Raw genomic sequence first — 252,600 nt, 5'->3', positions numbered from 1 at the left:
ACGGGACGATTTGGCATCCACACCCAGAGAGGTGGTCTCTGCACCTTTGGTCGCTCGACGGGAGCCCGCGGGACTCCCTGAGCATGTGCTAGACACAATTTCACAGGCTAGAGCTCAGTCTACACGACGCCTCTATGCCTCCAAATGGTCTGTGTTCTCCACATGGTGCTCAGACCATGGTGAAAACCTGACCTCTTGTGACGTATCAGTGATACTGTCATTTTTGCAAGAGCTCTTGGAGAAGGGATGATCCGCCTCCACGCTCAAGGTCTACGTAGCAACTATAGCGGCGTCACAAGCCCTTATAGCAGGCCAGTCGGTGGGCAGAAACAATTAAGTCTTCCGATTTATGAGAGGCGCCAGACGGCTTCACCCGCCTTCCCTCCCACCGTCCCTTCATGGGACCTGCCCACGGTGCTGAGAGCCCTGAAGGGGGCCCCCTTTGAACCGCTACAGTCCATGGGCCTTAAGGCCCTGTCGCTAAAGACCGCTCTGCTGTTGGCCCTAGCGTCTGTTAAGCGTGTGGGCGATTTTGCAAGCACTCTCGATAAGCCCTAATTGCCTAGAATTTGGGCATAACGACTCGAGGGTCGTCCTGAAACCGAGGCATGGCTATGTGCCAAAGGTGCTCTCCACACCTTTTAGAGCACAAGTGGGCACCCTCTCTGCGTTACAAAACACAGAGGAGGATCCAGTGCTGAATCTACTTTGCCCAGTGAGGGCTCTAAAAGTCTACATAGAGCGTTCTGCGCCAATAAGGCAATCAGAACAGCTCTTCATATGCTTTGGAAACCGCACCAGGGGGTTACCGGTCTCAAAGCAAAGACTTTCAAGGTGGATTGTTGATGCAATCCAGCTAGCCTACTCTTCTCTGGGCCTGCAAAGCCCAATTGGAGTAAGAGCCCATTCGACGAGAGCAGTGTCTTCGTCTTGGGCATGGTCTAGTGGTGTGACTATCGCAGAAATTTGTGAGGCGGCTGGCTGGAACTCGCTGTCCACATTTGCTAGATTTTATAATCTAGACATCCCGGCGCTTCATGCTAGGGTACTTTCTGTGTGAAGGTCACCTTCTTGTTCCTCATTTGCATGCTCTTGGCCATTCTTGCCCAAGGCTCAAACTCTACTCGTATGCACTCGGTCCCTTTGGTACTGAGGCGATACGTACACGGGATGATCAGGCTAGGCCAGATGTAACCTCATTGAGCTTATTCTGCACGTAGTTGCTAGTGTCATATCTTGGTTTCACAGATCAAGTATGATTGCGTTGGTCGTCCTCCCTTCTTAGCATGGCGTGATTGAACTCTGTTACTAACGTAACCTCGGTTCCCTGAAATACGGGAACGAGTACTGCGTTCCTTGCCATGCAAAAAAGGCTGCACAACTCAGTCGTCGCTTCAGTCGAAGTAACCTGAATTCCTGTGGCGAAGTGGGCAATATATAGCCAGATTCCCCGCCCATTTCACCGGGCTTTGGCGGGCTTCGCTGCCATAGGTTCGTGCAGCACCGCTGCCAAGCCATTGGTTTGTTTTAATAACACTGCACGATCCAATGGCTGTGCAGTTTCACTGCGTGATTGAATAAGGCTTCAGTTCAGGAGAAAAAAGGGGTTTTTACCATATGTGTCTTCGACGCAGTACTCGTTCCCGTATTTCAGGGAACCGAGGTTACGTTAGTAACCGAGTACGTTTAGTGTGATTATCACAACAAGTGTGTGATTTAATTCAATAAATATGCAGACTGCAGTTCACGATACAGTTTCAGCATCTTAAGAGTGGCTCAATTCACGGTAAATGCTGCTCCAAACAAAGTCCATCTCTGCATTTACAGGGAATTTTCTGCCAAAAAACAAAGCTTTATTATTATTATTATTATTATGATTATTATTATTATTATTATTTGACATTGGGGTCAAAAACAGCATGCATGTAGCCTATGATAGGTAAAAAAAAAAAAAATCACTTTATGGTTACTGCTGTTTGATTTGGTTCCTGTAAAAACCATACCTATTTTGTCACATTGTTCCCATATTGTTCAGCCTAAAAGGATGGTCCATACTCCAAAAAATATATGTTTTATTTTTAAATTGTCTATGCAGGTGTTCCCCTTTAATGTTCAAAATAAAATAATAATAATAATAATAATAATAATAATAATAATAATAATAATAATACCTTTTCCCCCCCTTCATTCAGAAGGCATGCAATATAGCTTACTAGTCGTTTGGAGTCTGGACAACTTTTATATTAATTAATATTTTGTTTGAACTTGTCAGATGCATTTACTATAAACCATCATTGCATGGAAAAGAGCTACATTTAAATTTTCTAAAATATCTTGCTTTTCACATAAGAAAAAAAAACATACCCACTTCATACAGGTTGACATGAGAAAGAGTAAAAAACGAAATATTTAGTTTTGGGCGAATTGTCCCTGAATAAATGTATACTGGCTATATATATCATTACCAGCCCCAATTATTTCAGCTCTGTCTAGGTTAAAACATGGTCACTGACATCCTCAATTGCTTTCTTATCTCATTCCTCCACACACTGATTGATTAATTTTTAATTTAATAAGCAGCGAATCCTCTGCCTTGGAAAAATGACTCCCGACACGCCTCAGAGCTCCAGCATGGATAGACTACATCCTGCTAATTCAATTCCCTCCCAGCAAATGAATATTATTATCGGACGGTTTCACTAATAAACACAATGGCCAGTATCTGGTCAGTCAAGCCCTATGGGATTCAGCTGACATTGATTTACACCGACCGCTCGGCATCAGGGGCCCAGATCAACAGCTGTGAAATCTCCCGTTTCAACGGGCAATCACAGAGAGCTCATTGATTACTGATAGAGATCAATGGGATGACAGCGGAAGAGCTGCTAGTGAGAAATGGCTTTTTACAGACTGCTAGCTCTGCCTCATGATTTGTTAGACAGAGCTGAGGTAAGCAAATGAACTAACAAACACTTAAAAAAAAAAAAAAAAAGCCTATGAGGTGTGCATATACTGTATATATAGCAGCTCAAAAATAGAGAACAAGCTTAGAACGTTGTGTTATTTAAGGTATTGGCTAAGCTTGAGTGCTTCTACACTTTATATTAATCACGGTTTGCATTTCAAGTTCACAACTTTTGCTTATTAGTATGTGAGGTTTCCAACTCTTGAAGTGCTGTGTTTCCTAGCAACAGATTCCTGGCTCAACCGACTCGCTGTCAACTGCAAGACTATGCGGCCTCTGACAGATGACCTGACTTCACAACACAAAACTCTGTTTGCTGAATGTTTTCCAAGTTTTTTGTAAAATATCCTATGTTATATTTGTATATAAAAAAATATATATTTATTCCACATCAAACATGGGCCATGAGTGAAACCTCATGTGTGATTAATGTAGCCCTCATATATTAGAATAAATATGAAAAACACAGCTAAATAGATCATTACACAGCATGCTAGCAAATTGATATGCAGGCAGGAAGCCAGTTGAAAAATGTAATTCTCATTAAGAAATGTGTTTGTAATTGAGAGATCAAATGTAGCTATATAAATGTACCATGATAAATGCCTGAAGTTATGTTTACTTAAATTTACAATATTCAGCAGCAGTGGTTCTTAACCAGTTTTGCTTCACAACCCAGATTATTACCTTTAATGTCACGTGGTGACCCAACACTGTAACGAAACAGTGTGCACAAAAATAAACATAAATGTCTCTAAAATAAACCATTACAATTAATTAATATTATTACGAAGTTCTGTCATGAAACTCTTGATGGTTCAGGCCGATACGTTCTAGTAGTTGGGCAATAGGGTCATTTTTCAAATCGTCATATCATCAGCCTGTGAGATCGACGATACACAATATTATCGTGCATGTGTGGAGCAAGAGAGAGAGACACTTTGTTCTTGTCATAGCATAACTATCTGGTGTTTAAAACCACGCAGGTGCGCGAGAGAGCCTTTGAATCACCAATAATCTAAAAAAATATACTTTCAAACATACTCATAAACTAGCGTTAAATATAAGAATACTGTACTGTGATACTGTGTTATATATTGTGGTAATTTCATTTATATTTTAAATGTGTCATGGTTCTATGAGATAGTTGTAAAGGGGCACGAAGAAGGAAAATCCAAATAGGACATTTATTCCACAAACACTGAAGAACAGGTAATCCACAAACAGCAGAACATGCAGAACAGAATTGGTTTACAAAGCTAAGCATACTTGCCCAGTGGTACCTGGCTGTTCTTGCAACACCTGTTGCAGCGGAGCAAATTTTTTTCCACCGCTGGCCTAATTGTGAACAGACTCCGCACTCTGCTCTCATCTGTGTCATGATAGGTGTGCCTCACATTTTGCTGCCTTTTGTCCTTTACCAATCAGAGGAAGGTTAAAGGATTAGTTCACCCCAAAATGAAAATTTCCTAATCATTTACTCACCCCCAGTGCCATCTAAGACTTCAATGGCAACCAACTCAGTTAGTTGCTATTGTTTCCTCAAAAAACTTGATTAATGCCAGTGGTTCCCCGGAATATGTGTGCATTCACGTACAACCCGGTCCCGTAAAGACACGTAATTTTCCAGGTCCGACGTGCAGTTTTGAAAGGCGCTGAAGAGACACGCTTATGCCTTGAAGTGGAACCTGTTTGTTGAATGGTGTTCTTCTCATCAAAAAGACCCCCAGAGATGCGTGATCAGGGTCGTGCTTTCCTTTTTGCAGCAAGGGCTGTCTCCCTCCACCCTTAAAGTCTATGTCACTGCGATTGCTGCTCACCATGACCCTGTGGAAGGGAAGTTGGTAGGTAAGCATGACCTGGTCATCAGTTTCCTTAGGGGGACGAGAAGGTTAAATCCTCTCTGGCTCCCCTCCATACCCTCTTGGGACCTCTCTTTAGTACTTAAAACACTACAGCAGGGACTACATTTGCCATTGCAGTCAGTTGAGCTAAAGTTTATTTCATTGAAAACTCTCCTGCTTGCAATAGCCTCCAACAAGAGGGTAGGGGACCGGCACGCATTTTCTGTCTACATTTCAAGCCTAGAGTTTGTCTATGTGCCAAAGACATGTGAGCAAGGGGTAGCATCCATGTCACGTCCCATCGTCACACTGAAGATTTATGTCCAACATTGTTAGGGACGTGACTTGACCACTTAACTGAATGCTTTTTAGCATTCATGGTGTGCTTAGAGGAGTGTTTTTGAAAAGCCAAGTTACCAAAATTCATTACCAAAAGATAATCAAATAAATAAAAATACTAGAGGGTGGAAAATACTTAAACACAATTGTTACTACTAAAGCTCCCTTTTCTTCAATTTCTCCCATGTAATTTCTATATTACCAATTTTTAAAAAAGAAATATTAGCTGTAAACGAGAGCATTTAGTGCACTAGTTTTCATTTTCTTCACTCTGAAAAGACTCTACCTTCCCTTCCCCCAATTTTGCACCCCCCACCCCACTATCCCCCAGAATCTTCCTCAAGTCTGCCAATGAGAGTGCATTGGCAGCATTTTTTCCTAGAGACAGTGTGCTCCATGTTTGGGGTGGTCCCCCTCCTTTGCTCAGTCGTAGAGTTCAACACCAATCAGACAGCAGGCCGCAATAATTCCACATCACAGACTTTCCTGTTCTGCAAAGCACAATATCTGAGGTTTTTCAGGCTTGCTATCCTCCAGGCATGAGGGGTGCCATGTGATGGCATGCATACTCTAAGACAATAGAGATTACACCCTGCCACAGGCACATTAAAAACAGATTTCAGCTAGGTGGGGGCGGCTATGTAGATAGAGTCTATGACAAGATTTCTCACTTTGTTCTGTACATAGTTTTGTATGACAACTTGCACTTTGTTTTTGTAGGAATATTGCAATAACACTCCATAAAATAGATTCATAATAATTTTTACTCTTCTTTTAAAAGTTTTCCAAAATGAATAGATATTCTGTGCATGAAGATCTCAGGGTGAGCGTGATTTCACCAAGTACAACATGTTCCTGGATCAACATCCTTGCATCCAACATTCCAATCAACCAATCAAAATTGAGATATAACTTTTCAGGATATATCTGTTTAAGGCTTACAATCCGGGTTAGGTGCGTCTACTGCCTTGTTAATAAGCTTTCATTTCCGACTGATTTTTAGGAATAAATTATGGGTAGGGTTTGGTTTAGGGGTAGGGATTGGGTTAAATCTATGTTTTTGGATAATAATGTTGAGCCAGGAACATCAAAAGATGTTGATCCAGGGACATGTCTTACTTGGCAAAATCACGGCGACCAAGAGCTCAGATCTAGGACCACATGCATGATTGATCTCTCAATCTCCACAAAAAGAAAAAGCTAGCATCACAAAACAAGAGCCCCAAGTTGATTTGCTTTATTTACACGGATCTCATATTCTCATCTTGGTTGGAACATTGTTTTCAGACAGAGAGTTACTGTCCGAGCTCAAGGACGAATGTGATCAATAGCACAACTCCCCAGGCCTTCTCATATTACAGAGTACATGCTACTGATAGTGTGAGACGTCTCTGAATCTAAATGGATCAGGATTAGCTGAAAATCACCCCTGCACTGTCAACCGGGGGATTCCTCCATAAGCTCCCCAAGAATGCAAATCCAACTCATCCCAAAAAAAGCTTAAGAATGACAGAAATCCAAAACTCATATGAATATAGATCCACGTTATAAAATATAAAATGGATGTGTAATATGTTAATATAGGGGGGGGTGATATACTGGTAGATGCGATTAACCAGTAGAAGTTTGTCAATCAGTAGAGATTTTGGACTATCGTCTCTATCGCAGTTACATGCTCAATTGACATTACTATGATCACAAAAAACTTCATCATGAAAACGTTTTTAAAGCAAAAATACCTATATTGTGATAGTAAATAAACTTACTCATATCATGATATAAGATTTTAACAGTATCACCCACAACTTATGTCAATGTTAATAAACACACTTTTAGATGAAGTCAAGCAGTTCTGCCACAGTGCATTTCCAAAACACTATGTTTTTCCAGCTTTGCTGCCAACTCTTTCATTTGAAGAACATAGTGGAACAACTTCTGGTACTTTTAATCAGTGTCAGACCTGCTGTGATCTCAAGCCACACGCTGAAGTGCCCCCAATTCAGACAAAGTGACTTGAGTGGGGCAAATACAATTTCAACCAATTTCACTCTACAATAATTTCAACCTGAACAGTTTTGACCTATTTATGATGACTGGGCCATACGGATGAGACTCCCTGGAAAAAAACTCCCCTCTTTGTGAGACACCAAAGATCATGGGTTTGGGATTAAGAGACTGAATTATGTCTCAATAAGAGGAAGTTTTGAAAAAAAACAGTAGGGTTTTGAAAGCTGGCTGGAGATCGTCTGGGTTACTAGAAGCGGGTTGTTCCTCCTTGCCGTGAAACAGGGGAAATCGATGTGCTCAGTCGTTGGATTAGAACACTCTTGAACACTTCACACTCTAAAGAGCTTACAGTGAAAGAAGCACAAAAATATGGTTGGTTGGCATAATACTCTAGAAACTAGATAAAATCAAAAGCTCTTGTGTATCTTTAAGAATATTCAGTGTGCTGATTCTTGTTGTTGTAACATTGAAGATCGGCATCAAACCTTGGCATTCCTGAAATGTGGGTCATGTAGCTACCCATGTTCTGCATAGCAACCAATGAAAAGCACTGGTGAGGGACCAGCCTCCACACACAAGTGCAGACATACACAAACAAGTAGGAGCAAGTCTATTACAAAAAGATGTTGCTCAAAACCGATTTATAAGCAGGCAGAAATACAGAATGTAATACATTTGCTATTCAAGCATGTTAAAAAACATATTTCTGAGATATTATAGTGCGGAACAGAAGTGTGGTCACTAATACTGGTCACATATACAGTAGTTACGTCCATATGGTGACAGATGGTTCAGGGGTGACAAGTCCCACTTGTTTGAATCATCTCTTTTAACGCATGTGCATGAGCACAGATGTGGATCACAAGAACAAACAAAAAAGAGAGAAAACTTTGATTAAAAGAAAATGCTATCTAGTTATGTACACATATTAATACACTGCAAGAAAAGAAAAAAAAAAATCTGTGAAAAAAAAAAGTAAATGTACTGGTAATTTTTGTGCCAGGATTTACACCTAAGTATACAGACATTTCTTTAAACCCTGAAACACAATATACTGCAATCAGTAATTCAAAATACAGGTAAAACAAATCATAAATGATACATTGGACCATATACAGACTTTTCCTAGAGTGTATCATTTGTTAAATAACACATAAAATTAATGATTAATTTCAAACATTAATTTCAGTAATAATAATAATTATTAGTATTATAAATTTTAATTTATACATTAAAATTAATAAAAATAAAGTTATAAAATAACAAATCACAAATTATTATAATTTTGTATTATACATTTTATTTTTTTAAATGCAAATAGATAGACATATGAAGTTGGAATGGATTCTCGATTAATTATTTGGCACAATCTAACTGATTAATTAGACATTCCACTTAAAAAATATAAATCAATCAGTCAATAAATGTGGTGACAAGTGTATACCAATGCCACTTTCAGCTTCCATTAGTGCCAGTCAAATGATGTTAGTGATGCAAATTCATCAAGTCAGTTGCATCTCACCACGAACCTCTATTCACTTGTGTGTGTTTGTTTGAGATTACACAATCAAACTCATAATTAATTCATGAGCCAGCAAGAGGCTGAAAAATTACAGGCTTTCTCAGCCAAATATTCACACCCCAGATTCAAACATACATTTTAATATAGGCGGCCTCTTGTTTGCATCAAAGAGTGTCATTAAGAGTTCACTGCAAAAACAACCGTTCATTCCATCCATCCAATCTGAAGTATGATCATTATTTGGGAAAAACATTGAGATGTCGTGACTGTAAACACCAATTTCTACTCTTGTGATGTTGAGACATGGATAAACACGAAAACAGAAAAAGGCTCATCCCACTTCACACCTTACTATGCTGTTAACGGGATATTAGAAAGCACATCTATACTGTTCTCATCATTTTGTACACGAGTTTTTAATTGCTTTTTAATTCTGATTCAAATACTTTTGTTCTCTTTCTCATTCTTGCCATACGAATTAAATCATCATAAGCACAATGGATCAGTCAGGATAGATGCCATATTTAATTTGCTGGCAAACGAAAACAAGGCTGTGAAAGATACAAGTACAAGCAACACACTCTTATGACAACTTGAAATAATCAGTATGCATTGGCAGCAATCATATACGCATCATACAATTTAATGCATATGTAACGCTTTCATTACTTTTTCCCCCATTATATTCATAATTAGGTTTAGGGTTCATGTAAGGTTTGGATTTATGTTAGAATTAGGTTGTAGAAGTTTTTTTTTTTTTTTTTTTTTTTTTTTTTTTTTAATGCACCAGCTAGTATAATTTCTTAGGATTTCATCATTTGCTAAATTATTATGGCTTCTCAAAAGACAGGGTTAGGACAGTTTGATAGGATAAAATAAAATATAAATTAGTAAAATAAAAAGTTACAAAAATTAGACTTGATTTATGACTCAATTTAGTTCATATTAAAATAAATTTGGTGTACATCATTAAAAATGTAAAATAAATAAAACAAATACATTTAAACATGAAATTATACATAAAAATAAATTACATAAAATAAAAAAAAACATTGAAAAACATGCAGCACTAAATAGGCAGTTGTGCTGGGTGGCATCACAGGTCAGTGCTAAAAAGGAAATGATAAAGCTCTCCAGCCCTAAGTATGCACTTTATCCACTAATGCAGCCATTAATGTGGTCTATCAAAAAACACTCCAGTCCAGCAAATGTGAACTAAATCAAATTAACATCAGGGTTTCCTCTGACTGTAAAGATGAAATTTTACATTTCAGTTGATCAGACAGCTTTGCTTCCACACAGAGCAATTATAAAAATCGATCATCAGACTGTTTTCAGTACTCCTTACAATAAATTTGGTTTATTAAAATTACCCTGAAGTTCAGCTGTCTCATCTTTTGCAGTTTATCAATCACAAAGAGTTGGAAAGACTGATGAATGATGATAGAATAGCTTTTCTCTAACTCTAGAATTCAATTTGGATTGTAAAGCAAACATAATAAACAGCATGACAGGAATGCACACTAACCAATTAAGTGAATACAACTTGTCACATCTAACTGTATCTACAGATTCTTTTAGAATGGGAAACACAAATGAGCTATATTCCATGTGTGAAATACCACTAGGAAGGACATAAACTTCCTGTAAAAGCAAGGCTATCATTCATAAGTCCTCTTCTTTCTCTCAACAATTGCATTAATTAGGCTGATTAAAAGAACTCCTAGCATTCATCACACCGGACAGGTATGTAATTAGGAGGGCCTGAAAGGACCTGATAATACACAAAATTTGAATTACACCCCACTGGTTATAAATCATTATGAACCTGCTTTTGAACAAATGTGGGCCTAAGTGTTGTATTAAGTGTTAATTCAATCCGATTTTTTTTTATTTTTTTTTTGCTATTTTATAGAAAAAATATTAATTATTGTATTAAAATAAGAATGTATTAAAATATTAACAATGATTCATTTTCTATATATATATTTTTTTTTTTTGTAGTTATATATATATACACACACACACACACAAATATTTTTATCCACATTTTACACTATTTAATGTAAGATTAACTATGAACATATTTTATAAATAAACTATGCTATTATTAATTATACATCAATATGTAAAATATACCAAATGATATACATATACTAAATTATACATCACAAGTACTGGTCGTATATTGTCTATGATCACTATGTAGAACATTCCTTTGAAATGTAAATTTCACCACCTATGCCTTTCCATGGTTTATTAACTGGGAACTACCCTATGCGGTTTACATTCATCATACATATTTATGCAATATGACAAACATTTTTACAGGCATGGTGATGGCGGTTCATTTGCAGCAATCAATTCTATTAAAGACAGTCTTTCACACAGGCATAAGAAAGAACAAAAGGTGAGTGAGTCTATAATGCATGTCTATGAGTATTTATGCAGACATGAAGGTCAATAAATGCTGAATTAGCACAATCTCTTACAATCTGCACTTGCAAAGAAAGCATACTGCTGCTCTCCAAGGTGCTGAATGGCAGTTTGGGACTGGTCTGTAAAAAGAGGCGAGTATAAGAATGTTGTAGCATTTGGAGGCTTTTCCTTATCTGTGCAGTCACACGAGCGGACCTCATTAAAGCCACTGACCGCAAACACAACACAAGATGAGTGTTTTATGGGTTGAAAGAAAAAGCACCTTTTCATTTGTTTCAACTGTCTGAATGTTAGTGTGTGTGTGAGAGAGATACAGAGCGGACACATATCTGGCAGTGTGAAGTATACGAGTGTGTGTGTGTGTGTGTGTGTGTGTGTGTGTTTGTGTGTGTATGTATAATCTATCCTTGTCCTCTCACCTTTTTCTAGAAACAATAGAATCAGTCCCCTCGAGGCACTGGACAGAAGGAGGACGTGATAAGGCCGCTGTTCTCTGCTCTGAACACACATTTCACATGCGCCGTCTGTGATACTAACAGCAGAACACACAGTCTTACAAACTGCCCCTCCTGACCAGCAGCACAGACTGAATGACTCTCCTCAGCAAACCCCAAACCAGCCATGTGCATCTGGCACTGAACGTACAAAGCATTTCCATGGAACAAATTCCCTTCTGTTCTGAAAAATGCTAAATAAAAAATGCAATATGAAAAGTGCAATATAAACACACTGAGAGAGAGAGAAATAAAGTCTGGTTGTCATTAACCTTTCGCGGCTAGTAATTACACTGCAACCAAAACCCACTCTAAAAGAGAAAGGAAGAGAATAAATCCTGCTTCAGAATGACCACATAGAAATAAAAGTCACTACTATAAACCACTCAACAACATACAGTAAATAACATAATCACTGAATGAAAGTATTGCAAATAAAGGCTCGGTTTAGTGGTTCTTTAAAAACAACAGAAGACACTTTGATGAACGTTTGGGTCCAAACAACACTGGATCCCACTGACTTTCAGTGCATGAACAAAAACTGCTGAAATATTCTTTAAAATATATTCTACAGAAGAAAAGGTTATTCCTTTAAAAAGTTTTTTCCTGGCATTGACATTTTTAATTCCATTTTTATACAAATTCAAATGCAGGAGTCCAGAGACATTATTATTATTGCAATTTTCAGAGAATTTTGCTGCTTTCCAAAGTTTGCTGAAGTTAGGAAGGTAATTTTCTCTGCACAATTGCCTGCATAGTTAGATTCGAAACTTAGAATTTGATTTGACCAAAAATAACAAATGAAAAATAATAATAATAATAATAATAATAATATAATTTTAAAAAGGCAGCAACGTTTAATGTGATCATTGGGATCTCTAAGAGTAAAGCATAAATGCTCTAAAATAACAGAAAAATAAAACACTTTTGCTGATTCTCCAAATATTCTTCTCAATATTTAGTTGATATACTCTCAGATGTATTTCACTCAGTACTACAAGCGTTATTATGTGTTCCCATGGTTTACAGTTTAACATGCTCTTTATGTGACTAGTGATCATTTAATGCTTCTCATTTATAAGGATGATAAATTATGTTGTCAATTAAGTTTCAATCATAATGCTTCCTCTTTAAACCAATATAAAACTACCAGTATCACCCATCATACGGAGTATAACCTGTAGCCTGCCGTATACCATGGCAAGCCAGTTGTAATATAAAACTTCTTATCAAAATGAAAGTTCTCTGTATTTACTCTCACATATTGCACAAACAGATAGCATTAGGAAAACCCATTATGTTAAATATGAGTGTGTCAACCAGCAGCCAGACATTTGCTTCAAGGATGCCACTCATGCAGAAAACCAATTAGTAATATGTTTGAACATTCGCATAATAAATAGAAACAATCCACAAGCGTTGTCTACCGGACACCGAGCTGTCCTGTGTTTTCCCTGCATGGGTTGTTTGCGCAGGAATGTGATGTGTGACAGCTCTTGGCAGTAAAGGGGAAGAAATTGACCTTTGCTTGGGTTTGCTTGCGGTAAACATCTTGTCACATGTGCCGGTATGATTTATGGCAGGTTTCAACTGCTCCACGATCAAATGCTGAGGAATAATTGAAGATTTATTTTAAATGCTGTGTGTTTGTGTGCATATACAGCGACATCAAACTCCTACTTGCATTTTAGATTCATTACACTAAATTACATTAGCCACTGACCTGCATGAAAGAGCATAACCATCACACATTTGGGGTTCAGTGGCCATATATCTTCCTCTATAGCTTCTCCTGGTTCTACAGAATGTCCAAATGTGGCTCAGACAGCAGGGGGGAGGCTGTTCATGAGAGACTATGGCCTGGGGCACAAGACCCTGACTGAAGTCTACTAATGAGCCTGTTCTACACAGCCGAGTCACTCCATTCATTAAGGTACAACTGGCACTGTCTCTATCCCACTTTTAATGATGCTAATGCAGAATAAAATATTTTCCATTTACTTTCCTAGCCAATTCTCTATTTATTTTACAGGTCTGTAATAAAGACAACAGAAATATCTATTTAAGTTCCAGGTTTTTCTTTTAATCAGTAAGGGTAATTAAACCAGCACAGCCGTTCTGGCCCATCAATATTTATGACTTCTCACATCTTTGACTTGGTGTCAGTTGCAGATTTGTGTAAACTATTTTTGCAGCATTGCTACAAGAAGAGGGATTTAATATTTAATGCCAATTAGAAGATGTGCTTTGAGCAGAGGTAATTAAAGCTGCGATGTTGCGGCTTGCTTTGAAAGACTATCATTTAATATTAGCACATACAGGAACAAATATGCACGCAGAGCAAGCTGATGTCAGGGTTTATGCGAAATACAGACAAAACATTAGTTAATGATCATAATGAGCATCTATAGCCTATTGCAGCAAGTGCTAAAGAAAAATGATTTGGAATGTTTTAGGTCTCCTTGAAGACCTGCTTGAATTGGCCTTTTGGTTATTTTATTTTTAATGTTATTATTTATTTATTTATCATTATTTTGTATTCACAGAAGAAAATCGATTTCCAACTAAAACTGAGTTTTGAAGAAGTGTTGAGAATGATGCTCTGATGCCCTCTTGTGTTTGGATGGAAACTTTCAATGCGAGGCTGACTGGACTGACACATAAGCCCATTTCTCCAATATTCCGTTCTTTAATCACTTCGCTGGAAAGAACCGGTTCCTGACACGACGTTGTAGTTTACGTTCCAATAAATATCTATTATATATTATAGACTAAAAGGTTACTATCCATCCTCAATTCTATGTGATATTACTAATTTCCAATACTATTTAGGGCAGATAGACTGGATAGTTTGCACATTGGGACGCAGGTTGCACTTTTTTTTTTTTTTTTTTACTTGATTAAGCTTTTAAAAATGCAATCATCAGAATCCGATTATAGTTTGCAATACCGTGAAAAAATAAACCAATGACCTTTCCTTAAATTTTAAAAAGTATATTTACTTTTACTATATTTACATTTGAGTCACGAATTGCTACATCTGTTTGCACGTGACACCTGAACTGAAGGGGGCGCGCGATTAACACGTGCTGCAGAATGTTTTTGGCAACGGACGAAAAAGACAAACATGATTTGGAATTAGTTAAGGAGAAAACAAAAGCCTTTCTTTGAAATACAAATGTACACCAAAAAACTCCCTGCCACTATAAACTCATCATTAACGTGCAGTTTATCGGAAGCATGAATATTATACCAAACAAAGACTAACGTGGTATGTAAAATACGCGGACAAAAGTTGTTTGTTGTGTAGTTTAAATGTGTCTGTAGAGGTTTTAGAAGTCAACTCAATTAATTGGTGAAAAGTGTACTGCTATGTTTGTGTAACTTACCTAGGATGACGTTCTCTGTAATCAGAAGCGTCATGCCCATTTAAAGTGAGGGGGCACGTGCTCCACAGATTTTCATGCCAAGTGGATTTTCAATGCAGCTTCCAAAAGACAAAATATAGCCGTATAATATATTTTATATTATCATAGGATCACACCTGTGTAATAAGAATTCAGTGTGCAGAGCATCAGCTGCTAAATTCAAAACTGCTCGCTCTTTGGCTGGTGCTGGGCCAGAGTGAGAAGCGTTGTACAGCGGTGAATTATAACCAATCATACACGAGCTTATTAATGCAATGGCCAATCATTGACGTTCATGTGGGTCATCGCTGAAATGCAGTGATTTGCTCACTTGCTCGCTGACTATATTACCTGTTGAATTCTCTCATCAGAAACAATAAAGTGCAGATGTGCATAAGAATAAGTTATTCATTTCACAATGTAAACAGCTTCACTGATTTTAATGGGAGTTTTTGCGAGTACCTGAACTCTGGCTAGAGCAGACTGAATTAAAATTTTCTTTTCTAGTGTATGTTGCCTTCTGTTAATTGAAAGCATTAATTAATTAGCAACTTAGTACTAAATTCACATTAAATACAAAGCCAGTCATATTAAAACATATTTTATGGCATGACAGCCATATCTGGTCCTTTTTTTTTAATATGTTTTTTATACAAGGGTTTTGTGTAGGCCAATTTAATAGAAACACTATTAGTCTACTTTGCCCATCAACATTTATTGATCAATGTACGCAAATTTTGAATGTACAACAAAATCTGAATGTGTAGCATGTATATAAATTAAAAACTGTATTAACTTCTGTTTAAGTGCAGCATAAATCTTTTATTCTGGAAAATGACTATATTTCTGAACATATTCTTCTGTTTCTTTCTTTGCATGACTCTTTCCAACTACATGACTTGAAATGTGGTATAAAATCTCATCTCTTTCCATCTACATGACACCTTTGAGTTGTTACAAAGGTGAATATGTGGCACGACATGAATAGGCTATGTCACATGAAAGCAATAGAAGCTAAGTCAAATGTAAATTTGTATACATTAAACCAAAACAAAAAAAAAAACATAGCAAATGCGCCAAAACCTGCATTCATTTGTGTAAAAGTACAGCATGACTCTTTCCAACTACATGATTATATGTCACAATGTTGAACAAAACACAAGATAATTATAGCAATTTGTCATGACAAATCAAAATTGATATTTTCAGGATCAGTTGACCCAGAGTGTTTTACTGACAAATTTGTGAAAATAGAAAATGCATACATACATACACATATCGCACACTTTATGCTAATGAGTTATTTGAGGAGTTAAAGGTATAGTTGTTCTGAATGTATTCATGAAAAGATTCATTCTGGCTAAATATTTATTTTGTTATCCTTTTTTTTTTCCTTTTTTTTCACTCTCACTCACTACATATAAAAATATAAATAAAAATCTTCATAATTCATAGATTGCATTTGTTAAGGACGTGCTTCTGTCAAATTCCATATGAAAATTAACTTCTAAATGAACAAGACCTGTGTTTATAAAATGTCCTCAGTGTCCTCCACAGTGTATCTGGGGTTCCTGGGACAGCAGCAACAGCAGCACCGTCTGATCCAGTGCAGTAGCCGCAATCTCCGCGAAGTTGGTCCGACCACGCCCCCTCTCTGGGATTCTCCTCTCACTGCTTCCTCCCTGTCTTCACTCAGGACATCCAGAGAATTTTCCACCCTTCCTCTGACACTTTCCATCCATTCAATTGTCATGCTCTGAGCTCCTCCAAACGTCTCTCCATCTCCTTCCAGCATCAGTGTTTGCACGGCTCTGTCTGTAACCCTTCTGAATCCGTACACTCTTACTGCTGCATCACTAATGAGGCGCTCCATAATCTCCAAGCGCTGACTACTTGTTTCTGTTTCTTCACTCTTCAGTCGATTGATCTCGATCAGCATACACTCTCTTAGCAGAAGTATTTCTTTCTCCTTTTCTATGAGCTTGAGTCTGTCTGTTTCTCTCTCATGCTGGAGGACTTCATTATTTCTTTCGTTTTCGGCTTTTCGTAGCTCCAGCTCAATTTTTTCTTTTTGCATTCCAAGTTTTTCCAGTTCCTTCCTCTGTATGTCTTGTAATTTGTTTTTTAGTTCATCTTTCATTTCCTGTATTCTCATTTTCATTGCATCTATCTCTTCATACTTTGGTAGAGTGTCTCTTTCCTGGATTTCAGTTTGTGTCTCTTGAGTTCTCATCTGCTCAACATCTTCTGTGTGTTCTTGAATGAATTGTGTAGTTGGTATTACTTGGTCTCCTTGTTCACTCTGAATATTAGTTTTCTCTTGAGTCTTCACAGTCCTTGTCTGTCTTTGTATGTCAGTCTCAATGTCTTGCAGTTCTCTTCTTTTGCATTCATAGCTTTGTGTGAGGTGCTCAGTCTCCTTGGTAAGTCTCAGTAACTCAGCTTGAACCTTCTCCAGGCTGTTCCTCCTCCTCTCGAGGCTCTCCATGATCACTGACTTTTCTTCTTCAGCAGTTTTACATTCATCCCTCAATTTATGCAGGTGATCCTTTGCCTTCTCAAGCTCAAGAAGGCCAGTTTGAATGATTTGATTCTCCATTTCATCGTGTTGCCTCTGTAATTCAGCTGTCATGATGTTTAGCTCATCTCGTTCTAAGGTCGTGCCATCCATTACCTGAAGAATTTCTCCTTGGGCGTCAGTTTTAGAGGTTTGTGCTTCGGTTTCTCCATCTGTTTTGGCCCAATAAATGTAAGTGAGTTCCAGACTGCTGTCTCTGTCTGTCCTTTTTTCCTCTTTAGTGTCTTGTAGTTGTTCCAGTGCTGTTTTGTATGTGACTTTGTCAGCATGCTTGTCACTTCCAGTAGATGTATCATCTGTTTTGCTCTGGATTTTTAGTCTCTCCTGTTCATTTTGCTTTAGTCGAAGCAACTTATTTTCGATGTTTTCCTTCTCTTCTTTCAGTGATGCTATAGACTTTTCCCGTTCTCCCATCTTTCTCATGAATGTTTCTGTGATGCTCTCTTTTTCCTTATTTTTCTCATTAAGTTTGTTTGATAATTCCTCTTTGTCTTGTATAAGTTGAAGCATTTGTTCTTCATTTCTTGACTTCTCCTTCATGACTTCCTTCAAATTCCGCTCAAAGTCCTCCTTCTGCCTTTGAAAGTCAATTTTCGCTTGTTGCAGTTCATGTCTCTCCTTTTTCATCATTGTCTTCATTCTCTCCAAATCTTCTATTTGTTTATTTAAGGATTTTCTAATATCTTGCACTTCAGATGTGTGTGTGACTTCTATCTTTGTCACAGTGGGTTGTTTCTTCTTTGTTGCAGGTGTTTCGTCCTCAAATTCCTGTTGTCTGCTGTCATCTGTTTTCTTAAAGTCATCCAAAGATGTTTGTGTTTCAGCATCTATTGAGATGGCCTTCAGTTGATATATCTCAAGTTGATCTGTTTTTTGTTTCTTTACTTGTGCTTCCTCTCTTAGGACATTAGTTTCCCTCTTTGAGTGATTTTTTGCTTGTATCTCCCCTGGTAAGTGATACATTTCTGCTTCCTGTCTCTTTACCTGAATCTCCATGTTTAACATCTCCAGTTCAGACAATTTTCTGTTTATTTGCTCTTGCAGTTCCTCAATTGTTTTAGTTTTTTCTTCAAAAATGCCCTCCATGTCCTCTTTATCCTTCTGTAACATGTTTTTATCTTGTTGCAGGAAAGTTCTCTCTTGTTGTACACTTTGTTTGCTGAATTCAGCCTCTTCCTTCAGTCTGTTTAAATCAGCTCTCTGCTTTTCGTTACAATGTTTTTCACTCTCAATGATCTTTTTGCTTTTTTCAATCTCTTCTTGTTTTGACTGCATATTTTGATTGAAGATATATATGTGTTTATCAAGTTCAGACTTCTCTTTTTCAAGCACATCTCTCTCATATTTGATGGCCGCCATGATGTCTTCTAATTCTTGCTGCTGTTGATCTAATGAAACCTTTCTCTTTTCAACCAGATTTTTTTCTACTTCAATTGTGTTCCTCAGTTCTTTTAGTTCATCCTTCTGTTTCTGGAGATCAACCTGCAATTCAGCAGCTGTTTGGTCTTCTTCAGTGTCCTCTCTGACTATTTGTAAAGCAGCTTGGATCTGTGTTTCACTCTCCATCAATGTTTTGACTTCTTTCTTAATTTTGGTTTTGGCTCGCTGATCAGTTTCTGTCAGTAAACCTGCCCTTTTCTGCTTCCAATTGTCCATCTCTTTTTCAAACTGATCTCTGTTTTCTGCCATTTCTTGCTTGGACCTTTCAATCTCAAAACTTAAGATTTGCAGTTCATCTTTCTTTCTCTGGATTTCTTTTTTCAGAGCATCAGTCTCTTCACTTTCCCTTCCAAGATGTTCCTTTTTCTTCTTTGTTTCTGCTGTAATTTTCCCAAGCTCATCGGTCTGTTGTGCTGCATCTACTTTGATTGGATCAAGAATATTCTTCTGGTCTTCAAATGTTTTGATATTTTCTTGTAGTTGTCGTCTCTCTTGTTCCAGACAACCTTTCGTGTTCTCTAAGTCATTTCTTATTTTTCTGTTTTCATTAATCAAATCATCAACCTCTTGCTGCTGCTGAGTCACAACTTTTTGCCTCTTTTCCAGCTGCATTTTCTCAGCCATCACAGTGTTTCTTAGGTTATCTATATCTTTTCGTTTCATGTCAAGTTCTTTTTCTTTGTTTTCCAGATCTAGTTCTTTAAGTCTTATTTCATTTTGTGTGTTTTCCACTGTGTCTCTTTGCTGTTTTATGTCAGTGATCAACTGATCCAAGGCCAGCCTCTCTTTGTGCAGTTCTTGCATTGTCAAGTCATTCTTTTCTTTTTGTTTTTCAAGATCTTCTCTTAGATTCTCGTTTTCTGCTTTGCTCTTGTCTAAGTTATCTTTTTGTGTCCGAAGTAGTAGTGGATCAGATTGTAGAAGAATTGTCTGTCCTTTGACGTCTGCTCGCATAGTACTGGGCTCTTCTTCCTTTCTTTTCATGTCATCAAATCTCTTTGGCATGTCCTCTTGGTCTTTACTGATATGAGAGGTGATTTGGTCTGTTTTCCTGATTTCCTCAGTAAGCTTTTCAGACTTTCTTTGTAAATCAGCCTTGATCTCCTCCAGCAAGTCTTTTTCTTCTTGAATATTTAATTTGTCCATGTTCATCTGCACAATCTTGCTGTCCAGTTGAGATCTTTTGTTTTCAGTTTCATTCATCAACTCCTTCAACATCATCTTTTCCTCTTCAACACTGTCCTTCTCCAACTGTAACTCTGTTTTCAATAGATCCATCTCATGTTTTTCTATTAACATCTTGTCCAGTAAGTCTTTCTTCTCTTCCTCCATTTTATTTCTCAGTTGCTCTAGGTCTTCCAACTCACTCTTGATGGTTTTTAGAATGTTTTCCATCTCTTGTTTTTCTCGTTTTACTTCAGCTTTCTCTCTGTCAAGTTCACTTTTCTCTCTTTCTAAGATGTTCGTTAGCTCTTCTGCTTTGTTTTTCTGTCCCTGTATATCTGCTTCCCAGAGAGTTACTTTCTCTCTCTCTTTTTCTATTTCGGTGGCTTTCCTTTCTAGCTCAACATTCATCATCTCCAAAGCCTTTCTTTCTCTTTGCATGTCATTCTCTTTGATTTCAAACTCATTTAGCTGTTGTCTGATTATTTTCTCTAGGCCTTCACTTCTAGTCTTTATTTCTACATTCATCTGATCAATTTGATATCTCTCTATTGCCAACCTGACCTTGATATTTTCGATGTCCTCTAACTGTCTTTGTATCTCATCTTTGGCATGCTTCTCTTTTCTTTTGTTTTCTTCTTCTAGTAAATCCATCTCTACTCTTTCTTTTTGTTGTTGAATTACTAAAGCATTTAGATTTTCCCTCTCTTCTTTTAAGTCCAGCATAATTTTCTCCAGAGCATTTGTCTTGTCTTGAATCTCAATCCTTATGTCTTCTATTTTTTGTTTTTCAAGCTTGATCTCTTCTTTTTGGTCATCTAATTGGTTTTGCAACTTTTCCATATGTTCCATCTCTCTGTTAATTTTCTCTTTGTTGGTTTCAACATCCTCTTTTCTTTCTGTAATTGATCTTTCAGATCTGCTATTCTCTTCCTCTCAGTTTTCAAGATTTGTATGTCCTCATCATCTTGTGTGGACCTTTCACTGACCGCCTGAGTCTCATCCCACTTTCTTTCTGAAGCGTCTTTAATGTCTTCCAGTTGTTGTTTTTGTTTGTATATTTCACACCTCTCTTGTTCTACCTCACTCTTCTCCATTGTCACTTTGTTCATCATTTCTTCTAGGTCTCTTTTCTGCTTTTGAATTTCTTCTTTTGTGTGCAGCAGCTCGTCTCTTCTCAGTCTTAAATCTTCATTTTCCTTTTCAATTTTTTCACGCTCATTAGCCATCTCATCATTCACTTTCTCCAGATTTATCTTATCTGCCATTCTCTCCTCAATCTTGGACTTCTGTAGTTCTTTGAACTCCTTAAGCTGAATATTCAGTTCATTCACCATATCCTGTAATCTAGTTTCCACTTCTTTCTTTTCTTTTTCTAAAAACTGACAAGTGCTTTCCAATTCAGTTTTTTCTCTGATCAAATTGTCATTCATCTGTTCCAAGTCATTCTTCTGTTTCTTGGTTTCGTTGAGGATTGCTTCAGTCTTCATAATTTCATCTTGTAATTTCTTATCACTGTCTGTTCTTATTTCTGCAGTCATTTGTTTTATTTCAGCTTTCTTCTGTTCCAGGTCAGTCTTCTCTCTTTTTATAATGTCCATCATGTTTTCAGTTTCCCTCTGCTCGTTCTGGAGGTCGACTTTCATCCTTTCTATTTCTTCTTTCTCTTCTTTCAATGAGTCCATAACATTGTGGGTTTCATCATATTGCACTTCTGCATTCATTTTCTGTGGTTCATCTTTCTGCAAATCTGTTTTCATTTGGTCCAGTTCATGTTTTTCTCTCTCACACTCCTTTCGCATTTTCAGAATTTCTTCTCTTTCACTGTGGATTTCAGTCATCATTTTTTCAAGTTTTTCTCTACTCAGACGTAAATCTTTTGTCTCACTTCTTCATTGTGCTCCATTTCTTCTTGCTTTGTTTTAACTTCCTCTTCAATCTGTTTTATCTCCTTTATCCATTTATTTGTCTCAGTCATAATCATTGAAACTCTTTCTGTTCTTTGGAAAGTTGGGCTGCCATTTCTTCTACCCTGTCCTTTTCTTTCAGTACGTCCTCCAAAAGTACCTCTAGGTGCTCTGCTCTCCTTAACCTTGATTTTAGCTTGTCTTTTTCAGTCTCTATGTTTTGTTGCATAAGCCTAAGCTCCCCTTTTTGCATCTCCAGATCAACTCTCATTCTATTCAGTTCATTTCTTTCTGAGTCTAACATTGCCCTGCCGCATCTCCATTTCCATTTGCTCCTTCTGCAGCCCAGTGAGTATTTTTTCAGTTTCATTCCTCTCCTTCTGTAAGGTATTCTCATTTTGAGCTCTGTGTCCTCCTGACCTTCCATTCTCTCTACTTCATCTTCCCTCTCTTTTGATATGAAAGTTGTATATTCCTTAGGAATGTCTATATGTTCCTCAACAATCTGTTCCTGAGGAGATGAAATCTCAGCTACAGGTATGTGGTCAAGATCAGATGTTTGTTTAGCAGAACTAACCAAAATGACTTCTAGTTTTTGCATCGGTTGTTTACTCTTCATCTCGTCCAGGTCCTCTCCCAGGTCCTGTTCAAATATTATTTTGTTTCTTTCAAGTTCATCCCTTTCCCTTTGAATCTCAGTTAAGAGTCTGCTGACTTCATCTGTCTGTATCTGTTTTTCCTGAGATGCCGTTTCTTTTCTCTTCTGTTGAACATGATGTCCCGATAGATGTTCTTCTTTTAGTTTATCAAACACTTCGTTGTCTTTACTAACTGGTGTGTCTGCTCTTTCATGAGCTTTATTTCATCAATCTGTCTCTTGATTTCAGCCTTGGACTGTTCCAGATCTTTCCTCTCATCTTGAACTATTTGCGATTCCAGTTTGATTTGCTCCTCTTGAGCCTTGAGTCTGGCTTTTGTTTGCTCCATTTCCTTCTTTAGCTGGTCTATCACATCCTCACTCTTTTCAGTTTCTCTTTGTTTCATTAATATATTGGCCATCAGTTGATCAAGTTCCTCTCTCTCCATCTTTGCTTTTAATCTTATCTCTTCTTCCATTTGTTGTCTGTATTTTTCACATTCATTCCTCATGTTCTCCAGATCTCTCCTCTCCTCATTCACAGCTCTTGTAATCTCCTCCAGTCTTTGCTGCTGTTGATTCATTTTAGTCTTTTCACTCTGTAACTCATATTTGATTTCTTCCATTTCCTCTCTTTGTTTTTGTATTTTCCATTGAAGAACATTCAACTCATTCCATTTCTTCATCATGTCCTCTTTTTCTTTGTCTAATTGATTTTTCTGTCTCAGGATCTCGCCAGCCTTCTGCTCAAGAAGCTTCTTCTCATCATCCATTGATCTTTTACTCAGCTCTTCTTTTTCTTTCTGTTCTGTCATGTGCTTCTCCAGGTCTTCAGCTCGTCTTTGCAAATCTTCTTTTTCCTTTTCAATATTATATCTCTCCTTCTTCAGGAGATCTTTCTCTGTCTCAATCTTTTGATTTTGTTGTGATATATCAAACACAGAATTCTGTAGTTCATTCTTTCTCCTGTTTATTTCTTCTATGACCCTTTCATATTCCTTGTTAGCCTGTTTAAGTTTTTCTTCCATTTCTGTTTTTTCTTCTTTCTTTCTGGTCTCCTCCTGGGCATCCCTCATAGACACAGTCTTTGTTTGCTCATTTTCATCAATTCTCTGTTGTAAATCTGTCCATTTCTGATTTATTTCTTCTCTTTCTTGTTCTAGAAGGGCTCTGCAGTTCTTCAACTCTTGCTTTTGTTCATTTATGTCTGTGTTCATTCTTTCCAGATCATCTTTTCGTCTGTTTGTTTCTTCAGCGACACTCTTAATTTCCTCCTTCTCCTTTTGTAGATGAGTTTGCATTTCCTTCAGTGTTTCTTTCTCCTTCTTTATTTCTTCCTCCATGTATCTGATCTGTTCACTTTCTTTTTGAAGTTCAATCTTATGTTGATCTATAAGATATTTTTCATCAGTGATCTTCCGTCTTTCAAGGTTTAGTTCTTCTTTCTGGAGTTTAATATGATTTCTCTGCTCGTCTACTTTATCCATTAATTTCTGAACTATTTCTTTGTTCTTTTCAATTTCATCCTTTTCTAGATCAGTCTCTTGTATTTTCTGGTCAAGTGTGGCCCTCTCTAGTTTGATTGCTTCTCTCATTTCTTCCATTTGCTCTCTTTCTGTCATTATGTCTGACCTCATCTTATGCAGCTCTTTTCTTTCCTGTTCCGTCATCTTTCTGTCATCATCTATTTCAGTTTTCTCTTGTTCAAGTTCCCTCTTAACTTGATCAAGTTCTTTTCTGTCTATCTGTGCTTTTACTCTCATGTCTTCCATATTTCTCTTTTTCTTTCATAATATGTTTTTGCAGTGCATTCAACTCTTGTGTTTTTTGGTTTATGTCTTGACGTTCCTGCTCAGCTTTAGTTTCCAGCTCCAGAATTTTGACTCTGGTCTCTTCTAGACCTTTTCTTTCTTCTTCCATCTCCTCCTGTTTCATTAAATGCTTTTTCTCTTGTTTTTTGACTTGAGTATCAAATTCATTAATTCTCTGCTGTAACTCTGTCCATTTATTATTCATTTCTTCTCTCTCCTGCTCTAGAATCTCTCTGTGTTTTCTCAACTCTTGTTTTTGTTCATTTATGTCTGTGTTCATTCTTTTCAGATCTTCTTTTCGTCTGTTTGTTTCTTCAGTAACACTTTCAATTTCTTCTTTTTCCTTTTGTAGATGAGCTTCCATGTCCTTCAGTCTTTCTTTCTCCTTCTTTATTTCGTCTTCCATGTATCTGATATGTTCACTTTCTTCTTGAAGTTCAGTCTTTAGTTGAGCCAGAAAAACTTTTTCATCAGTGATATTTTGTCTCTCAAGTTCAAGTTCTTCTTGATGACGTTTAATATAATGTTTCTGTTCTTTCACTTCATCCATTAATTTCTGAACAATTTCTCTGCTCCTTTCAATTTCAAATTTTTCTAGTTCATTCTCTTTTGTTTTGTTGTCAATTTCTGATCTTTCTTCTTCTATTTCCTTTCTTTGTGTCATTATTTCAGAGCTCATCTTCTTTCTGTCATCATCTATTTTCTTCTGCTCATTATCTATTTCAGTTTTCTGTCTTTCCAGATCACTCTTCATTTGATCAAGTTCCTCTCTCTCCATCTTTGCTTTTAATCTTATCTCTTCTTCCATTTGTTGTCTGTATTTTTCACATTCATTCCTCATGTTCTCCAGATCTCTCCTCTCCTCATTCACAGCTCTTGTAATCTCCTCCAGTCTTTGCTGCTGTTGATTCATTTTAGTCTTTTCACTCTGTAACTCATATTTGATTTCTTCAATTTCGTCTCTTTGTTTTTGTATTTTCCATTGAAGAACATTCAACTCATTCCATTTCTTCATCATGTCCTCTTTTTCTTTGTCTAATTGATTTTTCTGTCTCAGGATCTCGCCAGCCTTCTGCTCAAGAAGCTTCTTCTCATCATCCATTGATCTTTTACTCAGCTCTTCTTTTTCTTTCTGTTCTGTCATGTGCTTCTCCAGGTCTTCAGCTCGTCTTTGCAAATCTTCTTTTTCCTTTTCAATGTTATTTCTCTCCTTCTTCAGGAGATCTTTCTCTGTCTCTATCTTTTGATTTTGTTGTGATATATCAAACACAGAATTCTGTAGTTCATTCTTTCTCCTGTTTATTTCTTCTATGACCCTTTCATATTCCTTGTTAGCCTGTTTAAGTTTTTCTTCCATTTCTGTTTTTTCTTCTTTCTTTCTGGTCTCCTCCAGGGCATCCCTCATAGAAACAGTCTTTGTCTGCTCAGTTGCATCAATTCTCTCTTGTAAATCTGTCCATTTCTGATTTATTTCTTCTCTTTCTTGTTCTAGAAGGGCTCTGCAGTTCTTCAACTCTTGCTTTTGTTCATTTATGTCTGTGTTCATTCTTTCCAGATCATCTTTTCGTCTGTTTGTTTCTTCAGCGACACTCTTAATTTCTTCCTTCTCCTTTTGTAGATGAGCTTGCATTTGCTTCAGTGTTACTTTCTCCTTCTTTATTTCTTCCTCAGTGTATCTTATCTGTTCACTTTCTTTTTGAAGTTCAATCTTATGTTGATCTATAAGATATTTTTCATCAGTGACCTTTTGTTTTTCAAGGTTAAGTTCTTCTTTCTGGAGTTTAATATAATTTCGCTGCTCTTCTACTTTATCCATTAATTTCTGAACTATTTCTTTGTTCTTTTCAATTTCATCCTTTTCTAGATCAGTCTCTTGTATTTTCTGGTCAAGTGTGGCCCTCTCTAGTTTGATTGCTTCTCTCATGTCTTCCATTTGCTCTCTTTCTGTCATTATGTCTGACCTCATCTTATGCAGCTCTTTTCTTTCCCATTCAATCGTTTTTCTGTCGTTATCCCATTTTCTTCTGCTCATGATCAATTTTAGTTTTCTCTCTTTCCAGTTCACTCTTTATCTGATCAAGTCTCATTTCTCCTTCTTCCAACTCCTTTCCTTTCATAATCTGTTCCTGGTCAGCTTTAATCTTCAACTCCAAGATCTTAGCTTTGTTTTCTTCTAGGCTTTTTCTGTCTTCTTCAATCTTTTTCTGTTCTTCCATATAATCTTCCTTCTGTTTACTTACTTGAGCATCAAATTCATGAATTCTCTGTTGTAACTCTGTCCATTCATGATTTAATTCTTCTCTTTCTTGTTCTATAAGGTGTCTGCGTTTCCTCAGCTCTTGCTTTTGTTCATTTATGTTTGTGCTCATCCTTTCCAGATCTTCTTTTTGTCTGTTTGTTTCCTCAATGACACCCTTAATTTCTTCTTTGTCCTTTTGTAGATGAGCTTCCATTTCCTTCAGTGTTTCTCTCTCCTTCTTTATTTCCTCTTCTTTGTAGCTAATTTGCTCACTTTTTCTTTGCAGTTCAGTCTTAATTTGAGTGAGAGTATCTTTTTCAGTTGTCATCTTTTGACTTTCAAATTTGGTTTCTTCTTTTTGACGTTTTAGATAATCTCTCTCTTCCTCCACCTCATCACTTAGTTTCTGAACTATTTCTTTCTTCTTTTCAATCTCATCTTTTCTAAATCAGTCTCTTGTGTTTTCTGGACCTTTTCCGCTCTCTCTGATTTGATTTCCTTTTGCAGTTCTTTCTCCATTTGCATTTTTTGCGTCATTATTTCAAACTTCATCCTCTCCAAGTCTTTTCTTTCCTGTTCCATCACCTTCCTGTCGTCTTCCATCTTCTGCTGCTTATGATCTAACTCAGTTCTTAACATTTCAAGCATATATGTATCTGTTGTAATGTTTTCACATTCATTTCTTTGTTTCAGGATTTCTGCCTGAAGCTGTTCCAGTTCATCTTTCTTTTTCAAAATGCACTCTTTTTCCTTCTTCATGTCTTCCCTTTCTCTCAAGATTTCATTGCTGTTTTGTTGTAGAATTTGTTTTTCTGCTTCTATTGCTGCCCATTCTTTTTCCATTTCTTCTGTTTTCCTTCTCATTTTTTCTCGGCTATGGTCAAATTCATCTTTCCCACTTTGAAGCTGGGCCTTCATTTTAGAAATCATCTCTTTTTCTGTATGTATCTGTAATTGAAACTGCTTACTGTTCATATCCATCCTCTCCTTTGCCAGATGAAGTTCTTCTTTTAGTTTATTTATGATGTCTTTATTATTACAGAGTTCTTGATTCTCTCTTTCTATATCAATCTTTAATTGCTCAAATTCTTTTCTCTCTTCATTAAATTTTTCTTTTTCAACGCGCATTTCTTCTTGTTGTGCAGCTAGTTTAGCTTTCATGAAGTTCATCTCTTCTGTTAATTTGTTTGTCATGTTCTTGTATATTTCATTTTCTTGTTGTTCTCTGATTAGTTCACTAGTTTTTGTATTTATTTCCTCTTCCATTTGTTGTCTTTCAGCCTGAAGTTCCTTTTGCATCATATGAAGTTCATTCTTCTCATATCTCATCCTTTTCAGATTCTCATCCAGTGTTTGTTGTTGTTGTATTATCTCAGCAGCTCTCATCTCAAGTATGGCTGTTTCATCCAAAGTTTTGCTTCTGATTTCTTGAAGTTGCTCTTTTTCGTTAATAATCTGTACTTGCAGTGTGTTTAACTCTTGTATTTTTAGGTGTACATCATGATGTTCCTGGTCAGCTTTATTCTTCAGATCCAGGATCTTGACTTTGGTCTGTTCTAGACTTTTTCTTTCTTCATCTTTTTCCTTTTGTTCTATTAGCCGATCTTCCGTGTGTTTGTTGACTTCAGCATCAAATTCATCAATTCTCTGTTGTAAATCTGTCCATTTTTGGTTTATTTCTTCCCTTTCTTGTTCTAGAAGGGCTCTGCAGTTCTTCAACTCTTGTTTTTGTTCATTTATGTCTGTGTTCATTCTTTCCAGATCATCTTTTCGTCTGTTTGTTTCTTCAGCGACACTCTCAATTTCTTCCTTTTCCTTTTGTAGATGAGTTTGCATTTCCTTCAGTGTTTCTTTCTCCTTCTTTATTTCTTCCTCCATGTATCTGATCTGTTCACTTTCTTTTTGAAGTTCAATCTTATGTTGATCTATAAGATATTTTTCATCAGTGATCTTCCGTCTTTCAAGGTCAAGTTCTTCTTTCTGGAGTTTAATATGATTTCTCTGCTCTTCTACTTTATCCATTAATTTCTGAACTATTTCTTTGTTCTTTTCAATTTCATCCTTTTCTAGATCAGTCTCTTGTATTTTCTGGTCAAGTGTGGCCCTCTCTAGTTTGATTGCTTCTCTCATTTCTTCCATTTGCTCTCTTTCTGTCATTATGTCTGACCTCATCTTATGCAGCTCTTTTCTTTCCTGTTCCATCATCTTTCTGTCATTATCCATTTCAGTTTTCTCTTGTTCAAGTTCCCTCTTAATTTGATCAAGTTCTTTTCTGTCTATCTGTGCTTTTACTCTCATGTCTTCATATTTCTCTTTTTCTTTCATAATATGTTTTTGCAGTGCATTCAACTCTTGTGTTTTTTGGTTTATGTCTTGACGTTCCTGCTCAGCTTTAGTTTCCAGCTCCAGAATTTTGACTCTGGTCTCTTCTAGACCTTTTCTTTCTTCTTCCATTTTCTCCTGTCTCATTAAATGCTTTCCCTTCTGTTGTCTGACTTGAGTATCAAATTCATCAATTCTCTGCTGTAACTGTATCCATTTATTATTCATTTCTTCTCTCTCCTGCTCTAGAATCTCTCTGTGTTTTCTCAACTCTTGTTTTTGTTCATTTATGTCTGTGTACATTCTTTCAAGATCTTCTTTTCGTCTGTTTGTTTCTTCAGTAACACTCTAATTTCTTCTTTTTCCTTTGTAGATGAGCTTCCATGTCCTTCAGTGTTTCTTTCTCCTTCTTTATTTCGTCTTCCATGTATCTGATATGTTCACTTTCTTTTTGCAGTTCAGTCTTTAGTTGAGCCAGAAAAACGTTTTCATCAGTGATATTTTGGTCTCTCAAGTTCAAGTTCTTCTTGATGACGTTTAATATAATTTCTCTGTTCTTTCACTTCATCCAATAATTTCTGAACAATTTCTCTGCTCCTTTCAATTTCACATTTTTCTAGTTCAATCTTTTTTGTTTTGTTGTCAAGTTCTGATCTTTCTTCTTCTATTTCCTTTCTTTGTGTCATTATTTCAGAGCTCACCTTCTTTCTGTCATCATCTATTTTCTTCTGCTCATTATCTATTTCAGTTTTCTGTCTATCCAGATCACTCTTCATTTGATCAAGTTCCTCTCTCTCCATCTTTGCTTTTATCTTATCTCTTCTTCCATTTGTTGTCTGTATTTTTCACATTCATTCCTCATGTTCTCCAGATCTCTCCTCTCCTCATTCACAGCTCTTGTAATCTCCTCCAGTCTTTGCTGCTGTTGATTCATTTTAGTCTTTTCAGTCTGTAACTCATATTTGATTTCTTCCATTTCATCTCTTTGTCTCAGAATTTCACCAGCCTTTTCCTCAAGAAGCTTTTCCTCGTCATTAAACCTCCTTTTACTCATCTCTTCTTTTTCTTTTGTTCTGTCATGTGCTTCTCCAGGTCTTCAGCTCGTCTTTGCAAATCTTCTTTTCCTTTTCAATGTTATTTCTCTCTTTTTCCAGATGTTCTTTCTCTGTCTTAATCATTTGATTTTGCTCTTCTATGTCATCAAGATTTTTTTCTAGTTCACTTTTCTTCCTCTTAGTTTCTTCCATGGTATTGACACATTGCTCCGTCATTTGTTTAAGGTGAGCCTCCCTAATTTCAATTTGTTCTTGCTTCCTTTTGATCTCTTCAGAGATGTTTTTCAGATTTTCAGCATCATTCTGAACCTCAGATTTTGTCTGTCAACTAGTTCCCTTTCCTTTTGGAGTTTTTCTGCTTCAGTTTGGATCACTTCTTGTCGTTCCACCAGCTTGGCTTTTATGATTTCCCAGATCTTTCATTAACTTGTTATTAATGTTCCTGTTCTCACCAATTTCTTGTTTTTCTCTTTGTATTTCATCTCTCAGTTCTGCAAGTTCTTGTTCCTGCTTTGCAATAGTGTTCATGTCATCTTCAATTTGTTGTCTCTTAGCTTCTAGTCCAAGCCTCATCTTATCCATTTCACTTCTTTCTTCCGTTATCTCTTTTACACTTGATCCAGTCTTTGCTGCTGCTCAGTAATATATTTCTCTCTCTGCTGCAGCTCAGTCTTCTGAATTATCACTGTTTTGTCTCATTGTCTCTATTTCACCATTTACCCTATTTATATCAGCTCTCTCTTTTTCAGATTGTTCTCTCTCAGCAAGAATCTTCATTTTTTCAAGTTTTTCTCTTTCATTCTCTAGCTCCTCTAACTGGACTTGAACCTTATCTTTCTGTTGTTTAGTCCAGATCTGCAGATCATCTTGTTTCTGCTTCATTTCTATCTTTTCATTGTCTATTTCATGCCGTATCTCCTCAAGCAACTCAAATTCCTTATTATTTTGTAATTTTATCACTTCAAGTGCATGCTGTCTCTTATTGGTTTCCTCAAGAACATTATCTAAATGTTCCTGTTCAATGTGAAGCTGAGCAGCGATTCCATCTAATTCTGTGTTTCTCCTCTCTACTTCCTCTTCCCTCCTCAGTATGTTTAGCTCTTTTTCCTCAAGAGCATTCTGCTTGTCTTGCATGAGTTGCATTTGTAGTTCAGTCGACTGAATGTGGCTGTGTATCTCAGCTTGCATTTGTTCAACCTTGTCTTTTTCTTTGTTGGTCATGTTTTCCATTTCTTCTTTGGCTTTCTGAAGTTTTTGCTTCTCCTCGTTAATTTTAATGATGCTAAGCTCCAACATCTGTTTCTGCTTTTTCAGATTCAAACCTCTGCTTTTCCAGATCTTCTCTCTCTTTCTTGTTTCCTCACTGGTTTGATCATTCTGTCGCTGCTGGTTAAGTATCTCAACCTGCAATTCCTCAATGTTAGATTTTTCCAAAATAAGTTTCTTCTTCAAATCTCAATTTCCTTTTGCTTGTTCCTCAACTCTGCTCTTAAAACTTCTAGGTTGTTGCTTAAAGTCACCAAGTTATTCCTCTCTTCCTCCATTTCTTGTTTTTCATGAAGAAGTTCTTCCTTCATCTCCTCAAGGGCCAGTCTTTCCTTTTCTATCTTCTCAGTCTGGCCCATCATTTGGTTTTCCAAGTCTTTCTTTTCTTTATCAATTTCTGTCTTTTCCTTTTCAAGCATCACTTTTGTTTTCTCAGTTTCTTGCTTTTGTGTCTCCATCTCCTTCATTGTCAAATCAAGGTCTCTCATTTTCATTTCAGTCTCTTTCAACAAACATTTAATTTCTTCTCTCTCTTTATCTAGTTGTATTTTCATTTCTCTTTCTTTCTCCTTTAAATTAGTGTCTATTAGTATCAATTTATCTGTCTGTATCTTTATCACAGCTTTTGTCTTTTCAAGGTCAAATTTATCATCTTGAAGTTGTTGGTTATCCTTTTTGATTTCCACTTTTGTTCTCTCCAGTTCAACCCTCATTTGCAACAATTCTTCCATTTCTTTATCAATCTTTTCTTTCCTGCTGTCAATGTCCTCTCTTATTATTTGCAACTCACTGTGGAGTTTATAAGTTTCTTCCCTCTGTCTCTCTAATTGTCTGATTTCTACTTCCACCCTTTGCTTTTCACCCTCAATCTCCTCCCAGCATTTCTCATGATCCTGTCTTTCCTTCTTGATAACGTTTTGAATCTCTTTAGATTCTGCTCTTATCTCTTCTAGTGCTTTCATCTCTTCTTGTACATACAGTTTGTCATGTCTTAGATTTTGTAATTGCATCTCCAGATCATTTTTCATATTTTCAAGATCGTCCATCTCTTGATCCATCAACTTTTTGCTGATTTCAATCTGCTCTTTTTCTTTCTGCACTTCTTCAATCAGCTTTCTGTATTCATTGCGTTCTCTTGTCATTGTTTCACCCATTTCCATTAATCTCTGTCTCTCCTCTTGAATTTCAGCCTCCTTTCTTTCCAGATTCCTTTCAATCTCCTTCTTTATTTTATAAATTTCATCTTGAGTCAGCTGCTGCTGCTCTTCCATTAACGTTTTTTCTCTATTTTCAAGCTCACTTTCCTTTCTTTTCAGTTCTCTTTGACGTGTATCCAGTTCCTGTTGTTCTGAATGTAAATCTTTCTTCTCTTTGTCAAAATCATCTCTTTCCTTCAGAATGTCCATCTTCATTTGCTCTAGAGCCTCTTTCTGATTTTGAATCTCTCGTTTCGCCATCTCATCTTGTTCTTTCTGCTGTAAAGTTTTTCTTTCCAGGTCCACTGTTTCCATCACTAACTCTTTCCTCTTAATCTGCAGATGTGTCATTTCCCCTTCATGAATATCCCTGTCATTTTTCAGTCGTATCTTATCATCTTGAAGTTCTGCACTCATTATATTGAGATCTTTCTTCTTGGTCTCTATTTCTGTGTTGATATTCTCTATATCTTCTCTTTGCATTTGAAGTTTTAGACTGAGGTCTGTTAATCTCTCTCTCTCATTGTTTGCTTCCTGAATGAGTCTTTCAGTGATCTCTGACTTCTTCTGAAGCTCGGCATTCTCCTGTTCAATCAAATGTCTCTCTGTGATGACCATCTGCTTCATTACTTCCACTTGCTCTTTTTCTTTGTTTAGTAAACTCTTCATCTCCTGTAGTTTCGTCTCTGCTTTTGTGGCATCATGGAACTTTTCGTCAAGTTCAGCCCTCTCATTTTCTAGTTCATTCCTCATCTTTTCTAGATTTTTCAGATCCACATCATATGCTTTCATGGCAGCATGCACTTCATGTTTTGTTGATTGATTTCCGCTTGATCATATTCTAACTGGTCCTTCTCCATGATCAAAGCTTGTTTTGAAGATTCAACATCAACTCTCTGTCTCTGGAGTTCACTTCTAAAGAACTCCAGCTCTTGCTTCTCGTGCCTTAAATTTTCCATTTCTTTTTCTATATCTTCTCTCTTCCTCAGGATTTCCATATTGATCTGTTCAAGTGTGTGTTTCTTTTTCTCTATTTCTTTAATAATCCAGCCCTTCTCCTCAAACTCATGTTTCTGCTTCTCCAGCATCTGGTCTTTCTTCTTTACTTCAGAAATAATTCCTTCCAGTTCAGCCCTTTTCTTGTCATGAAGGGTTTTCATTTCTTCCATGGTTTGCCTCAGGTTTTCTATATCTTTGTTGAGATCACTCTTGTTTCTCAAGAGTTCCTCAGTGTCCAATTGCAGTTCTTCCTTGTTCTTTCTTGTGTCCTTGAACTCTTCCATTTTTTCTTTATCTATTTCTACCTCAACCAGCTTTCTCTTGGTCTCTGTATCCTCTTTTTCTCTGTTTATCTCATGTTTCAGCTGCTCCAGTTTTTCTCTTTCTTTCTGCAGCATCCTCTCTCCCGCCTGTTGCTTCTCTACAAGTTCTGCCCTCATCTTTTCCAGTTCATTCTTGTCTCTTCTGACGGTTTCTAACTCTTCTCTAAGGCTTCCAAGATGTTCCCGTATTTGTCCAATATCTTGAATGAGCTTCTGGATCTCAGACTTGAAGTTTTCCTTTTCATCTCTCACCTCCTTACTTTGCTCCATCCTGTTCTCCATGTCAACTTTTAGATTTCTCACCATTTCGCTGATTTTCACAACCTCTAGCATCAGGCTTTGGATGTTTGCGTTGGTACTTTCTTCCTTTTTTAAGTTCACAGTTTTCTCCACCAATAATTTGAAATCCTCTCTTGAGCTTTGAACATCATTCCTGAGTATTTCCAGCTCCTGCCGGTCTCTGTTCATCTCCTCTTTGGCCTTTGCTATATCAGTCTTCATTTTCTCCATCTCATCCCTCTTTCTCGTCATTTGTTTCATCTTCTGGTCCAGATCTTTCTTTTCTATGACTATCTCAGACCTTAAGACCTCCAGTTCTCCCTTCTCATGCATCATTTTCTGAATCCTTGTTTCTAGGACCTCTCTCTGTCTCTGTATATCCATCAGCTCCACCTCTCTCGTGTCCTTTTCATGTTTTATTATCTCAGACCTCATGTTTTCTAGCTCGTCCATCTGATGTTTTAAGTCTGCTTTATTTTTCTCAAGTTCTACCTGCTGTTGATCCATCTCTGCATTCAACTCTGTCAGTTTGTCTATTTGTCTTTTAACTTTATCTCTCTCACTCTCGCTTTCTTCTTGCTGGTTGTCCATGCTTAATGTTTTCATTTTCTCTTTTAATTCCTCTGAATCTCTCCTTGTTTCTTTTTTCTTAGAAAGTGTAAGTGTTTTTACTGCACTTTCACTAGTTGTTTCTTTTAGAAAGCTTTCATATTGTTTCTTCATGTCAGCTTTTTCTGTCTTCAGCAGTTCATTTTCATCATGGAGTTTTAGTTTGTCCAATGCCATTTCTTGTTTTTGTCTCTCCAAATCGGCTCTACTTTGCTCAAGATCACTTTGCTCTCTGCTCAACAAGTCTTTGGTACTTTCTATTTGCTGTCTCTCTTTTTGTATCTCATTGTTCTGTTTCTCATATGTTTCTTTCAAGCTCTGTTTCATGGCTTCAACTTCCACCCTCATGTTCTCCAGTTCAAATCTTTCTTTTCTAGCAGCTTTGATTTCATCTTTCATTCTTCTGAGAACCTCTCTGACATGCTCAATTTCCTGGATCAGCCTCTGCATGTAAGCACTCGTTTCTTGCCTTCCCTCTGAATCCGCTTGAACATTAGCATCTCTCTGCAAGTTTCTTTCCAGGTCATGTTTTGTTCTCCAAGCTATTTCTCTAGTCTTTTCAGCCTCTTGAATAAGCCTCTGTATCTTGGTGTTTATTTGTTCTTTCTCTTCCAGATCTCCACCTCTCTCTTCCATATGTAGTTCCTCTCCCGCTCGTTGTTTTTTATCTTTCATTCGCTCCATCTCATCAAGCTCTATACTTAACATGGCCCTGTTCATTTCAAGTTTCTCATTTGCACTTTCAATATCAGTTCTCATGTTCTCCAGCTCATCTTTCTTTCTTGCTGCCTGTCTCATCTTGTGTTCAAGATCTTTCCTCTTGCCATCAGTTTCATCCTGAAGAAGCTTCAATTCTTTCATCTCACGTTTAGTCTTTTGCATCTTGTCCTCTAATTCCTCTTTCTGTTTGAATATTTCAGCTCTCATACCAATGAGTTCCTCTACTTCTGACTGTCTTTTAGTCTCAAACTCTTCTTTTTGGATTACAATATTTAATTTGATCTCCTCCAATTTCTCCATTTCTTTCTTAGCCTCTCTCAACATTTCATAATTTGTTTCTCTTTCTTTTGCTAACTCAGCTTTAATTTGCTCTAGTTGAGCTCTTTCATCTTGAATATCCTGTTTTTGAACTTTTATCTCATGTAATTCTTTATGCAGATTTGATTTGTTTTGTTCCATATCATCTATGTCTTGTTTCAGTTGTGTCCTGCTTTTCTCAGTCACTTCCTTTTGATCTGAAAGCTCTTTTCTGAGTTGTTCAACATTTTCAATGTCCTTCTTTAATGTTTCCATCAGCTGATGCTGCTCTAAGAGTTCACGTCTTTCTCTCTCTAGGTCCTGTTTCTGCTTAAAAATCTCCACACTCATCTGATCAAGACTAGCTCTCTCTTTCTGCAGATCTGCACGTGTGATGCCACTCTCCTCGGATTGTCTTTTGAAATATTCCTTGTTTTTTTCCAGATCCATCTTTTCTTTTGTAATGATCGCTTTGTCTACAGCAATGGCTTGTTTCTGTCTTTCTATCTCGGCTTTTATTTCATCCAGGGTGTCATTTTTCATTTTGATCTCCTTAGCAAATTGTTGCCTCTCTTTTTCTAACTCTTCTGCAGCCCTCTGCCCTTCTTTTTGAATGTCTAGCTTTAACTTCTCAATATCCTCTCTCTTCTTTTCCAGCTTATCTTGCTCATTTTTAAAAGCTTGTTTCTCAGTTTGGAAGTTTTCCAAGTCTCTAGCCAACTCGACCCTCTTTTGTTCTAGATTCTCCATTTCGGCTTTTTCTTTTAATACGTTGTTTTTCATGTCATCCATTTCATTTTGTTTATTTTTAAGTTCTGCTATCTTTTGTTCTAGTTCATTCTCTTTGTGTTGTATTTTTTCCTTCTCATCTTCGATTTGAGCTGTTTGTCTCAAGTTATTTGTACTCACTTGCTTAAGAATGTCTTTTTCTCTCTGTAAGTCAGTCCTTTGTCTCTCTAGTTCTTTCTCAGCTTGGTTTATCTCTGCCTTGGTTTTCTCCAGCTCAGATCTTTCTTCTTGAAGCAAGTCTTTGGTGGACTGAATTTCCATTCTCTGCTTCTCTGTCTCATCCGCAGGAATACCACTGATGTCTATCTGCTTTTTTAAATTTGTCTCCCATCTCTTCTGGCCCCTGTCTTTCATTTTTTCTTTTCTCAGATCGTTGCTCCAAGTCTTCAGCTTGTCTTTGAAGGTCAATTTTCATTCTCTCTAGTTCCTCCTTTTCATATTGAATGGTTTGTTTCTCAACTTTTAGATTCTTTAATTCTTTCTCCATATCCATTTTCTGCCTCTCCATATGATACATATTTTTGGTCAACAGTTCTCTGTCTTTTTCAACCCGATCCTTTTCCTCAAATAATTTTAGTCTCAGTTGTTCACAGGCCTTCTTTTCTTCCTCTATACTCACCATATCTCTCTCCATGTTTCTCTTCTGTGCCATCATTTCCACTCTTTCTCTTTCTAGGTTGGTCATTTCTGTCTTTGTGAATTCCATTAGATCATCAACCTCCCGTTGTAATTGATCAATGTCAGTTTGTCTCTGGTCCAGCTGACTCATTTCCATCATGATTGTGTTTTTCAGTTCATCCATTTCATCTTGTTTATTTTTAAGTTCTGCTATCTTTTGTTCTAGTTCATTCTCTTTGTGTTGTATTTTTTCCTTCTCATCTTCGATTTGAGCTGTTTGTCTCAAGTTATTTGTACTCACTTGCTTAAGAATGTCTTTTTCTCTCTGTAAGTCAGTCCTTTGTCTCTCTAGTTCTTTCTCAGCTTGGTTTATCTCTGCCTTGGTTTTCTCCAGCTCAGATCTTTCTTCTTGAAGCAAGTCTTTGGTGGACTGAATTTCCATTCTCTGCTTCTCTGTCTCATCCGCAGGAATACCACTGATGTCTATCTGCTTTTTAAATTTGTCTCCCATCTCTTCTGGCCCCTGTCTTTCATTTTTTCTTTTCTCAGATCGTTGCTCCAAGTCTTCAGCTTGTCTTTGAAGGTCAATTTTCATTCTCTCTAGTTCCTCCTTTTCATATTGAATGGTTTGTTTCTCAACTTTTAGATTCTTTAATTCTTTCTCCATATCCATTTTCTGCCTCTCCATATGATACATATTTTTGGTCAACAGTTCTCTGTCTTTTTCAACCCGATCCTTTTCCTCAAATAATTTTAGTCTCAGTTGTTCACAGGCCTTCTTTTCTTCCTCTATACTCACCATATCTCTCTCCATGTTTCTCTTCTGTGCCATCATTTCCACTCTTTCTCTTTCTAGGTTGGTCATTTCTGTCTTTGTGAATTCCATTAGATCATCAACCTCCCGTTGTAATTGATCAATGTCAGTTTGTCTCTGGTCCAGCTGACTCATTTCCATCATGATTGTGTTTTTCAGTTCATCCATTTCATCTTGTTGTTGTAAAATGTCTTCCTGCAGCTTTGCGAGTTCACTTTCTCTTTGAGAAACATCTTCATTAGCTTTTGTAATAGTCTCCGCTTGTTTTGAAATGCTCACCCTAATTTCTTCAAGAGTGTCTCTCTCTCTCCGCATCTCTTCTATTGTGATCTCATTCTGTTCTGCAAGAAGTTTGTTGACTTTAGCGATTTCTGTTGTGATTTTCTCTGAATCAGTCTTCTCCATGTCTGCCTGTATTCTTTCAAGTTCTTCCTTTCCTACTCTTAATTCTTCCTTTTCATCTTCAAGCATATTTTTTTCTATTGTTATTTTCTCACTAATCTGTTCAAGCATGTTTCTCTCTTTTTGTATCTCTGCCATTGTGATTGCAATGTTTGTTTTTTGTTCAGAAAATTGTTTTTCAAGCTCTTCCTTGGATTGAGACATCTCTGCTTTGGTTTTCTCTAGGTCAGACCATTCCCTTCTAATCAAGTCTTTACCTCTTTCAATTACTTGTTGTTCCCTTTGTATTTCAGTAAAGGTTTCATCCAGAACATCTCTCTTCTTTTTAATTTCCACAATTAGACTATTGATTTCTTCTCTCTCTTTCTGGAGTTGAGCTGCCATTTCATCAAGCCTTTGTCTTTCATGTTGTGTTTCTAATTTGATCTTCTCAATCTCATGTGCTTCTCTTTGCAGGTCAGTTCTGATCTGTTTTATCACTTCCTTCTCAATCCCCAAAGCTTCTCTCTCAAGTTTCAGACGATATGAGTCACAGTCTACATTGACTAGCTTTTGTTGCAGAATTTCCTGGTCTCTCTTCAGCAGTTGTCTGTCATTTTCTAGCATTTCCTTTTCAGTCAATACCTCCTTCATATGAAGCTCAACATCGTCAAACTTCTTTTTCAGCTCAACCATTATGTTCTGTTTTTCCCTGTTCATTGCAGCGCTTTCATTTTCAATAATGCTCTTCTCATTCTTTGCACACTCCACAATGTCATCCAGCTCCTTCTGCTGTTTTTCAGTCTCTCTGAGTTCAAGCTGCTGCTTCTCAGTCATGATCATTTGCTTGAGGTTTTTCATTTCACTTTGTTGTTTATGAATCTCTGCTTGAAGTTGCTGTAATTCATCCTCTCTTAGTCTCATTTTCTCTTTCTCATTTTCAATATCATCAGTTTGTTTGGAGATGTTTACTCTCATTTGCTCAAGATTGTTTCTCTCTCTTTGTAGATCTGCCATTGAAGAATCATTTGCAGCTTTCATTTCATCCAGAATCTCATTTTTTCTCTTTGTGTCTTCAGCTAGATGAGCAATATCTTCTCTCTCTTTCTGAAGTTCTTCTGCCATCTTTTCCAAACTCTGTCTTTCAATTTGTGTTTCTTCTTTTAGCTTTCTGATGTCAGCAGCTTCTCTTTGCAGCTCAATTTTCATCTGTTCTACACTATCCTTCTCATCTTGAATAGCTTTTTTATGACATTCAAGCTTCTTTATCTCTCTCTCTAGGGCTGCTCTTTTTTCTTCTATGTCAGCGTTGTATGTTGTTAACACTTGTGTCCTTTCCTCAGCTAATTTTCTTTCATTATTCAGTTCCACTTTAAAGAGCTCCAGTTTATCCTGTTGCTCTGAAACACTATCTCTAGGTAGAAGCGTGTCTTTTTCTGCTAGTGTGTTCTTGTTCTTTTCTCTTTCTTCAACGAGTTGGTTTTCAAGATCTTCCTTCGCTCTTGCTATATCCGTCACAGTATTCTTCAGCTCAGATAGAGCCCTTTCTTGCATCTGTTTATTCGACTCGTTTGCTTTCCTTTGCATTTCTATTTCGTGTTGCACATTTTCTAGAGCCACTTTTTTCTTGTCAAGTTCCTCTGCAAGACTCTGAACATTGTCTCTATCTTTTTGAAGATGGGTTGTTGCTTCCTTAAGCTTCTGTCTTTCATTTTGCATCACTACTTTTGTTTTCTCTATGTCTTCAGCTTCTCTTTTTAGCTCAGCTTTTATCTTGTTTTTCTCATCCTCGATCATTTGTTTCTGAAGCTTGATCATCTCCAACTCTTTAACTACATCAAGCTTTGTTTGTTCCAAAGCATCCATATCTGTTTTTATGCTCTTCCTGCAGTTGTCAATTATTTCCTTTTCACCATACAACTCCTTTCTAAGCAGTTCTAACTTTTCACTCTCCTTTTTTAATTCTTCCCTCAAATTTACCTCCATATTCTGTTTTTGATGTATTATTTCTGCTCTTTCCCTCTCTATATAATCTCTCTCCCTCCTTATCTGTTCTTTGGTTTCGTCTGTCTCTCTTTTCTGTTGATCTATTTGAAGTTTAATGTCTCTAAGCCCAATCTTCTCCATGGAAATCATCACCTTCTGCTCATCTATCTCGGTTTGCTGTTTCTGAGTTTCCATTTTTAGACTTTGCAGCTCTGCTTGTTTGTATCTTGTTTGCTCAATGTTCTTTTCTAGATCATCTCTCTGTCCTGATATGTTCATTCTTAACTGCTCAAGAATCTGTTTCTCTTTGTGCTTCTCAGCCAGTGTTTCTTCATTGTGTCTTTTATGTGTTTCAAGTTGGTTCTCAAGATCTTCATTCGCTCTGGGTATCTCTATCTTAGTTTCCTCCAGGACAGACTTTTCCTTTTCAGATTCAGTTGTTTGTATTTGTTTTCTTAGGTCTGCTTCCTCTGATTTTATCCTGGCAAAATAAGTCTCTATATCTTCCTTTTCTTTTTGAAGTTTGTTTACCATTTCCTTAGCCTTCTGCCTGTCATTTTCTATGCATTCCCTTAGTTTAGCAATATATTCCTTTTCCTGTTGGAGCTCAGTTTTCATTTTATAGAATTCCTGCTTTTCTTTGCCAATCAATTGTTTCTGGTAGTCTAAGGTCTCAAACTCTTGCAATAAGATGGCTCTATTTTCTTGCATATCCTCTTGATTTCTGTTCAGTATTTTCCTGTTGTTTTCAATTGATTCTTTTTCTCTGAGAACTTCTTGTTTCATGAGATCCACTATTTCACTTTCCCGTTTCAGTTCTACTTGCATGCCGTTCACTCTTTGTCTTTCTTCCATTACATCAGTCCTCTCTTTCTCAAGTCTGTCCATCATATTCTCCAGTTCTCGCTTTTGATTTTCTATTTCAGCCTGCTTTTCATTAAGCTGACTCTTCTCTTTCATCATAATATGCTGTATCGCTTCTATTTCTTTTTGTTGTGCATAAAGTTGTGAGGTACGTATATTCAGTTCATTTTCTTGATGTTTTAAACTGTCCTTGGCTTGTTTAATATCACGTTCCGCTTGTGAGATGTTCAACTTCATTTGCTCAAGGGAATTTGTTTGCTTCTCTATCTCTATCCGATCAATATCATTCATTTTTATCTTTTCAGCAAGATCTTCTTCTGCTCTAGCCATCTCTGTTTTGCTTCTTTCCACTTCAGATTTCTGGTTTTCTAGTATATCTTTTTCAGTTTCATTTGTTTGCTTTTGTTTTTCTAGCTCAAGACGCATCCTCTCCAGAGCTTCTTTTCTGTCATTTCCCTCATGTTCAATTTGAGCTGCCATATCTTTTATACTTTGCTTTTCAGCCACCACCTCTTTCTTTATTCTCTCAATATTGTCAGTCTCTTTCTGAAGCTTAGCTCTCACCTGCTGTATCTCTTTTTCAAAAGATTGCCTGTGAAACTGCAAGTTTTCAAATTCTTTGTGCAGTTTGGCTTTATCTTTCTCTAAGTCTTCCTTATCGATTTCCAGTGATTTCATGTGGCTTTTAAATACTTCTTTTTGTTCAGTTATATTTTTCTTTAGGAGCTCCACATTTTCATATTCTACCCTCAATTCTTCTCTCAATTTGTCAATTTCCTGTCTCTCTTTCTCCAGATCTCCCGCTTCTCTCTCTCTTACAGTCTTTACATATTGTATTTTTTCATGAGCAACTGTCCCTTGTTGATCTTGGTCAGCTTGCATCTGCTCGACTTGCATCTTTTCCATCCTTAAAATGCTCTTCAACTCATCTATTTGTTTTTGTTTGTTTTCAATCTCTGCTTCTTTATGTTTCAGTTCATTTTCTCTCAGTCTTATATTCTCTTTCTCATTTTCAATGATGCACCTTTGATTTGAGATGGTTTCAATCAGCTGCTTAAGACTGTCTCGTTCTTTCTGGATCTCTGTCAGTATAATACTGTTCTTTTCTTTTTGCTGAGCAAATTCATCGTTGAGTTCTCTGAGTTTAAACTTTTCCTGTTCTAGCACATCTCTCTCAGACTCAACACATTGCTTTTCTTTTTCAATCTCCATGCGTAGCTCATCTAGAGCTTTTGACCTCTTCTCCGTCTCTTCAACTAAACTGTCAGTGCATTGTCTTTCTTTTTGAATTTTGGCTTCCATATCTTTAACGTTTTGTATGTCATTTTGAACAGCTTGTCTTAAATTTTCAATGACACTGGCTTCTTTTTGCAGATTAGCCTTCATGGCCTTCAATATCTCAGATGCTTTTTCCTGCTTTTCTATGTCAGTTTGCATTTTGTCCAGGTTCTCCCTCTTTCTTTTTGTCTCCTCTGCAAGACTCACAATGCCATCTCTCTCTTTCTGAAGTTGCATAGCAGTGTTTTTAAGTTTCTGTCGTTCAGCTTGTGTATCTTGTCTTAGCTTCTCAGTGTCTTCACTTACTCTTTGCAGCACAGATTCAGTCTGTACCAACATGTTTTTCTCTTCTGCAATACCTTGTCTTTGTAATTTTATCTCCTCTGCTTGTATCCCCAAATTGGTTTTCTTTTGCTCCAGATCTTCTATCTCTCTCATTAAAGCTATTCTGCAGTCCTCAATAAGTCGCTTCTCATTTAGTAGCTCTAGTTTCAGAAGCTCCACAGTTTCTAGTTCTCTGTTTAATGCATCTGTCATGTTTCTGTCCATCTGCTGCTTCTGCTCCATTATAGCCGCCCTCTCTCTGTCAAGACTGTCTTTTTCACTTTGTGTAAACTGCATGATGTTATCCACCTGTTTTAGCTTTTCAGCTATTTCCTCTTGACTTTTCTGAAGTTGACTTTTTTGCATGAAAACTATATTCTGAATATCATGCATGTCTTTTTGTTGTCTGTTAAGATCAACCTGCATTTGCTGTAGTTCATTTTCTCTTTTCTTTACTTCTTCCTTTTCATTCTCAAAATCACATTTTTGTTGTAAAAAGAGTTCATTAATTTTCTCAAGGGTCTCTCTTTCCATTTTGATATTTTTCAATGTTTGCTCATTCTCCTCTCTCAGGTTCTCTAGATCTTTATTTTCTCTCACAATCTGTGCTTGTATTTGTTGAATATCACACATTTTCTTTTCTAGTTCCTCTCTCTCTTTTTGAAGCTGCTCTGCCCTTTTCTCCATATTCTGTCTTTCTTTTTGCACATTTTGTTTTAACCTTTCAATATCATTAGACTCCTTTTCCAGCTCATATTTCATGTTCTCTAATGTTCTCTTTTCATCCTCTATGCTTTTTTGCTGAGCTCCTATGTCTTCTAGTTCCCTAGCGAAAGTGTCTTTTAGATCATCCTCCATGGTTTGTTTTTGTTTTTCTATATCCTGTCTAATGTGATTTAGGACATCTCTTGCTTTTTCTAATTCTGTTCTTATCATGTCTTCTTTTTCCCTGCTTTCTGTAATCTCAGCCTGCAGGTCATCCCATCCTTTCTGTATTTCTAGCTTTGTCCTTTCCAGCTCATCTTTTGTGTGTTCTAGCTCCTGTTTTCGCCGTTCTAATTGCAACTCCATGTCTGCTGCATTTTTTGTTGCAGTTTGCAGTGCGACTTCTTTCAGTGAAAATTCATCCTTGCTCATTTTTATTTCTGCTAGTTGTCTCTCAATTGTACTTTTTTGTGCAAGTAAGTCTTTTTTTAAATGTTCCAGTGCTTCTCGCTGTTTATCCAGCTCCTCCATGGTTAAGATCATCTGATATTTTCCTATATCATCTATCACATCAGTTTGGACTTGCGCATCAGCTTGTTTAATCTCCATCATTCTTGTTTTTTCCAATTCATATTTCTCTCTCTGTAGATGAACGGTTCATGTTTACTTTAAGAGTCCAGTTGCTGCTGACAGTATTGATAATACAGATAATATAAAACATCTGTTAAATGCATGTTAATTGTTACTTACCTTTTCTTTTCCTGTCCTTTCTTGAGCAATGAGTTCTTTCTCTCTCTTTATCTCTTTTTTGGCCTCTTCTATGTCCTCCAAAGCATTTTTCACATCTTCTCTCATTTGCTCCACCTTATCATTCTCTTTAATGGTCTCCTCCAGCCTCTCCTCCAGTTCCTCTCTTTGCCGCTGCAACATATTTCTCATGAGTTCTAGTTCGTCCCGTTCCCTCATAATCTTTTCTTCTCTGTATTCAATCTCTCTTCTCCTTCGTTGAACTTCATTCTTCAGCAGCTTCATCTCATCCCTGTCTCTCTTCATCATTTCCTTGTTGTGTTCCACCTCACCCTTAAGACCTCGCAGCATTTCACGGATGTGTTCAACCTCCAGAATGAGCCTCTGCATTTCGGCATTCATCTCTTCTTGGTCTGTTGTCTCCATCTGACTTCCTGCCATTTGGTTTTCAATCTGGAATTTTGCTTTTCGCACCATTTCTCTTGTCACCTCAATCTGTTGGATAAGGTTGATTATAGTGAGGTTCATCTGTCCTTTCTCTTCTTGTAAATCTCTCTCCTCCATCCTAAATTCAACCTCCTCTCTCGCTCTTTGGATTTCAGCTTTAACTTGCTCCATTTCATACTTCTGCCTCTCTGTCTCCACTCTTTTACGTTCCATCTCATCTTTTGCTCTTTGTATCTCCATCTTCAGTCGTTCCATCTCGTCCTTCTTCCTCATGGTCAATTTCATCCTTTTCTCGAGTTCTTTCTTCTTCCCTTCCATTTCTCTCTTCATCAGCTCCATTTCTCCAATCTCTCGTTTGGTTTTCTGCATCCTTTCATCAAGCTCTTCTCTTTGTCTTTGTATTTCTTCTTTGACAAGCTGCATTTTGTCCATTTCTGCTTTTGCTAGCTCCATTTTGCTTTCAACATCCTCTTTTTGTTTTAAGATCTCAGTCCTCATCAGTTCCATCTGGTATCTCTCACACTTTGCTTCCATCATCTGGATTTCAATATCTTCTTTCTGTTTTTGGAGGTCTGCTTTCATCTTTTCAAGTTTAGTCATTTCCAACCTTGCCTTTTCCATCTTTATGCCAATGTCCTTATTTTGTTTAATTAACCCCACCTTTGTGTCTTCAATCTCACCCAGCTCCTTCTTCATAGCTTCTATCTTCCTCATCGTCTCATCCTTCACCCTGTTTAATCTCTCTCGTTCCTCCAGCTCTCCCTTTTCAGCCTCATCCCACAACCTCTTTATCTCCGCTCTCACTCTGTTAATCTCATCCTTGACCTCTTCATAAGTGTCTTTCCCTCTCAGCGTTTCCACACGAATCTTCTCCAGGTCTTCTCTCTCATGCTCCATGTCCTCTGTCATCTTCCTCAAAGCGTCCTCCCGTTGTTTTGTCTCCTCTAACCTTTTATTCACTTCCTCTCTTTGTTTCTGGATCTCAATCATAATACACTCGACTTTCTCTCTGTCTTGTTGCGCTAATTCTTTGCTTCTGTTCATGGTCTCTGTGTCAATAACTAACTGAGTCTTGATCTTCTCAAGTTCTTCTCTTTGTCTCTGCACCTGAGCACTCTGTTCTATGTCATATCTCATCATCTCATACCTTCGTTTTTCTAGATCTTTCTTCTCGTTCTGGACCTGAACTCTAATCTGTTTGAGCTCCTCTCTCTCCTTCTCTATCTCAGCTAAAGACTTTTCCTGATCTTCCTTGTCCTTAAGCACAGCTATTTTCATTGGCTCAACAAACTCTCTCTCTTGCTGTGTGTCCTCTAACATTTTCCGCTCTCTGCTTTCTTTTTCAGAATGCCTCAACTTTTCTAGCTCATGCCTGGCTCTTTGTATTTCTTCATTTATTTGTTCTAACTCCTCTGTTTTTTTGTGTATTTCATCCCTTTGCTCTAATGCCTCTGTTATGGCTTCATACCGCCTTTTTTCAGACTCTTCCATTTGCTTTTTTAAGAGCATCTGAGCCTCTTGGACTGCAAGTATGGCATGGTTTGCCTCCTCTTTTTCTTGTTTTGCCACTCTAATCCTGTGCTCTATTTCTGCCTGCTGTCTTTGTAGCTCATTTCTCATCCTTTTTATTTCATCTGCTTCTTGATTAGCCTGTTCTCTGCTGTCATTAATCTCCCCTCGATCTTTCTCCATATTTTCTACCATTTTTGTCAGCTCTTCTTTCTTTGCTTTAGCCTCATCCATCTGTTTGACAGCTGCACGTTTGTCTTCTTCTACCTGAACCCTCATTTTTTCAAGACTATCCTTCCATTGCATGAGCTCATTCCTGCTCTCTTCAATATTTTTCTGGGATCTTTGGACCTCGTCCCTTAATTTCTCTAGTCTGTCCAGCTCATGCTGAGTATTTGCTCTGAGTTCCACCTCCTCTTTCTCTGTTTCATGCCACCTGCTCTCCATTGCCTCCTTCACCTTGAGGATTTCACTTCTGAGGAACTCGCACTGTTCGGTCTCTATTCTCACCAATTCTCTCTTTCTTTCCAGCTCCTCCCACTCTTCCTCCAACTCAGCCTTTGTCTCCTCCATTTTTTCTTTTGTTTTTTGGATCTCCTCAACCTTCTTCTCAATATCTTCAATTTGTTCTTGAATTTCAGCCTTCATTTTTTCAATTTTCTCATTTTCCCGGATTGCGACTTCTTTGCTTTTCTCGATCTCCTCTTTGGCTCTGTCCATCTCATGTTTAATTATTTCTAGCTGTTGTCTGTCCCTCAGCATCTCCTCTTGTCTTTGGTACAAGCTGTCTTTTTCAGCCTTGATCTCTGCTTTGATCAGTTCTGTCATTTCTCTTTCTTGTCTGGCTTCTTTTCTTATATTAATGCTTTCTTCCTTCTCTTTCAGTATCTTTGCTTTCTCCATATCATTAGCCCTTTGTACCTCTGCTCTTACACTCTCCAGCTCGTCTCTCTCCCTCTGCAGTCGAGCTCTGTGCTCTAACTCCTCTGTCACTATCTCGTACCTCTTCTTCTCCATTTCTTCTTTAGCTTTCTGTATGTCTTCCTTCTGTTTTTCTAGAATATCTTTATCTTTCTGCATCTCTATTTTCATATGTTTCAGCCTAACAGTTTCTGTTTTTATGTCCTCAACTCTGGCATCCATAGATTTCTTGTGATTGTGAACGTCCACTTTGGCCTGTTCGATTTTTTCCCATTCCTTTTTGACCAGCTCTTCATTCATCATCAGCTCCTCTCGACCTCTCTCAATTTCATGCTTCATCTCTTCCAGATCTTTTTCTTTTCTAAAGACATCTTGCCATTTCTTTTCAATGAGGTTGTTTTCTGTAAGTGTTTGAGCTCTCAGCTGGTTTATTCTCTCATTCTCTTGTTTTGAAAATGCTCTGTTTCTTTCAACCTCTTCTCTTGCTCTTTGAATCTCATCTTGCAGGTACTTCAGCTCATCTTTCTCTTTCTGAATTAAAGCTGTCCGTTCCAGCCCTTCTTTCTCTGTTTCATGCCACCTTTGTTCCATTTCCATCTTAACTTGCTGTATATCAGCTTTAATCCGTTCAAACTGGTTTCTTTGCCTCTTGATGTCGTCCTTCTTTCTTTCCAACTCTGCTTTTTCCTCCTCTATTTCAGCTCTTATCTGCTCCATCTGACACTTTGTTTTCTGTGTTTCCTCAATCTTCATCTCCATCTCATTGATCTGAACTTGTATGGCACTTTTCATTTGTTCCATTCGTTCCATCTCATACTTTTTGCTTTCACAGTTGCTCTCCAGCTCCTCCTTCTGTCTCAGAGTCTCATATCTGATCATCTCCAAGTTCTCTCTCTCTCTCATGATTTCAACACTCTTTTGCTCCAGGGTGGTTTGCTCAGTTTGGAGGTCAGACCTCATCTGCTCAATCCTCTCTCTTTCTCCATTTACCTCTTCTTTATTCCGATCCATTCTTTCACAGATGTGGTCCATCTTGGCTTTCATGTGAGTAATAGTTCTCTCAAATTGTCTTTTTTCTGTGGTCATCCTAGCTATCTCATCTTGCTGTTGCTGAATCATCTGCCTCATGTTGTCTATCTCCGTCCTTTCTTGCTTAGTTCCTTCCCAGAATTTCCCGATCTGCTCAATGGCACGCATTGTTTTCAGTCTACGCTTTTTTAGAAAATCTTTTCTCTTCTGGATTTCACTTGTATGCCCATTCTTGTCATCCTGTTTTATTTTTTCTCTGGGAGGACTGCTTCTCTCTGTTTGTGTGTGCTTGCTGTTACGTAGTCTCCATTCTGCAGAAAAAAAAAAATAAATACAAATGAAAACATTAAAAAAAAAAAAAAGATTATACTATATACAGTATGTTTATATATAATATATATATTCTAACCTAGTTCTTGAATCAGTTCAGGCTCTGTCATTCTCAGGATGAGATGGAAGGACACTCTGTTTAGGGGTGGCTGTCTTTCCAAAGCCTTAAACAGGAGCCGCATTGCCTCCTGCTTGCTTGGAGCAGCCTGCACTTGTTGAGCTGCCACATCATGAATCAGACTTTGGGAGATAACATCCTCAGCAATGTCGCTGACCCGAGTCGCTCTTGTAATTATCTGCTCCTTGAATTCTGTCAGGAAGTCTCCAACTGTTGGGAAGGCAAACATTTGCACTGCATTCATAAACAATGCATGACACAATCGCAATAAATGACACTTTGATTAAATTACGTGGTGCAGTGAACTTTACCGTAATCTCTGGATTGTGCCATGGCGGCTTGCTATACATGATTTTAAAATGGATGAATTGTGATCTGAAAATTAATAGAAATTAATTACTTTGTGTACTTCAGTATTAAAAATTAAATAATAATATAGAATAAAAGTAAATGTACAGTAATATAAAGGTGTGGTTGTTTGACTGTTATACAGTTCTCTAAATATTTTACCTATGATATATATTGTGAAATAGAGAAAAATAATAAAGCAAGATATATATTTAATCCAGATAATACTGTATTTTATACACAAGTATAAAGGAGGCATAAATGTTATTTCTGCATTTTTATAGATTTAACAAAGTAAAATGATCATTAAAGTATGTTTTACAAAAAATACTATTTAATTTTTTCTCCTTCAAAATTTCATGTTTAACTTGATGCGTTACTATTCCCTTATGTTTGTGAAAAGACATTTCTGAGTGTGTAGCTTAAGGAAGCAATATTTTATAAAATTGTTTAAAAGATTCTTACCTTCTGTGTTATTACTGGATTGAATTAGTTCTGCCAATGTAGTTGTGGTCTGATGATGGAGGCATATTGCTGTAGTAATAGTGAAGGTGATTTTGAACATTTAAAAACAAATCTTATCTTACTTTAGCACATGCTTGATGTCTGCGTAATTTACATAAAATTTGGCTGTGGGTGTTAAAATTTCTTCTGTCTGGTCCTCTCTGATAAACAAAGTGTACGACTGTGCAGGTCCACCCCTGACACCGTGTAATGTGAAGTATCCACTGCAACACCCGCTTGTAGGGCCTACTAACTTTTGAGAATGAATCCATACCAAATGAGATATAGTCTATAATGGGGTTCCAAAGTATGGGATCTCAATAGTAACTGTTTGTTTGTAATTCAGTGCATTTTCCCCCATTGCAAATCATATTAACAGCAAAGATATTCGAGTGAACAATAAAACAAATAAATAAATAAATCCACTTGTACAGATGCACTTCAGCTGCATTAACGACATACGTGTAGAACATATGTCTGTACAAAAGCGTTTATATGATCAGTCAAATGTTAACTAGATCTTCTTCATTTGCATTATATTGTTTTCTAAAATATGTAAAAAAAAATAAAAAAAAAAAAAATAATAATAATAATAAAAAAAAAAGAAAAGAAAGAAAAAAAGAAAAAGAAAGAAATTCGTTTCCCAACGATTCGTTCGACTGGGACTTTTACCGAGACTGTTCTCTATGACTTTTATTATAGACTGTTATCCAGGACTTGTATTATGAAAAGCTACATCCGTCAAGAAGAGCGCAGCGCAGACCAGCGGCGAGCTGCAGATAGAGGCGGGGTTTTCTCACCAGCGTGTTCTTCTTAAACTTGCAAAATGTCTTACGCAATGAGGTAAGTTAACTTGCCAGTTGTTTTATTCTTCTTTAACTAAAATAACATCTGTGTAATTAAGTTGCAAACTTAGGTTCAGCATATTTTGTTATTATTATTTATTATGTTGGTGGTTAGCCTGTCCAGTGCCTGTTAGCATGTTGTTCTGCTAGCCGCTTTGCTTTTTATGAATAAAATAATAAATGCTGTGTATTTATTGATAAAGTACACGCGTTAAAACTGATTAAACAATACGTTTGATTCGATACAAATGTAGAACCTTTTAAACACAATGTTTCCGAATAACGAGACTGTTCATTCATGAATGAATGAATGAACGAAGAAGCGAGCATTAACATAAACAGTGATGCTCGTTTCACCTGTGAGTCACTGTGTCAATCAGTTATTTCGTTTGGCTCGTAAATGAATCTCTTTCACACAAGTTTGAGATGGTTTCCCTCCTTTAATTTATTTATTTATTTTTTATTTTTTTTTTTCCTCAGAGGAGATCGTGGCAGGGGTCGAGGTGGCCGATTCGGCTCCCGCGGAGGTTTGGTCCAGGGGTGCGTTGTTTATATATTTTCTTATTATTGTTGTTGTTAATTTGCTTACTTTTATTTATATTGACCGTGTCCATGTCTCCCTTTCTTTCAGGTATCGACCCTTTGTCCCTCACATACCATTTGACTTCTATGTCGTAAGTGCTGTTCTACACTGATTCTTTGCTTTGTGAAACCGTAAGCCTGCAGCTCATAAATCACTTCTTGCAGTGTGAGATGGCCTTTCCTCGAGTGAAGCCGGCCCCTGATGAGACCGCTTTCAGTGAATGTCTGCTGAAGAGAAACCAAGACCTCAGTCCTACCCCTGTTGAACAGGTACAATGATGCTGCATTAAGATAAATGCTGCCAAAACACTCATATGATTACTGTCCATGCAGGTCAAGCTGTGTACCAGCAGATGATAGAACTCTGAAATCTTAAAAATAATGTTTTAGGATAATTTCTCAGTTTTTTTTATTTTTTTATATATATATATAATTCTTGCTCACAATTATTTATTTTGCAGGCTTCTATTTTGTCCTTGGTCACTAAGATTAACAACGTTATTGACAACCTCATCGTGGCACCTGGAAACTTTGAAGTGGTGAGAAGACAGTCCATCTTCATTGTCTTTCTCAATACTTTTTGTAATACTAAACTTAACCAATGTTTAACAATTCCCAGCAAATTGAGGAAGTAAGGCAAGTGGGCTCGTATAAAAAGGGGACCATGACAACAGGACACAATGTAGCGGACCTCGTTGTTATCCTGAAGATCTTACCCACCTGTGAGTCTCGTTATTTCATCCACTGAGTTCTGCTTAGTTGTCTTAAAATGTTAATCACTAGCACAAGTATGCCTCATTTATCGATAATACTATATATATATTTTTTTTGGTTTGTTCAGTGGAAGCTGTCGCTGCCTTGGGAAACAAAGTAGTTGATACTCTGCGTACACAGGACCCATCTGAGGGTGAGGATGGGTTTTAATCTGACAGGCCAATCGGAGCATAGAGGAGAAAAAAATCATTTATTTTATATATATATATATATATATATATATATATATATATATATATATATATATATATATATATATATATATATATATATTAGTTCTCAATCAAATGTTCGATTGTTCTCTTCAGTACTGTCCATGCTGACCAACGAGACAGGATTTGAGATCAGCTCTGCCGATGCCACTGTGAAAATCCTCATCACCACTGTTCCACCCAACCTGCGCAAACTTGATCCAGAGCTCCACCGTATGTCCCACACTCCAACACCTATCACGTGTTGTTCTTACAAATCAGCTTTTCCTAGCTTATCTATGCCATGCTGCTCATTTCTCTTTTTCTGTCTTTCTCATTATTGTCAATTTAGAATATTTAATTGTGTAAACTAATCTAGCCTATTTTTACATTTGCTATCATCTAAACGCTAATAAAAAGCACTAACAATTGAATGTCACTTAAATGCAATAGTCAAATCTTATAAATAATTAAATATCCTTTTTTTTTCATACTTTACATTTAATGTTGTGATGCTTTAAAAAATAGGCTTGATTTTTAGTGGTGTATTTAGTCTACATTCATGCAGAACTTTAATATATGGCATTTTCTGATTATCTGGAATCGGGGTCGACCAGAATTGTAAAGTGTCATTTTCCCTATTCCTTTTGCAGTGGACATCAAGGTTCTGCAAAGCGCCCTGGCAGCCATTCGTCACGCTCGCTGGTTTGAAGAAAACGCTTCTCAGTCAACGTAGGGACACTTTATCTCAATGGCTTTAATGAATTAAATGTGTTGTGGCTTACTTTGGTTTCTATCTGGACTCAGTGTTAAAGTTTTGATCCGCTTGCTGAAAGACCTGCGAGTCCGATTTGCTGGGTTTGAGCCTCTCACGCCCTGGATTCTAGATCTGCTGGTGGGGCATTATTTTTGGAGTTCAACTTATCTAATCTTTTCTGCACTACACCAGTTGACTTAACTATAATGTTGCTCTCTTCACAGGGACACTCTGCTGTGATGAACAACCCCTCTAGACAGCCCTTGCCACTCAACGTTGCTTACAGGTTTGTTTTGCTTGTGACTCCGGTCATTGATTTTTTTTTTTGTGTGGATTTTGAGGTATAATGAGCATGCGTGTTGCAGGCGGTGTCTTCAAATGCTTGCTGCAGGTCTTTTCCTGCCAGGCTCCGTAGGAATCACTGATCCTTGTGAAAGCGGAAACTTCCGTGTGCACACTGTCATGACCCTGGAGCAGCAGGTAATGCAGATTTCAATCAGTGGTAATGTACAAAATTTAGTGTTAAAAATACAGGCAGTCTGATTGATTTGTTTCTGCAGGACATGGTGTGTTTCACTGCCCAAACACTGGTGAGGGTTCTCTCTCATGGAGGCTACAGAAAGATCTTAGGCCTTGAAGGCGATGCAAGTTGTAAGTGTTTGAGGTTTATTCCAGATTAAATTGATTTATGTGGTTGCATTCATGTGTCAGGCTGAGGCTGATGTTTGTGATGCTCATCTACAGATCTCACCACTGAGATGTCTACATGGGATGGAGTGATTGTCACCCCATCTGAAAAAGCTTATGAGAAACCCCCAGAGCGCAAGGAAGAGGAGGATGAAGCGTTGGAGGAAGGGGGAGAGGGGGAAGATGAAAGCATGGAGACCCAGGAGTAATGCAGCTTGGTCTCTGACGTTTTGGCCTGGTCATTTTATTTATGTTGGTTTTTATTAGAGGTCTTTGTCTCGCATCTTTGTTTTACCCAGAAGTCCCCTGCATATCTGCATTTGGGTTCTGTAAATCAGTCTGCACCTCCTAGAGTTTAAAACTATGATAGGAACAGCAAAAAGTTATAACAAGGACCAAAAGTCAATGGCTCATTATTCCATCTTCTAACCTCAGCTCATTCTGATACGGTTATGTCTAGGAAAAGGACTGGAAATCACTTTTAATTTGGTTTCATGTTTTTGTATTTTTATCACTGATGGATCAAGTAAAGTTTTTATTTCTTCTTTTGTACTATTTCTATGTGTGTTTATTTTTTTCTAAAAAAATGTTATATTGCTGGGTTTTTTTAAGGTTGCTCGGTCCTTTTAATGTGTTTATGTTGTGTTAAACTTGGACAAGTATGTTAATAGATAATTAACCCAAAGATGAGGTGTGTTTACTCATCGAGCATGTGTGGTTTAGCTTTAAAACAGTCAAAAAATGAGGCTAAAAAGATTCTTCCTTTGTTTTCTTGAGATGAAGATAGGTTTGTGTGTGTGGAATGATTTGATGGAAAATTAATTACATTTTAATTTGAGTACAGTATCTCTCAACCAATTGTTTTAAATGTCATCCAAGTATGCTGTTACTCAGACCAACAACAGCATAACTAGTATGGGGTTGCTTTTAGACAAGAAATCAATAGGATGTTAATATTGATCTCATGTTTTGAACAATCTTACCAGTTGCCGTCATTTCTCCCAGTGCGATATATCCAGCTGCTGACCAACAGTGTTGTACGTGACAGCGGTTTCAGGGCAGCAGTGCTGGGCCAGAAGTCTCAGCTTAAAGTTAGGCTAGAGCTGATGATCACCTAACCCAGGGATAGGCAAGTTTGGTCCTTGAGAGCCACAGTCCTGCAGAGTTCAGCTCCAACCCTGAAAAGAAACCCTCACCTACCTGTAGCCTTAGTAATCCTGAGGACACTGATGAGCTTGTTCAAGTGTGTTTGATCAGGGTTGAAGCTGAACTCTGCAGGACTGCGGCTCTCTAAAACCAGTCTTGCCTACCCCTGACCTAACCCACTACATTCCTGCGAGATTCTGATTTGTGCATACACTGACTCGACACACTTTACTAACCCACGACGCCACGGGAAGATCTAGAATGGCAGTGACGCGACGCTGGTAGTAGGTCATGTGACATGACAACATGGCGAATCAATGTAGCCTATTATGTCCTGATTAGTGATTACAATCAATGCTGCTTAATAGATCATGCTTTTTTCTGCGGTGTCCAAGTGATTACTTATTCAAAAAAGTACTTACTCAAGAGAGTACGCCATTTCGGATGTAGCCGTCGAATCACTTTAAAGCTTAAAAAAAAAAAGACAACACACCAGACATTAAATTTGACATTGTTCTGTCTTCGGATTGACGCTATTCTCTTTTTATTTTGCCCTCTTTTAGAAAGGTCTTTTAGTACAGTGAAATATTTGTTAACTTTCCTGCTTTAAACGTAACTTAAAGGATACTTCTTATTGTGAGTACGTTTAAAACAGACTTGTCAAAAGTCTGTTTGAAAACATCTTCAATAAAAAATACTGATTGCACCTGTAGCCTACAATGGATAAGTTCTGAAAAGTTATGAGGAAAAAAGACACTAAGTGGCCAGCAGTTATTTTACCTTGCTAAAATAGCTTTATAGTAAAAAAAATGTTTACAGCCGTCGACAATATTACATTCTGTGTTTAGATTTACCACATCACAGTGTGCCATCTCCGATTTAATGATAGTAGAGTACATCTCAGTGGCCAAAAACATGATCTGTATTCAAGCTGTGCCATCGTTCATCGCAAGGCCTTCACCCTTTAGTCGCAACAAGAGTTTCAGATTTACTTTAAATCTGGAAATAATGTATTGGAACAGTTGTAAGCTATTGTAGTTTGGTAAAACAATGTGAAAAGCATAGATACAGAATCAACTTATTTTACCTTGGTACTGTATCAAACATAAATATACGAAGAAGAAAAACAATACAACAACGTGAATAATAGTGAGGACATTAATAATAAAATTGTCCACAATGTTCTGGTTTTTATAATGTAGTGTTATGAGCAACATAATGAACATTATATATATATATATATATATATATATATATATATATATATATATATATATATATATATATATATATATTAAAAATGCTTTGCTACATCACAAACTGCAGTCCAAAGCATGGTCCAACTATAGTCTGTTTTTCCATGATGAAAGGAGAATACTCATTCTTCATACATGTTAATTTGACGTTCTCTATATTGTAATAAGTAGCTAAAAGAGATGGGTCTAGGATTAGCTGTTATTTTTCAAATTTTCTTATCTTCCACCATGCTATTTTCTACATTAGCATCAATTACAAACAATATAATCTAAATTGGGTGACACATGAACACCCTGGAGAATACGGAATAGATTTTCTCATAGTCATAATTGCAATACAGTTTTTTTTTTCATTAAATTATTACTAATACCAGTAATCATCAACAACCCATTTAATATGAATAATAACTTCAACTGCAACATATATATTTACTGTACATAATACATCAGAACTTGAGAAGGTATTTTAATTACACAGTAATTGTTTGTTAGTCTATGACCCATGTAATTTCCAGTGATCTATAATGCGTTATAGAATCCAACGTAACATCTACATCACACTGCTATAAGCTCCTTTGTGCTACGAAGAAGTATTCATCACCTACTCTAGCTAAATCAGTTTACGGCGTATACAGAGGCTTTGCCAACACTTTTTAGACTCGTTTTTTCAGCATAAAGGAGCAATGGCAGAGTTTCAGCCATCCATTCTGACCTATTACGACACAGTCATCTCAAGAACCAACACTCAACATACCATCGGGGTCATGTGTTGACATGGGAAGCTTTACATGATGTAGTGAGAGACACAGTTATTAAATATTGTATTTTGATTAGTTTCCATCAATCCATTTACATTGGAAAATGTTGGTTAGAATAGAAAGGCCTTCAAAACAGTCTTTCTGATCCGTCCGTTTGAGTGTCAGATTGATTCCTGTCAGTGCCTTAGAAGGCAAACAACATGGTGAGGGGAATACGTGGTCAGCCTTGCTTGAAATTAAGTTTTGTTGGTTTATCAAAAACACATGGCCCTGATAGGATATCATCCTATTTCTTGCACTGGAAACCCCAATGGCAAGTTGCACATAGTCTTTCAGTTTGGAGAAGGCAGGAAGTCCTTCACAGTGGAAGAGGAAATAGTCTGTTGTGCTTTTCTTGAAGACTTGCTGCTTCCAAAAAAAAAAAAAAGTGTATGTTGACTGCTTAACCGTTAACTATTTTGATGCTTGAAAAAAAATTAGTTCATAAAATTATGCATATATTATCCATAAATTATCCATAAAATAAATAATATATAAATAAATCCAAAAATAAAAAGAGATGATAGGCAACAGTAAAGTGCAAATGTCTGAAAAAAAAAAAAAAAAAAAAAAACTGTTGAACTAATTAAAAAAAATACAGATACAGAAATGTCGGTGTAGTTATTGTAAACGATTAAATAAATACTCCTGCCCTTTTTGTTTCCAGACGGGATACAGATCTACAGTTTTGAGAGAAGAAATTCTTCTTTTTTTTTTTTTCATGGATTAATAAAAGCATGCAGGTTACATAGAAACATCCAGGGTGAGGTGGTTATTAGCTGAATCAGGTGTAACAAATCAAATTATTAGAACAATACATACTGTGTGAGTTATATTTTGAATTGAATATAATACTGAATAGTTATATTTAAAAAAAAAGCCACACATAGTGCTGTTAGGCACGTGTAGATAGATAGTCAAGACAACATGGCAAGTGACTTTCAACCATCTATTCTTTTGTCAAAAGTCTTTAGCCAGTCTGTTTCAAGTTTGACAAAAGAAGTAAGAGGAAAGCAACACAATTCTGCTGAAGTTTGCTGCGGTGATTTGCCTAAAGTTGTCTTTAAAGTCCACATGGTTGTCACATCCCTACCTTGTAAATTCTTAGACACTTTTAGAACATATTTTAACACCACTTTTGACAACATGTTTATCTGCTAATCTAAAAATGTACTTTATAAAATATACATCTCCCAATAAAATATTTTTCCAACTTATTCCATAGTTACCCCACCAAGACCCCCCCCACCCAACACACACAGAAATAAATAAATAAATAAATAAATAGCTCAAATCATTCATGCATTCAACATTTTCCTTTTCATAAAAAAATAAAAAAATAATAATACACGGAGTTTGCAAAAATTATTGTGCAATCTTCTTTCCAGTTTGCTTTCACCCAACTGAGAAGTGGAATGCACACAAACAATCCATTCTTCCTATCACATAATTCAGTAATGTTTCGGCCAATAATCAGTTAACATTTGGTGTGAATTGGACGCAATTTTTTTTTTTCTATAAAAGAATTTGGAGTACATTATTTTAAATGTTTTGAAATAAGTTGTACTGGAACTTACCAGAAGGAAAAAGTAATTTGATTAATTCCTTTAATTTCTCCCCAAAAAACTGAAATCAAACAAACAAAAACAAAACAACAACGACAATAAACAAACAATAAATTAAAGCACTCGGGCGAAATGCAGAAGCTACATTGATCTCATGTTAGAGGGTTTTCATCCGTTACAAAAAAAAGGCAGAGGGGTGAAATGAACAAGATGTTTCCCCTCCTCTCTGAATGATCATTTCTCAGTGTGCAGGTCAAGTGTGAAATTGTTTGAAGATTGTCTTCTGCACCCCTGTTTCTGAAGAGGCTTATGATGTAGAATGTCCTGTTTCAGGAAGCATGGCTGTTGCCTCAGAGCTTGAATGTTTCTGTTTTGTGTGTGTGTGTTTTCTTCTAATCTTTTTTTAAAGAATTATGTCTTTTCATTGGGCTGATGAAAAGCCTGAACGCAACTGCAAAGTTATATTGCACTATACGGGAGATGAATCCCTGTTGTGATTTGATAACTGGCTTTAAAAAGGCATTTATCTATACTGCAGATGTTGCTCTCAGGGGTTTTACTACTGCACTGCTAACACATTCAGTTTCAGGCCTAACTTTACATCAGGGTGCGCTGCTCTACGCTGGCCACAAGAGTGAGCTTGTGTCACAGTGAAAGTGGCTATGTCTGCCACACTGTGGGAACAATTAAGAGACAAATACACAGCCAAGATTATATCAAAACAAGGTCTATTATTTAAAATAACAAGATTAGATCCTCTTTATATATGATATTGCACCCGTATGTGTTGGCGTTGTTCATTAAAACAGTCCTAACATTTTTATATATTTTGTGGACTTACAAAAGTCTATATCTTGTAATACTTGGTTGTGCTGGTTGAGCCCTTTTGTCTTAGAATAATAACACTTGCTCAACAAAAAATGAAAATAAAATGTGTACGTTCACATCCATATTCCAGCAGCATACTACTAAGCCATCTCAAGTTCCCCATCACACTAAAGTGAGTATTGCACTCGCCCTCTGGCTGCTTTGTAACATGGACGTCTTGTGCAGAGGGGCAAAGAAGAGCCGCAGTGGTTGTTTAAGGGGGTCCAAGTGACTCAGAGTCTCGTCTGAGCCTCTGTGATGTAGATCTCAATGCTGTCAGCACTCTCTGTGGCAGAATTCTGGCGGAAAGAGGCGGAGCGTTTGGTCTGGAGCAGCCTGCGCCGTGTCTCCAGCTTCTGCCGGTCACCTACATCCAGTGGTTTCTCCCGTTCGGGAACACTACGTCCTCGCGAGAGCACTAGCATGCCTCCAGCCTCGGTCGTGCTGTCGGCACGCAGGCTGCCCGTCACGCCACCGACTGGCTTCTTTGGTAATGGAGGTGGAACCTTCTTGTCCTCCTGAGAGGAAGAGCAGGGGAGTGGTGTGACAGCATGGGTGACCAATGCAGGGATGGACGGGAACGCAGGGAAAAACACCGAATACGCACACGTACAAGCAGACGATATGTCAGAAAGGATGAAGACCAGGACATGTACGGAGAAGGACAGCACCATGAAGTTGCAACATAAGAATGATTTGGATTAGTGTATTTAGGATGAGACATGACATTGTGGAAGCAGCAGACAGCAAAAAAGAAAGAAAACAGAGAAATTAGTTACAGATTTGTTAGGCTTTAATATCTCAAAGCAAACGAAAAGCTCTTTAGGCAGTAAATCAGCTGTTATTCCACATGCAGGTCTTGTTTTGTCTAGTTTAGTTCCTTTTCTTTCTGAGGTGTTTGTGTGATGGCAGAGAGCTGCTGGGACCCAGCACATAGGCGGTTCTCCTGCCCGCTGCTGTTTTGGCACTGGAGTGGAGCTGTGCAGTGACTGGAGCAGAGCGGATCCCCACTCTCACCTTCTTCTCAGGAGGCAACCGCCAGCCTGAGTCCTTGAGCCGCTGGAGGTCCTGAAACTTCACCCTGACGTCCTCGATGGCTAACTGGAGGAGCTCCCAGTAACTGGCCAGATCCTGAGTGGTGGGCTGAGGGTATGATGAAGGATCCTATGAAAAGAGGGGGGATATTATAGAGTTCTGCAGGGATGACATATTTCTGTAGGCCAAAACCTGGAAACAAGTTAGCATTTAAGCACTTCCACAACCAAAAAAAAAAAAAAAGAAAAACACACACCAGCACAAATATGAAAACTGACGTCAAAACCTTGTCATTGATCTAATGTTAATTGACCGTCAAACATACTGGCCTACATATATATTAAACCAATTTCAGTGTCGGATTAACTTCCTATTTTCCTTTTATCAAGGTGCATGTTGGGTACATCAGACTGAACAGGTAAACTCATGTTCTCACTTGTTGGAAGATTAATGGTGGTGACACGGAAGTCATGTGACCATGGTGTAGTTCATTTATAGTCTACATTTAGCTTTTTTTATATCTGGTGATTGTATTTTGGCTTCCAATTTCATTAAAGTTTTGTTCATTTGTAAAAATTATCTTGATGACACATGTAAGAATAATAAACGTTTCTTAGTCCCAGAGCTTATTATTTTGAAACAATCCAAAATACATAATGTATACAGTTAAAAACTGCAAATGGTTGAACATTTTATGTAATTAAAAAAAAAAAAAAAAAAAAAAAAAAAAAACAGTCAAATCTATGATGAACTCTAACATGTCATGTGGCTTTTTGTTATACCACCTGTATAATTTAGGGGGAAAAGCAGATTTTTGTAGTTAAAGTAAATCACTGCATCATTGTATTTCTTTTCTTTTTTCCATTGTAGGTCATATGGAGGTAAAAATGGTAAAAGGTAAGGACATCCTCTCTTTTATCCACAACAGAAAGAGTTGTAAAACACTCACACCACACTGTTGGCACATCCTGAAGAACTGCTGGACTCTTTGTGACATGAGCATCTGAGCACTGCCGACAGCTCCTCTGATGAGCTCCAACACTGAAGCACCAAACAAACCAATCAGAAGGGGAAAAAATAAAATAAAAATAAAAGCAGCATCAGACAAGAAACTGTTCATTGGGCAAAACACTACAAATTAAAGACCCCATGAAATCAATGAAAACTCATGTTTTGGACCTTTTAGCCCATGTCAAGTTTACTCCAACCTTCTCTTCTGCTACTCCTCACTCACCCTCTTCTGGCAGTTCATTCATCTCTGCCTCCCTCTCCATGTTCTGGCACCATCCCTCCATCCTCTCTACTTCGGTCTGCAGGAGCCGGAGGAAGAAGTCTCCATCTCGTAAGCAGGGCGAGGCTCTGCCCGAATCAGGGAGGCTTCTCGGGCCCTCGCTCCAGCCTCCCACTCCACGCTCAGGGGCCAGGGGCAGAGGGGAGTGGGAGCGGGGCAGGGCCCTTAGTTCTGGAGGGCCAGGCTCGTTGGTGTAACCGCTGTGGTAATCCTCACGGTAGGCCCACTGGCCCTGTGTGTGCACTGTGCGGTATTCTGCAAACTGACTGGCTGATTCCGGTTCGGACGAGTGGCGCTGGAATGAGCAACCGAACTGCAGGCCCTTGTCTTGAGTGGGGACTGTCAGCCCACCAAAACCCTCCGTCTCGAGATCAGCCTGGACACTTGCTGTCACACTGTTGGAGCGTTTAAATCGGGCTCGTCTGGAACAAACAACAACAGGACAATTAGACTCAAATGAAGTTGTAGAACAAAAATTCAATATTTAGTTATGGGTATACTGATGATATTGATGGCATTATGTTGATTACAACAAAAAAAATTCTTTCAGCTTGTCCCTCATTTCCTTTAATCAAAGCAAAAACTGAAGTTACAGGGAGGCATTTACAATGGACGTAAATAGGACTGCACAAAAAAAGGCTAGCAAATTATTATTTTATTAAACCACGTTAACACTCTTATTATTTGAATGCCTTGTGGCTAAACAACTGAAAATATTTTAACATTTAACATTTATTTCCATTGTAAATGCCACAACTGTAAGAAAATGGTCATCAACATTGATGACACAAATGCTGTTAAAAGAAGTTAAAAGAATAGTTCACCCAAGACTGAAAAAATGCTGAAACTCGTATGCAAGTGTGTTTCTTCACCTGAACAAATTTTGAAAAAGTTAGCATTTGCTCATCAGTGGATCCTCTGCAGTCAATAGGTGCCCACAAGTAATCGACAATTCCAGTCCATAAATTAATGACTTTTGAAGTGAAAAGCTCTGTGTTTGACATGGTTAACTTCAATCTGCTGCTTCTGGCTAAAATATGAGTCCTCTTATTTATATATATGGTGTTTATGCCAAAAGTGAGAGCTAAAAGTTAAAACACTTTGACAATGGATTTGCTTTTCACTTCACAACACAGTACTTCACAACAAACTAACTCTCATTCTGATGGCACCCATTCACTGCACAGGATCCACTGATTATCAAGTAATGTAATGCTAAATTTTCATACTGAAAGGCCTGAGGGTGAGTAAGTATTCATTTTTAGGTGAACTACACCTTTATGAATGTTGTACTAAAGCCTTTAATAAATGCCTGAATACCAAAAAAAACATAAAATGACTCCAAACCAACAGTGTTTCTGCTAAATCAAGAAATAGGCTTACATGGGTATTTAATAATCACAAGACACAAAGCATATCATAGCTCATTTGTGGATTAGTGACAGTGACATAATTTTACAGGTTTTAGCGTGTTGCATAATGGATGCCTAATTATACCCTCTCACCTCACTTCATGTTGCTACCACGAACCATTGTGCTTGCTTGCGTGTAGGCCTTGTCCAATATGTTTTTTTTTTTGAAAACTCATCTTTTTCTCTCTGTTTTGGCCTTCCATCCACACTGAGACAGTGTTTTTAGTCAATGAAAACTGAACTTTTTGAAAACGCTCTCCAAAATGGATGAATTTGAAAACGCCATTTTCACGTTGTAGTATGGACTGTGAAAACGGAGGCTTTTGAAAACGATGACGCACATTTTAGTCATGTGACGCATATTATACCAACAGATATTCATGTTTATACTGGTATTGTGCATGTTATGTGCTATGCACTTTCACACTATTGCTACATATCTGTTACTTTGTACACTCTTCATATCACAGTCCTGCAAAGGTGAAAGCAAATTTACTCGCAATTGCTATTTGCGGCAAAACATGAGAGCAGTTGCGTTGTAGGTCAGATATACAATCGTGAGTGTGTGCGACCTGGACATGTCTGTGAATGGTGGGTAGTTTTCGTAAATAAAATAATCCTGTCAGAAGAGCTCTTCGGAACACAATTTAAGATATTTTGGATGAAAACCTGGAGGCTTGAGACTGTCCCATAGACTGCCAAGTAAATAATAGTGTCAAGGTCCATAAAAGGTATGAAAAGTCGTTTTCAGAATACTACATTTGCCATCAGACATGCAATCTGGGTTATATGAAGCGACAGGAAAACTTTTTGTAGGCGAAAAAAACAAAAATAACGACTTTATTAAATAATTCTATGTCAACGGTCTCCTCTGTGTCACTCCATAGCACCGTGCTGCGTATGCTCTTCTGTGTTAGTGATGTGTCATTCTTGAACGATTCGTTCATTTTGTCGCGCATGTGCAATATTCTATAGGTTCTGTTCCACTAGTAGTAAGTCACCCGTGTCAGTCAATGCAGTCTGAGCTGGAAAGAGAATTGATTAGTTCATAGTTCGGGTCTATCGGGTTTTTGACTCGTTCCTTAATCACATGACAGCACCAATACGCTAACTAAATGCAGTCTGAGCCGGAAAGAAAATTTATTAGTTCATCTTTTGGGTCTTCAGGTTGTTCGTTCTTTTGTCACGTGGCCTGACAACATTGGCTAGAATAATTAATTTAATTTACAACCTTCCTTACAAATGGTTGCATAGTACTTATTAATATTTTTTTTTATTATAATTATTGGATATGCTTTAAATTTTGTCCATATGATGGCGAAATACCTTTGATAAAGATATTTTTTTCTTTATATATATATATATATATATATATATATATATATATATATGTCTTTTGAGTTCACCCTTCAGATTAGACTATAGAACTGTAATGTTACTTGTTTAGGATTCAAACTGTTATTTGCTTTTAATTTATGTCATTATGTGTTTTTTGAGCAATCTTCTTGTACATATATTAGACCAAAATGTCAAGTCTGCCTAGGAAAAGCAATTATTATACCAGCAAACTCAAAATTGGATTAAAAATGAACAAACTAGGCTATAAATACTTTGTATTGTAGGCTTGGATTATTATATTATTATATAGCCTAGTGTTACTTATAGCATTCAAAAAGACAAATTCATCAATATATTATTTATAACAGGGTTTTATTTATTTATAAAATAATAACACACCACAGATCCTGAAGAAACAGTAACAAAAACAGTGACAGAAATGTCAGAAATAGCGTATGGGGATGTCACGTGATTAAGGAAAGACTCAAACTCGACCCAAACACTCGAAAGATGAACTAATCAATTCTCTTTCCGGCTCAGACTGCATTGGTTTTGCGTATGGGGCTGTCACGTGATTAAGGAATGACTTAAACCCGAAGACTTGTCAGACAAGAGGTCAGGTGAGCTAATCATAGACCCAGGTAAAAAAATAAAAATAATGAATTAATCTTTTATGTTTTATAGCATTTTAGTTTAGTATTGTTTGTAGTGTGATCAGCATTTGCATAAGTACTAGATGTGCTGGGGAAGTAAAACGTAACATTTTAATTACATTCTGCTAAAATGAACAAAATGACTCGAAAAAAGATTTGTTCATTTTGCCGAACGAGACTCAAAATCTGAGTCTGTAAAATGTTCTGATCTTCCCATCACTATTCTGTGTCCTCTGCTCCACAAGGATGCACTGTTTCTATGTGTATTTATCTTTGATTTGATAAATAAATAAAACAGCACATCCTTGTGGAGCGGAGAACAAAAAAGAGCATACACAGCACGGTGATATGGAGTTTTCATTTACTGTATGGGACAGTCTCAAGCCTCCAGGTTTTCATTCAAAATCTCTTACATTTTGTTGTGAAGGATTGCACCCAGGAATGTAAAAAAAAAAAAATATATATATATATATATATATATGAGAATGTCCCTTCCACTAAAACTGCTTGTCTCCGACCAGCAATAGCAAGTGGCAACTCATGATTCATGGCTATATTATGTAAATAAAAGTACTTGGATGAAGTGAGAAGCCCTTCAATACTCCAAAACTTCTTGTTTTAATACTAAATATAATAAACAGGATAGAAAAGTGTGCCATTTTATGGCATTTCATAAATGTTATAGGATGTAGAGATGAAAAATGAAACAAACTCTACCTCTTGTCATCCTCCACCTGAACCCCTATAGAGTGCACCTCTCTCAGTCCTTTGCCTTCTGGGTCTGAGTCAGACACCGTCTCTGAGCTGTCCACCTGAAAAACACAAAGAGAGACATTTAACAAAATCTTGCACAAGAGAGAGACATCATTGGGTCTGAATCTCTCTTGAGTTTATGCCCTCTTATACCTGCACTGCGATAGAGGGTCTCCACATCCTCCCTCGTCCTTCGTGTTCTCCTCCAGTTAGAGCTTTAGCTAGGGACATACTGTTCTGGGGCAGAGAGGCTGATTTTCCCAGGCTGCCTCCAGCCCGCTCCCTAGATGCCCTGGGCCCCTCCAGCAGGTTATCGGCTGAGCTGCTGTGTTTCGGTTTCATTGGACCAGGACCACCAGGGTAGGCGATGCTTTGAAGGGCCCTGCCATTCAGACTCTCTGCGGAGTTGCTGCTCTGTCTGACACGCACCGTGCCCCCGCCAAGATAGTGCCCACCTCTGGAGCTACGGCCCCCGCTGCTCTCTGTCAGGTCCACTGAATTGCTGTGCTGTCTGGGTCGGACCAGAGCAGGCTGACCTGTACTCTGGAAATAAGCATCCTGAGTGGACTCAGTGCTGCTCTGAGCGGTCACAGAGATCATTGGCTTGGACATGCGAGGGGGAAGAGGAGGGGGTCCTTTCCTGTATGTGAATACTAGACGATAAAGACAGAAAAATTTTATTAAGGCAGCTATTCAAATATATAATTCAGTAACAGAAGAAAGTGATGATGCATGGTTGCAGCACAAAACCTGCTGGAGTTTTCAAATAATAGGTACAATTTTTGTAGAAGATGGGCACACAAACCAACACAAACAAATATTTGTTTTCAGTACAAAAAAATTAAATTAAAATACAACCAAGACAAGCATGTGGCACCTTTATAGAGATGCCTCGTTTGTAATTTCATCCTTCCCCCTTTTTGTTTATCGTTTGGCCGTATTGTAAGAGAAAAATAAATAAAAATTAGGTGGCCATAAGCTTCTGCATCTAGAGGTCTGATGTCATTAGTGTTAGTATCAGCAGCCACTAACCTCTTGTTAAGTGTTTTTAGGTCATTGTTTAATGAGTGACAAAATACACAACCTTTGCTAGTGTTACGGAAGAATGAATGTTTTGGTAACTGTCAAGCTGAAAGTTAGTATGGAGAACTGTTTTGCATCTGACTAAGATACAGAAATGTACATATATACATTAAAGCTTGAAATCCCCACTTGAGTATTATCATAAAAGCTTTAGACACATCCTCATGGCTTAACTAACATCACACAACACACACACACACACACACACACACACACACACACACACACACACACACACACACACACACACAAGCTCTTGAGAGTGGAAACATGAAATTCAGAGGGACACACTTGGAGATTAAAGGAGTTTTTTCTTTCCTCTTTTTTTAAGCATGTCTAAGCCCTCCTTCCGTCTCTCTTGTCCTCTCCTCATCCCTCTCTCTTAAAAACACTCACACTCTGGTGTGTGTCATGAGTGTTGCCTTGGGAAACGGCAGATGGATGCTTTTGACACTTCACAAGGGCTTTAATAAATCTCCTGTGAGATTCTCTGCTCTAAACGAGAGAATAAAGGACAATGGGGAAAAAGACAAAGTCATCCACGTGCCAGTGGGAGAGGGAATACATTATGACTGCAATCATGGCCATACAGTGTTAATTTTTACAAGGACTTTTTCTTGTTTGGCTTTGCAGTCTTTTGGATTTTATCATATTTATTAATTTCAGTAATTTAATTGGCAAGATTAACACTGCAACCATAATCTTGAATACAACTCAAGGGATAGTCAAGGAGACAGGCAATCTAATGGGAATTTTAAAGTCTTTATAATGTAACATTTGTTTACAGTCTTGATGTACTGAGAATTGAGTGATAGAAGGAAAATAGTTTTGATCTAAATCCCTTGGCTGAAGTGTGTTTCTCGAGGAATTCCTGAGACTGATCCATAAACTCATTAAGTCACTAATCTAATCCCTGTGAAAGCATGGAGACTAGGGCCCAATCCCAATTCTACCCATTAGCCCTTCCTATGTCTCGATTCTCTTTTGGTTGGAGGGGTGGGGTAAGGGGAAGGGCCAGATAGGCCTTCAAACAAAGATTTTTCAGGAGCACACTTCTAACGAAGGGGTATGAATTATCTCAGCAACATGGCTGCTACAGTGAACAAAAAGACACATAAATGTAAGCTTTTTTGGCATAAATAAAGATTTTAACGAAACATAATAATTTGTTTTATGTTACAGAGAATTCATATTAATTGCTACAAGTGTTACTACATCATATAATAATTATTAATTATTAATAATATTAATAATGAGCATTGTCTGGCTGACTACGTCTTATATTAATTTTTCTAAAAATCCGGTCATACATGCGCAAACTGACAGTCTCCACTTATAACCTATTACTAAATATTGTAGAAACATAATTTTCTGTAAAGTTGCTTTGTAATGATTTGTATTGTAAAAAGCGCTATACAAATAAACCTGAATTAACGGTCATGTTACGTTGACAAGTTTATTTTCTCCTGGATGTGTGAGCTGCGTGATTTCCTATATGTGTGTATGTGTCAATAAGCAGCTCATTAATCCAGAACGATAATTAAGGGCACTAATGCACACCAGCACACCAGTATGTGTGTATTGTATGAGTTAGATGACGAATGATGACATGTGACGGCATAGTAGTGGTGTCCCAATCCTTAGGGGAAGGGGAAGGGGTCTAAAATAGAATTGCTGATGATTTACCTGCTTCGCCCTTCACGCTCCCCTGTGGGCCTGACATGGAGAAGACAGACAGGCAGTCATCGTCCTGGGAGCAGCCAGCTTGAATAGCCCGTACGTAGCTGTGACTGCGGGTGCGGAAGCATCCTGGTAGGTCCAAGGCCTCGACAGCCTGTGATTCCATTTCTCCAAACAGGTTCAGAGTGTCACTCAGCTGAAACACACAAAGACGAGGTTGAGATGCAGATGTTTCCTCAAATATGTTTCCTCCTTTTGATGTTTCCTCCTTTTCATGCAACTGTTCAGTCAATTAATGATATTGTTTGTGTAAAGGGAGAACATAACCGCGCATTATTACTAATCAGGGTCTGTTGACTTTGGGCCAATAGGCAATTACCTAGAACACTAACAACCACCTAGTCATGTGTTATCAACAACCCAGAACTCCATAGTAATCACCTAGTTATGTCCTAGCAACTAGAAGGATACCCTAGCAATCACTAGAAAACCTAAGCCACTTCCTGGTTATGTCCATCAACCAAAATTCTCAAGCAAATATGTCCTCACAACTAGCAGCATGCCCCAGAAATCACCACACCTAAGTCACTGCCTACTTATGTGCAAGCAACAAGCCAAAACCCCCTAGAAACCTACTAGTTGTGCCCTAGCAACTAGTAGAACACCCTAGCAACCACCAGAACAACCAAGTCATCAGCTAGTTATGCCTTAGGAACTAGTAGGGCACCCTAGAAATGAACAGAAAACACAAAACCACCACTTAGTTATGCTCTAGAAACCAACCCACACTCTCTAGCAACTAGCAGGACACCCAAGCCACCACTTAGTTATGCCACCCAGAACTATCTAATAACTACCTAGGTATGCCCCAGCAACTAGCAAGATGCCTTAGTTATCACCAAAACTCCAAATAAGTTTACTAAACCAACCAGCGCAACTCCCTAACGATCAACCAGATCTCCCAAGCAAGCAACCAGTACAACACCCTAGCAATGCATTTCAACACTCATAATACTTTCAGTTTTCATGGTTATTAAAAATAAAAACAAATCATTAAAACAACTTTGAAAACTAACTACATGTAATGTGAACACTGAATGGTTTTACCTGAGTGCTGGTCAGACAGCGTGTGGCGCTACGGGACCGAGTGTGGCCTTTAGGTGTGGTTCGACTGTTAGGGTAGACGTCTGTATACTGTTTACATGAGTATCTAAGAAGAGGAGTACATCATTAAAGCCCCAGATTACACTTCTCAGTCCCATAAAGCAAAACAGATGCATCACTCTATCGTTATTTACTGTTGGGGTTTTATATGGTAAACCAATGTGCTACTTTTTACTTTTTAACAAATCGCAAAATAGAGTAAGAAAATTAGAACTGAAAACCAAGTGACAACTAACTTGGATGTAGTGGAGGAGCGCTGGTCCATGCTGACGGAGCGGCGGAAGGCTTCTCTCTGGGCAATGAGGGCTGATTTGGGTGAGGCTTTGGGGCTGGTGTCAGAGTCAGCACTGTCATCGTCCCCCATGGCCTTGATGTAGCTGCCACTGCGCATACGTCTGCAAGGGATCTCACCACCACTGTCAGATGGACTGCCACCACACCAGTCATCTGAGGGAACCTACACGAGACACATGACTTGCTGTCAGCCTGGCCTTTACTTTTTTTCAAAATGACGAGGGATGAGGCTGTTTTATATTTACTAAAACAGCTAATATTAAGAAATTTCCATTTTAGACACAATATCGGCAGTTTCTTTGAATCGGCTGAAGTTGTTTGAGTGAATGATTCATTGATTCACTCAGAATGTCAGCTGTTTCGTTCTTAAATGTATCTGTAATTTTGAACAAATCAGGGTGAATGATTCAGTGACTCATTCATTAAGGCAATTACTTGTTTCAAACCAGAATGAATCAATGTTTTAAACAAATGAGAAAAGTAAGTGTTTCAATGACTCAACGTAAGAAAGTCACTTGTCGCTACTTATAAGTGTATCAATGTAACTTGTAGTTAGAGTGGCTGAAAAACATCATTAATTTGCATCCTGAAAATCTGTATGGAGTGATCTAAAGTGCTCATTTGTATCCCTCCATAGGACCTAAACTTACTGTTGTGTAGCTATTGTATATATATCAATCATATGAGAGAAAATTCAGTGATACGGCAACTAAAGGTTTATGAATATCAGGAAAAAAAAATATATATATATTGTTAGAGCTGTGGCTTTCTGGCCACAGCATGACCAGAGGGAAAGCAGGGTTGAACTGAGGGCAGCTGAGTAAAATGGAATCTGATTGGCTGACAGGAATGAAACACACCAGCTGTACATTAGAGCTGTCATCACACTCAAGAGCTGCCCCTCGGGCATGGACTGAGCACAGATGTGTAGAGATAGCAGGTTATGGAGGGGAGAGGCAAGATTATTTATTTTCATGAACTCTGCTATCCAGAGCCTTGTACTTTTCTGATAGCATCACTGTATATTATTGCTGTTTTTTTTTTGCCTCTGCATTCGCTCCCGGTCACATATTTTGAACACATACAATAAAAAGTGATGTCTTACAAGCTTCACAGCCACTATAAGTTGGCTAGATGTTTAATAACATAACCAATAATTCTGAGATGGGTGCAGTTCCAGTATTGTTCCCTCTTAAACTCGCTGCTCTCCTCATTTTTTTATATATATATAATATATATATATATATATATATATATATATATATATATATATATATATATATATATATATATATACATACATACATACATACATACATACATACACACACACACACACATTGGGTTTTTATTTTTTTGTTAATCATTCAGCTTTCACTATGAGGACACATTGTCACTGAATTAAATATATCAATGATTTTCAATGGTTCTCGTTCTCTATTTTTTCCCCCCAACACAGTAACGTAGCCAGAAAAGAGACTCTGGGTGAGCATATGAAAATCTGGGTGTGCCACATTTATTGTCAGATTACTGTGCAAAATTATGGGATAGTATTTTTGTCGCACTGCTTCCATCCAACCATACTCCTAGCGTTAATTTGCAGGTCGTGTGAAAATGAAGTTAATTGTTAAATTTAATAATTTTCTTCCAAATACGATAATTAAAAAAAAAAAAAAAAAATTAAGAAAGGAGCTCTGCGACATATTGCTAGCTAGCAAAGTGCAATCAAAAATTAGCTGTTTATATCATCATAGACTGATGGGGTCACAGTAAGCTGCTGCTTGCTGATTGTTTGGCAGTTCAAATGTCAGCAGATATATTTTAACAAAAATAATTTAAAATGTAAATTACATTTTAACATTTTGAGCATTATTGCACCATATACTGGATTCTTATTTCTGTGCCCCTGAGAGTATGATTTAGAATGTTCAGTGGCGTCACAGAACTGCCAGATGCAAACAGCTTTCGCGCGTTGGCTGGAGCTGTGCCAGAGACGGATGCGCTCAGCGCTTGTCATATATCACAAATAATATGCAGTGTTATCAACCACATAATGTTTATTTTAGGTTTCATACATTTAAATATACATAATCACTAGTAAAACAATACATTGGTAGTTTGTAAAATACACACTGAGGTCTATGGAAGCAGCAAAAACTATCTAATCAAATGTAATTTGCAGACGTGTTTTATTCATATATCAGACACACATAGCAGAACAATAAAGTTTATTCTATTCTTCGTCCAGTTCAACAGCCACTTACTTTCATGTATTTCGGGAGAAACTGGGGAATTCAAGTTCTGTACGTTAAATCCAGCTGACAGGACTCTGAACTGCAGCGTTCATCTCATTATAGATCAAGATAATTTATAAAGGTTTTTAAACGAAGAATCGGAATATCAGATAGTTGACATGGTAAGCAAGTTTGTGTATATATTTTAATAAAAAATGAAAAACTAAATAAACAAATACCGATACATCTGTTAGTGGCTGCGGTGTGTCACGTGACAATCATGACGCGTCGCCATGGAAACAAGGGGTCAGTTAAAATATTTGTAATTTACGTGTGAAAGGGTTGATTTAAAAAAAAAAAAATCTAACTAAACAACAATAGCCCAAGTTTAGTCAACATTTTTTATTGAGACTATAAAAAATAATTCTGCATCTATTTTTAGGTGTGCCAGCTGCCACTGTGGGTGGCACAGGCACACCCTGGCACACCCGTGGCTACGCCACTGCCCCAACAGCTCCTGTTATTCATTTTTATTATATTGACACATTTCACTTCCTCCTGCTCCTATGCTAATTGCGACACAGATTGACTGACTTGTAACAGACGATTCATCTAGTTCATCCCTAAGTCTTCATATCAGATCACATCAAACTGCTCTCCCGCGATAAGCCCCTGACTGAGCTATAGCCCACAGCTGGGTTTCTTTCTCCCTAGAGGCTCAGGCTAGCTGAGTCAGCTGCTCTGCCTTCAGCTATGACTGTAAGACCTCACACAATTTCCTCTGGACCAGCTGCTCTTCATGATGGAACAGAATGAACACTGATGGGGACCATATGCATGCTTGGGGCTTCCTAAGCTACAGGATACTCATAATTTAAAGTATTCAAACTACAGTCAAGCTACTCTTCTGTGAAAAGCAATCATAAGTGGTCAGACAAAATACATTTGACACCACTAGAGACCTTTTATAACTGTTGCCAGTTGCATAAACTTCAACTAACAATCAACTAGCTACTAACTAATAATGTTTGATTATTAGCTTGTTCAACACAACTATCACGATACACAATGCCTACTTGTAGTAAGTTACTCTTCAGCACTGCTGGCTATGACAATGTACTGCATGTAGTTACACAGCAACTATTGACAGATAGGATAAATGTGTGTATCATACTGAGTGGGAATGTTGATAGGTTGTCTCGCTAAAGCTAAAGTTGCTAAATAATAGTGGCGACCTGACCCTATGTATTTCTATCATGGTGAAGCTGATGTTCTGTGTGATTGGAGCTTGCAAGTGCTAATATTACAGGAAGTTATATTAGTGTCAAGGCAAGACCTCTATGCACGTTCCTGCGTTCCTGTCACCCTGGGCAACCAAAGCAGAGAATGTAAGAGACAGCACAGTTGGTTATGTCCGTCACAAAGCATTGACTTTCTCTCTATCCCACTGAAGAGCCCGGGGACAGAGCAGCCGTGAGATGGAGTGCACCTGATGCTTATTGTGCTTTCTCACAGCTGCTATTCAGTCTATACTTTGCTGAAACTGGTCTCCTTTTATTTGAGCACCATGTGTTTGAAGTCCAGGCATGATGCGACATAGTATGAATGCAACAGAAAAGATAACTGGCAGGCCACAAGCTATTGGACATACCACTTCTTCTACAATGCCTGATATTTTCTTTTAACGCCACTATAAAGAAACAAGTGTCACGCAGGCAACTTTGTGGGAAAAAAAAAACAAACTAACAAATGCTGGAGAAATCACCCATTTATTCCTAAATTTAGTAGTCAAGTTGCACCTTCCACATACCATTTGCTGAAGATGAACAAATATCTGTGGAACACAAAAGGAGTAATTAGCTAAACGTCTCTGGTATCTGCTTAAAAAAAAAAAAAAATAGTATGTGCACAGGGATTCCCATGAAATCGTAAGCCTTATTTTATAAGTGGTGCTCAACTTATTAATATTTTATTATTATTTATTTTTTCATCTGTAAGCCTCATTTAAGTGCTCAACTGTGGCTCACTATACCCGGAGAGCAGTATAACCTCCTAGAGCTCCATTCTGTTACCTTAGAAACATAACCATATGCTGACACATGATGGGAAGTGTGAGAGAGTTTATAGGAGAACAGTTCAACCTGTTGTCATGTCAGACACAGTTTCCTCCCCTGTTGGTGCGTGTCCACAAACAAGTATTTGTGGTCGCATACCTAGATGTATTCACAGCAGGTGAGACTAACTGCCAAACAGTATATGTGTGAGAAGGAAACGAGAGACAGAAAGAAAACAATAATTGAGTCAAATTACAGTATGTGGTGCTTATTTATCAAGGAAGCAACAGTGCATATAGTACAGCTCAGTACAGGACTTCCAATTGTCATTGTTCATGTTGTCACTGTTCACTTGTTTTCTGAAGTTGCGTTTTAAATGCATATATTGTTAGAGACATATTGGAAATAATTTTTCCAGCAACAGTTAATTTCCTCTTTTAAAATGCACTGTGGCAGTAGCATGGTCTGTGATGGTATCATTGTGTTGTTGTTTTTTAACAAAAGAAAGTCACCGTTTTTCCAAGCACCACTAGGAAACTATGCATACGCTTGGTAACACCATGGTAAATTGTTGTAAGAACAATGGTTTTGTGATGCGGCTGACCATTTATAGCTTTATGTAAACCATATAAGAAGCTGCACATGACAGCAAAAAGAGCTGAATTATGATGTCAGTGATGTGTGTGTAATTGAGCAGATGAGTAGGAGAAATAGAGCGCACAGCTAGCTGATATCAATAGCAGCGTTTCCGAGTGTTTCACAGTGTGCTTTGTGAAGGCCAAGGGTTAATGTGTTGTTTTCCTGTATTCTTGATGTTGTTTTTCACCCATTCACACCAAGCTGACAGAGGCTGGAAATGAAATCAGCCTCCATTCTTCACAGCTAGCAACTGATAACAAACATAATCATCAAGTTATTTTTTTCTTTCACACACAGAAATTGTAATTTAGTGCAGATCCCAATCTCTGCAGACGGATTAATTTTTTTGACAATTAAATGAATCTGCAAGTCAACAAAGACAACAGGCTGATTGTATTTGAGAACAGAGATGCCACATAAATATTAAAATCTCCATAGGAGCCAATTTGTGGTCACTGCACTGATGGGAAAATGGGCTCACTGTGTTAAAATTTGTCTCACTTACATACTGGGGTTGTATGCCATTCAGAATTGAACAGGTTGGTTAGATATGTAGCTAGATAGCTAGCTAGCAAGATAGACAGATAGATAGGCTAAGTAAGCAGATTCTTCAATTCCGAATTTAGCACAACCCCGTCACATACACACATATGCAGAACTTGCCTGCAGATAGTGGAGTGATCGTTCCTTCATTTTGGGATCTAGAGGAACCAATGCCTTCTCATATCCTCCTCCACGGGAAGATGGATAGACTTCTCTAGCCTGACTGACCGTCAAGGCCGACCATGTGCTCCTCTTCAGAGAGTGTCCGCTGTCCCCTGCCATGGCTATGTTGTTGCAAGCCAGGCACTCTCCTGGAGGTGGACCCTTAGATTTCCTCAAGGTAAGCTCCTGGATGGCAGCATCCAGGGTCTCATGTCCGGTCGGATACCTGCGTCCCCCCCTGCCTGCACCCACCAGAAAGCTGCTGTCGCTGTCCAGGTTGTCATCGGAGCTCCACCATCCAGCTGTTTTGCTGCGGTGGCGGGAGCTTCGAGACTCATGGCGGGAGTCTCCGCTCTTACTTCGTTCTCGACTCTTGTTCCGACGAGCTGAGCGCGACTGGTGTGTTCCGGAATATTGATGTCCACCACTTTCCTCGCCACTGCTGCGGTGCCCCCTATCTCTGTCCCGGTACTCTCCCCCACGGGTGCCATTAAACTCTCGTTTAGAGGGCGTCTCCAGCGAATGTGATTTGGCAAAGAGACGTTGGACCGAATTCACCAGATGTCGTATGCGACTTGGACTTTCGCTGCGTTGTTCCCCGCTGGGCGTACGTTGGTACTGCAAGGTGTGGAAGCCGTCTGGGTGGAAGGGCAACTGTTTCTCATACTGATCCAGAAGGTTTGGTGGGATACGCTGCATCTTTCCACCATGACCATGGCCGTGCCCTGCCGAAGTTAAACACTCTTCACACGTCGAGTCGTAGGGCTGTGGCTGACTAGGGTGTGAGCGAGGGAAGGTGCCTCCACCAGATGGGACCATGGCAGATGGTTCAGGTGGCCCACCAGGTGGGTAGTAGGGGTGGTCATTGTGCCCCTGGTAGTGGTCGGGGTGGTGCATGTAGTCCCGCGAAGTGTCGCAGTCCTCAGGCATGCAGTAGCAAGGCCCAGAGGAGTGTTGCGACAGACTGCGACTCACCTGATAGCCCTTCCTGGCCGGGGCATGGTGGGCCGTCCGGGCCGAGAGGGGGCGCTGTGGGCGCGACAGGGTTGCGCCGGAGTCAACTACAGAGAGAGGGACAGAAAGGGTACATTTTGATTAGACCGATAAGCAAATGTTAATGTACAGTACATTAAATATCAGCATCATTCTCAAAACACGCTAAACCAACAAGTCCTTTGACTTTTCAGATAAGAAAAGAATGATGTGAAAGAAGGTACTGTTATTTATTTGATATGAGCTTTTATGGAAGTCAACTGGACTAAATTTAAAACTTTAAGAAACAAACCACCAATAAATGGTAAATTTTTCAGTAAATTGTGTAATTTTCCTTTTCAGCGATGTGGTGTTTTGTATTCTAATAACCACCACAAACAAACAGCTAACAATGCAGATCAAGCACGCTGCAATATGTCTAATGTAGCAGAGCTGTCATTGACCCTGAACACACATGAGTGATGGAGGGCAAATGCTGTGCCAAAATGACTTGCTACTTTAATTTGAATCACTCTTTGTTGGAGTGAAACAGTGACTATCTCTCAAAATCTGTTCAACTGGCTCAGTCACATTTCTGCTAATTCAACCATTAATCTAGTTCATGTTCATGACTAATAAATCTGCTTATTGTTTCACAACACAATCTGTGCCCATTTTACGATCTCAATGATAAAATGGGCCAAAAGCCTTAAAGGAAAGATAGCGAAATGGCTTGTGCTTGTCTGGTGTTTGCCATTTATGTGAGCCTGGTCGTTGAAGCAGGTGGCATTTCCAAACACAAGCTATTGCTGACAGATGTTGAGGTGATCATTAGATGGAAATCCGTTAGCCTATTACTTTTAATGAGCTAAATTTGCACAGCTAGCTTGATCCTTTGTGTCATGATCTCTGAGCTCAAAATAGCAGAGTGGTGCTTCACTTTTTGTTAAATATCGAATGCTGTACACCAGCATTGAGAGGTCATTATTTTTCCTGAGGAAGTCACTTAGTGCTTCACAGAAATGAATGACCTTTATAATTTCTATCCCATCCAAAATAAATGTGTCTTTGTTTTGCACACACAACTTTTGTAAATTATCTACTAATTCTGGTAAACTTATGGGGTCCTTTGATAAATGTGGTATTGTATTTTCACATAGTTTCCACTTATTTTGTGCTTCATCAAACACTAAAGCTTGTTTTCATTGAGTACCATAACTAAACTGCTTGCTGTGGTGCCTGAAGCACCTTAATTAAGGAAACTAATGTTTAATATGTAAATGAAACTTAAAAACAGACTTCAGTTTAGTTAAACTTGATGAAAATATTTTTGTTAACTGAAATAAAAACAAAAACTAACATAACTGGGAAAGACAGAAACTAAAATGGCCAATTTTTTTTCTTCTATAGACAGCAATAACACTACATTGTTTTTATTATTATTATTATTATTATTATTATTATTATTATTATTATTATTATTATTATTATTATTATTATTATTATTATTATTATTTTATGTTAACCATTTTTAAATAATACCAGATAGCTGGAATTTGATAGAAGCTAAATAAGTTATTTCAGAGAAAACTAAAACAAAACCTAATAATGATTGAAACTAATGTGCAATAAACAAATGAAAACTAATTAGAAATAAATTAGACAAATTCAAATTATAATACATTTCATTTAGACCTTTTTGATAAGTTGGTTACTGCTGGATTCCCATTCAACATAATAATAATAATAATAATAATAATAATAATAATAATAATAATAATAATAATAATAATAATAATAATAATAATAATACCTTTAAAAATAAATTAATAAAGGAGTGAGAGAAGATGATGCAAAATGCTCTAAACATAATGTTATAAATATATCACATACATGTCTTTTTGATTTCAGAGGGTATCTGATGCGGGTGTACGTATTTGTGTGCATGCATGCGTGTTTGTGAAAAACTGAAATGTTCACAATGTACATCAAGTTGCATGGTGCTGTCACATCTCTCAGCATGAATAACACAGAGTCTGGTGTTTCCTGTAATTTAGTAGAGGCTTCTGTCAATCAATGTCACTCAACACCACTTCAGGTGCCAGCTGGCCCCTGTTTGCCTCCCGTGGCATCATCACACCATCTCCTCCCTGAACCCGAGATGAAAATGCAGATGAAAACAAGAGAGGGCATGAAACCCGTCCCATCATTTCCATTCTCCCTCTCCTTGCCAGCTCAGAGTCTCTCCAGACAATCTCTCTCTCTCTCCATTTCTCCCTCATTCTGACCTACTTCTTTCACTCCGGTTTATGTGGCTGTTGCCTATCTGTCTGTTTCATCACCAGCTGCTTGAAAGTTAGTAAAGGTCTCTTTATTTGTTTCTCTGTTTATCTGTATGTGTTTCTGTCCCTTTCTCACTCTTTAGACTCATAGCTTACTGCCTTTCCTATTTACAAGCAAGAGCCAGCCATATGGAGTCATATGGAACCCTCCATTCACATTTAAACACAAACTAACACCACCACTTCTCCAGCAATTAGGCCAGTGTACTACAGCTAATATAATAGCTCTATAGCCTTTAAGCTGACATGCATTCAAATTGAAGACAAACCATTTAAAGAAAACTGATATTTGCACAAAATGTGTAGGAATGAAATATAAAATATCAATAACATATAAGCAATTTATCAATAATGAAAGTATGTTTATCAAAGTATGTTTACAATTTATCAATAATAAAAGTATGTTAAAAGTATGTATGTGTATTTATACACATACATACATACATACATACACATATATACATATATATATATATATATATATATAACACCGTATTAGTATGGTGTTCGTAATAATCCTTTAGGTGAGTGTGTACATTAAATGCAGCACACATACCTACATACGCGTACTGTTTCACACATAAAAAAAACGAAATTGCAGACGGATTTTGTGTGAAACAGGCGTATGGTTGTTTGCACCTTGTGCAATGTGGAATTAGTTTACAGCTTTCTCAAGCACTTTGTGATGCATTTTGGAAACAGGAAACAGCCCTTGGTCTAATGCACCACCTGTCTTCAGAAACCCGTTCTCAAAGCCTTAATGTTACTTTTAGTCATTATTTTATTTGGGTATCACACATATTCTGAATGCCTTCGGCAGAATTCAGATGAGCCATTTTAATCTAGATTAATCTAGATTAATTCCAAGATTACAGTGAGATTAATCTAGATTAAAAAGTAATCTATGTCTACCTCTAATATATATATATATATATATATATATATATATATATATATAATGTATATAATGGCTTCATAAATGAATAGCAGACAAATAAATTCTGAATAATTCTGCCTGAATACTCGGGTGAAGCTGGAACAGTCCGGAGTTTGCTAGATAACAGTTGAGTCAGGGGATCAGTGCAATATTATACACAGACCTCTAAAGTCACAAGTGTTAAGTGAATGAATGTAAACTTTATGAATGAAAAGAGTGCAAATCAAACACTGAATTGTTGTTGTATCTTTGTGCATCTCTTAGAAATCAGAGCTTTGCAAGAGTAATATAACCTATAATAATACATCATACACGGTCTATTATATGTATATGTTTAAAAGGCAATGATTTAAACCTTAGGCTATGATACAATACGAATGAATGGATTAAGCACAGTGCGCTCACCAATCAAACAGCCGCGCTGCGCGTCTCGATGAATTAACACAACATACTTGTTCAGTGATAACTATGAAAAATAAAAGATGGCCAAAACGGTCTTATCAACGTTGTATCCGAATGCAGATATGATATGGGGTATTGTGAAGAGGAAGATAAGTAACATCTGGCAAATAATACAAAGGAGCTGAAGGCCGCTATCAAAGCAACCTGGGCTTCAATAACACCTCAGCAGTGCCACAGGCTGATCGCCTCAAAAAAAAAAACTCAGTATTTCAGTTTGTGTGCAATGAATCTAGAATATAATATAAGTTAGCTTTTTTTAATTAAATTACAAAAAATAAATATCTTTCCCACGATATTCAAATTTTTGGGGATGTACCTGTAGTCAGTATATGTACAGTATTTTATTTTGGGATCCTACAGTATGCAAATATTAGTCTATCCTTTTTATGTGGTCAGTTATAATAGCATCAGTGTGTGGGTTAACAGACTGAGGGCTGCCAGGTCTGTAAAAAAAAAAAAAAAAAAAACATTTTGTTAGCTGGCTCCAGTATTAGAGGATATAATACAGTTTACGAGTCATGAAAATAATGACAATAATATCAGTCAGCAGCACATTGCTATGGGTCTTTATTACATATACGAGTGTAGATTCCAAATTCTGCCGTCAGTGTTGGTGAACATTATTTAAATCAAACTGAATTCAGCACAGAGACAATGCTAGTGATGTAAGACTTCCGCACAACTAGCTAAGAATGCACACTCTGTCCTATTAATAGCTCCAGCAATTGTGTCTTTTGCTAAATCATTCATGCTAATACAAAAGAGCAGATATGTCCCAGGCTTTTCCAGAACGTTATCTTATTCTCACATAACCTTATGCACATTTGTTCCCAGCGATGGCCCCATTCAGCCCTAAGAGCATGTAGAGATATATCTCGTTAAATATTTAGAATTGTTCAACGAGGCTTTGTTAATTTTCTGTAATTGGACTGGGAGGTTGTCATTACGGATGTGAGAACATTGCAGAGCTGATAGGAGAAAATTGGATTCACTTTAGGCCTATAAAAAGCAGATAGAGAGACAGAACAGGAGAGGAAAACATAGCAATGGTCATTATTTGCCCTGGAGAATTATTGTTTTTTTTTTTTTTTTTTTTTTACAGCAAAGGCTGTGCACTAACATCCTGAAACCCCCAAGCCATGCAAAGCAATGATTTCTGCATGGAAATGCACTTTTCACAAGCACGGTTGGATGAATTAATGAATTTATGGATAAAGAGGTATATATGGAAATTATGATGTGTTTTGTGTACAATATGTTGAGGATGTGAGAAATTTTCATATGACAATCAGTGATTAGTTAGTGAAATGTTATTCCAACCCTTGGGTGGGTAAACAAAAAAAAGGATGCATAGCTGCATTTCGTGGCTCAGTCCTTCTGTCGTGCATACATAAGGACTGCAAGCTTTTACATACATTTTGAATGAGATTTTATTGAGAAACATGCTTTCATAACCTCGTTCTAGTCACATATAGCTGGTCTTTACAGAGCAAGCTATTGAAAAATGCAAATAAGCTCCATAGAGATAAATGTGGTTTTATTAACAAAGTTCGGGAGAAGCACGATCAGATAATCATCCAATTTGGTACAGGTGCATCTCGTTTAGCTAATCATCTTATAGCACGCACGCGTATATATATCCAGTCTTCCTACCTCCTGTCCCACGACAGTTTTTCGGCATAGACCGTCTGTCAGCATTCGGTTCGCTCTGTCAGCATTCGGTTCGCGCTGTCCGTCATCTTATCACAGGCCCAATCTTCCTTCCGACGAAGATATCTATCCGCCGAACACCAACAAGCGTCATCGGTCAGCTGCTCTTCTCGCCAAGCCACACGTTGTGGCCAAAAGCTCGTGCAAATCCTTGAGCTCGCCTCACTCGGCAACACGATTTTCTCGCCAGGACCGGGCTCTATTATAATGCTGGATCGCAGCCGTGCTCCAGTTCTCCCCGCAGTAAACCTCTCTCGCTTTTTCTGCCGTGTCGCAGTTCGATGCTGCCTCCACTAGAGGTGTGCGATACCGCTAGATTTGGTATCGATCCGATACCAAGTAAATACAGGGCCAGTATCGCCGATACCGATACCAATATCGATACTTTTTAATAATTAAGGTGGATGCGTCTTCAACCTAAATCTAAATGAATTTTCATTTGCATTTTGGGTTATTAATCAGTACTACGAAAGCTTTTGTTCAGAAACAACTTTTGGTTACTTCTGATTTATTTAAATAAACAAAGTTACAAAATGATTACTTCACAAATATAAAAAATGTAAAAACAAATTCTCTTTTCAAGTAGCATGTTAATAAAAAAATGTTTCTCCTCTTGTGCACTTCTTTTCAGGATTGTTTTCTTAAAGTCACAACGTTTTACTTCACAATTGTAAAACAAATTCTCCTTATACAAAATTCCTGAAGCCGACATCTTCCACTATGGAAAGAGGCTGCAGGTCCTTCACAATCATTTCTGATAGGCGCCTTGTAATATCCACTGCTCTTGGAGAATCAGTTATTGATAAAATAATAAAAAATAATTAATTCTGGTGCACATCTAGGTGAAGTTTAAATATAGAAACTAGTATCCCTTTCACAGCTAACACAAAAAGGGTAGATCGGCCTGAAAATACAGCCATACAACGCTCTTCTTTCTCTCCGCCTCTGACTGACTGCTGTTAGAAATGCGCGGCTGAGCGGTGCGCGCGCCTGACTGCTGGTGGTAGCGCTAGTGGTGAGTCACGTGACGGTACAACACAGGAGAGGGGGCGGAGAGCAGTGTCGAGCACGAGCAGCACTCTTAGAGCTTGCTCTGCTCTGTGACAGCAGCAGCATTTTGACAAACACGGCCAGGTGGCAAAACGAGAGAAACTGAAACTTAAGTATCGATATTTTCCCGTTGGTATCGATCAATACCGATACCAACGTTGGTATCGATATTATCGATATTAGTATCGATCTGCCCACCTCTAGCCTCCACTAGCGGCGAAGACCGTGCGTTGTTGTAGTGGCATGTCGTTCGTGAAAGAATCGTTTTTTCGAATGAATCTTCTAGGCGAACGAATCTTTCTCGGTTTACACTCATTCATGAAGAATTTTTCAGAGTTGTCATCCACAATGAGCGAGTTTCATATGAGTCTCAGAGATCGAGAGCTCTCATTCGTGAACGAAAGGACTAAACCGGTATACATGTCGAGTTGATTAAACAGATACATGTCGTTCGTAAACGCAAGGAACTCTTATCAATTTTGTTAAGATGAGAGTAAACCGGGTCAGTTAGCCATTTAGCATGTCAATCTTGCAAAATGTAAAGCGCAGTTATAGGTACTGTGCACATATTGTTTACATATTTAGCATACAAAAGATAAATTCCACGTTTAATCCCCGATTTATGAACGTGAATATATAGATCAATATATGAACCGTCTGACCAAACAATTAAAATGCTAATCATGCAAGAAAACCTCGTGATTTGCTCATCTGAACAATTTAAATAGACGTTATATATAGAATGCGCTTATGAAGACGCCAAAATTTGTTAAACGGCGTTATGACTTAACTCTGTCCGATGACGATGCCACTTTTTAACCACGAAGCAAAGGCTTTTTGCAGAGTTGTCATCCACACCGAAATGTCTAAAGACATTACATTTGCTTTACTGTGCATGTTTAAACCTCACTGAGATGATACAGACATAAGTTTCATGCAATTATTCCGGCAGGAATCAATTATTTAGGGACATATTTCACCATTTACTGGCATGATTATTCAGAATTTTTCACCCTACTGCCTCGTGTTTGGCTGCAGAACAACAAGTGTGAGTAAATTTTCTATCGTCTTTTTAGGACTGTTATATGAAAAGCATGCAAAGTAAATGTCTTTAGAAACGGCTTGAATTTGAATTACTGCAATTAACGTTACTGCTATAGACATGTCTATTGGTACAATGGTTTATAAAACTAAACATGCTACATTGTTTCAAAGCCTCTATTTTCACAGTCCATACTACAACAGGAAAACAGCATCCCAAATTTATCTGCTCCGGAGGCTGTTTAAAAGGGCCCGAAGGCCAAAACAAGAGGAAAAGATGCTTTTCCAACAGGACCGTATTAATTCAGACAAGGTTTGAGCAATTGTCAAATCAGCCAACAACTACAGCAGCCAAAGCAAGCATGAAGCTACTTTTACTTGCAACACGGGCCTGCACATCTCAGTATTTCCATCCTGTTACTTCTGCTAGCAGTGCAGGCTACACAGGTTCTTCAAGACATCACACACCCCAGCCCCTTCCCACGACCCACAGCTACAGCAGCTGAAGCAAACGTGAGGCCGCCTCCATTCGTAAACGCGCCCTCAACTCTTCCGCTCCCTCATGCTACTAACCATTTTTCTGTTCAGTGGCCTCCAGCTCCAGATTTGCCAGAAGGCAGAGGGTACCAAGACCTATTATTGGTCAGGCCGATTATTTTATTTATTTATATATCTATCTCGAACCCTCTTCAGCCAACCCCTCTAACGCCAGCTCATCCCCTTTCACTAAAACTCCTAATCTACCATAGCTAACTCTCCTAACATGCCCTATCTATCTGTAATGGTCAATCCTCACTTCAGCCATCCTTCCGCAGGAGCTTTCTCTGTATCTCCCCACCGCCGCTGCATTGTCCGCTCCCGCAGGAGCCTTCTCTATATCTCCCCACCGCCGCAGTATTGTCCGCTCCTGCAGGAGCCTTTTCTGTTTTTTCCTCACTGCCGCAGCAGTCTCCGCTTCCGCAGGAGCCTCTACCTATATTTCACCACTGCCGCAGCAGTGTCTGCTCCCGCAGGAGCCTCTACCTATATTTCACCACTGCCGCAGCAGTGTCTGCTCCCGCAGGAGCCTCTACCTATATTTCAACACTGCCGCAGCAGTTTCTTCTCCCGCAGGAGCCTCTACCTATATTTCACCACTGCCGCAGCAGTGTCTGCTCCCGCAGGAGCCTCTACCTATATTTCACCACTGCCGCAGCAGTTTCTTCTCCCGCAGGAGCCTCTACCTATATTTCACCACTGCCGCAGCAGTGTCTGCTCCCGCAGGAGCCTCTACCTATATTTCACCACTGCCATAGCAGTGTCTGCTCCCGCAGGAGCCCTTTCCATCCTTCCCTACTGCCGCAATTCTCGCTGCCGCAAGAGCCTCAAAAAAATAAATAAATAAATAAATAAATAAATAAATAAATAAAAATATATATTTTATGTCCATTCTCCAATTCAACCTCATCAGGCTCGCTTTTGTCTAACTCCGGAACGCCCAATCTAAATTCACGATGGACCCTCATTTCATCAACGACTCTGGTTTAAAAAAAAAAAAAAAAAAAAAAAAAAAAAAATTAATCGAGTAACAAAATGTGTTGTTGCTTAATTATACTGATGTGCGCATGCACAGTAAATCTGATGGGTAGGATAAAATGTCAGGACCCCGGACCTTTATTTAGTCGGGTTGACGTACCTTTTCAGTTCTGTGTATGTGATGTGACGCTAGTTTTACTTAAAGTCAAATGCTCATGAACTGACTGTCAGAGCAGTTCTGGAGATGTTGTTCATGTGTTCAAGTCCTCATTTAGTGAGACAGCAGACGCAGAAATTACCGTGAGAGTAATGCGCGCTTCAGTGTGTGTGTGAAAAAGGAAGTCGCGCTCCTGCTCCATTCATTAACAGAGACACACAGAACATGCAGGATTTACATTTAAACACTGTTCCGTCTTAATATTTAGAGATATTAATTCGTGAATCGGATGTAAGTGCAATTACCTATTTTGATTAATTCATTCAAAAAAAAAAAAAAGAACTTGCGAAAGAACCCGACGTGAGATTTAGAATAAATTAAAAGAGGCTTCGAAGCAGAGGAATTTGCCTACATCATTTTTGTAATCGCGTTACTCGAGGAATCGTTTCAGCCCTAATCTTAAGCAGCTCAAAAGGGGCCTCTCACATAATCCGATAGATGCCCTCGGTTGTTGTTCATCAGACATTTAAAAAAAAAAAAAAAAAAAAAAAAAAAAAAAAAAAAAAACTTTATATATTCCTCCTTAAATCATGTTGTGTACTTGAATAATAGAAGCCTCTCAGTTATTGTTTCTTCGGCCAAAGTAAGGGCCCTCCAGCCATCGTTACAATCTCCTTGCCTATTTCAGCATCGGACAGGGCTCTCCCTTCCGGTGCAGCTGGGCAGTGGCTCCCTTCGGTCGCAGTGTGAGCCTTTCATCTGTCATTGAGTTGCGCTGCGCGCTCAGCGGCAGATGGGGGTATCCCTCCCGGTGCAGCAGAGCCACAGGCCCCCTTCGGTCGTTGTGACAGCCCTCCATCCGATGCATCAAATTAAGCCGCTTATACAGTCGCAAGGGGGACTCTCCCTTCCGGTGCAGCAGAGCCGCAGCTCCCTTCGGACGCAGCGAGAGTCCCTCCATCAGTCGCGTTTTCTTGTCTACTCCGTATCGGACGGGGCTCCCCTACCGGTGCAGCAGACCCACGGCTCCCTTCGGTCGCAGGGTGAACCCCCCGTCTGAGTTATGTTGCATGCTCAAGGGCGGACCGGGATCTCCCTCCCGGGGGAACACAGCCGCTGGCTCCCTTCGGTCGCAGCAGGAGCCCTCCATCCGATGCATCAAACCGTTCCTCGAATCTTCTTGCCTATTCTGCATCTGATGGGGCTCTCCCTTCCGGTGCAGCAGACCCACGGCTCCCTTCGGTCGCAGGGTGAACCCCCCGTCTGAGTTATGTTGCATGCTCAAGGGCGGATAGGGTTCTCCCTCCCGGGGGAATAGAGCTGCTGGCTCCCTTCGGTCGCAGTGAGAGCCCTCCATCAGACGCATCAAGCCATGCCTCGCATCGCAAGGGGGACTCGCCTTTCCGGTGCAGCAGAGCCGCAGCTCCCTTCGGACGCAGCAAAAGTCCCTCCAACAGTCGTATTCTAGTTAGCGTCAATCAGGGCTCTCCCCTCCGGGGCAGCACTCCTGCTGCAGAGTTGCGAACCCCCTACGGAGGCTGGGAGAACCCTCAGAGGCAAAAAACCGTGCCTCCATAAACCCGCAATGGGGGACTCCCCCTTCCGGTGCAGCAGAGCCGCAGCTCCCTTCGGATGCAGCGGGAGTCCCTCCAACAGTCGCGTCTCTTTGCCTTCTCAGCATCGGACTAGGGCTCCTCTTCCGGTGCAGCAGACCCACAGCTCCCTTCGGTCGCAGTGTGAACCCCCCATCTGAGTTATGTTGCATGCTCCACGATGGCTAGGGATCTCCCTCCCGATGGGGTACAGCCGCTGGCTCCCTTCGGTTGCATTAGGAGCCCTTCATCCGACGCGCCAAACCGCGGCTCGAATCTCATTGCCTATTTAGCATCTGACGGGGCTCTCCCTTCTGGTGCAGCAGACCCACGGCTCCCTTCGGTCGCAGTGTGAACCCCCCGTCCGAGTTATGTTGCATACTCTATGGCGGCCAGGGATCTCCCTCCCGATGGGATACAGTCGCTGGCTCCCTTCAGTCGCAGTGAGAGCCCTCCATCAGATGCAACAAACCGCGCCTCGTACTCAGCCGCAAGAGGGACTCTCACTTCCGGTGCAGCAGAGCCGCAGCTCCCTTTCGGAGGCAGCAAGAGTCCCTCATTTCTTGATATCTGGCATTGTGCTCCTCCCATAAGCGGCATGGAGGGCTCGCTGGTAAGACGTTGCGAGCCGCAGCTCTCGTCGAACACTGCACGGGCTCTCCAGGTCGCTCTGCATTTTCTTCCCAACACGCATATTTTGGGGGGCAACTAAATTTTATCTCTCTGGCTGCTGTCCTATGGCTTTAAGCTTCTTTTGGGGAGTTATTTGGGTTCGGGCTATGCTCCGGGCCCGGACCCCTCCCCCAGGACAGCACGCCAAAATATGCCTACTATTTGCCTTCAGATTAGATGTAAGGGTGAACTCGTGAAATGTGGTTTTATTAACAAAGTTCGGGAGAAGCACGATCAGATAATCATCCAATTTGGTACAGGTGCATCTCGTTTAGCTAATCATCTTATAGCACGCACGCGTATATATATCCAGTCTTCCTACCTCCTGTCCCACGACAGTTTTTCGGCAACCCTCCTCCACCCCAACTCCTCACTTCTAATCTATTTATCCCAAATTGGGATAGGGGGAGTTATTTGGGTTCGGGCTATGCTCCGGGCCCGGACCCCTCCCCCAGGACAGCACGCCAAAATATGCCTACTATTTGCCTTCAGATTAGATGTAAGGGTGAACTCGTGAAAAAAAGAATGACAAGGGGATGCAGACAATGGGTATATTCTGGTTGACATTCCAGTAGCATTTGCATGGGTACAATGGTATTAGCGTGTGTTGGTTTTCAAGTTCTGACTGCAATTCTGCTACAGTAAATGACCAGCAAGTGATATTTAGGCTGGAAACATCACAGTGTTTTAAGAACAAATTATTTTAAGGAATAGTTTACCTCAAAATTCAAAGAATCATCATCATTTACTTATCATCATGTTGTTGTAAACCTAAATGGCCTTTTATGTAGAACACAAAATGAGAAATGCAATAAAATGTACTGACAATTTTTCATATAATGACAATAAATAAGGGTCTGGGTTGTCATCTATTGAGCTCCATTATGATAAAAATACAAAATGGCTTTATTTTCATTAATGCCACTTTTTTATTGAAAAGAGTGACTTTCTTCATGGTATTCTACTTTTTGTATTGTCTAAGAAATTTGCTGCATGCAGTAACATCAGCATGAATAGATTTTATTCGAGAACTTAATTGAAAATATTATTTAACATCAACGAATCAGCCTAAAAACATCAGGTTACACCAACACAACTGAATCTACAGGTTATATCAGGTAGAAATATTTCTGTAAGGTAGCGCTTGCTGCAGTCTTTACAGTGTATACAGAAGAAAAGGGTTATGTTTGGATGAAAATGCAGACTGAGTAAATGATGACCGAAGTCATCAATTCTGTGCACACACAAGTACAGCATTTGTATCCTGTGTGTGGACTCAGACAGACCATTACACGCATACACTCCTCACAGGTGAAGGGTTTTGATATGATTTCTCTCTAAATCCCCGCCTTGCAAAGGGATAAGCTCTTGCCTCATCCCTTCCCCAGCCCGCTCTATCCTTCACCTCCAGATGGACACTAACAGATAAATGAGAATTCACACCCTCAGGGCAATATCTCTGTTGCGTCTCCCGCTCTTTCTTCTCCTTCTCTACAGGTGAGGCTGCCTGCTCCTGAGAAGGACAGGCTTTGAGATCCTGTTCTTCCCAGGAAGAGGGCCTTTCTAAAATGGGTACAATTGTGAGTGATTGAAATTAAGGGTCAAAAAGGTAAAGGACTAGAATCACATGACCTATTCTTGTATGAAACAGAATATTGGAGTTAAGGACAAATTCAATACAAGTTGAGCTTCATCTATAGCATTTGTGGCATCATTTCCACAAGAAAAACAAACATTAAGGTAATGGTAAAGTACTCAAATGGAGCTGATTTTTGAATGACATGAAAGCAGAATTGTGAAGCTTATAATTTTTTACAAAACCAAATACTGTATATTAATTTTAGTGTTAAAAACTGTATATTATTTGAGCCGTTAAAGAAGTTTTAAACATTTTAGGGTTTGATGTTTTGGACTGGATCAAATTGAATGTTACGTCACATTACAACTAAATTCATGTTAACACACTTATTATTCACATCTAGCAGCTATTTTATTACATTTTTTGAATATATATATATATATATATATATATATATATATATATATATATATATATATATATATATATATATATATATATTATTATTTTTTTTTTTTTTTTTTTTTTTTTTGACAGTAAAGACATTTACAAAAGATTTCAAATACCGGACTTTTAAGAAGAGGAGGAACAGTTGAAAAACTATTTCAGTGGTGATCAACAATCTACTCCAAACACTGTCAATTGAGCTAAACGTAACCCAGAATATTCCTTTAATGCCGTCCAAGTAAACAGTTTCATCAAACCCTCTGGCAGATTTTACATCTAAAAATAGGAGGGAAAAAAAGTTCAAAAAGAACTGATTCATCTTTTTTAGCAGCTCCCCTCCTCCTTTCCATCTTTCAGTGCCTCAAGTCATCGGCAGCCCGGAGCTCAATATGAGAGAGGATGGAGCAATTTATCAATCGTACTCCAGACAGACTATCAAAGTGAGAAGAAAAGTGAACATTTCTGCTTCTCTGAAGTCTAACGCCTCACCATTTCACATGACTAATTTTGTGCCTTCCTCTCAAAAATGCTATATCTAATACAACATATTCCTCCTTTCTAGAGACATAAAGAGAGAAAATAGGGGAAGGGTTGAGCGAGTGCATGCCCAACCCCCTCTGGTCCCTCACTCGGGGAGGTAGAGAGAAAAGACGAGGCTCCCGAAGAAAAACGGGAAGAGCGGAGACATTGAAGGACAAAATGGAAGGTCAAAAACTAGGCGTAGAGAAAATGGAGGGAGAGTACAGTGAAAAGATGTGGAGGGGATGAACAGGAACATGCATCGGTAATACCAGAGATAGATATCACACTCATCCGCGTGGAGATGTGTGGTTGATACCAAACTTACAGTAGATGGATCATCCATTTCTACTGATATTTATGAGCATCGTGAGGCTACAAAGAGAAATAAATCACAATCTCGGCAAAGCGTAAGACACAAAATGGCAAAGAAAGGCATGTTATTGTGAGTACGTGATGTGACGAGACTATCGAACTCGCCCACAATCACGTGAGCGGCCCGTTTTGACTCTCTTTGATCTAATAGCCTGTTCTAGGTTTGTGCTTTGGTACAGAGATGTTGAATATTCATACAAACATAACCTCTCTTTCATCCTCTCAGTCATTCTTTTCATTTCTATCGCTCTCACACACCAGCCCAGAGAGTACAATAAGCCCAGGTGCTCATGTGTTAATGGATGTTATGCTCATTATTCATGTTACGGGCCCATGCACCATTAGTACTGTGAGTAGGACAGAGGGTTGAGAGGGATTTAAACAGCTTTCTGCTCTTTTTACTGACTGCTTTACTGAGCAAACACTGGTTTAGCGGTGCTCGTACGAGGACTCTGAGCCACATCACCTCTCTGACGGTGGGGGATGGAATTGGACCATCTTATGCTATTCAAATTTATGCCATCAATGCCGCCGAAGCCCAGGGAAGCATGTTCTTCTGCACACATGTTCGCAAGCAAACCCAAAGCTGTGTGTTGCAAGGCTACACCATTAACTAGGTTATTTCATCTACAACAGGGATCATTTTCATAATGATTTCGCATTGGTTTTTGCCAGTTTGATTGCGTCCCGCTGGTCAGGCTGAAGGAGATCGTCCTTTCAGTGCAGGAAGCAGCTGCTTGGCTTTGAAGTCATACTGAAGTATGACCGTTAAGTTGGTAGAAAACTGCCAAGACAGCATGAGATGGATGCTCATTGAATGTGAGATTGCACTTGTGTATTGGATCAGAGTCTTCTGATGTATTTACGCTGGCAGTAGAGGAAACTGAAATGGCAGATGGCAAGTGTTTTTTTGGGAAAAAATAAACTGGTCAGTTTCTCATCATCTATCTGAACTGAACGACAGCAAAAAGACACAAGCGCAATGGTGTAAAAACCAGGCCTGCATTGTTGAGGTTCACCAAAAAAAAAAAAAAAAAAAAAACATTAAAGACACCATTAAATTGTCTGATGAACAGTTTTATATCCTTTCTACATATTCTTCCTACTGAAACCGGAAGTATGAGTGAAAAAAAAGAAAACTTCTTTCTCTCAGAATTTTTCATCTATCTATCTGTCCGTCCCTCCGTCTAGAAGCAGTCAGTCCGAACCTTATAATTTATTTTAAGTAAAGTATAATCAGTAAACTATAACCTGTAATCATTTTTATTAATTATATTTTATTAGAATTATTCATATTTTAAAGAAAGTAAAATAAATAAAAAGCACAACAAATAAGTGGCAGACAATTCTATACTATTTTATAAATAAATAGTAATTTAATAAAAAAAATTACTTTTAGTTAGTGTTAAAATGAGTATGCACCATTAAATATTGATATTATGATTTAAATATAATTGCATTATATATATATATATATATATATATATATATATATATATATATATATATATATATATATATATATATATATATATATATATATATATATATAAATGTATTTACAACTATAATATCATCTAATAAATCAGATATAGTTGCAATATAAATGGCTACAAAGGTACAACATTGTGATCTTTAATTCTCTCATACACAAAGACACATGAACAGTGGTTGCTCAGACATGCCAGTAGTGTATATTAATGAATAACTGCAGTAAAATAATTGCTGCAATTTGCTCTCATGGCAGCCATGCCAAATTACCAGAGCAGCAGCTCGGTTATACCATCTAAATAAAAATAAATTGCGACAACTGGTTCAGTTGGCTAATGACCAGCCTGACAGATGATCCTTGTAATCATTCTTGTTCATATCAATCTGTTGTCTTCAGGCGGGGGACAACAGATATCTGGCGTGCAGTTCAGATCTGTCACATTGTGTGAAGTACACCAAGATGACGCTGATGGCGGACACTCTCTCATCCTCACTACTGTGCTTTATTGACATGACAAACAACAGACCATTTTTTATATGGCCACAGTGTTTGCAGCTATAACTGCTGAAAAAACTAAACACCGATGTCCAGTGTGAAAAGCGACAGTCAATAGATGCATGGATGAACATGAAAATGCGAGTAAAAAGTCATCATGCATTTGTACATAACCATGATTGAAAACAGAGTCACAGAGCAGAAACAACAGGGTATTTCAATGTGATCTAATTAGCAGACAGACCACTGTATTAATGAGCTGACAGACTACACATAAATAACTAACCTAAACATCAGTATTACACCAGACCCAGCTTACTGGAACACAATTAGAAATGCAGGTCATATCTGTAATACAACAGCATTGTGTCAATGATCCTTTAATTTTTCTGACCATCGACACAATATATTAAATAACACTTTATTAATATAGACTATATATATATATATATATATATATATATATATATATATATATATATATATATATATATATATATATATATATATATATATATATATATTCCAGTACAAAATCATGCATCTTAAACCCAGACAAATCACCCATTATCCAAATTAATAGCAATTTTGTAATATTGTAAATTAAGCTAACATGTCTTATTCACTAATAACTTCACAAATAATTAATTTGCAAAGAAAAAGTATTTATTTTTTGTTCTTGCCTTAGTTTTAACGATGGTGCATGCAGATTATTGTTAATTTAGAAATTCCTTTTCAAAAAATTATATATTTGAAACAAATTTGCTTAACAAATACTTTTTATTTATTTATATTTGACTTTTTTTTTTTTTTTTATTATTATTATCTATAGTTTGGTTTCACAAAATTCACTGTTAATTCTAGAGCAAATGTTTTAACGAATCATAATTTCTGTGTGAAAACTTGGATGTCCCTTGAGCACCAAAGAGCATAAGAGACTTATTTCAAAAACACACAATCTTAAAAACTACAAACATTTAAAAGATACATGTACATCAGTGTATAGTATTCAAACTCGTTGCCATTATTTTCAGTGTGAATTTGCTTCCTTATGCAAATGATTCTATTTGCATTTAAAATCTTTAAACAGATGCTTGTGTCTATTGATCATGGCAGAAGTGATGATTATCAGATGGTTGCAAAGATCATTATAACCACATATATCAAGACATGGTTTAGTCAAGCACTTTCAGCTCATTACAGAGCTGATTCAGGTGGCTGGATTGCAGTGGAGGAGCATTAAAGTTACAGTTGCTGTTGTGATTTTGGTAATAATAATTAAAAAGGAAAACTCAGTTTACCCAATGAATTCATCAGTGCTGCTTATTTCCATGCAAAAGATATCTGATAGCTTGAGTTCAATAATGAAAATCAAAAGACTTGCAGATGTGCTCCATTTGAAACTCGGTCCATTCATTTTGATATGATAAAAAAAAAAAAAATCTCTAGCTTTTCCCAACACATTTTATCTGAAGCAATATCACGTTGTGTTTGGCTGTGCATGCTTGCAGCTTAGAGAGAACAATGCTGGTGTTAAGAGAGAAAATGAAGATTTATTAAGGGACGCAGGCCGTTTGAGGTGTGCTCAGCCCTCTAAGCCTCATGGAGAACAGGAAGAACTGTTTCCACATGTCAGCATAAGAAATCCAGTTACAATCTGACAGTGGGAGTGATTGCCAGTGGCAGTGAGCAGACACTAAAGTTTGGCATTTTGAAACTTTTGGAGAGGATGTGATTACTGAACATCTATGAAACTACTATAAAGACACAGACACATGGTGAAATGCATGCTAATGTCCACACCTGCGCACATTGACTCACACACACACAAAATGATCAGTCCTTTAACAGAACTAGGTCACTGCTTCTCTGCTACACTCAATCAAGAATATCTGCATAATAGCTCCACCTGTTCCACTTTTCTTCTCTTGTCCTTTTCCCGGCATTGTTTCTGGGATAATTTGACCTTCCCTTGTGCCCACACACACACATAATGATCTCCTTTAAGTGACTAGTTGCCCATGTGAACGCTTTCTTCTCTAGTTTCTAATGAAAGATTACAATATTATGCTCAGGAGTCAAAAGCATTGATTTGCTCATGAATAAATAAACAGAAAAGCTTCAGAGCATATCTGGTGGAGATGGGATCTGCATTGACAGTCCTTCTTCATGTAGTCCAAAATAATGGCAATTTAATGTACATGTTCAAAAGTTTGGGGTCGTTATGATTATTGTTTTTGAAATGCATTAAGGCTGCATTTATTTGAAATTAATAGTATGAAATGTTATTACAATTAATGATTTCTATTTTAATCTTTTGATGACAAAGCTGAATTTTTAGCAGCCATTATTCTAGTCTGCAGTGTCTCATGATCCTTTCAAAATTATTATACAAAACACTGATTTGGTGCTCAAGTAACATTTTATATTATTATCAATGTATATATTCAGTATTCTTAGATTAACTGAAAGATCTAAAGGGCAGTATTGATTTGAGACTGATACACACACACATATATACATATATATATATATATATATATATATATATATATATATATATATATATATATATATATATATATATATATATATATATATATATATATATATATATATATATATATATATATATATCAATGTAAAAGTCTTTACTGTTTTTTTGTTTTTTTTTTGGATCATTTTCATGTTCCATCCTTGATAAATAAAAGGGTTCATTTAAAATCTAAAGTTTTGAACGGTTTGAATCTTTAGGTTCATGGAATGAACAAGTTGAGTTTAATAAAAATGTTCAAATAAAAAAAACAAAAAAAAAAACAACATTATGTAAAACTGTATAATGTAAATAAATATTCATTTTACATGTATCTTTCTATTAAATATATTTTTACACTGTAATGAGGACAGAGGTGCACATAACAGAAAATGTTTACTAAACTACATTATATGTTTAAACATAAATACATTCATGTTTCTAAAGCTGTACATACATATATATATATATATATATACACACACACACACACACATAATGTGTCCAACATTTCAAATTTATTCATACATATAAAAATTTTATATATGACCCATGAATGTGCTCAGGTTGAAATAAAATGAGCAATGAAGGTTAAGGATTTAATTAGCATTTGTTTCTTGCCATCTATAACCTGCAGCATCTCCATCTTATCTGCTCTTAATGAGTGCAGATGAGATAGCACAGATGTTCCATAATAGGTTTAACCATGAAAAGTGAGAAAACCCAAGAGGCTTACTGATTGCCAGATCCAGTCCACAGGGACATCCAGCTCGTCTGTCACTCACCAACTAAAAAGCAGCTCTGAAGGGTGGGATACATGTAAATATTTCAATACTCAAGCCTGGAGTACATTAAGTGAATGCATTTATAGGCACATATGAGCCTGTGTGTGAAGGGTTAAAGTGATAAAGAGACACAAACAGATAGAAGTGATTTAGCGGGTGAGTGTGAGTGCAAGTGTGTCTGTGTGTCGTGATTGAGCTGTGCTGGCGCCACAGGGTCTGCTCTATGTTTAATGCCAGTGTCGTGCTGTGTCTGGCTCTTGTGTCTTATAGATCTGTGTACCTAAGCAGGAGGAAGCTGTCAATCACAGAGTCAACACACAAATGTTAAAGGCTTTTAAGCGACACAAGGAGGAGTTTGAAAGCAACAGCAGTCGATCCTTCTCTCCTTCTCTGCTGGAGCTCAAATTGTAGAAGAAGGGAGAATGGGACAGAAAAAAAATAACAGAAGGAGAAGATATAAGGTTCAGAAGCAGTTGTGTATTGATATATATATATATATATATATATATATATATATATATATATATATATATATATATATATATATATATATATATATATATATATATATATATATAAATAAGAATCAGTATCAGAGACCAATCGCCTCATGTCAACATGCAGTAAAACATCTGAGGTGAATCTTAATAACTAGATGCACTCGTTCCATAAGAGGATGAGCGTGTTAATGTAAGCAAAAGCATTTGAAGCAAGAGGGAGGAAATGGAGAAGGTAAGAGTGGGATATATTTGGAAGGAATGTTGTCTCGGACCACAGGGCTGTTAGTTCTGCCTTTCACAGGGAAGTGAATTCTAATCAAACCAAACAGCTTGTCATCGCACACTCATCATAATCTAATTAAGTGCAATCTAAATAATGATGACATTAGCCTTCTGATTGCATGGGTATAGATGCTCAGAAAGGCACCAGTCTCATGTCGTCATGGTGCTCTACCATCATCTGTCTTGATTAGGAGTGACTGGCCAAGGGTTTTTTATGTTATTTATTTTTTTCTTTCTCTGAATTCACCAGCAAAACTGCCTTTGCATAAAAGGGCTTACAGTTTTTAGATGCTACAAAAATAAATTTTCACTCAGAAATTGCTAGTAAATTTCACAAAGAGAAATTATCTTTACGAAGAAAAGGCAAGTAAAGTAACACATTGTTGTTAAATGTGAAATGTTGAAGCTGAGTGTCTTTTTTTTCCTTCAAAAAATATTTATCTGTTTGTTTATTTTTTACAGCATACTGTTCAAAACTTTGGGGTCAGTAAAAGTTTTTCAAAATAAGTCAAAGTAAAAATAGTAGTATTGCAAAATATTATTCAAATTATTTTGTGTTTTATGTTATAGTATATTATTAAAACTGTTTTCTATTTTAATATATTTTAAAATTTAATTTTCAACCGCCTAATCACTCCAGTCTTCAGTGTCACATGATCCTTCAGAAATCATTCTAATATTCCGATTTGGTTAAATATGCTTTTGATCTTATATAATTTTTATTATTATATAATATTCTCCAATCTGTATACATATACGCACCACATTAAACCATATGCACTGTAAGTGCTGTGTAATATTTAATTCTGCATTCAATCAGCGATCCAACATGTCATGTCGAACTTTCCCTGCTTCCATATGTAAATATTGAGTTACCTTACAAACAGATGGTAAAATCTCCATTGTCAGTGAATAAATTACCATATACATTTGCCATGGTATTTACATGATCACCATAGTACTTCAAAGAAGAAAAGATTAAGGGAACAGAAAGTATAATAATATTACCATTTTCAAAAAAACGAAAGCTTTTTGTTGGCGAAAGCTTGTTATCTGAGTGCCTGCTCATGGTCCTGAGAAATGAGGGTGGGTTCTGATGCTTTTGTGGCTCTTTGAAGTCCTCTGAAGAACATCACCTGTCAAAGTGAATGGATTCTTTGCAATCTCCATGGCACCAACAAATTACTAACACGCCTGCTAATGTCAACTGGAGCTGCTCTTAATCCACAAAATCACTGAATTTGGTCTGATTTTCTTTTCTTTTCAAAATAAATTAATATACCATAAGGACCCGTTCATTCAGCGGCAGATCAGTTATCCACATCGTTGATCAACATGCTCGGTTCGGTAATAAATGTGGAGCATTTACCCTTCAGAGCACATTTATTCATTTCAACACATTCACTTACTGTGTAGAACAATACAAAATAATTGTACATTTTGTCCACCCAAATGATTCTTCCAGTCATTTGAGTGAGGACCAATGAGATTGACTCTTTCTATTGTAACAAGGTGAGGCCTTTCAAATGTCTTGAATTGATTCAATTATACAGATAATACAGCACATAATACAGAGCGATGCACAAAAGATGTTTGAAGCAGCATTCACTGCGCCACAATGTGAACAGTGCAATAATCCTTCGCTGCTTCCAAAATCTTTTCACGTTGAACTTTCGGCTTCATAAAGAGCACAGAATGAGCAAAACTGCAGTTCTTACTGTACATATTACAGTAAAATACTGTTCAAATTACAAAAATCAGTTACAGTGTGGGTTTTGACACAGTGAGATGAGAATGTAGACTCAAAGACTATTCAAAGGTGAATGAGATCACCAAACTCTACATTCCATTAGGATATAAGTTTCCATGATAATCTATGCCAAAGTGCCTGAGGAAATACACTTTAGTGTGAATAAAATTACTTTGTCTTCATAAGAGCTTACCAGTGATATCAGGCCATTTCTCTCTAAGACTCTTACGTCTTACAATTGCTTTTTTATTAAGAATTATGGTAAATGCTGTTGGATTATGTTTTACTGAATGATTAAATGCAGTGTTGTTATTGATAACCAAAACTCAAACTTTCAGTAACTTGAAATAGATCTGAAATAAAATATAAATTATTTATTTTTTTTTTTTTTTACTTTAAAGCATTATAAATTATAAAGCTGACAATAAAACAAATAAAAATCGTAAAAAGTTGAAACAAAATAATTAAAACTAGAACTAAAACAAAAATAAACCCATAATCAAAAATAAAAAAATAAATAAAAATACTAAAACTTGAACAATAATTACATTGATAAAACACAAGTAGATGGTGACATGGGAGTCATTGAAACTTTCATTCAAATGATTCATTCAAAAACACTTTTATGCAGGAATTAAACAAATGACTGTTTATATAAGGTATTCACTGAGTCACTCATTCAACGATTCATTCAGAAATCCAAATTAATTCAGGAATGAAACCAGTGACTGTATGAGCAAGTCACTCAATCACTTAAAAAAGCAGAATAGATGGTTTGCTTTTGGAGCTACAAAAAGTTTCTAACATTTCAATTATTCAGTGTTAACTTCTTTATTATTTACTCCTTCTCAGATACAATATTGCAAATCCCAAGCTAAGATAATTTTCTCAGATTAAAAATGCAACAAATAGTGTTCAGTGATTCTATTATGTATGTTAGGAGAAAATCAATTAAGCTACCAGTCAAATGGAACACAATGGCGACAAAACATTATGTGTAACCCCATATGAGCCTTCTTCTCATAGTGCTAAAAAAGGGGATTGTATTAAATTGTGTTAAATATAGCCTATACATAATACTGTACATATACAGCCTGCACTGCATTGCAGTAAAATCCCAAAATACAGTATTCTAATGTAAGAAATTACTGTTGAATATTGTGAAATCCTTGCTATACAAAACAGAACTAAATGCTAGTATACTTTCAGAAATGTACTGTTGTCTTTTGAATACAATTATTACAAAGAATATCCATAGTCTATTTTATAGGCAGGTTGGGCAAATTCACTGAACTTTCCAAGTAAGACAACAAAGGCTCTAAAAGCAGTGATACTTGACTATTTGGGTAAGTTTGTCGGTTGGTATGGTTCAACATGATAAAAAACTCAAACTGCCTGCTACAATGATTCATTCAATGCATTCTGCTTCATTTACTCTGCAGTAATCCACCAAATTTCATGACCCACTGAATCACATTCTTGCTGCAGAGAATCCCAACAGCGGTTCTAAATGTGTCCGACAAACTTTAACTTTTCACACCAATTGGTCTTTACAGTACAATCATTTTGGAAAGGAAATATGCTATATGACCAAGTTCACATTTTAGAGGAAGGAAGAATCCAAGTGAATTTTACAATTTATAGATGACCAAGATCAATTGAGAGTTAGCCAATGTGAACATTGGCATTCAGACCAAAAAGGGATTCAAAATAGATTCCGGCTTTGTAGAAATAGCCAACATCAGGCAAAACTGTCCCATGGGAGCTTATATGCCCGGATATATATTTATTTAATATGTGCTTTTATCACAAAGCAGCTTTGATGTGTTTTTCAATACATCAAGAGGCCCACATGTACCAGCACACACAGAATATACACACACACAATGCATAACCCAGATAGGCTCCAAGATACCTCGGTGCTCAGCACTGACAGTATGGTCCTGCCTTTCTGCCCAAGAGAATGTGGGGCAGCCTCAGGCATCCCAAGACCCTCAAATGCACAGTTGGTGATCTAGTTTAACAAGCATGGACATATGGGATCTGTTCATAATATATATATATATATATATATATATATATATATATATATATATATATATATATATATATATATATATATATATATATATATATATATATAGCCTACAAAAAAAATCGTATGCATTGCAATTCTTTAATTTGTAATATTTGGAATGTTTGTGTGCTGCTGTGTTTAATAAGCAGCATGTACGCTCTTGAAATAACAAAGAAAAAACATTGTGTCAGACTTTAGACCAGGTTTGAGTTGGTCTATGGCACAGTCTATTTTCAGCTCCGTAAAATAGCATTGCACTTGCAAAGCTCCTGAACAAACCTCTTTTTTTTAGACCAGCACGCCCATGAGCTTAAATGCATTTGCTAATTAAACAATGTGGCACTGGACAGGAAAATGTGAACGCGCCGAACTGAAACTAGCAAACACACTTGCGCTGCGCCTTGCATCGCATTGCGCCGGGTGTATGACAGGGCCCATAATATTCTAATTTGAGTTAGTATATATGTAGCTGCATTGTTATTTATTGTCAACAAAATGTTTAAAAGGAACCATAAAAATAAATTGTTATCATATTTTTTTTAGCATTTTAAATGCAAATGAACAATAATAGCAGTATTATATGCAGGTTGGACAAGTACGTATGCTATACAGTATAACGGATTGCATGAATGAGTAATACTTGACTTGAATATGTTTTGCTAGAGGAAATGTATACAATCTAAACCAATGATTTTCAACTAAAGAGTCACAACCTATAGCTGGTATGTTTTGATAGGGTCAGAAATGTCTAGAAAAAATGCTAAGTGCTAAACAATGCTAAATGCACATAATAAATGCAACTAAACATATAATCAAAAGATAATACAATTTTTCAATAAGGTTTCATTTGTTCCCATTAAACAATAAAATGATGAACAATACTTCAACTGCATTTTTTTTAATCTTAAGTTAATTTGGTAACACTTTAGAATAAGGTTCCATTAGTTAATGTTAGTTAACTACTTTCGTTAACATGAACTAAACAAGAACAATCCTTCTACAGCATTTATAAGCCTTAGTTCATGTTAATTTCAACATTTACTAATGCATTATTTAAATCAAAAGTTGTGCTTGTTAACATTAGTTAATGCACTGTGAATAACCATGAACTAACAATGAATAACTGTATTTTCATTAACTAACATTAACGAAGATGAATAAATACAGTAATAAATGTATTATTCATTGTTTGTTCATGTTAATTAATACATTAACTAACATTAACTAATGGAACCTTATTCTAAAGTGTTACCTTAATTTAACATTAACTAATGGAACCTTATTCTAAAGTGTTACCGTTAATTTCAACATGAACATTTCATAAATAAAAAGGTGTATTTGTTATAGTGTGTAAGTATGTGTTGGTCATTGTTAGTCCAACATTAACAAACAGGATTTGATTGTAAAGTGTTACCATAATAACAATATTAGATAGGATATGTAAAAAACTAGTACTATCACTATTACTAATGCAATATTTGGCTATATTAAATTAATAAGGTTAATTAATTAAGGTTAATAGGTCATTTACTTTTGTAATGCATGTTAAACACACGTTTTTGTTTTCTTTCACCACTTGAGTCTATACCATTTTTTTTATTAATTAGGCAAAAACAGCTTACAAAGAGGCAATTCATCACTGGCAAGATGGGGTTTTAATAATAGCTTGCTGTGCACCCATAATGCACTGGGCACGATCAGAATATTTGTGATCAGGGATACAAATGCAGAAAATAGTTTGTAAATAGTACATAAAATGCATCATCCTGCAGACATTTGCTGACAAATAAACAGGGCTATCTTAGTCCAGTTACGGAAAAATTAGACACATTGTTCATTTACTAATACCAATATTGTAATAATACAAAGCTGGTTGAACATTTAATAACATGCTTTTTATCATATTTGAACTCATCATCTAATCAATATAATGCTTTCATGTTTAAGCAAAAAACACGACCAATGTGTCCATATCCACATATAACCTCTGGAACACTATTGAGGACGCGAAGAACATTGTGTTCATTGCATCAGAAGAGCTATGATTAGTTAAAAATGATTCAGAGGACAACAACATAGATAAAGAGCAGAAAGAACAGTGGAGAAAAAAAAATGAGGGTGAGATAATACTAGAGCAACGGAAGATGAGAGATCAATGGATAATAAAAGAAAGATACAGAAAACACGACATCAACTTTTGTTCACCAACCCCCACTAGTACATTTTGCTGAAGCCAAGAGTAAATGTGCAGTGCACTTCAGTGCATCAAAATCCTGCTCAGAGAGAGAGAGAGAGAGAGAGAGAGAGAGAGAGAGAGAGATCCAGGCCTGATGTTTAATTCATTCCATAGGTTCATGTCTCCATAACGAGTTCCTTAATTCCGGGTGCAGCAGGGAGTAAAATGTTCATGCATCCTTGAAAATGTTCACGTCCACACTTGCACTTTTATAAGAACAGATTATACTAAAGCAATAAGCCATGAGAGACCATTCATTGCAACAATTTTACATTTGTTAAAAGGGGTTTCTTAGGCACAATGTGGAGCACTTAACGAACTGTGTCAGTGTTTCACAATGTAAATAATAAATGTTTCTTGAGCTATAAATCAGCATATTACAATGATGTGTGAAGGATCATTGACACTGAAGACTGGAGTAATAGCTGTTGAATGTTCAATTTTAAAATATTATGGAGAAAGTTATTTAAAATTCTAATATTATTTCACAAAATTATAGTTTTTAATGTTATTTAACTGATCAAATAAATGCAGCCTTGCTTAGCATGAGAGACTTCTTACTAGTCCCAAACATTTAAACAGTAGTACATACAAGACAAATTCGGATGAACCCACATGTTTGAATACAATCAGAATTCAGAGTATGAACTTTGCGTTTTATGAACACAGTGTTTCGAAAGTATTCCATTAAATATTGCACGTCTTTTGCTTGCTCCCAGGTATAAGGAATAAATAAATTCATAAGCAAGCAAATATTCTACGATCGGTGATCTCACTGTGCCTGTGGCCTATGTGGATTTGACTTCAATAATATCTGTCAGGGCTTTAATTAGGTTAGAGAGAAATAAAGGAACATAATAGTTTAATTTTGAAATACCTACAGTGTTATTATTTTTTACACAAGCATTATTAGCATCTCTAGAGCCTCAGACATTCACAAAATCAATCTCAACAGGACAAGAGCATTACCTGTATTGCTCAATAAAGGTTGTGTGTATCATTTCTGAATCATCTCACGTTTGAATCCATTCCTCTTAATCACTTTACACAGTATGTAATCTCACATGAGAATCACTCCACAGTAACGAGGGCCCGTTTGCAGGCTATAAACTGTGCTGCACTGCAGCCCTGGATCTCATTTCCACATCACATGATAGCGGCATCATTCCAACATCCAGATAATTGGAAATCAGCCTGCATCAACACACCTAGAAGGTTTTGAATTTAGACGTAACTATCAGTGCACTCATAAGCCCCGTTCACACCAAGGATGACAATTTAAACGATAACTTTAGATTAGTTTTAATAATTGTCATAACTTGGATGTCTACGCCAAAGCTATAACGATAACGACAACAAGAAATTATATCCTTAGAATCACTTTGAGAGTGTTTTTATTTTTATTTATTTCAGGCAATGAACAATAAAAACATTTACATTCAAAACTCACCACACTTGTATTAAGCAGATAATATAAGTCCATTTCACACTTACAATAAACAGAATGTTACTGTCTGTCAGCGTGAAAGCTAGTTATAGACCACTAAACAACAATGTTTAGCTACTGCTTTTTATTATTATTATTTTTTTTTATTTAATTATTTTTACTTTGTATGCCTATGAATGCAGTTTACATGGCATATTTAACCAAATGTAAAAATAGTTTTAAATAAATGTTTTCAGGTAGCCTAACCTTAGATAAAAGTGCTTCATGTGGCAACATTTAAATGACCTGTTCAGTCAATAAATTATAGCAATTATAATATTTATATTTTTTATTTATTACATAATCATAATTACAATTATATCTAATTATATGTAGTATTGTATTACTGAAAAAACCTGATTATATGTTAAAGCAAAAAAAAAAAAAAAATAAGGTCAGATCAGGTAAAAATAAATAAATAAATAAATAAATATAAATAAAAAATTAAAAATGGTGTTATAAGTTAGCAATTATCTGTTACCACTTTGTATAGAGAAAAGTGGAAAAAAAGTTCAAATATGGTTTAAAAAAAAACTATTTAAAGGAGCATGCACTTTCCTTCATATAATCATATAAATCTTAACCTAAAATCTTGAGGTTTGTTAAAAAAAAAATCGTTGACATAAGTCAGCTATGCATTAGATGACATCTGAAATGAATGCCAAAGCTGAATGCAGAAGTGGCGTATTGCTTGAAAATGCCAAAGAAACCATTAAGTTAATTAATTTCTGCAAGACTCCATTCATAAGTCATGTATTTTTCATCTAACCACATTGTGAGTAAAGCAGGAAATGAGGCAGATGAAGAGTTCCCCTGGACCTGTGAGAGGATGTCAGATCCGGATTATTCTTACATGTTTTTATTCAGATCTTCAAACCAATTATGGTCATTTGCACTTTTATATAGAAGGTTAATAATGAAAGCACTCTTTTGAGCTGTATAGGAAATGAGGCTGTGAAGAGGGAGAGGACGTGGAGGTTAGATTGAATGGAAGTGCCACTTCAAGTACTCTTTTCTTGCACCTCTCGTGTCTTATTCAGTAAATCTAAGTGTTCAATATTCGACCTATAGGTGCTCCAAATGTCTCTGAACTTGGTGAGTATATCTATGTGTGTATATGGATGTTTTCCAAAAGGAAAAGAGATCAAAAGTAAAAGTAAAAAGGCTTTTTTTGAAATTGGGATTTACGGCTTGTTTTATCAGATCATACCAATATAATGCATGAATAAAACATATGTTCTGCTTCAGGGCCACACTAGTTCTCGTGTTTACTCCAGGTTTAGATAGAAATCATCATGGGAAACATACAATACAAGAAACTATCCTAAAGACACATATGTGAAATAAATAAACAATAAATAAAAATAATCAACAATTTGGGGATTCATGAATTTGGGGGATTCATCTTTTTGCCTTTTTAAACCATTGTTTAAATAACTGTTTTAGGAGTAATTTGTTCATGAATCTGACTAGGCTGGTTAAACTGTGTGTTTTAGAATCAATTAAGTTCCTGTAGCTCAAGTGGTAGAGCATTGCGTTAGCATTGCATTGCAAGTGCAAGGTTGGGGGTTCAAATCCCAAGGAATACATGTTAGGAGAAAATTGTTAGCCTGAATGTAATGTAAGTTGCTTTGGATAAAAGCCTCTGCTAAATCCATAAATTTATAAGAGTCATTTGTTTGTAAAACAGAAAACACATTAGTGATGCTGCGTGTGACTCATGAAAGTCATTCATTTTTTAATCAGACTACACCGGACTAGTTATTGCTTTTTTAATGAAATTATTTAGCAGTGCACCCATGTTTGTATTGCACCACATTTAAACTACAAATTCATGATCCCAATTTAGGTAAAATGTAATGTTTTTTTACAGTGGAACTGAAGATTAAGCAGCATGAAAACCATTTTCATCATTTGGAATTGCTTTATTGCCTTCACTACATCATTTTAATTCGTCTTAAGATGTGACCAAAGAGGTCTACGATACCGTGATAAAGCTGTAAATTAACTATACCATTCATCTCAATGGCACTTTGCCAACTTGACATCTGCCCTTTTTGCTCATAAATGCAGCCCTACTGCTGGTTTGAAATAAAAAATATAAGCAAAACGTTGAATAAAATCAATAACGGAAGTCAGGCTTCCTTATTGTATCTTTATGTTATACAGAAACCACAATGGTGCATGTTTGGGGATTGAAATGCAGCCCCCAACCAACAGGGGGTCATTAAAATTGGCAGCATAAAATTACAGTGAGAAAGTCCTTCAAGGCTGCAATCCCTCTGGCATTGTGTGTGTGCAGCAGAGAGTAGGCAGAGACAGAGAGAGGTGTCATACATAATTCACGCCATCCTCTGAGTATTTTCGGATCATTGTGACAGGGACATGACAGAGTCCCTCAGAGACCCGGGTAGCACACAGTTATTCACTCACACACTCCACATCAACACACTCTCTCTGACGGCAGGGAGGAAACAGTTGGAGTCCTCCCACGTGACACTTAACACGCTCCTCTAGTATGACACATTACTCACAACATCTCAATGCTGCGTCAAAGTGCTGCTCAGTGCACACTACGCACAGAAACACACACACTCCCACATTATCACTGACTTGTGTTATGAGTAATACAGAGTTTAATATGGCATGTGTGGGACTTGGAAACTGGTAATAATAACTGTTTCTTATTAAGAACCGGGTCCATTCATAAAAAAAAAAAAATAATAATAATAAATAAATAGCACACTAAAATACACTTTTGAGTCTGGAACAACACATTAGTTTTCAATAGAACAGCAACAACAAATGTACAACATAACCAGATGAATCATGAATGAATTATTATTATGAACCAGTTTTTTATAAATAAGTCTAATGACTCACTCACTGACTAAAACTAGCAATTTTTTTTGACTTACTGAACCCTACATTTTTTTTTTTTATAAAATAAGAAATGTTAGTGTGTTTTGTAGTTAGAATGTGATAAAAATAGTTTAATCAACCGTTTTAAAATTAAATCTTTAAATATAAAAATAAATAATTATAATAATATGTTAAAATATGCTAATGCCCATATATTGGCATGTAGTTAAAGATAAACAATTCATTATTTTTCAAAAATAAAAAATGTAATAAATAAATAAAAATGTTAAATATGCAACCAAAAAGTAGCAAGTTCATTTACAACAAATCATTCTGAATCATGACTCAGATACTGAAACAGTTACTTACTTTCTGAACAAGCAAATCATTACTTAATTGAACTGAGAACTGTTTCTGTTTTGTACTCAAAACTTGTGAAATTAATTGTAAATTCATATAGTGAATTTAATTGTATTATAAATCTTCATCAAATGGAACAATAAAATACATATTACAATAAATAAATAAATAGCATTCTAATTAGGGCTGGGACAACGCGTCGAGGTCATCGATGACGTCGACACAAAAAATACGTAGACGCAAAATATGCGCATCGATTCGTCGACCTGTTTTTATTTCTCTAAAAACATTTGCACAGTGTTTACCTTATGTGCGCTGAATATACGCGATGGCCGGATCAACATTCTGTCCAACGTTATATAACCAATACAGGGGTTTTTCTGCATTGATCTTTTTTTTTTGGCGGCTGTCGAAGCCTTATTTGATCGGTGAGTGATGTAGAATAGAATGAGCGCTGCGCCTGACAGGGCGCGTTGTAGCAGAAATGAGTCAAATCAGACAAATCAAAGAGTCTATCAGAGCTGTGTGCATTGAAACATGAGCTGAATTCCTCAGGAAGTCATAAATCAGTTCTAGTGCCACAGGAACCAAACAAGATAACCAACCAACCAACTTGTTCACACAACAGCTTTCAACATTAACACCAATAGAACAATTATTGACAATTTTAATTCAAAGAAGAGATTGTCAAATTTATTGTTCGTGATTGGAATGCAACGCTGGACATCACATGTAAACCCAGGAGATCAAGTTAAATACTTGCATTGACTTCCCCCCCCCAGCCAGTGAAACCAGACTGAAATTCCTAAGGGGGAAGGGCTTTAAACCTTTGTCTTCACAGAAAAGTCCTTTGCCAGAGAATGGCAAAGAAACCCTTTTTATACATTATATATGGACCAGAATGAACTCAAAAAAAGACTTATGAATGAATCATTCTATTGCTTAACTCCATATTCATTTACGTGTAACCCACACATTTGACTATCATGTTATAATCACTTATCGTGTATGTTTTCTTTAAATGACTATGGTATAGCTGAAGGGTACATAGTCGTGTTTGATATGTGTGTGATTGAATTTTCTTGCTTGATATTGCCCTGACAATCATTTATTTGTAAAATATATCATAATCATGTTATAGGAATCATGTCCAAAATTAGACCCTGTGAGGCAAGAACCACATGCTTGGTAAGATAAACAAATGATTTATGATACCCAAGACTCAAGAACATATCTGATTGGTCAAGGCAACATTTGAGGGGTGGCCAACAGGAAGTTTTAAATACTTTGGACACGATGTAATTTGGTTTTCAGTCATGCCTTGCTTTTAGTCTGCCTGCTGCTATTAGCCATGTCGGCTTTTAGTCGGCTTTTAGTTCTAGCATTGCTCGTGCTATCAGTCATGCCTGCTCTTAGCTTTTAGCTTGTAGCTTTGCTACCTAGCTTTAGCTTGTAGCATCTAGCCATGCGGTAGTCATCATTGTTCTTTGAGCGCGGTTCCAGCGTGCCTGCCTGCTGCTACTATGAGAAGGAACACAACCTAGTCTCGTCAAACTTTATTTCTTTTCTTTTCCGTTTGAGAGTTTCGTGTTCTGAGTTAAGTTTTGTAACGTCCATTCAACTTCAACCAGCGAACACGACTCTGCACTTTCAGCCAACGCCCAACAACCACGGGCTTCCCAAGACGTCACTTCAGAGACTGAACTTCCAGCCAATCAACGACCTCGGGATAGCCCTTTCACCGAGGCTCCTTCTTCACAGGAGATGCAAGTAACTTTACCTCCAGACTGTGACCTTTACTGGTGTATCTAATATAATTTTAACCTCATTGAGGAACTCAATGCGAGCGCTAATTACGTGATTGATGGTTGTTCATGTTTATGCAATTTAACGTATTGCTGTTAACTTGGGATTCCATATTTCCATTCTCTTAAACTCATCTTTCCCTAACTTTCGACCTTCCTGCAACTTGTGTGAATGTGTGTGTGCGTGCGTTTATGTGTTAGATTAGTTTATATGTCTTAGATTTATCTAATAAAGCCTTATTCATATTGAAAAGAGAAGTATCTTGTGTTTTGTGCTTACAAGTTAATGTCTTAAACTGCCGATCTTGTTACTGTGCTAATTGATAGTGTTTTCACTATAGTTTGGATATTAGTATCCAGCGCAGATTTGATGTTAAACGGCTCGTTCACTGAACCGCAGGCGCGTCTCCGTGAACAGCCGTGAAACAGTGATTCTGTTCAAATTCCCTTTAAAATCTTAAATGATTCCCTTTGAGCTAAATTGACCTGTTTCCCTTACATTTATTATGGTGGAGAATGCGGGCAGTTTAATCTAAATTGTGAGCATAAACCAAGTTATTTAATCTTTGATTTTGCTAAAGGAATGAAAGGTGAGAAGCTTGCGAGACTGGAGTGTGTGTTTGTGTTTGTGTGACGTAAGCAGCGCGCGCCCTCCCGCTTGAATGAAAGGAGCTAGAGGAGACTTTAACTCGAGTCCGTCTCCCCTTTATTATCAGCAGTAAGTGAACTTAAAAGTAAACATCTGAGATCGTACAATAAGGTAGAAATTGAGCGTGTTCCTCATTTGTGTAATGCCTTGTTTTATAGCTGATTTGATTTCACTGCGTGTTCCAGTGTCTCAAACGCTATCTCAGTCACTGTTTGCTGAACGGAGCTAAACTGTTAGTGTTTAAAAAGGGATATAAATCGGTGAATAAAGAATAGTTTTGAGCGGGTTCCTCAATCTATTTATCAAAGTCCCCGTATTCATATTTCATATAGTTTGATTGCCAGTGCGTGTTCCACTGCCGAATCAAATTTGATATTCGACTCCCCTAAGTTAACGTTAAACATTAGAGAACAATGTTTGCCCATTTGTATCCGTTCACAAAGTGAATGCAATCTCGCGTAACACTGCGTGTGTCCGAGAGTAATTTGAATGGGAGTGTTTTAAAAGCTTGATCAAGTAAATTTTAACTGTGTACCAACAGCGAAGGAAAACTTTTATGTTTGTGTCCAGAAAAACTGGCACGGAGAATCAAATTGCTGAGATTGATATAATAACTACAGCAGGAAGCTGCTATTTGAATTAAGATAAATTTAACTCTATACAAACTGAGAGTTTAAGTGCCACATCGCAAAACCAACTGAAAGGCGGTGTTGTTATTTGTACAGTGTTGAAATGAGCCGACATTTCATGTAACATGCTTAACTGTATTTGCAACAATGCAACGATTCATGTGCTAATCCACTAGAATGTGTTTTGGTTGCCATAGTGGCGACCGTGACCCGGAAGCCTAACGTACTTCCGGAGCAACTCTGAACTGTGCACGCGCAGCGCACAAACTCCGCGGTGTCGCTAAGCTAACGAAACCATTGCATTAACATTGAAGTCTATACTAAAGCCACTAGCCTCAAAGGTTAGCCGTTAGCATTACCATCCAGTGGTAGAATAATGTGTGTTTGGGCAACGCAGACGTGATTTAACCATTTTAAACATCTTAACTAACACTTGTTAGTCCCTTTCTTTTTATCGCTCTCTTTTCTCACTAGACCACTTATTTTCATTTTACTAGAAAGGGAAATACTGACTCACAATTATTAATTGTCAAATTGAAATTTAATTGAAACATTAAATTTATTTTGAATCATTTAAAATTTCCCTCTCAGATCATTTCATATGATCTTTTATTTCTAGTATTCTCTTTGGGTCTAATTATTTTAGGAATGAATAAGCCTTGAACTTTGGAAGTTAAGTAAACTTATTCTTCCTAATTTATTTATTACCCATCTGAATATATGCTATTCAGACCTTTACTTATTTGAATGCGTTTTACCCCTCTTCCTGTTTTGGTTATACACTTAACCACTATTGTTTTACGTATTGATTTTCCTTTTTTTTTAATTTCATGTTTGCATATTTTGCCCATTTATTAATTTTTTAATTTTCCTATTTCTTACCATTTCTTTTGTGTATCCTAGCCTGGGAACGACAAACCTGAGCCCCAAAAGGAGACATTGTTATCCCTCACTACGAGTTCAAATAAATTAGAAAGACAACCCTCTTTCACTTAAAGTTTATTTTGTTTGATTAGTTGTGCAGCAACTAACACAACGCTCTCCTTGTAGTTGAGATAACCGCTACTGAGACTTACCATCTCCGTCCTCTCTCTCCTTTACTTTCCTCTTCTCTTTTTACATTTGTAGGACATGTAAGAACCATCAATCAATTCTAAGTGAAGTAAATACCGTGCCAAAGACGACGAATCATCCTTATGAATTTGATTGTAATCATCCTCTCATTTGTTCTTCCTAACCTCCCTACATTTGGAAACGCAATCCAAGTTTTAGCATCTCATCCAACGTTGAGATCGATTTAATAGAGATACGTGCTGAGCAACTGTCGCCTTCGCTGACTCCCTGGTGAGCCGTCCAACTGAAAGGTGTACGGTGTCAATCCTGTCAGACTAAGAAAAGAGATATCAGAATTATTATTGTATTCTTTTGTCCAAAGCAAGAAATATAATAATATTGTTTATGTTTTTGATAACATTTAATTGGAAAAAATTTTTTTCCTCATTTGAAAAACAGAAATTTTGCTTGTCATTTGAATTTGTTTTTCACCTCTGTCTCTCTTTTCCTCTTCCTCATTAGAGTGACAAAGTCTTCGCATCTCTAGTCTACTTAGACACCCTGAGACCAACACAGTCATCACCACATTTCACTAGTGGTTCACAATCACTGATACAACACTTAGTTGTCCCACCACACATAGGCTTTTACTCCACACAGATCTGTGTCAGTCTCTCTTCTCCCCAGCGTGCCAACATGCCGCAGACTGCAGACCCCATTGCCCATGGGGAAGATGTGAACATTTGGCTGAGAGGCATGACAGACAGCCTCACTCCAAAGACATTTGAACTGTTATTATTTTTTTTAATAATCCTAATCCTGAGAAGATTCCTGACACAAGATTCAAGCCAGAACAACAACCACGAGGAGCTAGTCAAGATCACGAGCTCACTAAGCTATGCCTTCACAACCCAGCTGAAACTGAGCGACAAGCACATCACCCACCTTCAAGAGGAGCTGACACGTGCTGAACGTCGCATAGACAAGCTGGAAGTGAAAGTTCAAGATCAACTCAAAGCACCCAGCGAGAGGGAGCAGGATACAACAGAACAAGTTATGAAGCTCCAAGCAGCCCTGGCAGCAGCTCAGCTCGACCAGCAACATGCAACGGCTGCTCAGAAAGACCTGGTAAACAGACTCCAGTATGCCGAACAGCTACTAGAGAAAGCCAAGATAGACATCAGAAACAAGAATTCTGAAATCAGTGCTTTGAAAGACCACCTTGAAAGGTACAGAACTGAAATGGACAATCTGACCCAACAACTAGATGATACCAACGATGAGCTCTACCTGGTCAGAAAAGAACTCCAAAATGCTTACAAGCACAAACTAGAGCCAAGGAAAGAGAAACATCTCTCAACCTCATCACTGCTGAGCAGAGCAGAGTCCCACGTCCAAGAACTGGCATATGACGAAAGGAGCGAAGGGCCACAACCCAAAACCTCACCTGCCTTCGCCACACAACCCTTTCCTGCCAACGAAAGAAAAACTCCCGTCCAAGGCCTTGAAGCTGCACACGGGATGACAATCAAAGACCTCAACAAGCTGTCTAAAAACATCAGCAGGTTCAACCCGAACTCCACAGAGAGCCCCGACATCCAAGCTTACCTGCGAGATATCGAATTTCACCTGGAAGTGAGACCTCATGTGACTGACAGAGACTGGTTATACCTCCTTAGAGCCACGTCCAGTTCCGAGGTACGAAACTTTCTAGATCGACAGCCCAGTCAAACCAAGTCAAACTACCAGCGACTTCGTGAGGTCCTGATTAAAGAGTTTACAGACCCAGAGTCTGAACATGGACTGTTAACTGCCTTGGAAACCAAACAAGGTCGTCAAGAGACTCCACAAGCTTATTACAACCGACTCCGACAAGCCTACTTTGGTGCACACAACAGCCCTGACCTTGAAGAGGATGTGAACTTCAAAACCCTCTTCCTAAAGAATCTGCACCCTGGAGTCAGTCACCATCTAGGTGTCATGGCCTGTCCGAACTCCATGACCATCCAACAGTTGCGTGACCTAACACAGAAGGCCTATTACAAGCAGAAGTTGGCCTCAAAGAAAAGTAACAAAACATCCACACTCTTGAACTCTGTCAACAAAGACTCAAGCCTTGCACTGGACGACACCCAGTGGCATCACAACACCAGAGTCTTCCATCAAGAGCACAGAGAACGTGACGCCCATATCCACGACCGCTTTCAGCCCAACTGCTGGAAAAATCCATGGGACCAGCCACGCTTCTCAAGAAACCAAAAGGATAACATCTGGAAACCTAACCAGATATCCAAAGGTAATCACCTGACTCATCCAAGAGCAACTCGTGTGGGTAAGCGACAACAAAACCCACCTCAGCACCACTCAGACATGCACAGTGCTGAGTACTCACAAGAACATAACCGCTTACCATTAGAAGACACGGAACAAGTCATGGAACAACTAAGAGAGTTCCTTCAAGACAATTTACATGCATATGACCACAAAGTTGAGTCATGCTCGCTGTGACCAGCGACAGAACGGAAGGCCGGTGATCACCTGGTGCACCACATCAGAGATGACAAGCACCTGTTCAACAACAACCCAGAATGAACAAGTCTTTCACGGCCAACTGTTGATGAAAAATCTGAGGTACTAAAGGACATCACCTCAGTCACTAACAAACTGTCAAATGAACTCCAACTCCAAGTTCCAAATTCCCTGTCTGTGCAACAGCAACCACCAGAGCACAGAAGGTCAGAAAGTCTGCTACAGCCAGAAGGCATCACAAGAAGAATGCAACATAGGAGACAAGTTTTGCAACTCAGCTTCACACAGCCATGCCAAACTGCCTCCGACTGTCTGCAAAAAACTTCCTGCCTTGCTGGACTGACCCCTCATTAGACCATGGACACGCCCTCATCCAAGCCAAGGATGCTGAGAGCCAGTCTTAAGTGACATGCTAGAAAAAGGGGGAGACAACACAGATTTGAACAGATCTGACCACACATGCACTACACCAGTAACACACAACATTACCTACACCCAGAGGTAAACACATCTACTGATAACACAGTCAACAAACATATTCTTCCCACAGGTAGAATATCCAACTTTTAGTGTAACAAAGTTACACATACCCACCATGAAGAAACGTGCAGCCATCCTCACAATAGGTAGAACACCTGACACTAAGTTAAGGTTCACGACACACTAGCTGCACCTGACATCCTAGCTCAATAGTAGTTGTAACACATGCTAGGAAAACCCACAGCAGCCTTGTTTTGTTTTGTTCTTCTTTTACCTATCCTTCTCCTTCCCCTCTTTCCTGAGTAGGTGAAATGCCTAGACACCCTGCGAGGGTCGAAGGTCTGATATTAGGATTGACTCGCAACACCTAATATCCGCCAGCCACTCTAAACTGAATGGAAGCCAGAGAGCTCCATGCATGATAGGTCAATCCATTGAATTGAAAATGAAATTACTAGAAAACTAAATGTGTAAAGTAAGACAACCTAGAAGAACCAAACAAAGTTAACCACAAATTTGATTGATGAATCAAAATAAAAACAATTTCCAAGACGATCTAAACTATCCTCAATGTGCTAAACTACATTGACTAATTGAACTTAACCACGTGTACCTAAATAACCTGATGCCTGCACCAGTACAGTAACTGTCATGGAGGTGTTGTCTTGCTGTTTGCTGTGTTTGTCTGCTTCTTCTGCCTTTGTTTCTCCAGCGATCGACGATGTCTTCACCTAAACACCTCGCCGATCGAAAGGGGGATATATGTAGCAGAAATGAGTCAAATCAGACAAATCAAAGAGTCTATCAGAGCTGTGTGCATTGAAACATGAGCTGAATTCCTCAGGAAGTCATAAATCAGTTCTAGTGCCACAGGAACCAAACAAGATAACCAACCAACCAACTTGTTCACACAACAGCTTTCAACATTAACACCAATAGAACAATTATTGACAATTTTAATTCAAAGAAGAGATTGTCAAATTTATTGTTCGTGATTGGAATGCAACGCTGGACATCACATGTAAACCCAGGAGATCAAGTTAAATACTTGCATTGACTTCCCCCCCCCCAGCCAGTGAAACCAGACTGAAATTCCTAAGGGGGAAGGGCTTTAAACCTTTGTCTTCACAGAAAAGTCCTTTGCCAGAGAATGGCAAAGAAACCCTTTTTATACATTATATATGGACCAGAATGAACTCAAAAAAGACTTATGAATGAATCATTCTATTGCTTAACTCCATATTCATTTACGTGTAACCCACACATTTGACTATCATGTTATAATCACTTATCGTGTATGTTTTCTTTAAATGACTATGGTATAGCTGAAGGGTACATAGTCGTGTTTGATATGTGTGTGATTGAATTTTCTTGCTTGATATTGCCCTGACAATCATTTATTTGTAAAATATATCATAATCATGTTATAGGAATCATGTCCAAAATTAGACCCTGTGAGGCAAGAACCACATGCTTGGTAAGATAAACAAATGATTTATGATACCCAAGACTCAAGAACATATCTGATTGGTCAAGGCAACATTTGAGGGGTGGCCAACAGGAAGTTTTAAATACTTTGGACACGATGTAATTTGGTTTTCAGTCATGCCTTGCTTTTAGTCTGCCTGCTGCTATTAGCCATGTCGGCTTTTAGTCGGCTTTTAGTTCTAGCATTGCTCGTGCTATCAGTCATGCCTGCTCTTAGCTTTTAGCTTGTAGCTTTGCTACCTAGCTTTAGCTTGTAGCATCTAGCCATGCGGTAGTCATCATTGTTCTTTGAGCGCGGTTCCAGCGTGCCTGCCTGCTGCTACTATGAGAAGGAACACAACCTAGTCTCGTCAAACTTTATTTCTTTTCTTTTCCGTTTGAGAGTTTCGTGTTCTGAGTTAAGTTTTGTAACGTCCATTCAACTTCAACCAGCGAACACGACTCTGCACTTTCAGCCAACGCCCAACAACCACGGGCTTCCCAAGACGTCACTTCAGAGACTGAACTTCCAGCCAATCAACGACCTCGGGATAGCCCTTTCACCGAGGCTCCTTCTTCACAGGAGATGCAAGTAACTTTACCTCCAGACTGTGACCTTTACTGGTGTATCTAATATAATTTTAACCTCATTGAGGAACTCAATGCGAGCGCTAATTACGTGATTGATGGTTGTTCATGTTTATGCAATTTAACGTATTGCTGTTAACTTGGGATTCCATATTTCCATTCTCTTAAACTCATCTTTCCCTAACTTTCGACCTTCCTGCAACTTGTGTGAATGTGTGTGTGCGTGCGTTTATGTGTTAGATTAGTTTATATGTCTTAGATTTATCTAATAAAGCCTTATTCATATTGAAAAGAGAAGTATCTTGTGTTTTGTGCTTACAAGTTAATGTCTTAAACTGCCGATCTTGTTACTGTGCTAATTGATAGTGTTTTCACTATAGTTTGGATATTAGTATCCAGCGCAGATTTGATGTTAAACGGCTCGTTCACTGAACCGCAGGCGCGTCTCCGTGAACAGCCGTGAAACAGTGATTCTGTTCAAATTCCCTTTAAAATCTTAAATGATTCCCTTTGAGCTAAATTGACCTGTTTCCCTTACAGCGTAATAGAGAGAGCCCCGGCTGTAGGCGCGCACTCTCAGTCTCCAAACAACACAAGCGCTTCTTGCTCTCTCTCTCTCTCCCTTGTGCATATTAATCAAAATCATTAAACAGGATAGAAAAAGGGCGGAACGCCAAAGTTTCATGCGCGCTCGCGCACTCACAGTCTTCAAACTACATGAGAGCTGTCTTGCTCTCTCTCTCTCTCTCTCTCTCTCTCTCCCTCGTGCATATTAACCAAAATCATTAGACACGATAGAAAAAGGGCGGAATGCCAAAGTTTCACGTATTTTTTTTTTTTATTTTTTTTTGGAAAAGCACTCTCTGTATTAGCTTAAAGCCCTCAAGTTTACATTGGTTACTGTATTCTTTCAATTGCTCTAAACAAGTATTTTGGATGACCTTTTTTATTGAATGCTAGACATCAAGTTGTTCTAATTTTCATCTGAAAGAATAACTTTTTTTCAGTAAGCTATAGGCCCTATGTGTTCAGTAAACTTGTTTCAGTAAGCTATGTATTTTCAAGGCTTCAAGGTTTTATTGAATGTTATCTTTATACAAGTGCAAAGTAATGCATTCTTAGTCAGTCTTTTATTTTGTATTTTTTATTGAGCAATAAACATATATTGCAATGTTAAGGAATTCATGTTTTTCTTCATTCAGATATGTAAATCAACATGTATAAATTGTTAGTAGTCAATTAATGGGGAAATAATCAAAATCGAATCGGTCTGAAAAAATTAATCATTAGATTAATCGATGCATCGGAAAAATAATCGCTAGATTAATAGTTTAAAAAATAATAGTTTATCACAGCCCTAATTCTAATGTCCATAAAGACAGAAAATGCTACTTCAAAAATAATTACAATTAAAATCTAAAGTTTAGATAAGTTTTTAGTTTAGACTATTTGTAAAATATTTATATTTATGTTGAACAAATTACTGTATGAATGATACTAAAATTGTACTGGAAGAAACATTAATGGAATTGTTAAGACCTGGAACTGTAAAACACATCTTTACCATGTCCTTCTCTAATGCACAGTAAGTGTGTCTTTGTCTTATATTAATGTATGGGGGAGTGTGTCATCCAGTGATTATGTGCATGTTGCACATATAGGATCAGCTGTCAATGTGAGTTGTAATGTGACCAACGCTCACTGCGGGAGGACATACAGAACAGGCAGAGAAATCTGCGAGCACCCTTAGGACGCAAAGCAACTCAAGTGCAAACATAGACACACACACACACACACTCATTGAAAACAGTCATTCATGTGCAAATGGAATGCTTAAACGGTCTAAATAAGGAACAACTAATTCTGTTAGCTGACTGGCTCCAGACTCCATTATGGCTGCTTGGCTGAGGATGGAAATAATTTGTCTTTTAATCATTCTTGTTCAGCACAAAAGCTCTAAAACTTTCCCCATCATTACATTTTACTGGGATGCTATTTTGTGGCGGTTTTGTTTGTGACGTTTTGGGTTGTTGTCTAGTGTGATGGGTTTGGGATTGCGTCATGATGGCTGGATAACTCTTGCTGAATGAGCCCCTCTGCACTACTGCTGATTAACTGAACTACAGTTGAGTAGAGAAATGAGGCAATGATCTAACACCTTGTTATGTAATCAGGAAATGCTTTCCAATAAAATGATTTAAGCTTATTTTTCCTTTGGATTCAATATATGGACATCTAGAGCTAGACAGATAGAGATCAGACGGATCAACAATAGACCGATAATTACAAGGCAGAGTCAATTTTTGTAAATTATCCCAACACCATCAAAGTTTGACACTGAGATACTGTCAACCAAGATTACTGAACTGCTTATGGATGGTCCCACCTCTAATTTTTCACCGGAGTATATAATTATATTATATATATATATATATATAAATAACTGATTGTGTTTGTTGCTGTAAGATTCTTATAACTATATTCTCTGCTAACCAGCTTTCTTCTTCAGTGTGCTAAACACACCCGATCCAATCCTGTGCTTGAGACTTATTTGAAAACTACATGGTTTGCGTGTTGGAGCAGGTTTGGAACAAAGTAGGAATTGGGTTTGATACCCCTGTCATATATGAATTTGGAGGCCAACTTAAACCCTTTGTCATGTTCCTCAACCATTCCTAAACAAATTTTTGCAGTGTGGCAGGGAGCATAAAATAGGCCACTGCCACCAGGGTTCACCACTGCCATTAAGGAGTGTATACGTGGTCTTCATCAGTCTTTAGGTCTCTTGTACACACTGCCAGTGATTTCCCAGAATATGTGCATGCGTTCACACACATCCCGTAAAGGTCCCGTAAAGACGTGACATCGGGATGTGACATGTAATGTACAAGTCGAAAACACTAGGCACGTTAACTTTCACTTAAGCTGTCGAATGATCTCAGCTTTAACGCGAAAAGTGAGTAGCTAACTTATCTCTGCTTCATTACACATTTATTTAATCGCAAACGTTGATCTGCTTTCAAAACACCTGGTAAAAAAAAGTTCAAAATCATCATTACGGCACACACTTCATGGCATTAGTTCTGGCTTTTGTTCACACAGCGCTCATTCCGGGATTGAACCCAGAAAAGTTACAAGGTCCCCAACCTGGGATCGATCCCGGAATCAATCCCGTGACATGTTTGTGTTGACATAGGAGGCGACCCGGCAATTTTCTGGGTCCAACGTGCAGTGTGAAAGGGGCTAAAGTAACATCTTCATGAATATCAGAACCCATGGTTTTCCCGGCAGAACACTGGCCAGAACATAACACTGCCTCCGCTGGCCTGCCACCTTCTCATAGTGCATCCTGTTGCCATCTCTTCTGCAGGAATACAACACACACGGCCATCCAGAAACCTTCTTTCATTGCCTCCATTATTTGCTAAGATCTTTTTGCTTACCCTTTGTTCCTGTTTCCAACACACTGAATTCAAGAACTCACTGTTCATTGGTGCCTTATTAACCCCACACCTTGACGTGCCAATATAATGCTATAATCAATGTTATTCACTTTAAATGTCCATGGATTTAATGTTATGGCTGATCAGCATTCAGCATATATAAGAATGCAGAAAATTCCCTGATGAAACTGTAAAATGTAAACTGTATAACTAGGGATGAATCAATATTTATATTCTGGCCAATACCGATAAACCAGGAATTAACATTTTCATGTTATGGCTGGTAACTGATAAATGGCTGATATAAAAATGTATAATGTTTTGTATAATGTACATTTTGCACTAAAAACTCACTGACTGAGCGAATGTAAGCATCACAATATTATAATGCATTAATGTTAATTAATGACAAATTAATATTCATTTTCTAAAAATGTAATTTACCAGTGTTATTAAATTATTAGTGTTTTTAAAGATTAACTTGAAATGAGTGTCAGATGATGGCAAAATAATGGATAGTAGCCCGCACAATTAACTATACAATATCATCCAATACTTAATTAATTCATTAAAAAAACCTCATATAGTAATGATATATCATGCGCCACTTAGAACCTTCAAATTTGCACAAATCATGTCCAATATATCTAACCAACCATCCATTAAAGTGTCATGACACCATCTAGACCTACATCTGTAAACCAGCTTTTGCTGAAACAGCAGATTCAGAGATCAAAGTCTGCTATCCCGAGTGGCAGAACTGTGAGGCGAGATCTCCCCCCGGACTGAAAACTGGAGAGAGCTTTTGTTCTGTTCACTTACCCCTAACGTGATGGATCACTTTGATTAGAGCTCAGCAGTTCACAACATCTCACATCTGAGCACCTCCTAACAACTTTGATTTTCACAAGTCTCTTGTGCTCTCTCTCTCTCTCTCTCTCTCTCACACACACACACACACACACACAAAAAGATAAGAACTACATGAGCGATGACTATTTGACACTATCAAATTATATAAAAATAATTTGAGAAAAAAAGAGAGCGATCAAAAAAGAACATCAGTCAGGCAATTAGAGATTTGTGGATTTTAGTTGATATTTGTAAGATTAGAAATACTTTTTTTTTTTTTTAGTATGAAAATTCCTGCAAAATCAAAGCTTATTTTAGGGTTAGAGAAAATTAGGATGGAATTTATTCTCACTTGAAAAATCAATAAAGCAGAGAAAAAGGAGAAAATACGTGCAAAGTTAATTTTTAGTCTTCTCTTGCTTGTCACAGATAAGCTGAGCTGAAGGGATGATAATAAGGAAACACAATCAATACTCCTCCATCAGCTCCTCCCAGCTCACCCCGAATAAAACCATCTTCAGCCAAACTTCATTTAACCATTCTAAACCAGTGGTTCCCAAACATTTTTGATTTTCTTGCCCCCCAATGTCCACAAAAAATAATCAGTGGACCCATAACTTTACTGGTTTATTGGATAAGGATTAAATACTTTAACCCACAATTTCTACCAAATAAAAATTTTAGAGCTTAACATAACTAGAAAGAATTCATATTCATTATAAAATGCTAATGGAGTTTTAGAATTGATTATTTACATAACCTCCCTAATATAACATCATACAGGCAGGTTTTCAAGACCATGGATAATTATTGTCATTATTATTATTTTTAAGATGTTCATCATTTTAATGCTCAATTTGTCTTATTTTAAATAATTCAAAGTCATCTTGAGACTCGCTTGCAAGTTTGCTGAGGCCCCTTAATGGGCCCCAGCCCTCTGGTTGAGAACCACTGTCCTAAACCGTAGGTTAACATGACTTGCTTTAATACCTGCAGAATGACCATGTGTCCTCTTCTTTCTGCACATGTACTGGGCAGGATTTCTAAATTGCCTAAAATGTCTGGGTTTCAGCTTTATTTTCCTATTGTTGTGCCCCACATAGATTCGATTTGCATCACTTTGACCGTTCTTTGTAGATCCCACCTTCTTGCATGCCACGATCAGTCGATTATGTACAATGCCTTCACACTACTCAAACTACTTTTCAGTCATTACCTTTAACAAGTGTTAAAACAATAGAAAAACCAAGCCAAAACAGGACATTAGGCTGTTTGGCCACCCTAAATACTTCTTAGACAGCCGTGAAACCATTGCCATGTAAACACACTTTGTTTGTTCTAAATCTTCTGAAATAAACAGCAGTCTCTGCATTAATCCTGTTTGCATGTTTGTACATCAGTGGTGCCACCAACGGTTTCTCTCAGATGCTAAAACAGTTTGGAGAACATTTCTGCACAAAGCGTGAATATTCAAGTATTTCCCAGTTTGTGATTGGTTGTCCTTTGCTTAAAAACACACTGTAACATTCTAGGCAGGACTGCATTGTTTCTTGTTGCATTCTTGTAGTGTCATCCGCCAATCAGCTTTTATCATGATGTCATAATCTGCTCAGGTGATTGGCTCAAAACAGCAAAGAAGTGCATTTCAAATGAACAGGGATGTTAACAGATAGTTATTATAGACCTTATTGGTACTAACACCAGTTTTAAAAAGTACATTATAATGGGGGTTAAAACAATATTTAAGTGTAGAAGTGTGAAGAAGGAATAAAAAGCTCAGAGAAAAAGATTCAGACAGCTATACACAGTTCTCTAGACAGATTTATTTACAGTCTAGCATGTATCTAAACTTCACGCCTCTAGTCTGCTTCATAAGTTTACAAACTTTACAAACAAAGTCCATTAACTCAGCAAAAAACTACCCTGTAAGAAACCCACAGCTGATACCTGATCTACATCAGTCACTACCCCCTACATGGAGCAAAGACAAATGTGTGCAGCTAAAGAGGGATGGATGTAAAGACTGAGAGAGGAGAAATATATATATGTATATATATATATATATATATATATATATTTTTTTTTTTTTTTTTTTGCTAAAATGTGCATACACACCTCTAAGTTAAAACACACACACATACACACATTTTATCCCAAAAGGCTTCAGTGTGAGTTTATGCTGCATTCATTAAACCGCCACTCATTCTGCCTGTGGCATTTCATGCCCTCGAAAAACACACACAATATGACACTGGTATGAGTGTGTAGTGGTTCATGCGCTCAACTTTTATCCAATAACACTCCAATTGCATTACATTTAGGCCTAATTATGCTCATGTTTAGCTTTGTCCTCTTGTCATTTGAAATGGATGTTAGTTCCAGGTGTAATAAGGGTCTTACCGTAGAATCAAAAACACAATGGTGTTATACCTGAGGTTACCTGTGCTCAATACAACACACAACCAGCAATTCAGAATGTACATTTACCGCCAGCAAATGTCAACTGCAGTTTATCTTATTCAAAACACTTTCACTTATTATTATATGAATATTCATGAATTGTGACAAAGTATACAAAAAATGTATAAGTGAAGCACATACAAACAGAAATAGTACATTTACTATCGTGTCTGGCTTCTACACCAGTCATACTATATTTCAAATGTGGTCAAAACATTTCAAAAATGGTTAAAATTTAGGTTTTAATGATCCTTTTCACTTCAAATCAATCATTTTAAATATTAAAATGTTACTTTACTCAACTGGACACCATCTAAAGTATTAATCATGACATGGCTACACGACATTACAGTGAATAAATCAAGAACATCATGAGCTAATTTGCTGCTTTCTCTCTCTTACCTGCTGACCTGTGCAGCTCGGGCTGAGGCAGGAACATTAGCTCATCAACTCGATCAAACTTTCCATCTTCTTAATGCATGCAATTTATGCATAACACCTTCATTTAAATGAAAACTATTTAGATAATTAACTTCTTTGGCTAATTAACTCCTTCAGCTTCAGTAATTTATACGGCACATCTATTTTGGTACGACGTGACTGGTGTTTGAAATGCTAATAAATAATTGAATCTGATATTGTCATTGACTGATGCAGAACTAGAGGCTAATGGATATTTGCCAAATAATGAACGCCCAGCACTTGAGAAATGGATATCAGTGCTGTTCCCAATATTTTACTGCTAAAACTATTCGAACAATGTAACAGAAGTTTTTCATTATTTTGTTTAGTCACACCTCACATGACCTTTGCATTCCACAGTCACCATAGTTACCACACCCCTGCATTACAAGTTATGTAATTAGTCACTTTTTAAATACAGTTTGTCTTTGCAAAGACTTTAGTGTTTGGCAACTATCCCTGTTCCTTGCATCCACTTGGCTGGTTCGCCTGTCATGGCTATTTGCCATTTCTGGATTTCCCTCAATCTCTTGATTATCCCCACACTCTTCTTAGCCTGATCCCTTCAGGAAGGAGAATGGATGACAACACACATCCACCTTTGCTCAATTTCTAGGCAACAAACTAAACAAATGAACACTATAAAACCACCAGAAACTCAGTTAAAGAAAGCACTTAACATCTGTGGCAATCCATCATACCTCCTGTATGTAATGCAACATTAGAAGACTTAAGAGGAAGAGCAATTACAGAGGCAACTTCTCTCATTAGCATATGAGTGGTTCTCCTACATCATGAACTCATTAGATAGCTTAGTCTGCCTGTGGTTTTCTGAGGATGACTCAGGATCCTCATGGAGCTGAGGTGAAACACTGAATTATGTGTGTTTGGACTAATTACAGAAAATTTTAAATTCATCAAACGTTCATTAAAAGTTCAGGGTCATTAAAATATGCTTTGGAAATGCTTGAAAAAGTCTGGCCAGTGAGATTTTAAAAAAAAATAAATTAATATTATTATTCAGGAAGGACTATTTACGTTTATTTAAATATCGAGTAAATATGTTTAAAGTTGCGGAAGATTTGAATTTCACAAAATCGGTTCATTTGAACTTTCTATTCATCAGAGAATACGGGTACATGATATTAGTTTTCAAAACTGATAATAATAAGAAATGTTTCATAAGCATATTGTATAATGTTTCGTAATGATTTCTGAAGGATCATGTGGCTGTTGAAAATTTAGCTTTGCCATCATGGGAATAAATTGCATTTGAAAATATATTAAAATAGAAAACGGTTGTTTTAAATTGTAATAGCTTTGCGCAATATTATCCTTGAAGGTGTTTGACATCAACTTGGGTATCACCTTCATAGTGTGTGTGTGTGTGTGTGTGTGTGTGTCCCCTCGACCAGTTGAAAAACTAAAACAGAAAGTTTCTGAAGAGAATACTGTGCTAAGACTCTCTTCATAATTTACTTGTTCGGTATAATCCTCCGATGTGCCAGCAATCAGTAATCGGATTAACCACCACAACAAACAAACAAAAGACACTGCAAAGATTATTAAATGTTGCAAAGATGACAGTGCAGCAGTAACTTATGGAAAGGACCAATTTAACATTCATTTCTGATCGCACGCACGCACGCGCACACACACACACACACGTTTGTTTTTTGTGAAAAGTGGGGACATTCCATAGGCGTAATGGCTTTTATACTGTACAAACTGTATATTCTATTGCCCTTCACCAACCCTACCCCTAACCCTCACAGAAAACTTTGTGGATTTTTACTTTCTCAAAAAAACTCATTCTGTATGATTTATAAGCGTTTGAAGAATGGGGACATGGTTATGTCCTCATAAGTCACCCTCTCCTTGTAATACCTGTGTCATACCCATGTCATTATACAGAGTTGTGCCCTGATATGTCACAAAAACAAGAGCACACACACACACACACACACACACATTCTGTGCTGTACTGGAGCATAGTGTGAACATAGGGGAAAACAAACCACACCTACAATGCAACAAAAAGAAAAGGTTCTAGAGAAGTTGAAATATACATAATGTATGAAACATAACAATCTAAATATAATTTTAATAAGTGCAATGGCACCATGAGTGTGTGAGCGGAGAAAATGGGCAGATAAATCAAATTCACCAAGCATGTTTTGACTTTAATACTTTTTGCCCAACTCTTTCATGTCTAACAGTTTATTTTCTCAGCATGCAGTCTTTGCACTGCCAGAATTATGAAACTAACACAATTCAGCAAACAAGAATTGTATCCATAAGTATGCATGAGCAGAATCCTATAATTGCAGTCTGGTTGTTAATGTATTATTAATTTGTGCAGTTGATCTTACACTGACTTGGATGTTTGAATCTTTAGGCAGGAACGTACGTAAATAAATGCAAATAAGCTGAATTCAGAACAGAAGGAGAGAGAGGGAAAAATAGAGAGGGAGAGAGGGAGGGAATTGTTTAATTTTATGCTTCATATAGACAACAGTGATGGATCAGCACTTTCCCAAGTTGTTCCTCATATATTAAGAGACTCGTAGGCGTATTGTTCTTGGTTTAAACATTTCAGTATCAAACAACTACACATCATAAAATGCTTTGAATGCTTTTATAACAACATTTCAAAGGAAAAACAACTTGCTTTCAAATGTAATTTACAACCTGAAGAGAGCTGGTTGTTGGATTACTTTATTTTAGAAGAAAAACAAAAATTATGGTACTTCAGAATGATTATTATCCCAATACTAGAATAGTCAGTAGCTAAAAACAAAGATGACCATAATAGTTTATTAATATGAACAGTTTAATATTCTTGCAGAATAAGTTAAATATTTTGTAAGAAGTTACCTATTTTTATAGCTGTTGGTAAACTGAGTGCTGGTGCTAAGTGACCATTAGAGCAGTCTGAACTCCATAGATTAATCTCTTTCTTTAAGCCAGCTGCAAAGTGTTTCAATTGATTTTGGAGCTCATGAGGGTAAAACAAACCAACCATTTGTGGTTAAGAAACTGAAGTGGCAATGCAAAGGTAGCTCGCTGCATTCCAGATCAGAACCTATCCAACATAAACCAGCCGTGAACAGCATGGAAATCCATGCTAATATAAGCTGGTTCTTATAAAACAGAGTGGACTGGACTTTAATAAACAAGACATGGGCATGTCTACTTCTGCTTGGGGAATAAAAACTACCTACATCCCTCAGGCCTGGTCACCACAACATGCAGTTCAATGAGAACATCAGAAGTGGTTCTCTGTAATGAACCCATAGAATCACCTAATGAGAATCTTTTATTTATTGCGGGTCAAGCAGAGGCCAGTTTCTATCCGCTACAAAAGACAAAGAACAGGAAGTAGCCTATTACAAAAAGCAACAAAGGACAGGAAATATACATGGACACATGAAAGGATAGACTGAACTCTAGTTGTAAAAACTGCACTGAGTCTGACATCCTCATGGATTTACACGCAGACCTAATCCTCTGACCTGTTTGTAAGTCTGAATGACCCAGAGATCTGCAAAAATCACACAGTCAGCTTTGGTGGTCTGTGTGCGACGCCTTTTATATAGAGATACAGCACTGAAACTGATGAAGAAATCTCATGGGGAAAGATTTAATTGGAGAAAATCTCCATAGAGTGTGTGCGAGAAGGTGAGCTATTCTTTTATAGGAAAACATGTGACTCTAGGAAAGCACTTGCCTGACTTCCTGCCACGGGAAACGACTTCATAGCCTGACCAAATAATCTAATCAACCCAGGCTCACTGGAAAATGTAGACTCACTGGAAAACATGCCTGTGGTGACATTTCTGCAAAATTCTTCCACATTGTATAACATTTTCAAAGTGGAATGTCCAGGGAGTGGCGCGGTAAGTTCTATCCAAATCAGATGAAAGTGAATCTGACAAAGTTTTATTATTCTAGTTGTTGTACGTTGTCATGCCCATGGACTGTTTTGGTGTGTGTTTTCCTCTCAGATGTGTTCCATGTTCCCACTGTGACCTAGTTTATCCCTTGTGTTGATTGTGTTCTTTGATTTCCGGCGTTCCCTCTTTAATTTCCATGGTTTTTGTTTAAGTAGTCCACCTGTTTCAGTTCCCCCTGATTACTTTCCCCCTGTTTATTAGCCCTGTATTTTCCTGAATCTGGTGTCTAGTCTTAACCGTCAATGGCTGTGAGCTTTGTGCGTGTGCCCATGTATTGGTAAACAAAAAAAAATGGAAAGGAATACAAGGAATACAAGCGGTTGGAGGTCATTTCAGCTAGAAACTTAATTTATGCATTAATACTTTTTTGACATTTGCAGTGATTACATTAGGGTTAGGTCTGTGTTAGCAAAAGCATTGTCTGTGTATGTGACTGTTCATGTGTTCATGGAGAAAGAGATAATTATATAATAAAATAATCCAAAATGCACATGGACAAAAGTGGGATCTGAAGAATGTGGGTGTCTCAAATTTGCTGTTAAAAGGCCTTCTGAAAAAATGAAGCTTGAACTTTTAGACCATCATTTTCAGGGCCCATAATAAAGAAAATAATTTTGATGATTTTAAATTTCTCAATTATTTAGACAGCAATGATATTAAATGACAACAAGATCATATGGAGACTTCTATGTAAATTGCATGCTTTTTAAATACTTCTTCCTCCGAAAAAGACAAAAGTAATCTCTCATGTGACTGGAGTTTAAAAAGAGATCTCAGTGATTCCAAGTATCAAGTAATCTAACAACATCAGATTTCCTGAGCTATGATCTCCATATTATCCACTATTAATCAACTTTTTTCTTGGTTAATTAACTACAAGGGTAAAAATGGGTTTGGGGGAATCCGGTGATCCAATAATGAACTGAAAAGAATGATCCAAAAGAATGGCAAAAGTTAGAGGATTTCTTCACATCATTTTGATTCGCGAAGACCAGCAGCATAGAACTGTTTTATCACTCCAATAACAATCAGCCTGTGAGGGCCCCCTTGACTTTGACTAAAGCCCCGTTCACACCAAGAACGATCACTATAAAGATAACTATAAAGATAACGCTTTTAGCATCCACGCCAGCGAACGATATCATCTGTTTATTCTAAGTACATGTGTGTCTGCCACTTTAAATTCTCGAGCTTGTTATAGCAGGATGGGTTCTGAATGGCTGTCAATGTTTGTATCATTCATCAGCTGGAAAAAATCTTTCTGAAAATGATTCCAGCGATACCGTTTCTCTATGCCTTTATCGTTATAGTTGTAGTGTGGTAGAGAATGATTTTTAGAACTACATTTTTAAAGTTATCGTGCTTGGTGTGGCTCTACTATATATATATATATATATATATATATATATATATATATATATATATATATATATATATATATATATATATATATATATATATATATATATATATATATATATATATATATATATATATATATATATATATATATATATATATGGAATGAACCCAAACACTTTCAAACGGGGAATTTGGCTGGTTGTTAGTGGTCTCGGCTGTTTTGTTTAGATTACACTGTATACCTACAAAGCCAGTCACATACAAGTTTGTTATATATATATTGTGTTCAGCAAGCTGATATTAGACATTATCACATGGCTCTATAGAACACTTGATTCTGATTGGTCAGTTGTGACATTCCGAGGTATGTAATCCCTCGATGACAACTGGTAAAAGCTGATAACGCAGGCTCATCCGGGTAACTGAAGTCGGCACTGTTCTTTTGCTAGGGACACTTCCTCTTTGTGGAAACTTTGCGTTTGGTTAGCTAATAAAATATTAAAACTCAATTCAATATAATGTGTACAATTATTTTATTATGTCATCCTGGACTTGCTCTCTCGGTCCTGATCATTCTATCAGGGGTTATTCTGCAATATCTACCGGCTGGATGTATATTATCCCTTACATATACTTTTTTTTTGACACCGCAGTAAACAATTTTCTTGATCTGTATCTGTTTTGTTGAGAAAAACATGAACAACAACAAAAAAAAATAATACATTCCTAAAACCCATACATTTATGCACAGCTGCATAAGCAAGATTTATGCTTAAAACAAGTAAAAACAATTTCCAATGGAGTGAATAATACACTTACACTTTACTGTGTAAAGCAAGTCTTAATATCTAAAGCAATTTTCCTTTTTTTTTTTTTTTTTTACGATAATACAGAAAAACAAAAGGTATTAATAAAAAGACTTAATACGTAATATCTTTCTTATCATCACAGGTTATTTACATCTTGTATCTTCTACAATTTCCTAGATTATCGTGCTTTTAAGCATAATATCATATCTCAAAAACTTATTTTGTGTTTGCACAATGTTTTAGAGAGCAATTTATGTAGTTTTATACATGAGGTGTCGAATCCAAATAACACATTTCAGCTTTAAGGGCATTAGTGAAATAAGCCTGTGTGCAAGAGCTGATGAGCGAAATGTCAGTTGTTAAATGCTGCCTGTTTATTTGTAATTGCACTTTTCTTTCAGACATAGCGTGAAAGCAATACTGAAATATTTCTGCTCCAAATGTTAAAAAGATTAATCTCATTGCATCCTTTTAGTTTTTATTTGCCCTCAATGAAATTGTGAATTTGCAGTAAATTCAGATATATACATACAATTATGGCTTCACAGCTAATCGTTTCTAACAATGGCTACATACGTAATGCTAATTTATAAACTCACTGGAGTCAAATCCTTAGCTGGTATATATATCTGACTGATTTTGAAGCAGGATTGGTATATTTCAAGAATGTCTTTATCTCACCTCTTCAAGCACAACAGGGCTGAATTAGTCAAAGACAAACTCTCAGGTCATGGTTGAATAATGCACAGCATCCACCTATTTTTAATATAATTTTTCATTTCATTTAACTAAATAAAAATTTAAATGTATGTAATTCTACATATAATCAATATGCTCAACCCATGCTTACTGTGGTGACATATTTGCAAAATGATACTATGTTGCTTCTTGCACGTTTTAGTGAGTGCAGTTAAAGGAGCGTTTACCTGAAACAGGTAAATACCACGACTGAGGTGCCCTTGAGCTAGGCATTGAACCCCCAACTGCTCTCCGGGCGCCACAGCATAAATGGCTGCCCACTGCTATGGGTGTGCTCAGGGTGTGTGTGTGTGTGTGTGTGTGTGCACTCTGGATAGGTTAAATGCGTATGGGTCACCATACTTGGCTGTATGTCACTTCACTTTGTTGTATGTATCACAGCAGTTTGGATATTAAATGTATGGTGACTTGCAAGAAAATAATCATTCTTTGAAAACAACATAACATCTACAATAAACTCTACCCCTCAACAAAATGAACCAAATATACAGTATTAATGACTCATCCTGCACTACACAAGTTTTTATCCAATCAGATGCTCACTAGAATGAGAATATCCAACCCCTTTCATACTACCTTCAGCCAACTAGAGACACAGCCTACTGACTATTACAAAAGACACAATCCCTTTAGTATGTTCCACCCAAACTTCCTATTTCAAAAGGAAACACATCAACAGGGAAAAAATGCACTTGCCAAGCTATTTCACAGGGTCTTAAATAGTGAACCTAACAATGTGTCTAGTAGCTTTTAAAAAATGTGCACATCAGACATTCGGGAATGAAAAGAACAGTTTCAAAGAGCAAAGAGAGACCCTTTGAGGTGAGGTTTTTGGGGGCATTAAAATGACATTTGTGTAATCTTGGCCTGATACTTGATAGAAGGCTGAAATTGAGAACGGCTTTGCATGAAGGCACAGAGGGATAGCTGTCAAAGACACTTGGTGAACCAAGAGAATTAAAAGCTCTCCATGCACCTGTGGTTACAGTCAGAGACGAAATACTCACTGCCTCCTCATGTGGAAATGGTGCTTCATTATCAGCAGAGGGGAAACGGTCTCTTCAATGGACAAACACTGCACACTTCTGTTGTCTGCCAAGCCCTCACAGGTTCCACTCAGCAATCTAAAGAGAGAAGGAGAAAGAGACAGAAACAAGCAGATGAAATGACAAAATAACCATTCTTGTTTGTATTTTTACCTCACTCTCTTATTTCACTCGTGCAGTGTCAGGGGAAAACTGTGTCTGTTCACTGAAAACATTCCCAGGCTAACATGGTTGTATAATGTGGCAAGGATGTTCTGTTTCCCATTTCTAGTTCCCAAGTACAAACTCTTTCTCCCACATGCAAGATAATCAGCCTGTGAAGTGTTTCCAGTCTGGAAAAGAAAGAGACAGCAAGGGGAAAGAGGAAAATAAAGCTGGCATCAAGGTTTAATTGGCTTTGTATATCTTTCAGGTATCCTCTAAAGGTTTAGGGAATGTGTGATGGGTTAAAGCTGAGAGACAATGAGTCACTGTAATAGACTGTTCAAGACAGTCCAGAGGGAACCTCATGCTCACTGTTTATCCTCATTACAGCATTTGCATTGAAACCAAATTCTGAGGTTTACATTCATCACTGTGATTCATTTAATATGATCCCTGTCTCTCCTCAATGCTCTAATTGATCTAATGCACATTAAAAAGACTCATTATATGAGAAAGAACAGTAGATGGTTTACTTTTTCTCAGTAGAAAAAAAAATTACAGATGATGACACACACACAAAAAAAAAGTTAAGAAAAGAAAGGAAAATAAGACAAATTATGTAGCCTTAATGCTACTCAAGTCTGCAGGGCATTTCTGGTGAAGAATGTTCTTTGAAAATGTTATGTGTCTCTTTTGATTGAAATTCTTTGAACATTTTCCATCACAGGAATGAATTCTATTTTAAAATGTATTAAAATAGAAAACATCACTTTTAATTGGTAATAATACTATTAATGACAATCAAGTTTGATCAAGTTGATTGTCCTTTCTTTAAATAATAAATAAACAGTGCACAACCAGATTAACAGATGAATGGGGGTAAACGTATTTATTGTGCAGGATGCACGATTTATTTGAACTAAATAGGAAACTGGACACCTTTTGCAGAATATGTTTCTCAAAGTTCTATTTTTTTTTTTTTTTTTTTGCGACTGCAGCTAGAGCCAGAATAATTAGAACACAACTTCACACAACTTTCAAAACGGCAAAGGCAATCAGAGAATATAGGTCACCATAGACATTTGTGCTGGCACAGAGTTCACTCTAAACATGATTATGAACTCAAAACTCCAGGAAAACAATTAAGAATTCATGTGCTAGTGCTCATCTGGGTGTAGAGGCTGGCACAGCACTGAAATGTCAGTATGTGTCTGTGCACAGGGCTTTGCAGCCAATCTAGGGAACACTTGTGTCCCCTTGAGTGTTTGTAAGAGGCAGTATTTTGCATCATTACTGTTGTATTAACATCTTATTCTTCTCTCATTTTCCTGATTATTTGGGTTTCAGTTGTCATACTTAATAGTGTAGCATGGAAATGAGAAAGAGGGAATAAAGTTAATTCATGTCTGCGCTTTTTTGTTTCTAACCTCTAAAATCTAGCCAGTTAATTTTTCACTTTTCTCCATACAGTGTCCTCAGCTTGCAGACTTTGATAAAGGACAAACTGCTTCATTTCTCATTCCTCTTCTGCTCTCGCATACCACGGTTCACAAACTGTGCACATCTGCTGAAGATTTCTAATCTTTTACAGCCTCCGCTTTAAATACATTTCCTGGTACTTCCCTAATTCTATTTAGCGGATCAGCGGATCCTTTTGGGTAATAAGAAGCAATAAACAGCCCAGAACCACTTACCTAGTCTCACAGTTTCATAAAGACTGAAAATGAGGTTGACATTTATCTGTCCCATTGGTAAACAACCTAGACTTAAAATATGGCTTTGTATGAAATGTACAATAGACCTGTTCTATAAATAATGGTGATATGCATTTGTAACGATGTATGCTATGATTAAGAGTAATGCAAATATCACTGCAAAAGTATTATGTATGTGCAATTTTGTCTTGTTTTCCAGGAAAAATATGAAATATAATAAAATCAAATAACTAAAATACAAATATTATCATCCCTCCCTCCTTCCCTCTCTCTCTCTCTTTGCTGATTTATTGCACTTCTCGTGTTGAAAATTTAACAGCCCTTGGCATCATGACAGATGATACTGGCACAGATATCAGAACACGAAAGAAAAAACTTCTAACTATACTATATTTCTGCAGAAGAAGGAGTGATAATGATGTAATGCTCCTCTTACATAAGAGAGAAAGAACAGAGCGAATAAGAGACCATGGAGGCCAAACATTCTGTCAGACATCAGAAGTCCTTCTGACCTCTGTGCATTAACACTGTACTTTCCTAACCCACAGCCAATGCAGTAATGACACAAGTGGCCATGATAATGTAGTATTCATGGAGATCAAGGTGGGTTGTATCCCTCCTGTATGACCTCTGCTGCTGAAGAGAAGCGATCAGTTCAGGTCACATGCTGTCCAGCTTTTTATGCTAATGTGATTCACAGCTCGCTCCATTTCATCTCGCTTTTGTTTTGCAGGGCAGCGAGGAACTAATGAGTGGCTGCAGGAATTATAATAAGGGGTCAGCTAAACTATATGGATTTCCCAAAAGGCTGAGCAGGATATAGCAATTGCTATTAGGGGAACTGGATGAACTGCTGACTTTATTGCACACCACAATGCACTATGTATGAATATAATATCCAGTATTGTGAGTAAACACTATATACAGTACAGTGTATATGTACAGTGTACACTATTTACAGTACACTCTATACAGTACAGTTAGTTCCTCAGGGCTACCATACAAAGGAAATGGACAAAGAGAGAAAAGGGGTATTTAAAATGGGAACACGGCTAGTCACAAGGACAACGTAATATTTATCATTTCTCTTCATGGCCATAGTCAATGATTTTCCTAGTAGAAGCAAGAAGAGTTCAGGTAAAGATAAGTGGCCCATCATATCCCAGTTTGTGGGAGGCAAAACATGCTTCACAATTACAACAAATAATAATAACAAAAAAACATGAACCCTGGTTTTAAGAATTTTTTTTTAGATTCCTTAGAGTACTTATGGTGTTGTGATATACACACATTGAGTTTAATATCAATGCTCCTTCGTCATCAGCCAATTAGTACCATCTCTGACCTTGTCTTCCTGATTGATTGTCCACGTTGTTGGGACAAGCAAGTTAAGGGAAGGTAAGTAATTGAATTTGCTAGTTGTGTGGAAGCACAAGTCTTTGGAAGCACAAGCTTCTGTTAAACTTCAGATGGACCTAACTTCCCCACTGTAACAATAAAATCTCCATACTCATCGGGAAGAAGGAGGCGGGAACCGGCGCACAATCAAAACATAATTTTAATATTCAAAATAAATACAAAATGGCGCACCAGCCCCTCACGGCTGACTGGTGCGCATAAATAAAACGCAAACACATAAAATAATGTCCCAGGCCTGGTCCTCTCTCGTCCTTCACGGTCGTCGCACCAGTTTTATATCCTTCCATCTCCTACGTGGGACTCGATACTGGCGGTGGGGCGCAGGTGCAGCTCATCTTCAATCACTACACCTGGCCTCACTCCTCGTTCCCACGCCTCTCAGCCCCGCCCCACTCGCCACATACCCCCATCGCCCCTCGCAGGCCGGGGGGTAGTCCCGAGACTGCGCTCTACCCCCCCCCTCCCTCCGGGGGGGGGGGGGTGCTCACGGGGACCTGCGGGAACCTGGGGGTAGGACAGACGAGGCGAGAGAAAAGGAGATGGAAGGAGGAGCGACAAGGACGAGAGAGGGGAGAGAGAAAAAAAATAAAATAAAAATCCGGTTCCCAGACGCACTGCTGCTCGGCCCTCCACCAGCTGGGTGATCTCCTCCGCGGTGCCTGGCGGTGGCACTGGACGGCCCTCGGCGTACGGCACGACACTCCTCCGCCGCCCAATGGACGGCGACGGCTCCTCCGATTTTGGGCAGCGGCAGGAGTCCCCCGTTCCCTGCCCCTCCGGATACCATCAGTCCCCCTGGCGAACGGCGCCGACTCCTCCGCTCCCTCACGGACGGCAGCCGCCCCTCCATATCGTGGGCGGTCGGCAGCGAGCTCGCCCGTCCCCGGCAACTCGCTCCGGCCCACCGCCTCGAGCGTCCATGGCGGCACATACTTCGCTTGCTCGAGGGCACCGCGGATTCACCACAGCGGCGAGGGATCTTCAGCAGCGGGTCCCTCCTTCTCCCGGGCTTCGGCACCACTGTAACGATATGAACTCCCTATTCATTGGGAAGGAGGAGGCGGGAACCGGCGCACAATCAAAATACATTAATAATTCAAAAATAAACAAAACAGCGCGTCAGCCCCTCCCGGCGACTGACGCGCACAAATAAAAAGCAAACATAAAATAATATCCCAGGCCTGGTCCTCTCTCATCCTTCACTATAGTCGCTTCAGTTTTATATCCTTCCATCTCCTACATGGGACTCGATACTGGTGGTGGGGCGCAGGTGTAGCTCATCTCCAATCACTACACCTGGCCTCACTCCTCGTTCCCACGCCTCTCGGCCCCGCCCCACTCGCCACACCCACCCTCATCACAAACGCTATTGTAGCAAGTTGTTTGTTCAGATAAGACACAAATAAGTCCATTAGAGGGTTAGATAAGATGCTTAGACTGGATTGAGGATAAAACTAATATCAAGACAATGAAATAAGGTATACGTCAAAATTCATAAAATTAATCAATCACTAATCACAGAATCAAGTTGTTCCCTGTTCCTACCTAAAATGTATGAATATATACACACACACACACACACATATACATTTATATATTTATATATTTAGACAAGGTGAAGTGGATGATAGTAGTCTGTATTTATGTATTTCAAATGATCAAAATGATAAATGTATGCTTCTTACCTTAAGCAGGGCACTAGGGCTTGGACAACGCGTCGAGGTCATCCATGACATCGAAGCAAAAAATACTTTGACGCAAAATATGTGCATCGATTCGTCGACCTGTTTTTATTTCCCTAAAAAACGTTTGCTTACCTTATGTGCGCTGAGTGGCCGGATCAACATTCTGTCCAACGTTATATAACCAATCCAGGGGTTTTTCTCCATTGATCTTTTTTTTTTTGGCGCCTGTCAAAGCCTTATTTGATCGGTGAGTGATGTAGAATACAATGACTGCTGCGCCTAACGGCGCGCACGAGAGAGAGCCCCGGCTGCGCGCGCACTCACAGTCTTCAAACAACACGAGTGCTTCTTGCTCTCTCTCTCCCTTGTGCATATTAAATCAAAATCATTGAACACGATAGAAAAAGGGCAAAACACTAAAGTTTCACGCGCGCTCGTGCACTCACAGTCTTCAAACTACATGAGCGCTATCTTGCTCTCTCTCTCTCTCTCTCCTTCGTGCATATTAACCAAAATCATTAGACACGAAAGAAAAAGGGCGGAATGCCAAAGCTTCACGTGGAGCATTCGGATATTTTTTTTTCTCCATGACATGCTGCTGGCTCCCACTGTTAATTGTTTTTTTTTTTTTTTTTTTGGAAAAGCACTCTCTGCATTAGCTTAAAGCCCTCAAGTTTACATTGGTTACTGTATTCTTTCAATTGCTCTAAACAAGTATTTTGGGAGACCTTTTTTATTGAATGCTAGACATCAAGTTTTTGTTATTTTCATCTGAAAGAAGAACTTTTTTCAGTAAGTTAGGCCCTATATGTTCAGTAAACTTGTTTCAGTAAGCTATGTGTTTTCAAGGCTTCAAGGTTTTATTGAATGCTATCTTTATACAAGTGCAAAGTAATGCATTCTTAGTCAGTCTTTTATTTTGTAATTTTAAGAGCAATAAACCTATATTGCAATGTGGAATTCATGTTTTTTTTTTTCATTCAGATATGTAAATCAACATGTATAAATTGTTAGTAGTCAATTAATGGGGAGATAATCGAAATCAAAACGGTCTGAAAAAATTAATCGTTAGATTAATCGATGCATCGAAAAAATTATCGCTAGATTAATCGTTTAAAAAATAATAGTTTATCCCAGCGCTACAGGGCACAATATAAAAATACATCATCCACTTCATACACACACACACACACACACACACAAACACACACAGATATGTATATACACATATTTATACAGAACATATATACATATCTACATAAAAAAAGTATTATGCTAATAAGGACCTGAGCGGAAGAAAGTTTCTGACACATTCAGCTCAAGCCATCTCCCATATCACCTCATGTATGACATTAAGGCAGATTTCTATTTAATGTGGACCAGATGCTCTCCTTGACCCACACTGGGGAAGCAAGGCCATCTTTTATATTTAAACTGATCGGCTCTGGCTGAATTACATATCACATTGCACAGGCAATAGATGGGAACTAGAGACCTGGGGTTATGACACCAGGGTTGGGAACTGTTATTGTTCATCCGGGAGTGTGATATTTGATTTGACCTGCCAATGACCTTATTAATCATTCATCTTTCAGCATACATTTTACATCGACATTTATTAGACGCTTTTATCCAAAGTGACTTCCAGTGCAGTCAGGCTATACGGTCCTTTTTTTTTTTTTTTTTTTACCAGTTTGTGTGTTCCCTGGGAATCGAAGCCACATCCTTTTACACTGCCAACACAATGCTCTACCACTGAGCCACAGGAACACAGATTTGCCATCACAGAAATAAATTACTTTTAAAATATATAGACACTTAAGTATTTGTGTGGAAACAGCTTATAACACGAGCTTATTTGAGCACACATCAACAAAAGGTGGACTTTGTGGTAAAATACAAGTCTGTGTGGAAATTATTCATCACTAAAGTACCGGTGATTAAGGAGTCAGTTAACTTTTGCTGGTGCTAAAGATTGTCTTATTAAAGGAGGAGATGGTAACTTCTGCATCTATTTTTATCAAGAAGGCATAATCGTCAACAAGACTGAATTTGGATCACGTCATAGACCAGTCATTTAACCTGACATAACTTACAACCAGTAAGCAAATACAACAAGAGAGCCATAAAATGAAATACACCAGTTGCAAAAACTGTCCTTGACTTGTGGTGATAAAAAGTTTTTAAAAATATTTAAAATCCAAAAAAATAAATAAATAGCCACTCTAAAATGTGTCAAAGAAAACATTTTGAAACAGAAAGGCAGTAATTTCATGTGATAAGCTTTTTTTTACACAAAATATCTATAGATGTTAAAAGTAATTTATTTTTGAGACATTTAGACAAAAGAGATAGAAATATTTATGTGGAATATTTTTTGGAAAGCCTCAAGGAAAGTTATACATTTTATTGAATGATTCCAGGTTTAAAGTGAACAAATGTCTATATATGTGTAAATGAATGTACGTGTATTACATTTACAATATGACATGAACAAAATAGCAAATAAATCAATCCCAATGAATTATTATTATAATCTCACAAGCCTTACAACAAAGTGTTATTGCTAAAACATTTTATTACAGGTACTTAAAAAAAAAAACAATGAGGCACAACATATTGTTTTGTTTCTCTCTTAAACCATGTATTTTTTAATTGTGAGGATGCAGCGGTAAATTGAAAAAGAAAAGGATGTGCTAAAACAGCTAGAGTATGTGTATGTGTATATAGTATGTGCGTATTCTCAGAACCCATGTGAGTGCACAGTCAGATGCAGATTTCTGCTTCACTGGCTAAATGTCAAATAAAGGAAGAAAGTATGTGAGGTACTTTGCATATATGGATGTGATGCATGAGCATGTTAAGCCTGTGGACGCAGGTGTGTCCTGATTTAAATGCTCAAGCTTGTGGATGGCAGATCATTGGAGAAAATCTGTTTAATATATTTAATGTGTGTGTGTTGTCTGGTTTATGGGTGTGAGCTACATTTCCTTCTGGGGTTCGTGCCTCTTACTGAGTGTTTCGCTGTGCATGGAAAGAAACCTACTGCTATTTCAAACCTGAGGAAGATTAATATTTAATGCCAAAACCAGTTTTAAATTCCAAACCCTCTTTCATTCTACCTTACACTTCACATCCAATTTCTCAGGTTTGCTGTCTCCTTCACTCCCTCGCTGTCTCTTTTTTTCTCTCCCTGAGTTCTCATTAAACACCTCTTCATTGGACAGTGGACAGGAACAAGTCCAGACTATCCTACACTGTCCCGTTCTGTATCGATCTCACCTCTCACTCCATTTTCTCAGTCTGTGAATCTGTATTTCTTTCCCGCAACTCCCATGCCTCGTTTTGCCATAATCACTGACTTTCTATAGAATCCCCCAATGTCTATACAGAACAGCACAAGGTGTCAACTATATTTCACTACTGCTGGGCCAAACTACAGATATACATACGTACCTCTCTATAATTTTAAATAGACACAATATATTATTAAAAACAATAAATATATGTTGTGTGCCCAGGAATTTGACTAGCTGCAACAAGAATAAGAGTAAGTCCTACAAGACATATATATAAAAAGTGTTTTTTTTACAACAACAAAATATTTCATGAGAGCTACGCATTCCAAAAAAGTTGGGACAGGTAGTAATAAGAGGCCGGAAAAGTTAAATGTACAAATAAGGAACAGCTGGAGGACTAATTTGCAACTTATTAGGTCAATTGGCAACATGATTGGGTATAAAAAGAAACTCTGGTTGTGGCTGTGTCTCTCAGAAGTCAAGATGGGCAGACGATCACCAATTCCCTCAATGCAAATGAAAAAGATAGTGGAGCAATATCAGAAAGGAGTTTCTCAGAGAAAAATTGCAAAGAGTTTGAAGTTATCATCATTTACAGTGTATAATATAATCCAAAGATTCAGAGTTAAGGGTCAAGGCCGGAAAACCATACTGGATGCCTGTGATCTTCGGGCCCTTAGATGGCACTGCATCACATACAGGAATGCTACTGTAATAGAAATCACATCATGGGCTCAGGAGTCAATAGGTCAAAAAAAAGCCATATCGAAACATGATCCAGAAGTGAAGGCATTTTCTCTGAGCCAAAGCTCATTTAAAATGGACTGTGGCAAAGTAAAAAAAAAAAAAACTGTTCTGTGGTCAGACAAATCAAAAATTTAAGTTATTTTTGGAAAACTGGGACACCATGTCATCTTTGTCTAAAGAGGACAAGGACAACCCAAGTTGTTATCAGTGCTCAGTTCAGAAGCCTGCATCTCTGATGGTGTGGGGTTGCATGAGTGCATTTGCCATGGGCAGCTTACACATCTGGAAAGGCACCATCAATTCTGAACGGTATATCCAAGTTCTAGAACATCATATGATCCCATCCAGACGTTGTCTATTTCACGGAAGACCTTGCATTTTCCAACATGACAATGCCAGACCACATGCTGCATCAATTACAACATCATGGTTGCATAGAAGGATCCGGGTACTGAAATGGCCAGCCTGCAGTCCAGATCTTTTACAAATAAAAAACATTTGGCGCATCATAAAGAGGAAGATGTGACAGAAGACCTAAGACAGTTGAGCAACTAGAAGCCTGTATTAGACAAGAATGGGACAATATTCCTATTCCTAAATTTGAGCAACTTGTCTCCTCAGTCACACAGTGGTTAACTGGTTAACTTTTTTAGACGTGTTGATGACATTAAATTTAAAATCAACTTATTTTTCCCTTAAAATTATACATTTTCTCAGTTTAAACATGTGATATGTCATCTATGTTGTATTCTGAAAAAAATATTGAAATTTGAAACTTCCACATCATTGCATTCTGTTTTTATTCACAACTTTTTTGAAATCGGGTTTGTAAAAACTATTTTAAAAAAAAAATCCTGTTATCTTGATTTTGTTTAGCAAACAATTAAAGTTTCCCTGCTACTACTAAACATTAGTGCAATATCAAATTAACCGTTATGAGTGGTTATAAAGAAAGACAGGTACAGGGAGAGAGGGAGAGCCTTTTGGGAGGAAGGGAATTAATGTTTGGCCTCACTCTCATAGATGGCCCAATTATGTTGCAATTTTAGGCCACTTTGCTGAAAGTCTGTAGAGCTCAGTCCTGACAAAGAGGCCCATTAATAAGCATCAACATGCTCTATTAGAGCAACTTTGATCTCAGGCACATGTGAGAGGCGTTTTTTTTTTTTTTTTTTTTTTTTTTTACACAGAATTGCATCATTCAGTATTCATTCACATAACCCCTGAAGTGTGTAAATGTGCAATGATAATCATGGCCATGTGCTCATACTACTCAAATATGCAGCACATTCATAACAAAAAATCCCCTTGTTACAGAACATACTATAATTATATGTTCTAAAAGAACCCAAAACCCACAACCATATGTGCATGGTGAGGATTTATCTTCAAAACCAGTTACTGGAATAGCCAAAACTGTTAATTGGAAGTGGGTGTCTATAATTTTGGCCATGTTTTGTATTACCAGACTGGGCAAGTATCATATATACCTATTCCAGATATCCTTTGGATTAAGTTAAACTAAGTACATTGCACATTTAATGTTTTAAGCCTTGTCTTGCCCCCAGTGGACCACTATATACAGTATTTAAAAAGTGCATATAGGCCTAATTCTTTAAATATTTAATGACTAATAACTAATATCTAATATTAGAATTTGAGTGCATGTACAAGTGAAGCATGCTATTGATGTAATGAGATAAATGCTCCCATTATAGTGTTCTACGTAGTCTATTCTGCATGCACACAGTGAGCGGTCCAGTGGTGTATGGGACCCACCCGCAGACAAACAAATGTTTACTTATTTGTTTTCCATTAATAGCTGTAAACTGATTGTAGCTCACTGGACTTACACTTTCTAAATGACCGAAATCTAGAAAGATGAACAACAAAACACTGAACACCGTTTCATACAACTGTTCAATCCATTTTGAGCTGGTTATACATGTAGTGTTCTGCAATCAATGAAGCTGTTGCATCACATGCCTTCTAGTTGAGGTGTTAAAATACAGCCAACCATTGCAAAACTGCTACAGACTTGGCTTCTCAATCAATCTGATATTTTCTTTAATTTCCTAACACTAAATTAAATCCTAAGCAGAGATCATGATCTTTTGAGCTGTTTCAGACTCGTAGCAAACTTAAAACTGGCTATGAAACGTAAACAAGTATTTGTCTAATTGTTCTCCAGAAGTTTAGCTATAATGTTAATACAAGCTTATAAGTGTGAAATAAAACAGATGCGATTTCTTCAAATTTGGGCCTGTCAATCAATTCCTGACACAATCTCAAAGGCCAAACTGAAGCATGTTTCATTCCCTGCTGAATTTTCTTGTGGCTTAGATGATTGTGGAAAAAGATCTGACAGGCTGAACACAAAAATTTAAAGCAATCAAAGCTTGAATTCAAAGATATACAAGATTTGCCGCACCCAACCCAATGGAGGATCACATTTTTGGCTTGAGACACAAATATCGGATTCAGATTTCACAATGCCATAAATGCACATCAGCAAAAAGATTAGAAATAAATTAACTCGTCACTGTTCTAAATTTCTTCACTCTGTGCGGACAATGTGACAGACAGGAGGCTATAAACAATGGCGATTCATAACTGTTAGCTTCCAAATACTTGGTAAGATGTCCCTTCAAATGATAGACGCTAGACTCTTTTGTGGCCTGACCTTGTGTGGATGGATGGATGGTTGTTTGATGAATTGATTGTGTGGGCATTAGTGACAGAATATCGGAAATGTGACACTTGTGCTCAAAGCAGTAGAAAGCTTTGGCTTATAACATCGAGTGGGGTTAATAGGTCGCTTCAGAACAAGTGGAAAATCAGTGTCATCTCAGTCTGCAACAGGAAATACAGTTTGGATTGAGAGCCATTATCAAAAACCAGTTTTGAATAATTCATTAATTAGATAACCCTGCTGAAAAGACCTGAAAACTGATCCTCACTCAAATGCTAGTGTTCTAGCTGCTGGACCACAATAACCATGCCCTTTACCAAAAAAGCTGGTCAACCAGCAATGTCTTTTTAGTAAAACTGGTCAACCAAGAAAATGTTGTTAGTTAAAATAGTAAAAAGTTCAACTACAGAAGAAACCTGGTAGAGACATCAGCGTGGTGATGATACTACACTGTACCATGGCAGCACCACAATGCTTGTTGGTAATGCATTGACAGTATGTGCTGCACCTGTAGTTTCATTAAGATATCTAAAACCTTATACAGATCCTTACAATAATAGCCTATTAAAATGGCTTTCTCGGTTGGGCATGGGCACAGTTAAAGTATAATAAACAGTAAAGGTCGAAATATGGAATGCGTTTACAAAACCCTTGTGACATTCAAAAACAAAAGCAGAAGTTCTCTTTCGTCTTTGCTATGTATCGGGAAAGCATCAAGGAACCAGTGCCTCACCTGGCACAGCCATTATTTTCAATAAATAGATTATTGGAGATAGAGATAGAGAAGTTGATTCATCTAAACCCTCCCAGCTGGCCTGTTCACCCCACTAAATCTGTCCCCCACTTTAACAGAGGGCTTTGGCAGAGAATCCGTCACGCTCTGCTGAGGTCCGCCCAGCCTGCTGCTCTCAGATTTGCATATTTGCATATGTTTGTGTGGATAATTACAGATTAAGGTGTCTCAGTATGGTCTGCTTGATTCAAATTTTAGAGCTATATACTGTAAACAATGATTTGGGTTTTGCTGGATGAATGAGAGGAATTATATGATGGAGGTTTTTTATGAAATCGGTAATGACAGTTTTTTTTTAATTGAATTTTTACAAGAAGTTTGCAGAAAAATGTTCAATGTTATAATAAACCTCTTTAAAAAACTATTTCAAATAATATTTCTTCAGAAAATTGTGTAAAATACTTTTTTTTTTAAACAAATTACAGAAGTCTGTTTTGGACATCTGTCCACCTCATAACTAATAAGCTATTTAAATAACTAAAAAAGGTTATTTCAAGAGAACATTTTAAATTGTTAGATATAAATTGAATTGGGAGATACAAAAGTCACACTTATAAAACTATAGTTGTAGCCGTGAGATATAATATCACATTACAATTTATAAATTTGCATGTGTCAAATGAAAAGTTGAATTACTGTATTACTACTAACAGTACACTAAGGCGGAAAGCACCTTTCATAAATGTTATTAATTTTTTTTATATTTATGCTTTAAAAAAAAAAAAAGAAAGAAAGAAAAAACATTTTTCAAGACTTCAAATTCTCTTGCTCAGTTAGTTCACAGCAGAGTTTTATTTATGTTTCATTTAACCTGCTGAGCTCGGTGGGGTTCAGTGTCTTTGACTTATGACTCAGTAGGAGCTGGCGGCTTCAGCTGCTGTTGCTTTGACCTGAGTATTTGACTTACTTTTCTCTGATTGGCAGAGTAAGTTATGTCAAAGTAATGCCTCAGTTTTCCTCAACCCTCTAATAGTGCCGCAATGTCATCTAATTGGGAGAAATGAAGCGTGCACAGAGGAAGAGAGCGCTCCATGGAATATGCAGAAGCTGCAAGCTGAGTTATTATTACACGACAGTCAGTGATTACTCCACCACTGGAAGATACAAAATCACACTGAGCTAAAAGCCTTGAGACTAATTAATTCTCCAGGACATTTAATTGAAGTTTCAGCTTTGGAGTCAAATGGTTTTTTGCTGGTAAAACTCTGTTCTGTGAAATTGTCTTTACTAAGAGAGACAACAGGAAAGCCAAGGCTGTCAGAATCCTTGGGGACAATGCTTAGCACCAGGGGGCATATAGTGTTATTGACCCACCACACTTATATTGGATGTCAGCAGGGGCTGAGTGAGAAAACTCTAAGGTCTGTCAATAGGTCTGGTTCACACAGCATGCCATGATGGATTACGGTTTTGTCTGGGAAGTGTTATCCATCCCCATTAATCAAAGCTCCTGGAAAGTTGGGGAGTCTGACAAGACAGTAGTGCATAACTTCTTAAAGCTTTATGAAGTTATCCACCGCCATCTCATAGAGCCAGACTTTGACTATTAGCATAATATTTGCTCCTTATTCTGGCCAAGAACTGCCCACTTAGACAGGAAAAGACTATCTGACTTACATGAAAAATGACACACTATAGGTCAAATGTGGTTTTAATTGACCATTTACTGTAAGTAGGGATGCACAATATTGGGGCAGCTGTGGCCTAATGGTTAGTCTGGGAGAGGGAGTTAACAGCATTCTCTTGAACCCTCAATACCCATTACTGAAGTGCCCTTGAGCAAGGCACTGAACCCCTAGGTGCTGGATATATAGCTGCCCACTGTACCAGAGATTTTTAACATATCGCAAATGGACATTTAATTATGCATGCTAATTTTTCCTTTTACTAAAGCTCAAAATAAATATGCCTGCAGTTAAATATCTAAATATCGAAATAAATATGATGCCAATTATACTGTACATTATAATATTGTTATGCCTAAATTTGCTCGACTTATTTTAGATTTTAGAGTTTTATTTTTAATTTCAGTTTTTGTTTTATTTTAATGTATGCGGTTATTCTGTAAAACATAATATTGCAAAGCTCTTGTCTTAAAAATGATAAATTTAGGTTTTAGTGATTATTATGGAGTTATAAATGATTTATTTAGACAAAATAATTTTTAAAGCTGCTTATCTCAAAATTAATATGAAGTTATACTGTAAATTATAACGTTAGAAACTTTTAGTGTTTTATTTTTGTTTTATAAAATATATCAGCAATTTAGTGGTCATCGTACATAATATTTAAAAAATGCTTATTGTATCATACTATCAGTAGATAGTATTTAAGGCATCATAAAAATAAATATTTGAAACCATCTCCGTCTCTGTTGAAAAAAAAAAAAAAAAGAAAAGAAATGTGTGTAGATTTTCTGATCATAATTTATGTCCATCAGCTGGTTATAAGGACTGATTGTTCAAACTTTGAATAAACAGTTTTGTAGTTGTTTACAAGCAATTTGCATCAAATGCTCTATGAACAGAATGTGAGCAGTCAGAGAAAAAGACTATTTTCCATGTAGACTGACTCAAACATCACAGTCTATTCCACAATACTGATCCCAGTGTTTTCAAGGATTGCCTTAAAGGGCACCTATTATGCAAAATTCACTTTTACATGGTGTTTGACCATACATGTGTGTTGGCAGTGTGTGAGCAAAACCACTCTAGAATGATAAAAATCCACCTAGTGTTTTTTTTACAATATCAATAATTCATGAGCACTGTCTCAAAACGCCCTGTTCTAAGACTGCTCTCACTGTGACGTAGAATTGAGCTAAGCCCCACCGACGTGGTTTGATTGACAATCTGGTTTTGGCATAGAGCCCGCCCTCCATGATCTGTACACCATCCTCCATTGTTTCAACGACAGCCGGTAATGTCTCCTAAGAAACATAAGTGTTCTGTTGTGGTATGTAATAATGAACATAGTAGTTTTCACTTACTTCCGACATCAGAGCCACTGAAAACGCAGTGGATGGATTTTATTTATGAAGGAAAGGCACCACTCAAAATTCCAAAATACGTTTATGTTTGCGCGAATCATTTTTTGACTGACTGTTTTGAGAACGAGGGTCAATTCAAAGCAGGTCTTGCTTCAAAGTTAATCCTCAAGTCTGGATCGTTGCCTACTGTTCGCGATGCAACGTCACCTTCAGAAGAAGTAAGTGTATTTCATGTTTTTTTAGAAAATAGTCATTTCAGTCGATGTCAGCCAGTTCAATAACAAATGCGTCTAAAGTTGTTGTCGTCGTCGTAGAAAATCTGACTGTGTATATAATGTAAACCTTGTTTGTAAAGTGTGTATCCACACGTATATAATTTTTTAAAGATATTGTATTAAAAACCGTGTATGTTTTCTGTAAAGACAAGACATCAAAATTGCTATGTTTATACAAAGGCCAGCACATCGACACGAAGCTGTAGAACGAGGGATATTGGCATGCAGACAGAAACATCAAAGCTATGCAGTGTTGGTACACAACTGTCAATGAGGACGCTTCAAACACACCACAGGAGTGTCTGTATGTTTATGTTTTTAACTATATTTATATTATATAGTATACAATATAATATTATATAATTGTATTAGCTAATTGTATTTTTATATGCACATTTCGAAATTCATTTTCTGTAAAGTTGCTTTAAAACAATGTATTGTGAAAAGTACTATACAAATAAATTTGAATTGAATTGAATAGCCACGATAGAGAAAGTGAATCTTTGCTGAAACTTTGCTGAATTATATATTCCAGGTGTCCAGACAGAGACAACATTGTCAAGTTTTGATGTTAGCACAAAATTAGTTTCTCATACAGCTGTTGCGTCTTCCACGCCCCTCAAGACTTCATCAAAAAGACCTTGTCTGGACCTTGAGGAAGATGAAGATATCCTGCAGGAATGCTCTTCAATACTAACATCACAAGAGACTGATGTCACATTTAATCCTGCAGAGGCAGACACATCAATAACAGAGCCAAAAGACTTGTCGTAAGTTTATATTATATTTTAGAATAATGTTTGTTTTAATTATAGCATATCTAATTTTTCTGTAGTGCTTATGTAAATTAATGTTTTTTTTTTTTTCAGAGCTCAAGAATCCAGCCCTATTCAAAACATTTGTAAATATATTGTCTATGAGACTTGCATCATGGAACTGTTTGATGTGTGCCCGGTATGTCATAGAAGCTGTCATATAAGATCACAAAGGATTGGAACATTTCTACGTGTTGAACAACTCTGCCACCATTGTCAGTTCTCACGGAAATGGAACAGTCAGCCGATTTTGGGCAGTACTCCAGCTGGAAACCTTCACCTTTCTGCTGCTGTGTATCTCAGTGGTGCTTCATTTTTCACAATTGAAAAGGTATTTGTAAATGAAATAATCAATAGCTTTGCAGTTACATGAGACTAAAAATGTGTAATGTAAAAAAAAATTATGTTTATTCATTTATTAATTTACTGCTTACCAACTCTTCTCTATGTGTTGTCAGATATTTGCAGCTATGAAGTTACATCTTTTCAAGTACGACACCTTTCGTCATCATGCACGAATGTGCATTGAGCCTGCTATTGTTTACAAATGGAGAAACTGGCAGGATGAGATGCTACAGCTGTTGGCTCAAAGGGAAAAGGTCATTGTTGGAGGAGATATGAGGGCTGACTCACCAGGTACATTGTGGGACAAATTTACATTGTTTTTTTTATAAAGTTTTTTATAAATTTACATTGTTTTTTATAAAGTTTTTATAAATATATAGAATTTTATCTTATAGACAGGGCACATTGTGTAATAAGAGATTATGTATTTTTGTTTTTGAAGGGCACTCTGCCAAATATGGCAGTTACACAATGATGGACCTGGAGACAAACACCGTTGTTGATGTACAACTCGTCCAGGTAAATGAGCAGAAACCTTTGATTCAATGTCCTGGAAAACTTGAATATTTAATTTTAAACGCAAAAAAATAATTATATTTTAATCAATTTTCAGAGTAATGAAGTGGGAGGAAGTTACCACATGGAAAAGGAAGGTTTGAAGAGAGGTCTTGACTGGATGCTCATGGAGTGACTCTGGACTGCATTGTGACTGACCGACATCCGCAAATACAAAAATTCCTCAGGGAACGCAATGTCAACCAATTCTATGATGTCTGGCACATAGAGAAAGGTAAATAACCTTACTACCATCATATCATTTTCTAAATTTTTACAGACTAATAATTGCGCTGAAACTGTTTTAGCGGATCATTATGTGTTAGCGGATTATTTATATATATATACTGTGTGTGTGTGTGTGTGTGTGTGTGTATGTATATATATATATATATATATATATATATATATATATATATATATATATATATATATATATATATATAACACCACCATTACATTATATGTAATGACACATTGCTCTACTTATTGTGTGTTGTCATGTTTGTATTTAATTGAAATCTCCAGGAATTTCAAAGCAGCTGGAAAAAGTGTGCAAGCTAAAGGGTTGTGAGAAAATACGTAAATGGTTGCATAGTATAAAAAACCACATCTATTGGACTGCTGCATCATCAAGCAGTGGACCTGAAAGAGTGGCTAAATGGATGTCTATGCTAAACCACATGCAAAATAAGCACACACATGAAGACAGCAATTTTCCAGCATGTCTACATGGAACAAGGAGAAGTCGAGACACAAAAAAGTGGCTAGCTGCTGGTATGTAGGCTAAAGAAGCAATAGTTACTTTTAAAAAATGTATACAGATCATATAGCTTGCCTTTTTTTATTTAAAATTACATATCATACTATAGTAACACTTCCAATAATTTAGGAACACTGCCATATCTCAAGTTGGAGAAAGTTCTCTCCAACAAGAGAATTGTGAAGGATGTTGCCAAGCTAAGTCCACACTATCAGACTTCTTCTATCGAGGTTTTCCACAGTGTAATACTACGGTTTACACCAAAAAATGTGGTTTTTCCATTTCTGGGAATGTTGTGCAGGTAATGTTATTGTTGTAAAAATAAATTTACTTTTACATACACTGTAGACATTGAATGTTGAAAATGTATTTATTGCTTACAGACTATACCTGGCTGCACTACATTACAATGAGAATGCCGGGCGTCCTCAAGCCACGACAGCAGCTGGTCGACCGGTGTTCAAAGTGACCTTTCCAAAGGCCAAGAAGGGAGAATACCGGGTCAGAGAAGTAAAGACACAAGCAACATTCAGTATGTATAAAATGAGTTTACTTAACAAATTTACTACAAATGTACATATCTTTTTTGCATAATTTCTTACAAGCTATTAGAAAACTCAATATTTGACTAATTTAAAATAAAATAAAATGTTATATTGCACAGAATATGTGGATGACCTGCTGGACCTCATATTTGATAAAGTCTTTGTGGATCCTGCACCATATGTGGATGATGTTTTGAGGATACCAATACCACCAGCATTGTGCACAGAGTATGACCGGCCAGAGAAGGAGGAGGCCATCTCTAGTAGGGTATCTCGGTTTAATCAATAGGTGGTCGAAAACCTACATAACTACCCTGGGCATCAGGAAACTCTCTTCAAATCCTCAGGACCACACAGGATGGAATCACAACTCGAACTTTTCGTCCAAGGAAACCCCAGCACCAGCTCACAAAACTCCGATAAGCTAAAAATCTGTAACGACTAAGGCACACACACACATAGCCACGTTCTCAAAACAGGGTTCAAGGATTTTTCTGTGTTTTTTTTCTTTCAAATATCTATCATTTGTTGTCTGGAGTTGAAATATTTGATATTTAATTGATCATGGTTCAATTTTTTTTGGAGGAATGTCCTTTTATTAAAATTATTTAATTTCTAAACTTATTTGTACAGTTCAGTGTCTTTATACATAATGTAAATAAAAAAAATGTATATGCAAGTTGTTGTGAAATTATTTAAAGCTATAATATGTTTTGTTTTCACTATAATTTCCTTATAACCCGGGAAAATATTAGACTAAAAATTAATTCATCAAAAATTCATAAAAACATTTGTAATATTTAGAAGAAATTGACATTTTTTCTTAAATGTGCTAATCATTAACACTCACTGTTGTACTCCACGAAGTCGCAGGGGACCATAGTCAGCCCTGTAAATGTTAAAAGCGTTTTGTAACGAAAACACATTTAAACAAACTGGATCCATTCCGGGATGGTCTACCATACATGATGGAGTGACTTGAAGTTGTTGCATCCGTCTTGTAACCTTTGATACAACAAATAGCGTATGACAGTTTTATGTCACTTATTATTTTTTGCAACAATTACAAATGTAAATAAATTAATACCTGTTCTATCTCCCTGCAGCATATATTTTCTGGTTCTGTAGCCATCTTCTCACATTTGCCACATAAACACCTGTACGACAAGTAATGTCAACATGACGCAATCGTTCCCTTGCATAAATATAATTTCGTTTGTACTTAGCAAACGTTATCACAGTATTTGTGTTTGTAGTTTAAAAAAATTGCGCGAACGTTATCACAGTGCGTGTTGCACATCCATAATTGCAAAGGGGACGCGATTAAAATATAAGTACATAAACGTATCAAACAACCATTCAGAGACGTCCTGCTCCATTCTCATTTGTGTTTCTTCTGCCGGAGTCTCTTCATCATCTGGGTCTGATTCTGGTTCAAACATATACGGCTGAATGCCATACAAAACAGCGGGTCTCCCACTCTCAGCCATTCTGCTTCTACCGATACCGATCGCTCATTGTAATAGGTGTGCCAGTTACGCCCTCATCCAAAGGCAGGGCGGGGATATGCAGCTCATTTATATTTAAGGTGGTACACACCAAAACAGCTCTTTTTAAAACAGGCCCCAAAAATGACATTTTCAAATGGTTATAATAAATTAACTGTGGGGTATTTTGTGCTGAAACTTCACAAATACATTCTGGGGACACCCAAGACCATTATTATATCTTGTAAAAAGGGGCATAATAGGTGCCCTTTAAGGTTCAATATGCAAAACAATCATTCAATGGAAACTAGATTAAACAGCAACATGTGTAGTTTCTACCATCACCAGCGTCTTCAAAGTTTACAAAGTTTAAAAAGAAAAGCTTTTTAGGGAGTTAATTAATTCAGAGAATGTTGCGTCAGAAGGTTTGGAATATGGACAATTTTATGTTATGGTCTGATTCTTCAACCGACTCATTAATTAAGCTCCGTTAGCATCTTTTCAGCGCTCAGACGTTGTGACTTACAACATCACCCATCACTAAATGACTATGTCATGTCATTAATGCATGCTTCTCATTCTTTCATTCTGAATTCCATGGCCCACAATACTCAGCGACATAGAGATTATTGACAGATAGCAGAGAATAAAATTCATATGTGCTAAATCACTAAAATTAGCTACACAGCATGTGTACCTTGGCATTTCAATACAAGGCTGGGGGCACATTTCTGACACCGAGCAACAGAACGAGTGGGAGATATTAGCAATTAAGATTTACCGAGAAGATAATTTAGCATACTGAACAAAAATAAAACCAAAAATCTAATTGTATCATAACAAAGAACAATGCATTTTATGCAGATTAAACATTCTTTGTAGCATTCACAGTTTATTCCAAATAGAAAAAAAAAAAAAAAAAAAAATCATTTGAAACTTTAGCTTCACTTCATGTTCTCACTGTCATGGTTTAACTGGAACATTTGAATCGCTGGTGCATAAGCAAACAGCTAACAATGATGAACATCTTTTGAATTGAGCAGGGCTAAGCATGATGGGAGCTGTCAGTGATGCAGCGAAGCCTTTCATATTAACAATGCAGTCACGATAACATCAATGAATATGCACGAGCACCTAACTTCGACCTTCTAGAACTCGCTCGTTGGCATTGGCAACGGCTTGGAGGTCACGGCGATGTAAAAGGACATGTAAGACAAGCATTTCCTCGACACAGTCTGTATGAAACCCAAGGGTGGAGCAGCTCTCCTCACAGCACCGTTTGTCTGTTACATCAGTCCTTCTTACTAGCACTTCAGCCCACATCACTCGAAAGCTTCTCTGATCTGTCAATGGAGAAAGAGATGAGAGAGTGTACCTGAGAGTTACAGAACCCAAGAGTGTGTGTGATTTGGTAAGAAAGAGTTCAGAGTACTAAATGGGATCATTGTAATGTGTCATATAATGGGATGAACATTGTCTCACTAACAGATGGAGAGGAGAATGAGGGGTGGAATAAAATGGGAGAAGAAGAAAGCAGCATGACAGCTAGTTAAACCATATAAAGTAGTGACAGAAAGAAAACTGTGTTCTCCATAGAAAATCATCTGTATTCAGGACTGCAGTGGGAAATAAGATCCTCATTGCCATGTACCTGACTGATAGAGACCCAAAACTGTTTTACATTTGGTGAATTTGTGGCTAATTTTTATATCCATTTCATATATTTTCATACAATCTGCTAACTGAAAGTTACGTTTAGAGGTGGACCTTTGATTTAGATTTTTATCCTAAATGTATGAATTATATACATAACATATTCAAATATTTTGCTGTGATCGAGTCGCAGAGATCACACTGACTTTGAATTACTCTTGGTCATTCCATTAGTATGTGTATTTCAGATTCAAAATCTCTCTTAAAGTGTGATAACTTAAGATCTTGATGTTACAACAGAAAAAGCTGTAATGGAAAGTAACATTCATAAACCTTGATAAATCAATTTAATCACAATTTAAAAATGAACTTATGCTTCCAGTTTCAAAGCCATCGTTGAAGCCAGCAGAGTAAAGTAAAAAATAAATAAATACTGATTGGTAACTGCACCATGCAAACTGCATTCAGTCACTAAAACAACACATGCACCGTGTGCAAATAAACATGGTGCAGTTCATTCCCAAGGCTGCTAATGATGGCCAGCTTTCCACTGTTCACTCACTGTGGCTACTCATATAGATCCAGATCAAAAGATCTGAACTAGACACCAGTATAATAGTTCACACAAATGTGTCGATGGCGCTGTGCCAGATAAAGTGAATAACAGAGAGAGGAGACTGCGTGACACTGTGTGAAAGTGTGCCCGTGCATGTGGGCAGCAGATTAATGGTGACGTGCTGAGAGAGTGGGCTCATGGCTGTCAATCAATGTGTGTGCTCAACTACAGGTTGAAAAGAACAAGTCATGCTCGTGTGTGTCGGTATGACAAGCGAACAAATCAGTGTACAAGCATGTGTGTGTACTAGTGCCAGAAATTCTGCCCTGGACAAATCCCACAAGTTCCCCTGAGAATGTTTTGCTGGGTTATAGGGCCTTAAATTGGAGTATGCAAATAAATATATAAATAAAACAGGAAAGAAACAAATAATGATAGATGTTACTGAAATTAATGGCAACAAACTTAATGCATTTTTTGCCATCCCAGTACAACATTTTACATTTGTAAATGGTTAACACCTAATTTAGTAATGTTTTTTATTGTACACATTTTTCCCCAATATTAAAGCAATATTACAGTAACTTCATCAATTTAATGCAGCAATGGTGAGCATATGAGACTGACTTTACCCTAAACCTCTGAACAGTGTATATAAATAGGGAATATGACAAGAATAATAAAAAGGAATAATAAAAAGCATAATTCTTTTTACCCATGGAAATGTAATTAAATACAAGTAATTAGTATTAATAATATTCAAGTGTACAAAGTCCCCAAAATAATACTTATAGTAATGAAGTACATTTACAGTCCTGCTCCGCAGGTCTGCTTGCTGGAGAGTTTCTGTACAACAGGAAGTTGCGGGGTTGGCACCTCTTGCTCCTCTCTGCTCTGTCATGTTCTCATTATCTCCCTCTCAACCACACTTTATTCGTGTCAGCCCTAATTAAAAGTGAGAAGAACAAACTCTTCCTATCACATCCATCCTGTGAACACAGTTTCCATCCAATCACATCCCAGTGCCTGCTATTTTCTCGTTCACAAACACATACGCACACACGCACACATACATACTGTAAATCTGTCAGCACAGCTTCAGCTTGACTTAATAGCTTCTCTATAAAGAAATTCACCCAAATATGAAAATTTGATATTTATCAACTTACCCCCAGAGCATCCAAGATGTAGATGACTTTGTTTCTACAGTAAAACACAAACTAAGATTTTTAACTCAGACCGTTACAGTCTGTCAGTCATATAATGGAAGTGGATGGGAATCACGGCATTGAAAGTAAAAAAAAATAAAAAAAATTCTGTGGCTTGTGATGATACCTTGATGTGTAGAGACACAAAACGATTGGCCTGTGCATGAGACTGAACAGTATTTATATAAATTTTTATCTCTGATTTTCGACCCCAATGTCCAAACTGTCCTGAGTGCATTCTCAATAGATTGTAGACATTTAAGTGCATTACCACCACCTGTCTCTCAAATGGACCATTGACACTATATCTACAATCTCAACTAGGAGTGTCAGTGGTGCACTTGAGATATAGGTGGTGGTAATGCACTTATAAGTCTGTGATCCGCCGTAAAGCAAGAAGGAGAAGACGACGACACGTCAGACACCGGCTATTGAAAACGCACTCAGGACAGTTTGGACATTGTGGTGAAAATCAGAGTTAAAGAATGATATAAATATTGTTCAGTATCTTGCACAGTCTGATTGTTTTGTGCTTTTACACATCAATGTATCATCACTAGCCGCAGGGTTTAATTTGTTTTTGTTTGTGTACGTTTTTTTTGACTCTCAAAGCAGTTACTGCCATTCACTTACATTACATGACTGACTAACTGCAATGGTTTGAGTAAAAAAAAAAAAAAAAAAAAAAAAAAAAAAAAAAAAAAAAAAAAAAAAAACTTTGTTTGTGTTCTACGGAGGAAACAAAGTCATCTACATCTTGGGTGCCCTGGAGGTAAGCAGATAAACATAAAATTTTATTTTTTGGCTGAACTATTCCTTTAATATGAGCCATCTCATTTCTGGAGGGCAAGGGATGATGCACAAGAGAGCTTTGTTTCCTGATGGACTATGTAATTACAAACACCAGATTAAAGGTAACATGCTGATCTTGTCCGCCAATGAAATCTCAAAATACTATTAATAATTATTATTAATAGTAGAAGTAGTCCTTATTACATAAAAAAGTAGAAAATTAAAATGTAAATATTAAAAAAATTAATTGTGGTATGCCTATTATTGTTAACAATAAACCCATAGACCAGATTCACTTAAATACAGTGCATGAGAGTGTGTACAGTAGCAAAGCAGCCATGTCAACAGTGTTTGTGTCAGAAATAATAGGAGGGGGTCAATAGGGCAATAGGATGTTACACTCCAACATCTTTACTGGCAGAAAGCCAAGAGCTGTGAAGAAACTGAAAGGCCCCTGGAGACCAGCCAATGATAGATATGATCCATTACAGAAGCACAGGTGAGAAGAATACAGCATGAAATAATTAAAGAAAAACATTTTTTTTTTTAAAGAGTGCGAAATTTAACAAATAGTTAAAGAAGAGACTGAGACAATGTGAAAGGTAATGAGCTTAGTGCCAAAGTTACTGAAATGAAACATAGCAATCGAAGAAAAAAGACGAAAGTATGTCTGGGTCATGTTTAAAGGTTGCAGAGTGAATTCAAACAATGAGAACGTGATAGCATAGACAGGTCTGAATTGACAGAAGAGAGGTCAGAAGAGACGTCTATTTTGTGAATGTATGTTCAGTGAATGCTGTGCTCTGGAATACACTGTAGGCCTTTGACAAGGGCACAGATAAACCTGCCATCTTCTTCAAGCTTTTAAAAAGAACAACGCTTATTGCGGTAATAAAGAATTCAAACACAGTCAATCAGAACAGTTGCTGTCTTGTCTTTGCACATAGCAGTGTAAGAACATTTTCTTTGTGAATTTTCAAGGTTTTTTTAATATAATTTGTATAGTTACAATCAGTCTCTTCTTTGAGGTTTAATATTCATGTCGAGCAGCGCTTTGGTACAATGAGATTTCATTGAGGGCAGGACAAATCTATCATCATCTAGAGCCCTTTACTTCACTCAAAACTCATTTTCAGCTTTTTTGCTTATGATGAACAAAACACATTTGCTTGCAGTTCTGCTTTCCAGAATCACAATGCTATACTTAGGCTGAGCTCCAAGGAGCGTTAAGATGAGATGACGATAAGAATGCATGGCTGTCAAAATTCGAAGGATTTTTTTTTTTCTACTTATCTGTGAACACTTTTATAAAGCATTTTCACAGTATGAATGTGAAAATGGACCACTGGGGCCTTCTTTCCATTTCTTGAAGTACACTCTCTCTGACACACACAGTTGTGCTAATATCTTTTATTGGGGCCTGAACTTCTGTTCCCTCGGGCTGTAATAAAGCTTTACACCTGCGCTGTATGTCTTATTTCCACCCAAACACAGATTAGATACACAAGAGAGAACAAAAAAAGAGAGCCAACATATAGTATATTCCTCATTAAAGCTGAAGTATTAAAACATTTTCCTGTCACAAATACAACATGTGGACTTCCAAAGCTCTTTCCATATTATTACTCTTTTTGTTTGAGCCAAGAAAGTCTATCCACCTTAGTTTTCATCGGTGTAGTAATCCGTTTTCTGTGAATGTGCAAGATTTCCAGTTCATTAGCTGCTGTAGAAGAACGAGAAGAATAACAAAGTAAATGGTAAAACTGTCTGCACTACAAACCAGTGTGTTCATAATTAGGAGAATACGTTAAAATAATATGGTAAGAAACACCAGTTTGCAATATCAAGCAACAAAACTTGTTGTTTTGTACAGCTAAAATTATCTGGAAGCGGATATGACCGGAAGCCAGACACATTAAAGGGGTCATATGATGCAAATTTCTATTTTTCCTCACTCTTTGGAGTTTTACAAGCTCTTGGTGCATAAAGAAGGTCTGTAAAGTTGCAAAGACTAAAGTCTCAAATGCAAAGAGATATTATTTCTAAAAGTTAAGACTTGTCCACGTCCCCCTAAAACAGCATGTTTAATCACGCCCCCATGTCTACGTCACTGTCTGGGAAGATAAAAAAAAAGAAAAGAAAAAAAAAAAGAAAAGTGTTAATCCTGCACTTGCGTCCACGCAGCTAACACTGCTGTAATTTATCCAGGTTGTGTACACGAAACAAACACAGAGGGATTTAAAACACAATATTGGAGAAAATGTACTTATTTGCATAGTGCATAATCTTTATATTGAATAATTAGCAAACTTCTGTTAAAATCGAGGATTTTATTTTAATTGTTTTTTTTTTTTTTTTTTTTGAGAAAATTTGAGATTATTGTTATAGTTTAATTTATAGGTCTTGAAGCTCAAAACATCTTTAACATTGGTCTGACTTTGAGGTTTGATCTCTCAACACCTCCTTAATTATTCAAACCCCAATTAATTTAATTAATAGATTTTTGACAAAAATGTCCCCAGCCTCTGAGAAAAAGGCTATACAATGTCCATTTGAGAAGCCAGTCTCTTGATTTGGATTTATTTTGAGCTGCTATCTTACCGTGGCCCTGATCAAATGCATACACATATGACTCAACCTACTTTCCCTGATAAGAAGCATATGTACATGTGAATGGCACAGATCGGGGAAAGTGGAGAGAGGAAAAGGCCTACATCTGTTTTCAGCATATGCTCTAGGTCTGTGTTCTATGTAATTTGACAGACAGAAGAAACTATCTACGGTATTTCGTCCAATGAGAACTTCTCGAGAGCACACAATCAATGTGTCAAGTCAGTCTACGTCAGCATACATCTCTGTCCAGAGCCACATCTCCATCAGTATAGCTTTTCATAAAGATCAAAAGATGAAGGTGACGGCACCGGCGGCTGAGGAAAAATATCATTCTCATCAATCCCATCATTCCCTGCATGCCAACACCCCAGAAGTAGGTCACAGCTCGTTTCATGTGGTCCTATAATGAGATGCCCTGTAATTATTAATTGTCTTTTCCGAGCTAGATATATGCTTTTCAGAGAAAGCACACTCCTGCCTGGAAGTAATCATCACTTAATAGATGCGCAAGGCTTTTTCTTGCTCTTTTCTTCTCATTCCTTCTTTCTCTGCCTCATGTCATTCGTCATTCCATCGTTCATTGTCAACCTTTCGACATCGAGTAGCTGTGCTGTCATGTTCTTCATTCCTAACCTCTTTTTCTTCCGACTGGAGAGCAGCTGGAGTCACAGGAGTCTGCCTGTGCTTTTAACAGCTGCAAATGCAGTGCAGGTTGAGTACAGCCATTACATTAAGTGGGCCACATTACTCACACCCCCACCCTCCCAAATCGTAATAAATGGAGGGAAAGTGAAACAGGTGCATGTGTGTGTTTGAGTGTCACAGGTGAGCTGCCATACTAGGTGGACAAGGAATACTACAGAGACAGAGAGAAGTTCAAACGGAGTGTGATAGGAGGAAATGGGCAATTAGACTGGGAGTGAGAGTGAAGCCAACAAGAACAAGGGCACTAAATCCCAGAGTAGTCATGTGTAAATGCATTGCAGATGCTACCTTTCTACGTTTTATCACACTTTATAGATTGGTGTCGAAAAGTCTGAGGCCAAAAGTTGAAATACTTCTATTTGTTATTTTTAATTTAATAGATTTTCAGACATTACAGCTAATAATCCTAAATGTTATTTATTTATTGATTGATTTTAAATAATTTAAATACTTTTACTCAGCAATTATTCTCATATTTCAATCATCAGTTTTGCAAGTGAACATATTACATTTAATATTTTGGCTATCATCACTATTATATATATATATATATATATATATATATATATATATATATATATATTTGTCTTTCTACAGAAAATAAATAAATAATAATAAAATCAAAACATTGTATTGGGGACCTCTGGTTGAGTGTACACGTAATGTCCCACATACAATTTCAATGCTTAAGATCCAGACGAGGTTAACTAACACACTATTTCTCTAACTCTATAAGTGTAGTACTGATTTTATTTTATTTTTTTAAATACTGTAATTTACCTTTTTCAAAGTATTGAAAGATAGTTGATTGAAGATAGAAGCTTCAGGTTCAAAGGCTTTACCAAATCTGATATACACAGGCAGAAATACATACCTGCTGTGGAAAACGAAGCAGAAAAACATTAATTACATGTATTGAACACTTCCTTACAAAACAAACCTGTACCAGGAAGCTGGGTTACACATTAAAACCTAACATTTATGAATCCAATTGACCTTAGAGAGAGAATGTATCTTTAAAACCCCACTATCATACCTCTCTTCACAGAGACAGCTCTCAAAGCATTCACCTCACTAACACAGTGGCTGTATCAACAATACACAAATTGCATGATTGAATGCAACACCCCTGCGCAAGGAAATCAAGCAATAATAATGAAAAGGCTTTTTTTTTTTTTCTTACTGAACAGGGTGTGTTGATAGATGAGGCAGAGGCAGAATGGGGACACTCATGAAAGTGATGGTTGATGGGACAGACAGGCACAGCTGTGTGATCAACAGTGCCTGCTGCCGTGCCCACATGAGCATACAACTCGCAGAGACACAACACCCTTCTCTTTAGCACACCTGCAGTCAACCACAGCCCAACTCTTCACCTTTAACCAGATGGGAAACAATGTTTTTAGCCACACACACTGAATATAGGAATGAGAGATGTACTGTAGAAGTCTACTAAATTTAATAAGATGTGATCTTGTGAGTAGCAGGGATGCCGAAATTTTATTATAGAACTTGTGAGATTCATATTGATTTCCAAGAAGAAGAGAGAGAGAGAGAGAAAGACTGAAAGACAGACATACAGATAGATGGATGACAGGTGACACAGCAAAACTGTTTTGTCCACTCTCTCAGAGATGTCTTGACGTGACTACAATGCGTGAAAGGCAGTAACCCAACTTTATGGGAGTTGAATGACAATGAATATTGTGTGAAAGCACTCCACTTTTATGGCAATGTTTGTTAGCACTCTCTGTCGGGCTGTAATTTGCTTACAAACAGCCTGATTATCTGCCTCTACTTTGAAAGGAGATCAGACAGTGGAGTCTCATTATAGAGTGACTCAGTGGAAATGCCTTAGTTCCCCAGACATGGATACCCATGGGACGACAGCCATCAGAAACGTGGATAAAAACACTTCTTGTTATTTTATTCTATTTTTATTTTCCTTTCTTTCTTTCTTGCTTTCTTTCTTTCTTTCTTTATTAATTTTTTACTGGTCTTTGTTCTAGTGGAGTCATTTCTTTCCAGGGCAAATGAAGAGCAAAACCCTATACCACAATAGTAATCACTCTTTATCAGTAGATTTCCATTGCTGCTGCTTATGAATTGACAGAAATTACATTCATCAGATACTTTGCCCTGATAATGCAATAATGATTAATTCCAATCATTTACGATGTGACACACTGGCAAAGGCTCCAGCATACTTATGACCATACATCGGACGAGGTTTGGCGGTAATACACTTGTAACACACACACACACACATACACATACACACACACACATACATATACATATTATATATATATATATATATATATATATATATATATATATATATATATATATATATATATATATATATATATATATATATATATATATATATATATATATATATATATATTACAAGTTCAGATGCAAAAGCCCCTACTGTAAGTGCCATCTCAAATGTTCGTCTGAAATTACCTTTTTATTAGGCTCCTATATTTATATTCAGTTCTTTCATGTTAATGGCATAGAAAAGGACCTATACATTGCCATTAAAGCAAAATTACTGAACCTAAATATAGGAGCCTGGTAATGATACTGATTCAGTACCATGGTATTTGAAAAATGCCATGTGATATCACAGTACTGTTGAATCGCCATTGTATTTTTTTTTTAAATTTTTTTTAAGGTTCAACATTGGAAATTTAGTATTTTCAGGTGCTGGTCATATAATTAGAATATCATCAAAAGGTTTATTTATTTCACTAATTCCATTCAAAAAGTGAAACTATATTTCAAATGTTTATTTCTTTTAATTTTGATGTTTATAACTGAAAACTAAGGAAAATCCCAAATTTAGTATCTCAGAAAATTAGAATATTGTGAAAAGGTTCAATATTGAAGACAAGCTAATTAACTCAAAACCTGCAAAGGCCTTTAAATTGTCTCTCAGTCAAGTTTTGTAGGCTACACAATCATGTAGAAGACTGCTGATTTGACAGACTAATGACAACTAGTGACACCTTGCACAAGGAAGGCAAGACACAAAAAGTCATTGCAAAAGAGGCTGGCTGTTCAGAGAGCTCTGTGTCCAAGCACATTAATAGAACGGCGAAGGGAAGGAAAAGATGTGGTAGAAAAAAAAAAGTAATAGGGATAACCGCTCCCTGGAGATGATTGTGAAACAAAACCCATTCAAAAATGTGGGGGAGATTCACAAAGAGTGGACTGCAGCTGGAGTCAGTGCTTCAAGAACTACTACGCACAGACATGTGCAATCCTTTTTTTTGTATTGTTCTTAAGTTATATTCAAATTTTCTGAAATACTGAATTTGGGATTTTCCTTAGTTGTCAGTTATAATCATCAAAATTAAAAGAAATAAACATTTGAAATATTTATCAGTCTGTGTGTAATGAATGAATGTAAATATACAAGTTTCACTATTTGAATGGAAATAAATCAACTTTTTGATGATATTCTAATTATATGACCAGCATCTGTATATATATATTTTTCATTTGAAATCAAATTTGTCTAAAGTGGTTTGGCGAGTCTAAAGTGATAACATTTCACCACTTACTGGAAACACAGTCCTACAGATTCTGCAAACAAGCTTTGCAGGAATAAAGAGGATCAATTTCAATTGCTTGTTTGAGGTGCTGTGCTGTATGGATAGAGGCAGCAAGGGAGATGGCGAAAGACTGGGTCTGCAATTTTTCTTGAGTAAAAGAGGTCTCAGACCTTGCCCAACATAATATTAAACTTGACACGGGGCATGACTACAAACATTGCTAGTCAGAAAAGGACAAAGGCATGCTGGGACCACCTGCTGCTCTCTCCATCTTTACCATTGCAAGTACATTTTGTTCTAATTCTTATGTATCCCTTTAGTTGCTTTTTTTTCTCTTTAATCCATCAGTGCTATTTCTGTCTCTTTGTTTGCCTCGGTTCATCTGTTTCTCTGTTCTCTTCCTTTGACCTTTGAGCTAATGACTTTGTTTCCCTTCATCTATGAAAGATGACTCATCCTCACTTATGACCCCTTTCTCTATTCACCTCTTCTATCTATTTGATCAACTTGACCATATCTTATGATTTAATTTAACCAAAAATCCCTTTTAAGAGATAGCTTATCCGAAAATTAAAAATGTATCATCATTCTGTCACCCATCGTCACCCTTAAGTTGTTCCAAACCTGTAGGAGTTTCTGCTGTTGAATACAAAAACAAGGTTATTCATTTCAGCAAACATTTAAAAGAAGATCTGATTAATGTGAATCTTTCATTAGTCTTCTCCACAAGATGTCACCCTCTTATTTACCTTTTGCAAAGTTACAACCTGTTTTTATACTGTCTATGGTTAGAACTGAAAGTCGGTCACTCATTCAGCGCTTATGACGGAGTAACTGTTGACAAGAACCAAGAAAAAAGCGTGATTTGCAATGTTCAGGTAAAATTCTATAGTAATACTACAAATCCGTGGAAGCATTTGACAATGCGTAAAGGCGCCATAATTTCCGAATTGACTGAATGAATGAATGAATGGTGGATGGTGCGACGCACTGTTTTGTTTGCAGTGTTTTCATCCTCTGCCATCTCACTATGATGATATGAATACACCAATTTCATCCCCAGCTGAGTTCATTAGCATTTTATTGTTTCATTTGACAAAACTACCGTCATATAACATACACAGCAGCTGCAAGTTCTTCATGGCAACCCGTCAAAATAAAAGTTTATTTTAACCTGAAGAAACTGTCAAAAATATATTACTATTTAGTAGTCTTAAGACTCAGTGTAACAACAATGCTACTACTCATAAAAATTTATTAATCTTCATTTATAAAGGAATAATCACATTTAAGTAAAATAAAGACTAAAAGTTTTTTTTTTTTCATTTGATTCGGATAAAGGAATTTTACATGGCCCTATTATTGTTAAAAAAAATAAAATATAAAAAGGGCAAGGTTTAAAATACAGTCCTGTGGTCTTTATTTTTATACATTTAATATATTCTATATTCACTGAATGCAACAACAACAAAAAAAAAATATTTATATATATATATATATATATATATATATGATTTTTTTTTTTAAATTGCATTCAGTGAATATAGTTCTAATACAAATGTCATTAAAAATTAACAGTAAACATCAGTTTACAAAAAAATATAAAAAGTATATATATATATATATATATATATATATATATATATATATATATATATATATATATATATATATATATATATATATATATATATATATACACACACACATACACACACACACGTGAAGATTCCATATAAACAATATGCGAGTCAAATCACAAAGTGAATTGTGTGAACACTAAAATTTATACTTGTTTTTTTTTTTTTTAAGTTGCAAATTAAACATATTACTGGACATAATATTGTAGACTTTCCACTCCAGAATTTCACTTTTAATTCTACTTGACATTTCGTTGTCAATTTGTGAGATTTACTAGCAATTTCTGAGAGTAAATAAGTTAAGTAAATCCTCCACTTTTTTTCATTCCTACTGCCTATTGTTAATGCTAATGTTACAATTTCTCAAATTTTCCAGGATTGCTCCCATTTTTTCCCCTTTTTACTGTCTCTGTCCTTACCTTCCTTACCTTTTTTTACTGTATTGTTTGGCTCAATAATCTGCAGAGTAAAAAGGCAGAACAGCTCACTGCCATCTGAAAGGATGAACAGCAACACATTCTGATGTCAATCTCATTAACATAATTTTTAGATTCAGGCATCACGGGGTCAAGAGCCCAGAGTTCGATCTTGCCAAGTTTAAGTGAGAAAATCTATAGGACTCACAGGCACCTGAGAGCAGACACAAATAGCAGCACAAAGATCCAGAGTCAAAAAGCTCCATATTATGATTAAGAGCACAGTTCATGCCCTATGTGTGCAGCTAGTAGATCTTAATTCCAGCACTTCTTAGACAGCTCATTCCTGAGGACAGACTAAATCAGTGTAATACAGCTTTGGTCCCATAAATGGTCAGATCCCTGTGGTTCTCACTTTTTCACAGGTTCATTATCTAAAATCAAGGGAATTAACAGCAGAGATATTTGGTAAGGACTGCTCAATGCACTACAGTTCAGATTGGGGAAAAAAATCAATATGGCACAAAGACACTGGTCACATCACTGGTAGCCAGTCAATTTGTAAAACCCTTTGAAAATGATCCCTGCAACATGATCAATCCAGCTCAAGCACTTCAGCCACAGAGACCACAGATCCAGTTGTAGGTTCTAAACAGGCAAGCATGCGATTGGAGTGTTAAACATACTCTGTGCAACTATCAACTGTGACACATTCAAAAGGCTACTTTCAAATGTTTCTCTTACGCCTCTACAGGATTTTGACAGAGAATTACCACGAGCCTACAATAGTTGTCATCTTGAATGCCTCACGCCTTGCGCTTTGATTTCTGGCAGCCCTTTGCAAGCATTGTTAAGAGTTTTTTCCTGTCTCTTGTTTTCTTCTTCAGTTTTTGAGTTCAGAGTGCTTTAGGCAAAATCACAAAGACCATCTGCTCTCCACTGGCTGTTAAGTTTTAGCCTGTTATTGGGCCCCATTTATTTGGCTTCTTCGTAAGCACATTTACCACAGCATGCTCTTCTCTGGTTTCTTCCTTCTGCCTCATTTAGAGCAGAGTGCCAGCCGTGTGGATAAGGATACATTGCAGTTAACAAGCATCAGCATTTATTCTTCATTGCAACATATTTTACTTTAAACGTTTATTTCTTTTAATTGACGCATGAATGCCACTAGTTCCTGTTTACTATCCAATAGCAAGAAATTGCAATGTGTACATTCAAAATTTGGTCTGTAACACACACAAATTGTGTTAATTTTTACGGTGCTTTTTGTCATTTCTGGTATGTGACAGTAGAAACTGACATAAAAAGCAGCCTGAACACAGATCTAAATATCTCCACATCCAGCACCAAAGACAAAAGAAAATCATATCCATTTGGAAACTTGAGGGTGAGTATATGGTGATTTCTTTTTCTGGAAATTATTCCTTTATTTCTTATCTGAGAACAGTTACTGAGTTAAGTTAAAAATTGCAATTAATTCCAGAAAATACAGAACTACATAAGTCTTCTGAAGTCATATAAAATATTTCAGTTGCTTATACATATAAAAATAAGTTACTCATATGAATTATTTGGACCACTTTTATGGTGCTTTTTCAAAACTGCAAGAGCTTGACAGCAGGTTAAGGTATTTCTTTTTAGAGAATTTCAGATTTCTGAGCAGTTCCTGAGTTAAAATTGCGTAAACCTCCATTCTCCTTCACTACTTACGTATTGCTACAAAAAAAAAAAAAAAAAAAATATCCGGTATATTTAGCTACTAAACAAAATACAGGTGCTGGTCATATAATTAGAATATCATCAAAAAGTTGATTTCACTGATGTGAAACTTGTATAATATACTCATTCATTACACACACAGACTGATATATTTCAAATGTTTATTTCTTTTAATTTTGATTATTATAACTGACAACTAAGGAAAATCCCAAATTCAGTATCTCAGAAAATTTGAATATAACTTAAGACCAATACAAATAAAGGATTTTTAGAACCTTGGCCAACAAAAAAGTATGAAAATGAAAAGTATGAGCATGTACAGCACTCAATACTTAGTTGGTGCACCTTTTGCCTGAATTACTGCAGCAATGCGGCGTGGCATGGGCTTGATCAGTCTGTGGCACTGCTCAGGTGTTATGAGAGCCCAGGTTGCTCTGATATTGGCCTTCAGCTCTTCTCCATTCTTGGGTCTGGCATATCGCATCTTCCTCTTCCCAATACCCCATAGATTTTCTATAGGGTTAAGGTCAGGTGAGTTTGCTAGCCAATTAAGAACAGGGATACTATGGTCCTTAAACCAGGTACTGGAAGCTTTGACACTGTGTGCAGGTGCCAAGTCCTGTTGGAAAATAAAATCTGCATCTCCATAAAGTTGGTCAGCAGCAGGAAGCATGAAGTGCTCTAAAACTTCCTGGTATATGGCTGTGTTGACCTTGAACCTCAGCAAACACAGTGGACCAACACCAGCAGATGACATGGCACCCCAAACCATCACTGACTGTGGAAAGTTTACACTGGACCTCAAGCAATGTGGATTGTGTGCATCTCCTCTCTTCCCCCAGACTCTGGGACCCTGATATCCAAGGAAATGCAAAATTTACTTTCATCAGAGAACATAACATTAGACCACTCAGCAGCAGTCCAGTCCCCTTGAAGCAAGACACTTCTGACTCTGTCTGTTGTTCAAGAGTGAATTGACATAAGGAATGTGACGTAGTGCGTAGTGGTTCTTGAAGCACTGACTCTAGCTGCAGTCCACTCTTTGTGAATCTCCCCCACATTTTTTAATGAGTTTTGTTTCACAATCCGCTCCAGGGTGCGGTTATCTCTATTGCTTGTACACTTTTTTTCTACCACATCTTTTCCTTCCCTTCGCCTCTCTATTAATGTGCTTAGACACAGAGCTCTGTGAATAGCCAGCCTCTTTTGCAATGACCTTTTGTGTCTTGCCCTCCTTGTGCAAGGTGTCATTGGTCGTCTTTTGGACAACGGTCAAATCAGCAGCCTTCCCCATGATTGTGTAGCCTACAGAAACTAGACTGAGAGACCATTTAAAGGCTTTGCTGGTGTTTTGAGTTAATTAGCTGATTAGAGTGTGGCACCAGGTGTCTTCAATATTGAACCTTTTGAGATACTGAATTTGGGATTTTCCTTAGTTGTCAGTTATAAACATCAAAATTAAAAGAAATAAACATTTGAAATATATCATTCTGTGTGTAATGAATGAATATAATATACAAGTATCTCTTTTTGAATGGAATTATTGAAAACAAAAAAAAAAAACTTTTTGATAATATTATATGAACAGCACCCGTAGTTGATTAAATAATCCACTCAAAGACAGTTGGTCTACAGTTGGTTTCAAAATATTTCTTACCAACCTGCCAAATTGATTCAGGAATGTGGATCTACTCCAAGGATTATTTGATTGAATAAATAGGATGTTATCCTGATGTTTTTAGAGAGTTTGTGAATCCCTCACTGGGATCCAGGGCCAGCAGAAGTGCAATAGATATGGACTTTGATGCTGGCTGGGCTGGTTATTAATTCTCCTTTGCTTTTCATTTCAACATATAACATATATTCTCAGGGGAGGGTGAAGTCATGGCTGTGTCTACCTCCTTTGCTCCCCCACAAATGGAATAAAGCAAATTGATCCATGTGATATGGCACACAGGAAGCCTGTGGCATTGACTGAGGTCCCATTTATGACACCCCATCAATCCAATATGACCTATCCCATCCCACACCATCTTGATATTATCTTTGTTATAGCTGTAAGGATACAGACATAGTGAACTGTGCAGAGGATGAGGATGTCAACCCTCTCATTCCAAACTAGAACTAAACTCATGATGTAGCAATAAATCACAGATTATTTTTATGCGACATCTCAGAAATAGAGGCCTGATATAGAATCATCTCCCTTTATTTTATTTCATATATCACATGCTCGTGTAATGGAAAAAAATGGGGATGGCTTATTTTCTGTAATGAAGGGCCTGAAGCTTGAGACTCAACAAACTTAAAGCCTGCATGAAACTACAGAAGATTTTTCTTCTTGAGACACTGTGACTGGTGAGGGTATATGATAATGCCATTGTGCTGTAAATGTTGTCGGCTAATAACTGTTCCCCATAAGAAATCTTTAGGGTGCTTTCCTTAACATGTAATACATAACATTGCAACTTCAGCAGGGATTTGGATGGCAATGGATTTCATGGAAAAAGTTTAATTTAAAACATTAAATCATAGAAATTAAATACATTCCAAAGTTTCAAATGAGGGTTTATGAAGCTACTGAATGGATATAGAAATGTAGACATATAGATTATTCTATATAAAAATCTAGATAAAAAAAAAAAAAGATTATATTCCTATAGAAATCCAGAAACTTATTTAAAATAAAGAAAGAAAATTACTATATTCGTATTTAAAATTTGGTTATTTCCATTTATTTATTTATAATTTAAGAAAGATTGCTTGTATAATACGCAGCTAATTCTGTCTGGTAAGTACATTTCCCTGCTTTTATAGAATAAAAAATAAAATAAAATAAAACATTTAACAAATAAATATGCACAATATAGCAAACCGGGGTGTTTCAATATATGTACAGCTATTAACTAGGTCAACAATGGTGTAGGATAATGGAATAATATGAATTGTTATGGCAAGTTATTATATGGTTTTATGCTAACTTCCAATTCGACACTCTTTCCTATTTCCAAAATTTCCTCAGGAAAATTGCACTTTTCTTTGTAAAAACAATCCAATGCTCAGATTTTAATGTTATTTCATTGACTACGATATGACTACACAGCCAGCTTTTCATTTGCTGCTTGTCATGTGTAAATCTTTAATACAATAACATGTGCAGCTGAACCCTTAAAGTTTTTCTTTCGATAAGAGGACTTGAGCTTCAGGGCTGATACTAATACATACCAAGTACAACAATAACACTGTGGTCCCTGAACTGTTTAGTCACTTTACTCTGTCTCCTACACCAAACAAGACAAAGCCTTGACAAATTGATATAAATGATCACTTAGCCATATCAATGCTGAGGGGGGAGTGTTCTTACTTAAGCTCTTTGTTCTGGATCAAACAATTTCTTAGGGAAATGGTTGACAGTCTGTGAAACAAAGAAGAACGAGAACACTTTACAGATGTACATTCTGTTCTCGGAATTCAACCTCATTTCAAATAAGAACTTATTAGGGTTTAATCACACATGAGTGATGGTGAACTGAAAAGCTGAGCGATTCCAGAGTCACATATACGCACAACAAAGTACTTCTAAATGAGCCCAGCTAACTCAATAATACCCCACTGCACATTTAATAAAGCATGGAGTGTGCCAAGTGAACGTGACTGCAGAGAAATACCACCACATGTGCCATGGAGCATGAAAGCACAATGTGCACACGTGCATATCCAAAACGAGAGCAGAATGAAAGCGGAAGAAATACAGTGCAAATAATGTAAAAAGAGGATTGATGGCCCTGTATCAACCCTCTTCTGTCTCTCTCATTTGTCTCTTTCCATGTCTCTCATTCAAAATTCAAGAGTTGTAAGAATCTCATGGCTATGTTAAACAAAAGATTTATGTTGCAAAGGCATTGGTTAATAACAAGCACATACATATACACTTACAGGGACAGTTCCCACAAAAATTCATTTACTCACCCAAATACTAATTCAAAACAGTATTGTTTTTTTTTTTCTTCTTGTGAAAAGCAAAAACAAAATATATTTTATAAAATGTACAGCACTAAACTGAACAACACTGGAGTTTTTATATATATATATATATAATATCTGATCTTCTGTTCCACCAAATAAAAGTCATGCTGGCATTGGAACGAGATAAGGGAGAGTAGATTTTGACATTTATACAGTATACAGAATTTTTGGATGAATTTTCCCTTTAAATTAGTGCTAATGTGATATTTAAATCATTTCTGCACTCCTGAATGATGGTACAGATCAATTATACCGTATTGTTGGTCCTAATCTAGCAGACATGAGGGTTTTAGAATTTAGATTTCTGACTAAATTTGTTTTGATGGTTTGCAAAATGGGCAAATTATGTGTCCCTAACACATCTGCAGTTAGTACATGAGGCATAATGCGGTTTCTACCTCCTTTTGTGAAAAGTAACAGTCTGTACCATTTTGGTACTCAGCTGTGTCTTTTTTTCAAGGCTGTTTTCTAAACGCATCACCTGTCTTCAATTTTTGCCTTTTAAAATCAAATCTAGCGCTATTATGATAAGACTCAGAATGATGCAGAATGGTAAGTACCACATTATACCAGATTAAATGGTTGGGTAGGAGTTTTAGCATACTTCAGACTAAACATATTTCACTGGGCAGGTTCAGTGAAATATCTAGCTTGATTAATTTGTATTTGAGAGGATTTGCAGTAAAGTAAAAAAAAAAAAAAAAAAAAAAAAAAAAAAGTGAATCATTTTGAAATATGAACAGATAAATTATTATTTTTTGAGCATTTGTCCATCGCTGTCACTTTTCACTATGGGCACTGCTGCTAATGATTTTGCCTGCGTTTGTCACTGCCGGTATTGAGAAGAACTCATGCATGTAATGCTCAGAGAACCCAAAGGGGTATTAATAATTCTGTTTAGATTTGCAATAAACAACAGATGCAGGTAGAGAGGATGAAAGGACTATGCTGATCAATATGAGAAAATATAGTTGCTAGACTCTTTTACATTACCGTAAATGAGTAGGGTCTGTAAGAAAAATAAAAATTGTATATATAAGTCTTATTCTCACCAATGCTGCATTTGATCAAAAACAGTAAAAACAAATGTTGTGAACTACTATTTACAATGACAAAGTGGGATTTTCAGCAGCTATTACACCAGTCTTCAGTGTCTCATGATCCTTCACTCTAATATTATCAGTTTTGAAATGATCAATGTGGAAAACTTTTGAACGGTTGAAAGGTAATGATAAAATGGACTAATTATGACCTTTATCCAATGAGAGGAAAGCTCCACTCCTGTATGCATCTATATAAATTCAACACGGACAGACAGGTGGGAAAAAAAAGTTAAATTAAATCAAATTCCTCTAATGTTTTCAATCCTTGAAGTATCACGCTAATCCTCACAAGTGTGCAGAAACTGACAGAAAAAAAAGAAAAAGAGAAAAAGAGCCAGAACACCAGATGCTCTGTTCCAAAGCCTGGTGAGCTGCTTATGGAGGCAACATTTTAAGGTGTCTTGGGTAAAATTCCAAAAAGACATTTCCAAAAGCAAACTTCATTATGTAGTCAGAGAATAAACAGATTTCATTCCGTAATAAAAAGTATGGATTTAAAAAAAAGCTAATAAAAGTGCATTTCAATGTTTATTATTAGAATATTGCTTACAGTATGTAGGTATTAAAAAGATAAACAGTGAATAAATACATTTACATGAAGAGGAAATTAAATGATAAATAATGAGCGAGCAATAAGCCTGCATGAGTGTGTATACATGAGATAGATTGCAGAGTGGAGTGGGATGTGAAAATAACAGTGTGCAACTAACACTGATTGACATAATAGTGCTTATCTCTTTCACATGGCCAGTGGAAAGAGAGAAACAGACCCAGATAACCCCTACCAGTACACACACACACACAGAAATAAAGAAATACTGCAGCATAAACACAAGGGAAGTGAACAAATGCATACTATAAGTAAGGAACAATTACACTGACATTAGAGTCCAGATGACCCAGCTTTTCTACATTTGAAGTAAAAGCCATAGGCTGATATTTCTATTTTTGCTCCACAGTCGTAACACAAATGACTGTAGCCCATGGTCAAATCAATAGTACTGTTGAGTACTGTAACCGATGCAGGAGTCAGTGCGGACAAAATGAATAGAAGCATTTCGTCTGAATTACTGATTCAGCTCACTGCAGGGTGCACCAGGGGAGAGACTGCAGGAGAGAATGAAATGAAGTGATAGAACAACACATATATAGATAAGACATAACACTAGAATGATAGAAACAATAGATGGAGTAAAAGGCTGATAGTATGATAGAATGACTGATAGAACAATAGAAACGATGGATGGAGAGATTTTTATTTTATTTCATTATTATTTCTTTTCCCATGAAGATTGTAAGCAAATAACTTCTTACATTTTGTCCTCTGGCTCAAATAAAGATATCGTATATCAATGTTGACTCAATTTTCACTGAGGAATCTAAGAAGACACAAGAAAGGATGGAACAGATACACTATCTTCCCAGAAAACACAGTGCAGTACATTCTGAAGCTATCAAATAACTACACCAAAAAGCACGTCTGCACATTTCCCAATTTTGTAAAAAAAACAAAAAACTCCACTGAGGCAAGAAAACTTGCATTTGGAATGACTTATGGGTGAGTAAATGATACCAGAATTCATCATTTTTTTTTTTTTTTGTTGTGATCTGTCCCTTTAACACCAGAAGCAGTGAAGATAAAGAGGAATAGAGAAAGAGAGAACTGACTGAGTAAGCATGTACAAAAAAATGGCAGGTCTACGTGACGCTGAACCTGATGCAGAAGATATAAGTGTGTTCTCAGTGCTGTATGAAACAGCAGCTGGAGCAGCATGGGAGATGAATTGTGTTTATTATGTGTGTGAAAGGGCTTGCTGATGTGCTCTACAGCCTCCTGGCCTGCTTCCTCATCTTTAGTTCCCTGGATCAGCGCGTTAAAACTGGATGAGCTTCCCCTCGGTTGTGCATGACCTCACAAAACACCACAGAGACATGAATCAACATGGCCAAACACTTGCAGAGGTTCAAGACCGAATCACTGCATCTGAGCCTCGCTTTCCACTGACCACCTTTTTGAATTCACATCCAGAAGTCTGCTCCACCTTACCATACAGAATGTGCTTAAACGCTGATCATTAGGCTACGAACCAGTGAGATTTTAGTATCATTGAAATATTGCCGTAGTCTTTGATGATGGTTTATTATACTTAACTAAAGGTACATTTACACAACAACTATGAACTAAAAAAGGAATGCATTTTGAAATGTTTACACATACGTATGTGCATTAAGTCACAGTTTTTACAGATTTGCTTTTTGAAGTTTACACAGAGATGATATATCATAATTTATTATTATTTTTTTTTTTTTTTTTTTGCATTTTGAAACCAGTTTTGAAAAAGTTTGCATTTTTAGGCCCCCAAAAAGCTGTTGTCATGTAAATAAACGGCCAAAACCCATTACATTTTTTATATTTTTAGTTGAAAATGGTTTCGTTCAAATGCCCCTTAAAACTAAAACTCTTATGAAAATCATTAAAAAAATTTGATATAACATAAAAAAATAAAAATTCAGCTATAGTTGACAAGATAGCATTTCTGATTTTATTTCAGTTTAACTTTAAGAACTAAAACAAAAAAATAATTTTATAGACAAAAAAAAGACAAAAACACCCACACACAAAAAAGGATAAGATAAAAAATTAACAAAAAAAATAAATAAATAAAAAAAATAATTAAAACTGATATAAAAATAACTGGTTTTATTAATATTTAGATATTTAAGATACATTTAATTTTTTAGCAATTTAGTTGTTTTTGTAATTTTTATACTTTAATTTTTTTTTTTGTCTTAGTATTTCAGTATATCAATTTAACCTAAATCAACGTAAAATATTTGTATGTATTTTAATTTATTTCAGGTTAAATTTATTTTAAGTAACCTTTTTATGGTTTTAGTTTCAGTTAACTATAATAACACTGCTATGAAAAAAAGGAAATTCTATATTTGAATAAACCACTTACGTGATGTGTTTCCTATTCAAATGCAACACACTGGTGAACAGCAGCTCAATTTTCCCTGAGGAGCAAGATACAAGAAAGGAAAGAACAGCTACTCATTGCACATTATATACATCTGACTTCTGACACCACAGTACATTCCACAGCTATCAAGTAACTACACGAAAATGCACATCTGCAAAATCTAAGACATTTACTGAAAACACGGTTTTGTCTACAAAAGAATGTCACAGAAAGGAACATCATATATTGCATGTCTTGAATTGATATGCAGTACAGTTCTGGCTGTTTGAGTGAAGAAATACTGTGTTCTTTTATGTCTTCAGGCATAAATACAGAATTTGGATCTGTATTATCTAAGGCCTAGATGTAAAGCATGAAATATATGGCTCAATGTGCCCAGGGTTCTATATTGTACATATATAAAGTTTAATAAACAAAATGTGTTTATTGTTAAATCAAACATTATAAATGATATATTCCATCTGCAATTGTGAGTAGAGCATTCGAAGAATGCAGGGTTAACATGGCTTGACAAGCTCGGAAAAGCCAATTATTTGGACATCTCTGTGGTGAAGCGTCCTTTGCTCAGGCAGAAAGAACAGATCACACCTCTGAAGCACGTTAAAAGGTCAGGTAGCAGTTTCGCCTTTCACCGAAGTTTCATAAATTGGTATTTTTCAGAGATCATTTGGTGAGACAATTCAAGCAGAAAGATTATAGATTTTACATGTTTCATCATTTATACATTAAAAACAATGCTAAAAGGATGCTATACTTTAAAAACTGCTCAGAGGTTGGTACATCTTCAATTGTATACATTTATTAAAATTGTTAAATACTTTAATGTTTTCAATTATATATTTTTTTTTTTTCGCTCACACATTCCCCTGTAATATACAGTACTTGCTTACAGCAATTCTGTTATAATAAAGATACCACAAAAAAAGTGCAGAGAGAAGAAGAAACTAGTGAAATAATTGATGTCCTGAGGGAAAGCAGCACACAATAAATATATAATGTGGGGCAGAAATTGCTGATAAATTAGTTAGCTGAAAAAAATAAAAAATCTGTATCTACAGTATGCGCAATACTTTTGGGTCTACATGTTTGATTATCTTTGTTAAGCATCAGATTCTAAAATTATAATGCATTTAATTCTAATTTTGTTACTCCTATAAATAAAACATGAGACGTTTGATTTATATATACGCACACAGTCCTGACAGACTTATCAAGTTCTGACAGAGATGACACAAGGCATGTGCAGTATTCATCAGTAGACGTGTTCCATTCACTGTTGTCTCCTGCTGAAAATACAGGCCACCTAATGTTATAATAACAATCATTTACAGTACACGGCTGCACAACCGGTATGTTTCTCTCTCCCTTCTGCATTTAGCCTGCTATAAGCGCAATAGTGTATTGGGTGTAGCTCTGTGGGTGGTGTGATTTGCAGCAGTAATATACAGTTGCTGTGCTGTATCCCAAAACACGTTCTCTCCTTTGAAATTGAGGTTATTTTCACCATGATACACCTCCATTAACACGCACTGAACTACAGGACCATTACATGTAGAGAAACATGTTATGATAGACTTGTTTGGTTCTGTTGGGTTTGTGTCCATGTGTTCATTCTCTTTTTTTATCGTATCTTATACATGCAAATGTTTTACTGCTTGAGATGGTGCAACAGAAAGTGCACATTTTAATAATAAAAAAACTGACTTGTAATTAATCCTGATTATTGGAGTATGTTTTACAAGAAAATACTATTCTAAAATGTTATTCCAACACTACAAATGTTAATACAGAAAAAAAAAAAAAAAAAACATAAAAAAAAAGTTAAATAAAATAACTGTGACATTGTGAGACTCACTCAAACTCACTCAAAACTCACTTTTAAAATCTGATATTATAGGTGGCCTTGACTTCCATCAAAATGAGCATGTGGATTTTTCACTTGTATTTTTTTTTTGTCACTTGGATCTTTTTCTGCCTGTGTAATATGTATGTGTTTTTTTTCTCAAGTACTCCAGCTTGAAGCTCATTTCAACAGCAATTCACCAAGCTAACACTGGTTTTGGATTAGATTAAAGGGGTCATATGATGCAATTTCAATTTTTCCTTTCTCTTTAGAGTGTTACAAGCTCTTGGTGCATAAAAAAAATATATGTAAAGTTGCAAAGACTACTCAAATCCAAAGAGACATTCTTTATCAAAATTCTGTCACAGCCCCCTAAACCGGCTCGTTCATACCTCCCCTCACTTCTATGTCACTATGTGGAAATGTTTGTGTAACGCTGCCCAAATGCTTATGCTAAGAAAGAAGGCAGGCGTGGTTTCAGTAACTGCAGTTAGTGTTGAAGCAGCCATGTCAGGGAGATGCTGTGTGTATCTAGGTGAAAGCAAAAAGCACTTTATTTGGCCTTCTGAAAGTAGATGCATTTAGGAATCTTTAAGATTACTTACAATAGGACACCATGAACTTAGGAGAAGAGGCTATTCTGACTTTGCTACAACAATCTGGCACTTCTGTATCAGCTACTGTAAGTTTTGTTATTAGTTCAAGTATTTGCAATGCCTAGTTTTGAACGTTGCGAGAGAGAGAGAGAGAGAGAGAGAGAGAGAGAGAAATGGTCACACAGTGGAGTCAGCTGTCTTAACCGTCCGAGGCTTGTGTGCTGCAAACACATACGAGCTTCATCACTGTGTCTGTCACATGACTCTGTTCCCCTTTCAAGCTTGAACTGATGGTAAAACTAAGGACATTATCAACTGTCTTTATATTTATTTTGAAAGATGAAGCTCACGATTATGGTAAGAGTCATTACATTTCTGACAAGTGCTTGTGGTGGAGAGAGGCGGGGCATAGAGGACCTACAATAAATGTACAGTATTTGAAAATTGATGTGTTTTTTGAACATTAAAGCATGTCAACATATTCGGTTATGCCAATTACACAAAATGAGGATCTTTAAAAAAAGCATCATATGACCCCTTTAAGCATTAAATACATAGCTTTGATGTATTTTCCAGCAATAGAATATTAATTCTGAAGTCACACTCATTCAGTCAACACAACAGAAACATCACAGATCTCAGCCCAACAAACACCACCCTTCCATTAACTGGAGAAATTGACACTTTAATCCACTTTCGATCAGCACCTCACAGAAACACACACACTAAATGCTAGTGTAGCCATCTGTTCTGCAACAAACATTTAACAATCCACTGTCATTTTCTTTTTTGTACATAAAGCATCTTGCCAGGGGGGGAAACAAGCTTGATACTGTTTGTTCACAAGTTTTTTTTTCCTCAGACTCTGAGTTTGTTACTGTACTATTGCTGTCGAATCAATTTCATCACACTCTGTAAACCTTAGTGAGAAGAAAGTCGCCAATAACAGCACCAACACGCCGCCTGTAATAAATGCCTGATGCTGCTTAGTACTGTAAATCATTCCCAAGACTGTCAGACTGCCCTTGAAGCTCCTTGTTGTCTGTCCACTTTGCTGTTTCTTGTCCCCAGAGTCTGGCAAGACATTAGGATGATAACATTTATACACAAATATGCATATGCACTGACTCGCACCATTTTTAGCTGTCTGTTCTGTCTTCTCCTGTCATCGTATCTTTGTGGAAAACCATCTCAAAGCTGACATGCTCCCAGAGAGACCAGGAAAGAAAGAGAGAAACAGCGGAAGATTGTGCCAGGTCAGAGAACAAAGGAACATAAAAAAGACAGCAGTCACAGGCCCCCAAAAAATGTGTTCTCATATCCCAGCTTAACATGTGGGCAACTAGAAGTCATTATTACTTTGATGGCACTATCAAAACATTGCTGTTTGGTTGAGTATTCCGACCAGCAGGGTTACCAGGTCTGAGAAACAAACAACAACCAGTTATGCTTTATTTAAAAAAAAAAATTGATTTAACCCGCAGACTACAAAACAACCTGCAGCAACAGTGTAATAGTAGCCAACTTTCATAGGAAAACCACAGAAACTGCAACACTGCCGACCAGCAACGACGCCTCAACTAATGGTGCGAGTTTGGGGAGGCGTTATCTGTCTGTCTGACCAATAGCAGAAGGGTTCATGAAAATTAAGTTGTTTGCTAAAGACATAAACCCCTTGTTTCACAGACCAGGCTTAAGCCTAGTTTCAGACTAAAATGTAAGTCTGAGCGGTTTCAGCTGAAAGAAACTTGCACTGACTGATCTTAAACCTATGATTGCTTTTGTTTCGTCTCAAGATGCACACCAATAGTGCACAAAAAAGGGCACATTTATAAAAAATTACTTAAATGTCCTAAGTGTACTTATTTATTTGTATTATTATTATTATTATTTTTTTTTTTAATTTGAGCACATGGTTTGAACACAATGTTGCTAGAACTAGAGCTTCTTGTTGCAGTTTTATTTCTTTATTTGATGAAAGCTATGTAAGAAAATATAAATCAAAGAAATACGAGTTTACTAAAGAAAAACTTAGTAAGTCTTAGCTCCACTTATTATTATTATTTATTATTTTTTTTATCAAAAGGCACTTGAGGCTATATTTTGCCATACAAGATTAAACATTCTCAGTTCACATATTATTGGCAGGTGTGATAAAGTTCATTTTAGATGATAGCAGGACAAACCAGGAGAAATTTGACCTGTCATACAAGCCATCTATCTCCTGTCAAGAGTTTTATCACAGTAATAACATTTTTGATTCAAAGAGAATCCTTCACTACAGTGTAAACTGCCATGAAATAGACTGTGAACTAAATCAGACAAGACAACAAAGTCTCTTCACTGCAAAACAGGGATCACTGCTCAGAGCATGATCCACACAAGTTTCTTCACTTCATTGAGCCTATAGATGAAGGGTCTGTTTGGTCCTTCATTAATCACATAGGTGACTTAATTGGTTGGGGGGGGGGGGTATGGCTGAGAAACACCCAAAGGTTTCATTGTCATAAATGTCACGAAATATTTTTTAACAAACCTTTTCCAGCATGGAGAGACCTTTCACAGAGAGAACACAGCAGTCAGTTAAGTGCTTCATATGCATGGATTTTTTGGGTTGTTTCGATTCAGTTTCCTTTCCTTTCAGTCCTTAGTTGTCATGGTTGCTGAGTTGATTGTGTCATTCTGTTCAGGTGTGCATCTTTAAGTATTCTTGTTTGCTCTGTGTATTTTTGCCTTGTCCAAATATCCACACTTGTGGTCTTTGCACTTGACAACTAATATGACACATTTCCTGTATTTGGTCCATGTGTTCAAGTGAGGATGAACTTTTCATTACCTGATGTGACATACACATAGTGTCATAAAAAATAAAACTCTTTAAATAGCTTTATTTTAATTTTAAATTGAAATACTTTGCATTTTAAAACGTACTTCTAAATGTCTGTTCAGTAGTCCCTACAACATGACAATTTAAATTTGTGGTGCTTCTAATTAAGTGATAAAAAGCAGATACAAATGTTGTACAAAATAAATATCACCACTACTCATCTTTGCACCAATAAAAGGTAAAAACACAGTTTTTCTACCAAATGATATGTAATATCTTATTCTTATATTAATATTTAACTTAGGTTTCTGTGACCTCTTGTGAGATCTCAGCAAAAAGTCTTTATAAGATTTATTTCAAGAACATGCCTCGAATAGCGATCAGGAGTGGTATTCAAGATAAATCGTGTGGATTTTGCCCATTTCAAGACCTGGGACAGTCTTACGCATGCGCTCTCAAGTGGCCAAAACAGCAAGTGTGGGAATTTGGACAAGGCATTAAGTCAGCCTTATTTCAGTTCAGTTTGCCCGGTCTGTGTTATGGTTATGTTTATTCTGTCACTGGACTTATCTTTGGTGTTTATTACAGGACTGTTTGCTTGTACCTTTGTCTTTGTGTGACTACCACAACCAGATGTACAGTAACTTTATGAAGTGTCCTACGTTAATTATATTATAAATCTCTAAAAACTCCAATAAGGGAGAAGCTGTAAACCTCTGTTTTATCTGTAATGTTGTTTCTGACCCCAAACAGAACACGATGGCTAAACCCAAGCTAAAACTGCAACTATGTGCTTTTATGGATGGATAATATTCCTTATGAGTCTTCAACTTCCCCAAAGGCAAAAATGTGTGCCTTGTTTTTGTCTCTCTTGCCGTTCCACAGAAATCTGACATATGTTTTCACAGTGCACCTGCAGTGTGCTGTCAGTATAGCTCAGTTCTGATTTATTTTAAGCTATTTTTTTAATATATATATAAAAACACATCCCCCCACATGTTTCTTCCCCTCCTGCTTCCTTCGGCGCGCCAAACATTATGACCAACCTTTAGCCCAGCAGCACATGAAACAAACTGGACTTGGCTACCATCACGTTCTTTCTCTCTTCCCTGTCCCTCCTTTCATGGAGTACAGTGGCTGGGTGGAGAAGCAGAGTGAGATGAAAAGCAAGCAATAAAGTAAAAGAGAGGGAGGAAAACTGGCATCTGTTAGCGTCCAGCCACAGCGTGGGACTGATAAATCCAAAACCAGAGCCACCTTTCAATTACCCAGCATGCCTGCCTTTGAGATTAATGAGGACCCTTGGTGAAACCCAAATACTGGCAACAGGGCCCTGCTCCAAAAACAAGGAGTATAGAAGAAAAATAAAAGACTAGAATTAGCTGCTCTAGCAAAAACTGCTAGCTAAGGAACAGATGACAAAAATAATTGAATAGTTATAAAAAAATATTTCTCAGTCAATGTTTTGTCTCATTTCTAAAGCATGTTCTTTTCTTTATTCTTAATATTGGTCTATGGACAAAATGTAATAAATAAAAATCTCCACCTTGTCTTAACCCTCATGATGTGTTCCAATCATTTTGACCTACAGTAGGATGGATTTTCTTTTCCTCATAAATGCTAATGTTATCACATCGGACTAAAACTTAATATGCGTGCTCACAAATGTCTGGTATAGAAAAAAATAAAAATACTTATAAATGTATTGCTATATTATTTTATCAAATAAGAATTATGTGTGCTCAAAAAGAATAATGAGAGAGAGAAAGTTTTAGTCCCTCAAAGTCACTCAATTTGTCCGCACACTGAATTTTTATTTCAAATCAGACCAAAAAAGTTCTCAAAAATTCTCAAGGGCAGAAACGTCTGCTTTTTGTCTGTTTTTATTATTTTGCACTTTTGTTACTTTTGTATATGGATAATAAAAACATACATTTTTGGGTGACCTTTTTTGGTCTGATTTGAAAAATATTTCAGTGTGCGAACAAATTCAGCGACTTATGCTATATTATTACCAAATATTGGAATCAATATTTTTATCAACTTGCTGGCAGTAGCATGAGGACACTAGCCCACATGGGTATCATGAGTCCCATTACATCTTCATGAAATTCTAGTGAGACATGCTGCTAGCTACAACTGCTAGCAATAGCACTCGGATGTTTAACCTCACAGTACGAGACCCACTCGGTCTCTCTCTGTCTGTGGGTAATCACATCAACCCCTGCTCTACCATACCAAACACTGGCACATATCCAAACACAGTGCCATTACCATCCAAGCATTCAAAAAAGTCCTAATTTCTAACTGAACTTATCATTTAAACATACTCTTATTATATCTGCTTACATCCAGGTGGCACATGCCAAATAGCAATTGATTTATCCTTGGGTTGTTCATTGCTAATGGTCCTTGAGAGGCCCACTTGCTGTTCCATAACACTATCTTACTAAAGGTTCTCTAATAAAGCCCTGCACTGTAATCCAATTATTATAATCCATAATACACTGGTGACTACAGTATGCGCCAAACGTCTACAGTACCACTCAAAAACGGCTCCTAATCGGTTCACAAACAAAGTACCTTTACTGTATATAGAGCAAGATTTTGTCTGTTGTTGCCTCTAAACAGAAAAGCCCACTTGTTCAGCACTTCAAAATTATATTCAACTCAAAATTGTATTTGATAAAAAAAAAAGAATAATTGTATACTATTTTACCTAAATAAATAAATACAAAACATTAAAATTAAACATTTTAAACGCTATAAGGGAATTCTATATTTAATGAAATGACATAAAAAGTTTTGTTCAATTTATCATGGAGCGTGTGGAGAGATGATGAGGCAAGGACTCAAGTTACAGGAAGAATTGTCTGTCTTTTCAATAATAAAATAAAACAAATCAACAAAAACCACCCCGAGGGGGAAAAACAAGCAGACATAACACACACAAAGTAAAACAACTGACGAAAAACAGATCAGCATAGGACTGAAGTCACCAGGGGCCTGTTCTTTGTACGTCACTTATTACATCCGAAATTAAATGTTACATCCAAGATGATATCACCGCGCTAATCAGGTTAATTCGGTTCTTCAAATGCTCCGATTGTTGATGATTAGTGTGGCTGGATTGAGTTATCTGAGATAATTGCGCATTCAGGGGTCGGTTTAAAAGGGGCTATGTATCCATACTCGAAAACCATGATCAGCAGTGCCAGCGATTGGCTGGCGGCAATGTAATGACATCATATAATAAAAAATAAAAAAAGACACCTGATGAAAAACTTGACAAATTTCTGGACTTTTATAAGGAAACAGCCAAACAAAAAAAACAACATAAATGTTATAACAGGTAAATGGAATAAGCACTGTTTTTATTTTATTTTATTTTTTACATTATTCCCCATTACATTACATTATTCAGATTCACAATTTATAATATTTGTACAGTCTTTACATTTGTATTTTAATTTAGTAATTATTATATTAAAAAAAATTTGTTTTTTTATATAAGCCAAGAATGGTGACCCATACTCAGAATTCGTCCTCTGCATTTAACCCATCCAAAGTGCACACAAACAGCAAGTGAATACACACACACACCGTGAACTTACACCCGGAGCAGTGGACAGCCATTTATGCTGCGGTGCCCATGGAGCAGTTTGGGGTTTGGTGCCTTGCTCAAGGGCACCTCAGTCGTGGTATTGCCGGCGCGAGACTCGAACCCACAACCCTAGGGTTAGGAGTCAAACTATATAACTGCTAGGACACTTTCCCATTTTTTTTTTTTTTTTTTTTTTGCTATTTAATTTTATATTTGGACAGATTTGTTACGTGACAGCATTAATAAAAGTTTCTTTAGGATCAAGATCATGTTATCTGCATCTCCTGGGCTCCGTCAAGCCACTCCCATCATAGCCATCATCACTCAAAATAAATGCACAACACTACATTATCTGCAAGACTCGAATACAATTATGGAGTAATAATTTTATGAAAAATAAATATTTCAGTTAGTAAAACTGTCTGTGTCTGTAGTAGGCTATTAAGGACTACACAACAATATTATATTATATTTAAATATATTTTTAAATGATTATTATTTTAAATTATTGTCCCTGGATTAGAAGTATACTCTTAAAATAAAGTAGCGTTGGCAGCGGACATATTTTGAGCATCAGTTCTGGTTTAAAAGATGCAGTCTAATCCTATTGACATGAAATAAGCTACTCTCAAGCAGATTTAAGCTTACGGACCTATTGCTATAGCAGCAAGTCCAGGAAGCGCTTCAAAGAACCAGATGATCCAAGATCACGCCAAATCATCATCAATCAAATCCAGCTAACTGATTTAGCGATATTATGAAGAACAGACCCCTGGATAATATATAGGGAAACAAAGTAGGAGGGTAATGAGGGAGACACAGGTGGAGCAACTTACAATAATAACAACAATAATACAATAATAACAACAATAATGAGGTAACAAGATGGGCGTGGTCAGACAATAGACAGGACATGGCATCAAACAAATGCAAAACAAGCCATGTGCTCACAGAAAAACACAGTGTCATCTAGTGGCCATCATGGGGACACCAGCTCAAGACTAAATTAATACTGTAATTTTAAAGTTTTCCTTTCCAAGACAGGTTTATCATGCAAAACTTAACATTTAATGCAATGCACACTGTCTGCATTCTAATTAAAGTAGAGCTTTAATATAAATGAACTACATGAGTAAATATAGATAAATTAGTTAACCTCACTAATCAACTAGTCATACATTTGAGCAGTGATGAGCTAAAATCATGCACCTGTTTTGCTTTATACTGCACAATAGAGTAAAGGGCTGCAGCAGGATAAAGCAATAAACATTATTCACAGTAGTCCTGGGGTGAAGGAATGTCACTTCCTGCCAAGTTATGGTAGGATGGAAGGATGCCGTGTCTAGGGAAAAGCACTTCCATTTACAGCCTTACACCGAGACTTTGCTTGATGCAAAAATAACTTTCAGTGGCTCTGATGGAATTGCTTACACAATGTGTTCAGAAGACAGAGCTCTTAATTTTAACAGTTTAAATCTACACCAAGCCTGCAATCCTTCTCTCCCATGGCACTGGAGCAACGCGTATTCAATCTATTTCTATGAAGAGAGAAATGCACTTGTTTCAACAGAGTGAACCATTTAAAATATTTATGCTTGTGATATCAACAATACTAGTCACATTATTTCTTTTTTTGCCCGCAATGCATGCATCTTCTTTCCCTCTTATCTTCATTTATTTATTTACATCTAAAATATTGGATGAAAATTTTAAGAAATGTTTTGCCTTGCCAACTAACTGAAATAAGTTTAAGCTGAAGCACTTCAGTTACTAACAGGAAAAAAATAAACAAATAAAACAAACTTAAAACTAAAATGAAATAAAAATAAATTAATATATAATGTAAACAAAAATGAAACCACCACATTAAATTAAATTAAATTGAATTAAATTAAATTAAAAATATATAAACCAAATGTAGGCTAATTCAAAATTTTGTAAAAAAGTATAAGAGTATATAAATATTAATAGGATAACACTGGGACAGTCCGTTTTTAACAATAAGATCTAAATTATTTTTTTAGGATTCATCCATCCAATTATTTAGAAAAGCTGTTACTGGAAGACTAAATATACATTTTATAAAACATGAAAAAAATATAGATGAGTCTTTATTCATTAAACTTTTAAGTTGTTTTTATATTTTATGAAGGTTGCCCTAGGCCCCTGCATGGGGAATATTGTGCAACTTTCGAATCAGTGCTTGTGTTTGCATTGACATATATGTCTTTCTCTTTCTCTGGTAAATTAGTATTTAAAAATAAATAAATAAATAAATAAATAAATAAATAAATAAATAAACTGTGTCAATGACTGCCACACTTCAATTTTATGCTTGAACATTTCCTTTAATATTGGCAGCACTTAATTGCTCATCAACTTGAGTGTGGCACCGATGCAAGCCTGCTCAGATTGTTACTATTCATGTCAGGACTGAACTCAAAGCTCTTTACGCATCTTGAAAGGGCCAGGGTTTATCCGATACTTATAAAGATCATCAAATAACATACAGAAACAATCATGTATGCAAAGTTATAATGATTAGCACCACACTGGCTTTCCAGCAGGAATATCTTGAGAGGAACACTGATGGGAGCTTTGGAGACATGCCGGCTGTCAATCACTCCGAGTCTGTTTGCATTGTGGAAAGCTGGACCCAACAGCTGCCAGAAAAGTTGGAAAAGGGGATGTGGGAGCATTTCATCCCTCAATGAAAGCAATGACACAATTCTGCCTGATGGACTAAACTGAAGCTGACTAGGATTTGACAGCTCCCCTACTGAAAAAAAAATATAAAAATTACCAACCCCTAACTTTTTCCATAGCAGGGTGGAAGCAATCAAGATGGATGCTTCAAAGTGACAGAACATTTTAAGCCATGGTAACTAACATCAAAGACAAAACAACTCTTTCCTTAAAACAAAAAGAAAGAGAAACTTGATCAGCATGGTTAAGCTCAAAACTGCAGGCCTAATGACTTGCTATTGTTTTTCACTTCCTCAACATTTAAATGATGTATGTTTTGCTGAGGAGGTACAGAATTATCCAGTTGTTTCAGAGATTTTTGGCAAGACGGCACACTATGGATAGGAGTTAACGAAGGCATGGTGTTGGTGGGATGCTGTGAGAGACAGGCCCCCTGGGGGCCGCATGCTTGCAAAGCTCTGCAATAATAAGGCTGGACTGAAGGAGACCTGCTCTTCCCCCAATTCCTCCAGATAAACTCACTGATGGTTCCACTTTAATTGGACAATGGTAGTGCAAAAGCTAGTAATGCCTCACACAATCAAAACAAGCACACAAACACATTCCAACACATAAAGATACACATATAGTCTTAAAGAGACACAAGTATCCGGAGGACAGGACAAAATGTCGAACTACAAGCTCTAGTAAGCAAGGTCTCATTGGTGCAGCTATAGGACCATTACTACTTGGTCTGATACTAGAGGAAAATCCTCTGTAATATTTCTGACTATTAGCACACTGACATAATGACATGGTTGATCTTGCTGATAAAGAGTACGTCAGCAGTATGAATATATATATATATATATATATATATATATATATATATATATATATATATATATATATATATATATATATATATATATATATATATATATATATATATATACATATGTATGTATGTATGTATGTATGTGTATATATATATATATATATTTATATATATGGCCCCCCATTTAGGCTACTTTCTCCTCTTATACAGGCATCATACATTTTTCGCATGCTTTCCTCTCCTGGTTTTATAATGGAGGTGTCATGTCATATCCACCTTTTAAATTGGTTAAACTCTCTTCTCATTTCCTCTTTTAACTGTGGCTGTTTTAGGAATAGCCTTCATGAAAAAGCAATGAAAAGCAATGTATGCAGTAAGCTACTCATAATCATCTCTCATAATTAAGGCATTAAGTGCCCCAACTTCCTGTGGGTGCCAGGACTCCTGGCTGGAGCAGTGTCAGAGGTTTGGCAAGGTGAGCTGGGGCACTAGAGAGAAAGCCTTTTCTTTCTATGTTTGTGATCCATTGTCCTCTCTCCTGTCCTTTCACACACAGTGTATGTAAGACCCAGGGGCAATGCTATTTGGATTAAAGAGGAAAGGAGCTTCACAGACACTCACCCTGATAACCTATACTAATGTGTATCCAATGCAGCAAAATCAGCAGTCAGCACGATTCTGTTCATCTACAGTGCCATCTCGCTCCTTTCTGACACACACAAAAAAAACAGCATTCTCAGCAGGCTCATTATGATGGGAGATTGTGTGTGTGTGAATCTCAGTGTATGGAAGAGTTTTTTTTTTTCATAGGTTCTTCTTAGACTGAGAAGGAAATGGACTCCCATTGGAATGAGGCACAGTGCAAAAAAAGGTACCTCTTTATATATCACAATTGCAACACTGCTTCACATTACTTCAACTTTATATCTCACAATGCCGATTTCATTTCTTTTTAATGTTTGGCAATTTATTTATTTTTACTTGGGAGGCTGGGGGAATGTGGAAACAGGCTTTCATACACTTTGCTAATTTGTTCTCTAGTCAATTCAAGTCATGTTTAATCATATACAGGTGCATCTAAAAAATTTGAATATCATGGAAAAGTTATTTATTTTTTGTAATTTAATTTAAAAAAGCTAACTTTCTTATATCCTAGATTCATTGCACACAAACTGTGTGCACATGAAGTGCTTTATACAATACAGTGTTTTATACAATGCAGCTTGACTGTAATCAACATGAAAATAATTCAAACTTCATCAAATATAAGGTGAATTAAAATCTGCTATAAAGCAGCTCTTTTGTCTAAATATTGTCATCATTTAGCTTCAGTCAGTTCAGTGTTGTGTCAGTTCAGTTCAAGTACTGATGAAAGTTCATCAATTCTGAACCACTATAGATTAAAAACTGTCTGCGGAGGTTGAGTCGTACTGCAGCCCCCGCTGGCTGTTCATTGGCTGCAGCATCTTTTTTCTAAGTTCTAAAAAAATACCGTAGACGGCAAGGCACAAATTTAGATATTCATTTATCTAATTAATCTATAGCCTATGCACAAAGACAATATGATCTTTTTGTCCCCTTTTTGTTTTAAAGCTTGATGAAGAGAGAGAGCGCAAGTAGCTGCAGCTGAGGAGGACAGTGATGCACGCGTACAGGAGTGATTGACAGTTCGCGGCACTGTGTACAAAAAATACTCCGCTACACAATTATTTTGTTATTTTCGTTTAAGCTTATTAACGTTAGCGTTACAGAAAGGTCTGATTTACGCACTGTTACAGTCATTGTTTTTTTTTTTTTTAAACAATGACATTTGAGTTCATGATTTTAATGTTGCTGTTTCTTGTGGCAGACTAAATGAAGAGTAATGTTTCTTGTGGCAGACTGAAGAGTAATCCGGCAGAGTTTTATACTGAAACTTTCCGTCTAAAAGTCCTTCCTTGGTCTTATCCATATTTCTTTGCACGTTGAACACACATAGGCCACAACTGGAAATAAAAAAAACTGCAACCGCGTTAATTGCGTTATTTTTTTTTAACGCGTTAAATATTTCAAATTAATCGAATGCGTTAACGCGCTAATTTTGACAGCACTAGTATCCATTTAGTTAAAAATGACAGTGTTACAACTTCACATCCAATTAAGATCCTATGTAACAAAGAACATAACTAGAGATTATTTTATCGTTATAAAACATGAATCCCCTATTTAAATTATATTAAACAATATAACCAGGCTTGTTCAACACTTCTTAAACGACATCTTTGCATGTGCATTTTGTGTCTCCTCCTGTAAGTATTTCAAGCAGTAACTGCATGGTGCTGGTAATTCAAGTGTTAAAGGTATACAATGCCCTGCTTTCTATTGAATAAACTATACTTACACTAATGAGATCTATCTCTTAATGGCTATTCAATGAAGTGTATCTTCACACACACACACAAAAAAATAACGATCTGCAGTGACTGCGCACACCCACTAACATAAAGTGCTTAGTGAAAGTCCAATGAGTTCATTTTCCCATCACCATCTGCATAAACAATAACTACCAAAAATGAATGCATACAAAACAAAGAAGCCTTGCTTTCACTTTAAAGTAAAATAAACAATGAAGATAGGGCTATGTCAGAATGCATTAAGGTTTCATTAAATATAGTGAAAGCATCCATTACCTGACGCTTGTGCATTCTGAAAAGGCTGGCAGGGTTTATACAACATTTGAAATCACAAAGAATTGCCCATAAATTCAAAACAAAGCTGTCAATTATAATATTTCTTAACCCCACAGTCTGTCTCTCTATATTCCATATGTTTACTGGCTTCAAAAACACAACATCTTGAATAGCATTGTATGCTTCATCTCATTTTCAGCTATTCAAGTATGCTTTTCATTAATGCCTTATTGTTGAAAAAATCTTTGCATCTATTCCATAATCAACAAAGCTGATGTAACGCATCTCATTTCATCAGTCGCACTTAATCGTCCCCTCATTGGATTTAGTTGGCTAAGGATGGTGGCAAAAAACGAAACACACTAGTTGTGGCTCGAGCAAATGAGATCACTAATGTATAAAATAGATGCTGAATTATGTTATTGTTGCTACAGCCTGACTCAGAGCTAACAACCTCCAATGATATTCTCAATATCAAACAAAAGCTTTTGGAACTTCGGAAACAATAACAAATACTGTAACTGATCATTTCCTCTGCCATTCCACAGAAAGGAGCCTTTTACATACAGAACAGTTTTACTTGTGTGTGTGTGTTTATGAAAGTATGAACCATCTGTTCTGTTTTACTGCATAATTATCTAAAGGAATAATCATAAAATCTGTGACTACTGCAGTCCAGGTACCTGAACTGATACCATAAAAATTATTATAGCTTGTCCACTCATCTACACATATGTCCAGTTATAATGTTCTTCTTCTTGATTGATGGAAAATGTACACAAACATCTATTTTACATAGCATTCTATTCATCACTTGCATTCCACAGACAGTAATAATCTAGCAATAACTGCACCAGGCAAATGCCGCTTTTGGGAATAAGGTGCAATCTATAATAACCCTAATTTACATAAAAGGTGGTATGTTCATATTAAAAAGAATGGCAATGACTTAATTTGATTAATTAAGTGTTTATACGTGTGATTTCAATACATTTAGCACATGATTAAAATGTATTGTGGGTACTTTATAAATCAGATGTAGGTTTTTGTGCTGAAATACCAGTTAATACAAATAACGGTTTTGTGAATCCACCCCTCGATGCTGTACAAAAAGCAACAGCAGTGAGGAAAATGAAGAGAAAAAAGAAAGAGTGTTACATAATTACACCAAGAAAAACTGAAACTAATGTATAGACTAATACATACCAAGAAAAACTGATGCTAATGTATAGTATAATACATACCATTTAGCACTAAATTGCTGAATAAAAATATGCATTACATCAATCAAAAGTGACAGTAAATACATTTATGTTATATTTCCCCATAACAAATGTCTCTTGAGCACAAAATCAGCATATCAGAATGATTTCTGAAGGATCATGTGACACTAAAGACTGGAGTAATGGATGCTGAAAATTCAGCTTTACCATCTCAGGAATAAATTACATTTTAAAATATATTAAAATAGAAAACAGTTATTTTGAAATATAATAAAATTTCACATAAATAAATAAATTGGACTTTTCCTGAAGAATGTAAGCGATACAGTCACATCAAACACTTGAGGGAGTTTGGACTGGAATTATTTTTTTTAGTGATGCAGAAATTAAAAAGTTCAACATTTCTTTGTGTCAAACATATCCTTTCAGTCTTTAGCAGAAGGCAGAAGAGACACAATGATATCCTTAATGATGAAACTTGACCGTTTCTGTCCTGAATGACAGAAACCCATTTGATTGACACTTCAATATCTGGTCTCATTCATCTGGAAATGGATTCTGGTGCAGAAGGCTGAGGGGTTACACAGGTGTCAGCGCTGAAGAATGGCACAGGCATTACAGAGATATCAATTCCTCTGAGCTCCTGACTGGCGACTGAAGTGTTGTTTCAGCTGGTGTTTTGCAATATGTGTATTGCTGGGAACAACACAATTAGCAGTAATGGCGTTATTACCCACCGACTGATGCCACTCCATTTGCATTCCATCCTCGAGGCAATGGACATAGCTCAAATAATATTTAATAACTGCATGTGATGCAAGACATGTCCTAAAAGATACTACATTATAAAAGACAAACTCCAAATTTCTGTTTCTGCCTGATTTTGTTCTTCTATCTCAGTTGAAGTATATCATTTACATACCCAAATGTCATTTTTCTGCAGAAAATGTTGAATAAAAAATGATAATATACATAGAAGAACAATTTTGTCCAGATAATGAAATGCACTGAGGTCCAACACAACACAAAGTGCATCAGCGTGTAACGGCACTGATAAAACATGCGATGATGTGACCTCAGACACTTAACTCAACTCCACCATTCAGTGATTCAGTGACATCCGTCTAGCCTGTTTCTTTTAGAATTAGACGAAAAGTAAAAAAATTTACTGTGTAGCTAATGTTCTTTTTCCACTCATTTGTTCCTCAGCACGGCTGTTCATCTGTTCCTTTTGGACCCCCTCCCACCATTCAAAGTTTCCACCCCATAATAGCCGTGAAGCAAGCCAAGCTTCTGAATAAACCTGCTTCTCTCCACTCCATTTTAATTTCAATTCTAATTGGTCTACAATGTAGCCTTCTTGCTAAAATTAATCTCTACTACAGCGCACCACTGTGGAGGTAGACTGAGTTTGCGTGTGGGCCATTTGCATCTTTTAATTAGATACCTTTGCTCCTATCGTTCAGCCTCGTCATCGCCTCCTGGCCATGCAATGCTTCATTTCATCAATAATAAGGTGCATGTATTCGTTGTTTAGGCATTTACATTGGATTGTTGTTTACACCCATTATTTACCGTACCTCACCCTTTAAACCCTAGACCCTAAGCAGTTGAAAATGCATTCGGGACTGGTCTTTACGGGGTTGCCATGGTGACCAACTGAGTCATCCGTTGCTCTGCTCTGGCTTTGGGAGATTCATCTGCTAACCTCTGCCTGCCTGAACGTCTCTCCATCTGCCTGAATGTATTGTCGATCTCTGGTTGGTTATGCAGGAGTATCTATCATGACAAAACCTCCCAGTAGTGGGACAATAACTTAACCACTACATGTTCACACAGCTGCAAAACATGATTATGGTCATGTGCATTTCAGATATGGAAGTGAATCTAATGTGACTAAATTTTGTGAACAGAATTTAACAGTTAAAATTTAGTGGACTTGAGACTGTTTTTTTTTCATATGTAAATGATCATTCGTGCTAATAACACCGTTGTTAAGAAGAAAGACACTTTAGCATAGTTTTAAAGAGGACTATCGTAAAAACAAAAAGTAAAGAAAAAGTAATAGATATTGCTGTAATAGATTTGCTAGTACAGAGATAATACACTTCAAGAGAATATGCATAAGCACAAAGGGCTTATATTAAGGTTTTAGACACTAAATTGTATGTTAAAGATTATTACGATTATTAAAACATTTGGATTAAAAATAAAGTTATAATTTGACATTTAAACCTTTTAAAAGTGTACTTAAGTGCATTAAGAAATGTAAAAATGAAAATGTACTTTACTTTCTTCAAGTAGATGCAATTTGTTTTTATTTTACATGTGTATACTCAACAAAATTAAGTAAGCATTTTTAAAAACGTTTTCTATATAAACATGGTCATCACAGCATCAGTTTTTTAACATTGTATCAAGTCGCTCTGTCCTGGTTTTTTGCACAGAAATACAGAAAATACTGCAGCCTATAATGTACAAGACAACAACACATTAAACACTAGGTCATGAGAAGTGGTAATAATTCATATGAGATGGTGAAATAGCAAGATATCATACAGATTGAGTTGTTCAAAAACATATGACCAAACTTAAACATACAGTAATTCCCTTATTCAACCCTATATGTAGCAATGATTGCAATCTCTCTGCTTTTTCATCTTTCTTTGTTTTTAATGGCTTATGCAGCACCCTGCTTCCCTCATTTGTACAACACATGTTCAAAAACAGAGACTAATGCATTTTAGCAGAATTGATTAAGTAATACCATGGATACCTTTGAGAAAGTACTTTTTATATCACAAGTAAATAATTCACAACTCTTAACTGGGTTGACGTCACGCAAGAGTACTCTGTTCAACATCTTCATCATTTTTTAAAGATGTTTTCTTTCTCTGTTTTTCTTTTCACTCAGCATGTTCTCACTGCAGTTACTATCAGGTCATGCTGTATGCTGGAGCTAAGAGCTGAGACTAAGAGTGAAGGGATTACTTAGCAGCCTACTTCTTGTTTGTTTACTGTGGTTATGAAAGTGAACTGCCATCTCATGGATTGCAGGTGTTATTATTTATGCACGATGATGCACATCTGATACTGTAATCGTCTCTGATACCCACTTGAAGCCTGGACAGCGTGTGGTGTTTCAGGATATAGTAATTTGGGCAGAATCATTGGAAATGGGAATTCTGCCCAGTTGAAAAGATTAATGCTTTGGCCGTGATTGAGAGGGCCTGGAGGGTACCGCAGGCAGATGCTAACAGAGGACACAAAGCACCTTTTGTTTTTGGAGTTTATTCACAATCAGTAGTCTGTTGAAGATGTGTCTTTGCTTGAACAAATGGTGCTGGCCAATCAGTATGGGAAAGACACCGCCCAAGTGGAGGGGTCAATACAAAGATCAAGAAGGGGCATCTGACAATCTCTGCTGGAATGAGTAAATCCTTGGTTCATTGGCAGTGTGCAATGGGGATGAGGTTCAGTATAACTGGGTTAACATCAGAGAGAGAAAGAGGAGGAACTCCTGTGATTGTAACTGATCCAAGGTCAAGCAAAGACACCGTATCAAAGAGATCTTAGTATCGAATGCATAATGTAGTGCCACAACTGAACAGCTACCTGACTGCTCAATTTTATTAGCATTTAGAATATAGACCAGTTTATCTACATTTCACCTTGAATGAGATCTGTAGATAAAAATTACTACACTGCTAGAAATGTCATGCCAACTTCACTACTACTACAGTGCATAGCCTCTACTTCTTTACATGCTAAAGAAATCTGACACTTTTTGACATTCAACTTCCTAATAATCTCCACAACTACTGCCTGACATTGCTGCATCAATCTCTCAATTAGGATGTCATATCTATTAACGCATAGCTGTAGCTTGAAGTATGAGTATACTTAAGTGAGTGTGCCCAGTAGAGGCAGCGACACACACGGATTACTCTCCGTATTTATCAGCTCAAACATTTCTATTTGCAGTTTCTTGAGCTTTGACTTTATGCTGCAGTTTACACATAATCATGGACCTCCACGTTAAAACCCCCACAACAGAGGCAAGAAAATAAACCACGAGTGGAGAGCTAATTGAGTTTACTTTCAATCCCTCATATGGAGGAAAATGAGATCCCCCCCATCCATGTTAAATAACATCAAACCTCTCGAACAGCCTTACACAAAAGGCAGTTCAAATCAAAGGCACTGAAATGATTAATACACTCCAGCACTATGAAAACGACACTATATTTCTGAAACTTCAAAACGATATTCTGTATTTTCTGCTTACAGCAGCACAATCATACCTGCTCTTATAGAGAGATCTTTTGGTCCAGAAATGTAAACACATCACCCATAATAACCTCCACAGAGAGAGCAGCCTGGCCTCATCAGGGCTAGGTTGATTTCATCAACGCTTCATCAAAATTGAAATGTCAATTCCAATTCTGCTGCCGTAATTATAACTGACCTGTTTCAAAAAAAAAAGAAAAAAAAAAGAATTTAAATCTGCAAGTGCATTAAGCATGTCGGGTTGAACTTGAAGGGCAAAGATAGAAAACCAATGATCTCAACCCAAAGTCATTAATGGAAATATAATAATTGTAATATAAGAGTTGTTCTGTGTAACTGGTGTATTTTCCATTGCACTGTGTTTATTATATATATATATATATATATATATATATATATATATATATATATATATATATATATATATATATATATATATATATATATATATTTTTTTTTTTTTTTTTTATAAAATAAAGATATTAAAAAATAAGTTGCTATAAGCCACATCCATCAGATTTAGCCATTTATTTTGAAACCCTGCCTTTCTGTTGACAGATGTAGCAGGAGAAATGTTGAACACCATCTCTGTGTTGTCAAAATCCAGTGTTCTTTCATGACAAGCTAACCGTTATAAAGCTCCATTTGGTGTTAAACTTGAATGATCTGTCTTAGAAACCACACTGTCACAATCCTACTTCGTATTTGGGCGAACACAATATGACTGACAGGTAGAAAATGCCTTAAAGTCTGATATTTTGACCTGCACCTTTTATTTTTTTATTTATTTTTTTTTTTATTTTTTTACAAAAAACATCCAATGATATCTGTCAGGTAATATAGGTATTTTCTGACTGTTATCACATGAAAAGATAAGAAGAAAATAAATCACTTGGATCATCTATGTAAGTAGTCAATTGCATGTTAATAAATCAATTTTCTTAATCAAATATTTCATCTAATTATTGATATTATACTAACATCTTTAGAAAGGTAACCAACTCATAGTATGATGTGCCATTACAAGTGTTGCTGATAATGCTGACATTTCTAGAAATATCTACATTTCACTTATGCAGAATCATAATAACAGGAATGACATACAAATACTTGCCTTCAACAAAAAAAAAAAAAACTTCAATATGTCCTTAAACTGTTAGCTGTTAAATGGAGGATTTTTTTTTTTTTTTAATTGACAAAATAGACAATGGTAAAGAGTTTAACACTCAAAGTTCCCATTACTATGATATATCTGCTAAAGCATCAAAATGAAAACCAAAATGAAAACTATATTGAAAAATAAAGCAAAAACATTGCAAATATGTTATTAGCACATTTAGTTTTCATCAGTATGTGCATATACAAAAAGGATAGTGTGGAAACAAATGGGGTAACTGTAAAAGAAAGAAAAATACCAAAAGTATTAATAAATAGTTGTTGTTTTTTTAAATGTTTGGTTACACTTTATTTTAAGATGTCTTGTTACAGTGTAATTATACATATAAGTACTGAATAATAGTAATTAACTACAGGTACTATATGGTTAGGGTTAGGATTTAGGTTTGGCTTAGGGTTACTTGCATGTACTGTAATTATGCATAATTATTTGTATAATATTAAGTACATGTAACGTGTAACAAGGACACCTTAAAATAAAACATTACCAAATGTTTTAGAAAGAAGTCTCTTATGCCCACCAAAGCTGTATTTATTTCAACAAAATTATGGTAAGATCAGTAAAAGTGTAGACAGTACAATACTATTACAATTTAAAATTACTGTTCTCTGTTTTAACATATAATATACTCCTGCGATGAAAAAGCAAACATTTCTTATTATTATCAATACAGAAAACAGATTGCTGCTCTGACACTATTGATCAGTTTAAAGAGCCAGTAAGATGAAAATTCTAAGCTTCCTATCACTGTTTATGAGTCCTGTAACATTAGGTTTAAATCCATCCAAGGTTAAAAAACATTGTCATTTTGTCAAAATATCATTTTAAAATTACCTTTCGGTAGCATACTGTGTTCTGATTGGTCAACTAACATAGTCAGGTTTGATTGGTTGTTCCACACACACCTCCACGGTAAACTATGCGTTAGCATCTGTTTGGGGTGAATTATGTCCTATTCCTCTCACCGCAAAGCAAACAGTAAAATAAAAAACTTGAACAGTCTCGCTGCTTTTTCTTCTGTGTGGGTGTATTCAAGCCGCACGCTTCAGTTTGAATCTGAATAGCGCGTTCAGCGCGGGGGCATGGTCACATTGGATATAACAGAGAGAGACATGAAAAACAGACATAGCGTTGTTTTCATATTGATTACTTTATCACAGAATATTTTCGGCAGCACTTGTTTAGTTTTACTAACGTGTTTGACGTGTTTGTACATGACGATCAGCACAAACAAAGGCTGCAGACAGCACACATACTGATAAGACGCTCGGGAGAAAACAGACACATAACTTCATAATCATACTTTGTGTTGTGATTCGGAGATGCTCGTTGGTCTAAATAAAGTTGGTAATGAACCCTCTTTTATGGCCAAACGCTTTGAAAATCCCGCTGTACTCACCGAGATTAGAAAAGCAGTCATCAGTGAAATGTTGTGAACACAACAAGGATTTGTTGTACTGCTCTGGTATTGTGGTGAAAATGAATTGGTTTCCTCTGATCTTCATTCTTTGGCAGTGAAAATAAAGCAAACTTGCCTTTACAATTAAAAACACACTGTCTCCTCGACATGATGCTCTCACACCAACCAGAGCGTCTGTGTGGGGGGTGGGGCAGGTCAGAGTTCCGTTTCTCCCAACACGGTAGGCGGAGATTATTATGCAAAGTGCTCCTAGTGACGTACATAGAGATGGTCAAAAGATTTGAAATCTATAATGACTCGTTTCAGCGTTTCAGAGTCGTCTCCTTACTTTAGAAGCCAATAACTTTATAAATTGTGTACTTTTTGGTTTAATTACACATTGTTTACACTGATGGACAGCTACATCATACACTGTAATACAGGTAATTTTTGATTTCCCATCTGTGTGGCTCTTTAATGTATCTTTCTTTCTTTCTTTCTTTCTCTCTCTCTCTGTCTATATATAAAAACACAAATGGCTCTTGATTTGTACAATGACCTTGTACTCTACAATTCCACACAGGTTCCCTTTGGATATTATTCAATCTTCAGAGAAACATGATTTATCAACACCTGTCTCTCTCAGGGTTGCTATTAGTGTCATGCTCCCAGCATGTCTTTGTGTGTGTGTGTGTGTGTGAGAGAAAGAGAGAGGGAGAGAGAGAGAGTCCTAGCCGAATGCTTCTCTGTGTCTCACTGGACTGGGGTTATGATGGATTAGGATAAAACATTAACATGGCAGCGAGGAAGGAGCAAGGGAGTGAAAAGAATCATTTCATGCCCTTATTAGCAAGAAGGCCAAATGCTTACCACCTTCATCTGTCAAACGCAGACAACATCACTAAAATACAAAATGTTTTGTCTTAATTCAGAATTTCTGTGACTAGTAACGCATAGCGCATGTAGATACAATAATCTTGCCTTTTGGCATGGACATTTCTGTGTGTCCATTTCATGTTTTGATTTTTGACTGTTTAAGAGCCAAATCAATATATTCTTCCATTGTTTTCAAGATTGAAGTGCTTGATCATACAGTAAGCTTTTCACACTCGCTGCAAACAATCTCTCAGAGCAAAATGCAATAAAAATGCCCATCCTTTTTATTCCCAGACAAACACTTTACAGTATGTAACACAAATTTTAAAACCAAACACATTGTGCTCCTGAAATACCAAAGCCATACTCTTATCACGTACAGTATGCTTAGATATCTGCATTCTAAAACTAGCAAAGATAAATGTTACAGCAATTTTAAACATCATATGACTATATTCAAAATTGTACTTTGTGAACTCAATGTAGGGTTTTCTGAATGAGGTCATTTGTTTCCAATTCCAAAACAGGCTGTCTGAAGTTTACAAATTTCTTTTTGAAACCTTTATTTTTACGACTGCATGCTGGGAGCCAAAGCAGCAGCACAGCACACTATTACAGTTCATTTGTAAAAAAATTAATAAAAGAGATTTTATCCAAAACGCCTTACAAATGAGGAACTTTACAAGCCATTTATCATACAAGAGTCAACAATATTTTCAGCACCACAATACTGGGTTACAAGAGTAAATACAGAAGCTAGAGCAGAAGTCAAAATGCAGAAAACAGAGAACTAGAAGATATTTATGTTACGCCAGCCAGAAATAAACATTTAGAATTTATTTACAGTTTACAGTTTATTTACAAGAGTGCTTTGAGGGAAACCAGCCACTGATGGACATGAGCCATGGAGGTAACTGTCAGCCACGGATATGTATGGGAAGCGGACAGTAGGGAAGGACAGCTAAAAGCATGGCTGGGTACCAGCCTCTCTTTACCTGTGCCGCTCACATATCCCGTCACACTTCAGAAGTTAGGCTTCAGTATTACAGACTGACACCCATAAGCCCCTCACTCCTGCTGCTGCCATCAGCATGAAAGCACAGAGATCAGGATGGATGAAGTGTTTGAAATAATTATTTTAAAGAATGTCCAAGAGCTGATTAAATAAATACCTGCATGTCATAATGCATAAAAAAAGAAAGTTTAGTTTTATTTACATTAGTTTTATTTGTAATATTTTACAAAATACAGATACTCATGTCAAAAACACAAGCATAATTTACAATATCACAGACATGGCACATGCACAAGAGTGAAGTCGATCTGGATATGTTGCAATTCACTGGTCCAAACAGAATGATTAAAACAGATGAAACAGAAGCATATATAATTGTATATAGGCTAGCCATGTGTGTGTTGATTCTACTAATGTGTGATAATGACTATTAATTAAGTTAATGTTCAGAATTATTAGTATGTTAATATGTAGGCTGCGTGGGTTGAAATGTCGTTTCCATGGAAACGTGTATATGAGGAACAGCAACATAAATTTGCACTACAAATCTGTCTCTCTTTTTTATATAGTTACCTGATGCATCATGAAGTCTGAAATGTTTTGATGATTTGGTTCAATTTGATTAGATTATTATTTGGAAGTGATTTACAATATATATATATATATATATATATATATATATATATATATATATATGGAATTCATCAATATCCTTCATAATACAGTAAAGCATCTTTTTTATCTATAGCTATAACTATAGTAAAAGTGACTGACTTTTAAAATTACAGTCAATGGATTGATTTCACTGACATCAATTGCAGCAATGCATTTTACACCCCTAGTTAAGAAAAAAACAAGTGAAGCAGTAAAATGACATTCATGTGTGTGTGTGTGTGTGTGTGTGTGTGTGTGTGTGTGTGTGTGTGTGTGTGTGTGTGCGTGCTTGTGTGCGTGCGTGCGTGTGAGTGTGTTCAGTGCTTCCGTACTTGAAGCTAACGTAGGTTTACGCGTGCATGCATGGAAAATATTCCATTAGGCCGAGTCATGGGGGCAGGGATCCTGCTTGTGCGCTGCAGCTAATGCACTGAGCCCTGATGCCCGGGGTGATACAGCTAGTCAATGTAATTCACAGTCACAGAGGAGCATGGGAAAAGGAGGGGTTGTTTGCTGCCTGATGCCTTTCAGCTTGCCTGCTTTGATCTGCTCTAAAACTAACTCTGCCTTCTCGAAACAACTCTGCTCCACTGGCCCAGCGTCTTGCCTTGTCGCATGGAGTCACTCCCCCAAAAGCAGTGTGTACCTGCAGAGCACCACTGCTGGGAGGAAGTGTGCAGGAGCCATGATTGTTGTTGACTCGTGTGGCACTGTTTCCTTAAGGTGCTGTAATACTCAGTGGCATTCAGTGAACTTGAGGAATGAGCAGACACAATCCACTCTTTGTGTTTGTTTTAAGTCAATGCACAATGTAAATTCATGTTCCATATGATTTAAATGGGGTCCTAGTTAAATACAAACATCATACATTCTTGTTTTTATAATTCATATGTTTTATTTTTAAAGATTAAAAATAAACATTAATATTGTTAATACTTTATGTTATATTATCATGACTTAACATACTATACACAACATCATGGTTGACGGTTTACATTTGTAATGTTTTTGAAAGAAAGCTGCATTTATTTGATTAAAAAAATAATAATAATAATAAAAAAAGTAAAAACTGTCCTGTGAAATATTATTGCATTTACATTTTAATATGTTTTAAAACATAATTAATTCTTGTGATGGCAAAGCTGAATTATCAGCAACAATTACTCCAGTTTTCAGTGTCACATGATCCTTCAGAAGTCATTCTAAAATGCCGATTTGTTTGCATTTTTGTTCTTGTCTCCTCAGATAAAATGCAATATCAATTAAAGGGATTTAATTTGGTACTATCCCCTGCCGTCTCTAAAAAAAAAAAAAAAATCTCTGTGAAAAAAAAAATGTTATGAAAGAACAGTAAAAGCTTTGCTCTGAGAAATACAGGGAGGTCATGACGGCAGACTTTTGACCTGGATATGCAGGTGTAACTGCTACATCACTTAACCTGCCTTAGCCTCTTTGAAAATAGAAATGAAAAATAAAGTGGCTGCTCTCATGAAGTGAGAGCAATGTAAAGACTACTTCAAGTCAGACAGGTAAAGTTTAAACCTATATTTTAAACCTCAACATTTGAAGTTCTCTAAAATCAAAATCAACATTGTTGTTTTATAGCTGTTATTATATAACTTTGAACTCAGTTTGTCTCTAGCTAAAGCAGTGTTTCTTTCAAAATGATAATAAAGAGCAAATAGGGAATAGGGTATTTTCAAGATACAGAGTGTTTCGGTTGGTATGAAGGCCTTTTTCTACTTCAGAGTAAAAAAAAAAAAAAAAAAAAAAAAATTGCAACTATATTTCAGAATATACAGTAAATTGTGACTGTATCTCACAATGTGGCTAAATGCAACTTTGTTCCTTGTTATTGTGAGTTTGTTTCTCCCGACTACATCTGTTTCTCATCATTGTGACTTAATATCTGTGATTTTCTCTTAAACTTTATCTCAGATATACCTGAGGCACATACAGGCAACCGTAAGTATGCTGGGTGAATGAGGAAAATTAATAAACATGACAAGTGACAGTAACAGTGTTCTTCGGCGTCTAAAGCATTTGTATGGAAAAACAACAAATGTGTCAGCTCTGCGAAATGTCCTCCAGAGAACGTCACAAATGTGAAGGACATGGGTTCCTTGCAATCATGTGGAGTGTCTGACTGTGAGGAAAAAATGTGTGTGATTGTAAGATGGGGAGATCATCACATCTGAGTGCTCATCATAACTGTTCCAGTTAGATCACTTGAAATCATAGAAGCGCACTACCTACTGGTGCACTGCAGACTGAACAACCATCCCTGTGAAAGCTGTCCCACTGTGACTCAACATCTATCCTAATCAAACAGAAATCAAACACACACACACACACACACATACATACCCCTCTCATTGCTCTCACTCACAACTGTCTGACAGAAAAGCCCAACAGCTCACAAAAAAGTAAAAAAAATAAAAAGTAGCCCCAGGGGCCTTTTCTTAAAAAGTCTGGCAGGCACAGACAGAAGAGCAAAGCAAACCTTCTATCTGCTTTTGCTTCTCCATCTGAGCTAGGAAAACTGCTTTGAGTGGCTGGACAGGCTCCGTGAATCTAGCTTTTTAGCAATTCAGAAAGGCCAACGAACTGGCCAACTTTTCCCAGAGCACACACCTTATCTTCCATATTTGCCTTCTTGACAGGTTGAATTAGCTTCTGTGTGCAACCTTCCTGAAGGTGAGGTCCCATTAGTTCCATCATTGGCTATTCAAGTAGGACCTCAGCTTCAATCAGCTTGCTGGTAAACAGGGCTGCCGGAACCCATATTGGGTTTGACAGGCCCCTCGCCCTGGGGAGAAGGCCATGCTGGTTTTCAGGTTATTGTGTTTTCGGACCACACGCTTATGGGTGCCTGTTATTAATAGGGGCATCTTTTTATATGACCTCAGCATTCTTGGCAGCATTGAGGCTGGAGGTAATAAACATAATCTTGGTTATGGTATACACCTGTTCCAGTGCTGCTATACTGCAGATGGAATTACTGCATACTTTCTTTGAAATGAAAGAGTTGAGTGAGTGTTGTTCAACCAAGCAAATCAGGCCAAAGACAAGTCACTCTGGTAGACTTGAGCCCTAAACTAAACTTTACTTTGAAGTAAAGAATGGCTGCTATCTGTCTCCATTTATCTCTCTGGTTTAATGGTAGGTCCAACATCTTGAAAACTGCCATATATTGAAGAAAAAAGAAAAAAGTGAAAACTATCCCCAGCTTTGTCCGTTAAGCCGCCTGGCAGCTAAAGTGTCGGAAGCAGGAGTAAATTGTGAAAAATCTCATCCCTGACAGGTTGCTGAAAAGGAAAGTCTTGTCTGCTGTTCTGGATAAATATGGTGACATTTCATTTCTGCCTTCAGAGCAGTAACCCATAGTCTCTGAGTCTATAAAAAAAGGAGGATTAAAAAAAGTGACAGTTAATTCAGGGTGGACACTTCGATTGTCAATTCAAAACCATAAGCAAAGCAAACAAAGATTTGCTTTTAACTAAATAAAATAAAATAAAATAAATTAATCAGTGCTAAATGGAAATGGTAATTACTTTAGTTTAAGGGCAAATTCTCACCATTAACTAGTTGATCATTACTATGTATATTATTAGCATATTGGCTGTTTATTAGCCCTTAATGCCTTTTTGTGCATGGCCATATGTTTGATCACTTAACCCTACCCTAAACTGAACAACTACCCATTGAAGGGGTCATATGACATTGCTTAAAATAACATTATTTTGTGTATTTGGTGTAATGCAATGTGTTTACATGGTTTAATGTCCAAAAAACACATTATTTAAAACATAACAGTACAAATACACACTGTACATTATTGTTGCTCCTCTATGCCCCACATTTCCGAAACATGTCGATTTTTACAAAGCTCATCATTCTGAAAAGCGAGGTGTATGCTGACTGGCCAGCTATCTAGTGCGTTGTGATTGGTCGAATACCTCAAGCGTACGACAGAACCAAGTTCAAGTAACTTTCGTCCGTAAAATGCGCTGCACAGACTCAAATATTTGGGTTATATTGTTCAGGAACAGTGTTGTACTTAAAATTTAATCACTCATTTTGTTTTGTTTTTAGGTGCGTCCTCTATTGGAAAGCAAAGCAAAACTCACAGCTTCTCTACAACATGGCGACGACACCATCAATACTACAGCGAGAACAAAAGTTATGCCTTCTTTCTTTGCATATACATTTGGGCGGTCACATCTTCCCACACAGGGACGTAGATATGTGGGGACGTGTTTAAACGAGATGTGTTAGGGGGGCGTGGACGAGTTTAAACTTTTATAAAGAATATCTCTTTGGGTTTGAGACTTTATTCTCCGCAACTTTACGGATCTTCTTTATACACGAACAGCTTTTAACACTGCAAAGACAAAGGAAAACATGAAATCGCAGCATATGATCCCCTTGGATAGGCAGCAAATTAGGAGTTTATTGAAGGAAAAGTCGTAGTTAATAGTTACTGTAATTGTGTCATCATTACCAACAGCAAAAAAAAAAAAGGCATGATACGTTTTTTATGACTTTACAAAAAAAAGGGAAAAATAATAAATAACTCTGCTAGATTTACGCTGTTAATAAATGTGGGAATGCGTCTCAGTTCGGATAAGAGCTGACTATAAAGTCACTCACAAGAAATTGCTCCACAACACTAGGGGTAGCTCAACAGGGTATAATTTTACTATGTATTATGAAATATATATAGATATATAGATTTAACCCCATGAAAAATAAATAAATAAATAATAATAATAATACATTTGACTAAAAATGTGTTCCACTAGTATAGAGGTCAGAGCCTGAGAAGACAACATGCTGAACCAACCATGCAGGCAGACTCTGTCATTTGGATGGACCTAGACCCACTGGAGGAGGTGGGTGAGTATAGAAAGATGTCCAAATTAATTTGACCATCATGAACAACATCTCGCACCCCCTCCATGGCAAGCCTGTCAGAAAGAACAGTAGGCTGATCCAACAGCAATGCAACATGGAGTACAACAGAATGCTGTTTGTGTGTCCTGCTAAAAGAAATCTGTCCAGTCTATTGTGAATAAAATATTTATTGTTGATGCACTATATTTCCCCTTCTTTTTTAGCTAATTTGTATACCATAGAGATCATAATCATGCTTATAAAAAATAACATATTTAAAATCTTATGGTACCACAACACCCAAAAGACCTTAGGAAAACAATTTGTTTTTTGAATTGCAATATCATAATTTGCTACATCTGTTGGATAAGGCAACATGTTACAACAACACATACATTAAGATAAAAATAAACAAACACAATGTCAGTTCATGGTACGCTGTCAACATTTTAAGATGTAAAAAAAAAGGTATAAATAAATATACCAAAATAAATCAATGAATAAATAATCTTAAAATCTAAATAAAGCTAAAATAAAATGAAATAAAATATACAGTTTAGATGATCATATGAAAATATGTTGCATTTACTGTGAAAAAAAAAGTGGTCAATAAGTATATATATATATATATATATATATATATATATATATATATATATATATATATATATATATATATATATATATATATATATATATATATATATATATATATATATACCCTGACAATGAAATATGTGATCAACAATTTTGTAGCTAGACTTTTTGTGCGTAAAAGTAGCAGAAAGCAGGCAAGACCTCAAGGAATATGTATGTATTGAACAACAAAGGAGTTCAAATATTCCACCACCTCAATCCACCGGACTGCATGCTGCATTCCCATAAAAGCTTTATGCCACAAGCTTACTAAATGGCCTAGTGGCTGTTTAAAACCTCATCTCCATATCTCCATGTGGCTGTCAGTAACTGGCAGTATTAATTACCAAGGAACCCTCATACGTGTATGAGGCACAGTGTGCTTACAGCAACTACAGATCAACTCCTTTATTAACAACACAACTCTCTACCTGAAGAACACACTCTGAAGACAAAGACATAAAACCTAAATAGCACTATTATCATAGCTGAGCTGTTGCATAAACCAAAATGGAGGAATCTTCTGTCACATCAATATTGCAAATGTAAGAGTTGGTGTATGCCACCAGTGATGTCACACAACAATTTCTTGAGGTTCCAGTGAATAATTCATCAGCCAACAACCGTTAGGCCGTCATTATCTATTTAAATACCAGTGCAAACTCATCCCAAAGCCTGCATGTGGTGCTGTCATGGCCTGGTTAGAAAACAGGGAGGGAGGCCAAGGGAAAATACAGGAAATGATGGGTCTGCTCCTTTCTATCATTTCCCATCTCTCATTGTACCCTCTCTCTCCCTCCTTCATTCATTCATCTACTTCAGCATGTCATCCTTTCATTCTGAGTCACTGAGGCAATCTTTCTCCTTCTCAATCCATCTTTTTCCAACTCACTCTTATATTTCATCTCCTGCTTACTTCCCTTTGTTTCCACTTCCCCTTCTTTCCAATCATCCTTGTAAACAGCTGAGGAAAAACCTCCATAAAAGCTTTACACAAACTTGAGAAAACGATTCACTGTAAGCTAGAGTGGGGTTAAAAAGTCTAACACTACATTGCAATAACGCTTTAAGATGCCAGTCTCTTTACATTGAAAGAAAAAAAAAGTGTCACGACAAATCTGATTTTTAATATTTAGTTATGCAGAGCATAATTTTGGACAAATTAGATTTCACTGTGGCTGGGGCCACCCATCCAATCTTAGGTTGTTACTTATATATGCATATAAACTACAATGCACATTACTAACAGCATCTAAGACGTAAATAATTTAAGAATAAACATATTTAAAAAAAAAATCCTTATTTAATATGAATGTATGAATGTCTAATTAATACATAGATAGATAGATAGATAGATAGATAGATAGATAGATAGATAGATAGATAGATAGATAGATAGATAGATAGATAGATAGATAGATAGATGGACATCAATTTAAATCATTTGTAATGCTTAACAATTAAACTAGAAATTATTCAAAAACACAAGCATTTTAACTGGTGGTCTCAGACTACTGAACCCCACTGTGTATTAAACAGACGCCAGAGAGCCCTTTGGGACAGCTATAATCACATTTCTGAGCTACAGTCTGAAATGCAGGTGAAAAAGGGTTCAGACCATGAGTGCTTTGCAGATCTCATAATAACAATATAATTAGACCGAAGAGCATATTCTCTCAGAAGTCTATTGATCCATGATTAAAACCATTTATAAAATCCAGACCATTTTCAGAGCAAACAAAAAGAAAGTATATATATAAACACAAACCAACTTAATCACTCTCAGTCTTCATAATTCAGTGGATGCATATATCTTACCGTGTTTAGAGTATGAAAAGCTTGTGCAACAGCAACAACAATCATGAAAAACCATGTTTCACTCTTCTACTACATTCCCCACCCTCTCAGTTCTTCCCTTCTACACTCTCTGCACTCGTTCTCCATTCACTTTACTCTTCAGTCTTTGTCTGATGTGCCCGTTTCTCTGCACTGTGCTTCAGGAGCACTGCAGTACTAGCCCAGCTGAAGCTTGGGAGGTTTGCTCACAAGTGTCTGCTGCATAGCTGGGATGGGACGGTGGGGTGAAAAGGGCAGATTCAGAACCAGATCACAGAGAATATCAAAATGAATGGACATAAATGTAATTCATTTTCTTAATGCAGATACATTTGTGCCAATTATCCACTGCATCTTTAAGCTTCCAGCCATGTATTGTTATACCCTGATGCATTGGACTCGTTTGATGCTTACTCAAATCTTTCCACATATTACATCATTTTTTACTCTAGCGGCTGATGTGTGTTTCGCTTTTCCTCATCAAAATGTTAGATAATATTCCGACTGTTGTGCGTGATCATTTCCATTATGAAATATCCATTCAACTAATCGTCTCTTTTCTTTTTAACATACCAGTGAATTCCTTGCAGTCTTGAAAATTTATTTTTACGAATTTCCATAGAGAAATCAAAATTATTTTCTTCTGTCATTTCTAGACAGACCCTTACAACGGACCACCAGCATGATTATAATAATTACTTACCACTCAAACAATGCCTGCCAACTCCTCGTGTCTAAGAATGGCACTCAGTCATAGGCAAAGCTGATCAGAGCCATTCCCACCACCCAGAATAGACTTAAAAAAGGCTTAATAATACAGAAAAGCAACCACATCATAATGCAAAATGGCAGCACGTTTCCTGCTAACACTTTCTCACATACACTCTTAAAAATAAAGGCAATGACAAATCCAAAACTGTTCTTCAGTCTGACATCACAGTTCTTTAAAGGACTTTGAATGCTCCATTTTCAAACTTGATGAACATAATATACTTCTTTTTTTTTTAGTTGTTGGGTTCTAAATAATGAACTAATTTCTAGAAAATAATATAATATAATATAATATAATATAATATAATATAATATAATATAATATAATATAATATAATATAATATAATATAATATAATAGTCAGTATATCACTTCAAAATACTTAACATTAAAGGGTTAGTTCATCCAAAAATGAAAATTATATCATTAATGACTCACCCTCATGTCGTTCCAAACCCGTAAGATCTCCGTTCATCTTCGGGACACAGTTTAAGATATTTTAGATTTAGTCCGAGAGCTCTCAGTCCCTCCATTGAAACTGTGTGAACGGTCTACTGTCCATGTCCAGAGAGGTAAGAAAAACATCTTCAAAGTAGTCCATGTGACATCAGAGGGTCAGTTAGAATTTGTTGAAGCATCGAAAATACATTTTGGTACAAAAATAACTAAAATTACAACTTTATTCAGCATTGTCTTCTCTTCCGGGTCTGTAGTGAGCACGTTCACAACACTGCAGTGACGCTGCTCCGAAGAAGAACGGAGGTCTTACGGGTTTGGAACGGCATGAGGGTGAGTCATTAATGACAGAATTTTCATTTTTGGCTTAACTACCCCTTTAAAACGTAGCTGTGAAAATGTGTTAAATTAATCAAAAAAATCCAGATAATAGTCAATAATCGTATTTGGCTTTGATGTAGAGCCACACAAAAGCTAATAAATTAAATTAAATTATGAATATGATGATAATATTTGATATAATATGATCATATATTATATGATATGAAAACAAATCTATATACATGACAATATAAACATAATCTTTATATTTTAGTCAGTGGGTCTCTTCAAAATCCTTAGAAGTAAAAGTTTTAAAACCCCTACTTTTGAGAACCATCTGATGCTTTAAATAACACAGAAACCAGCATGCTGATATCATTAACTTAAAACTTTATCTCCAAAGAAGCGTATAGTAACTAAAAAAATACATAGAGCTAAAAAATGTTTTTGAGAAGTAGAGCATTCTTTACTGAACCTAATTGTATGAGCCAAAGAAAATGCTCTGGACGTATACGTTTTCTTGTATATTCAGGACTGGCTCATAAAGCACTCAGATACCCGTAAACTCCTGCATTGATAACCACAATGCAAAATGGCCTTTTTACTATGGGATACTCAGTGTGGTCAGACTGATAGTGGTGTCATGTGGCACAACGAGTATGGATCACTCCATTGAACATATATTTTGAAACAAATTTGACACATGGTTCAGAGCAGGTGTGAATTACTTTTTTTTTTTTTTTTTTACTAACATTTTAAGAATACGGTCACTTTCAAAAATCCAAAACTTTACTTCAGAGCCACCTCTTAACAGTTCATTCTGCTCATAAATGAGGCCCAATGATAAATCCATAGCCTCATAGCAGATAATCTTCATAATCAGTGTGTCTGGATAGTGCTCTGGCGTTGTGCTTGAGTTAAATCAAGAGAAATCAGGAGCCCGAGGAGGAATCTCAGAGGGGATAACTACTCTCTGAGTCCTGTTCCGTTGTTGTCTCCTTTTTGTAGTTTTAACTAATGATTTGATGATTTGATATTTATTTGCCACTGTCATGGCTATAATGCTTCTCTGACGCTGCTTCTTCTTTGGCTCTTGCCGTGGTCTGCGGGTTACACAAGCAATGCCCGGGGACACGGCAAACTAGCGATCTGCATGTGTACTGCATATCGACGTGGACAACGATGCAGAAGTATAAATGAAAACTGACGCATAGCCTACGGCGTAAAGGCTACATGAATATGTGTGAAAATGCTGAAGGAACTGTTCTGTGCCTTGAGAGAATGAGGTACTGTTGTGGTCCAAATAAAAATGGACAGTCAGATAGCCTGCAGTGTAACTCCCTTTAGGCTTACTTTATAAGTAGGCAGGGCAGTCGTGTTAAGGCAATGGTCAAGTGCTGAGGGAGGAAAAGTCAACAGCAAAGGCATTTGCTTGCTCCGCACCAGTCTCAAACCTAAATTAAACCCCTTTGCTCTCATGTGGCTATAATACAATGAACTTTAATTAGCAAGTAACGTGAAAAATAGAAGGATTCCAACATAACATCAGTGATGCTGAAAAAACCCACATTAGATAAAACACATAGTCGTGTATTCATGAATACGCTTCCATTATCTCAGGCTCTTTTAATATATTATTATTAATATTCTCTTTTTGACAATGAAAAGAATTAAACGGATTTTGAGGATATAAATAACCAAAGCATTGATCTTGGCATAATTAGCTCTGATCCCTTTTTTTTCTCTTCCAACAATTAGGTGTATGTTCTCTTCCCCCCCAAGCAAAAGCCTCTATGCCAGCAGAGTGAAATGAATTAAACTTAGCAGTTCATGTCTCATTTTTCTAAATAAGGGCGGAATATAATTGAGTCAATGAGCAGTTAGTTAACCTACTTATTCAGTATGCCTCTGCTCGAGCTACAGAAACTACACAGCACACTGGCAAACCAGTACCATCAAGACATCAGACAACAGATCATTGCAAATGATCTCATGACACGTTTATCATATTTTGACCCACTTCTCTTGAATTAAATTATATGCACCAGTGATATGAAAAATAGGCTGACAATAGCTGTTCAGATGAGTCACACTGAGAAGAATTCATATTTAAATACTAATTCCTTAGTGAAATTTTGCCTTGAAGACCCAAAAACACATCCCAAACCTTTTTCAGATCCTATATTAAAAAAATTAGTTCATTAAATCTCCATGTACACGGCCCATAGCTTTCGTGCAACAAACTGGGAAAGGAGACCAATCTTAATCAATCCCTTCTCACAGAATCACATGATTTCATCCAGGTCACATTATACATATTAGTTTGTATCTCAAAACCTCTAACCTATAGCTCAAAAGCCTTTACATATGATGTGCTTTGACAGTCTTCCTCCAGACCTGTATAATCCATCTAGCACCATAACTGGTGAGTGTGATTCTGCTTAGCGCATCCCTGTCCAGGACAGGCTTTCACAGTCAGCAGTCAATTATTCATTAACTTAAGTTGCTCCAAGGATCAGGGGTCCCTGATCAGCCCTCAAATTCGTAACGGTTCCAGTGCACCGTGACAAAACTTCCAAGTGCTGTCAAGTTATCACTGCCGCAAAGGTCTTGTTGAATGAAGCCAGGCTGATGGGTTCATTTACTACAGGTGCTTAAGATAACCCACTAGTCATCTTAAAAAATGAAAATAGGGACAGGCTAGCTTGTCATGCAGGAAATGCCCATCTGGATGTGCTTCCAGCATGGGTAACACATCCTTTGAGGGATAAACCATACCCCTAACATCAAAAGCATGCTTATGATGTGGCTAGATCATCTTGAAAGGTAAATCCATGTGCACTGTGACAGCTTCCAATGAATCTTTGCATATTATAGCCAGCTTTTAACTTATAGGACTCAAAAACCCCAGTAAAACCACGCAATTCACGCTAAGCATTGAAGACGCATCCGCATTCTGCTTACCTTGCGTTTAAGTAAGCAGGTCAGACTCGCATTCCCGTACTGATACTATTCAATATTCCTCCGGGCCGAGGGTTCGGTGCGCGTGCGGACGGTCCGTTACTCGCCTTTGTTTGAGATCCTGACAGCAGCGCTCAGGATTCCCTCTGTCCCAGCCTCGCGTTTCCATTGGTCCGCGGATCTCCCCGCAGCACCTCACTGGGAGGAGGGGCAGAGAGATGCGAGCACACAGGAGACGACATGCAAATACATCCAAAGAACGAATGTGCTTCTTAATGAATGAATATGCTGGTATGTCACAGTGGTTTAAGAGTTTTGAAATGAAGGATAAAATCAGCGCGTGCAATGCCATGTTGAACTTATGCGGGATCCATGGAGCAACGAATCGACAGTGCTTTGAAACAAAGGAGCTAGTTGTTCCCCCAGTACCGTGTAGCCTACTTCGGGGTCAAATTGACATTAAGCAGAAATGACTTAACTAGAATGGATGCTACATTTCTGAAAAGTACACTGGTGTGGCAGACGGATAAAGCTTCTGTAATATCTGCCTAATTTTTTTGTTAGGCTACGTCATTGTGACTTATTAAAATAATCTAAAGGGGAAGCTAAGAGATGCCTGAGTAATTATCGATACGAGGATTTAACAGTTGTTTCATACAATACAACAATGCACTACAGCGCAATTTCCTGTTGGATCACTAAGGCTGGGTAATTTTTCTGTCATTAATAAATAGCCAAGATAATTGTAGCGCTATTATGAGCCTTGTTATATCTGGTTGTTAACAAGGCAGATACGTCAACGCTCAGCATACAAAACCTGACTATATTACAAAACAAGTTGCTAAAGTGACAGTTAAGCAGTAATACCAAAGTGCATGCTGGGTGCTGTTTGTATGAAGAGTTTGGTTCCAAAATGCAATAAACGTTATTTAAAAAAAAAAAATAAAAAAATAATAATAATATTTTATTTCTGTAATAAATTCATAGCATTAACAAGATGACCTGTTGAATTAATTTGGGAAGCGATTACTGATTGATGTATTTTTAGTCCAGTGCCTGTATATATGTATTGATTATGATATAATATAATTAGTATTGACAAAGTTCAGAGGCTGTTATATGTGGATCAAATTACTATGTTGTGTATTTTCATCAGTTTCAATATGAAACATAACTTTAATATTGATTGAATGGATTTGCTGCATTTTGAGAAAAAAAAAAATCATGGATTTATTGCATTTTAGGGGCATTTTTCAGTTCATTTTTTGTAATAAATCTATAAAAAATCAAAAACCTAGATTCTTATTTTTTTATGTTATTATAACCTAAAGATGCTATATGTGAAAGTTTGAAACAGAAAATACTGGTTTTCATTTTGCCACTTTCTTGGTAAAGAAAACATTTTTTTTTTCTCAAATTAATCAAAATAGATTTATTGCGTTTTGAAACCAAACTCTTCATATATAGCACATGTTTTAAAGCAAGAGTTCACTTAAAATGTGCCTGAGGATAAGTACATTTTCAGATAATTTTAATTTTGGGGTGAACTGTTACTTTAAGGTCAACTCTTAAAAATAATATTATTATTATTATTATTATTATTATTATTATTATTATTATATCCTCATCCTAGTCATTCATTAAAACACATAAAAGTAATCACTGGACTTAATTTAATGCTTTCAGCATTGTGGTTCCATAGTGTCAGTAACACATTGTCACCATCCATTTAATATTCAAAACGCTTTTGGGGTTTCTTTTTTATCTGGCTCAGGCAACGTTTTGGCTGGCATGAGTGTTATTTTCACAGCCTCTGGTGTCAACTCAGACTCTGTGCAAATGAATGCAGCGTAACTTTGCAGACTTTGCACACACATTAGTAATCCAGCCGGTGGGAATATGACTTCTTCAAAAACTGCATAAAAAACATTCATGCCTTTCCAAATCAAAGTCTAGAGTACTAAACTGCTACATTTTCATGGGAACAAATACACAAAGACTCAAAGGAGGATACTATACGGGTGAAGTCCCGCTTCTGCTGCATGCAAAGATTTAATTATGTTCAGCACCTTGGCCAGCGACTGGAAGAATGATTACAAAGCAACTTTGCTGCAGCAGATCTCAGTTCAGCTTAAGCACCCCAATTAAAGAGCAAGTCCCACTGAAGTACACTGATAAAACTTCACAAATCTAACAGCCAACAGTGACGGCACTGTAACATTTGCATACAGAAATATTATTAGTTCAAATATTTGGCTGGCATGGTTTTGAAACACTAAATTGTTCAGTATCTCTCTCTTTCTCTCTCTCTCTTTCAATACATTTGTAAACACTTTTCTTGTGATTGAATGCAGACTGTATTTTATTCCATACAGTAAAACTTTAATAATATGAAATAATCCATGATCCTTCAGAAATCATTCTGATATGCTGATTTGCTGCTCGAGAATCTTTTCTTAGTATCATCACTATTGAAAACAGTTGCTTAATGTTTTGTGGAAGCAGTGATATTTTTAAAAGGATTTTAAAATGAAAAACAATTTAAAAAAATAAAAAATATTACTTCCATGTATATAGCATATCAATAATGATTTTATTTTATGATAAAATGATATTGTATGACATTATATTTTTCAGGTACTCATAAATTAAATAGCATTATACTTTGTACAACATCTCAAAGTTGTAATGTCACTGTATGAGCCAAATTCTAATCTGATAGACATTCTGATATATATATATCCCTTTGTAATAATTTCATTAAGCATGCTTCCCATTTGAATCGCTGATGTAAGTTTCAGCAACAGTGCTGGAAGCAATGCAGCCTCAGTATTATGGTAACATTTTTGCATCATTCTGTACTTCCTGTACAGATTCAATTAAGCACCTGAGAGACAGTCCCCCGCCACTATGCACTATAATTGTATTTGACAGTGATACAAGCTTTGATGAAACTGATGATTTGTGATGGGTGAAACACATCTGGTGGAGGGTAATTTTAGTACATTGAAGTAAATGATCATTTAGAAACGTATTGTGCGATATTGACTTTAATTTCTCCTTTAGACACGGGTTCTTAGTTAAGTATGATAAAGAGAGGAGAGAGCAGGTCCATAATTACAGGAGAAGCCACATTTATTATTGCATGGTTGAGTAATGACTGATTAGTGTCTGGTGCTGTAATAGCATAAAGAGCCTTCAATTTTACACACGGCACAACACACTTTCAAAATGCATGTTTCATCAATCAGCGCAATTTAGAGATTTTTTCTAAATCACAGTCAGGCTCATATGGCACTGGTAAGCTCAAAGCTATTTCATGATTCATAAACTCGGTTATATTTTCATGTCATGCCCACATTTTTGTTTCATGCATTTCATGTATTGCACACTCTGGGACAGGCAGTAGGGACACTGATATTTACTCAAGCGATCACATGGCCTTGTCATGCACAAGACATATCACAACATGTCTCCATTACACAGGGTGTCCTGGCAATTGCAGGACATAACAAAACCAAAATCAAATTTCCACTGAGGCTTGTGTCAAATCACAGCTAAAGGTCACCTCTGAATTTAGTGTGCGGTCACAGCCTCTACCTCCCATGTGTAGTCTGAATCAGAAGACATGAAACACGTGATAGCTATTGAATCCAAAGAATGTGCCCCCACACAGCTGTCCTCTGCCTCTCTCGAATGATTCTCCAAGATGATCGGTAAACTCCAACATTATATAATGGTAACAATATTAGTAGGCTAGTTAATGTATTAGTTCAAACAAAATCACCATTTACTCACCCTTATTTTGTTCCAAACCTGTGTGAATATTTCTTTTATAAGGAGAAAATGTTAATAATGTACTGGCCGTTCTTTTCAACACAATTAGAATCAATAGAGGACTGGATCTTTCAAGCTTCAAAAAGAATGACTTGTAAACTACATAAGCCGTTAGGTCAAATGATATTAGGAATAAACTTCAAGCGAGTTGACAACATTTTTTGCAACCACATCATTGAACTTAAGAACTTGTCTAGTCCAATTTATAAACAAATCATTGAAAATTCTAAGTTCTGACTCAAAACAAAACAAAAAAATTCAACACAAAACTACATAAAAAGCAAAAATAAAAGTTTGTGCCAAGAAAAAGTCAAGTCTGCTTTATTGTCAATTGTTCCACATGTACAGCACATGCATACAGAGAATTGAAATTGCGTTACTCTCAGACCCATGGTGTATTCAGATAACAGTTTAGAGTAGAACATGAAAATACAGATAGATACAGTTTAATTATAAAATACAAATAAGAAAAAGAGTGCAAACCACTGAAGTAAACAAACAGTGCAGATAAAAAGATTGTAGTGCAAAAGAGCTTATTCAGACAATTTTTGGTTTAAAATGACAAAAAGCTCAGAGAGCAGTTCTTTATATAAACTGACTGAAGAGGTAGTTGAATGAGGTGAGGTAGTGAGCCGAACAATGCTGCACAAAGTGTCTGGAGCAGGTCAGAGTTTGTTGGTGGGAGAGGGGAGTGGAAGGACCTGGGGATGTAAGAGCTGAAGGGGGGCAAAAGAGGGGAGGGGCTTCCTGACAGCCTGATGAATTAAACTGTCCTTCAGTCTGCTGGTCCTGGCCTGGAGACTCCACAGTCTCCTCCCTCATGGGAGCAGACTGAAGAAGCTGTGTGATGGGTGTGTGGGGTCACCTTCGATGCATAGGGCTTTGCGGGTGAGACGGGTTCCGTAAATGTCCTGGAGGGAGGGGGGAGAGACACCAATGATATTCTCAGCAGCTCTCACTCAGCGTTGAAGGGTCTTTCGGCAGGACATGCTGCAGGTGCCATACCACACAGTGATGCAGTTAGTCAGGATGCTCTCGATGGTGCCTCTGTAGAGGGTATACATGATGAGGTCCAGGGCTTTGGCTCTTCTCAGATTGTGGAGTAAGTAGAGACGCTGCTATGATTTCTTGGCCAGTACTGCAGTACTGCGGCCAGTATTGTCGGTCCAGGAGAGGTCCTCTGTGATGTGCACACCCAGGAACTTGGTGCTGCTCACTCTCTCCACAGTTGCACCATTGATGGTCAGAGGAACATGTTGAGTGTGTACTCTCCTGAGGTCTACAACAATCTCCTTCATCTTCTCCACGTTCAGATAGAGATTGTTGTCACTACACCACCAGGCCAGGTGGCTTACCTCGCAGTCGTGTTTCAGCAAAGTGAAGAGGAGGGAGATCAGAACACATCCTTGGGGGGCCCCAGTGTTCATTGTGATGGTGCTGGATGTGTTTCTGCCGACCCGTACTGCCTGAGGTCTTCCAGTCAGAAAGTCTAACAGCCAGTTGCACTCAGTCTAACAGCCAGTTCTTAGTACAAGCCCAGGAATGTTGTCAGGAGCTTTTCGTGCTTTGGTCCTTTTGAGGGATCTCCTCATGCTGTCCAGGGTCAGCGTCATCACCTAGTCACCATGAGGATGTGGAGTCTTCTATGCAGTGGTGCTGTTTTGTTCCTCAAAGTGAGCAAAGAAGGTGTTCAGCTGGTGCAGCAGGGAGACGGTGCTGTCACACGTCCGCGGTGAGGGCTTGTAGTCCGTAATGTTCTGTATCCCCTGCCACAGGCTCCGAGTGTCTCTGCTGTCGCTGAATTGATGGGCTATCCTCCTGGAGTACTCTCTCTTAGCTTCTCTGATGCCGCGGGATGTGTTGGCCCTAGCTGTCCTCACACACAAACAACAAACAAAACAATAACAAAGCAAGCAAACAAACAATTAAACATCTTTTGCAATTAAATTTTATATAGACAACACTCAAAGAGTTTATCAATGAAGTATTTTTTCAGTGAATAAAGAAAATGTCAGGCTTCAGAAGACTTTGAATATAATGCACAATATGGACCATGTTCATGATATTTTCTGTCATTTTGGAGCTTCACAGCCCCAGCTCTGTTTCACTTTACATAATTCTATGTTAACAATTAGTTTATTTAATAAAATAGTATTTGTGTTAACAATAAAATGTATCAAGCATTATTAGAGTATTCTTTATGACTCTGTTAATGCCTAATATACTATGCAGGATAACTAAATCATGTAATAAATAATGTGTCCCAGGTTAATTGTTGGGTATCATAAATGCTGGCACCTTTTACTGCTCAGAGCAAACAGTTATGATCATAATAACAATCCTACACTGAGAGCTTAACTCATCAGGGTGATTCAATGTCAGTTTAACCAGCTTTAAGAAATGCTTTTTTTGCCTGTAACCTGCCGCAGATTAAAAAAGAAGTCTTTATGTCAGTAACTTATCAGCATATTGACAGATTTTATGGTGCAGCACTGATTGGAATGGTTAACTGTTTCTGCTTTCTGCGATGCCAAGTACAAGGAAAAGACGACCATGGGGAATAAATACTGAGGTTGTTAGTTGATATATATAAAAATTAACTCAAGAATTAGAAATAATGAACTAATTTTTCACAGGGTTATCTAGGAATTACCAAAGGAGTTCATCAGGCTTTAGGAGCAGATTTCTTTGCTACGACCTGTGCTATGCAAAATGCAGCAAACAAAGGAAGAGGATAAATAGCATTATGAGAATGAATATTTTATATGTACGTGAATTATTAATGTTATTCCTCCAAAAATTGAATAAGTGAGCGCAAAACAAGCTTTTTGCTTTAAATTAAATACTCACTTTAAACAGATGGACCCCCCCCCCCCCAGAGCTATAAACATGAGGATTTAGCCCAGATGAAAAAAATTAAATAATAATAATAATAATAATAATAATAATAATACAATCCATGGGGGCATGAGTTACCTCAATCAAAAGATAATCTTCTCTTATAATCGAATGCACTGAGGTATTAGGAAGGATGAAACATGGATCCAGCTTACTATTGAACCTTCTGAATTATTCTGGCCATCAGTTTAGTATGACTTTTAAGGCAGCATTTCATTTCATGTTGTTCTTTAACCTGCACATGGAAGAAGAAGAAAAAAAGATCGATTTGTGCTAAAATTAACAATTAACTAACAATAATTAGTCACGTTTAGAATGTGCATTCCTCTATGCGTTCATCTGCCTCTTTATTGCAAGTCTATAGGGCCTCCCTGTGGTGAAGACAGAGAATACACAGATCTGTTTCTTCATACATTTCTGCTGATGAGTATACAGTTGCACATCAATTACATAACTGCATAGGTTATTATTTTAATTATTTTATTATTTGCTCAATATGTATTTTTAAGTACAAACTAAAAACAATATTTTGTCTTTACATAAGGTTAAGCTTTGATATACATGTAGAAACAGATGTACTGTATATGTCCTGAAACTGAAGTTCAAAATAGGTCAGACCGCAATATTAATTCTCAAACACTGTAATTCTCCATGACGAAATTGGTCTTTGAAAGGCTCAGCACAGAAAGTCTATTTTTGAATCCATCCTTTCCTTTTCCTGCACTGAGTTCCTGTGGGAGGGCCACTGTAAGGCATGGGAAAGTTCCCTTTCCCTCACTTGTTTCTTTTTTTTTTTCTGATTAAGCAGCTGTGCTTCGACCACAAGTCCTAAGAAAACTCAGCGGCAGAATCTCCTTAAACAGACAACCGAGGATAAACATAAAACAGGGTTGACAGGTAAGAGCACTCATTGATAAACTGTTTTAGAGTTCAGTTTTGACCACGCTATGAGAGCGAAGCTATGTAATATTTCATTTTAATTCAACAACTTATTTAACTTGCGCTGTCCTGAAAAAAATAAATTTCACTGACAACCAAATTACGTATTATTGTCCTTTTGTTTTGTTTCTTTAAACTATACATATTCATATCTTACTGTAGACTACATATGTATTCATAATATTGAAGAAAGAAAGTTGAAACTTGAAACTGTATTAGATTTTTAAGGATTTGAGATATTTCTGAAAGCTGTTTAGTGCTGCTTGATAAAGATGAATACCGATAACCGGATTCCTGGCAGCGTTAAATCTCAGTGAGCTAAACTTTCTGGGAATTCATATGTCTTTATTATACAAGACATAACTGCTTCAGACAGTGCCTCTGGCTAAATCTATTTAAGATAACCCCTTCAGCCATGACACACAGTACTTAGAAACATTTTAGAAGTTTTGAACACATCTGCCTGTTTGTGCAAGCAAATGCAAACCAGCCAAGCCTCCAGCCAAAAGTAGAAAATAAATAGGCAAACAGATTTGAAAAGTTTGTCGTCTAGCAGTCTTGATGGGATGTTTACATAAATGTGAATTGTTTCAAGAGGGAATGCTGCGGCCATAGTGTTTTGAAATATTAACTTAACTAAATGAGTTTTAGGTGATGGCAAATGTAATAAAAATTGACTAAATGACCCTGCACAATTAACTATCCAATATTAAACTGATAAAATATATAAAAAGAAACCAAAACACTAATCATGGCTGATAACATCTCGGTTACATACGTAACCCTTGTTCCCTGATGAAGGGAACGGAAACGTTATGTCGTGACATAACAAAGGGTCATAACTAATGTCACTATGACATAACTCGTAGTGACTGACAGATAGGGAGCTAAATTATATACTGTGCATTCCAATATAGTATCGTTCAAAAGTTTGGGAAACATTTGTTTGATCATTCTTGACGGTAAGACATTTATAATGCCATAAACTATTTGTATTTCTAATAAATGCAATTCTTTTGAACTTAAAAAATCCTGAAACTAAATAAGGAATTAAAAATACAGTTTCCACAAAACTATTAAGCAGCACTGGTGACAAAAAGAAATGTTGCTTGAGCAGCAAATATAGCATATATTAATATTATTTCTGAAGGATCGCGTGACACTGATTACTGGAATATCCAACTTTGTCATCTCAGTAATAAATTGCATTTTCTTTCAAAAACATAAAACAATTTCACCAAGCCCAAACGTGTGTGTATGTTTATATATATATATATATATATATATATATATATATATATATATATATATATATATATATATATATATATATATATATATATATATATATATATATATATATATATATATATATATATGACTTAAAGTGCTAAATAATTAATGAGCAAATGTTAACAAGCCAAACTTCTCCACAGCCTGCAGAATCACTTCCAGTACATTTTACAGCTGTTGATAAAATGGTCTCACTTCAACAAACGTACAAATTGCCCATGCAAAATTAACAATGATTAAACAGAAAAATATGTTTCCAGATGCAACCTGCTTCAATAATTGCAGGAGAAATGGAAACAGAATCAGTCTGTTCCCTATTAAATCTGGACAACCTGAAAAATCAGAGGCATTATCCTTTGAGGTAATTTTAAAAGTGACTCATGCTGTTTACTGAGGTCTATCTGGATAATTTAGAGAAAGTGTTTCTATATATGGTTCACATTCTCAAGCCTGTATTTCTGCTTGTGCAGAGGATGTCCAGAGCTGACTGGGGTTTTCTGGAGCACCTGCTAGAGGAAGGTCAGGAGTACTCGACTGGCGTGGGGCGAGTGTGGCTAACCGTGCTCTTCCTCTTCCGCATGCTTGTGCTTGGCACAGCGGTTGAATCTGCATGGGACGACGAACAGTCTGACTTTGTCTGCAACACCAAACAGCCTGGCTGTGAGTCCGTCTGTTATGACAAGGCCTTTCCCATCTCCCACTTCCGTTTCTTCGTTCTGCAAGTCATCTTCGTCTCAGCACCAACCATTTTCTACTTTGGCTACGTGGCCCTGAGGACTAGAAATGCAAAGAGGTCAGAAGGTAAGCCAGAAGAGGAGGGGAGAACACAGAGACATAGTAAAACCAACGAGTTTAAGCTGGAGGTAATAAAGGAGGAAGAGGAAGTGAGCAACGAGAAGGAAATAGAGAAAAATCACAAACCTCAAGTCCCTTCAAAGCTCAAAGGCAAACTGCTGTGTGCTTATGCGACCAGCCTTGTGCTAAAGATTCTCATTGAGATTGGCTTCATTGTGGGTCTATGGATCCTTTATGGGTTCGTTATCAAGGCCAAGTACGAGTGCGAGAGGTTTCCCTGTCCTCACACGGTGGACTGTTTTGTCTCCCGACCCACAGAAAAAACAATCTTCACCATATACACGCAGGTCATTGCCGCAGTCTCTGTTCTCCTCAACGTTGTGGAGCTTCTCCATCTAATTCAGCTAGCTGTAACCCATCGACTAGAGAGGAGATATCAATGCGAGGAGGAGATTAATAAACTTATTAGAGCGACTTCTTCTAGAAAAGCACCAGCTAGAGCTCAAATACCATCATTTGAGGGGAAAAAACATCTCTTTCTTCCTGTGGCGCATGACTGCTACCCTACATCAGGGTTAGACTGGGATAAAAGAGATCCTACTTTAACAGAGGACATGCTCCCTAGCTACACAAAGTGCATGAGCAATGTGAAATCTGCCATAACTAAAAACAATCTTCATAAAAAACATCACAGGACTGAAGATAAACGGAGACATTATGTATGAGGATTACAAAATGAGAACCAAGGCTTGCGTAAATGTCCATTAGTGGTTGACTGTGCATTTGAGGGCCATTACCTTTGTTTAGACAGGCAGGGAACTGCCTTTTGTGATATGTGGCCATATACGGGAGCCTCTCAAGTAGTGATTCGTTTTTGAGAGGCTCAAGGTCAAGAAATACTCAAAACACTGAGCCTATGTCTAAAAACGGCAAAGTTAAAGTCTAGTGCTGCAATGAATGATAGATATGGTACAGATAAGGAAGTCCATAATGTACAGTATTTAAGGCCAAAATCAAAGTCAAACTATACCAACCAAATGTATATACAATATTTAAAATCTATTTATGAATTCATTTCATTTAAAAGTTATTTTAATGAAAAGAGTTCTGGTTCCATTTTTGAAAATGATTCGGTCTTTGTTAGATATATACAGTATGTTGCGTTCACACCATGTTGTTATTACAGTTTAAGTTATTCAAGTTAAAAATGGTTACGCCAATCTTACATTAAAAATAAGGTGGATAGACAAATCCAAAAATACAAGTACTTAAAATGCCTTAAACTTTGTATGTCTTTTGTATTTATTAAGTTTTTCAGTCAGTAATTATTAAACAGAAGTATCACAAAATAACTGCATTTTACAGCTGAAGCAGCTGCCATTTTTGGTGTTTGTATATGCTGCAGCAGTCGGGTGGTACAAGACGAAAAAAAAAAAATTACAAGTTGTAATTACAAGTACTACAAGGCTGTGAACACCTTTTACAAGTTGTAATTGAAACATGCCATGAATGCACCTATATGCCCAGTTGGGGAAGATTATTGGAAAAACGTGCATCTACATTTTCGCAAAACTCCAAACATGTTACTGCTGTTATGTGTGTTCGTACAACAACCAACTTATGAATAAAAGTTTGCCAGATTCATATTCATCCGTTTTGGATAAAGCTAATCATGGTTTTAGCGACACTCGCTGGACATATCATGTTCAAAATATCGTTTTGCAGAAATTTTGCCAACAGGTATGTTTCTCCAATGAGCCTGGGTTATATAACTGCATTATGTTAGATAAGCATAATCACAAACTGTGCAACTACTAAAGCGATATATACAGAGTGAGCAGTTGTTCCCTGGTAAACACTTCATAAAACACTGAAAACATTAACATGCTTAATATTTATGTAGTGATATGATCAACCATTTTTTTGGGAAAGTGGTACATTCCACCTGTATAAAAGGGGATGTGATTGACATCCAGGTAGCATGTCATTTGGGGGTCACGGATATGACGTCATCTTGTGTGCGCCGTGTTTATGTCCAGCAGTGTGGCTGAGGAGAGATTTTTTTAGATGCGGATAAACTTCTATCTCTACAAACCTCCAACTCGTACGCCAGTGAGTGCGCGGGTCGGTGTGAGTTATTATCTGCAGGTATGTCACATGTGTATGTCTCATATAGGTGTACATGTAGGTGTTTGCTGGGGATCCTGAGGCGGCAAATTTTGCATTTAACACGTTTTGTGTTTTTAGTGACACGGGGGGCCAGGAGGTGTTGCAGCAGGCTTTTGTGGTCTATTTGAGAGTATTTGCACGCGTTTCAGTCTCGACACCGGAGAGCTTCTGGGCGGGGTGGACTGTCCTTCATTGTGCCTGCTAATTCTTTCAACTACTCTTCTGCCATTTACTGGACGGTGAAAGTTGTGGTACTGCATACTTTGATCAAATTGACCGACTTAATTGTAGCGCACTGGGGGGTTACCGTGAAAACCGGAGCCGCTAGCGTTCCCGGCCTGAAGTGACTCATTGCCCTCAAACTAATTTGACTTTAACTTTGTGGGGGGTAATTACAGACGAATCATTAAGTGTTTGACGCAACCATTGTGTTTAACTGCCGTTTCTCTGTCAGACTAGTTTCTTTTAAATTGCTTTACTTAAGATTGTATTTTATTTTGTTTGTATGCATACTGTGACACGTCACAACCTGTTGTGTTGCCCACAGTCTGTGAGTACCAGTGAGTGAGGATTGCCAGTGACCTGGTGTCCTTGTTTCCGTCAGGCAGCGAGTGATAAGTGTTTCTGACAAATAATAACCTGATGTGCATATGTGACTGTGTATGAATGTGGGTATTTTGTTTCTTATGTTGTTCTGTTTCCTTTCCCTTCAGAATTGGGGTACCAGTCCTAGCCAGTGTCGTGTGTGGTGGTGGTGTGGCTGTAGGTTTGCGGTGTTCACAACGTGGGTGATGATGCTGTGTGGTTAGAGCACAAGTGTTTGCTGTGTTCATTGGATAAGTAACTTGAGTCCCCCAGTTCTGAAATCGGAAAATTGTTTGTCTTTCATATTTTTATGATCCATGCCTATCCCTTTTTTTAGTGCTTATTAAAATAATAAATTGTGTATATATAAATTAGTGATTTTGAATAAATTGTTGAATTCTGTGTACTGTGTCTGATATCTGTCTCAGCCACCACGTATCTGTGTGCTGGTGATACATTTGTATACCGGTAGGTCCCCGGCCAGTTTCCGGGGTGGCGTAGTCTATATTTCTTGCCATAGTTGGCGCTGGGTTAAATTCCCGACAACAGCATTGCCACATTTATATGAACAAATGTGGACAAAAATTCATCGTCTCATACTAATCTTGGTCATTTTTTAATATTTCTAAAGTTTTCAGAGTAGATAGCCTTCCGATATCATCAAGTTCTTTACTTTCCTGTTTGGTCATGAGGACAGTACATTCCAAAGCAGTCATTTTTAGCCATTTTATCTGTAACAGGAAAAAGGGAATGACGGGTACTTGATGGGACACTTTCTTACGGAAAGGGTCAAATCAAAACAATACAATGAGAATAATAAAAAAAAAAAAAACGGTGCTCTTTTTTTCTCCCCTTTCAAAAGGTATGCTTTGTTGGCTAATGGAAATGGTGTTTTACTAGAGGGTGTTATATTCGCTGTTGTGCTCCAGTCTATAAAAGATTAATGAGTCTAGTGCTTGTAAGGTTGCCAACCATAACCTGAAGTCTTTGCCCAATGTGTAGTTCTCTCCATCACAGCAGGCCTACACGGACGGTTAGCCTGTCATCTCTTGCCAATACAAGGTTTTAGAGGTGCTACACAAGATGTGTGGGTCAGCAAACAGCTGGTGAGGACTGACCTCTGAAGTTCCCCTCATCCGCCAAAGAGAAAGACAATTATATAGATACGAAAAAAAAAAAAGTAATGGATGCCTGCTCTCTTCAAGCTATTATGATGATACGTGGCTGAATACAGTCACAAAGGTCATTCTATTTGTGTAACCCAGCAGGGACACTGCCTGCATCTGTCTTTAGGTGAATTGTACAGAGTAGCACCAATTAAATTGAGCTGCCACACTTGAGGGTCGCTCCCTGGATCCTGATATCATTGTTCCAAACACTGATGCATTTCCCTTTACCTGCTTACCAGCCTCAGACAGAAAAACAAACAAACCGGTTTTAAAGCACTCTATGAACTGTACGTACCTTTGAAGCTGCAGTATGTGCTGGGCTCGGATGTGTGTGGGTGTTTTCTGGATGAGAGTTGGCTTCGAGTGGCCAGTCGACCTGTTCCCCATGGGGACTTAAGCCTTAGTGCCAAACTTCTCTCTGTAGGGTGTCTAAAGGCCACAGTATCAGGGAAAAATATGCGCTTCCTGTCAGCTGAAGTGATTAAGAACCATGTCTTCTCAGTGATAGCCATAACAAGAAGTCAAAAAAATCCACAAAGGTAAAACAGAGGCCTAAAAAATAACAAGAATGTTTAATTAACACATTGCATTGGCATTGAAAATCAATGTGCTTGCCCTTCAATCGAATGTTAAGAAATCACACTAATATATTAAAGTTTCCAGACAAGGTAAAAGATTAACAATGAAAATTCTGATATTGTATGTTTATCTACATGTTGTTCCAAACCTGTACACCATTCTTTTATTAGTATTTATGTTAGGTGACATTAACCATTAAAACTGAAGTATCTTCAGAACAAATGTCTAGCTATCAGGTAACTAAAATAATTCATGGATAACTGGATCCTGAATTTAAACAACCTGGACGAAATAGGCTTGTATCTAATTGTTTTTTTTTTTTTCATTGGTCACTCCAGGCACTGTATGTTCAGCCCTTACTATGAAAAAACGGAGGGCATTGTTACATTGTTTTTTGGTAAAATCCCACCTGCAGCAGATCCATGATGTCATCAGCTCTTCCAACACATGAAAGTACAACACCACAGTACATGAAAGTATTTAACAATGAAACATGTTTCAATAAAACTACCAATATATGTTGCCATATATTTACAAAAGTGCTTTTGATTGGTTGTAGTTCATTGCTTTATGGTTGCTAAGGTATTTTAAGAAGCTCTCCACCAGTCTCTTATGATATTCTGTGCAGTATACATGGCTTATGTTTACATTTATTCATTTAGCTGACGCTTTTATCCAAAGCGACTTACAATTGCTATATGTTAAAGTTTTGCACGCCTCTGGAGCAACTAGGGGTTAAGTGTCTTGCTCAGGGACACATTGGTGTCTCACAGTGGATTCGAACCCGGGTCTCTCACGTCAAAGGCATGTGTCTTATCCAATTTTACATTTTAAGTCTATGAGTTTTTCACCCATTACATCACCATATCAGTTATCAGTATTTGAACTTATTTTCTTTTAATATAATAAACATAATAACCCTGGGATAAGTTTTTTTTTTTTTAAATTTGCCAAATAAGTGGAAGGACACTCGATTTTCCCTCCTCGAAGTGTGAGAGAAATGGAAGCCAGTTTTCCAACTATCTAAAAAGATTCAGAGAGGCACAGTAGAAGCGGTTGTGGTAACTCAATTTTGAGTGTCCCTCCATTGTTTTATGTCACTGATGGAAATCTATAGTGAACAGTCATGCTGTAATTGTGCAGATATAGGCAGTAGACATCCTGACTGAGGGGCTGGGAGAGGCCAAAAGGCTTGGTTCCTTTTTTCTATCACTCAGGAATAATAGGGCTGTTTGTTCTCTGGGACATACAAGCACCTTTCCAGCACAAAACCCACAGTCTCCTACCAGGATATAGGCACAAACAATCCAGACAATACATCCTCTCTCACACAACTACTGGACACAGGAATAGGAGTACTTGTACAAATACAGAAGGTCATCTGACCCATAAGCAAGCATGACATTCTTGTAAGGCTGCATAATAATAATAATAATAATAATAATAATAATAATATCTAAGCAATAACAATGACTGGTTTAATTGGCCAAAGAAAAAATAATCATTATTTCTGCTCACTTAGCTTTCACACTTGTAATGTTTTGTCAATCTCTGTTAAATCGAAGGACATAAAAGTCAAAAAGGTTGAAAACCACTTGTTTAAAGTGACACTAAACACCTTTTTCCCTTAAATCAGCATACACAATAACATGGGCAGAATCCGTTAAATACGGAACAAAACTTACATTGAGTTTAAAGTAACGTAAATGTTTTAGGGCCGATTTGAAGCCATTCATTGAGTTCATCTGAAAAATATTGTTTTAAATACAACATTTTACTGAAAACAGGTTTAAGCAGACAAGCCAATGGTGCCTGGTCTCAGTATTTATGCCCTTTGCTGATTTAAATCAGCACTCATAAAGTTTCACTAGCTTGTTGGCAGCAAGGAAGCACAACTTATGCTGGAAAAGTTAGGGTGACCTCTGTTTAGTTCACTCTGGAGATTTGTAAAGTCTTGCTCTCTGGTTTCTGTTAATCAAGTTGCGTGCTGAAAGAAACATAACGTGCAGTATAGAAAGCAGACCATACAGCTGTCCAAACAAAATCACAGAAGTCAATGTAAATGCATTACTTCAAGTTTTTATTTATTTATTTTTTTGGTTTGAGATACAAGCTAAACCTTCTGATCCACATATTCAAAGTGTGTGCAGAGCTCTTACATGAACCGAAAAGACACGGAACTTGGCTTTCATTCCTCACTATCCACTGTTCATTATTACTAATTAGCAAAGAAAAACAATGACAGAGCTTGTATGAATTTCTGAGTGTCCTGAATCACTTCAGCCACTTGAAGTTCAAACGTCTCAAACATTTTCTAGTCCCACTCAAGTGTTGCCTTGCATAGATGCACTTTTATTCACACAGACACAAAACTTAACAAAGGTGGTCTTTCTTTGAGCTTCAGTCTCATAAGCATATGACAGGGAGCACAAATGGAAAACTCATTAAAGCTTTCCAAGTTAGGACTTGTGCAATATAGTCATGTGTCTGGATGCCTAAAGGCAAAAGATGAATATTGAGAAGTCTCAAAGAAAGAAAGTTTTTTAAAATTCTCTCAGCAGCCAAGTTCCACAAGCTGGCCTGCTAAATATTACAGCAAGACTCTGTGTAATTAGGGTGGCTGAATGCAGTGGCATAGGAATGGACATCAAATCCCACAAAAAAAAAAAAAAAAGTTTTCTGATAAAGTTTCTGTCCCTGGGGCCGTTGAGTGTCACAAATGAGCGCAAAGCCTGAGAAGTTTCACATCATTATATGGTAATCTTGCAGGACTTCAGGACATTTAATTAAACTTAGCTCTTCTCCGGTCGGTTTCTTTCCAGCACTGCCCTTGGTGTGAATTCCAGTTTGTCCTTCAGGCTGAGGACCTGTGTGCTGTCCTGACCGGTCAGTTCCTCTAATTTCCTATCCTCCCGTTGCTCCGCAATGCCCCTCTCTTCTCCTGGGGCATTAGGAGTTCCCCGAATAAACCACTCAAGGTGGTATCCAACAGCTCCCACCACAAAGGCCACTGGGAAGGTCACATAGGGCGCATAAGTGCGCGCTGCAGTCCAGATTACTGGCCACATAGTTGCAGAAACCTGAAAAAGTCAGTCCAAGTTCCAGAAAGTTATTCAGCTTTGATAAGCTGACAATACAGCCTTATAATCATTACTATGTTACCCAGCGACAATTTCAAGGATAACATACAGACACGTGCATTCATGAAGCCAAAGGTACTTTTTTCTGTTGTTTTTATAAGGCAGCAGAAATTAAATGAGAATGGCGTTATGTTAAAGTGCCAAACTACGTGTTTATGTAACATAACTTGATCATTAAATAATCAAGGTTACCAAAACAAGGTTACCGGTGTCAAAGCCTGGTGTTAAATGGCGCAATAGAAATACATTAATGCAACATTGAAACGATATACATGTTCCTGAAAACATAATAAGGAAACCCACTGACGATTTAGTGCATAATATTTCATAAATCTATACAATCATTCGCACGTGCGTTTATAAAATCTCATGACCGTAGTGTACGTACCTCTATCTCCAGGACAACTTCCTGCCTCCTTACGTCACCGTAAGCAACAATTTGATTGGCTATTTTTGTACGTCAGAATGACGTTTTCAAGGGTCGTTCGTTCAGGCGAAAAAAGTAAATAAATAAGTTCAATACAGGATGTCCTGTTAAAGCAATACTGACACCCAGTGACCAGTTGCAACATACTGGGAGTTTTTGTCATGAACTTAAAGCTCTTTTTAAATAATATTTCTAATAATACCAATACTACTACTACCACTACTACTAATAATAATAGTACAGTACAATTAATTTGTATATAAAGTACACATATGGTATACTCAATTCAGACACAATATATATATATATATATATATATGTGTATGTATGTATGTATGTATGTATGTATGTATGTATATATATATATATATATATAATTTTTTTTTTTTTATGAAAACATTTATTTTAAAATTAAAAACAACACATGCATGAGAAAATACATCACAATTAAATAGATACACCAAGTCTGAATTTAAATGCATTGTTTAATTGTGAGCAAAACCGCGTAAGAAAGAAACCCAATACATAATACATAAAGAAACATACAATACATAAGGAAAAAAAAAGTGGTTAAGAGGGCATAAATATTATCAAATAAAAGGCATAAAGCAAGGGAGGGAAACCTAAAAATATTTGCATTTCAAGCATTCATCATAATCAGAATTTTTTTGCTAACATTAAAAAGGTACAGAAATGTTAATTAAAACAAAGAAAATCAAACATTATTATACTTCTGTGACATACTCCCATTAATTAGTAAATAGTGCATGTTGCATAGCTAATGTCATTTTATTTACATATACCACAAATATTTTTGGCAACAGTTTAGTCTTAAATAACTGGTTGCATTACAGACAACCCAATTAAAATAGTAGTCTCTTGCGATGAGTGCTTTAATTTGGCTAGGTGGCAATGCTAAATGAACAAATGTAAAATCAGGGTAAGCTGCAGTGAAAGGCACTGTTGAGAGGGTGAGGTGGCATGCTGTAAACTCAGAATCAGATCATCTTTTGAATTGCTGTGCAGTCCTTTACACCAGTCTGGTAACGGCACCAGAAAGGAAGTCTTCGTAGCTCAACCTCACATTGCCAGTCATGCCTGTGTCTTTCTCACGGAATGCTTGGGTCATGCTCTGAAGCTGCGTGCACACCTGAATGAAGCGGTCCAGCTGGAGAACCCCATTCACACCACGAGCAGAGAAACGATTCACCAGTTCCTGAATGAACTGAGGACTCAGATTGTAGCCCATCTGAGATAATGCTGGGAAATAAGAAACACAGTGGTAATTAAAACATTACATTTACCATATACAGTTTTGTTTTTCAGCCTTATGCTCACCAAGGCTAAATTTATCTGATAAAAAATATAAATAACGTTTTCTATTTTTGTATACAATTAAAATGTTGTTTATTTCTGTGATACAAAGCTGAATTTTCAGCAGTCATTACTCCAGTCTTTACTGTCACATGATCCTTCAGAAATCATTCTAAAATGCTGATTTGCACAAATTGCATACCTTATTATTTTCAATGATGGAAAGTTGCCGCTTAATATTTGTTCGTGTAAAACTAAAATTATCCATTTTCAGTCAGGATTCTTTGATGAACAGAAAGAACTCGAAAGAACAGCATTTATTTGAAACAGAAATCTTTTGCAACATTACAAATGTTTTTACTCTCACTTTTAATCAATTTAATATATCCTTGCTGAATAAAAGTACTAATTTCTTTTTTTTTGTTTTTTTCTAAATAATAAAAATCAGGGAATGCTTACATTGCCAACCACTAGTTTTACATAAAGGTATATATGAGTTGGCAACAAAAAGTGGAGGAGGTTTGGAAATGAAACATGTTAGAAGGACTTTTCCCCATCAAAGCCTTCAAGGGTCCCTAAATCCCTCTTTTTTTTTCCTGCACAGACCCTGTTAAACCCTTCTACTGGTGTGTTCGTATCCACCATGTTTTCAACACTCTGTCACTCACCAGTAATCATCACTACACTTTCAGGCCAATTCAAATCCTTACAATGGCTTCAACCACCGCTGCGGATGAAATATTGCTCTGGCAGTCATGAACAGTCTTGTCCATACAAAATCAATGAGCACAAAAAAAGACAAGATAACAGCTCCGATTTGAAAGTTGAAAGTTATTTCAAGAGCAATTTTTCATGACTTCTCAACAATGAAATCGGCTCTACAAATAATGGTGTGTTCAATGGCGCAGGATTAGATGGGAAAAGAGGCAGAGAATACAAGCTCAGCAGCTGTATTTCCTTACTTCTGTGACTGCTACATCTTGTGTGTGTTCCAGAACATTTCTATATTTAAACAATGTTTTGCATTACTTATGAACATTTTAATAATTACAGTTTTTTGTAAATATGTTTATTTTTTCTTCTATTGTGAAAATCACTTTATCTACGAGCAATAAACCTATTAATCTCTTTGCAAATTCCAAAAATAAGTGATATGTGAATCACTTAAACGTGATTTGAGGAAACAGACATAAATACATGTTAGTTGATGGATGCAGTGTGGTTAACACAATTAGCAAGCCTTGCTACAGTAAATCACAGCAAGAGCTTTCTGAAAGATCACAATTACATTTTGAACTAAATTAAATCATTGGAAAAATAATACTTCACACAACTGTTTTAATGTGTTTATATATATATATATATATATATATATATATATATATATATATATATATATATATATATATATATATATATATATAATAAATGCAGCTCTGATGAGCATACGAGATTTCTTTCAATAACTGTCACAAATTTACACTACCATTCAGACAAATTTACACTACCATTAAACTGCAAAAATGAAAATATTCTGAACTCAGAATTTCTTAATATATTTTTTGGAAGACAGCTGAGATGGAGACTGCATTATGTTGCACTTTTTAGCAGTCCTATCAAAATTAGCTCATTAACATATGCAATTAATTTTTTTCAGTTTAACGTGTAAAAAATATTTAAAGCAATTAATGAAAGGGCAGAGCTAGGGTTGAGCACCACACTCACAGCTGCTGCTTCTTTTGTTCTTGACGAGAATTGCATTTATTTAGAGGGAGCTTCAGTAGAACAACAGTAAACTTGTTAAATATGGCATTTGTTATAATGTGTTTATGTGAAGAATTTTTTTTTTTTTTACTTAAATTATAAGTTGTTATATTTTTAATTCTAATAAATATATATATTAGTAAATATGTATAGTATATAGTAAAATAGTAAATTGATCCTTCAGCTGGGAGCCATTTCAAACAAGTACATTTTGGAGCCTGAACACAGCATCGCAAGGGAACGCTGGAATCTGTCCTTAGTGACATAACAGCGTGAAGATGTGACCTTTACTGCAAACATGTTATCTTGGGTCTCTCTCCTGACCTGTAATTTACTCACCCTGGTGCATCTCATTGCTGTTAATTGATCCAGATCGGTCGCGGTCGAACTGTTGGAACACTGCCCTCCACTGCTGCAGAAACATCCACAGTGCAGAGAAACCAATTACATCTACACGTCCGGTTTTGGTCTTGTCAAACATATCTGGAAATGAAGACAAAGCACTGATTCTTGCTTCAATTTCCTTCGGCACAGGAGATGTCATCAGATGACTTGTATTGTTGTATTGTTTATTTGACATTGTAGCATTCTGTTATTTCGTTCTACGGTGATATAAGCATCCATTCAGTAATTTAACAATTTGATCAGAATGGTTATGTTAACAATGGCAACACTCACTGAGCATCATCATGCAGGTTTCGTCATTGAAAGAGGTGTTGTTGGAATTCATGAGTGCTTGCTTCAGTTCTTTTCCGTTAATGTAGCCACTACGATCTGTATCCACAGTACAAAACCACTGGTAGGCCTCAGGGTTCACACCGGGAGGAATGTTACCTAAATCATGAAACCACACTACATTAGTGAGTTAGATGCAAATGTATTTCTTCATGATCAGCTGATACGAGATAATTCAGTCAGTTCAAAACAAATCATACCACAGTGAACCACACACCAAAATATTATTTAGGATTACTTTTTAAATCTCATATAAACCTCAACCAGTTGACCAATACAATTATAGACATGAAACTGCAGTTATCATTTGTTTTTGTTTTTTTTAAATCTCAGTTAATTTATTTATTTTTAATGATTTTAGTTTTGGTTAACAATAACAACCCTGGCGTATACAGCTGGGATTGCATTAGCTAATTTATATTCACACGTGGCTTCCTTTGTGTACTGAATGGATCACACTTCATTACTTGCATATGACAGTGAGACAATGATGAGGACAAGCAGTCCTACAGGTCAGATGTGCAAAACATATTGGAAATGTGAGCCAGCCAAGGTTGTCAGCGATGTGTCGTCTCGATCCCAAGAGGGACAAGAATAAGTTGTGCAATTTGGTGAAGCACAGACGGTCACTGTATCCCTCGGGAGGGATAAGCACTGTTCAGAGGACAGTCTTTGAATCTGACAGCCTTTCTTACATGACATTACAGAATACTTACCGACATAAACGCAGAAGGACACAAAAACACGAACCCCTTCGCTCGGAATTACCACACTCATCACTCTGATTCTCCTGTGGGCACATTCTGTACCGGATCAGGACAAGTACACTGTCATCCTGCAGTGTATCAGCATCAGTCATTCAGTGAGGGGCATATGACACAGCTGCAGTGCAGGAGGATCAAGGACCTTGTCTGCAGTACCTTCATAAATTTCTCTCTTGGATTTTATTTCACAGCCCTCAGCCACTGCACGCCTGATGAAATGGCAGCGGCTCGCAGAGTCTTAGCTGCCAACTCTGACACTCAGACATCATCAGTCAAACCTGATGCCTACCACTCCTGAAACCATGTGGACAAATTCACCTGCTGGACCAACATCTATTACAGTGCATTTGCAGATGAATGAAGCTGTGGGAAACATTCTGATAAGAAAAGTTATATATATGTTATATACCAAACCACATTCCTATTCCTCTACATTCCAAATTAGATCACATTTATTTGACTCAATTATAATATATAATTGAGGCTGCATTTATTTGATTACAAATACAGCAAAGCCGCACTGCTGTGCATATTATTACAATTAAAAAAAATAAGTGTTTTCTATTTTAATATTCTAAAATGCAAATTATTCCTGTGATGGCAAAGCTGAATTTTCCGCAGCCTTTACCCCAGACGTCAGGGTCACGTGATCTATCAGAAATTATTCTAAAAAGCTGATTTACTGCTCGAGAAACATTCCATATTACTGTCAGCTCCGAAAACAGCTGTGCTGCTTAATATTTTTGTGGAAATCGTGTTTTTTTTTTTTTTTTTTTTTTCAGGACATTTTCAAAAATAGTAATTTCAAGGAACATTATTTATTTGAAATACAATTTATTTTCAATGGTAACTTTTTTTTTCTGTCACTTCACTTTGTTGATTCAATTTGCTGTGTCCTTGATGAATAAAAGTTTAATTCACAAAAAAATACATAAATATGGAAAATCTTACACACCACAAACATTTTTACAGTAGTGTACATATTAGCCCTAAATCTTGACTAAACCTTGACCAAATCAAACCTAAAAAATGTATATGATTTTCATTACATGTTTTTAATTATTAAATATAATGACATCCTTACGTTTGGCCTAAGTGTCTAAAAAATACTTTTGAAGGCCACTGTACAAACACACACACATAAAAATAATTTAGAAATATATTTATATACCCAAAATTATACTCAGCAAAATTAAAACAAAACAGAGTTACATGTCTCTAACCTGCAGGTGCCTGCTGACTGTACGGTCCACCCTGGGGTTGTCCATAACCTCCGTAAGGACCACCTGGAGCTTGGCCCCCACCGGACGGCGCTCTTGGACCAGGTTGACCATAAGACCCGTATGGAGCTCCTCCACCATACTGCTGCCCTGGAGGGGCACCGCCATAAGGTGAACCATACTGTCCACCAGCGGGACCACCTCCATACGGTGCCCCTGGAGGCGGCTGGTGCTGGGGAGCATTACCCCCTGGCCCCTGATAACCCTTCCAAAAACAAATAATATAAAGTTTGTATTTAAATAAACATGAGTAACTTGAAATGCTGAACTGCAATAAAACACCAACAGAGATTAATTAGATGTGATTAAATGGCATGAGCCAAAGCAATTATATCACCAAAACAATAAAGATATGATTATAATCAGATTAACTTGTTTAGGTCATTTATTCATGCTCATGTTGTTCTGTATGAGTTTATTTCTTCTGTGGAATACTAACATTTATACAGTATGACTTTTATTACTATACTGAGTTTATATAATATTTATAATATTAATATAGGAGATATATTAGAAAGGATTACATATTTAGTCCCCATTCACTCACTGCATTTTTTTCTCTATACAAAGAAAGTGATATGATACTATAAAGTCTTCTCTTGCGTTTCACGGAAGTTTGTACCGTAGAATTATATTAATTGGTACTTGTAAACTCTTACTTTTATTATTATTATTGTTATAATATTACACCACTAACAATAACTGTAAAACTACGGTATGTAAATGGATGGTAAAGAGTAAGGTAGCATTACATGCCACTGACACATCTCTGTTTTGTATCTTTTTTTGTATGACATTATGTAAGATAAAGATGTAAAACATATGGTTATTTCATACACTGTGATTCCTGACTGAACAGCACGCTCTCAACAGAAACACAATACTGTTACCACTTAAATGTTTCATATTAGCTACAGTGCTAAGCGACTAGCCTAAAAAAAAGTCTGTTTCTAAGTTCACGCGTTTGGAATCAACGTCATTCTACACAATTTCCCAGTACACTTACACTAAAGGTTTAGACCGTAAGACGAATATGAAAGAATCATATAGACATAAAAGATACATATATATATATGTGTGTGTGTTAAATATGTAAACCCGGAAGACAGACTTACCTGTCCGTATCGATAACTCATTCCGCTGAGGATCTTAGCAAATGGAGTGATTCGGCTGTATTTATTAAGGCCCGCCTCCTGAAGCTGATTGGTGCGTTTTAACGTTTGTCAAAAGGGAGCTTTGTATTTTCCCATCTGATTGGATAAAACATGGAAAATGGCTCATAGCAGAAACTGTGAGTCATTCTGTTTATATGTGAAAGTTTTGTTGAATAGAAACCATTTTTGAATGAGGGTGGAGTTGTTATATTGAGGTAAGAACGATATGTATTTTTACCTCGCTAATGAGCAATTGATGATGTACATGACGGGAGATGTAGCAGTCAACTGTAATTGGACAATGTTTCTCAGTTAGATTGAACAATTATTGGCACGTCGAAATTATAAATGAAGTAGACCAGGCTGAGTATGCAGGTGTACCACAAGGCTCCACGCTTCTTTCCTGGGTTGGCATACAGGTGCTCACCCTTGTGGACATTGGTGTACTTCTCAATCTTCATTTTACGGAACTTGGCATGAGTCAATATCGTTTGAGACGGTCGAATGACAAAAATGATCTAGAGACTATAGAAGGATGTGGAGGATGGGGAAAATTGATCGTATCAGACATAAGTACAAATTTGATTTGATGAATTAATGCTTATATTACTCAATATTTACGTAACATTCATACATTTATTTATTTATGTTCACATACTCTTATGTATTATTCATTGATTGTGACATCGATCAGTAGAGTTGGCCGAAGCCAATAATAAAAAAAATAAAAATAAAAATAAATAAATTGGATGGTTTATTTATCATCTGACTAAACAGTAATCAATTAATTTGATAATTTACTGAAGACAACAAATCCCATCAAACCACGTGAATATTATTGTTTTGGTAGTGCACCCTCTAGTGGCAGGTCCTACAACCTGTACCTTTAAACTTGGAAATAAAATTTACATTTTGGCATATTCCCATGAATTGTAATATTTTTTTTTATTTTTTTTTATAATTGTTTTTTATTATGCAAATACAAAGAAAACAGAGAGATTGTACAATAATCAACCTGGTTTTCCAGCCAAGTTCATTCAAATGTTTACCAGTACTTAACAATAACCTCTATACAATAGGGGAAAAAAATAAAAAAATAAATAAATTAGATTTAACACAAGGAACACTCCCCTTCGCCTTATACATACATCCCTCTTTTCTTTTTCCTTTTCTCTTTTCTCTTTTATTAGACAAAAGACAACAGACAAGACAAATCAGACAACTATTTAGATCATGAATTGTAATATTGACCATTAAGAAATAGAGATATGTTCAGAGATGGTGTACTCATTTATGCTTTTATTTAGTATATAATTTAGTAGTGCTTCACTTTGAAGTACAGTATGTGCAAAATAAACAAGAACAAATACAGTAAAGCATATGTATATTCAAAAAATATTTCTGTAAACATTATTACTTTACAGTGCAAGTGGGTCAAAGACGAAAAAGGGTTTAAGCATCAAGTGTAATAATGCTTTAAATAGTTTTTCCTCTTTTTTTCTGTTTAATTTAATTTCAATTTTGTCAAGCAAAAAAAAAAAAAAAAAAAAAAATCAAAAATCTAAATCATCAATTTTTTCCTGATTTACAGAAGAGACTCCCTAAAATGTAATTCAGTGTAACAATCTTGTAAGGCATATCCGACAAAAATAAATTTATGACATTAAAAGTGTAATTACTTTCACCTCACATACTAATTAGTTATTATTGTACTTTTGATTTGTACATCTTAACGTCTTAAACCCATGTACTGTACATGAAGCATTACATTTGTTTTTGAGCAAATCATAAAAGTATTGATGTGCAAAATGAAAAGACTTCATTAGGTTAGTGCAGTCCAGCTTTCAAGACTTTCTGTGTGTCCAGTAGCTGTTAATCAATGTTTTGCAGAAAATGTCAGACTTTAGTGTGGACACTTTATTTACTGTATTAGGCCAGGAACTGGATTCTTACTATGGTTTCCTCCCCACTATGTTGTTCTCTGAAGTGGGTCTGTACACTAGGGGACACTGTGCTCCTTTAGTGGAGGAGACTCAAGAATACACTTCCAAATTTTATTTTATTTTTTCATTTAAATGATTGCATATAAGAAAATAATGAAATTCAAAATTTGTCATAGATATGTTATTGTCCCAAGAAAAAGCAATATTCCTTTGGTGTATTGGCATTATCTTTATTATTAGCAAGGTCCAGTGTGTCTCATTAATGTTTATAATGCCTGCTTGCATCACAATCATTTCAGACGATAACTATGCTGGTTCTGAATCCTTCTCTCCTCCTGTGACCTTTGCCTTTTTAAAGTTGCTGAGATTCTGGTTGGATGAAGCCGTTGGATCCACCCTTTTGTAATCATGCTGTAAAAGGCGTTGATGCTGTTTAAGCAGGCACTTGCGAATTTTCTTGGTAATCAGATAGAACATCTCGCAGATACACATGAAAATGCAGAGTGATGAAGTGACCACCATAAAGAAGGTGAAGATTTTCTTTTCTGTAGGACGGGAGATGTAGCAGTCAACTTTATTTGGGCAAGGTTCCTCAGTGCATTTGACAACTCTTGGCATGTCAAAATGATAAATGTGGTACAGAATATAGAGGAAACATGCATCAAAGCCAGCTTTGAACACCAGGCTGAGGATGTAGGTGTACCATAGCCCTCCGCGCTTCTTTCCTGGGTTGGCATACAGGTGTTCACCCTTGTGGACATTGGTGTACTTCTCATTCTTCATTTCACGATACTTGACATGAGCCACCACCATGAGAGACGGGCAAGTGACAAAAATGATCTGGAGAGCCCAAATACGGATGTGGGAGATGGGGAAATAATGGTCATAGCAGACATTAGTACAACCCGGCTGGGCGGTGTTGCAGATGAAATCTTTCTGTTCATCACTCCACACCTGCTGAATGGCCACCACAAACACCAGGACACGACACACAAACACCACCGATAGCCAGACACGCCCAAATACAGTGGAGTACTGGCTAACCCCGCCAAGCAGGACCTGTAAGGACATCCAGTTCATGTCTGCCACCACAAAGAGCTGCCTTACTCATAACAGGATGGCAATCCTGTTTAAAAAAAAGAAACGAAAGGAAAAGAAACATTAATATATAAATGAGTTCAATGGCAGTATGTCACAGGAATGCAGAGTAATCATATAATCAACCTTTTGCAAATATCAAAATGGATATAAATTTTTCATAATGTAAATTATAATGTAATATATATAGGCAACTTTACCATTATCAAATATGCTTTCATTAAATGCATGCTTTAAATCATTCAAATCTGGTCTAAGATTAGACAATATATTAACATATAATATGAAATAAATTATTAGTATATATATATATATATATATATATATATATATATATATATATATATATATATATATATATATATATATATATATATATATATAATATAATATAATATAATATATTTAATGAAAGCATATTTGATAATGGTAAAGTTGCCTAAATTAAATAATTTATTGTGTTACATTATTTTCTAAATATTAACAAAAAGGTTTTATTTATTTATTTATTAAATGGGCTTAACCCAGTTATTCTAAATGGCTAAATAATATAATTCATTCAGTGAGTATATTTGATGTGACTTTTTTCATACTCTTAAAAAGATATGTATTGTATATGTGTCTAATACATTAATGACATTAATTTATAATAAGTTTATGAGCTATGACTATTCTCTACTAGCAGAATTCCCCTGCTAAACATCTTCTTTTGGTTTCTTCTTCACTTGGTTTCACTAGAAATCTTAATCTTTTTTTTTTTTGGTTTTGTTTTTAAGAAAGAGGTAGAGCTAAGATAAAAAAAAATGAAAAAAATAAAAAGTGTCTAAAAGCAACATTAAGTGCTTATTTTAGGGGGCTTTCATTTTCTGTACAGATTATTTTATAGCAGCCTACATCAAGCTGTGTTTTCAAAGTAAATAAATCTGTACCTTATGTATGTAAATGTACTGTACTTCTCTTTATTGTCATCAATTGTCATAATAGATCTGCTTGCAGTATTCACAGAAGTGAATAGATTTATCATGGATTAAGTTTGCAACAGCATTGTGTTCAAATCTCTGTCAAGTTGTATAGACAACAAAATAGTTCTCATAGTTTGAATATCTTCTTGTTCTCTTGACGCATTATCTTCTTACAGGAAACTCCCTAGACAGTAGACTTGCCATTTACTTTTAGCAGATATGTGCATGTACATCACAAAATATGCTTAAATTTAATTTACAGTAGTTAAAGTTAAAGTGTACAAGTTAGCACTTACTAATACAAATATACAAACCAACATAAGATTTTTTTTTTTTTTATCTACATGTATGTACTGTTCTAAATTATGTGAGTCTTGATCCCTATCACAACGACAATGATTATAAAATAAATAAATAAATAAAACTTCCCCTTAGTTTGAGAATATATCAATTCTATGTGTCTCTTACCTTCTTTAGATGTCGGAGAGGTTCAATATGAGCTGTTTGTACTGCATCGGAATCAAAAGGTTAAGCTCTGCCTTCGTTTGACAATCTAGACAGACTTGATTTTGCTGGAGGGCTGTGCCATATCTATAACTATACTCATCGGAGTTTGTTAAATGAAACCAAAAGAAAGTGTTAAACTGAAATGAATGAAACCATTACTTATGCTTCAACTCCACTGTGGGGGATTTGCTATTGTAATTCGTTTTTTGTAACACCGGGAGCATTTAATAAAGTTTTTCAGACTGGTTTAAAACTAAACAAACTTCAAAGAACTTGATAGGACTGCAAATATTTGTTCCTGTAGGTGTGCAAAGCAAAACAATATGAGAAGGGCTTTGCATGAAATAACATTGTCCTGTAAAAATGTAGAGTCATCATCTGCTACTGGCAGTGCTGTGTTTAATAACATTTCATAAAGCTAGACTACATTTTCAATATATATATATTTTTATATTATTTATTATATATTATATATTATATATTATTCATTTTTCTGTCATAACAAAATCAGTCAAACAAAAAGTGTTTATAAGCTAGTGTTATATTTAGAAACCAGACCAAAACCTAAAAATCAACATTCCTCCAAAGGGCGTTTTCATGGAAACATTCAATACCATAAAGCTGGAAATGTATAAGTGCAGATAAGATGAAAGCAGGAAGAAGACTTTTTGTATTTACTTGAAAGGCTCACAATGGACATGAGGACAGAGTAGCTGAGGGTGCAGTGGGCTGGAGCGCTATTTCCTCATTCAGGCTGGTGGTTCCATGGTTACAGTGTGGTGTGTATGTGGGTGAATATGCACAAGTGTTTGTCATGTTGCTTCTGCAAGGCTCTGCGAGAGTAATTGGATACAACTTTTGCCTCTGTGCTGTCAAAAGGAGTTTGTTTTCAAATACAATGCCTCAAGCTGTCAGCTTGTATATGCTGTACCCATCTGTGAGAGTTTGCATGCAGATATACAGCACGGCAAGTTTGTGTCTACCTATAACACACAACAGCTTATGCAGAACATGCATCCGACAGTCCCCACTGATTTGGCACTTTTCTCAGTTTTTCCTAAACTAGCTTGGCCTGATCTCCTCCCACCTCCTTCCTGGCCAAATTTGCCCACAGTTGGATTTAAACTGAAATCCCTGTACAGGTTCTTTGCCAGGCCATAAGGTAGTCCCAAGACCTACAATTCGAAATATTGTACATTAAACTTATGCCATTTTGAATACTGAGCAGGATTTATAATACCTTTTTTTATGACCCAGGTATAAACATTGTTAGCAAGTGCCTCTAATGCATATCTCTCGCCGACATACATAAAACATGAAATTTTAAAAGCTGTAAGACATTGTATCCTAAGCCCTCACTGACTGTAAACCTGACACTCATTGCCACTCCTTTACAGAAATCTTAACAGACTGCATTTAGCATCGATACATTAATGTATTTATGATAATTAAGTACATTTCCTAACCACAATTTCTCATTACAGTAATGTTTTCAGGCATTTGAATAAAACGATTTATTTACTAATAAATACTATTTTCTAGGGGTGTAACGGTTCACAAAATTCACGGTTCGGTTCGATACGATACACTGATGTCACGGTTCGGTTCGGTTCGGTTCGATACGTTTTAGATACAGCAAAATGTAAAAACATCTCAACTTTTCAGAATGCCGCAAGCGCACCGCGGGTCATGTGACAAGAACCAACCAATCAGCTTCATCCTTTCCCGTAACAACGTTGAGAGCTCAGCCAAGATGAAGGATCAGCTGATCATAGTTGTATATGGATTGCAATTTTGAAATAAATTTAGTAGCAGAGCTACTGCAAGCGATTTTTAGAGCTTGCAAATCCATTTATCCTTCGCTGAAATTTCCGCGTCTCATGGAGAGAGCACGTCATTGTTGCTTAGCAAAGACAGACGCCTCATGAGCGCTTCTGCCCGAGCGCTTTGGAAAGGAGGAGAAAGACATACCGTTGTTTTTTTATCCACCACTCTCTTGCCATCACCATTATAGCTTAAAGGGAATCCAAAGTGCACCCAAACACCAGACCTGTTGGTTATTGGAGGATCTTCTCATTTCTAGTCTGTTAAACGCATTGGCTATTTTGCAACGAGCCTTCAGCGTGTACTGAGTGAGCGAGCGCCTGCTGAGTAGCCTAACATAAACATATAAGATGGTGTTTTTTTCTTCTTCGGGAGTGTCAGGGGCGTTGCCTGTTACGTTGTTTGGGTTATTGGGCTACCTTGTTGAACGCATATCATTATATTTCTCTCTCTCTTTTTTTTTTTTTTTTTTTCAAATATAATTAAATACTCCAACGAACCGTTCGGTATACATAATGCGTACCGCGTACCGAACCGAAAGCGTCGTACCGAACGGTTCAATACGAATACGCGTATCGTTACACCCCTACTATTTTCTAATTTAAAGAAAAATAAATAAATAATAATAATCAAGGGTGGTTGTCTTTAGATTTCCATTAACACAGAAAGTTGTTTAAAAGATTATTAAATGCATTACCGTTTAAAATATGGGGCTCAGTAAGATTTTTTTTTTTTTTTTTTTTTTTTTTTTGTACATTGAGGTCACATTTTTTTTCAGGATTCTTTGATGAATAGAAATTAAAACAAAATTAATTGAAACAAATATTTTGTAACAATGTAATAATCTTGACTGTAATTTTTGATTTAATTATATTTTGATTTAATATTAAAGGTGCTGTAGGGAACTTTTGTAAAAAAAAAATATTTTTTTACATATTTCTTAAACCTGTCATTATGTCCTGACAGTAGAATATGAGACAGATAATTTGTGAAAAAAATCAAGCTCCTCTGGCTCCTCCCAGTGCTCCTATTGCCATTTGCAGAAAGTCATGCGCTCCCGGTAAAAAATAACCAATCAGAGCTGTGGTCCGTAACTTTGTTTGTGTTCAAAATGTAGAAAAATGAACATAATAAGCGAGTACACCATGAATCCATTTTCCAAACCGTGTTTTTAGCTTGTTCTGAATCACTAGGGTACACCTATAATAAGTGTTTATATTCGGACAAATTTAAAATTGCTTCGGGGGTACCGTGCCGGAGTAACCCAGTACCTTTGTGATTCTTCATAGACATAAACAGAGAGAAGTAGTCCCGGCTACGATGTTCTTCCATAAGACGCAAGCAGTTCTGTTTATTAACCGCTAGAGCGTCAAAAGTTCCCTACTGCAGCTTTAATTTAATATTTTATGTAGTGATTTATTTATTTGAATTTCATTAATGTGTGCTTCAGAGAGAAAGAGACCTCAACTTCAACTGTCGTTAATATTTTTTGTTCTAAATCTTTCTTCTATATATTCTACTAGCAGCAGAATTAGGGTCCAGAAGAGCATGCTACTATGTAGTCTATTTTCATCATTGGAGATAGTCTTCACAGTGGGAAAAAGATCATTGTTGATCATTTCACTAAGGCACCACTAGATAGGGCTGAAGCTCCACTATCCTCCATCAATATTTTCTCAAAAGCCAGAAAGCTATCGCTGAAGCTTTGGAAAAGAGCTTCACAATCCAGCCTCATGCTGAGAAAAGAAGCAACCCAGCTGCAGAGAGCCTATTGCTATATTTGTGACTCACTTTTTAATTAATGCCAATTAGACTTAAATATTAAAATCCCAAACGGTGTCTTCTATACTAAACCTAACCTATTTCTACCTGTTCGACTTTTTCCTTTCTATTATTTTGTTGTGGATTGTGACTTATAGCCTTTATGTCCCGCTGAATTGCCCCCAATAGGTTATGTTAAACTTCATATAAGAAGCTTTGATAAAGACGGCAGCTTCAAGGAACATAAATGCAGTACAAGATCTCTGGAGAAGCAGCACATTGCAGACCATGGTCACTATTTCAAAGACCGTTAGCCTGGTTCTATATACCAAACTTTTCTGTGTCTGTCTGCGTCACCCAGGAGGTTTATCAAAGGTCACAGAGACAAAATGTAGCAGTGGGAGAAAGAGTTAAGACCTTGAGACTAGGATGGACATGAATTTACTATAAGGAAGAGAGACTAGATATGAAAAGGGAAACCTGGCAAACAGGCTGGGAGAGAGAGCCAGTGACTTAGCAGTCAAGACTTGTGCTCTTCCGAACCAGAGGAAGGATGGGGTTGTGTCGAGCTGTCACGAAGCGTCTCAGCCAGACCTCAGGTGAATGTAGATGTGTCCTGCTGAAGCCGAGCTTCCGCTTGTCATATCTGGCATCTCAAATGCCGGCTGGAACACAGAGCTTTTCTTGAACCGCTATGACAAAGGGGTAATGTCTCTGCAGGTCTGTGTTGTGACAGATCTGTTGCTCAATTTCGCAGAAGGCATGGAGTGTGAGAGTGTGTTTTGCTCTAGCCTTCAGGACATCACCTACTGAACAGTGCTTGGACTCGACTCCAGTTACTGGAGTTTTTGTTTTACTCCTAGAGAGTTTTGATGGATGAAACTGAAGAACCATCTTTTCATTGTGTGGTTTTCAGTAAAAAATGTGCAAGCTAAAATGTGAACCTCTTTTTAACTGTGCTCTTATCCCTGTGGTGAAATTCCTCAGACATTCTGGTTACGGCTTGTTCTGAACCTCTAAACAAAGTATTGCACTTCTGGAAAAAATTCAGCCCAAACAGCTCAGAGTGCAGACTTTGTTGCATTTGTTATTTGGTTCAAGTTAGATAATCTCACATTGACATATCTTTTTTTTTTTTTTTTTTTGACTTCGATGCAGCATTTCATTTAGAACTTATGGCTTAAATCTAAACTTTGCTGAAACTTTAGATCTATTTTACTGCTATCTGTATGGCAGTTTTGACCTAAATAATTCATGCTTTAGTAAATCAATCTTAATAACATTATTTAAGTCTCACTTAAATCTCATAATTTCAATTATGACTTTGCATGTTCTAATTTCAACTTTTTATTTCATAGTTGATTTTGTTATGATGAATGCTATAAGGTAAAAAAAGCATTCTTCTTTTTCTTCTGGTGACCAACATTCTTCATTATTTTCTTTTGGTTCCATTAAAACAAAGTAAGTGTTACAGGTTTAAAACTACATGAGGGTGAGCAAGTGATGACAGAATTTTTATTTTTGAGAGAACTATAACTTTCTTTTTACTTTTTTCTATTTTTATGAAATAATATTCTAAATAAGAAACTGCCAGTAGATGGCAGTATAGGCTAAATGTCATTATACGTAAGTCAATTGAGTCATTCATGCATTCGATTCATTCAAACTGCTGATTCATGTAAACGGCTCTCTTTTTGAATGGGCTATTGAATCATCAGTTCACCAGATTAATTTAAAACATGGATTTACTCTTGCTGCTGGTGTGAAGTAGGCTTTCTGCACAAGTAATCAGACCATCACCATGTATGGAACAAAGGGATTCCCAACTATTCCCAACCTTCCAGACCCCTTTGACATGAAATATTTACTTTCTGAGTATCTCTGAGGAAGTGAATATTTCAATCATTTAACAACACAGTTCAATGTTAACATACAATGTTCTATTTAACTTTTGCTTTTTAGGAACTCACAAACCCACTGCAGTTCTTACATTAAGCCCAGTTTGGGAAACCCTGGTTTAATTAATGTTAAATTTAAGGGCAAAGAACTGCATTTTATAGGCTACATCACACATTGACTTGTTGCCCTGCATCATGTTTGTTAACAGTCAACTCTATGAAATGTAAGATGACATAGGATTGGGTTATTTAAAAGGTTGCTTTGCTTTCATGGCAACTCAAAGTTTCAGCTCCCTCCACAGATTTTCTATAGGCTAGGCCACTCCATGACCTTAATGTGCTGCTTCTTGAGCCTTTCCTTTGTTGCCTTGGTGGTATGTTTTGGGTAATTGTAATCCTTGAAGACTTATCCATGACCCATCTTCAGTGTTCTGGCTGAGGGAAGGAGGTTCTCATCCCAGATTTAACAGTACATGGCCCCGTGCATTTGCCCCTCAATTCGTGAAGTCTTCCTGTACCCTTAGCAGGAAACAGCCCAAAAGCATGATGTTTCCACCTCCGTGCTTGACTGTAGGGATGCTGTTCTTGGGGTCATAGTCAGCATTTCTCTCCCTCCAAACATGAGTCGAGTTAATGCCAAAGAGCTCAATGTTGGTCTCATCTGACCACAGCACTTTCTCCCAAGTCTTCTCTGAATCATTTCGATGTTCAGTGGCATTATTTTATTTTATTTTGATCATTAATGATTATTTTGATTATTATTTACATTGTATTATTTTTAATGAGTGTTAATGGTGCTCAGTATCTTAAGAATCAGTGAACAGTGAAGGTTGAGTAATTTATTTCAAATAATTGTCTGTCTTCTGCACCTGCTAACATACTGTCTAACATACTGTCTGATGCAACCTGTAGAAAAATCCCTCACATGGACTATGACTATTAATGAACCATGGCCCCAGAGAGTTCTGGTTGTTTCTGACCTGTTTTCTACTTGTATGCATTCAAGGACATTAATGCTAGCATGCCAGATAATAGACTGCATAGACAGCATTCAGCACCAGCTGCATAGTCATTAATGGCACCAACTCCTCATTAAAGAGTGCCGTTGAGTCCCAGATGAGAGACATTAGGACAAAAAACACTGTCTTGATCTCCTGAGGAGCTCAAAATGTCTGTGTGTGTGTGTGTGTGTGTGTGTGTGTACCAACATATATGATATCACTACTTAATGTAACTTAAAGATTTATATCTGCAGCTTTATTTATTACACTATAAATAAACTATTTGAAAATAAAATGAACTTGACGTTTTATCAATTTAAATATAGACCAGATCAAAATGCTAGATGTGCTTGTTTGCAGGGTTCATGGAATCAAATATTTATGTTTGTTTAAATAAAAAATATGTATTTGTTTCATGCCAATTGTACATTAGAAACTATACGTGAGAGAGCCTCTACCTTTCTAATAATAGTCAAACTTTTTTTTTTTTTTTTTTTTTTTAATTGATAGTATTCTCAGTGCTGTCAAAATAAAAGTCACACTTCTGACACTTAACGGAAAAGCAGAAAAGTTATAACCCAATTCTGATATATAAAAAATAAAAAAAAATAAGTGAATGAAAATGAAAATGAATGCAGGACTGCCTTCCTTCACAACATTCTCCATTCACATGTCGCTCTGTGAGAGTTTTTTTAAGTATGTCTGGTTACTGTTTGTATCTTGAGAGGCATTTTTGACCTGTGCAGGCTTTATTAGCAGTACAGGATGATTCACAGTCTTCAAACATCAGAAAGGTGATTACAAAGTCCAGGGAAGGACAGGAAAGTCTTTTGTCTCTGCACTCGACTTTATGCCAGTGTGTAATCAATGACGGGCTGACAGCAATTGAGTTACAATCATTCTGTGTTTTCCAGCACAGCTTTGATGCGGCGCACTCTTTGCTGAGACATGTGAGGGAATTGAATTAGCCTTACTTTGTGAGGAAGAGTGGCACCTTAGAGCTCTACCATTCAATAAACTGTTCTCATTTACTTGTTGTGGCTTCTGTTTATCACACTCTCTTTTAACCGGTCTTTTTATTTCACCTTTTGCATTTTCACATTTTCATTCAGGATGAGACCAGGGGGAGGCAATAAAGTGCAGCCACATTTGTTGATTAATATAAAGAAGCAGTGGACTAGTTTGTCATCAGTTATTAGGTGCAAGTCATCATCATTTTATCAGGGTCTCCAGGTGCCACATGCTATCACATGCTGCTGACCAAATCCCATTGTGTTGGTTCTTTTGAAATTCATCATGTCTTGATACATCTATAATGTCATTGTCAGGTTTGAACTTGGTGGTCCAGTGTATTGAATGAACGATGAAAGAAGGAATGAGTGTGATAATCTAGACAGTCATGGCTCACTAGGTAAGATTTATGTGCAGAACGATCTCATATTTGGCTCACCATCTTAATGGATAAATAATTTCATGTGTTGAAAGTCACCTTGTCGACACGGTATTACCTCAGAGACAACCTATTTACATTTCTGCAGAAGTGCTATGGTAAAATGAGTCAATTAAACTGAGTTTAAAAAAAACTTTTTGCACAATTTACAACAAAGGGGGTAAAGATCAGTGCACTGAAGTCATTCATTGTTTTTTTTGTTTTTTTACCTTCACAACATACACAAAGTTAAGATTATCTCTAGATGATAAATGCAACAAATTTAACCCAAATTACACAATATAAATATTGTATAAGACTTTTTACTAATGGGTTACATTATTAGGAATGAAATGCACACAGTGGGCTGGTTTAAAGTTGCTGGGTAGGGTTTGGGAAAGGCAGCGTGGTCCTGTGGAAATAATGAAGATCAATAGGAGTTAGGACAGAAGGGGGCTGTGATCATCCAGGAACTGTCTCCCAGTCGCAGGCCAAGGCGTTATCGATCCCACCTGCACTGGCAGTATCAGATAAAAGGGCTTCTGGCTTCAGCCACCAGGATTATATATATATAAGAAGGGTGCTAAGCACTGGATAAAAGCATCTCTTCCCTCTCTTCTAAAAGAACCCCAAGATGTCTAAGGGAAACAAATAGCACACTGGTAACAGCCTGTGAAAGACTGTGATCTTTTAAAATGTTTTGATATGAAGTGTCTTTGTTTTTGTACTTAAGGGAGCAAGATGTATTTAGCAAGCTCACACTTAAAAAGATTAATTTCATTCACAAGTTCTCTCTTGATGCTAAATGTTAAATTTGATCCATTTGTTCTTCATCCCATAAACAGTTAACACTGAGAACCCGTTGCCCGTTGATTGCTGATCTCTCTCTTGAGGTTTCAAGCCATGGATGAGTGGAGCTTGTCTTTAAAGCCTGAAAAGACTGCTTAGTGCTTACCATGTTGATTGATTAGCTTAGACAGAAGCCCATGGTCTGGATCTTGAGGCGCCTTCTTCATGACTGGGGAGACTGAAGGCTGAGAAAGGCACAGTCCTTACGGCTGCTTTCCAGTTCAATGTTTACAAGTTGGTTGGAAGTGATTATCTTGAAGCATTGTATAGAGGGCAAGAAATCTCAAATATTGTGTGTGTCTAAAACTTCTTTAAGGAGTTGACAGTACAGTTTATGTAACCTTTTTATTTATTTATTAATTTTTGGTCACGGTTTTCCATCCTTCCAAGTCATCAAAAGCAAGGAGTTCAGAGCAGAGACCTCAAGAAGGTATAGGACTTCAAGGTAGTTCGTTTCCATTAATTAGCAAGTAATTTCACTCAAGTTTCTTATAGTTGTTTTTATGAGAACTTTCACTTTATCTGTTCTTTGCCATGCAGTTCCAACATTGTTTGTTGTGAGGGACAAGCAATCACAAGAAATTCAGCTTTCAGTAGCTGCGGATCTGAAAAAAAAAAACAAAAAAAAAAAAACAAGGCAACTTTTTTACATACTCATAATTTTAATAATATATGATATATTGTCTTTTTATTTAATTGCTTTGCTTTCATAGATGACTTAATGTTTTTGCATTTGTTTCCCTTCAGCCACATATATTGGAAGCCCTCAAACCTTTTGTTTCAGTAACAAAAAACTGTGTCGCCAAACTTTTTATTTATTTATTTATTTTTATTTTATTTTTTTATGGAAAGCATGTGACTCAAATATGCCGGTGTGTGGCACCACAAAACCAACTATAATTCTTAGTTCTCCTAGGCTAATGCCTTGGAGCATTAAAGCACCTCTGGAGCTGCTTGTTCCTCTGGTTAACAGACCTGGTTCAGATCATTAGCCTGTGGATCCTAGGCATCCTTGGTGCTATGTTTGCCTTACAGGTGTTTCTTGAGATTTGCTACCCTGTTCTTAGTGGTTCATGCTGTAGGTGTTTCTCCCCACAGGACAAACTGCAAACATATTCCTGTTAAGTTCCCTGAGAAGTTCACAGTAATGATATACTCGTGTAAGGATTTACTCAAAGTAGGGGGAGCTGATATTTTCTTGTTGTTGCTTGTTTTGAGGCAATGCAGAAGATGTCTTATGAAGATGAAGAGGGAAATTGTCAGAATCTGATCTGAAAATAAAACACTCAGCTATTGAAATTAAATTTTATATTAACAATATTGCATTTTTAAATGTAATGATTTACATAAAGAGGACTCAAATGTTAGCATAATCAAACCAGTCTCTTCTTTAAGATCATATATAAAGGAACATCCTTTTCAGTCTTCCTGTTCTCACTCCGCTCAGCTGTTGTAAAAACTCTGCTGTAATTTTCCGTGATTATTTCAAGGCAGTTTAAAAGAACTGATGTTTCTTTTAAACCAGCGGGATACAGTGAAATTACACAACCAAAACGTCAATAACACTCCATGTATTTTCACTTTATGTTATTCTTCATTTCAATTAGAGTTTGTAAGAATCCATCTTCTAAGGGTGATGTGTGTATTTTTATATTCAATTTTTAATTCCTATTTTAGCTTAATATTATTTAAGAATATTTCTCTGGTTTATATT

At 36.9% G+C, this 252,600-nt stretch overlaps 10 protein-coding genes across 10 annotated transcripts; 2 read left to right on the top strand and 8 right to left on the bottom strand.

The window, feature by feature from the left end:
- Nucleotides 1–15,813: 15,813 nt before the first annotated feature.
- Nucleotides 15,814–26,563, bottom strand: LOC113091760 (trichohyalin-like). The gene is given in 4 exon segments (XM_026257390.1): nt 15,814–21,087; nt 21,090–22,086; nt 22,921–24,515; nt 24,517–26,563. Coding segments are annotated over 4 exon segments (9,138 nt in total). The 5' UTR covers nt 26,521–26,563; the 3' UTR covers nt 15,814–16,545.
- A 504-nt stretch (nt 26,564–27,067) lies between these two features.
- LOC113091759 (trichohyalin-like) lies at nt 27,068–30,206 on the bottom strand. Its single transcript, XM_026257389.1, has 2 exons — nt 29,927–30,206; nt 27,068–29,463 (listed from the first exon to the last, which is right to left on the bottom strand). Exons 1-2 carry the CDS (start codon nt 30,167–30,169, stop codon nt 27,205–27,207), a joined length of 2,502 nt encoding a protein of 833 aa, XP_026113174.1. The 5' UTR covers nt 30,170–30,206; the 3' UTR covers nt 27,068–27,204.
- A 1,297-nt stretch (nt 30,207–31,503) lies between these two features.
- Nucleotides 31,504–33,564, bottom strand: LOC113091764 (trichohyalin-like). The gene is made up of 2 exons (XM_026257393.1): nt 32,510–33,564; nt 31,504–31,882 (listed from the first exon to the last, which is right to left on the bottom strand). Exons 1-2 carry the CDS (start codon nt 33,422–33,424, stop codon nt 31,619–31,621), a joined length of 1,179 nt encoding a protein of 392 aa, XP_026113178.1. The 5' UTR covers nt 33,425–33,564; the 3' UTR covers nt 31,504–31,618.
- A 3,257-nt stretch (nt 33,565–36,821) lies between these two features.
- On the bottom strand, nt 36,822–49,663 carry LOC113091763 (centrosomal protein of 290 kDa-like). The gene is made up of 6 exons (XM_026257392.1): nt 49,533–49,663; nt 49,031–49,094; nt 48,681–48,929; nt 44,369–48,582; nt 38,254–44,260; nt 36,822–37,455 (listed from the first exon to the last, which is right to left on the bottom strand). The coding sequence occupies exons 2-6, from the start codon at nt 49,050–49,052 to the stop codon at nt 36,926–36,928; spliced, it is 11,022 nt and encodes a 3,673-aa protein (XP_026113177.1). The 5' UTR covers nt 49,053–49,094; nt 49,533–49,663; the 3' UTR covers nt 36,822–36,925.
- On the top strand, nt 48,161–53,964 carry LOC113091765 (interleukin enhancer-binding factor 2 homolog). The gene is made up of 15 exons (XM_026257395.1): nt 48,161–48,286; nt 50,274–50,414; nt 50,897–50,956; nt 51,048–51,090; nt 51,164–51,268; nt 51,460–51,537; nt 51,618–51,720; nt 51,840–51,905; nt 52,081–52,197; nt 52,617–52,695; nt 52,771–52,858; nt 52,945–53,006; nt 53,086–53,200; nt 53,281–53,371; nt 53,465–53,964. The coding sequence occupies exons 2-15, from the start codon at nt 50,398–50,400 to the stop codon at nt 53,614–53,616; spliced, it is 1,176 nt and encodes a 391-aa protein (XP_026113180.1). The 5' UTR covers nt 48,161–48,286; nt 50,274–50,397; the 3' UTR covers nt 53,617–53,964.
- Nucleotides 53,965–58,580: 4,616 nt separating this feature from the next.
- LOC113091754 (disks large-associated protein 3-like) lies at nt 58,581–180,438 on the bottom strand. The gene is made up of 12 exons (XM_026257384.1): nt 180,175–180,438; nt 131,912–132,028; nt 75,332–76,434; nt 69,684–69,904; nt 69,391–69,493; nt 68,290–68,479; nt 65,674–66,173; nt 65,485–65,579; nt 61,308–61,786; nt 61,023–61,114; nt 60,056–60,202; nt 58,581–59,556 (listed from the first exon to the last, which is right to left on the bottom strand). The coding sequence occupies exons 3-12, from the start codon at nt 76,301–76,303 to the stop codon at nt 59,272–59,274; spliced, it is 3,084 nt and encodes a 1,027-aa protein (XP_026113169.1). The 5' UTR covers nt 76,304–76,434; nt 131,912–132,028; nt 180,175–180,438; the 3' UTR covers nt 58,581–59,271.
- A 39,839-nt stretch (nt 180,439–220,277) lies between these two features.
- LOC113091756 (gap junction alpha-6 protein-like) lies at nt 220,278–225,690 on the top strand. The gene is made up of 4 exons (XM_026257386.1): nt 220,278–220,404; nt 222,210–224,682; nt 224,782–224,942; nt 225,251–225,690. The coding sequence occupies exon 2, from the start codon at nt 222,213–222,215 to the stop codon at nt 223,257–223,259; it is 1,047 nt and encodes a 348-aa protein (XP_026113171.1). The 5' UTR covers nt 220,278–220,404; nt 222,210–222,212; the 3' UTR covers nt 223,260–224,682; nt 224,782–224,942; nt 225,251–225,690.
- Nucleotides 225,691–229,095: 3,405 nt separating this feature from the next.
- LOC113091758 (small integral membrane protein 12) lies at nt 229,096–230,638 on the bottom strand. The gene is made up of 2 exons (XM_026257388.1): nt 230,565–230,638; nt 229,096–230,116 (listed from the first exon to the last, which is right to left on the bottom strand). The coding sequence occupies exon 2, from the start codon at nt 230,102–230,104 to the stop codon at nt 229,829–229,831; it is 276 nt and encodes a 91-aa protein (XP_026113173.1). The 5' UTR covers nt 230,105–230,116; nt 230,565–230,638; the 3' UTR covers nt 229,096–229,828.
- A 432-nt stretch (nt 230,639–231,070) lies between these two features.
- LOC113091769 (peflin) lies at nt 231,071–237,662 on the bottom strand. The gene is made up of 5 exons (XM_026257401.1): nt 237,576–237,662; nt 236,404–236,665; nt 234,360–234,515; nt 234,021–234,164; nt 231,071–231,863 (listed from the first exon to the last, which is right to left on the bottom strand). Exons 1-5 carry the CDS (start codon nt 237,594–237,596, stop codon nt 231,634–231,636), a joined length of 813 nt encoding a protein of 270 aa, XP_026113186.1. The 5' UTR covers nt 237,597–237,662; the 3' UTR covers nt 231,071–231,633.
- Nucleotides 237,663–238,860: 1,198 nt separating this feature from the next.
- Nucleotides 238,861–242,284, bottom strand: LOC113091768 (gap junction beta-4 protein-like). The gene is made up of 2 exons (XM_026257400.1): nt 242,086–242,284; nt 238,861–240,683 (listed from the first exon to the last, which is right to left on the bottom strand). Exon 2 carries the CDS (start codon nt 240,635–240,637, stop codon nt 239,864–239,866), a length of 774 nt encoding a protein of 257 aa, XP_026113185.1. The 5' UTR covers nt 240,638–240,683; nt 242,086–242,284; the 3' UTR covers nt 238,861–239,863.
- Between the last annotated feature and the right edge of the window lie 10,316 nt (nt 242,285–252,600).

The sequence above is a fragment of the Carassius auratus genome, unplaced genomic scaffold (assembly GCF_003368295.1).
Source record: "Carassius auratus strain Wakin unplaced genomic scaffold, ASM336829v1 scaf_tig00214282, whole genome shotgun sequence".
Lineage (NCBI taxonomy): Eukaryota > Metazoa > Chordata > Actinopteri > Cypriniformes > Cyprinidae > Carassius > Carassius auratus.
This window is presented reverse-complemented; position numbering and strand designations above follow the sequence as displayed.

Coding starts and splice junctions, on each gene's coding strand:
- LOC113091754 (XM_026257384.1), bottom strand. CDS start 76,303: ATGCCTGAGGACTGCGACACTTCGCGGGACTACATGCACCACCCCGAC. Junction 61,787..65,484: donor CAGGTGGAGGATGACAAGAG/GTAGAGTTTGTT, acceptor TGTTTGTTCCAG/ACGAGCCCGATTTAAACGCT. Junction 61,115..61,307: donor GAATGAACTGCCAGAAGAGG/GTGAGTGAGGAG, acceptor TTGGTGCTTCAG/TGTTGGAGCTCATCAGAGGA.
- LOC113091756 (XM_026257386.1), top strand. CDS start 222,213: ATGTCCAGAGCTGACTGGGGTTTTCTGGAGCACCTGCTAGAGGAAGGT.
- LOC113091758 (XM_026257388.1), bottom strand. CDS start 230,104: ATGTGGCCAGTAATCTGGACTGCAGCGCGCACTTATGCGCCCTATGTG.
- LOC113091769 (XM_026257401.1), bottom strand. CDS start 237,596: ATGAGTTATCGATACGGACAG. Junction 236,666..237,575: donor TGAGTTATCGATACGGACAG/GTAAGTCTGTCT, acceptor TGTTTTTGGAAG/GGTTATCAGGGGCCAGGGGG. Junction 234,516..236,403: donor CAGTCAGCAGGCACCTGCAG/GTTAGAGACATG, acceptor TTCATGATTTAG/GTAACATTCCTCCCGGTGTG.
- LOC113091759 (XM_026257389.1), bottom strand. CDS start 30,169: ATGAGTAAAAGGAGGTTTAATGACGAGGAAAAGCTTCTTGAGGAAAAG. Junction 29,464..29,926: donor AAATGGAAGAAGAGATAAGA/TAAAAGCAAAGA, acceptor AGAAGAAATTAG/AGTGTTACTGAAGAAACAAA.
- LOC113091764 (XM_026257393.1), bottom strand. CDS start 33,424: ATGAAAGCATATGATGTGGATCTGAAAAATCTAGAAAAGATGAGGAAT. Junction 31,883..32,509: donor AAGAAAAAGAGCAGATTGAA/ATCAGCAAAAAG, acceptor ATGGAGACACAA/AAGCAAGAAACTGAGAAAAC.
- LOC113091765 (XM_026257395.1), top strand. Junction 51,538..51,617: donor CACCTGGAAACTTTGAAGTG/GTGAGAAGACAG, acceptor AACAATTCCCAG/CAAATTGAGGAAGTAAGGCA. Junction 52,198..52,616: donor ACTTGATCCAGAGCTCCACC/GTATGTCCCACA, acceptor TTCCTTTTGCAG/TGGACATCAAGGTTCTGCAA.
- LOC113091768 (XM_026257400.1), bottom strand. CDS start 240,637: ATGAACTGGATGTCCTTACAGGTCCTGCTTGGCGGGGTTAGCCAGTAC.
- LOC113091763 (XM_026257392.1), bottom strand. CDS start 49,052: ATGGCACAATCCAGAGATTACG. Junction 48,930..49,030: donor GGCACAATCCAGAGATTACG/GTAAAGTTCACT, acceptor CCTTCCCAACAG/TTGGAGACTTCCTGACAGAA. Junction 37,456..38,253: donor AGACATTTTACAACAACAAG/ATGAAATGGATG, acceptor AAAATAAACAAG/ATGAAATGGATGAACTGAAA.